Source organism: Equus asinus, chromosome 16 (assembly GCF_041296235.1).
Source record: "Equus asinus isolate D_3611 breed Donkey chromosome 16, EquAss-T2T_v2, whole genome shotgun sequence".
Taxonomy (NCBI): Eukaryota; Metazoa; Chordata; class Mammalia; order Perissodactyla; family Equidae; genus Equus; species Equus asinus.
Genome location: NC_091805.1, coordinates 48,290,810 through 48,534,602, shown reverse-complemented (window position 1 = coordinate 48,534,602; position 243,793 = coordinate 48,290,810). Strand labels below are relative to the sequence as shown.

The 243,793-nt window shown below is 44.3% G+C and overlaps 3 protein-coding genes across 6 annotated transcripts in view; all 3 read right to left on the bottom strand.

The window, feature by feature from the left end:
- Positions 1-11,575: 11,575 nt before the first annotated feature.
- Positions 11,576-42,520, bottom strand: CD101 (CD101 molecule). 4 transcript variants are annotated; one of them, XM_044748898.2, is made up of 10 exons: positions 42,383-42,456; positions 39,860-40,009; positions 36,647-37,027; positions 34,894-35,310; positions 30,435-30,821; positions 27,079-27,462; positions 25,968-26,372; positions 22,927-23,337; positions 19,947-20,342; positions 11,576-12,373 (listed from the first exon to the last, which is right to left on the bottom strand). In XM_044748898.2, the coding sequence occupies exons 2-10, from the start codon at positions 39,915-39,917 to the stop codon at positions 12,138-12,140; spliced, it is 3,075 nt and encodes a 1,024-aa protein (XP_044604833.2). In that variant the 5' UTR covers positions 39,918-40,009; positions 42,383-42,456; the 3' UTR covers positions 11,576-12,137. The 4 variants fall into 4 exon arrangements, with proteins under 4 accessions (XP_044604833.2, XP_070343232.1, XP_014703749.2 ...); XM_070487131.1 differs by having other exon boundaries at positions 39,860-40,031; positions 42,383-42,443; XM_014848263.3 differs by lacking the exon at positions 39,860-40,009 and having other exon boundaries at positions 42,383-42,520.
- A 9,169-nt stretch (positions 42,521-51,689) lies between these two features.
- PTGFRN (prostaglandin F2 receptor inhibitor) lies at positions 51,690-124,837 on the bottom strand. The gene is made up of 9 exons (XM_044748900.2): positions 124,289-124,837; positions 92,925-93,293; positions 89,878-90,291; positions 85,367-85,747; positions 73,812-74,237; positions 68,307-68,726; positions 61,282-61,389; positions 56,709-57,014; positions 51,690-55,193 (listed from the first exon to the last, which is right to left on the bottom strand). The coding sequence occupies exons 1-9, from the start codon at positions 124,659-124,661 to the stop codon at positions 55,027-55,029; spliced, it is 2,964 nt and encodes a 987-aa protein (XP_044604835.2). The 5' UTR covers positions 124,662-124,837; the 3' UTR covers positions 51,690-55,026.
- A 106,492-nt stretch (positions 124,838-231,329) lies between these two features.
- Positions 231,330-243,793, bottom strand: part of CD2 (CD2 molecule) — a 13,115-nt gene continuing 651 nt past the window's right edge. Inside the window, exons 3-5 of the mRNA XM_014848261.3 lie at positions 239,507-239,740; positions 235,313-235,435; positions 231,330-232,050 (exon numbers count right to left, since the gene is read on the bottom strand). Coding sequence (XP_014703747.2) covers positions 231,731-232,050; positions 235,313-235,435; positions 239,507-239,740 — 677 coding nt within the window. The 3' untranslated portion in view covers positions 231,330-231,730. The remainder of the gene's footprint in view (positions 232,051-235,312; positions 235,436-239,506; positions 239,741-243,793) is intronic.

Genomic DNA, 243,793 nt, shown 5'->3' with positions numbered 1-243,793 from the left:
TTTTTATCAGACTAAAGAGTTTCTGCAAGGCATAGGAAACAACGAACAAAACAAAAAGACAACCCACAAACTGGGAGAGAATATTTGCAAATCATATATCTGACAAGGGGTCAATCTCCAAAATATATAAAGAACTCACACAAGTCAATAACAACAAAAAAATCCAAACAGCCTGATCAAAAACTGGGCAGAGGATATGAACAGACATTTTTCCAAGGAAGATATACTTATGGCCAACAGGCACATGAAAAGATGTTCAACATCACTAATCATCGGGGAAATGCAAATCAAAACTACAATGAGATATCACTTTACACCCATTAGAAAGGCTGTAATTACCAAAACAAAAAACAGTAAATGTTGGAGAGGATGTGGAGAAAAGGGAGCCCTCATACACTGCCGGTGGGAATGCAAACTGGTGCAGCCACTACGGAAAACAGTGTGGAGATTTCTCAAAAAATTAAAAATAGAAATACCATAAGATCCACTTATCCTACTACTGGGTATTTATCCAAAGAACTTTAATTCAACAATTCAAAGAGATTATGCACCCTTATGTTCATTGCAGTATTGTTCACAATAGCCAAGACGTGGAAGCAACCCAAGTGCCCATTGACTGATGAATGGATAAAGAAGATGTGGTATATATATATATATATATATATATATATACAATGGAACACTACTCAGCCATAAAAAAAAAAAAAATTATCCCATTTGCAGCAACATGGATGGACCTTGAGGGTATTATGTTAAGCAAAATAAGCCAGACAGAGAAAGACAACCACCATACTATTTCACTCATGTGTGGAAGATAAACAAATACAGGTTTGTTTTTAACAGATTAGTGGTTACCAGAGGGGTAAGAGGTTGGGATGGTGGATGAAAAGGGTAAAGGGGCACATATTATGGTGACTGACAAATAGTAATGTACAACTGAAATTTCGCAATTCTATAAACTATTATGACCTCATAACATAAAATAAACCCTCAGTTTTAAGTCACTTACATAGTTATTTATCTATTATTATATATTATACATTTACTAAGTTAAGTTATTTACGTATAATAAAGTACTCAAATCTTAAGAAGACAACTCAGAGTACATATATATATATATACACACACAACTATGAAACCACCACTTAGATCAAGATACAGAACGTTTCAGTTGCCCCAGAGGTTCTTTCATGCTACTTCCCAGTCAATACTCTTCCCTCTGCCACAGGAAATCATTATATTCTGATTCTGTCACTATAGATTCATTTCACAGTTCTTGGACTTCAAATAAATGGAATCATACAGTGCACACCCTTTGTGTCTGGCTTCTTTCACTCAACAAATACTGTGAGATTCATCCATATTGTCATATATGTCAGTAGTTTTTTTCATTTTTATTACTTATAAATTACACATTATGTATAAACTATAATTTATCCATTCACTTCTTCATGTACAATGGGGTTGTTTCCAGTTTTTAACAATGATGAAAAAAAGCTATAAATATTCTTGTATTGGTCTTTTGGTGGAAATAGGCATTTATTTTTCTTGAGTAAATGCAAGTAGTGGAATTGCTAGGTCATAGGGTAGGTTTGCATTTAACTTTATTAGAAACTACCAAACTATTTCACAAAGTAGTTGAACACATTGACATTCCCGCCAGCAATGTATTGAGTTTCTGCTGCTCCAAATTCTTACCAGCATTTGATATTGTCAGTCTTTTAAATTTTAGCCATCCTGGTGTCTGTATGTAGATATCTCATTGTTGTTTTAATTTGCGTTTTTCTGTGGAGTAATGATGTTGAACATTTTTTCACATGATGAGTCCACGGAGCTGAATCATTCAAATCTCCCTGGGAAGCTGGTACAAGGAGCATAGCTGATTGACAGCCTCCAGCAGCTAGATCTTTGGATCTGTCCCCATGTGCGTGCTGAGGTCACATTTCTGCAGGGCTGCTCCCAGCTGAAGACCAGGCATGGCAAAGATCATGGAGCTAGGCCATTTCCGCCCAATGGAGTACTCCTCCAATAGGCAATCTTTGTTCACAGTCTCCCATCAGTTTGGCCCAGATTATTTCAACAGTGTCTGAAACTCTTCCTACATAATGAAGTCATAAATCTCTTCCTTCCCTGCTTCCTTTCATAGATGTTAGACCTGCACCACAGTCAAGGGCTTTCTCCACCTTCTCCTGCTCTATCTTCCTTCTTCCTTCACAGGCATTTCCCTCAGTAGATTCCTTGCATGTCTAACCCCATCTTGGCGTATGCTTCACGAAGCACCGGAACTTGTATATGCTCATCGACTATTCTGATATCCTCTTTTGTGAAATCCCTGTTCAAGTCTTTTACCATTTTCAAATTGAGTTATCTGCTCCTCCTTTTTAAAAACATTGATCTATAGGAGTTCTGTATATATTCTGGATATAAGTCTTTGTCAGATATGCTTTCTGAATACCTTCCCCATCTATGACTGGTGTAATCACTTTCTTAACGATGTCTTTGATGAACAGAAATTTTTTATTTTAGTGATGTCCAATTCATTTTTTTCTTTTATAGTAAAAAGTGTGAGGTAGATGTCAAGGTTCGTTTTTTTTTCATATGATTGTCCAATTGCTTCAGCACCATTTATCAGAAAAAGCATGATCTCCCCGTTGCAGTAGTACCTAGTATGGAAATTAGTTAAATTTAGGCAAATGTATGTTTGGACTCTATTCTGCTCCTTTGGTTTCCTTGTTTATAGTTGCACCTATTCCACACTCTTTTCATTATTGTAGGTTTAAAGAATATCCTAGAACCTGAGAGTGTAATTCCTCCAACTTTTTCTTCTCAAATATTGTCTTATCTAATCAAGATAATTCGTATTTTCACTTATTAGAGTAAGTTAGTCACTTTCTAAAATTACCTGGGATTTGGATTAGGATTCCATTAAATCAGGGTTTCCCAACCTCTACGCTATTGAAATTTTGGGACAGACAATTCTTTGTTGTGAGGAAAGGGAGCTGTCCTGTGCATCATAGGATGTTTAGCAGCATTCCTGGCCCCTACCCGCTAGGTGCCAGTAGCATGCCCCTACTCCAGGTTGTAACACAAAAAAATGTCTCCATAAACTGCCAAATGTCCCCTGGAGAGCAAAACTGCCACTCCCTCCCTCCTCCATTGATAACCATTGCATCAAATGTATAGACCAATTTGGAGAAAATGGACATCTTAATAATATTGAGACTTTCAATCCATGCAAATAAAATTGCTCTCCATTTAGTTGGCTCTTCTTTAATTTATCTCAGCAGTGTCTTATAGTTTCTGGTGTAGAATTCCTGCATATCTTTGGTTAAATTTATTTCAAGGCATTTGATATTTTTAATTCTATTATAATTGGTAATTTTCAAGTTAATTTTTCAATTGTTTATTTTTAATATATAAAAATATAGTTCATTTTTGTATGTTGATCTTGTTCCAGAAATCTTGTTTGTAAGTTGGATGTTCTACAAATGTAACAATGTCATCTGCAAATACAGTTTAACCTCTGTTATGATCTTTTTACCTTTATTTCTCTTTTTTTTTTTTTTTTGGTTTATTGCATTGACTAGGACCTCCAGTAAAATGTTCAATACATATAATGATAGTTGACATTCTCATCTTATTTCTAACTTCAAAGGGGAAGCATTCGGTATTTAGAAAGTTCCCATTTATTACTAGTTTACTGAGAAATATTGTGATGAATAAATGTCAAATACTATGAATTGCTTTTATTGCATCGACTGTGATGATCAAGTGCTTTCTTTCTCTATTCTTTTAGTATAGTGAATTACACAGATTGAGTTTCAAATGTTAAACCAACCCTGCATTCCTATAATAAATCATTCTCCATAATAAATTGTGATTAGTCATGCATGGTTGTGATTTAATATATCACTGAACTCTATTCAGGATATACGCAGATTTCTCAAACAGAACATAAAGACATATACATTCACCTAATTTATGTTATAGATGCCACTATAGTGGGGAAAGGATGTTCTTTTTAATAAATGTGCTGGAGCAATTGGATAATCACATGGAGAAAAATGAACCTTTACCCTTACTTCACATTTTATACAAAAATTAATTTGAGATGTATTTTAGATCCACTTTTCAATCATAAAATAATGAAGCTTCTAGAAGAAAAAGGCAAATTGCTTTATGACCTTGAGATGCAGGCATAACTGTGAGATGTTATTTTGATGGTAAAGTTTTAGTATCAGTTGGTGGCTTTAGGATGTGATACAGGGACTACAAAGGATAGAATTCCACCCCAACATGTTTTAATTACCTTGCACAATATCTTTTATATTAAATTTGAGCACCTTTAAATAGATACATATGCTCCAATTGCTCTACTCTTCATCACTTCCTCTGGACTTTCCCCAGACTAACTGATTTTCTCTTAATTTACCTGCCTGTACCCCGAAACATCTAAGTTTATGATCCCTGGTCTATAGTATTAAGGTACCCAAAGAACTATTCCTGATGTGTTTTATTTAAGGACTCACAACATATATACATATGCATGTCATCAAAGAATGTTCATTGCTATTGTTATAGTGCATCTCTGTTCTATTAAATTGAGACTCTCAATGATTGCTATTATAACTATGAATAACTGAAAACCCCTCACACTGAAGAACTACTTTTTTTTGTACATAATAAAAGGTAAGGTAGTAGGCTTTAAACTTTCATAAGTGATATACGGCAGATTCCATATTACCATGTCTCTCCATGTATATTGCATGCACACACATCAGGAAACAGAGAAACACTTCTCCACAAAGTACGCTTGTGGAGGATAGGACCCAAGATATTGTGGGAGTCCATCATCTTATTGTTACCAAACGGCATGGATGGGGTAGGGGGCTTTCTGAGATTTTGGCTTGCATCACAACTCTTTCCACATGAACACGATCCAATCCAAAATATGCAAATAAAAGAAGAAACAGCATTGTTTCACCCTACTAAGTATCTTAGGTGGACACCCTCAGCAGTAAACAAATACTGAAGTCAATTCAGTGGGGATGGGCAGGATCACAAAAAGGAAAAAAAGTTCCAAAATGGGAGGCACAAAATCAGGAAGACAATTGAGAGCCATCAAGTGGTGTGGCGGGAGGACAGGGTACCAGAAAGGGACTAGGGTGTGATCAGTTCACCCAAGAATCATATTATTGAACAGGTAATTTAAAACTGAAGCATATACCCTCTCCACCTGCTCCCATTGTGACCTTAAAGGCGCAATGAATTTGAGTTTTCATTTATTGGTTATTTAAACATAGGAACTTGTTAACAACTCCTTATCCAGTGTGGTCTTCCACCTCAGCAAATGGCTGAATGTAATTATGCTTCTAGTCAAAACATCTCTATTTGGCAGTCAGAGATGGTCCAGAAGGAGCCCAAGATTCAGAGGTGACACGGTAGAAACTCCAAGTTTCTAACAAGTAAATTAAATGTAAAAGCAAGTATCAGAAAGGTAAACAGAAAGCCAGTTAAGATAGTGAAGAGGATGTAACTCTCTCATATCTCTACGCGTCAGTAGAAAATTAGGTTAACAAATACTAAACAGAAGAAGAATCTCATAACATGTGTCTTTGTATTTAACAAATTTTTTTAGCTACCTCTATGAGTTTGATGTAAAACTCAGAACTTTCTGATAATTTTGTTTAGTTCTCACAAAATTCCATTATCTCCATTATACAGATTAGGAAAATAGAGACAGTTTGCTAAGGTTAGCTGCCCTGCTTTGCCTAGGTATTACCACAGCCCTCACCCCAACCCCCATCCATCATCTAGGTTTCTGTTTTTTCACTTCTTCTCAAGGACAGCTGCTCCTTGCCTACTAAATAACATCCAGTGGCTCACTATTGTCTGCCAAATAAAGTCCAAGTTCTTATGTGTATTCAAGAGCTAGTCTCCTTTCCCTCCCCACTCCCAGAATTTTTCTCTAACTACCTTTCCATATTTATCTCCCATTGTTCCCCTCTATAAAGCCGACACTTACATCAAACCAAAGCTATTCTACGTCCTATACTTCTCATGGAGCTACTTCTGCTGCCCAGACTATTTACCCCCACTCCTCCTATCAAAATATTTCCTTACTTTTAAGGAAACTACCTCAACATAATAAAGGCCATATACGACAAACCCATAGCCAACATCATACTCAATGGGCAAAAACTGAACCCCATCCCCCTGAAAACAGGAATGAGACAAGGATGCCCTCTATCACCACTCTTATTTAACATAGCACTGGAGGTCCTGGCCAGAGCAATCAGGCAAGAAAAAGGAATAAAAGGAATCCAAATAGGGAGGGAAGAAGTGAAACTCTTGCTGTTTGCAGACGACATGATCTTATATATAGAAAACCCCAAAGAATCCATTGGAAAACTGTTAGAAGTAATCAACAACTACAGCAAAGTTGCAGGGTATAAAATCAATTTGCATAAATCAGTAGCATTTCTATACTCCAGTAATGAACCAACAGAAAAAGAACTCAAGAACACAATACCATTCACAATTGCAACAAAAAGAATAGAATACCTTGGGGTAAACTTAACTAAGGAAGTGAAGGACCTATATAATGAAAATTACAAGGCCTTTCTGAGAGACTTGGATGACGACATAAGGAGATGGAAAGACATTCCACGTACATGGATTGGAAGAATAAACATAGTTAAAATGTCCGTTCTACCTAAAGCAATCTACAGATTCAACGCCATCCCAGTCAGAATCCCAATGACATTCTTTACAGAATTAGAACAAAGAATCCTAAAATTCATATGGGGCAACAAAAGACCCCGAATTTCTAAAGCAATCCTGAGAAAAAAGAATAAAACGGGAGGCATCACAATCCCCGACTTCAAAACATACTACAAAGCTACAGTAATCAAAACAGCATGGTACTGGTACAAAAACAGGTGCACAGATCAATGGAACAGAATTGAAAGCCCAGAAATAAAACCACACATCTATGGACAGCTTATCTTTGACAAAGGAGCTGAGGGCATACAATGGAGAAAAGAAAGTCTTTTCAACAAATGGTGCTGGGAAAACTGGAAAGCCACATGTAAAAGAATGAAAATTGACCATGCTTTTTCACCATTCACCAAAATAAACTCAAAATGGATTAAAGACCTAAAGGTGAGACCTGAAACCATAAGGCTTCTGGAGGAAAACGTAGGCAGTACACTCTTTGACATCAATATTAAAAGGATCTTTTCGGACACCATGCCTTCTCAGAGAAGGGAAACAATAGAAAGAATAAACAAATGGGACTTCATCAGATTAAAGAGCTTCTTCAAGGCAAATGAAAACAGGATTGAAACAAAAAAACAACCCACTAACTGGGAAAAAATATTTGCAAGTCATATATCTGACAAAGGCTTAATATCCATAATATATAAAGAACTCTCGCAACTCAACCACAAAACATCAAACAACCCAATCAAAAAATGGGCTGGAGACATGAACAGACATTTCTCCAAAGAAGATATACTGATGGCCAAGAGGCACATGAAAAGATGCTCATCATCGCTGATCATCAGGGAAATGCAAATCAAAACTACACTAAGATATCACCTTACACCCGTTAGAATGACAAAAATATCTAAAACTAATAGCAACAAATGTTGGAGAGGTTGCGGAGAAAAAGGAACCCTCATACACTGCTGGTGGGAATGCAAACTGGTGCAGCCACTATGGAAAACAGTATGGAGATTCCTCAAAAAACTAAAAGTAGAACTACCATACGATCCAGCCATCCCACTACTGGGTATTTATCCAAAGAGCTTGAAGTCAGCAATCCCAAAAGTCCTGTGCACCCCAATGTTTATTGCAGCACTGTTTACAATAGCCAAGACGTGGAAGCAACCTAAGTGTCCAGCAACAGACGAATGGATAGAGAAGATGTGGTACATATATACAATGGAATACTACTCAGCTGCAAAACAGAACAAAATCATTCCATTTGCAATAACATGGATGGACCTTGAGGGAATTATGTTAAGTGAAATAAGCCAGCGAGAGAAAGATAATCTGTGTGTGACTCCACTCATATGAGGAATTTAAAATTATGGACTAAGAACAGTTTAGTGGATACCAGGGGAAAGGTGGGGTGGGGGGTGGGCACAAAGGGTGAAGTGGTGCACCTACAACATGACTGGTACATTAATGTTTGTACAATTGAAATTTCACAAGATTGTAACCTATCAATAACTCAATAAAAAAAAAATATATTTCCTTACTTTTAAAGCCCAGTTCAAATGACATCTCCTTTGTGAAGCAGTCTCTGATTTCTCAATGCCCACAGCACTTTACTGCATTAGGGGTAAAGATTAATAGCCAGCATAACAGAAGTCCCAGCTGAGCCTACAGAGAATGCAAACTTCTCTGGATCTGTTGGATGAGCAGGGACCCTCCCCACAAACACAATTTGAATGACCCATCTGCAGGAGAGAAAGGGGGCCTGTGATAAAGAGTTTGGTGAGGAGGTTCCCGGAAGCTGAGAATGGGAAATGGAGAGCATAGCGTGAAGTCTGCCCTGGACTGGTTCCCAAACTGGCTACAGTCTCGACCCTATGGAGAAAGAAGATATGGGGCAAAAGCTAAAGGAGCTATTTTCACAAGAGAATCTTTAGAGACATGGGAGCACAAGCAATCTTGGGTTCATTTGTAATCCAAACAGAGTAACGCAGAGACAGAAGGAGAGGTAGGCACTTTTCCTTGCTTACCACTGAACACCGTCTAGCTTTAGCATCTCATGTGCTCCAGCATCCTAACTGCAGCAAGAGCTTGCAGATCTGAACCCAGCAGCAGGGAGCCCCCATGTGGGAGTGGACTTCTTAGAGAGCTCATATGAATTTCCCAAATCCTAGGGAATCCCCAGAAATACTGAACACTTTACAGATGGCCAAGACTCTGTGTAAGCAGCCTGGGACAAAAAAGTCCATAGAATTTGGATTATTAGTGTTGATTTAATTTCATTTATGTGCACAGACAGGTGAGGCCTGGAAAAACTTGGGTTATGCTGACATTCATTTATGACTTGAAATGGGTTAAAACTTATCTCCATATAAGTACCGATTTAATCCTCATAACAACTACATGAGGTGGATATTATTATCACCAGATTTTCCTCAAAGCAATGGATTTGAGTGTAGTGTTTGTTGTGGAAGGAGTCCAGGACTTGTCAGCGACCTAAATTTGAACTCTTACTCTTCCGCAAATGGCTGGGTGATCCTGGAAAAATCCCAGTCTCTCTGAGCTTCAATTTCTTACCTTCGGGACAGGAACAACAACCCCTTTTGTATGAGGTTGCCGTGAAACTCTGATGCTGAACAACACCTGTACTGCTGTAAGAAGTTATTATGGACATGGCTTTCTACCATTGCATTCACCTTCTGCCATAAATCAGTTGTTCCTATTCATGTCTCAATAGACTAAAAATAATGAAAGGAGACTTATTCATGCCTTAGTCTTCTCTGTGTCATCTCGATCCCCACAGAGCAGATACTCAATAGGATGGTGTGAAATACCTCAGGGGTGACAAATTTCCCATCTCTAGCAGGAGTGTAGTAGAGAGGATTCAAACTTCAGAACTGCTTGGACTAGATACTAATCCTGAGAGACTAGGATTATTTATTAAATTAATCAGATATATAACAGATACAGATTTGAAAGGTCAAATCAAGTTTCCCAGGAACATAACAAATGGCTAAGACAGATAGAACATCAGCCACTGAAAGACAGCAGAGGTTGGCAAACTTTTTCTGTAAAGGGCCAGATCGTAAACATTTTAGACTTTGAGGATCATAAAATCTCTGTGGCAACCACTCAACTCCGCCACGTTATCGTGACAGCAGCCATAGATAATATGGAGGTGAATGGGAGTGGCTGTATTCCAACAAACGGTATTTGAGAAAACAGGTGGTGGGCTGCATTTGGCCTGTGGCCATAGTTTGCCAACTCCTGACATACAGGTTTGTCCCATTGCCAAGGAGGATTTATAACCCAAGAAGCTGAAAGTTAAACCAAGTGGTAACATAGAATGGAAAAGTCTAAATCAATGAGTAAAAGTAAAGTTCTCCATTAAGTTTTAAAAACTAAAATGAACAAGTACATAATTGGAGAAAAAACTGGAGAACTTTCTTGTAATATATCTACTGAATTGGATAAAAACAAATTTTATTCTAGAAGTTCAAAAAGTTTGGTATTTTAGTTGCCTAAAAACTAACTGTGGGCCAAATAGTGCAATGTGGCTTCTTAGAAAACCTAATGTGCTCTAGACCCCATCAATGAAAGCAAAGCATCCAGAACAAACAAGTGCTCATCCCAGGGGAGCAGGGCTGTGTCTGCTTGAGTCACCACTGGGCCCCTCATCCCTCTCCCAGTGCCAGGCATGCAGCAGGTGCTCCCTGGGAAATAACCGTTCCCACGTTCTGCTCTGGGTGGAGCAGTTGGAGAGTTAAGTGTCTGCTCTGTGCAATCTCCGTGCTGGATTCGAGCGTGAAGACGTGGGTTTTGAGCTAAGAGTTGAAAGGTGGTATCCAGGTGAAGAGGGAGGTGGGGGGTTGGGGAAAGGAGAACCCAGGAAGTGGGCAGCACCAGAATCTACTCTGATTCTCTGATGGGGCTCAGTTCCATTCTTTTCCCCTTCAATATCCCAATTAAAATACAGCTTTCTAAAAAAAATGTGGGGGGAGGGTATCACACTTTCTAAGAAGCCTTAACTTTAGCTTTGTTTTCTGAAAAATATGCTCACTTACCTGAGAGAGAAGAAACAAATGTGTTGATGTATTTAAGGCAACATTTGGAGTATTTCAAATGAGGCTATAAAGGGAGACGATTTCAAGGAACCGGCAGGTCTACAGTGGGAGTTCGCATAGCCACCGACAATCCCCTTGCAAAGGAACTAATTATGTTTGGAGAGGATATGTGTGCCTGATAAAATAATTAAAAATGAATTGTTCTCCTTGGAAATGCAAATTATTGAGTGTTAAAGCAACTGCTGGTCACGTAGAAAATAAGTAGCTGTGTTTTCTCAAGTCCCTTAGGTGGCACTGATTGATTTCCAATTCTGGCTACAACAGGGCCTGAGAAGCTTTTGAAACAAAGGTGAGGGGACCTCAGGCCCAGTGGGACACTTGTTGTTTCCTGGGGGACAGCTGTTGAAAGCCCTAAGCCATGGCATTCCTTCTCACAATGCCCCTGACCTTTCCTGGCTGGGAATAGGGATCCTGAGGACCCAGACTCGACCTGCTGCTCCCCTGGAACTCCTAGCCCCAGTGGAGCAGGAGGGGCTGGTGGCAAAGGGCTCCCCAAAGAACTACCACAACACTCTTTCCTAGTACCCAGTGCTGGCAGGTCAAAGAAAATAAGGCATTGGCTAAGAACCAGGAGCCAGCTGGACCTTTTGGTGTGGGGAGGAGAGGAGACTTGAGCCCTTGGGAGGCCGAGTGGAGCACTGTTGTGAAATTTAAAAAGAAAAAGTTTTTCCTTAGCAATGACTTAGTAAGACTTACAGAGAAAATGAAAAAAAGGAAACTCAGGCCATGAAATGTGTTATCATTTTATCAAAGAATCAATATTGATTAAGCACCTACTATTCAGAGCTTGCTCTTGAGTGGCATTTATAGATGGGATGGAGGAAGAAAATGGACTTTCTGCCTTGAAGGAAGTCACATTCTTGTAGGGAGGCAGATTTGATGGGTGTTTCCGAGGGCATCAGTGATGTAGAGAGGAGGAGAGCCGAGGGAAGCCTCACCCTGTGCTTCGCCATTGATCTCATTTAATCCCCAAGAGGCTGTGTGAGGGAAGCACGTCCCTCGTCACAGATGGGGACCCTGAACCTCCGTGAAGCGTGGCAAATATGAAGGGGGATAATGATGCTATCTAGCTCCTGGGGGATGCAAGGGGCGGATGAGGTAATACACAAAGAAACACTTAACAGTGCCTGGCACCACATATGTGCTCAAAAAATGTCCCCTGTGATTCCTAGGTAACTTGCCCAAGGCCACAGACACAAAGAAGGACAGAACCAGGATTCATTCACATCCCAGTCAGTCCGATTCCAGAGTCCACACTCTTTCCACAGGGCTGCAGGCGCCTCTTGGGATTCAATTGTCTTCGTCTTCCTCTTCCCTCCTGCTTGTGGGCCTGTCTCCAGCCCCTTTCAAGTCCATCCAGAAAGCATTTTCTTTCCGTGCATTTAGACTCAGTCTTGACAACTTCTTGGCCTTCCAGTATAAGCAGAGGAGGGAAACGAGCAGAAGAATGAACAGAACGAGGGGGCAGATGAGTAGGAAATAGAGCAGAGATGCTGATGAGCAGATCCTGGAAGGAAATGTGGGCTCTGCCAAAAAAAGAGAAAAACGAAGAGAATAAATACCAACTTATTTGTACTAATCAATTATAAACACCTATGGGATTTAGTGTTACAGGAAAATATATGTAAAAATAACAGGGGCAAACAGCAGTCAGCCCCTTTAGTCATACGTGAGGAGCAAAGGAAAGAGTGCTGGGAGAAGAGAACTCCAGAACAGTGCTCTTCCAACCCAACTCCCCCTCGCCCAGGAATGGCCAACCACTGGAGGTTCCGGTGACCTACTTAAAACTAACAGCCAGAAAGAAAAACAAAACAAAAAAGAAACCCTCTCCTTTAATCTTCTTTCCTCAGAAAAGATATCTATAATTCAACCCTTGTTCTCCACTCTGTTGCTGGTCCTGAATTTTTAACTGAGTTATTCCCACTGCTGCTTCTTATACACACACACACACACTGTACACACTCCTTATAAAACAATAGCACCTACAGTGAGAAGCACCATCCCTTCCTGACTCTCCAGATTGGTCTCCACTCCCTAGGCACCCTCCCTTCAGCTGCTTTCCTGTGTTGCTGTTACTGTCCCCTCCACTCGGCATGCTCTCTGCATCCTAATCCTCTGGGTCCCTTTGGCCTAGTTCAGCTCACACTTCCTCTCCCAGGTCTTCCTATCTCAAATCAGGCACACTTCTTCCTTTGTAGCCTTCTCTCACACATCCCTTTGTTTAGACCTCTTTCATTCCCTTTTAACCATCTCCTTTGTTTCACACTTGAGTATATCCGATACTGCCATTTGTTTCTATATCCCCTATAGTGCCTAGTATGTGTGCTTGATAACTTTTGCTGATCTGAATTAAATTGGACTGACTGCAACTACATAGGCAAAAGCTACTATCTAAAGGCATGCTGAAGCATATGATCATGCAGCAGCTGCAGCCCGCGGGGAAGCGCTATCAGCACACAGACACGCAGAGCACGCACAAGCAGCCCCAAAGTGGTTCCTGGCCACACAGCCAGGGAAGCAAAGGCGAGAGGACGGCAAACACCACTGGTTCCAGGAAACAGTGCCTTGAGTTACTGGTCAAAGGACCAGGTTTACAGTCATCGATGCAGAAAGACACATGCTTAAAGAGACACTAACTACTAAATGTAGCTTTCCCGCTACATCTATTTATGACAAGATATTTGAAATCAGGGCTGTTCTGAAATATCTGATGCTAACAGAAGCTGTGCTTTTATTGGAGAATTGTAATGACATAAACAATTTCTTCTTCAAGCATTAAGTTCTAGGATTCATGGAATTATAGACTCTTAGAGATCAAAACAACAGGTTTAGAGGTCATTGCGACGAACCACATGCTGCAGAAATTCCATTTTCGGCACTGCTGATGCATTCTGCACCTTGAAGAACGTCTCTTTGTTGGAAGTCAAGAAAGAATGTAAACATTTGTTCACCTCCTGCGCTGTGAACTCCTGGAGGACAGGGCCTGTGTCTTAAGCATCTTTTTATTTTGTGCAGCACCTTGTCCATAGGTCATCAATGGAGACTGACGAATGAATCAATTGCATGACTGAATTCCACACACAGGAACCCAGAGGTGGCTGCCATCATGTCACATAGAGTAAAGATCATCACTGAACATTAGCCTGGCAGCTCTGAACGGGGCTGGCAAGGAGCCGCAGGGATTTGTTGCCTGGATTTTCTCTGGTCTCATTTATATTCTCCATCTTAAATTTGGTTTTTGTTTTTGAAAGGGTGGGCCATGACAAAGCTGGATTTTGAGTTCTTTATCACTGCCCCTCCACATCTGACCTGACCCCTCTCTCCAAGGCCCTACTTGACTGCAATAATTCTCCCAGGTCTTATCTGAATACACTTGAAGGCATGTGGTTAAGAAGGAGGTATAGACTGCAATGCTGAAAGAGAGCAGAGCTGTAGAGACGAGTGGGTGAGAGTATTGGCCTTGATACTTCACATTACTCACGTAATGTGAAGAGTAGTGATTGGGCGCCCACTACATCGCAAAGAGAGCTGGGTTCAAACACTGGCTCTTCAACTTACCATTATTGACCTTGGACAAGTTACGCATCCTCTCTAATCATTAGTTTCCTTGTCAAGCAGATGGAGACAATAATTTCTAGAGTGGTGATGAGATAATGCGTAATAAAGCATTTCACAAGGCACCTAGCACACTTATTGAGTCAGCAAGGGATATTAGCTAGAATATTAGCTACCGAGAAAGCTAAGAAAATGACACAACCTTCTCCCGAGAGACCAGGCAGAGAACAAGACTGGGTGACATTCATTTAAGAGTCAAGTGATTACTCAAGAGACTCCGGCTTCCTTTCTCAGTCATGGGAAGCAGAGAATTGGGAAGTGAGAGTCCATGGCACCCAAGTTTCACCATTACTAGGATGGTGGGGTGATGATAGGGAGAAGGAGCTGGCACATAGAAGGTGGGAGGAAATCTGGTACTTGGCTTTTCCACCACTGAGAATCTAATCTTCAGCGTGAAGGGACTTCCAGAGGGCTTGACTATCTTAATGGGGAGGAGGCTGCTCCATTCAGAGCAATCTGCCATCAAAGGACAGAAAAGTGCGCTCCTCACACTGCTGAATTGGCCTACAGCTAGCGAGTGTCAGCTCTAGTGCTGATAAATTACCTCTCCTGGGAGGGCAGTGTTTGCTCTGGATCCCACAATCCCCATTTCCCACCATCTGCTTCTCACCCATATCTGGATTAGAATCAGTGACATTAAAAACCATTAAGGTTTGGCATTTTGAATCAATCCGAGTAAGTGCCCAATGCTCAAAGTACAAGGCCTGCAAGGCAGAGCCAAAAATGTAATGAGAACACTTCATCAGGAGGTTTAGTTTATAACTTGGTTCTGCCCACAGCCAAACACATCAGGAGGAACATTCCTTTTCGATATTACATCAGAAATACTGACTTTGGAAGAAGAATGGTATGGGATAATGAGGGGCCTAGTAACTCCTCCCCAACCCCGACCAAAACTTGGTCAACTGACTATGCCATGTGCGGTCAGGTGGGAGCACTGGCTCCTGCCAAGAAATAAGGTAGCCTGATGTAAGTGCACCCCAGAATAAGTGAACCCCTAACTGCATCCTATTTCAACCCAATTGAAGACTTGCTTGCTCATTCTTTCATCAAGCATTTGTTGAGCGCTATGTGCCAGGCCATGCTGGAGGCACTGGGGTAGTGGAGATAAAAGGCACAGTCTCTCCAGAAACTTCAGTGTGGTGGGGATGCATATCTTCTTCAAGGATCCACTTTCTAAATATATCCTTACCCAAATAAAAGCTGGGAAATGGTAACAAATACCATACTACCACAAATAATCCAAATCCCCTGAAAGCTTTATAGACTTGCCTATTAATTAATCACAGGGAATTCCCTAGAATAAGATATTTATGTCTGGGGTCTGCGGGGAAGGTAAAAAGACTCAGGTAGCTGTAGCCCCTGCCTTGGCTTAGTCATAGCTAAGGAAGTAAGATGGAGAAGAAAATGCAAGTCCATTCCCCCAGGGAAAGGCCTGCTTAACTTTTCTGCCTTCACTTGAGTCATATCCTCCACAGTTTTATCATGTACTCCTAACTAACTCAGCCTGGAATTGCCAAATAGAGGTGGTGGAAAGCTATTTGAGACGCGCAAATAGGTAGCATATTATATTTGACCTGGATTTTATTAACATATAGAGCTGGTCCTTACCAGGAGCGCCATTACACTGTGATTCGGTAAGTATTTGAGCATCTTCTCTGTGCCCTTAGGCACTGTGCTAGTGCTGGGAACAAGATACTCAGAGGCTTTGCCTTCTCAGCATGTACAGTCTAGCAGTGATGATGTTAAACAGGTGTGATGACCAAGAGAATAAGGTAAGTCACAGGGAAAGTGGCAGTTAAGCTGGTAAGTGAAGGGTTAGTAGATGTTGACCGGGAAAAGATGGCACGGAGGAGCATTTCAGTCAGAAGGTGGTATATGTTCATGCAAGATGTTGGACTGTCAGTCATGTCTATTCGCTTCTAATCTTCATCCTCTTCCTCTCCACTGGCTCTTTCCCCTCTGAATGTAAACATGCTCAAGTCCCTACCATCTTCAATCCCTACCATCTTCAAACCAAAATGGAACAAAGCAAACCTTCACTGACACCTCTTTTTTTTTCTTTTTGAGGAAGATTAGTCCTGAGCTAACTGCTGCCAATCCTCCTCTTTTTGCTGAGGAAGACTGAGGAAGGCTGAGGAAGACCCTGAGCTAACATCTGTGCCCATCTTCCTCCATTTTATACGTGAGACGCCTACCACAGCATGGCTTTTGCCAAGCGGTGCCATGTCCGCACCCGGGATCCGAACCAGTGAACCCTGGGCCGCCGAGAAGCGGAACGTGCGAACTTAGCCGCTGCACCACGGGGCCGGCCCCTCATTGATACCTCTTATCATTTGTTATGGGGTCCATCCTTGGGCATCATTATTAGCTATAAGTTGATGACTTCTTATCTACAACTATGGCAAAGATCTTATCTGGAAGTCTCAATGTCTATTGGATAGATCTCCCTGGATAACTCACAAGGACTCCAAACTCAATTCCAGCCCAGCTTACTCAAAATTGAACTAATCTCCCCTTCAGACCTCCTATATTACCTCGTTTAGTGAATGGCCCCACTATCCAGCTATGCAAGAAACCTGATATTCATCCTTGATTCTCCCTTTCTGCTCATTCACCCTCCACATACATCTAATCAGTGTCTAAATCCTGAAGATTACATCTCCTAATACTGAATGCCTCTCCTTCTCTCAGCCCTCGTGGGCACTGCCTTAATTCAGTAATTGTCTCACCTGAGTTCTTACAATCAGTTTCAAGTAGTTCTCCCGGCTCTGTGTCTGCCTCTCTTCTAATCCATCTTTAACACTGCTCCCAGGCGGAGCTTTCTAAAGTGCCGATCTGATAATGTCACTCCTCTGCTTAAACTTGTTCAATAACACTCCATAACTTTCATGATAACGTTCACTTTCCTTAGCTTTGTACACAAGACACATTTGAGATCCGTACCCTTCCCACCTCACTAGCCTCATCTCTTGCCATTGTATCACAGTTTCTATGATCATCTTACATATCCTTTCCTTTTCCTGAAGTATGGGTCTTCCTTTTTAGGAGGCCCCATACTCTGGGGACCTTCCTAGGTCTCCTCCCCACCCAGCCCTCACCCCAGCCCTGCCTCTGCTCCTCCTGTAGTAGCCAGAGACTACTTCTTTGATGACACCTATCATGTTGGCTTCACTTCTCCCACCAGACTCTGAGCTCTGTGGGAACAGACTCTGTAATACAGTCATGTGTTGCTCGATGGCAGGGATACACGCCGAGAAATGTGTCGTTAGGCGATTTTGCCGTTGTGCCATCATATAGTGTACCTACACAAACCCAGATGGTGCAGCCTACTGCACGCTTAAGCTCTGCGGTACTAATTTTATGGAACCACTATCCAATGTGTGGTCCGCCGTTGACTGAAATGTCATTATGCAGCGCCTGAAGATACATGTTTTTGTGTCCTCAGAACCTCATATAGTTATTTATTGAACAAATTAAAATATTTTGTCACATAAGTGGATATCTTCATATGTATGTATTTACGTGTGTGCGTGTGTAGCATGTTTGGAGGCATAAGGAAAAAGGAGTTAACATTTGTTGAGCACTTACAATACGCCAGGGACTGTGCTAGATACTTCATACACATTTGTATTATAATACTTATCTTATGAGAAAGCTGAGGCTCACAGGTTAAGCAACCAGGGTACAATCTCACAGCCAGCAGGGAAGTGGCAGACCTGCAGTTTGAGCCTAGGTTTGTCTGATTGCAAACCCTGGGATTTTTCATCACTCCACACTACCTCCCCGACCACCAGAAAGGAACAGCCAGGTAGAGGAAGCCAGATGCTACATGATAAGGATTTATTTGGGAACCCTGAACTCTACTTATAATGAGAACCCCCACTTGTCATGACACAGCCTTTGAGCTTTCTCAATTGTGAAGAATACGAAGACTACTCAATTTTTAATGTTTTCTTTCCAGAGTTCATCTTTTTAAAATCTTACACTTGTTTTACAAGGATTCCACAAGGATTAGCAGTATGTATATGATGTAAGGATCCCATCTGTCTCAGAGGAGATGAGCTTTTTCATCACAGAATATATATTTTTTACAGTTACTATCTGTTGATTCTACTGCAGGAACTGCTGAGTCCACAGAGCCCAGGAATTCCAGTGGGGAAACGTGTATGGAATGTGCTCAGGGGTGTGGACTTCCTATAATTGTTGGAAGAAAAACTGATAGGAAGAAAAATTCTGCCTAGACACTTGGGAGAAAAATTCTGCTGAAGAATGGACACAGGAAGAGGATGATGGGCCCCCGGGGAGCAAGTCAGATAACTCTTGACTTCCGCTCTAGCAGGCTTGTTGGGCTGGGATGAAGTCATCCCTCCTTCTGAGCCACACATTCATGGTAGCGCTCCTTTCCTCCTGAGGAGTGTCACCAAAGCTGGCCAGTGGTTGAGGAATGTGATCTTTAATGATCCGTTTTACCCTTCCTGGTGTAGGCCACCAAGACCACACCTCTGCCTCTCTAATAACACTTTCCCACTATAAGTTTAACTATAGCTTACCACTCACCTTCTCCTTAAACCCCACCAGAAACAAGTGGCTCAGAGAATGAGCTGGCTGTAACACCTGCTGGCTCATTGATCACCAGGGAAGATTTACTCGGCTGGCGGAGAAACTTTTGCTTTCATTAACGAATGCTTCAGGAATGCCCTTTACATGCTTGGCACGGTACTGGCTGGAAGGAGTCCCTCTTCTCCTTCACAACCTCTTGTTCCACATCCCTCCTGAAGTTATGCACTCAGCTGAAGAGAACGACCTTCCCATAGAGAGAAGGCTCAGCCTTTGGCCAATGGTATTCAAGTAGCTGCCCTCCTTGCGGGAGCCTGTAAACAAGTTCTATAGGGCGCACTTCCTCCTTTGATGCCTTTCGAGATGCAATTAGGAGAGGTGCACGAAATGACTATCATTGTCAAAGTCCCAGTAGTTTGTTGAGCACATAGAGATATAAGAAGCTTGGCACTTATTCACTGAGAAAGGATTTTTTTGTTTGTTCTGTTTTTGACTCAGGGAGCATTTAGAGGTAGCTGATTTTGGTTTACCCAGGTCAAACTTCAAGTCACCACATCCCTGTCCCTCATTCCCACTCCCACTGCAGGTCAGTGTTCTGAGATTGGAGAGTTGGCCAAGAGGTAAGGATCTGCTTCAAGCATTATTTGGTAATTTAAAGGGATACAATATTGATGGCTTTTCTTGTTTGGGAGGAGAAGTGGGGAGCACGTCAGATGCTCCTGACATTTAAATGTCTATGCCAAAACCTCACGTAGACCTTGTCTGTCCAAATGAGTTAGACAAACGGCAAAGTCATTTTCTTTACGGAGTCTGTACATTGTTTTCAGCCTGAAGAAGGAGCAAAGCTGAGCTGGGAGGAAAAGCGTAAGAGGGGAGAGAAAGATCCTCCTGACCAGGAGCCATGGCAGGTTAATCCCCAGTTACCTGAAGGCAGCACTGTGAGCACCATACGCTGCGACTCATCTGACGCTTGGCTAACCCAGTTGCTGGGGTTGCCATGTAGCTGCCACTCTGCTACCCTGCACCAGTACATTCCAGCATCCTCCATCTCCACCCGATGAAGCTTCAGGACAAAGTCTGTAGGGGATGAACGGTAACAGTGCAGGTGCCTCCTGAGCCTCTCTTCACCATACTCCAGCAAGCCATCATGCTGAAGGTGCACCAGCATCTTACTTCCAGAATTTTCTCTGCTCCAGTACCACATTACAGAGAATAGGGAGGCCGGGCTGCCAGAACTCTCCAGGCTGCAGTGGATGGCCACCTCTCCATGCTCAGTAGCATTTTCTGAAGAGTACACTTTGGAGACATGAACCTTACTTCCTAGGAAATAAAATGGTAGTAAATTAGGGAAGAACTCAGACTTTTGGATTGGACACCTCCTCTGAAAAACCTAGTTCTCATTGAAGAGACGCCATCTTACAATCTTCAGACTTCAGATCCTTCATCTTTATCATTTTCCTTGACCCGTCCTTCTTCCATATTTGCCAGAACATTCTCTGCTATGAATCAGACCAGACACTTCTCGTCTTTAGAACTACCTCTTGCCTGCTGACCCTGCCACTGAAGTCCACCCAGTTTGGGGGTGCTCTGCCCTGCTGCTTTGACTTCTCCATGGTCAACTCTCCCTTCTACTCCCCTACGGACCATTTAAAACTTGAAGTCCTCCCCTTAAGCCATATATTCCACCACTACCCATCATTCTTAGCAAATTACCCTCCTCCCATACACCTGATGTCATCCCAGATGAGATGCAAGGAAAGAGGTGGCTATCTAAGAGAATCAGCATTTTTATACAAGTTTTAGAATACCACTCAAGGAGACTATTTAAATTATTGCATTAGACTACATTTGAAACAGATTGTGACATTTACTTTTTAAAAATTCTCCCCTGCTAATCGGCAGGTGGGGACTTGGAACGAAAGCCAGAATAGTCACAAATAAAATAAATTGTAGTATGCACCAAATTTTCAACTCTACTGCAAACACATTTGTTAATCTATCTTTAAAAGAATAGCTTTGTCTGATCCTGGGTTCTTTTTTAGTTACCATCTTTGCTGTCTCCTTCCCTTCATGATGAAACATGTGCAATATTAGTTTATACAATACATCTCTGCTTCCTCACCTCAAACTACTCCCTACTTTATTGCAATCAGCCTTCCAATCTCATGACTTTACTCTGGCCAAGGTCCACAGTAAGGGCCCGATTTCCCAGCTCAAGAGACCATCTAGTCTTTTTTGTTCTCTCTGTGGTTTTTGTCACTGAAGTCCATTTTCTTCTTGAAATTCTCTCCTCTTTTGACTTCAGAGAAAATATCCGTCCTACAGTTCTGACCAATCCTTCTCCGTATCTTTCCCTGGGGCCTCTTCCTTAACTCACTCCCTACACCGGGTTGCTCAGCTGGCCACCCTCAGCCAGCCACACCCAGATATGTTTTGTTTGATACTCTCAGTATTTTAAAAGAACTTGAATTAGTTGTAAATGTTCTCAAATTGAGTGATGTCACCAAAAAAGATTATAAGCATTTCTTGATATACTAAAAGGTTAGACAATGCTGAGCCCACATTTCTAAATGGGAAGCACTGGCTTGAGCTAGGAAGTGGCTGCCTCCTTAAAGGGGTGTGCACACACTTCAAGATTTGGCTTGGACAAGTGGGAGAAAGGGATGCCAGCCACACAGATGGAGAAGGCACAAGTATACATGAGTCTTGTGGGATAACAGAGATAATAAATGCGATTTGAGACATGCTGAGTGTGAGGGTCTCTGGGGCACCCAAGTGGAAATGTACAACAAGCAGTTGAGTAGAAAGGCCTAGAGTTCAGGAGATGGGGGCTAAGCATAAACTTGGAGCTGTTTCATTGAAGGGGGTCGTTGAAACCAAGGCAGTGTTTAGGAAGTTCTGCAGAGAAGAAGAAAAACAGGCCCAGGATCTCTCCCTGAGGAACACCCACATTTAGCAAGGAGAGGAAGAAAGGCCTGAAGAACATGGAGAAGGGGACCCAGCGCGGCAGGAAGAGATTCTGGTGCTCAGCCACTATTTTGCCCCTGCTGCCCCAACACACTGTGAGCTCCTTAAGGCAAGAGCTGTGTTCTATTTACCTTTGTATTCCTAACTGCCTAACACATAGCAATGCTCATTATAATCTTGTTTTTTGATGTTACATTGAGAATAGAATTTTAAGCACCAAACTAGATTAATTTATTCGCAATGTGCTGTTGGATCTTGGCCAGTTCCTGAACCTTAACTGTGACATTCATTTGATTTTAATCAACATTGGAGGTGACCTAACTAACACTGAGAGATCTAATCAACCCTGCCCACATTTAGACCGCAGCTCTGTTAGACCAGTGCAGATGAATGGAGCTTCCATTCCATTTCCACAGATCTCCTGAGAAAGAGGAGATTCCCTCAGTAAGCCATTCCAACAGTTAACTACTCTTATTTGCCTTATGTTTAGGCAGCCAAATATTGAAAAGCAATTTCTCCACACATCCCTGTAGAGTGGTACAGTTTCTGTTCACAGTGGGAGAAATATGCTTCATATTACTCTTTCTCTGCCAAATTACAGTAGAGCCCCACTGGAATGACACAGCTTGTTATTATAGAGATCTGGAGATACGACGCCCTGGGTACTGCACAGACTAGGCTGCCAGGCTGATGAGCAAACCAATCAAAGGGGTCTTGTTCCCCTCCAAGCTCCTCGAAACCTCAGACTCATTCACCTCAAGTGACCCCTGCCACCTCTGGTCGGCTACCAAGTCCTGCAGTCATTGTGAGGGTGGACACTATTCTTGTGACTCTAGGTCACATTTTTACCTTCACATAGTCACTTCATAGAACAGCTGCCCAAGAGAAGATGGCAACCCTGTAGAAATACATGTAAGAACACATTCACAAGACTTACCTGTGAGTCTGAGTTTCAACTCTGTTAGACCTGACTTCTTTTCTCCAATCTGGTTCCAAGCACCATTTGTAGACAAGAGCCATTCCTCCACAGCACAGTGATATTTGCCCTGATCACTGTCTTCCATACTCAGAATGTGTAGCTGAAACAAGTCTTTGGAAACTTTCTCGGCATGGAATTTTCGTTTTTTCCGTGGGGTTTGAAATTCATCCCCATATTTTACAACACTGGTTCGGTCCATTTCCAGGATCCTTAGCCAGGATGCATTAGTGGAAATGGGAGAGAAGTACCAAATAACAGCTAACTGAAGGTTTCCTGTGGACTGGGACAAGATGCTACATTCTATGTCAGTGTTGGAGCTGATGGAGATCTCCCGGACTTGACTGCTTGAATTCACTTTTAGCTTGCTCTCTAAATTAAAAGAATGGAAACACTTTTGTTACTTTCCAGAAAAACAGAATTTTCAGGAAGAAGGGACATTAGATCAACTAGGGCAATACCTCCTACATCCATCAGATATGTGAACTCTCTCTCCAGCAGCCCCACTAACTGCTCATTCAGCCTCTGAACAACTCACTATCTGACAAAGTGGCCATTCCATCTTTGGATAGCTCTGCCACTGAGCGTTCTTTCTGATATCGAGTTGAATTTTACCTCTCCATAATTTCTACCCACTGCCTTGTTCTACCCTTGCCCAGGGAAGTGGGATGGGCGGGGCAGAGGGGGCGGTGCCTGGAGGAAGTATTATACAGAAAAGCCTAATCTCTTCCACATGATAGTGCTCCAGTATTTAAGCATAGACACCTTCACTTCTGTAGCATTTCATAAATCAAATTGAGAGAAAGTAACCCTATTAATGTTTGTCTGTGTGTTCACTCTCCTGAGTACTCCTGGATTCACAATTTGCCAAAGTCTGTATCCACCTTCAAACGTGGGTAAACAAGGGGAAGTCATACGTGGGCTATTAAAATTGTATGTCTCTTTGCAGCCACTCAACTGCGGGAATATTGTATGGATAAGGAGTCAACTAAACTTTAACCCCAGCAGCTTTTCTGCTTTGTCACAAAGAGGAATGATAAAACCTGGCTTCCAAAGCTTATTCTAACTTCTTACTGATATCACCAATTCTACTTTTGGAACTGCTTATTGATGTTACCAGTAGGTCCCTCTACTCTTCCCTCAACAAACATTTATTAAGCACATAGTATGTTACGTGACAGACTATTCCAGGCTCTTGGATACTTCCTTTCAATAAGTTCACAGTCTAGATGGAGAGACTAGTACAAGGACACAGGCTTAGAGATTACAGGATTGTGTCACCCAAGTGAGACAGAAGTATGCAAAGTGGCTATCAGAGCACACAGCAGGGGTACTTGCTCAAGTACAGGAGTGAGAGGAGGCTCCCTGGAGGAGATATGCCTAAGTGAAGCCGTAAGGGTTAACAGGAATTAGTCTGACGGAGAAGGGGTTAAGGAATTCCACACAAAAGAAGCAACTTGGACAGAGACTTTGAAAGTGAGAGAGAACATAGAGTATTTGAGGAACTGCAAGAAGATCAGTGTGACTGGAGCTCAAATTCAAGATGGTGTGTGAAAGGAGATGATGCTGGAAAGACATAAATGTACCAGATTATAAAGGACCTTGCATGCCATGCCACTGGAGTATGGACATGAGGTGGACGTGGAGGAGTTGTAGATGCACCAATTTTCCCACTTGGGTCACTGTGGATGGTAGGAACATAGAGAACAATATAGGAGGAGTAGCTTTGGAGGGATAATAATGGTGCGTTTATGTTTTGACATATTGAGTGTAGACATGTCTTGGAGACAGTTGCATAGATGAGTCTGGAGATCAGAAAAGTGTTTCAGGATAATGGATTTGGGAGTTGTCAGCATAGGTTGAATCTGTGGGTAGGAATAAACCTACTTCAGGAGACTGTATAGAATGAGAAGAGAGCAGACCGAAGATGAAATGCACAGGAATGAACCAGCAGAGGAGAAGAATTCTGCAAAAGAGAATGAAAAGGGGCAGTCACAGTGTTAAGAAGGAAACCAAGAAAATCTTGTGTCACGAGGCCAAGGAAACAAGAAGTTTCAAGAAGAAAGGACTGGGCCAACAATCTCAAATGCCACATAAAGGGCAAATACATTAAGGCATAAGTTAATCAACAAGAAGATCATTACTATTGTCAAAAATATTGTTCCAGAGCAGAGAGAATAATGACAGTGACCAGCTTTGAGCACCTCCTTGGTGTGTCAAGTATTCTACTAGGTACATTATCTATGTCACCACCTTTAAATTGCACATCAGCAATTTATAGATGAGGTAACTAAGCTTGGACAAATTAAGTGACTTGTCTAAAGCTATGCTGCTATCTAGGGCTTGTCAGATATAAATGACTTCAAAGGCTCTTGAACACTCTGCCCTAAGAGAATGGATGTCAGGAAAGAAGATAGAGGATGCAGCAGAACTTTGCACAGGTTGTCTTACTTTTAACCTCCATGCTCTATTACCAATTGACAAGGTAAATTATATTTGACTATAATCATAAATTCTCTAACTTTTTTACATAGACATATTAAAATAAGTGGATAAATGTATGCTAATGGCATTTACATTATCCATGCCACTAGGGTATGGATAGACATTCCAAACATTTAACGACTCGTAAGGCATGGGCAGTGACCAATCCGAAAGAATGCCTCACCACTGGCACTGGTCCTAGAGGCCCTCTGCTGTGCCATGTGGTACCCTTTAGCTGCTGCGTAGTGGAGACTTATGGGAATATGGGGAAGGATTGTGGAGCAACAGTTATTATTAACCAGTATGGAAGTATTTCAATGTTTTAACAACCAGTATGGCCATCCCATGCATACTAACTTAACACTAGCCTGGATATCACTTATGGATATATATGGTGCTTACTTATATAGTACAAACATGAGGGGAAGGTATTTTATGCTTTAATTCTATAATTTATCCAAAATGGGAAAAGTGTTTTAAAAAAAGAACAGCAGGGATTAATTTCAAGTAGTGTTTACCTGGTAAAGTGACAGCTATCCTCAGTGGGGAAGAGATGGCAGAAGCCCTTGCGGGGCTGTTTGTGTGTAGGGAATTTCTGTCATAAACTTCTACTTTACACTGATAAACTCCTGCTTCTTCCTCAGTGGCATCATAGATTAGGAGTTGAGAACGAAATGAAGACTGTGAAACCTTCGTCTTCTTTTGGAACTGGGATAGGAAATCCCCCCATTCAATAGTGCCATTATGGGTGATTTGAATAAGCTGATGAAAGACTTGGGATCTAGCTGGCTGGAACTGCCATATCACAGTGAGCGGTACCTTGAGGTCAGAGTAGTCAGCCTGCACTATGCAGGACAGGTCAAAGGTATTGCTTAATTTCACTTGCGGTCGACGGCTCATCAGATTAACCTGTAGACTTGACTCTGTGGGCAGAAATGTGAAACATAATTTCTAGGATGTTTATCAAATCAAAGTACAGTACTCCAAGTTTTCTTAGTCACTACTTCATACTGAACCATGCATTCGTACATTGGGAGTATCAAATATTTTGGGGTGGAAGTTGATTCACAGTACAGTCTGTCCTGAATTCTGACCTCCATTTCCCAAAGTTGACCCTCTTCTAAGAGTATTTTCAGCAGCAACAACAAACAGGCATTGTTTCTCCAGTCTGCTGCGTAGACAGCTGCTGCTGGGTGGGTGGAGTGCTGCCCAGCCCCAGTGGCCGGCCTCCTTCCTTTTCCCCCACTCACGGGTTCAGTATCACTGTTTTGCACATGCAAGAAGAGACTCTGCAATCCCAGGGCTGCGGCTGTCAAAAGCCTGAATGTGTGAGGCTCAGCTCCATTCAGCATCTCTCTCCTATAAGTCTACTCCAATTCACAGGATTTTGTTTTTAGCCCTGAATAACAACTTACAAATTGTACCCTAAATATGATCTTTATAAAGATGAATAAACTTTAGAGATTAGTTGACAGACATGGTAGCCAGAGACTATGCTCCATGTCCTAGGGTACCCATACCATAACTAGAGGATTCAGGATCACACGCAATCAAACTCCACTGCATTCCAGAGCAAAAGGAAGGTGCGGATGATATGTAAGCTCAGAAAAGGATTTCTTTGACACTTACCCAGAGATTTGACAGTGACTGACATCTTCTGAGTCCAGCTCAGATCTCTGGCCTGGTTCCGGGTCCTCTCAGACACCCTGCACTCATAGGTGCCGCTGTCTGTGACAGTGGTGGAGGTGATCTCCAGTTGGAAGGTGGCCCAGTTCATTTTCTCTAGCCTTGTGTTGCTGTGGTTATTGAGTTCCCCATTGGAGGCACTCAGCTGCACGGTGCCATCCTGCTCCATGCCAGCCACAAACTCTGGCTGGGTCTGGTCTTGCGGGATGTGCCACCACTTCACAGACAGGAGACTTTCTGCTCCATCTGCCTTGCAGAAGAGGGTTAACGCCTCTCCTTCCCACACTACTGGCTGCTTGTTCTTTGTAGACACGACCACACTTCGTGCTGTGGATTACAGATTTTAGAAGAAAAAAGTATTTCGAGTAAGTGAAATTTTTTCTAAAACACAATGAAATCTCATTAATTAGGACATGACTAGTTTGTGACAAATGAGATCAGGCTTTTTACTCCTGAACTATCCCCAGAACAAAGATTTGCTAAACACTTAAATAGTGGAGGCAAAACAGAGAAAGACTACCAGGACTAACAGGAGAATCTATTTACACTTAATTTATAATTTGCCCTTATTTTTAGTGATTTGTTAAATCAGCCCTTCCTTAAGAACATCTAGTTGGAAAAACATCTGGTAATATTTTGTTAGATTAATTAGGGTGGATGTATGAGCCTGAAAGTAGTGAAGCTGTGTTTATTTAAATGTTTAGTTTTTTTGGAATTCAGACTTCCACAGTTCAAAACGACCTTCCTCTCCCTATCTTTCCCTAATTAGTGTATATTCTGAACAGGGAAGGAGTATTATTAATTAGATTTCTGTTTAAAATACTACCATTAAAAACAATTACTTGGAGGAAAATACATGTACATATTTTTTTTCTCTTTTTCAAATCATATATTCATTCATATATATATATATGTTGTTGGTTGAAGGGAGACCCATCTTATATCTGAACCACAATGTAAATCTATAAATGTAAATCTGGCTCCCAGATGGGAAATCCAAGATGTGTAGAAATGCAGACATTCATTCAACAGACACTTCCTGTGCAAGGCCTTGTCCTTGGTGCTTTGTGGGCAATGCAAAGACACCTCAGGAGCTCATACATCCTAGGCAGCCCATCCTCATGCTTAAGGCCAAGGTCCCTGGAGTCAGAACTATCCTGACCTCTCTGAGCCTCAATTTTCTTTCCTGTAAATATGGGGTTAATAAACAGCACTCACCTTATTGCGTTGTTGAAAGAACTAAATGAATGGCACATGCAAAGGGCTTAGCCTGGCTGACAAGGGAAAGTACCCAGTAAAGGTTAGCTATTAGCATTAGTATGTAACGACAGGCATTTAGCGAAAGCAGAGGTAGTTCAAAGCCAAAAGAGAAAAACAAATAGATCAGGCATTAGAAATCTAAATAGGATCTAAGTGAATTTGCAAATCGTGGTTCCCTGCTGAGGAAGCAGTCCAGTCTTCCACTGCTTTATGTGTATATTTATATAAGTTACAAAGGCAGAATGAAGGTTAAGGTCCACAAATAGGTTACAAATATGTATATATGTATATGCAAACCTGCTTCCAAATTTTGGGTATTAGAGACACGATTATACCTAAAGTTTTTTAAAGTTAAAAATAGACTCATAACGGAAGTTTAGAAATTAGAGGGAAATTATCACTCATAAGCTCAGTACTATAACATAACCATTATGATTAGTTTCAACTAACATCAATTTTTTTTAAAAAACGAGGTTTCCTTAGTTCATTGTGGTCATTACTGCCTCTTGGTAAGAAGTAATAAACTTAGTAAGAGTGTGTAAGTTACGCATTCACAGTGGTAGGGAGTACCCCCTTCTGTTTAAAATATTCATAGAATGATAAAACTTTGCTCATACTTCAAGGAATGATTTGACTTTCAAAACTGAATGCTCAATAGGATTCTTAATAAATTTGCTGATAACTTTTTCTGTTTCTACATATTAGGCCCAGTTTGGACTCCAGCCTACGCAAAGAACTGTTTTTAGCTTGGAAGACCACTCTACCAAGAGGCCTATGATCTTTGCACCATGAAGCAAATCCTTAGATTCTTTTGGCACACATTCCCACGTACTAAGCTTAAGAAAGGCCACAGATATGTTCCAGGGGAAAATGAGATGCACAAAGCAGAGAGTCAGCTCTGTGTAAATATGTAAACCTGCCCACATAGTTTTTCCTAAATCCTAGAAAGTTAGACCAAATGTTTAGTGTGAAAACTAACACCAACATACTTCCTAGCTTGCCACTCTAGGCCAAAGCTTGCACATCTTCATTCCTAGCAAATGGGGTGTTGAAGAACACCATGAAAGGGAAATTTATCTGCCTTTGGAGATGCCTCCAATGCTATGAGCAAGGGCAACAAGGATATCTTTATTTTTAGTTTGTTTTTGTCTTTCTTTTTGATTTTTGTTTTTGCTTTTGGGCAATTAATCTTTCTAGACTTTGAATTTAAAACCCAGCCCAGAGAATCCTAATATTAGTGGTGGATTTGTCTATTTTCTCTCCACATAAAAAGCACTGATTATTCAAACGTGTTTACGGTCACTCAACCTTAATAAACTAAACGAGAGCTGAGTGCCTTTCAGTTTCACACTGTAGGTGCTCAGACTCATTTGGAGAAGTGTCTCATCACATCACAGCAAAAGTCAGGGAGGAGAGTCTGCCCACTATCATTTGCCTCTTCATTTCTTACTCTGAGTCAGGCTTTGATGCAGAATTAAGTCTTAGTATCATTCCCCACATCAGCTTAAGATAATATAGGATTGACAAAAGACGCCTGAAAGATGTTGGGGGTGTGGGGGCTGTAATGTGGGTGTTTATTCCCCAGGAAGGAGGCAAAGTGTAGCCCTTTCCTCTTAACCTGTTCACATCACAAACAGAACAAAAGAAGACAGAGGGCTCCTTTAAAACAGGTGTTCTCTGCTTGAAGAAAAACCCAATGTACAAAAAGGAGGACTCACAGCAAACGGAATTAAAGAATCTAAGACAGCAAGAAGGGACTTATAAACAGTCTAGTTGTATGCCATTATTTTACAGTTTAGGAAGCTGAGATTTAGAGAAGAAAAGTTGTGTGTCCGTGGTCAGGGCCCATTTGATGGCTCAGGCATAGGATTTAGGTATTCAGCTGGTTTGGGAGCTTTTCTTTACTCCAGTTCACCTCAAAGTGATGTGACGGGCCCCCGACTCTTAGAGCCCTCCACCGTGTCCATAAAGCCATCCTGAGCTAACACAGGAGGGGATCTGAAAGCAGCCCCATGGTGTCTGGTCCCGACTTCACATACCTGCTGGCTTCCTCAGGTACACTTGGCTGTCTGGTGACTGCTTTGTCTGAAGCACTTGCCAGGAGCCCCTCAGAGCTCTTGCCACCTCTGCCACTGCACATCTGTAAGTGCCTTCATCCTCTGGGCCCGCAGTGAAGATCTTGAGAGAGAAAGCCTTGGGGCTTAACTTTGAAACCTGGAGCTGTCCTTGACTTGTTCTCTCTTTGTAGTCTTTCTTCAGGCCCAGAACTCCACCGGCATCAATGCGGGCCATTTCAATACCATTGAAGAACCAAATGCCCTGAAGCTGTGGGTCCTGGCCACTGCCCACCACCAGGCAGACCAGTTCTAAGGGATTCCCTTCAGTAAACGTGCTCTCAGTCGTAATGTTGACTTGAAAATCTCGTACTGGGAAACAAAAGCAAGGCAGGTATTTAGAGAGGCTACTGCACCTGTCCTTTCAGTACCAGAGAGCGATGACACCCCCTGTAAGGATAGCAAAGGGATTGAATTTCATATGGAAGCTCAGTTCTGAGGAGTAGGTAAGCCAGAGAAATGCCTAGAATTGAAAATGCTTTGATCATTCCTTAAATCACCCAGAAAGAACAGCATACGGGGTCTTCTGAATCCAATTCTATCAAGCAAGATGCCTGCATAGACGTATACACTATACAGTGATGTATTTTTTTTAATAAAAATATAAAATATTTCATACTACGTGGAATTGCTGTAAATTGTGATTTCTTGCTCTCTCTTTGAGATGAAAATATCCAGAGGAATTTTCCTGAGTGAAAAAGTACATGTGATATATGACAAGCCCATAGCTAACATCATACTTAACATTGAAAAGCCATAAGCTCTTCTTCTAAGATCAGGAACAAGGCAAGGATGTTCACTCTCACCACTTCTGTTCAACATAGTACTAGAAGTTTTAGCCAGAAAAAGAAAGAAAAGGCATCCAAATCAGGAGAAAAAGAAGTAAAATGGTCTCTGTTTGCAGATAACATGATCTGATAATAAGGAAACCCAAAAAGACTCTACAAAATATTATTAGAACTAATAAATGATTTCAGTAAAGTTGCAGAATACAAAATCAATGTACAAAAAAAGATTAGTTGCATTTCTACACACAAACAATGAACTATCAGAAAAAAAACGTTAAGAAAACAATCCCATTTACAATAGCACCAAAAAGAAGAAAACACTTGGGAATAAATTTGACCAAAGACGTGAATGATCTGTACACTGAAAACTATTAGGCACTGATGAAAGAAATTGAAAATGACAAAAATAAATGGAAAGATATTTGTGTTCATAGGTTGGAAAAATTAATATTGTTAAAATGTCCATACTACCCAAAGCAATCTACAGATTCAAGGCAATCCCTATCAAAATTCTAATGGCTTTTTTTTTTTTTTTTTGAGGAAGACTAGCCCTGAAGCTTGGCTCTGAGCTAACATCTGTGCTCATCTTCCTCTACTTTGTATGTGGGATGCTTGCCACAGAAAGGCTTGATAAGTGGTGTGTAGGTCTGCTCCCAGGATCTGAACCAGCGAATCCTGGGCCACCGAAGCACAGCATGTGAACTTAACTACTGCACCACCAGGCCAGCTCCTCTAATGGCATTTTTTACAGAAATAGAAAAAAAATCCATCCTAAAATTCACATGGAACCACAGAAGATCCTGAATAGCCAAAGCAATTTTGAGCAAGAACAGAGCTGGAGGTATCACATTTCCCAATTTCAAAATGTATTACAAAGCTACAGTAATCAAAACAATATGGTACAGGCATAAAAACAGACACACAGATGAATGGAACAGAATAGAGAGCCCAGAAATAAATTCATGCATCTGCATCAACTGATCTTCAATAAGGTTGCCAAGAACACAACAGGGAAAAGATAGTCTCTTCAATAATTGTTGTTGGGAAAACTGGATAATCACATGCAGAAGAATGAAGTTGGACCCTTATCTCACACCATATAAAAAAATCAACTCAAAATGGATTAAAGATTTAAACATAAGACCTGAAACTGTAAAACTACTAGAAGAAAATAGAGGGAAAACCTTCTTGACATTGGTTTGGGCAATGATTTTCTGGATATGACCCCAAAAGCACAGACAACAAAAGCAAAAAGGGACAAGTAGATTGCAGCAAATTAAAAAAGCTTCTGCACAGCAAAAGAAACAATCAACAGAGTGAAGAGATAATCTATGAAATGGGAGAAAATATTTGCAAACCATATATCTGATAAAGAGTTAACATTCAGAGCCAGCCCTGATGGCCTAGTGGTGAAAGTTCAGCGTACTCTGCTTCAGTGGCCTGGGTTCGGTTCCTGAACACAGAACCATACCACTTGTCTGTCAGTAAAGCCATGCTGTGGCAGTGGCTCACATAGAAGAATTAGAAGGACTTACAACTAGAATATACAACTATGTACTGGGGCTTTGGGGAGGGGAAAAAAAAAGAGAGAGAGGAAGATTGGCAACCAGATATTAGCTCAGGGTGAATCTTTCCCAGCAAAAAAAAAAAAAAAAGTTAATATCCAAAATATATAAGAAACTCATACAACTCAATAGCAAAAGACCAAATAACTTGATTAAAAAATGGACAAAGGCTCTAAACAGTCATTTCTTAAAAGAAGACATACAAATAGCTAGCAAGTACATGAACTAATCATCAGGGAAATGCAAATCAAAATCATGATGAGATATCACCTTACATCCGTTAGAATGGCTATTATCAAAAAGACAAAAGATAACAAGTGTTGGTGAGGATGTGGAGAAAAGGGAACCCTTCTACACAGTTAGTGAGAATATAAATTGGTATGGCCATTACAGAAAACAGTATGGAGGTTCCTGAAAAATTAAAAATAGAACTACCATGTAATCCAGAAATCCCACTTCTGGGTATATATCCAAAGGAAATGAAATCATTATCCTGAAGAGATATCTGCACTCTCATGTTCATTATTCATAATAGCCAAGATACAGAAACAAAGTGTCTGTCAATGAATGAATAGATGAAGAAATTGTGGTATATATGCACAATGGAATATTATTCAGCCATAAAAAGGAAATCCTGCTATTTTTGATAATATGGGCGAATCTGGAGGACATCATGCTACGTAAAATAAGCCAGACACAGAAAGACAAATACTGCCGGATCTCACTTACATGTGGAATCTAAAAATATTGAACTCATAGAAGTAGAGAGTAGAATAGTGGTTGCCAGGGGCTGGGGGTCGGGGGGAAAATGGGGAGTTGTTGGCCAGAGGGTACAAAGTTTCAGTTATTCAGAATGAATAAGTTCTGGAGATCTAATGTACAGCATGGTGACTACAGTTAATAATACTGTGCTATATACTTGAAATTTGCTAAGAGAGTAGATCTTAAGTGTTCTCACCACACACACGCACACACACACACAAGGTAACTATGTGAGGTGATGGGTATGTTAATTAGCTTGATTGTGATAATCATTTCACAATGCATACATAGGCATATCAATATACATATGTATGTAAAATTAGATACATATTTATATAATTTTGTACACCTTAAATGTATACAATTTTTATGTCTGAATAAATAAATAAGAATAAATAAAGACTGTTCTACATTTTAAAAAAATTGTTTTCAAATAGAGAGAAAGGAAAGCACATATGATGTGCCCCCATAGGACTCACTGAGTGTGACTTGGACACTTACGGCCAACAGGACAATTTTTAATTGAACAGAATAAAACTCTTCATAAAAAAAGAAAGCAAGCTTCAGTGATCCGCCATTGGACCACTGCTTTTAGCCACGGATGCATATGGTTTCAGCGACCTCCTCCTGTTGGACCAAAGCCTCTGTAGAGAAAAGCAGAAACCACAGCCGAGGCTCTCTGCTTGCTTTGATGAAAATGCCAATGGATCGTGAAGGGTGACACCATTCCAAGTTGGAAAACGGGGCAGGCGGAAGGAAATTGCAGTCCAGACTTCCAGGTGGAAACTGGAGCTGCTCTGAGGCCCAGGTGTCTGTGCTGGGTGGGCTCTGCGGACACACACCTGTCTTCTCTCACCAACTGGTGAGCTTAGGCAGAGCATTTAGGGTGTCTGAGGCTCAGATCCCCTGTTTTTAAAACGGGGAGTTGACTACCTGCCTCGTAGGGTGGTGGTTAGGCCTAAATTAGATAATGGAGATAAAGTGCTTATGCGGAGCCTGGCATGAACGGTAAGAAAACTATCCGCCTGCATGGCTTGTGGACCCTAACCACTCAAAAGATCTTATACATGTAAAACTTCCTGTGGACAGAGCCCAACTGGATATCCTTCTCCTTATTTATCCTTCCCAGATGACAAAAACAACACAACATTGACTCAAACTTTCTAAACCATTTTTTTCAGATCCAAAGAAAGATTAGAAAAAAACAAAAAGATATCCCACAAATACCCACTACCAGCATGTGAACGAATTTCCTGAGAAGATAATTACCTGCCGGCTGGATCCTCAGAGTTGTTTGATCTGTCTGCTTTTTTGCGATGGGAGTCCAGGTTTCATCCGGATCCTGAATCCATTCAGTTGCCTCACAGAACAGCTGCCCTTGGTCTGAGGGCCGGAGCCTCCCAATGGACAGCCTGAAGGTAGTGGCCCCGAGCTTGTCAAGCCGCACATCGCTGGCTGCAAACCTCTCTGTATACGAGGGCCCAGGGATCAGCATGAAATCTCTGGAGAGGGAAATAATCTTGGTGGCTTTGCTCCTTTCCCCATCCTGCATCAGGTACCAGGTGACAGAGAGGTGGGTATGTTGAGCTGTGGCTTTGGATGCCTCACAGGTAAGTTCTAATGGCTCCCCTTCGTCCTTACTGAGAGTCTGGGAACTCATGGTGGCAGAGAGCGTATCTGAAATAACTGAAGGCAAAGGGACAATGATAATTGACTCGCCCAGTACCTATCGGACTAGCCTCCTTAGATGAAGAACGTGCCCTGACCCACCACCTAGAAAGCACATCCTTTGAGTTGCTTTTCCATTAGCCATACGCTTTCCCTATTGCCAACGGGAACATTGGCGTCCATGTACATACAGTCTATGGCAATCAGCAAAGCTAATGGCTCACTGCTGGATGGACCCTGACTTTACTTTTTTTAGCATAGGCTGTAACCAATTTAGCTACTCAGACACAGAGTATTTAACGGGGAAAAGCACTAGGAGCTGGAAGACCTAGATTCTGATCCTAAATCTGTCCCTATCTAACTACGTGAACTAGAACAAGTCACTCCACTTCCTTGGGCCTTAACCTGCTCCTTTATAAAATAAAGTTCTGAAATAATCTGTTATAATCTATCATTCAGAACCAAAATGCAACACTTGCCAAAGTTTTGATAACCATCCTACCACCCTACCATTCTCTTCTTCCTCAAAGGAAATCACACAGTCTAAGCTTATGTGACAGTAATGCTTAGATTCAATCAATGGATATTTATTGAGCATCTACTCAGTGGTGACCACTGTGTTGGGGCTGAGACAAATGTTCTCTTCTCATGGAGCTCAGGGTGAGGTAGGAGAGAGTCATACAAGCAGCCAACTATCACACAAACTGAGTGAGTGCTAACAATCGTGGTATGAATCGAGCATCAAGAGGAAACAAAGATGGGAATACTGCCTGAGACAGTCAGGACAGGTTTCACAGCAGAGGTAATATCTAAATTGGGTCCTGAAGTATATGTAGGAGTTTTTTAGACTTCACAAGGGGTGATAACATATTCTAGGCAAAGGGACAAAATGGTAATTGCAAGGACCTTCTCCCCACAGGTAAATATGTTAGCGGATGGTAGTTTCAGAGTAATCATTTCCAAGTTAATGACTTTACCACCTATTACATTAATACCAGCTCTCTTATCAAGTTAATGTTCTGCCTCTAAGAAGAGACATAACTTGGGGAGGACTCTCAAAGCTTTGTCTAATTCTGTTGCTATTATCAACCTATGGATAGCTGTGGACAAGGCCTGGGGAAGACCACACTGTCAAAACCTTCATGGCAAAGTTGATTGGAAAAATGAATTGAGACTTTTAGAGAATATAAGTTACCTGAATGTGACAAATCTCCAAAATATCCAGAGGGACATGTGGGCTCTTTAGCCAAAACAAATAGCACAATATAAAGCCATGTCACATTGGCAAGGCATTGTGACGATGAGGACTCTGGCTTCCCAGGGGCTGACACGCAGAGGAGGGCAAACAGCTTACCAGTTAGATTAGTCTTCGCACTGTAACTTCCATAGTATTTGCCATCAGTGTTCGGTGTGTGACACTCATACTCGCCGGAATCCTTCATCTGCAGCTGTGAGATGTGCAACAAGACTGAGTTGCCCTGGACCCTCTCCACGTAGACTTCCCCACTCTGCACCCGCTGTGCATACACCGCATAAGCGAAGGTGGAATCCAAGGTGCTAATGATCTGGACTTCTCGGGCCGGGGCTGTCGGCAGGTAAACAGACCACTGGAAATTCTGCTCAGAAGGTCCCTGGTGGCCAGTTACATTGCAGCCAATGCTGACAGGATAACCTTCAGCTCTAAACAGTGGTCCTTTCTGAACTGTTACTTCTCTCTGGCCAATGCTGAGCTTAGCTTGCAAGTAGGAGAGAGAAAGGGGAATAAAAATAGGTTAGTGATCCAGTTCCCAATGTGCCGCATTATGTAGCTGCTTGTATTACAATTCTAGTAAATGAGATTGCAGGTTATTAGCTATAATCAACTCAAATGTTCAACACCTTCTTCAGGCTGAGGAGCAGTGGAATGACTCGTTGAGTTAATTGTTCTTTTATAACTTTAACTGCCTTAGTCATCTCTAGTCTCTTAAAAAAAGTTTACCTTCATCAATGTAACGTGGCCACTCCCATAAAACATATCTGCTTTCCTAAGTGCATTTATTTTAAAGTAAATACGATGTATGATAATGCACCTTTATAGTATTTTATGGGACAATCCAGCATATACTTTGCCAGGCCTCCAATTCCTGGGTACCTGTTCTCACAGAAGTGATTGCTGGAGAGGCCAAGTCCACAACACTGCCCATGGTGCCACGGTTTTTCTTGCTGGTTGGTTGGAACTATTTGTAGCTCCTAGCCAGGTCAGATGCATGACCAGCTAAAATTAACATCTGAAGAGGCAGCAGCACTTCTTTTCTGTACTGTGGAGGGTTTTTTGTTTTGTCATTTTTTAAAAAGCCACTACAGCTTTATGGAAAATCTTCATTAGGATGGCTCTTGAGTCCAGCAGGATCTGGAATCAGAATCTATTTTAGTTCTTCTCTTACTCAAAGTTGTCAGTTGGGACTACTAGGGATAAAGTTTCCTGTTGGACAAATCTCATGTATTACATTTAAAGGAGAAAACGTTATTAAATGGTAAGATTTCCTCTGACATACACATTTTCAAAATCAAGCATTTTTCAGAAATTAAAATGTATGGCTTTACTTGACAATTCAATAAATATTTATTCAATCGCTTAGAGTATTTCTGATGCTTTAGGGAGCAAGATATGAAGAGGGGTTTGGGATAGTCTCTGATTTCTAGATTTTATAATCTAGTCAAGTAGGGTGATAGTCATCCCTCTATGAGAGAGAGATGATACAGTGCCTTGAGGAATTTGAAGGCAGGAGAGATTACATTTTGTGGGGAGGGAAATAGGTAAGGTTTATGAAATAGGTAATGTTCGAAATGGACTTTGGGGAGTTGAAAAGAGTATGACAATCTAAGTGAGGAGACAGGGCCTTTTAGATGAAGGAGACTTCGTGACCAGACTCTATGAGTAGGAGAAAAAAGACTGTTTGAGGGAATAGGGAGTGATCAGTTGGATTAGGGGGAGAGTTACATGAAGATTAATAAGAGGTAAGACTGGATAGGAATTTTGGGTCCGGAGCATGAAGAACTTGACTATCATGTCTCAAAGTTTGGACTTGATTGATTGGGCAATGGAGAGTCCTCGGAAAGTGTTTGAAAGGTCTTAGGAAAATTAACCTGACAGTGGTGCGTAGAGTGATGGAAGCTAGACACAGACATCAGGTAATTATGGTAGCCCAGGAGAGAAGTGAGGAAGGCAAAAAGAATAGAAAAAGGGGACTATAATTTAAGAGCCATTGTGGAGATAATATCTGTCGTTTTCAATGTCTTGGATGCTTGGAGGTAGTAGGGGTAGATGGAGGGATGGAAGGCAGGAAGAAATCAAAGATGATACCTAGCCTTTGTGAGGGTGACGGGGAGAATGACAGTATTGTTAACGGAAATACAGATATCAGGAAGAGTTACTGTGGTGTGTTCAAGGGTGAGGGAGAAGATAATGCATTTAATTTTGGAAATATTAAATTTGAGTATCACGGAATAAATAAGAAGGATATCCATCCCACATTTGGAAATAATATTAAATATACATATTTGTAGTTTAAAGTCTACTCAACTCTTTGAAAATGTTTGTAATCTAATCCTTTCAAGAACTCTGTGATATTCCCATACTTAGCAATGTCAAAACTTACAAATGGCTGAGCCAGACTTGAACCTAGATTTGCGAATGTCAAAGCTCTGGCTGCCTCCATTGTTTCTCCTGGCTTCCTACAAATGCCTGTTTGTAAGTAGGGACAGTTCTGGCCTATAGATGTAGATTAAGTCAGTTACATATAAGTATTGGGAAGTGTTACGGAATATAAAGAAGAGGGCTAAAGAGAGATTACTAGGTAAACCTACAGAAGCAAAAGTTAGGGAGGTGGGAGGGCAGCCAGGACACAGTGGCTTGGGAACCAAAGGAGGCAAAATGCTCCAGTAAGAAAGGGCTTGTCAGCACTGCCCAATACTGCTGAGGGGTTGAGGATTCTAAAGGCAGAGGAAAGCCCTTGGAGTTTGATGATGAGGATGTCAGTGGAGATCTTTGTAGAAGGGATTTCAGTAGAGCAGAAGCAGCAGATTTCAAGGGTAAGAAACAATGGCAGGCAGTGTAAACTACTTCAAGAAGTTTCACGGAGAAGGGAAAGAGAAGAGCAGAATGGCAGCTGTTAAGAGGAGCTGGGTAGGGAGAAGCCCTCAGGGCCGGGATGGACACAGGCACCACTGAATGTTTGAGGGCAGAGGAACAGTAGAGGGCAGAGATGGATGAAGCCAGAGATAAGGTGGTGAATGGAGTAAGGTCCTAGTAGGGGCATGAGGTCAAGAACATGATTGGGAGGGTACTGCTTTCTCAGAAAAGCAAAGGAAATGGTGTAGAGGTTTCATAGGTACTTTTGAGGTGGAAAGGAATGACTGACAGAAGTCAATTTAAGTGGCTATGCATTGAAATCATACACTGAAGCATCTTATTATAAACAAACATGTTCTCTGTGGGATATGTTGTACATAGCTCTCCTGCTCTTAAAGAGTAAAATCTTCAAAAGATTGTCCATGGCTTTCTCTTTTAATGGACAGAGCATTATACCTTTGCACAGCAGCTCAAATTCCTGTTGACTGATGGGCACACAGCTTGGTACTGGCATACTGCATTGAAGTCACATTTTTGAAACATGAAGAATTCTCTGATGGTATTGGCTTTTTTCAAAGAAGTCATCGGGATTGCCAAACTTGCCACCTCAGTATTATTTGAACGGAAGCTATTAGATTGAACCATATAAAATGGCCCACATTTGACCATTTTTGATATCTAAAAACAGCAACTTTAAATGATTCCACCTTCCACAAAACCTATCTGGAGAACGTCAAACACAACAAGCAACTTCTCTTTCATTACACATAGGAAAACTCTATACACTTGGAGGCTGAGAGCGCGTCCGTCCATAATTTAGTGGCATTTTGTTTGTTCGTGAATACCGTCTCAGTAAGACAAGCAATAGCCCCTCCCAGGACCTTCTCATGTCAATGGCTTTTATTTGTAGAACAGCGAGTCAGGGTGAGGGGTGAGAGATCAGGCAGGCAAAGCTAAGTACTAAGTCCAAGAGCTCCTTTGCCCTTGATATTAACCTCATCTAGCGCCATATTCTAAAAAGATTCATCAGTCTTTATTTTTTAAAAATTAACACAAAGTTACATTTGCTACACAATGCAATTGATCAATTGATCATCATTTAATTAATTTCCTTCATTTCCCTCAATATGTGTAATGACAAATAGAAAGCTTCCCAAGATTTCTCAAGTTACTTTCTGATTTATGTGTTCTTCACATAAAAACTTGCTCTATACAAAATTAGTGCTTAGGATGAGTCAAAATCTAGAAGAAATAACTATATAACCTAGTTGAGGTAATTGTTTAAATGGGTTAAGAAGCTTCCAGTTTCCCCTTTTTGACCCTCGGTTACTAATTTCCTCCCCCCAGGCCTTCCGCCCTGCTCATCAAAAGAAAAAAAAGAGAGAGAGAGACAGAATTTGTAATTGTCTGACTTGTACAATGTAAGCCACAAGCTAAATACACAGTCCAAATACACAAAGCATATACACTTGAGAATCACACTCAGACAACTGAACAAGACTAACAGGAACACACCAGCCAACAGTCTCCACAGGATCCCGCCAGTCCACCTAGCCATCAACGCCTGCCAAGCCAGCCTGGTGGGCAGTGATCACCCAGCAACTGGTCCTAGTAACCACCCTGCAGGCCACCTCTCACCCCCTCAGGCCCCAGATCTGATCCACACCTCATACTCTCCAACATCCCTTGAGACATGAGCCCAGTTCCACTCAAGCCAATGTTTCTTAAGCAGTCCTTTGTGCTGAATACTGGTCCCTTTTCATGCTTCAGCCACAGCCCTGGTCACGCTGATAAATTCTTTTAGTATCCCTATCAACCCATCCATTCAAGTCCCTGCACTAGCTCAATCCAGTCTCTCTAAAGCAGCAGTTCTTAACTTGGGTCCATATATGGCACCGAAGGGTCCATAAATTTAGGTGGAAAAAACCCCTATATCTTTATTTTCGCTAATCTTAGTGGAAATTTAGTATCTCCCTCAGTCATAAATGTAGACAATGTATTTTCATATCATATTACAGTTGTTGCAGATATCTTGAAATAGTGTTCATATTCATCACTACTTTGAAGTTTGGTGGTAAATAGACCACCTCTGGATCTTATGATATAATGTGTAAGGAAGCAAACAAATTACTACATCACAATTTATTTTAAAACGTTTCAATAGTTGCATTTCAATATGATTGATTTCCCATATAATCCCATGCATTTTATTTTAGTCATTTAAAAAATTATTCTAAGATGGGATCAATAGGCTTCACCAGATGCTAAAGGAACCTATAGCACAAAAATGTACCTGCTTACCTTCTCTGGAACTATTTCATTCCCTGCCCCGTTCAGCTGTTCTCTCTCCACCTCCAAAGTCCCCCCTCCTCCACCCTATTCCGACATGTTTAAATGTCCTTGAACTAGCTAAAGCCCTTTCACATGCCCTTCAGCAGAGCCAAGGGAATCCTCCTGTCCCCTTCTCAGTCTCTCAGTAGTTAATTCCCGCTTTGGTTCACAGGTGAAGTCCAGAACCTTCTTTTAGCTTCGCTTAAAACTACTAAGTGCTCTCATAACCTTTCCTTCCATCCAGCCACATCCCCAAGGCACACATCTAGTGAAGCTCTGACATCAGGCAAACCTTAGGGTTACCTCTCAGTTGAGAATCTAAGCCTCTTACTCTCTCCAGGGATGGGTTAGCCCAGGAAAATAAGGTAAAGGCAGGGTCAGCAAAACTGGCAGATCTGGCAACTCATATAAATGTGAAAAACAGTGGGATCAGGATCATGGGACTCAGCAAACCACTGCACCTCCCTGGAGCTCAAGGATGTCTAGGTAAGCCATGAAAATGTTATCCATAAGTCAAAAATTATTGCCGACAGCAGAGATCTGTGGCAGTTTCTCCTGTAAAAACCAAATTGTCCTGCTCCATCACCCAGCAGCCTCCAGTTGACTAGCTCCTACGATAATAGAAACATGAAGAATTACGACACTTACTCAGAAAGAGAAAGAAAGATGCCACACGTAGGATGTGTGCCATTTGCACCAGCACAGATCTTTCCTGGTGGTGTCACTGAAGTTGCTCAGACACTGAGTGACAAATGCTGTGTTCTAACTATTAAGGTAAAGAGGAAGCAATAGTGTGGTTTTCAGCCCACAGAGAAACAGAAATGGCTAGCAAAAAGCAAAACTGGTTGCATTATACATTCTTTGCTAATCACTCAAATTCACATGTGAAAAAGTTAGGTATCTTCATGAGTAAGTAAACACGTACAGATAAAAAAAGGAAAAGATGGGCCTCATCCTGGGTAAATACATATCTTTAGGTAATCACCAGGGAATTTAAGTAAACTGAATAAATTTAAAAAATCAAGCAGAAATGTTGTCTTCTTGGCCCTTACTTCTCCTTCCATCTTGGGAAAGGAAAGGACTAGGAAATGAGAGAAAAGGCCCTGGACAATATGAACCTGAGGTGAGGTGGTGGTGGTGATACATTTTAGAGTCAGGCTGCCTGGGTTTGCATGCAGATTCTATTTTTTAATAGCTGTGTGGTCTTAGAAAAGTTAATTAATCTTTTCTAACCATCATCTATAAAATGGAGATACTAACAGTATATATCCCATAAGACTGCTGTGAAAATTGAATGAACTAATTCACTTAAAGTTCTTAGAACTATATCTGGTACATAGCAATGTGCTCAACGAATATCAGCTATTGTCAGGCGACACTTAAGGGAATCTTCATTTGCCCAGTGTGGGCCTGGGCACCAAGGATGGCGGGCGAGTGCCTAAATGTAACAGTTGGTGCTGAACTCAAGTCAACTTAATCCTACTCTAGTCCTAGAAGGCAAGACCATACAAGGGATGAGCTCACTGAAGACATTAGTTCCATAGGTCAAGCCTACATCTAGATAGGTCAGTAACAAACTGGCCTGCTTTAGGTCACAGTGACAGACAGATCCCTGCTCCATCCATCTATCCATCCAACAGTTTTTAGTACTTCTATGTTCTGGATCCTGTGGTAGGTTCTGCACATATAAAGATGCTAACAACCCATCTTTGTTCTCAGGAAACGTCCACTTAATCAGATAATTACAATGCAATGTTGCAAGCACAATAATCAATGTGGCACGTGAAGGAAGTGGGGGAAGTCGGTGGGTGGGAGGGAAGGTCAGAATTTGGCTGGGCTGGGCCAGATGAGACCACTAGAGAGGAAGGGGGCTGAGGTAGCATTGGGGAAAACAGTCTAGCACAGATAATGACACATCAGCTGTGCCCTCCTGTTGGAGTATGTAAAGTCTGAGGCTGGTGTGAAGGGACAAGGGTTCATAGAGGTAGGCTAGGGCAGATCTTGGTGGGCTATGCCTGGCAGGCCTAAGAGCTGGTTTTTACCCTGTTAAAAAAAAGAGAATCTATCGAGAGGGGTTTCTTTTAGCAGGAGAATGGCCCAGTTGGATTTTCCTTTTAAGTTGAGTTCCATGTTGTGCATTGCTACCTGGATGAAAGATGAGGCAGGGAGACAAGGCTAGAAGCAGGAAGCCCCGTCACAAGATTTTTGCAATTTTCTGTGTGAGCAATGATGAGGGCCTACATTAGGGCATTTAACATAAAGAGAGAGGAGAGAGAGATGAAGAGGTAATCAGATACTTAGAGCACCCGCCATAAGATAAGCACCCTACCCGGTGCTAGAGACGCATACGGAATTAAAGTGTAGCTGCTGATCCTAGGAACCTCTGCTCGTGATGGTGGAGGTGAGCAAGAAAGAAATAACATGACTGGCCATCACCCAAGGCAAGTTAGGTGACAGTCCCCTAGGAGAAATACAAGTAAAGAGATACGGATATTTGAAGGAGGGAAAGTGCATGTCTAATTTGAGAAGAAAATCAGGAAAATCTTCAGGGAAAAGGTGACATTTTAAGTTAGATTTTCTTTTTCTGGTGGGAATTAGAGTAGAGAAGGATAACATTCTACAAAGTCAGGTCTGGAAGCCTCTCACTTCTGTCCTTTTTAAGAATTTTCTACTCCCTTTTTTTAAGTTATTTTCAAAAATTGAGATACAATTGACATAAAAAATTGTATTAGTTTTAGGCATACAACATAACGCTCTCCCTCTGGTTTTATTCATTAGCCATCAGACCTAACAAACAGCCCCCCAATGTCAGTCAACCGACAAATATTAATGTCTTTAGTAAAAGGCCATGTACTTCCCTTTTCAAGGTATTATGCAAGGCTTGGGGCATAAAAGGAGTGGAACATGGGCCCTGCCCCCCAGGAACTTAGAATCTAGTTTAATAAACAACTGTAGATAAAAAACAGTAGCCATATAAGGCAGCATGTCTTGAGCATCCACTTTATAGCTCAGGTAAGAGATACCCTAAGAGTTAATAGGCTGAGGAGGCCACAGCAGGCAGGGGACAGCCACAGGTCATTCAGACAAGGCTGGTTTTAAGTAGGCCCTTGGGGATCTGGAATGGTTCAAACAGGCAGAGGGGAAAGGACATTCCAGTAGGAGAAATGAAACGCACGGAGATACAGAAGCAGGGATGTGTAGCTTGTATTTAGGAAACAATTAAAGGGCAGTTTACCTAGAATGGAGATTTCAAACTACCTCTCTGGGCTGTTAACTACTATATCAGTGGGGCTCTAAGTATAAGAATTTGTTCACCATTTCAGTTGGAGAACTCAAGAGTCATCTCCAGGCACCAAAATTTTAAGCAAATGTACGGTATCAGCCAGCTATTGTTGTGTAACAAACAACCACAAAACTTTGGTGGCTTACAACAGTAAACGTTGATTTTTGTTCACAGCTAGTGGGAGCTGGGTGTTCTAGGACAGCCTTGGCTTGATGCCTCACATCCCTCTAATAGGCTAGCCTGGGCATGTTTACAAGATGATGTCAGGGGTCCGAAAGAACTCGAACACTTTTTAAAGCTTCTGTTTGCATTATGACTGCTAACATCCCATAGAGCAAAGAAGGCACATGGCCAAGTCCAAATGCAAGAGAGGGTTAATAGACTCCATCTCTTTAGTGAGGGGGACTGGAAAGTGACAGGGCAAAAGGAGAGGTAAAGAACTTGGGCCATCAACGCAATCAGTCTGCTACGTGCACTGAAAAGAGAATTATTTTAGACATAAGCATCGATCACAGAGGCAATCATTGCCAATAACACAGAGTACCCTGTATTCCTGAAATGCATACAACCAAGTAAATCCTATGCAACTTCTCATTCCTGCCGTTGCCAATTTTTTTTCTCTCTTTTTCCATTTTAGTGGCTCCATTTCTGCCAGAATTTAACATTGACAGGGTGATGTCCCTTCTTTTCTGAAGGGAAAAGGAAGCTTTCTGTTGTCAAAGAAAAAAAAAAAGAAGAAAGAAAAAATAGAGCCAGTGAGAGACAGTTATTCTATTACCTTGGGAATCACTGCATTGCACTTGTGTCAGCTGAAAGGAATGTAAAAATGCAGCTCCTGATTCAGATGGAGGGAATGGGACAGTACTGGACAAAGCAACACGGAACTGTACTAAAGAAAAAATCCTGTTCCAGTTCCTGGAAGATTAATGAAAAGAGATGTATTTTTTTTTTTCAGCTTTGACATGCTCAAATATTAATTCCACAGAATCATAGAAATGGTAGGTATGGTGGCCTTGTATCCTAAGCATTCAGGCCCAAGAAATATTTAAAACAGGGTCCTTTTGCATGTCAGGCTCCGTGCAAGGCATTTTCACATATGCAGTTTCATAGAATAACTCACATCAGCATGTGTGCTAGGTAATCCCAATCCCATTTTATAGATGAGTAAACTGAGGCTCACAGGAATCAACTAGCCCAGCCAAGATTGTCTGACTAGGCAACAGCTGCATTCTAAGGCTGCCTTCTTACTTTTGGTTCAGTGCTCTTTCCACTATACCTTCTGGCTTAGCATTTGTGATGTTCAGAAGGCAGAATGTGTGTGGGGTATTGAGTGACTGGAGGAAAACCCCCAAGGGGTCAGCAGGAAGCTGATTGTGACTACGCCCCTTTCCTGCCTTGAGCTCTTAGAATGCAGGTCAGATTGATGGCTGCTCCACAAGTGGTGGACTTGCCAAAGTGTAGGAGGCCCTGGGGCTGAGCCTCATGCCTACATGTATGGAACCCCAAGCAGTGACACCACAGGAAGGGACCACAGTGATTTCAGTCCACTCCCTCATAGAATAGAGGAAGAAACCGAGGTCCGAAGTGGGCCCAGCTGCCACATGAGCCCTGTGATGGAGAATGATGCCCAGGTCTCTTACTTCCCACTGGCCCGGCTTCACCAGGACCTGACAATTAGTTAACCAAGCCTGAAGAGCTTTTCAAGGTGGGTGACAACTCCTCCTATCTGTGGGTAAAAGCCTGAACTAGATTCCTCGGGGCAGAGACAAAGGCCAGGCCACGGGATGGGGTAGGGGGTAGGAGATGGAGAATAGGGGATGGTAGCAGAGGAGAAAGAGCAACAGATGGATTCCTAAGCCATCTGCTGTTTCCAGATACTCTCATGGAAAGAGCTATTCCTTAAATTTCCTAGCAGGGATTGACAACCAGCTCTGATTAAAAAAAAGGGGGAAGGGGAGGGGAGGAGGCTCAGAATAGGCACCAAAGAGAGGCAGAAAAGAGGAGAAGGAAAGGAAGCTCTCTTTACCTGGGCTCTAGATCCCTCCTATCTCCTTAGACACAGGTGCCCACTCACGGCTTACCAGTCCATAAAGAACCTCAGGGGTCTCCTACCCCACTAGACATCCACCCTTTTACCCTAACTCCAAACCACCTCCTCTTCCCTCCCTTTTTCAAATTCCTGCCAGAATTTCCCAGTGTTTTGTAGTCTGTCTGATTTCCTAACTTCCTGGCGCTTCAGCCCACTGCAATCTGGTGTGGTTCCACCCAAATGTCCAGGGTCACAACAGCGAACCCTGCTCAGCTCTCCACTGACTGGGTCTTTCTGTGGCCCCAGGGATGGCTGGCCATTGGTCAAACCTGCTTGGACATCTCTCCTTCCTCTTCTGATTCCACCCTCTCCCCAGGATTTTCCCTCACCCCTTTTGGAAGTTCCTTCTCACTGTATCCTCTTCTCCAGGCCCCCCCTGACACTATTGTCTTCTCCAAGGTTCTATCGTCAGCCCTTTTCACTCCTTATGCTGCTGGCCTCTCATCCCTCATCTGTATACTGACAATCACAAATGTATCTCCAGCCCCAACTTCTCCCTTAAGCTCCAGACCAATTATCTAGCTGGTGTTGAACATCATCACTTGAGGGTCCCACAGGAAACTCAAACTTGAGTCTAAAATGGCTATCATTGTTTTCTCTTTCACTGGTATTGTCCGTCGTGTTGAATGTACCAGTATCCACCCAGACCCATGGTTGGCCTCCACACTTCACATCCAGTTACAAAGTCCTATCAGTTGTTCCTAAAATCTGTCATGAATTCATTCTACCTGTCGCTGTCACAATTGAGCATGATTTTTCCCCTGGACTAACACAGTTCAGCTTCCAGCCTTGCCTGTGCCCCCATGTCCCCTGCTGCCAGAGGAATCTAAAATGGAAGCATAGCCATGCACTCTCCTGATCAGAGTTTTGCAGATGCATCCCCTCTGCTTAAAACCTTGCCCCATCCCTACCTGGGAAATGTCTATTCATTTAAAAATTTTAAAATCTAAGTTTGCATTTCCTATGTGAAATCTTTCTTGATAACTTAGAGTTCACCACTCCCTATTCTGGGCTATGGCAGTGAACTTCTATAATTTTACTTATTATACAGTAATGAAATGAATTACTTACATGCCTCCCTCTCATCCAAGACCATGAATTTCACGAAGGCAGGGTCCAGTTCTTACTCATCTTTCTCTTATTCAACAAGTACTTACTGAACGCCTAAACTATCAGGCGCTGTGGCTGGTGCAGTGATTCAGAACATGCACAGACTCAGAGTTAGATGTCAGATCTGGGCTCCAATCATGAGCACATTACTTAATTTCTTAAAATCTCAATTTTCTCATCTATAAGAATGAGGACAATAACAATAGAAACTTCATTATCTGACACAATTAGGGTTGTTAGTTGATCGATTAACAGAAAATGTCAGGTCGGGTTGAGAATCATAAAAAGACTCCTATATGTCTTAAAATTTTTATTTTCACCTCAACCATATATATATGTATATTCATTCACCAATCTCTTGACACAAGCCCAGGTCTTTCCTCTGAGTATGGGTCTGTTGTCTAGAGTCTCCTATCACGTTTTTGCATAAACCAAACCTGTAATGTCTTGTCTACAACTTTCAGGCTTTGATTCCTTTAAAGTTAAAAGAAAAAAAAAACTTTTGTGAAGCCAATGGAGCAAAGAATCCTTTTTTTTTTTTTTTGAGGAAGATTAGCCCTAACATCTGCTGCCAATCCTCCTCTTTTTGCTGAGGAAGATTGGCCCTGAGCTAACATCCGTGCCCATCTTCCTCTACTTTATATGTGAGACGCCTACCACAGCATGGCTTGCCAAGCAGTGCCATATCCACACCCAGGATCTAAACCGGCAAACCCCAGGCCACCGAACGTGTGAATTTAACCACTGCGCCACTGGGCCATTTTTTTGTGATTTGTTTTTGTGATTTGTCTCCTCTCAATATTTTACATTTTTTTAAGGTATGTTTTTTTCTTTTTTGGTGAGGAAGATTGGCCCTGAGCTAACATCTGTTGCTATTCTTCCTCTTTCCTTCTTTTTTCCTTTTTCTTCTTTTTCTCCCCAAAGCCCCAGTACATAGTTGTATATACTAGTTGTAAGTCCTTCTGGTTCTTCTATGTGGGATGTCACCACAGCATGGCTTGATGAGCAGTGTGTAGGTCCGTGCCCAGGATCCGAACCGGTGAACCCCAGGCCACCAAAACAGAGTGCGTGACCTTAACCACTATGCCACCAGGCCAGGCCCTCGTTTACTTTACCGTTTTTTAATTTTTATTTATTTTTTTGTGAGGAAGGGTGGCCTTGAGCTAACATCTGTGCCAATCTTCCTCTATTTTGTATGTGGGACATTGCCACAGCATGGCTTGATGAGCAGTGTGTAGGTCTGTGCCCAGGCTTTGAACCGGTGAACCCTGGGCCACTGAAGCAGAGCATGTGAACTTAACCACTCAGTCATGGGGCTGGCCCCTTCGGTTCTTTTGCCTGGACCTAAAGTGATAGCTTTTTAGAAAAGCAATTTGCCTCTATTGAGTCTTTCCAGATAGTTCATCTTACTTTTATCAACACCTCTTTTGTGCTGAGATTTCATTGGTTTACACACTATTCAATGATTTTATGTAATCATAGTAACGAGTACTGGTAGTGCAAACACATTCCAGAATAAATAGAACAGGGGGGACTCAGGAGCATCACCTCCCAGGTGTACTGAGCAGTCTACAAGCCCCAAATGATGAGGGAGTTAATCTCGTCATTTTCTTTTCTATTTTTTGCTTCTTTGACATCTGTGGCTTTGCTGACCCTGGAGAGATGGCCCCTCCCAGGGCTAGCCAGTTCCTAGAGAAAGGAAATGACTGGATTCATCTGGGAGCTGCCTTCCATGTGCAAACCAGCCAATGCAGAGCCCATACCCCAACCATCTCCTCCACTGGGCTCTCACACTCTGCACCACTGTTCCCAGCTCTTATCACCCCAGGGCCAGGTACCAGATTACTAGGGACAACCCCTATGCCTGTGCTCCAGAGCCCACTGACATTATCCAAAGCAGTCAATCCTAAGCCTGTATACCCTGACTTACCTGTTCCTTCCTGTGAAAACCACAATAAAGGCTGTTGCCTATGTTTCTCCTTCACTCCCTCCGCCTCCTGACAGGCCCTGGCACTTTCCTGTGTCACCCCACCCCCCCGTCCCATGACGTGGTGTGATATGCCCCCTCCTTTTGGGATCTGTGAGTATAACAGTCTTTACAAGGGCAGTCACCTCCTGATCTGTTTGCTCTGCCATACCTAAATAACAACAAAACCTCTATTTTAAAATGGGGTGCCATGCACAGTGGTCTGTGGGTTACAGGATACGGAGCGGCTTTTATTTGGAAGATCCAGTTGCATGGAGAGCAGGTAAGACAGCTTCTGCTGTAGCCATCTCCAGGGGGCTTGACGCACTTGTCCTGGTGCATGGCACATCCTAAGAACCTCAGTCTCAGCTGTTATCACAGTTAGGCACTAGAGCCACAGAGGTGAACGGACCCTGCCCTCACACCACTTTCAGACTACCAGAGCATCTGTCAGGGGTCCTCACCAGCCTAGAGAGGCAGAAAAGGCTCCCTGGGACCTGAAGAAGTACGAGTTAGACAGGAGGGGAGAGGTTTCCAGGCAAGAAAGTATGTGTCCAGGCCTGAGGGCAAGTAAGTTAGTGTCAGGTTCACAGTGCTTAGCACAGTGCCTAGGCACACAGTAGGTGTGCAAGCAGGCTTTTGTTTTGTTCTTAATTTAAACTGAGGCAGGGACAGGTTCACTAATAGGTAGGGGACTGCTGAAGACCAGCTCTCACTGCATCAGCGTTTTGATATAAGCACAATCCTCCTGGTTCACAGAGAAGCGTGCAGTGATGGGCCATTTCCCACAGTAGAGCGTTAACTGTGCATTTATAAACTGCCAGTACCTTCTGCATGCCTGCAACAGCATCGTTCCCTGGGCAAGTTTAGTACCAGGACACAGACCCAGCTCCTGATGACCTCACTATGCAAGGTGGTCCCTGGACACAAATAAGGCCCAGAGCAGCATCTGTGGGGCAGGTCAGCCAAGGCCGGGCGGCTGCTCCAGGGGCCAGCAGGGCGTCAGGGCTCCCGGCGCTCCCTCCTGTCCAGGCTCCTGAACCCAGTGGCCTGGGGAAGAACATTGTTTTGACATTACAGGCGCTAGCACCTTCTGGACTGGTTTGGCTCCAGAGCGGGTCATGAGTCAGAAAAGCCGTTCTGTTCCAGTCACGATATGGTCACAGAACTCTGGTGTTTGTTTCCTCATCTGCAGAGAGGAACAACATCTAACTTCTCTTTCCTGACAGGAGACCTGTAAGGTCATGAGAATTCACCGAAACACCAAGCGACCTTCTGTAAGCAACAGGCCCCCAGCCCTCACCTTTCCGCTTGGTGGGAATCTCAATATGGATCCCGTGAAATCCGTTTCTTCTTTTATCTTTAGTGAAAATCTACAATGCTTTCATAGGATTCAAAGAGACCAGATGGGGTTAAAGTGTTAAAGTTGCAACTGGAATTCAGCCACGATCCCTCATGCAGAGGATGAAAGACAGAGGCCAACACCAAGTTCCTCACACAACTTCAATTTAAATTAAACTTCCTTTAATGAAATAAAAAACAAATGGTGCATTGCATAATATTTGTGGTCACAGTATAAAACAATACAATTAGTTCATATAACATTGGATATGGACAAAAATACACAAGACCCTTTCTTTGTCTACGTAAAATTCGGCAGATCCTTATGTGCCACGCTAAAAAAGAAAGTCAGTCAACTTTTTTCTCCTAGTGATCTGCACACAATATTCATCACTGAGAATTTGGTCAAACAGTGGAGAAGAACTTACCAGAATCCCAGGTCCCTTCTTCCTCTGTTGTCATCGGTGAAGCTAAAAAAAGTTTTCTGAAAGTAGCAAGTTGTGTAGTATTGCTTATTATTCCTGCCAAAAAGGCTCAGTCTTTGGCTCACAGATGTCAGTGACAAAATCATGGCTGCAGGCAGTCTGCAAAGCAAGAAGCAAGAGCCTCTGGGGAAAGAGACAAGGGTCTGGGCAGAAGGGGCCTCCTTTACCAGGATCTTAGGGAAAGCCAGGTGGATGGGAGGGGAAACACACAAATAAATACATTTCTAAATGAGGATTTAAATCCAGTTGGTGAGTCAGAGTTCCACCATCCCATGAAAAATCTTCAAAGCTGTTAAAAAGTCAGTTTGCATTTTTTCTTTTTTTTTTTAAAAAGTGAAAGTGTATGTAAACATTATAAAGTAAACAATTTAAAGTAATTTCGAGGCTTCTATCTGAACATAGCTTAGGCTCTTTCTGGGGGTATTTTTAGGATTAGGAAAAAACCCAAACTTTTTATCAAGTTTCTTTTTGTTAAGAAGTGCAATTTCATCTGTGTGAATCGTGGCTACGTCCTTCTTCCATTCACACCAGTGCTCCTGGCAGGACCCTCTTCCAGAGGAGCAATTGTGGGGAGCCCTGTTTGGTACAACAAGAGAGCATCTCTCACTTTTAAAAGGACACACATTCCAGGCAAGTTTTTGTCCCTGGAAGGAACGAGGTCCTTGGTACAACACCCTTGGGTTTCTCCCTGCTTCGTACCAGCCCCCAGGCGACTTTGGCCAGCCCAATGGACAGAGGTGGGGTTGGGGTCAATGCCTTAACAATTCCAGCCTTGAACTGTAACAGCAGTTTGAAAGGAAAAGGTACACTGTCTGAGCATACGTCACCTTTACCACTACTGAGAGTCTGATGTGACCCATCCCCGGTTCTACATCCCTGGCCTACCTGGTCACATCCAAGGCTAAGTACCCTTTCCTCCTACCAAGAAGGGCCTGTGCTACAACAGTCCTGAGTTTTCTTTTAGTAAGTGTGATACTGCAAGGGCTCAGAGGACACTGGCTGTTACTGACACAACACCTGTTCATACATGTTCTCTCTTTCATGCCCATTTGTACAGTCACCTGTGACCCGCCTCCTCTGAAATAGCAGTTAGGAAACGACATGTAGAAAATACCCAAATCTAGTGCTATCAAGGCCTCCTCCTCTTCCTCCAGTCACTCATGCTCTGGTGGGATATACTGCAGCCGGTCTTCCCGCCACGACCCCAGGCCTGGGATTCATCTGTGCTGCTACCATGAGTGCAGAATCTAGAATTTCTATCACATGAGTAGTCACCTCAGTGAGTAGAACAAAAAGGGGAAACTTGGTGGAAATCTGCCTCCTGGGGGCGACTCAGTGACAAATGCAGAAGGAACATGGGCAGCAGAGTGAGGGAAGCGGAGGGGAGGATGGTGAGCCAGGAGGAGTACAGCTCATCCGGCCCATTGTGACAAAGAGCCGCACATGAATGGCCATCATTTTGTATTACTTTATTGCTCAAAACAAACGAATCTTTTTTCCCCTTTGGAAGACAGAGCAGTGTTAGGTCCTTCAGAGCCAGGATAAAAGCACAGAGGATTGCAATGGAGGGCATGAGTCACCAGCGAGCCTCAGAAAACCCCACTGCGATGCTTCCGAAAGGCCAGTGCCGTGCAGGGGGCGAGACCCTCCAGGGAGCGGAAGATCCGGGTTGGTCCACTGTCCTACTCCCGGGATGTGCCACTGGGCAAGACCTACTGCTCTTGGATCTGCTTTGTAGGCTCTTCACTTGGCAATAAACCACTGGGTTTCCTTTGCATTCCTAACAGGAAAGCAAACACACCACAAAGTATACCCTTTCTCACTCACCCCCTGCCTGGGAGCTCAGAAAGACTTGAAGGACTGAAAAGGTCAGAGAAAATGTGTGGTTCTTCCAGGCAATTTCTGATTCCGTGAAATCAGTCAGTCTTGCAAGCAGCAATTCGCCTTCATGGTAAGGAGCTCAAGCAGTCCGTGAAGGACGTGGGTTATCTGTGGGTCCCCATGGCAGTCCCTTGGTGGTCAAGACCCTTGCCTCCTGCAAAGGGCAGGAGAGGGGAATGGAGGTGGCTTCTTCCGTCTGACACCCCCCTGGCACCACTGACCCTCCTGGCATGAGCTGCAGAAATCTAACACTGAGGATCCCTCATCTGCTCTCCCTGGGGCCCTCTGAGGCACAGCGGCCTCAGAACCTTTGGAGTGAGTGTCTGTTCCTTTCCTTGTCCCCAACCTCCTCTTCCTTGCAGGCCTTCTTACTGCCCTGGACAGAGGTGACTGTGTATTTTTCTTCATACTCATTCTTAAGGCTAAGGTGGCAAGATAAGGTGCTCGGTGGAGAGCCAAACTCTAGACTCCAGGGCCGCCATTTCAGCACTCTTACATAAAGCAAATGCAAAGAAATGGAAAGGGGGCAGAGAAGCAAGAAACAAAGCAATGATCTGGGCTCCATAAGAACTTAACTACTGCCAAGTTTAGATTTCAAATGTAGTCTAAACCCCTGAAAATAGGGGGTGGGGTAGGGTAGTAAAAAGCCACAAGTTAGCCTTTGGCACAGGTCCGTGTTGTCGCTAAGCCAGGGTAGAGGGTCATGCCTCCAACACAGAAGCCGAGCCGGCTCTCAAGCGGGCGGTTCCGTCCTCGCCTGAGACAAAGAACTCTGAATGCCATTGCCCCTTCCTCACCGCAACCCCTCGAAATGAAAGAGAGACACACACGCGTGTCGGAGAGCTATAAACCAGGAGAAAAAAATTAGACAAAGGTTAACCATGAAAAAGCCGCAGTTGGAAAAACACACGCTCGATTGTTCTATCAGAAAGTGCCGTGGGAGGAAGGGCTGTGTGCTGGTAAACGTGTCCGCGCTCGGAACTTGACATGCAGAGAAGAGAGAGCGCCAAATCCCACCTGAGATTAGAGAGGACTGGTTTTTAGTGTGACGCACTTCACGTTAAAATATCACTGTCCTCTTCTTGCCCAAATTGCTCCTAGACCGTCCCTTTGTCGTTGCTTTCCCTGGGCCCCAACCTAGTCCATCTCCATGGACATGAGCCGGCGGCGCTCGCGCCTCGTCTCCTGGACCTCCTTCTTACAACACCAGTGGGAGCTGCAGTACCCGATGAGGCAGGACAGGAGCCCGATGACAGTGGACAGGCCGACGCCGATCAGCAGCGGGTACTTGAAGGCATTCAGCACTGAGGGGGAGAGATCAAAGGGAAGCCGCATGAGCCATGGGAGGGAAGACCCGCCTCCCCTCCCCACCAGAGCAGGGTCGGCCGAGGGACTGGATCCCATTTGTCCTGCATCCAGCACCCTGCACAGCCCCAGAGACAGGAGCACTCAGCCGTATCTGTCCAAAAATATGAGCAAATATATCCCCACCCAGTTCTTGGGGAAGAGGAAACAAAAAAAGATTTCATTCGATGTCTCTGAATGTCAATTTGCTTTTTAGGGTTTTGGCAGGAGATTGATTTTTAAAAGTCAGTATAAGGGCACCACACATTCAGCAGCAGATGCATCCTTAAAAAAACTGTGCATAAATCAATTCTATGCATCAAATAGCTGAAGTGTACTAGGGGAGCTATTTTAAGTAACACTATAGTAAATTATCTAGCAAAGTGAATAATCACTCCCTCACTTGTTTGGTAAATCTGCGTTTTCATACGGAGTTACTTTAAGCAAGGAATTTCTAAGATGCAAAAATGGTATAAATGGCTAAGTGTCAGGAATGCACAAACACTGTTTGGATCCCACACCCCTCAATTCCATGTTCCTGGCCCCATGAGTACCAACACTCCTTGGGGGGACGCTGGCACCCTGGTAGGTGCCTGACATTTAATATGGCTTAATTTTCACAACAGCGCTGGGAGAGATTATTATCCCATTTTGCAGGACAGGAAACGAAGGATCAGAAAGGCTGTCAGCTGTGGAAGAGCTGAGGTTGCAATTCCAGTCTACCCCAACCTGACATGTCACGAGGGAAAGACACTCAAAGGCTCCCGCTACTGCTCAGAGCTGGACTGTAATTCTCTCCACGGAGTTTTTGCAACTAACGTTTACTCTGAAGCTTTTTTGCAGAGAAGACATGTTTCTCGTTAACCAAAGAACAAGTGCCCTCACTCTGGATGCTCAGGGAACAGGGGTGAAAAGGGGGCCATCTGACCACATAGTTAGGTAGACCACAGTGGTCAGTGTGGGCCAACGAGGCCGGGAGCTCCCCCTTCCATCTTGGGGTTCTGTGAAGAACCCTTCTCCATGGTAGTGACACCAGGAGGAGCCTCCCTTTTCCAAAATGAAAACCTATAATAGGAGGGCAGGAGGCGCAGGGCCCCACCCACAGCCTCGCCTGCAGACCTAAGCTCACACTCCACACTGCTCTCTGCCTCTGCCTGGCAGACCCATGCCAACCCCGGAACACAGTAAAGCAGCTTTGTATAGAATTTACAGAAGAGACAAGGCATCAAAAATCTTTCCAGTGGGTCTTAAAACTAATTTCCCAAAGGTGCCTCCAGCACATGATACCAAAGCTGAGAAATGACAAGGGTGATTTGTGCTCCTTTTGGGTACAAGCTCTGGCCAGGTCTAGAGAGAAAGCAGGCACATTGTGGCACATTCCTCAAATGGTGGAAACCTGGATTCTGTTAGCCACGGCAGAGCACAGAGAGAAGACATTCCCCAAACACTGAGAATTATTTGCGTGTCATTCTCACCATCCATCTTCACAGTTATAAAGATGGGTTTGGAGTGGATCTCTGCCTCCTTCTGCCAGGAACCTGTTGGTGACTTCACCCACGGAGTCACGGAGCAGTAGTAGTTGCCAAAGTCCTGGTCCTCGGAGCCGTGCACCTGCAGCAAGAATTCCAGCACGCTCACGCGCTCCAGGCTGAGGTCGCTCTTCCAGTCCCTCCGGGCCGTGTTCACAATCCCCTTCCGATCCAGGGAAGACAGGAGGACAGGAGCCTTGTCGAGGCCAAAGGAGTGTACCGCAAACCAGGACACATCAAAGGCCATGTCATCTATGGTCACCAAGCCAAAATGCTGGGGTCAGTGCAATGGGCAGAAATACCACGCACAGCTAAGATGTGTGTAACCTGACTACGGGCCAGCACTGCTCCACACACCCCAGGTCTCACTGAATCCTCACAACAGCCCTGTGATAAAGGGACTGTCACACTCCCTACTCTATGGCAGGACGAAATACCTTGTTCAAGGTCACACAGCCAGGTGGTAGCAGAGCATGCGGCTTAACCCAGGGAGTCTAGCTCCAGAGTTCAACATCTTAACCACACCCCTGCCACCACCCAACCTAAGGAGCCTAGGAAGAAACGTCAGACCCCAACACTGTCTCCTACAGAGAACACGAGACAAAAAGCTGGGACGTGGTGACCTCGCATGCCCTCCCTCTCAAAGAACGCAGGGTCCTTTGACATTTCAGGTAGAAGAACCCGAGACTGGAAGGGCACTAAAGTCGTAAGGAAAAAAATGTACACAGAGTGAATTGTACACAATTTAGAATTGTAAACAGTTTAGATCTTATTGTTCGCTGCGTTTTTTTCTCCCCTGCAGAAGTGCTTACGTTCAAAACAAGAGGAAAAAAATGTCAAGCTGAGAAAATTGAACAGTTTAACAGTCCCAGAGAGTCATGGTGCTAAATCGTAAAGTACTGTGCAAAATTAAGGTTCTAACAGCCTCAAATAAATTAATACGGGCAGAAGAGAAAGATGACTTTGGCACAAGTGGCACAATTCTCATAGAATGTGGAAACAGAGCCCACATCATAAGCCCTTGACTTCTTCCTTGACTGTTACCAACCGAGAGCAGCTGTGTCAGGTCTGAGATCCACCCAGCAGGAGAGAAGGGACCGGAGACCACAGACACTGTTTTATCTTAAATTCACTTGACAAGGCTTTCTGGATAAATGTTAACACAATTTCTGTTAAACAAAAAGGAACTAATTCATTCAGCAAAAATACACTAATAACCTCTGAAAGCACATTATTAGGCAAATAAATTATATTCAGATGCTTATATATTAAAAAAGAATGTAAGCAAAACTAAAAGCAAGAATTTCTACAGAATCATCCAAATGATAATTCTTTTTCAACTCACGTTAAGGGCCACAGGCAAATCTCAACTCTACCTACAGGATGACAGCTCTCTACTCTGATGCTCAAAATATCTTCTTTTTCTCCCCATCAACCCACTGTGGCACTTGAGCATAAAATTTGATTATTCCCAGCACGTAGGTCACCACTCGCCAAGACTAACCCCCGGTGGGCCGAGGGAGCACCGTAGCTATCCTCACACCCTCAGGGGCTGCCACAGTGGGCCGGAGCACACTCATGTATTCAGTGACAATTCCAGCTCAGTGCTATTGTCATCTGCAGGTGCTGGGTGGTGATTGAAGGAAGAAAGTCAAAACTGTGCCCCGTTACTTGTGCCCAGACTCTAACGCCAGTCGCGCCATGCCTTCTGGCTTGGTGGCCAGGCTGCAGGGCCAGGCTACCCGAGCTGGAATCCCTGCACCAGCACTTGTTAGCCATGTGACCTGGGTGAGTCACTAAGTTCGTGGTGACTTCGTTTCCTCATCTGTAAAAGGAAATTACAATAGCACCCCTGGGTAAATAAGTTATCTTTATATAAAACGCTTAGAACAGCACTTGGAATGCAGTACGTGCTCAATAAAAGTTGGCTGCCACGAACCTTCTTATCTCCACAGTTCAACATACATGTGCTCTACAAACAGCAGCTGCGAGCAGGAAGGGCATTACTGCCTGCAGCAGAGGCTCTTGGTGCCCTGCCCAGACCTGCTGGCGCGCTGGGCCCCCAGCTGCTGCAGGTGTTGGCTGCTAAAGCTCTCACACCTGTACCCTCCTCCAGAGCTGGCCTGAACTGACAGAAGCCACCTCCTGGAAAGGCCTCCTAGAACTTAAGAAACACCCTCACTCCCCAGCCATTTAGCCTGTGGACAATGACTGACTAAAGGGGAGGTGTAAAAGCCTAGTCCCTTACCTCAAGGAGGCCACACTCTGTGGTACAACCCACGCTCCAGAGCTCCCCATGGGGAGTTTGAATTGTTTTGAATTCACATTTCTGCATGGCTTCTTTCTATCTCGATTCCCTCATAGTTTTCTCCTGAGAGCACATCCTCAATTAATTACTCGCACACTCGTCTCAGGCTTTGCTTCTAGGGAACCGGACCTAAGACACCACTTCTGAAGGGTCATGGTCTGCCCCATCCCTCCTCCTACAGGAGGGCCTTGGCACTCAGCCCACTCAGGCAACATGGCCTTTCCAAAAGAGAATTCCTCCAGAGCCCATAGGATGCGTGAGGAAAAACTAAATTACAGCTTGTGTTTAATTATTCAGAATCTTCCACCCACACAGTCCAAGAGTGCAAAGTTCTGGGAAACTGTGATCTGCAAGATAACAGCTACCTATAGCTTTTGCAATTACGCTGGAGGAAAAGACTTTTATATTAAGGGCACAACTGGTGACCCATTAATTTACTGAGAAAGAGCATTTAAATGATTTATTTTTGTACATATCCATAAATGAGCTTTAAGGGTAAAAATGGCATTGCACTACTTCAACTTTTGGAAAGGCTTTCTCTCCCCTTTCCCTGCCAAATCTCTTCTACCATTACCTTCATTTTCCCTTCTGAAGCCTACTTTGTGACCTCCGTCCTCTGCGCCTCAGGCATGGTCACCGCGGCTCATTCAAGAGCTGGGTTCCTTCCTCCTCACCCTGTGAACAGAGCTAACCACTTTGTTGGTTTGGGTGCATTTCTTTTCCTTTTCTTACATCTTCCACAAACTGTTCTCCTTTTTCCTACCTCTACAGTTCAACCACGTTCAGGTTCCCTAAGAGAGTCAATTTTGGAAGCGATCAACTAATCCAGGGGTCAGCAAACGATAGCCTGTAGGCCAAAGCAGCTCACCTTCTGTATTTGTAAATAGTTTCCCTGGAGCACAGCTGTGCCCACTTGTTTACATGATTCTCTTCGGCTGCTTTCGCACCGCAACAGCGGAGGAGGGCAGTGGCTGCAGAGACCATCTGGCCCACAGAGCCAAAAATACTTCCTACCTGGTTCCTTTACAGAAAATACTTGCCAACCTGGACTGGTCAGCACCTGAACCTTCAACTGGAGGTCCTGCGGGAGCCAGACCTCCGGCGGCAGCCATCCAGGCCTCTGCTCCTCCAGCCAGCTCTGCCCAGTGCCCTGCTCATGGTGTTCACACTCGTTTCACTACGGGACACCCTCACTCTGCTTATAACCTGCCCTTTAACATGGAATAGAAACCTGCTTCCAGTTTCTGCCCAAGGCCACACGGCCGGTGGTCTCCGCACAGAACTTTGTAAACCCTGTACAATCATTTGGCCTTTTCAAGGTGCAAAACTGTCCTGTGAGAGGCCGTGGCTCTGCTTGCGTTGGGGTGAGCGGTACAAACATGGCTGAGGTCAAAATCTGCAGAGAGAAGGGCAGCACCCAGACGGAGTCAGATTCTCCATGGGCTCTTTAGGAGAAGGTAGACATCGGTACAGTCCTGCTTAGCAACGGAGACACCTAAGTGCATTTAATGTTCTTTCAAACTGTGAGGGTCTAAGAGCGAGAGGGGGACATCAACTGGTCACTAAGGGTGCCCAGCAGCAAAGGTGTAAGACTGATGGCGTCTATCGGCAATGCTAAAATTTTCTGCAAAGAAAAAGTTTACAAAGATTTCCTAAGAATTTACACTACAATAACACCCCCTGATCACTTGCTACTCATTTGCTCTGTATTTCTTCAAAGCGTTCATCGCTATGTGCGATTATACTATATGGTGATCTCCTTCTTGTCTGTCTCCCTAACCAGCTTGCAAGCTCCATGAGGACAGACGTGGAGCATTTCATTCACTCCTCTATTCTCAGCATCTAGAAGAGCACCTGTACATGGAAGAAGCTCAATAAATATCTGAATGAATAAACGAAAGACAAAAAGTGAATGAGCTGGATCTGCCAGTGGGTTTTAAACCTGCTTGAATCAGCCCGAAGTGGCCCACTGATCACCTTGACAACTCAGATTCAAATGTCTGGATGTGTTTCCAAATTATCTAACAGATAGATGCACCCATCAACAAGCATTTAATAAACACCTACTGAGTACAAAATACTAAGTTAGGTAGTTTGGGAATAAACAGACAATCCAATGCCTGACCTCCACATCCGTGTAACATAGCGGGGCTAATATAAGAAACATTTACAGAAAGCAACACGGGGAAGGAGAAAGATGGAGAGAAGTACCTGGATCCAGTGCTGCTCCTTCAACAGTGATGATACAAAACAGTTTGATCAGATCTCCCCGGATGACCGATGGTGTGTCCGAATGCACAGAGGCATTAAATATAGGACCTGGAAGAAAGTCATGCCACCTCGTTATTCTCTTTCATACCTTGTTTAAATTCCATTTTGGTGCTCTAATGGGCATTTAAACATGCTCCTTGGAACAAGGCTGGAAACTCACAAAATAGAAGGTGCTCTAAGGCTGCTTTTCTTCTATTCAGAGACATGTGCTATAGGCACATCCAAATAAGCCTCATCTCAAGATTACAACCCAAATAGAACTCTTCCTAAAGAAGTACTTTCGCTTCTGGCTTTTTCTTTACCTCTTCTCTGATGACCACCACAGTCTCATCTGAAGGCCACCCCCATTTCCCACCCTGGTACAGCCTGGGTTGTTTCTGGTTCCGCATGGTTCACTTCCAGGCCAGTGGAGCTTGGAGATGAGAGGGATCAGGACGGAATCAGGGACCACTTTTGGTCCAATGGAGTGAGGGGCCTCACTGCAGGGGGCTGGGGACAGGGGCCCTGCTGTGAAAAGGTTGAAATCCAGTCAGGAGACAGACATGCCAGCAATGACAACATTTCTATAAAGCATGGTGAGAGCACTGAAGACATGGTTCCAATTTGCCAGGGGAAACTGAGGCAGCATGGATGTTCCTTTAAAAAAACTACCTGGAGTGGCGTTGTCTTGCACACTTTCCTGACAACACTCCCTTGATATCCAATCTACTTTTATAAAAGACCCCTTTCCTTCTTCCAAAGGCCAGAAGATGTTTCTACCCAAACCACGCTAACTCCTCACAGTACCATGTACTCACTGCAAGGCAGAGGTGCTCCCTGTAAGTTCTTGAGACGTAAGATAATAAGCTTACATATGAGCAACAAAATATGAAGTATAAAGACTGAACACATAACGAGAATTTAGTGCTAGAATTTAATAACATTTACCATAGAGTCAGTCAGCTGGATGCCTTTGACTGTAGGCATAATTATTATTGCGCTATTTGAATACTAGGCATAAATAAGTAACTTATTTTTTTTAAGAAGTATGTCTTTCATGGAAGGAATCTGTGGCTCCTACCCACTCCTTAGGCAGCGAGAGGGGCTAAAGGCTGCGTTCTTTTCTTTATTTTAACCTCTTTATGGCTCAATTTTAGGTGAGAGGATTACATAGCTTTTATGTCAATCTGATCATAAGAGCCCAATATTTACCTTATCCCAACTCCTAACATCCAGGAACAGGCAAACCTAAGGAAGTTTCCAGAATACCAATGCTATGGGATTTCCCTCAGGTTTCCTGAGAAGAAAAGAGAGACAGCCCTGCCACTGATTCTGAAACTCAGAAGCGAAGAATACAGGTGTTACTACCTTCTTAATCGGATTATCAGAAAGGAAAAAAAGTAGGGGTTTTTTTAACCTCCAAAAGAAATGACTGTGAGAAAGAGAGTAAAAGCTCATGCAAACCAATGAGGCAAAAAGTTGAAAAGGCTGTGTTTTCATTTCAACATGAGTAGTAAGGCGAATTCATCAAATTGCTTTCCTAACCCCAGGACATGAGTAATCTGAGTTTAGCTAGGAGAAAAGCTGAAGTGGGTAGACATGGAAACATAGGAGGTCAGGCAGCCCCCGGTGGGTTCTGCTGAGAGTTCAGACTAGCCCGAGAGCAGCAGAAGGGTAGTTAACTCTAGGGGACAGAGAGCATAACAGAATGGCAGGCCCAGGACAGCAAGGATGAAAGCAAAGAGGACAAGGAAACCGGCTATTTCGGGGCATTGCTTCCTTCAATTAACTCAGCTCTCAGCCACAGTTCCCTCAGGTCCTCTCCACCTGGATCTGCTCTGCTCACGGCAGCAAGGTGGGAAAGGATTAAGCCAGTTGCTCTGAGTTGGCTCGGTGCTACTGACTGGGGGGACTTCATGCCCCATCCGACCATCTGTGAGTACTGGTTAGCAGAAACCATGGTAAGCAATGGGGATCCCATTTGTTTTCTCCAGCTGGAAATTTCACAGTAAGAAACAGAGCTACACTATGGGGCTTTCTTAAGTATCCAGGCCCCTTCTAAGGGAACACAAAATGATAAAACATAAAGAAATCCTCGAAATTCTCATAGGGGATTTAGGTTTCTATTTACTTAATTTGAAACAGCAAAGACAGACTTACCTAATTTGGACAAATTTCACTTTCTTTTCTTTATATTTGCAAAGAAAATCCAAAACACCTTCTAGGTCACAAGTTAACAGTTCTCATTTCCCCTAGTGGCTATGGCTGTGGGAACAACACAGCATTTGTGCTACAGCTCACCATGCAGACAAAGACAGGGGAAAAGGCCTTCATTGTGAACTATTCACAGAAGTGGATTTCCTTCTAATGAAATCAACAACTCAATGTTAATGTGGGTCATTATCCCTGGCTTAGAAATATTTTTATTATGGTCAATTTCTGTGGTAATGCTGTTTTTGTGAGGGAATTTGTCTGGTTAACTTCATAGATGACAGACTACTACACGGAGAATTTAATAGAATAACCAGAGTCACTAGATGTCCTCCAATTCCAGTCTGCAGAGAGCACGTGGACCACTTAGCTTTTAAATGCAAACATTGATGCAAACCACATTCCAACTCCAGCTCCTAAAAAAGGGCTGTTAACAGCAGTATTTTTGTGAAAGCAAAAAATCACAGACCATCTGCATGTCCATCAATAGGGTAATGGTTCAGCAAATTCTAGTACGTGCAGTCATTAAAGTTGGTATTTATCTAGAATTTGTTATAATGCGGAAAATGCTTATCTTTCAATGTTAAAGTGGGTGGAAGCGGGTCATATAGTTGTATATACATCCTGACCTCAAAGTCATGAAGAAAACATTCAAGGGAAAAATTCTAGGGGGGCTGGCCCCGTGACCGAGTGGTTAAGTTCGCGCGCTCCGCTGCACGCGGCCCAGTGTTTCGTTGGTTCGAATCCTGGGCGCGGACATGGCACTGCTCATCAGACCACGCTGAGGCAGCGTCCCACATGCCACAACTGGAAGGACCCACAACGAAGAATACACAACTATGTACCGGGGGGCTTTGGGGAGAAAAAGGAAAAAATAAAATCTTAAAAAAAAAAAAAAGAAAAATTCTAGGAAGACAAACACCACAAATTAACAGTCTCTGGTAGGATTTTGGGTGATTTGCTTCTCTTCATTCTACTTTATTCTATTTTCAAATTTGTTAGGGAGAAAAACTTTATTATTCTTCTTTTAAAAGGCTAAAACCTTTCACCATCACATTTAAACCATATTTTCCCCCCGACACTTTAAGTCAGTAAAATTCATGACTGAGGAGGGCCCCTTGGGCAACACAGTCCTCAAACCGAGAGGCAAGTGCCTTGAAAGCAGGGGACAGAAAGGTGGACACCAGGAAGGGCCTCTTTGTTATATGTGTCTGTGTGCTGCTGATTTTTAGGAAGTCAAGGCTCTTCAGTTTCAAGTCAATATTTGGTAGGAGCTATTTAGGGCTACAGCATTATGCTGGGTGCTGAATTTGATGGAAGCTTCTCTTAATTAAACTATAAACTGGCCATGACAGCTCCATGGATTAAATAAATAAAAACCTCACGCAGTCTATTCAACCTGGAAGCTACAGTGATTTTATCTGTTGTGCTGAGATATAAAGAACCGAGAAACAGATTCAACATCCATTCCTTACCCAGAAACACATACAAAAGATTTTATAGCTCCCCTGTCTTCCTTATAACAGTTTTAAAGAAACTATAATAAAAAACAAATGTAAAACAAGATGGAATCAACTCTAACAGACAGCAAAACAGATACACAAATAAAGGGCAAAAACCACATAATCATCCCATTTCAACAAACACAGTAAAAGCATCTGACAACACCCAACATGTCTTCATGTTAAAAACTTTCAATAAACTAGGAAGGCAGGGAAACTTCCTCAACTCAATAAAGGGCATCTATAAAAACCTACAGCTACCATGATACTTAATGGTGAAAGAATGAACACTTTTCCCCTAAGAACCAAGACAAGGATGCCCATTTGTGCTACTTCTATTCAACATTGTACTGGAGGTTCGAGCCAGGGCAATTAGGCAAGAAGAAGAAACAGAAGGTATTCATTCTAGAAAGGAAGAAGTAAAACTATCTTTATTTGCAGACGATATGATCTTGTATTTTAAAAATCCTAAGGAATCAACAAAATAATTGTTAGAACAAATAAACAAATTCATCAAAGTTGTAGGATACAAGATCAATATAAAAGTCAGTTATGTTTCTATACACTTGCAATAAACAAACTGAAAAGGAAATTAAGAAAGCAATTCCACTCATAATAGGATCAAAAAGAATAAAATACTTAGAATAAATTTAATGAAAGAAGTTCATTAAAGATTTGTAGGCTGAAAACTTTAAAACATCACTGACAGAAATTAAAGATGACCCAAATACATCCCACGTTCACGGACTGAAAGATGATATTGTTAAATGGGAATACTCTCCAAATTGATCTACAGATTCGACACAAACCCTATAAGTCCCAGCTGTCTTTTTGAGCAAAACTTAATGGGTTGATCCTAAAATTCATATGGAAATACAAGGGACCCAGGATAGCCAAAACAATCTTGAAAAAGAACAAAGTTGGAAGACTCACACTTCTTGATTTCAAAACTTACTACAAAACTACAGTAATCAAACAACGTGGTACTGGTATAGGAATAGACATATGGACGAATGGAATAGAACTGAGAGTCCAGAATTTATGGTTAAATTATTTTTGACAAGCGTGCCAAGTCAAGTCAGGGAAAGAACAGACTTTTCAATAAACAGTGTTAGGACAGCTGGGTATTCACATGCAAAAGAATAAAAGTGAATTCCTTCCTCATACCACACGCAAAAATTAACTCAAAATGGATCACAGCCCTAAATATAAGAGCTAAAACCATAAAAATCTTAGAAGAAAACATAGGCATAAATCTTCATAACTTTGAATTAGCAATGGTTTCTTAGATATGACACCAAGAACATAAGAAACAAACAAAATAGGTAAATTAAAATCATAATTATGAAAACTAAAAACTTGGGTGCTTCAAGGCTCACCATTAAGAAAGTGAAAAGACTACAGAGTAGGAGAAGATATTTTCAAATCATATATCTGTTAAGGAACTTGTAGCCAGAGTCTACGAAAAACTCTACTAGTCAACAAGATCCCTCCATATTATAGCACTTATCAGTACTTTATTCCTTTTTATGGCAGAATAATATTCCATTGTACAAGACATACCACATTTTGTTTATCCATTCATCCACTGATTGACAAACAGGTGAGTTTTATGATAGAGTAATTGTATCTCAATAAAACTATTACTGAAAAACAGATACACAATAAAAGAGGCCTGTGATTTCTCTGCTCTTTCCAAATTTAAGGGTTTGTATCAATATTTACTCTTTATTAATCTAAAGGTTAAGAGATTAAAAGAAGTCAGAAGACTATTTGACTCTACATTATAATACAAGATAACATCAACAGAAAACAAACTTTATTACAGTCTAGTTTACCTTTAACATAAATGGTAATAATTTAATTCAACAAATATCTTGCATTCATTGCAGTGACTCAATTAATACCTGAATTTTTATAGGTGAGTATGAATTTACACATTCAGAAATTTCTAATTGGAACCCAGGGAAGTCTTAGGGAAAAACTTTCAGTCTTAAACTCATAAATGATGATCCTTCACCTTCATATTCTAAGTAAGACCAGGGATCAAAAACTTTTATATCATCCACCTGCTGAAACACATACACAGACAAGTTTGTCAGAGGCGCTTAATGAATTATGCAGATGAATAAGGAATATTTCTATTTGAGAATATGTATCTATGCCATTAAAAAAAGTGGACCTTTCCACTTTATAGCATAAAAATATTTCACTTACCAAAGATAAAATCAATTCAAAATAGAGATAAAAATGCCCTTGTTTTAATTAACCTACCCATAGATGAACACCATTAATAAGTATTCTTAACAAACCAGGTTGACAGACATATTCATCAACACCAGCGCAGCTCTGGCAACTTGACTAATTGATAGGAAATCCAAAAAGAAAGGTGAGGCCTTAAGACTGGGACACTCAGCCTCTATATGGAAATACGCTTGGATAAGTTGGGCCAAAAATGCTGCCCACAACCTTCAGTCCTAGGGACCTCTAAGAGGGAAAGCCACAGGCCTGGATAAGACTGGGGTCTTTGCTCTGAGTCTTCCACTTTCAGCAACTCATTTAAACCCTCTGGAGGCTCGGTTCTCTCCTCTCTTTATTTATATTCTGCCACGTTCTCTAAAGGATTTGAAATAGCTGAGATTCGGTTTATCCATTAAAAAAAAAGAGGGTCGAAATGATTGATGGTACAATGTGCACACAAAAATTTGTACACAAATGTTCACAGCAGCATTATCCATAATAGCCAAGAAGTGGAAACACCAATGGCTATTAGCTGATGAATGAGTAAAGAAAATGTGGTATATCCACACAATGGAATATTATTCAGTCCTAAAAATGAATAAAGTACGGATACATGCTACAACACGGATGGGCCCTGAAAACATTATGTTAAAGTGAGAGAAGGCAGACTCAGAGCCCACATACTACACTCCATTAATGTGAAATGTCCCACACAGGCAAGTTTATACAGACAGAAAGTAGATTAGTGTTTGCTGGGGGATAAGAGGTTGGGGAGTGGGAACTGAAAGGTGTCAGCTAAGGGGTGTGGGATTTCTTTGAGGTGTAATGAAAATGTTCTACAATTAATTGTGATGGTTGCACCACCTCTGTGAATATACTGAAAGCCACTGAATTATACACTTTAAATGGGTGAACGGTATGGCATGTGAATTATATCTTAATAAAGTTGTTTAAAAAAAATGTTGTCATTGGATCAAAACCCTATAGCGTCTCTTCTAGTTCAATCTATGATTCAACAGGGGCCCTGCTCACCTGAGGTTTGGAAGTCTATCTCAATAGGATTGGAGAGACTAGTTGCTGCTTCCCGCCACAGGCTGCCTCTGACAGGAGACCAGGCTGTCACCACGCAGCGGTACAGCCCTGCGTCCGAGACCTGAGTCTGGTACATTCGATAGCGAAATTCATCCTCCTGCACTTTCTCTAACACAACACCATCCACCCGTGATGCATCTGTCCAATTCTCCAGTTTCACCACAGAATCCTGGTCCAGGGAGATGATATACTTGGTTTCATTGGGACTGGAGAGGTCCCCAACAGGCTTCTCAGCGGTGATGAGAACAGAGTAGCGTGGCGACTTGATATTCTTGGAAGACACTTTGCAAGTCATCTCAAATGTATTTCCTGCAGCAAAGAAAGGCTTTGGCTGCCTCGCCTTCACCACAAGCACAGAATCTGGAATGAAGTACCAGAAAGAAGTGATTTCCAACAGGATTAGTTAAAATGAATATGCATCTGAAAGCACAATGTCAAGGAAATAGGAATTTGCAAATTGCCACACAAAACACAATAGCATTTAAGAAAATCTAGAAACAGAGAGAGAAAATCAGGCGTATCTGTAAGCAGGCTGAAAACCACCACACTGGCTGAGACAGAGCAGTCGGAAGTGATTTCACGGGGGTGAGGGAAGAGGGAATTGATGGTTGAGAATTTGGGAAACTACTGGTGCCTCCAAGGATGTGAGGGAGAGTTCTCTCTTAGCGAACTGGGGAAGACATGGCTCTAGCCGATGCCATTTGCCTCTCCTCCTTTGAGGTTCTGCTGGGTACAAGGAAAGCACCCTTAGCTTAACCAGCCTGCTCGGAAAAGCAGAGCAAGGGAGAAATGGGTTCTCTCTGTTTAATCATATGATGGCAACATTACAGAACAGATTATCTCTAAAATGACTGGAGCATACACACTGGATCTAGTCATTTCCACAGAGATGCTGTTTTGCCATTTTGAGCAAGTGTGCATGGCTACACTGACTTTACGTTTAAGTGTGTGACTTCCCACTTCTCTATCAAAAAAATAATCCCTAAGCACATACACAGTAGAATTCATCTATATTATCATAGCTCAATGTCAGGTACTTTGAAGATGCTTAAATATTTGTTGAATGGATGAATAAATGAATTAAACACATCTTTTATCCTTTAGTAAGATGATTAAGCCTATCCATCCAATCATAAAATAAATTTTTTTAATGTAGTTTGTTTTTATTTTAATTTTTTTTGCAGGGAAAGATTTACCCTGAGCTAACATCCTGTGTTTTTTTCCCTCCCCAAAGCCCCAGTGTACGGTTCCATATTCTAGTTCTAAGTCCCTCTAGTTCTTCTATGTGAGCCACTGCCACAGCACGACAACTGACAGACAGGTGGTGTGGTTCCATGACCAGGAAACGAACCTGGGCTGCCACAACGGTGAGTGCCAAACTTTAACCTCTAGGCCACCAGGGCAGGCTGTAAAATAAAATGTTTACATTGGGCTTTTTTGGAATGTTTGTTCCATCAAACCTATTAGCAGCACACGTATGTTACAGAGTCTCTCCAGAATCACTGATTCCTGAGGTTGCACTGAGCCACCCACATTCGTTCTTGATCTTCTGTGGGTTTGGTGATCCACTCATTAACTAGACAAGTACCACAGAGAGCCTCCCAGATTCCAGGCACTGAGAATGCAATAGGAAACAAAACATACAGAAATCCCCCTTTCATATGCTACTGGAGGGAGATGAACAAAATAAAAAAGTAAAATAGATGGTATGATTAGAGGGTGATAAAAGTTTAAGAGAAAATAAAGCAGGAAAAGAAGAGAAAAAGTGTGCAGGGTCAGTGTGGGGTCACAATTTGAGACAGAGTGCCCAGGGATGGCCTCATTGAGATGGCATCAAGGAGAGGAGGGGGTGAGGGAAAGAACCCTGTATCCACCTGGGGAACGGCATTCGAGGCAGAGGGAACAGCAGCAGAAAGCCATGAGGCAGAGGCTTGCCTGGTGTATCTGGGAAGCTATGGGAAAGGCAGACGAGGTGAAGCGAGTGGGTGTGGGGAGGGTAGAGGTGAGTCAGAAGGTAAAGGTGGGGCGGGCTGGCCCCGTGGCCGAGTGGTTAAGTTCACACGCTCTGCTGCAGGCGGCACAGTGTTTCGTTGGTTCGAATCCTGGGTGTGGACATGGCACTGCTCATCAAACCACGCTGAGGCAGCGTCCCACATGCCACAACTAGAAGGACCCACAACGAAGAACATACAACTATGTACTGGGGGGCTTTGGGGAGAAAAAGGAAAAAAAAAAAATCTTAAAAAAAAAGAAGGTAAAGGGGGCCGGTTGGTAGAGGGCATCCGAGGCCACTGAAAGGCTGGGTTCTGCTCTGAGTGAGGAGGTCAGGGCAGAGGAGTTTCACGATCTGTCTTACATTTTGCAGGATCGCTCTGGCCGTCGTGTGCAAGGGCAGAAGCAAGGAGACCAGCTAGGAGGCTGGTGATATAATCCAGGCAGTGACAATGGTGGCTTGCTAACAGTGGAGTGTGAGACGGGGTTAGATTCTAAAGCAATCTGAAGAACGAGGAATTAAAGATGAAGGTTCTGGTCTCAACAACTAGAACAAAAGTGCTAGGGAAGGCCGAGAGAAGACCAGAAGCACCATTCTGAACAGTTGAGACGCCCATTGGACAAGTGGCAACACAATATTGAGTCTGGAGTTCTGGAAAGAGGTCTGAGGTAGAAACATAAATTTGGGAGTCACTGGTGTGTAGATGGCACTTAAATTCATGAGATTAGAGAGATCACCAAGGCCGTGAAGTTAAACAGAAGGAAGTCCTAGGACCACGGTCCTGAGGCATCTGAAGGGCAGGAAAATGAAGAGGAACCAGCAAGGAGGCTGAGAAAGAACGGCAGTGAGTGTGGCGGAAAGCCCAGAGAGGGTGACGTCCCATCAGCCAAGGAAAAAGCAAAGTATTTCCAGGAGGAGGGAACGATCATCTGTTAAATCCTGCTAAGAACATAATTAACAACTGGATTTTGGAATCAGCCAATCAACTAGTAATCTTAACATGAGCAGTGGGGGCAAAAGCCTGATTAGAGTAGGTACCAGAAAGAAGAGACGAGGAGAAACTGGGGACATCAAGTACAGATACATTGACTACTTCGGCTATCAAAGGAAAAAGAGAGTGATGGGTGGGCAAACAAGCGTGGGGAACAGAAGGATGGAGGGGGAAGCAAGATCAAGATTAGCATGGTTTTTAAAAAAAAAAACCCAGGAGATGTAACAGCATATTTATAGGCCAATGGGAGAGGTCCAGGAGAGCGAGCTATAGAAGGCATCAGAGAGGGGAGCCGTGTGTCTGAGCAGTGAGAGGCACTGGCCTTTGCTAGGACATGTGGCTGAGTAACAGGTTCAGCCGCTGAGGTAGAGTGTGTGCAAATTTTCCTTGGATTGTTTCTGGTTTTTTAGGGAAATAGCAGGATCAACAGCCGAGAACAAGGCTGGGAGAGGAGGTTTTCAGAGAGCTAGAAGGTGGTATGCAATAATCATCTTGGAGAGTAAGGAAATGCAGAATGATTCCCAGGCAGTGTTGAGAGCCCACTTGACACACATGATCATGGATTGAAAGTGAGACCAGTCGACATGTTCAGATGCTTTTCTGTAACCACATTCAGCTCTGCAGATGCAGGCAGGAAGGTGGCAGACGGTTCGCTTTGAACAGAGTTGTTGTTTAGCCAGAGCATAGTGCAGACTGAGAGTGGGGTAAGGGAGCTAAAGGTGTGCTCAAGGGAGTGAGTATGACTCGGAATTTAGGCTAGGTAACAGTATGGTGACTACGTATCTGATCCTACATCCCACACTGCACACATCTATAAGAAGGAAAGAGGGTGCTCTGAAAAGTGACACAGGACAACAGGTATAGATCGGACTACCCTGGGCAAACGGTCACCCTAGGTAAGAGAGATGTGAAGACACAATGGGAGTGAAAGACAATAAAAGTTGGTAGGATTAACGGACTGTCAGTCCTGGTAGAGTTGAAGGGTTGATGCTGGAGAACCAGAGGGAGTAATCAAGAAAGACAGAAGCCATGTTTAGAGGATGGGTTGCTTGGAACTGAGAGTATGGGGGTGCTTTCTGTTATCAGAAGTGAGATGGTCTAGTGTAGGGTGTGAGCAAGGGAGTGAATGACCAAAACAGGACAGAGGCCATAACGACTAGAGAAAAGGACAAGGAACTGAGAATGAAAGGTTTCTCTATATTAGGGTTCTCAACCTTACTGCACACGAGAACCATCTTGGGAGCATTTAAAAACGCCAATGCCTAGATTGCATAAAACCTCAGGCCAGTTAAGACAAAACCTCTAGTGAGACTCAAGCATCAGTATTTTTTTTAAAACTTCTCAGGTGACTCCAATGTGCAGCCAAGGTGTGATCCAGTGTTATACACAGATAGTGAAGCTGGCAAGACAGGAGTGTATTGGAGAGAGTGGCTATGAAACAGAAGTTGACTTCTTCAAAGGATGAACACGGAGGACTTAGGAATCGACAGGTGATGGCAATGAGAGGAGGTGTATGATCTGATGACATGAGATTGGAGCTATGTTTTTAGGAAGGAGGGAAAATTATCTGGAAGCTGCAGTGAGGGACAAGGAGGGCACCTGCCCCACGTAGGTCCAGTTATATGAAGAGCGTGGGAAGAAAACACCATCAGTCAGGAGAGCTCCAGGGGAAAGAGTGAGGTTGGCAGTGTTTGACGAGAGAAAGAGAAAGGAACATTCAGAGATGAGGTTCAGGAAACAGAGATTTTGCTGAGTTCTAGAGGGCCAGTTTGGGGTTTGGGAATATAGGAGGGGTGGCAATGAGTCAAGAGAGGCATTCAGAGGGAGCTTAACATCCAGGGCATGAAGGAGGACTAGGAGCCCTGGCATTCCTGTGCTGAAAGACAAGGACAGGGATAAAAAACTTGACGAGTCTGACGTCCGGAGGCAGACAGTGCTCTGAGCATTCAGAAGGAGATGCATCAAACAAATGGATTCCCTTAAGTTCTTGTCACCTCTCTCTAGAAACAATCTCTCTGAATAGACGACTGGCCCCTTAGGGCAGGCACAATGGCCTGTAGCTGCCCATTCCCTCTCTGTGGCACCTCAAATGTGCCTGCAGCCAGAGGGAACTCATGGGCACAGACAGACCCTCAAAGGCCTGTGTGAGGTTTGGCCTAAGGCCACCCAGTGGAGCAGTGTGAAGGGCTCACCCCATGCACACTGTGAACTCCTACAAGAAGATGACCTTCTACCACTGACCAAGCCCCAGGTCTCACCAGGACTTACCCTTCTCCAGCAGCATCATCCTAAAGGGGTGTATGCTGTAGATAAAAGCAATAGTCATTTCAGCACACATTTCTTGGATTTCTAGCGTAAATGAAAACCTGCAGGGTGACTGTGCATGTGAAAACGCAGTGGGATGACTTAATCCAAGATACAACACAACAGAAACGTTAATGAATAAGAATAAGGCACCTACCTTCTGATACCCAAAATATGTTGATGGGTTTGGAGAAGACATCCTTGCTCTTCACCCAGCTGTCGTTACGCTGTTTGGTCCAGGCAGACACAACACAGTAATAATTGCCTCTGTCTTCCTCTGTAGTCCTTTGGATTCGGAAACTGAATGTGTCCGTATGCTCCTTAGCAAAAATAAAGTCTCCATCCTGGGCCCGTTGCTTGCTCCTCTCTCCGTATTTCAGCGTCCAGTCCCCGTTCATAACTGCAAGAAGCTCGCTGGCCACAACGTCGTCACTGCGCCGGTTCATCCTGTAGTACCAGGACACCGTAAAGCGGACATTTGCCTCCATGCTCTTCTTATCCACTATGCGGCATTCCAGCTCTGTGAGGTCGTCTGAAAACTCGGGGACCTTAGAAGCATTCAGGTACACCTGATAGTCTGGTTCTGAACAAAACAGAGAGGCGCCAGGAGAACAAAATCAGACGGAGCAACATATCAAGAATTCACAAAAGGAAAGAGACAAGGACTACTCTTGTCCTGACAATTAAATGCCTGTGCTACCAACTATAGTGATAGAAATGGAAGTCTTTGCATGGGATGGGAAGGATCCCATGAGGGTTTGTTATTGCAAAACTTGTACAACACTGCCCCCTTGACGCCCCTCAAGAAAACCTCCCAAAGGCCAGAGCAGAATGTCCCTGATCTTGAGCCTTCCATATGCTTGGGGTCTGCCGTCAGTTTCCCAGGAGGTTAGAGTCTTCTGAGAAGGACTTCTTAAGACTTAAAGCTTGGTGTCCATGCTCCAGCAAGGTTTTCTCTGGAATGCCAAGCAGCGCCCACAGAAAGTCCAAAGTCACCACTGGAGTAGCACTGGGAAACCCCATCCCAGAGCATATTCTAGCACTTGAAGCCAATCAACCCAGCCGTGGCTCAGGTTCCTGCCATCCTTGGCTATGCCCCAAACGCAAGGCCCTCATATCATTATTATCCCTGCATATTCTCACCCTCACTTTCTGGTCCTCTGACTTTTTCTGCTGAATCTGTGGTTCAGTGGTCAACAAACACCTCCATTCTCAAACTTCCCAAATGACATATGTAATTCTCCCATATGGTTCTGACAACCCTGAGGCCAGCTCACTATGATCCTAGTTCTAGGAAAGCCTGCTCATGTATTAACCCCCATTTCCCTGCCATCCACAAATTCTGACAGGTGGGAGAAAAGCCAGCACTCTCCTAGTGTCCCCACTGCCACTGAACCCATTTCTGCAACTCCACACTTCTGTCTTTGCTGGCCCCAAGGCCTTTTTCCACACTTGCCAAAGAACTGGCATTGGGACCCTCTGTCGCCTCCTTTCCTCTACTCCCACCCCCTCTGTGTCACACTAATTATCTGAAGCTCTCCAGTCACCACAGACTCACACCATTGTGCTGACATGTTTACAGTGGCCCTCTCGTCCTGACTGCCTGCAAACTTCCACTCATTCTTCAAGTGTGACCTCCTCTGTGCCCCCTTCTGGGTCCCCAGAGTGTGACACCTTTCTCTGTGCCCCCACAAGCCGCATAGGTAGGTACTCCTATATAGCAGTAATCCCAGTCTCTATTACTCCTTGCTTGAAGGTCTCAGCCCCAAGTTCCAAATACACAGCCTTGTATGTAGTAGGCGCTCAATAAATGTTTGCTGCCTTAGTGCTAAGCCTTTTAGAAAAGGCTATATTTCTCTTTCGTAGCACTTTGCCTTCTAGGAGGCAAGGAATTCTAGCTAAATGGAACCTTCCATTTGCCAACACGATCTTGATTCATATCGCCTCCACCCAACAGTTTAGTTTTATTTAACGCTGCTTTTATTTATGACTCACACAAGAGTATAAACTGCTGAGGTCAAGGAACTGTTCTTTTATGATTTACACTTCCAATGAAATGCATAACACCATGACTTCTCCAAGAATGATTCAGTGGCCAAGAAATGGAAAGAACTCAAAATTCTAATTCCCTCAAATGTCATCTTCACAAGCATTTAATTGCAAGTGAGGTGGACCCTGTGCAGTATAAAGTCAGACCAATACGCCCTGCCGTGATGTGGACGCTGCAGAGAAATGCCCCAGGCTGCTAGAATGTCATCCCGCCTCCTCATTCTACAGCTGAGTGTGCTAACGTTGCACAGCCGGGGGTGTCCCGTCTCCTGGGCAGAACGCTGACACACCACACTGCCTCTCTAGCAACAACTGACTCGGAACAAACATCACCGGAAGGTATTTCTACCATCAGGTGCGTGAGACAAAGTGTTCCCAAATTACACCACATCCAGGGTTTCAGACCTTTTCTCATGTAGGATCTTGGCACAGCAACTTGGGAGCAGACTAGAACGACCAGGGTCATTTAATGTGGAAGGACAGACTTGAACAGCCTGTGCGTATCCTCCCAGGCCCATCAGGACCAACTGGAGTTGTGGCACCATCAAGAGTCCCCACTCAGCAGCAGCAGCCACCACCACTTACTGAGACCCAACTCCAGTCTGAGCACAATTCGAAGACGCTTCACGCGTGTTACCACATTAACCTGAACAACAAACCGTGAGGCAGTAAAGAGCAGTGGTAAAGAGCCAGGGGTCTGGAGCTGGACTACGTTCGAATCCCAGCTCTGCCGCTCACTTGCTGTGTAACCTAGGGCAGATTATTGAACCTCTCCGGTGCCTCACCTATAAAAATGGGGTAACAACAGTAACTACCTCCTAATGTTACTGTGAGGATTAAGAGCTAAAACATACATAAAAGTGCTTAGACTGTGCCTGGTACACATGTGTGTATGTATGTATGTCTAACACATATACACATGTACATATTTATGAACCACTATTCACCATTCCCATTTCACATCTGAGGAGGAGGAGCTTTAAAGAGGTTAATAACGTAGCCATACAGCTCAGAAGTGTCAGATCTGAACCCAGGGCTGCATCCTTTAGACCATCTTTCCAGTATGTCCTCCCTCATCTCCCAAATGAACGAAACTTCCTGACTTCTCACCTTAGTATTTTCTAAGTACCACTGACTAGCACGGTGACTTTTAGGAATGCTGAAGGCCATGACTGGCATGACTACAGTTACTGCCACAGGGAATCTAACCCAGGAAGACAGCTCCCTGTGGGCCATCACCTCAGCCCGGCTGACCAGCGCGATTCAAAACGCTGTGATGCACGGGGATTTCTCTCCTTATCAGTTACCAACTCTTTCATAACAAACCCTTTGACCCCTTCATGGTTTACTGCCAGCCCCTGAGCATATTCCTCCACAGTGGCACTTGGAAAACAAAGGCTGTTCAAGTTACCATGAAAGATGGGAGAGAAGTGGTGACTTGACTGACTCATTAGTGGTCAGACCACGGACACATGGAAAAGGTGGTCATAACCAGCTCCCGAACCAACCACCAGGGCAGCGTGCTCCACTCCTGCCCTGGCCTGGTCACGCCCAAGCTCCCTCACCCAGATATGGAACCCAGCTGCCCCCGCTCTGGCCCAACTCTTCCTTGGGCTCCAGATACAAACACCAGCCCAGAGCTGGGTTCCAGGCACCTCAGCTGGTGTCTCCTTGACATCTCATGCACAGCACACTAGCGATCTAATTCACTTCACTCCCACCCGCCTCTGCCAATATGGACACACATAGACACGTACACACACACACACACACACACATATATTCATACACACGTGCACACAGCTAAAACCCCACTCCAAACAAACACAGCCAGCTCCTCCTCCTAACTTTCCAATCACTGTTCCTGTTGCCACACTCCCGCCATTGACCCTCCCAGGCACCTCTGCTGGAAATGTCTGCCTCCTGCGACTCTCCACTCTGAGGGTTCTTAAGTCTCATACATTCTACCTCCCCAATGTCTCTTCCACTTCTCCCATTCCAGGCCACACACACAGTAGGTGCTCTATACATATTTGTCAATAAAAGGGAAAACCTCACAAACACCAGCCTCATCCCGGCCCTCTTTGCCTCCCACCAAGACTACTATAGTAACCTCCCAACCCACCTCTAGGCTGACACAACTGTCAGGTCATCTGTTCTAGAAACCTCCCGTGGCCTTTCCTCTCACCGATTGAGTTAAAAACAAATCCCCAGCCTGATATGCAAGGCCCCCTGTAATGAGAGCCTAACCCATTGTCCAGCCCACCGCCCACTGCCTTCTTGTATATATTCTGGACTCCATTCGCACAACACACCTCACCATTCCCTAATCACCTGGTAGGCTTCCAGGCTTTCTGCCTTCCTTCCCATTGCACCCTCCGCCTCAGCACCGGGGACACCTGCTCAATTAGTTGTTGAATAATGACTGAACAGATTCCCCCATTCTACTCATCCTTCACCCCCATATGGCTGTTTAAATCCTGCGTCTCCAAATGTACAGAAAGGAGGGTGCAGGGGAGCTGCAGCCTGTGTGCATCTGGTCACAGGAACTCCAGCTTGGCAGGAGAGCAACACCTCTTCACTGACCGCTTGGTCTCCTCGTTCTTGTGAAAATTAAATCTTACGCCCCAAAAAGGAGGGTGCTAATGCAAAGACAAACAAAGTGGCTTCTTAGCTTGTGAACTTACAAGGCATAGGTTCTAGTGATTTAAAAGATGTTCAAAGGTCATTTGAACTATCCACCAGCCTTTGGAGGTCGACTTTAGATTTATACTCCTAGAAAAGATATGACTCCATTATGTCAGAATGCTAAAAGTATGGGTGGGTCCTTAATTTCTTCTTTGTTTTGGTGCATGTGTGGAAGTTTCCCTTTATTGTTGTTTTACAATTTATAAAATTGTTTGCAGAGATTGTACTTGGTCCTCAACGTCCATCACGTACATGCTGCCTCCATGTGGCCCCTCCTACTTAACAGAGAATGCCTCCTTTGAACTCAGGCAGCCTATCACACCTCCACTTGTTATTCAGCAAACGTTCACAGAGACTCTACCACCCGCCAGGCTCTGTGCTCTAAGGATTTTATTTGAACACTGCCTTGAACTTCGGTTATATGTATACATGTCTTATGGACCTTGTATAGGACTCTCTGCAGGGTCAGGGACCACCCACCTCATTCATCTGGCTGTGCTATGCATGCAGTGCCTTGGACATAAAAGATATTAACACACTTGCTGAATTGGACTAAGTTTAATATTTTGCATAAAAACGCTCATTTTTGGCATAAGCATTCCACTACTGATTACCGCTAAATTCTGCTTGATCTCATCATGAAATCAGCTAAGAATGCAATGGTGGTTATGTTTTAAAAAAGCTTATCAGTTAAAGATGCATACTAAAGTATTTAATGGCAAAATGATATGATGTCTGGGATGTGCTTTACATTCTTCCAGAAGAAAAAAAAATAGAGAAAGAGTGTGTTTGTTTGTGTGTGTGTGTGTGTGCGCGTGCGTGTGTGTCTGTCTGTCTGTCTGGGAGGGAAGAGAGATGAAATAAGATTAGAAAAATATTGATAATTGCTGAAGTTCTTTCTTCTTCTGTGTAAATTTCTATTCCAAAAGTTAAACACAAACAGCCCACCCACACTGTAAGACCTTTCACAGAATTCTGAGGCCAGTGTAAGCGCTATGTTGCTGGCATTCTGAGAAGCAAGGGTCTGCTCTCTAACCCGGCTCCAGGGATGGAGTATGACAACATACACACCACCTCCTGAAGCTGTGGCCCCAACAGTGCAAACGCCCCCAAAGAAAGACTTTTCTTTCTGAATATGGGTCATTAAACTCACTACAATTTTCAAAACAATGAAAAGCTTTCAGAATCATCATTGGCTAATTTGTGAAAGCAGGTATTTGTGCCGACTGTGCGCAGGGACCCGAGCTGGAGGTTTTCACATAGATTACCTCCTTTTCCTCTCAACAGTCTTACAAGGAAGGTGTCATTATCCCCATTTTACAATGATGATAATAACAACTGACACTGATCAAAGGCCTTCTCTCCGCCAGGTACGCTATACACTTGCCCTGCATCCTCCCTTTATCTTCATAATACCTTTATGAGATAGGTACTGTTTTCACGTATGTTTCCTAAATGGAAAAAACAAAACGAAAACCAAAGCTCAGAGGAGGGAAGTCGGAAGACTAGGGTCTTGCACAGTGTGTGTGAGCCAAATTCTAGGCGAGGCTTTGGTCCATGGCCTGGCTGCCACGAGGAGCAAATTGCACAACCTCATTCCACACCCAGTTATTACTGTTTTCTCAAAGCCTGCCACATCCCAGAATGAGAGTGATGATAACAGCTGCGGCACTAACCCTGAACTGTGTACAGCAGGGCCACGTCCTAACACCCGCTCTGAAGCTTAGTTAACTTGGTAGGGCTAACGAGACAAACAGGCCACAGGCAGGAGTTAGAGGAAACAGGATAAGGCACGTCCTCGTCTTTGCTCTGGCCAGTTTCATTATCTTGAATTGGGCAGGTACTTTAGAGACAGCTGAGTGCGCTAATTGTCAGAGTTGCGACTATCATCATTTATATAAAACAATTAAATATTCTCTAACATTTAGACAGAGAAGGCTATAAATCAGGAGTTGTTGTTTTGGGGGGCATTTTACCCCACTTAGTAGAACCATTGTTATGAGGCTGTGTTTAGCATTAGCCATTTCAGAGCAAGACAGATAATATCATTTGAACTGCCCCACACCCAAAGTGACACTCGTGCAGTCTTTCTCTCTTCCTCCTCACTCACTCCTCCCAGAGAAGGAAGAGGGAATTACCAGATTTGGGGGGCAAGAAAGGGGCTGGATGTGGTCAGCTCAACCTCTTCTCCTTGGGAGTGGTGCTTCCAGGACACACACGTTCCTGGTTCCTCCAGGCCCTAAGACAGACTCCTATGTCTTACTTGGTTAAGCACTTGGTGGGCGGAGCATGCTATATACAGACCCCCTCCAGCACCAAGAAGTCATCACCACCACCACGAAAATGGACAGAGCACATAAGTGCTAGGCACTGTGCTAAGCTCTTTATATGCATTACCCCACAAAACCAAGAAAACCAAGGCTGAGAAATCTTAAGCGACATACCCGAGATAACACACCTAGAAGCTGGAGCAAGACTCCAACACTTGTTCACGGGCTCTTCTGCTGTCGGAGACAATCCTGGACAGACAGCTGATGATACTTGCCCGTAAAATCCTGCAGATCTACATCTTATCTCCTATAGATGGCACAGAATGCTGAAGTCTCCACCAAGTACTTAGTAGATTAACAGTTCCTTTTAAAGAAAAGTAATCACCCTCCTCACTGGCACACTGTTGGAAGAGGGGATGGTCCTCTCGCAGGAAAGAATGCAAATCGGGTTCTCAAGCCTGAACAGCAGAACTCAGTGCTGCCTCCGCCTGCTCTTGTATCCGAAGCCCGTGGAACCCTCTCCAATTAACACCACAGAAGTCTGGTACTTGGGGCGGAGAGCTCAACCATGAACTGATTAGTATCCAACTCTTGCCAAAGCCTCATTTAAGACATCTGATAGCAGAGAGAGATGGCTTAATACGCATATTAACTAGCCATTCCCCCAGATTCTCTATAGTTTTAGCCATACACTAAATTGGATCCTCACAAAGCAACATTTGTCCTCCACAGCAACTCAGCTTCTTACAGAAACTCCTTCACATACTTAAGATTTATGCCCTCAGCTTTTATAGAGCACGAATATAAGAAACATCCATTTAAACAATCACTTAGAGCCCTCTGTAATACCACAGTTGAAAGCACTGTCCATTATGTTCCCAATGCCCCTTAAATAAAAAAGCCCATGATAAATTCAGTGCCAAGAAAAAGTTTGTCTCTCTGAAAGGATTTGTTTTCCTTCACCAGAGAACTGTATAATCACGTCTCTTTTTGCCTCAACTCTTCACAACTTCAGAGGCAAATTCAGCACTCAGATGCAGTAAGTAATTCATCCCAACTACCTTGCAATATCTATTCTTTGATTTTGTTTTACCCCTTTTGATCTTGATTTTATTTTTGTGTCTCCTGCTTTAAAGTGTGCTTCATTTTCCAAGCCAACTTAAATCTTTTTTTTTTCTCCTTCAAAAGTAGGACATAAATCCTAAGTAAAAGAAGCTTTTTCTCACCCTCTAAGATATCATTATGGTCCTCCAGCTGCTACAAGTGCTCTTGAACCAGCCAGACCCATTCGCATCACTGCCCTGATATCTCTGTGTAGTTAACACAATGGAACATGAGAAGACCCCAATCGGCTTCAGCCCCCTCATTTACTCAGCACACCCACCCCAAGCAAATAAGGACAAAACAGCTCAGTTTCTAGGACTCTGTCTTCTAGAATTTCAGGAGTGAGGTTGATTCCCAAAGCCAAAAGTGTTTCCACATAAGATGACAATACTTGGGACAGACTTGACCCAGGGCCATAACCCTCTCTAAGCCATCCTAAACATAATTTCTTTTGAAATAAAAGAAACAAGCATTTACCACTGTGGTAGACTCCATTTTCCAAAGATGACCGCAGTAACATTTCCCACTCCACATGCCCTCTCGCGGTGTGACCCTGCCACTCTCCCATTAAGAGATGGGGTCTCTTTCTCCACTCCCTTGAACTTGGGCAGACTCTGTGATGGCTCTGACCAATAGAAAACAGTAGAAGTGACACTGTGCCATCCCAGGGATAGCTTTTAACTGGTCAGGCACTCCCATTTCCTAGCTCGTAGAAGCCAGCAGCCATGTAAGAAGTGTGATGTCCTGAGAAGACCGTGCTGTGAGGAAACTAAGCCATGTGGAAAGGGCCTGGATGAGAAGCCATGTGGGGACAGAGAGGATGAGACGCCATGTAGGAACAGGAAGAAACGCCCAGGAGCACAGTGACAAAGCCATCTGGAAGGGGATCCCCAGCTCTAGCCATCCAAGCTGTCTCCATGTACACCAGAGATGAACCCCACTGAGTTCTTCCCTAATTCCTGACACTCAACATCATAAGCAAAATAAAAACCAGTGGTGTTCAGATGGCGACGGGGGCAGGACCTCACAAGGTTGTGGGGATCAAGTATTTAATGCATGTAAAGCCCTTAGCCCAGTGCCTGGCACTCAGTAAGTGTTCAGTAAATGGCAGTTATTATTTTTAATCTGTCAAGTAGCAAAACTGAGAGTTTTGTGCAATACCCTCTAGGGAACCAGCTCTCTCAAGAGCTCTTTTTGGACAACATTCCACAGTCACGAAACATAAGCTGACCTCTATAAATAGAGTACTTGGCAGGTAACCTGTCTTCCTGTCTTTCTGGCCACCTGTCAGTTAACTCTAACAGGCTCCACATTGCATGTGGTATGGTATCCACATGCATACACATACATGTTGTATATCTAGAGAGAATCATACAGTCAGGCCAGGCCCATCAGCCTCTGGGCAGAGAATCCAATTGGGAGGTCCTGGAGAGAGGGCTGCTGCTGTACTCGTGCCCAACTCGCCTCCTGACTAGTGTCCAGGCAGCTGTAATGGTGAGTCATAGGCACAGGGAGGAGGAGGAAATTTAAGAAGAAACACAGTCCATTTTTATATCACTACACTCCAGGTAGACTGACCCATGTGCAGCTCGTGCAATATTCTAGGCTTTCTTTGCAAGTCTTGTTTTCTTATGCACATATTTTAACACTACCCATGTGTTGGTGCTGGTTTATCTATGCATCCAGCTGATGTTTACCGAGTGCCCATCACAGGCCAAGCATTGTGCAGGGTGTGGGGTGCTGCGCAGCTTAGCATCAGTCACGGGAAAGCCCCCTGATGACTTTCACGGCAACAGTGCTGGCACTCGGCGGGAAAACAAACAACTGAATCCTAAGGACAGTAACTGAACCTCTTCCCACAATTTAGTCTTTTTATTTCTTCTCACTCTCTGGAGAATACAGCCACCAACAAATCCCTTCCAGTTAAAAGAACCCATTGCCTTGGAGCGCCCCTCCTGTTTCCTGACAGCCCCGGCGTCTACCCCTGGGTATGCCGGGATCAATGCATGAGTACTTCAAAGAAGCCCTCAAATTGGAGCGCAGGCAGCAGTTTCTAAAAAAAAAAAAAATGCTCGAGCTGTGATTCTAAGTTGGAGGGGGAGGGGGCACTGGGAGTCAGCGGTGGGATTTGACAGCACCACACAATGCACCGAGGATCAGAGCTGTGAGACAAATTCAGCTCCAGAGATGAAAAGTCTTCTTTTGGTGCTTACAACATCTGCTTTATTTTGAAGGTTGCTAAGGAGAGTCCTAGCTGGGCCAACATTGTTCCAGTTCAGTACTGCATATCGAGTTTCTTGCACGGGGTTCAGACGGCAGGAATAAAAGCTCGCCAGATAAACCCTGCTCCTTTGACTTTGCAGATATCAAAGAATCACTTTGCTACCAGGGATCACTAACACCCTGCCTAGTCTCACTCTGAATTGGACACGCCTTCTGCTTATTCTTATTACTCTTCTTCTCCCTGCCCCACCATCCCTGCTTGCCAGCTCCCCATCTCTGCCAAATAAAGGCTTATTAGGAAGAAACAGACAGTGAATGTGCCCTCACTCCAGAGAAGACGTCGAAGCAGAGACAAGGGAGAGCTAAGTATGAGTTGGGGCTCACGGCAGGAGGATGTTTAGCATCAGATGAAGGAAGAAATGATTTCCTGGCTTTTAAAGATCTGTTTTACCTCCTAATAATCAGAGCAATGCCAAATACCTTCACCAGGGCTCAGAACACTTGTGGGACATGAGCGAGATCAAGCTCAAAACAGAGAAGAGTTTGACCAGTAGCCCTGTCCCCATCCTTGTAATAGTGGAGGAGGGAAGCGAAGCTCTCCACTCTCTACTTGGCCCCATCCCACTTAAGTTTACCTGCAATTAATTACAAGCTAGTAACAAAAATTAGGAAAAGTGAGCCCCAGAGGGGAAGCATTTTGGAAAATAAGAGATGCGGAAGATGAGAACGGTAAAAAAGAAGAGGCCGTGACAATAATCTTCACATATGGCACATTGTTATAAAACCGGTGGCAAGGTCAATAGTTGAGAGCCGCTCTGCTCCTCCCCTGGGAACAAAACCTGGTGAGAGCCCATCACAAGAGCCTGGGGAAGCAGGAAGCCCGACATCAACTGTATCTGCAAACAAACCATTTTGGGATTCCAGGGCATTCAGTGAAAAAAACGCATTCCATTCACTGAAGGAATTCTCTCTGCTCTGGGCTTTAGAAAAGCACCAGCTCCTGCCAACGAGCACCTAGGAGTCTCGGAAAGGGAAGGGGGAATGGCAGCGTCCTCCTGACAACAAAGATCCGTTTCAAGGAGCCATTCAGCAGGGCCGACCCTGCAAATCTCGACAACAAAAGGAAACTATATCCTCTCAAATGAGGGCATTGAGACAACAGAGGCCACACTATTGAAACATTTCCCTTGCCTGCCAGATTCTATTTCAGCCAGTTTTGCTTTTGCCCCCAGCTTGGGATATATCCAGGCTAAAGGATGCTTGCCCTGATATGAAGAACGCCAAAATAAGGTAAGACTGACAGCTCCCTGACTCCTCTCGATATCCCAGAGGAGGGATTAAGCCAGAGAGGTGAAGAGCCATCCTCCAAACCACTCACCTAGCCAGGTCACATCCACACCAGTGGGGGCAGACATGGCCTCTGCCACCTTGTGCCAGCTCCTGTTGTGCCCGGGTGCCCAGAGCACCACGTGGCAGAAATAGTAGCCGGAGTTTTCTTTGCTAACATCTCGAACCAGTAAATGGTAGGAGCGGGGATCCACATGACTCAGAGCAACGTGAGGAGAGCTGTGCACCAAGGAATCACGGTCCAGCCGGGCCAGCACGTGCAGGCCAGGCAAACTGCTGTCAGGCGTCCTGCTGGAGTACCACGTCACCTCGGGGCGGACGTCATCCACTCGGTCTGTTGTGATGTTGCATGTCAGATCCAGCTCCTTTCCTTCAGCGACAGACACATTCCTGGCCACAGTTGCTCGCAGAACTTGAAAATTAAAAAGAAATACATCTGGATAATCTGGATTAGGTCTGCCCCTTATACCCCCGCCCCCACCCCTTTAGATCACCTCCTTTTACATTCTTATTTACAGCATTAAAGTTAGAAGGTTTCATACAGTTGTAAGTGTTTGAGAAATACTGATGAATGAAACATACAACATTTCTTTTCATTTCATAAAGCCAATAACAGCAGCAAACATATATTCGCTTACTATATACGTTCTGAGTGCTTTACAAATATTAATCTTCAACACAAACCTAGGAGGTAGGTATTATTACTAGCTCTTATTACTTTACTGATAAGGAAACTGAAGCACAGAGAGGTTAGGTAACTTGCCCAAGGTCACACAGCTAATGTGGCAGAGCTGGGATTCAAATCCAGACTGTCTGCCTCCAGGGACTCTGCTCTTAACTGTGACACTATTGTTTAAAGAAGTCTGCTGAACATCACAAAACTAAAATTATACTTTATCCGTGAGCATGATAAGACTTGAGTGATTTTCAGAGAAAGGCCAGCTCAGTTCTGACAGGTACATAGTGTTAGCTGAGCAGTGGGGACTTGAGGGTAGGAGGTGAGGGTGAAACCATCTTCTGGGTAAAAGAGGGGAAAATCTTAAACAGAATACCAGAAAAGTGGAACCAGACAATGTACTTTATGAGGAAAGTCTTCCAAATACATCACTTATTCCATTTGACACACCCACCTTAAAGTCAAGCATAAAGCATATATTCTAAAACCAAAACACAATGATTTTTGGATTATCCACGCCACTGCCCTCTCTCGTTAGTGTGGATAACTAAAAGGAGACTCTATTGAGAGTATCTGAAGTATCTGGTGTCACGGTCTCAAGGCAGAGCTGGTTTCAGCATTCCCCTGTCAAAGGTTTTTACATGGAAACATTTTACTCTGTTTGGGGGATTTTTAAAGAGAAGTTGAACATCTGTAATCAGAGTAGAAAAACATTCAACTGGTGGTAATGCTCTGGGAATGACTGCTTAGATGATAAATAGCCAACACCTTCCCGGGGATTCAAGTGGAGGCACAGGTCTGGCCTTCCAGCAATAGTCGCTCAGCATCCACCACTGTCCAGAGTAAGCCCAGCAACAAAGGCTAGTGCCCAGCTGAGAAAAGACCCAGCCCCAAAGCCCAGGCCCTCTGCAGTAAACTGCTTTCACGTGACTATTTCCAAAGCCTGACAACATTGCAAATAAATGTTTCAGGCCAAGTTTAAGATCCACCTTGACGAAGACAGAAAATGAGGTGGGCACAGTATTAGAAAAAGGAATTTGAGAGTCTTATTTCTCACCTCCGCGCACCCTCCAAATTCTTCCTCCTCCTTCACCCCTTTAAAGGGACCCAAAGTAATCTGAGGCTCGTTTGTGAGAGGAGTGAGTATGGAAACCGTTGCCCTGAGCTTGTGCTGCAGTCTGAACCACCCCATGGACAAGGCTTGTGGTCAGAGACTCTGGAATACTGCGGGCGTCCCTCTGTACCAGCCACCGGCTACTGGAGGTAAAAAAAGGCTTAGGAAGGAGCCGAGGGAGTAAAGTAGTAGTCAAGATGCAGCTGTGGACTGTATGTATGGAGAAAACGGATTCTCAGGTTTAGAAATATTGGCAGATATGTCTCTTTAACTGTATAGTTCACTTTGTAATTTTCTCTCTGCAAGTGGCTAAATATTTTATCGGACCACTAGCCATCGTTCCCATACGTTCCGGACTAGGGAGGTTCAGTGCTGGGAGACAGGATGGAGCAGGCTGAAGGTAAAAAGAACCAGTTCTAAGGACTCCTAATGCAACAGGGGACCTCAGACGAAGCCTGTGGTGGTGCAGGCTTTCTCCTACTGGATATAACCGAATCCATAAATCAGACACCAAGATCCATATTAACCAAACCACTCTTAATATGGAGAGAAATACTGCTACAAATGAACACAGCCCCACTGTGTAAGTAGCTTTGTGCTGTTTATCATAGCAATGCAATAAGAATCTTTAAGAAGTCAGCCATGGCTAGTGCAGGTGTTGACAACAAGAGAAGACCAGCACTTTAGTGTGGTGGTTCTCACCAGGGGTCCACAAGGAGAATTTAGGGAGTCTGACATGAATGGGAAAAAAATTTATCTTTGTTTTTACTAAACTCTACTTGAAATATACCATCTCCTCTCATTATGAAACTAAGCAACAAACCAGCATCACGTCATCTCTCCCCAGGATTTTGCTCCCAAGAGATATCACAGATATTTTCACATCACATTACAACTGTTGCAGATATCTTAAAATATCATTAACATTCATCGCTACTTAGAAATTACAGTAGTCAGACCTGCCACTATACCTTATCATTTAACGCATTACCAAAGCACAATATTACTATATAATACATCTATCTTGAAAATAACTTGATAAACTATTTCAATATAACTGTTTTCCTTTGTCATCCTATGTATGTGTTTTATGAATTAAAACACACTAGTTCTGAGAAAGGGTGTGTGGGCTTCACGTGACCATCAAAGAGGCCCACAGCACCAAAGGATTATGAACCATGAATGCCCAGGCTCAAGTAAGAGCCAGTGCTATTCCCTGCCTAACAGGTTCCAAGTGGTCAAGTCTTACAACTCCGTATCATGGCTTTTGTGGCTTGTTTGAAATAAAGAATACCTTTACGATCGACATTCCTGCATAAAAAGATAACTTGCAACAAATCTGAGACTTGTAATCCTCCTGCCCCATTAAAATAGTTGTTGGATGCAAGCTGAATATCCGAGGATTTTTAGGACAGATTCCAGGCGGATGGCTTCGGAAAAGGACGGTGATCCAAGTCCATCTGGCAAGTGATTTCTGCAGCCAATGGAACCAAGACTGACCATGACAGGCAGCCCCTCTCCTTAGCAAGAGCACCTCCCACCTCATCAATGGCCAGTCACTGAAGAACCCCAGTCCTGCTTTTCACCAAATCCAGCTCTGTGCGGTGGTGTAAACACAGAGTACAGCGCTCAGGACAACGCAGCTTGCAGAGGAAAAACACTCCCCACGTGTACTGTTTCCTGCTTTCCTTCCCATCTAAGCAACAGAGCAGCCACACACTCACATTTACACTCAGGAAATGAGTCTGGCCACGGTCTTCCCAGTTTACAAAACAGGAGGCAGCAGCAACAGAAGCAAAGAACTCTGAGAGCTGAAGATGTCGGACTCCCAGAAAACCAAGTCCATCCATCCATCCACACTAACGATATCATTCTGAGATGGTATCTTCACATTTTGTCTCTGCCGAAGCTGGAAGCTCCACGGGGCCTGGGAACAATCCTCAAACACTTCTAACTCCAGGGCCCAGGACAGAACTGAGCGCACAGTAGGTTCTTCATCAATGCTTGTTGGACAGTGAGTCGATAATGGCTTTTCTTTTATTTTTATGGGGTTTCTAAAAAGCGTTTTGTATTTTCTTATTTTTATAGTTGGAGTAGGAGGGTTTAAAAAAAGTTCATCGATGACAAAACAAAGGACTTCTTGTGTTCAGACCCCAGGGCTGGATGTTTGTGGGGTATGTGCCCTATAGGAAACAAGAAGAGGCTTACCCCTAGAGAACTCCTCACCTGGTAGGGGATGGTGCATCTGTGGGGACCTGAAAGGTGGCCTTGACCATCCAAGTTGGATGAGGGGTTTTAGGTTGAGCCAGATACACATCCCCAACAGCTGGGGGGAGAGGCAGATCCAGAGATTCAGGGAACACCAAATGAGATGAAGCCGAGGGAGCAGGGTGAGGACAGCTCGATCCCCAAGTCCCTCTGCACACAGGGGGACCTCATTCTAGCACTTAAAGGGACCTAACCTTTCAGTTAAACAACTGTCTTAGTACTTTGTGTAACCTGCAGCTTCCCATGGGAATGATCCAGATGAAAAGCAGCTGCAAAGCAAAACCACAGGCATACAGCACAAAACAAATGCACCCTCCCCAAACCATCACCACCACCCTAGTCCCTCACCCCCATGCAAGGCCCCACAGGAGAAGCAGAAATCTTGTCAGAAAAGGATGAACCTCCCACCTCGTTCCTTACAACATCACTGGTCAGAAAATAATAAGACTTAGTCATCTAAAATAGGCAATTTCCAGAAGCTCACCTGTTGGCTGGATGACCACGGTGGCCACGTCCACGGATTTTTCTTGAATTTCTTGCCAGTTACCCTGCTCTCCGATCCACTCGCTGACGACACATCTGTAGGAGCCCTGGTCTGCGGACAGGGCCCGGGACACGGCCAGGCGGTAGCCGTCGCTGCCCACGGTGTCCAGGCGCACGTCCCCGCTGTGGTAGCGCTGCTCGTAGCCGGGGCCCGGGCGGAAGCGGCCCTCGTGGCTCAGCGACAGCACGTTGCGCTGCACCGGGCCGCGCCGCAGCTCCCACTGCAGCGCCAGGTGCGTGTGCAGCGGCGACGCTGTGGCGGCTGAGCAGCGCAGCGCGAAGGGCTCGCCCTCGCGCAGGCTCAGGCCCGGGGAGGGCTGCGGGCTGGCGGCCACGCGCAGGGCATCGGCCAGCACTGTGCGGGAGAAAGGAGAGCGTCAGAGACCGCCCGCGCCCCGCCCCAGCCAGCACCGCCCCCTCTGTGAGCTTGAAGCCTGGGCGGGGCTGTGACCAGGGACGGTTTCCTCCTCCCCTTCCCTGCTTTAATGCTCTGATGGGCATTTTCCCCATTTTGATTCATCTATGATCTCAACTGACTTTCCGACTTGAAAATGAAAAACAAGAGGCACTAATAAGACCCCCTGCTAGAAGTGGGTGGTAAACCCCCCTTTTGGGAGTTGTGCCTTGGGGATGCGCTTCTGCCACTCTTAAGCAAATTACTTTCCCCTCTGTGCCTCAGCTTCCTCATCTCTAAAAAGGGATGACAATGGGATCTATCTCAGGGAGTTGACTGAGAGTTCAAAGAGTGATAGGGGAAGTGCCCAGGACAGTGCTGGCACTTAGTAATCCCCATAAAATAACCCTTATTACGGCCCAACACTCCTTTGTTAGGACACAGCGGCAGAGTGGGGAGCCTGAAGGATCTTCTAAGAGTTAAAGCAGCAACATCCAGAGAGGGGAAAAGCACGCATGAGCTGCCTGGGCCTCCAGGCCTGGGAAACACCTGAGAACAACCAGGGTGAGCAGAGAGTATCTGCAGGTCAGGAACCATCAGGGAAAACCGAAGCCTCAGCTCTTTAGCCTATTCGGGCCATCTGGAAAAAGGCTGGGCTCTTCTACAGAGTCTAGAAAAAGTGGGCCAGGGATCAAGGAAGTATTGGTGAGTGCTATTTAGAAAGGGAAGCAATAAGCGAGGAAACCAGAGAGGAGGCCTCTACCCAGTATTGCACTGAGCAGGGACATTCTCTGGCTGGTCTATGAGCTGGCAAAGAGAAGCCACAAACACCACTATTCATCATCTCTTTGGTTTTCCCACCATTCCACACTCAGAAACTAATTCAGTGTCCTTGAAAAGAGACTACCCTAGATAACAGAAAAAATGGCTACAGCTTTAGAAAGACCCATCTCTACTGCAAAATGAATGTAATGACCTTCTAGTATATGCTTCAGTCTGTGATTCCAGCTAACATGACTTGGTCCCCAAGGCCAATTATCCCTCACGGCACAGTGTCAAGACCCACGATGCTGAAGGCCAGACAGACCCTGGACCACGCATGGCAGCTATAGAGACTCCACCTGGGCAGCCACCAGTCTCTTTCATGCATCCATCTGCTTTCCTGACCCAAGGAAAGCCTCTCCTTGCTCCTGCTCTCCAAAGACTGGAGAAGAACCAGAAAGACACTGGGGGGAAAATCTCCTGCTGCCTCCGACTCCTCAAGATGAGAATTACAAGGAGAAACAAGGGTGCATCTGACCTAATGGAGGAGCAGCATGTGTGTGATGACAGAAAAGCAATGCATTATTTAACTGCAATGCAAGGTCTTATGGGACTTTTTTCTAAAAAACATAGTTGGGATTTTCTAGAGGAATAAGGAAGAGGTACTGGAAAAGGTAGACTTGACATTATAATCCCTACATAATGGACATGACCGTTCTACCCCCTCATGAGTTGAATGGGGGAACAATATCTGAGATATGCTAGAATTCTACAGATCATTACAGCGGAAATAAATGCCTGGATCAACTTCCTCTTTTTATAGCATCATATACATCTTCTACTTTCCTGATTGTTAAATACACTCTTACCCTGACATAAATTCTTTTTGGAACAAGGCAGCGTACAAATAAATGCATAATTAAATAATAACAGCAATAATGTTTCTATTTTGCTAGCCCCAAATTAAAATGGTTTGCTCTTGCTCATTTACTAATTAGCTGCGTGATTTTAGGCAAGTAATTAACTTATGCTCTTTCATTTCTTCATGTGTAAATTAGGGAAATATACTGGCCTATCTTCTTCATTGGATTCAGAGAATTGAATTTGTGAGTAAACCTTATAGGACTTGGAGAATGAAATAAAACAAAACAAAAGCCCAAATATTCCAGATATGTGAGGTGTGATTACTTGCACAGCCAGGCCAATAAGCTTGCAGTGTTCCATCATAACCTAGCAGTGACCACATCATCCTTTCTCTACATATAACTCATAGGACTTCTAAGACAAACAGCTACTTAAATCATGAAGGGCACAAGGAAAGACAGGAGCTTTGAAGTATCTGATCTTCCCATAAACCCAAACAGTATCATCATTACCATCACCTTCTCGTCGCTAACCTTATTGAGTGCTTACTACGGCACTGCTCTGAAGCTTTACACATGCTAGCTCGCCTTGTCCTCATACCCTTTAAGGGAGGCACTGTTTACAGAGGAGGAAGCTGAGGCATGTAACATGCCCACGGCCAGAGAGTTGACAAGTGGCAGAGCCAGCCATGGGACTAATCAAGTGCAAGCAACCTGGCTCGGAGCTGAGCTCCCTACCCCCACACCATGCTGCCTCCAACTCACCAGGCATGGGATGGTTAGAATCATAGTAGAAAGAAGAAAAGGCCCCCAGAGGCCACCTGGCCCATCCTCTGACTTTAATCAGATAGGATGTGCAGAGAAGGGAACAGAACCCCAGGGGACTTAAGTTTTTTGACAAAGTCACCCACAGCCGAGTCGCAGAGGAACTGCTGGCCCTCTGGCATCACGACCCCCATGAGGATGTACCTTTAACCTGTACTGTATCCTCATAGTTGCCCTGGACGGTGGCGTCGGTGCTGGGGGTGGAACATTTGTAGTGGCCTTGGTCCGTGGGCTGGATGTTCTTTATGTGGAGCTCCACGGCGTCGTTGGCGGTCCGTCTCAACAGGATCTCGCCCCTCTGCAGGCGCTCGCGGTACAGCTGGGCGGGGAAGCCCGCCTCCCAGGTGCTCGCGAGCTCCACAAAGCTGCTCCCCGAAGACGAGAAGCTCCAGTCAAAGTTCTGTTCGCTGGGGCCGTCATAGTCGCTGACGTTGCAGGGGATGACCAGCTCAGTGCCCACCACCCGCACCAGGCTCCCCGTGGGGACTCTCACCACGCGCCCTCGACAAAGAGCTGCAACGACAAGAGAGGAAAGGCAGGTTTTGAATCACGGAAGGTCTTCCCAGTATAAACATGGCAAACCCATGGGTGTTCCTGTTCACAGGCACACAGCAGAAATGTGACGTGCAGTCAGCTGGGGAAAATGGTGGGCTGCCCATGTCTGTGCAGAAGGAGGTTAACCCATCCCTTAGAACCACGAGCCAGGAGTACACCCCTGAAATGAGTACCTCTCACACAACAGTTTCCCGGGATTGACAGGGAGGAACGTAAGTATCAAAAGTAGGCTAACCACACACCCAAACAGCTTCTTCCCTCCTGTTGCTATTTAACGTTCCATTATCACTCAATGTGATGTAGAAATATCTTAGGTTTTGTGTGAAAGAAAAGGACACAGCTAATCAAGTGTTTACACTTCTGCCCACCCTGTTCCTACAGACTGTTCCCTGGGGCTCCTGAGACCTGATTTACAATGATGGATGCCAATTTTTAAATCCTAGAGCAGCCTGCTGATAAAATGATTTAACTCTGGTTATCTGACATTGCCTATAAATTAATTTTAAAATATGATGACTCTACCAAGTATTAATTTTCTATTTTCTGGCTCATTTCCTTCTCTCTACTCTTGCCCTGATCTAAATTCAGAATGAGGATAGGGAAGCACAAAAGGAGAAAGTGCCTTTTCTGCCTGGTTGCTGGGCGTTGTTAGGAATGCAGCGGCTGCTGGGGAGGAGCCGGATGGACAAAGCCAAGAGTTCAGGAACATGCCCTGCCCCAGAGCACATACCTCACAGGCCTCTGGTGGGGCCCTTAGGGATTATCACCTATGCATCCTTTAAGATATCTTCATTGCAATTAACTTCAGCCAGATTTTGTAGTATATTTACTACCTGTGTTTAGCATTTCAATTTGGGCCAAATGAATCTGTATGGCTCCTTCTTGATGTTCCATGAAAAGGCATCGCACTAAGGTATACAGGAGAAAGCATGGGCTCTGAAATCCAGGAGACCTAAGTTTAAATCTGAGAGCCCTCTCGACTTTGGCTTCCTCAACTGTAAAATGGGACAAGAAGGATTCATTGCGTTAATGAAATAAAATGTCTAGCTGAGAGTCTGCCATGTAATAAGAGCTGAATAATATGGAAACTTCTATTATTTCTTTTCAGTTTTGTGTTTTTATCATTTGTTACGGGTTGAATTGTGTCCCCCTCCTCCCCGCCCCCAAAGTCATATGTTGAAGTCCCAGCCCCCAGTACCCAGAATGGTGCCTTATTTGGGAATAGGGTCTTTGCAAATCCAATTAGTTAATCTGTGATGAGGTCATACTGGAGTAGGGTGGGCCCCTAAGCCAATCACCAGTGTCCTTAAACAAGGGGCAATTCGGACAAAGACATGCACACAGGGAGGACACCATGTAATGATAAAGGCAGAGATGAGGATGATCTGTCTACAAGCCAAGGAATGACAAAGACCACCGAAGCTAGGAGAGGGGCACGGAAGAGATTCCCCCTCACACCCTTAGGAGGAACCAGCCTGCCAACACCTGGACTGCTGGTCTCCAGAACTGTGAGACAATACATTTCTGCTGTTCAAGCCACCTAGCTAGTGGTACTTTGTTACACCAGCCCCAGCAAAGTAATACACCACTGTTGCTTGTTTTTCAATGGTTTAATTCATGTTTTTCAAACTGTGGGTTGCCAAGGTTTAGGGAGTTGTAAAATGAATTTATAGTGGTTGTGACCACAAGTGTGTGTGTATTTTAATGAAATTAAACAGAACAGAAAATATTAGTCCATTATATTTAGTAAGGGGTAAATATTATTAGATTTTGTTACCTAAACAAAGGTATATGCATACCAGATTATAATAAAAACCTTACATCTTAATATGAGTCAGGGTTTAAGAAAAATTGAGGAACACTTTTTTAAAGCCATCACTTGCTTTCTTCACCCATTACCATTCACTTTGAGAAGGAAAAAGGAAGCATCCATGTAAGGTATGTGGTATTGAGGTGGGCGTGTGTGCTGAGCAGGGGGCTGACTGCCTTCCCCTCCCAGCCCAGCCCGGGGCAGGTCCAGACTGATCTCCAGTGCTAAGAAAAGCCACTGTACTCAAATCACTCCCCTTAAAAATAAAGTTACCAGTACAGGTAACTCAGAACTATGGGTCACATTTCTTCCCATGGAGAACAGTACAACCAACCCAAATATGGTTAAGGAGTAGTGCTGCAACATGCCTTTCTTCCTAACGCAACCCAGTGCCTATTGGGTGACGTCCACGACACACACCTACTAATTCCACAAACGCTTATCGGTGGCTGGCGCCCAGAATTCTTTAAGTGCCCCTCAGATGGGCCTGACTCTGCACCCCAGTCCCAGGGATGGACACTAGGGCTGAAACCAGGTAAATCCAAATCCTCCTGGCTCATTTTTGCTGAAGCTTCTCAGGAAGACACTTTCACTTCCTTTTGGAAACAGGGTTCTATAAAGATGATTTGCTCTGAAGCTGCACGATGGCAGCCCTCCTGACTAGCGAGGAAGCCACTCAGACCAACGCCTGGACCAAGGAGGTGAGAGAACATGCCTTAGTGACCTGATGGCATCATCTGAGCCACTGGATCCAGCCACGTCTTCTAAATCATTCCACAAGCACTCAGACACACACACACACATTTTCTTCCCCTGGACATTTCAGTTTCTTGCAACTCCACTCACCCCTACTTATGTTCCTTAAGCTAATTTTCTGTCACTGGCAACTCAGGGCATTGAAATAATACCTAACCACTCAGCAGTGAAGCCATCATCACCACAGCTCACAAAGGAAATAAGAACTCTCTTTTTTACATTTAATTTTAGAGATGACCGGAAAGTCCTGAATCGCCCTGAGAGACTTTCAGAAGAAAGCATTACGGTGGATCCCTGAAGCACGGCCTAGAGCTCCTCATCCTTGTGCCAGTTTCCTCATCTAAGAAATGGAGACAATAGTCACCACCCCCCCCACCTTGGGACCATATAAGGATTTACTAAGCTATATAGCACTCAGACAGTGCCCAACACGTGGTTAGGGTATGTGGTTATCTGCTGTGCAGGCTGCCTCTAGAATAAACCTGATCACAATCATTCACTTTGCTTCCTCGGCGAGGTTTACAAAGGAATTTCCTAACGTGTAAATCTTTTCGATTCCTATCCTACGGCAAGGAGTTGACCAGGGTTGACAACCTGCCCAACAGGGCCCTTAGGCGAGAGACTACATTCCTCGTAAGGTCTCCATCTGTATTCTTGGTGATTGGAGCTTGGGAAACTGATCCAGCTCGTCTCAGCTCTCCAATCCTTCTTCCACATGGTTGCCAAAGATCATCTTTTTAACACACAAATCACGTCACTTCACTGGTCAGAAATCTTTAATGGCTCCTTACACCGACAGAATACAATCCATCTTCCAGACAACCCCCCCTCTCCCAGGCCCCCGGGATCACCCTGGTTCAAGCCATCATCCTCTTACCTGAATTATGGCCACAGCCTCCCAGTGGCCTCCTGGCTGCCACACTCGCCCTCTGCTCTCAACACAGCAAAGCAATCTTTGAAAGACTTAAGTTGTATTACGTCATGACTGCTCAGTACTCTCCAATCACTCCCCATCTCCCTCTGACAAAAGCCAACATCCTCACAGATGCCATTAAGACGTCACAGGATCTGGCCCTCTTTGTTTCTCAAACCTCCTGCTCCCCTCCTTCTGGCTCCCTCCACTATACTTCAGACGTGCTCTCCTCTTAAGTTTCCTGACCAAACCAGACCTACTCCAGCCTCGGGGCTTTTGCACATTTCCTTGGTCCAGAGCTCTCCAGACATTCATCCGGCTGGCTCCTTCCCCAGCTTCAGATCTAGATTCCAATGCTGCCTTCTTAGTGCGGCCTTTCTTGACCACTTTAAAGTTGCACACACTCTCCATTCTTGCTCCTGCCAAATTTTCTTCTTATCACTAATATACTTTGTGTATTTATATATTGTTACTGTTATTTATTGTCCGTCTCTTCCCACAAGAATGTAAGTTCTACATGAGCAGAGATTTTGTCTGTTTTGTTCACTGCTGGACGTCAGTGTCTAGAACAGGGCCTGGGACATAGTAGTTGTTCAATAAACATTTGCTGAATGAGTGAATGAATTAAAGACATACAAGATCATCCATGGTCTGGCCCACAGCTACCACTCCAGCTTCAGCCACCAACGCCCTCCCACCCCGTAATGCTTATATAATACTCCTACAAAACAAATGACCCTTCATTTTCCAGAAATGCCATGCTCTCTGGTGCCCTGTGGCCTCTGCTTCTGTGTATCCTTCACCTGGAATGCCCTCCTCGCAGTCTCCTCAGCTTCTTACAAGAAACAGCTCCAGCATCACCTCCTCTGTGAAGCCTTTCCCATCTCCTCTGGGATCACTTAGGCACTTCTGCTTCCTTCCAACCCAACCTGCAAAAGTACCTCGACACTGGCCATGTTATAGTGCCACTGGGAAAAGTAGAGCAGATATGAACAGATGCTTGACAGATCAAATTCTAATCTAAAACGATATAAACCTGAGCAGTGTCTTGCATGCAGAACTGGATGTCCCCTCATCCATGCAAACCAAGATTGTAAATTTGCTAACAGAATTTCAGCTTGCCACCAGCAACCTGGTATTTAGCACAGATTTCCTTTAGTCTTGTTAAATAACAGCTAATAATATTTTTAAATAAATATAACTTGTAAAAAATAAAACATATGGATTTTTCAAATCAAAAAGAATATCTGCACAGCCACACATTGCCAATTTTTTGTCAAAACCTCCTGTAACAGTTGATAGCGGTGGAAAAAAGAACAAAATTTTCCTCTAGTTTTCCAACTTCTACCAGTACTTCATATTAAGAGTCTCAGACACTTTGGAACCTGAATGTGTTAATTTAGCTCTCCATAAAAACGTCTTTACTGAGTAACAATTTAAAATCTTGGTTTCATTTGTTTCCAGGGGTCAATGTAAGAAATTTTCATATGAAAAGCATTTCTTTATCAGTCTTAAAAGTACTACTGAGGACACTATTGTGTTGTTCAATGACACAAGAATCCATATAATTCTCTTAAAATTTAGTACCAGAAAAAAATAACCGTGGATGAACCATTGTACATTCTTTCTCCAGAAAACAAGAACTATATATGTACCCCCTCCTCACCCAAGCCAGTTACCACAGCCCCACAGGACCTTTGATATTGAAGACAAAATAAGGGCGCTCTAATATCACGTTTGCGCAGTGGTATTAAGGCTCCTATGCCACACCATTAGCAATCCCAATTACTAAGTGGCCCAGCACCACATCGCAATGCCCTGATTAGATTAGATGCTTTTAGATAAGTCTCAGAACCCTCTATTGCCTTTTAACTCCCATTTTAAAAAATTTTGCCCAAGGGTCTGGCCCGGTGGCCGAGTGGTTAAGTTCGCGCGCTCCGCTGCAGGCAGCCCAGTGTTTCGTTAGTTCGAATCCTGGGCGCGGACATGGCACTGCTCATCAAACCATGCTGAGGCAGCGTCCCACATGCCACAACTAGAAGGACCCACAACGAAGAATATACAACTATGTACCGGGGGGCTTTGGGGAGAAAAAGGAAAAAAAATAAAATCTTTAAAAAAAAAAAAAAAAAAATTTTGCCCAAGCCTACAAAAAAAAAAATCTAATACAATTCTTACTGCTAACTTCCTCTCTTTTCTCTGTCTCAACTTCCAACATATATAAAATTCATGTGTCCTTTTGTACCTCAGCTTCAAGGAAGTCCAGTACTAAATATGATGATGAACTATGGAAATCATCCATAGTTTACATTTCTAATAATCATCTCCCCTTTATTTCTACACCTTCCCCTGCCTTCCCTGATGCCTTTGTGCTTTTGATTTTTCATCCTTATTTAAAGGTTTTTATTGCATGTATGTGTGTCTTTCATTCTAAGTCGCAAGTCGCCTCAAATACTTTTTTGGGAGGAGGGGACGTAGGTAGAGCATACATTTCGAAAGACGTATAATTGAGATTTCCACTTCCAGGAGATTCACTTTCTGCCATGATGGAGTAGCTCAGATCAATCCCAACCCCTCCGCAAGAACAACTACAAAAGAGGAATAAAATACAAGAAACAGCTAACTGAATGCATGGGTGAGCAATCAAGGTGTCTATGATGAAGGGGCCAAGATCACAGAAACACCCTGAGGTGGGCCCGACAACGTCCCCTGCTTTTTCTCTTGAGACATTTGCGAATTTTTAAATGGTGCAGGCCACAGACTAAGCAGAAATTAGTAGCTCAGAGCTTCCAGCACCTCATGGGGCCAAGAAGACAAGTGAAGTTCAGGGCTGCCAAGAAAGTCATAGTTTGAAAAGCCAAGATCCTAAGAAAAAAGGCAACAGCAGGGAAGCAGCCTGACTCCCCCACCTTCTCTCAGGGCAACTGACATTAAGAATGCTGCATGGTGGGTGGGGTGGGGTGGGGTAAAGGGATAAGAAGCTAAGCAGAAACTAATACTAAGGGGCTAAAAGGTTAAGCAAAGTTTTCAACCATCTCACAGTACCGGGGAAACAAAAATCGGAATTCTGAGTTCACAAAGGAAGGTAGACTATAGTAAATACCCCAGACTTTCAGCTACGACCCTGGAAGGGCTATGCCCTTGGTGTAAGAGCAAAGCTGAAGTAACAGTTACCAGCTATCCTCAATAACGAAACCCAGTCTCAAACATCTCAATTCCTTACTGGATCAAGGTGAGCTTCTCTCACTCTATCAGCCTTCCAGAGAAAAGGTAATCTTCTTGGGAAAAAGATAACATTCTATAGAGCCTCAGCAATTTTTCAATATTCAATCAAAACTGACCAGACATTCCAGATGAAAAGACCAAAGGACTGAAAACAAAAGTGAAAAAAACACAATAGAAACATGCACAGGGATTCAGATGCTGGTGTTATTAGACAAGGACTTTAAAATAACTATGATTAATTTACTAAAGAAATAGACAACAGGATTTCACTCCCTAACCAAAATCTATTAAAATAATCAAAGTGAAATTCTAGAACTAAAAATATTATACTCTGAAATTAAGAGCTCAATAAATGGGTTAGATGCAGCAGAAGTCAGTATAAGTTATCCAAACTGAAGGCCAGAGCGTGAAAAAGGGTGACAAATACAGAGAAGACTCTACAGGATACACGAGTGACAATAAAAAGGTTAAACATATGTGTAATAAAGTTTCAGGAGGAGAAAGAAAGAATGTAGCAGAGTTAGGCAGAATTAACTTTTGAACAGATAACGGCTAAGATGTTTCTTAAACCAACAAAAGACATCATGCCACAAATTCAAGAAGCACTATGTATCATAAGCAAGACAAATACAAAGAAAACCACACCTGGGTACCTCACAGTAAAACAGCTGACAGGCAGAGAAAGGAGCAATAATACAACTGAGATCTGACTTTCAACAGAAATGATGCTTATAAGACAATGCAATAACATCTTTAAAGTGATAAAAGAAAATAAATGCCAACCTAGAAATCTACACAGAAAAAATATCCTTAAAAAGGAAGGTAAAATAAGCTTTCAACCAACTCTCAACAAAGGAAAGAGAATTAATAAAAAGAAATACCAAAAAGAAATACTAAAGGGAGTTCTTCAAATAGAAGGAAAATGGTCCCAGATGGAATCATGGAAATGTAGGAAGGCATAAAGAGCAACACAAAGGGTAACTACATGGGTAAATCTACTGAATATTGACTGCATAATATTAATAACGTCTTCTGGAATTTAAAATATATGCATAATTAAGATATATGACATTGACAGCACAAAAAGTGAGGGAAGGAGTGGAATAAATGAAGCTTAAATGTTTTTGCATTATCCTGGAAGTGATAAAAGAACCAGTAGACACTAGTAAGTCAACAATGTATGGTCTAATCTCTAGAATAACCACAAAAACGGAAGAATGGATCACAAACTAAAGGGGGGAGGGAAACAATAAAAAATATCTAATTAATCAAAGCATCCATAATTCCATAAGCATTTCTAAAATCGTAAGCATTTCTCAAGTATTTACTTTGTAATGTATTCACTTTGATTCATCATCAAATATCTCTCAACAGTAAGACTGGGATAGAGTGAGGGGAGGAATAATAAACTGTGTGTCTCTGATATGCCATGCAGTGAGCTAAGTGCTATTCATAACTTGTATTAATTAATCCACAGTACAGAACCATAAGGTACGATCACCCTATCACAGAACTGAGGAAACTGAGACTCAGTTAAAGAACTTGCTGAAGGTCATAACAGCTATTAAGTAAGAGCCTCAAACCCCGGTTTACCTGGTCTACTGCACCGTCAAGCCAAAGATGGGCTGCGTTGGTTTGCCTTCAACTGCATTGCTGCTATTACCACCTGCTGTTGATTTTGTCTTTGCTGAGTAAGAAGAAACAGCTTGAAATTCCGTATAAAATATTTCAAATTCTCCACGGGCAATGTGAACCAGATAGGCAGCAAAGGAACAGAAATAAGTTACTAAGAGAAGAAATATATATTCTCAGTATGAAGTAGAAAGATGAGAGAAATAGAGAAATGGGATTGTTAAAAATAATTTCCAATTTCTTCACACTTTTTCTGACATATACCTTCATTATCTTAAGTGATAGTAACTGTAACATCTCACACATTCATATTCAAAAAAGATGAAGGGAACTTTATTCGAAAATTATAGAGGAAGGACTTTTGGAAGCCCAGTACTCTGACTTTTCAGCAGTACGATAATTAATAAGCAAGAGGTAATTGTTTCCGGATTAGCACTTCCCTACCTTGGAAGCACTCAAGAAAATAATTAAACGCCTTCAACTTTCTTCTATCACGTAGAATGGATGGGGATAGGCAAGAAAAGTCAGGCAAGTTTTTCAAGGTAAACTATTCCTGCAATGTTTATTTCAATAAGTGCTACTGGCAACTGTGAGGAATCATTAAGAGAGACAAGCTAATGAAAACTAAACTGTATTTATCTACCCTCTTCCATCCCGTCATGATATTCATGGGAAATAGATTTTATTTCTTGAGTTATCATAAACACTATTCTAAATCAAAACCCACAAAGTACAGCATATCTGCAAATGATTTTTGCAATTGTTTCTATTATTGCTCAAATTTTATCATCTCACTGCGCTGCCCAGAAGCAAAGAATCTGCCTTTCCAATCTACGCCATTTGTAAGATAAGTATTGGCAGTCATTGAATCCAGGGGTAAAGGTAGAGCTGAGATACTGAAACTGAAGAGCTTAAGCTATCTCAGTCTGCCTTGTCAAAGGCACCTAGATCCCCCTTCTCGAGTCCTTACAAGCCCTTTAAGAGAGATGGGGGGCCTATGGATTGCCACGTGGAGCTCCCAGTCCACATGTGAGCTAGAAATGAACACATAGGTCAAACTCATAAACTCTCATAGAGCCTTTATTAGAGTATCTGACTCAACAAATGAAAACCCTTTGTCTCTTCATGTCTGCCATTGAGAGGTCTGGCAGGAAGGGATCGCGTCAGCTTTCATCTAGACAGTCCCTGAGTGATGAAAATGCAGCAACATACACATTAAACGAGTTACAACCAGCAGAGAATGTGTAATGAAGCCACATGCGGCAGTACTTCAAAATCCCATTGGAACGCAAATAAGGTTCTACTAGAGCAGGCTTTATAATCATTAAAAAAAAAAGTTCAGCTAAGACCTCACTGAGATACACTAGAAAATATAAGATAATATTACCCCATTTAACAAACTACTACTGAGCAAGAAGACCCTGTGCTAGACGCTATGTAAGAGAGAAAGGTCCATCAGTCTCCGGGTCTTCTTTAAGGGACTGGTGGCATGTTAAGGGTCATAGGTGTACCCGAAAATTGTAATATAAGGAAGGATATAAGTAACCAAAGAGAGGTATTAACAAGTGGCATGGGCTCAAAAGTGAGGGCACATCCCTCCAAAGGGAGCAGTGAAAAGCTTCATGCAGTGTCAACAACATTTGAATTGGGCCTTTGGAAAATGGCTGGGGGTCTGGACAGGGGACACCTAGGAGGAAGGTGATTAGAGTTAAAGGAGGGGGGACATGTGGGGAGTGGTGAAGAGTAGAGCGATTAGAGCAGCGCATTAGGAGCAGACTGGGTGGACACGGGGGGATCGGTGGAGAGTCCTCGAGAAGATGATAGGGGCAAGGTAATAAGAATCAAAACGGGGAGCGCCAGGAATGGAGAGGCAGCAGCTCTGAGAGCCACACTAGAAGGAGCAATTGATGGACCTGTGAGATGAGAGACAACAAAGAGAAGCTAGTAGCTGGTAGGAAACACAGGGCAGAAAAAGTCAGCGAGATGTAGACGAGATGAAAGGTCCACCGGGCAGTAGGAATGGAAACCCCCAAAAGACACTGGAGTCCAAAATGAATGTGGAGTCACATGCATGGAGGGAGGTGGGTAGAGAGGAGATCTGCCTACAGGTGAAGGTGTGGGAGTCCATGGGGTCACTGAGGGATAGAGCACAGAGAAGAGCAAAGGGGACAAACCCACAGTGAACCCCTATATATAAGATACAACAGAAGAAAGAAAGTTAGCAAAGAAAAGAGAAAAGAAATAGTAGCCAGTTAGGAAGAAAACCAGAAAGGGCTTATGTCCTAGCAGCCAAGGGATGCAAGAATTTCAAGAAGGAGGGGTGGGGAGTAACACCTACTGGGTTACTTAGGGACACACCCGTCTACCTGCTCCTGGTAGACTGCGAGGTGCTAAGTCAGGGCCTGTTTCCTCCCCATATCTGCATCCCGCACAATATCCAGAGCAGACTATTATATGTTTCAGTTTGAAAAAAAAAATGAACAACAACGTCAAACCTGCAGAAAAGTTAAGGTAGATGGGTGCTGAGAAGACCGTGAGCTGATGACTAAGTGAGCACTGTAACCTCCCTAGAAGGGCATTTGCAGTGATGCATGTGGGATTTGGAGAGAAAGAGCAAGGGGAAGACAACAATCAGAGAGGCAAGAAGCACGCAACCACGAAAAAGACCCCAAGCAGCAAGAGAAGATGAAGGGTGCAGCAGGGAGTTTATCCTGGAAAGTCAGCCATCAGTCCCCTAGCACCTTCCAGGCACTGGGGACACACAGCAAAGGGTCCCGATTGTAAGAAGCTTGTGTTCTAGTGAGAAGAGAGCGAGGTAACAAGCCCAGAGCACTGATAAACGCTATCAAGATAAAATACACCACTATGATCGCGACAGGAGGGCCAGAAGTAGGCCACTTTCAGCCAGTATGGCAGGAAAGGCCACTCAGGCAACGTCACGTTTGAGTTCAGACCAGAAAGAGGCGGCGGCAGGGGCTGAGCCCCTGAGCCAAGACTGTCCCAGGCAAAGAGAACAGCAAATGTAAAAGCACTAAGAGGGAGCAAGCTTGTTGTGTTCAAGGGACAGAAAAAAGACCAGTGTGACTGAACTATAATGAATGAGGGGAGAGGTCTTGGATTCTGGTTGAAATGGAAGCACACAAACTAGGGAATGACAGAGCCTGCTCTATTTGTAGAAAGTTCACCCTGGCTGCTGTGTGAAACATGGATTATAGTGGGGCCAATTTGGAAGCCAGGACACCAGTATGCAGGAAGTTACAGTAGACAAAGCAAAAGATGACAGACACTTGGCCTCAGGTTATAGTGGTGGTAATGCTCAGGAGTAGTCAGATTCAGGACATAGCTTGCGTGCAAAATGAAAAGATGCACTGCCACTTTGAATATGGAAAGCGAGGAAGAGAGCAATTGGGATGATCCAGGCCCTGGCTTGAGCTTCTGGGCGTGTAGTGAAGCCATTTACTGAGATGGAGAAGTCAGTGGAGAGAAGCAAGTTTATATCACCCAAAGCCAGAGTTCTCTTCCAGCCACTGTAAATTTGAGATGTCTATTAGACATGTGAGCAGGGGTGCAGTGGATATCTATGTCTGGAGCTCAGGGAGGAGGTCCAAGCAGAGACATTCCCTGAAGAGCCATCAGCACACAGATGGTATCTAAAGCCACAGGTTGCATGGAGTCACACAGGGAGAGAGTATATACATAGAGAGGGAAAAAGAGCCAAAGACAGAGCCCTTGCTCTTTTTCAGAATTTAGGAGAAAAGGATGGGTAAAAAAATATAGAAAAGTTTTGAAGCAAAAAGCTTGAGGAACCTTTGGTTGGTCTCCATTGTCTCAATAAAGTAGCAGAGAGGGGTTTAGGTCCTGGAGATTGTGGAAAAGTTCAGAACAAGCATTACAAGCAATATAATAGAAAACCATCACAAGATGATCACAAGGGAGGGCTGAGGTGCAGTAAAGACACCCTGACTTTGTGGGAACTCAGGTAGACAGGTTCTGAGATTTTCCCCAGCAAGATAGGTCATAAAGCTCAGGCTCAGGGACTATGGCTGGTGAGGATTACTCAACTACAATATGAAGACTGGCAAAGAAATATGGCAGAGGGCCCTAGGTGTTAACAAGCTCACTGATGAATGCTGACCACCGTGATCAGAGCCCAGGAAAGTGAGAGTGGCCTGGTGGACCAGGAAAAATGAACCTCCAAGATCGGGGGGATCACAGCGGGGATGAAGAGAAGGTTCAACAGACCTGAGGGAATTTGAAGGGAGTAAAGGGAAGAGGTTGTGGTCCCAGAGGGAAATAGGAGAGTTGACAATCAAAATCGTAAAAGAATTCTGAGTGATGACAAGGTCGAGGTGTGGCCATTAAATCGCACAAAGTGTGTTATCTTCCCAAGGGCTAAGATTACCATAGAAGGCACTCTCTGAGTCCTTGCTGGCCCAGACTGGCTGCAGAAACACAAGGAAGGGGTGGCGTGACTAAGACCACGGAGATGAAGGAGGCCGGTCCAGAGATCTAAACCTTGTTCTCACTTAACATTTACATGACAGTTTCTGGCTCTAGTCTATAGTCATTCATATCTGGAAATCTTCTTTTAGCCTTCATACAGGGCAAGGAGGAGGAGTAAGCATCTATACTCCCCAGGTCAAACAAGAACTCAGTGAAAGGAGACTTGACACTCCACCGGAATAGACAGGCTCTTTGGGGTCAATCCAACTTTACTTAGCTCTTGGTGCTGAGATAACTATCATCTCCAGCACTAAATATAAGAAAGGCAAGGAAGACAGAAGAGATGCAGGGCCACCAGCATCTGAGGAACACAGAGGAAGACTGGCCCTGAGCTAACATTTGTTGCCAACCTAACTCTTCTTACTTGAGGAAGATTGTTGCTGAGCTAACATCCGTACCAACCTTCCTCTATCTTATGTGGGACGCTGCCACAGTGTGGCTTGATGAGCAGTGCTAGTTCCATACCTGGGATCTGAACCTGCAAACCCCAGGCCATCAAAGCAGGGCATGTGAACTTAACTACGCCACCAGGCCAGCCCACAGGTCTTCTTAAAGACTGAATCATTACCTAACTGCACTTCTTACCAGTGACGCTCACTAGAACCTATAAGCATGGCACTGCATCCAGTTCTGTGGCCTTTGAGAGATCCTGGGAAACCAGAACCATGCCAAATCTTTAATTCCATATTATGAAATTGTGGGGTTTTATACTGTGTCGACTTGGCTAAGTTGGAACTACATTTTCCGGAATCCTCTTCTCTGTGCAGTTCCAGGGTAGAGCTGGACAAAATAGAAGTGCATGTGAGATTTGAGAGGTGGAATGGAAGCAGCCGCCATTATGCTCTGGTCGTCGCCATGGTTGAAGGCAGCAAGAGACGGAAGGCACAGATGCTAGTGGGCACCAGTTTGTCCTCGCTCTTCTTTCTGCTCCCAGTTTCTTCCCAATTGCTAACCCTACAGACCAACATGACCCCAAGACCACCAGATGCTTAGCTGCAAACTCAGAGGTGGTAGCTATGAAGAGGCAATTACCTTTCCAAGACTCCTACACTAGCCCCCTTCCCAGTCCCACTGTGCCTGCTCCCAGAGTCCTCCGCCAGCTCCCACCTGTACACCCACCAGGGCTCAGGTGGGCTCACTAGTGGCTTTCTCCTGCGCCTCCAACGCCCCTTTCCAGGCCTTCACTTCCCCAGCTCCTCCCCTAACTGTGTAAAGTCTAATTCCTCTAATAAATGCCTTATTCCATAATATTTATAGTGGCTCTGCTTCCCCGATGGAACCGTAACTGATACCGTAAGCCAAGAATTGAACAGATAGCTTTGGCCTCAAGAACTCAGCAAATGACAAAAACCACCTTACATTTATAGCATGGCTTTACAGTCTGCAAATCCTTTTCACATGATTTAATACTCAACCTTGAGAGGATTAAATAAGGAAACTGAGGTTCCGAGAAGTTAGGTGACCAAACAACAATGAAAAGATGCAAAAACCACTTTGAGGCAATCAGTACTGATGAGTAACCAAAATAACCCAATAAACATGAAATGATTTAAACAGTCCTCTGTCCAAAGACCAGAGACAAAAAAAGCTGAGGCAAGATCTATCCACGAGGATTATTTTAGAGCATTCTATAAAATTAACAGCTGCTAGATGTCCAAGAACTGCCCAGCATCCCTCACTACTCAGCCATTTTCGATTCTCCCCATGTTCGAACTGGCCAACATAGTCTGCCAAGTTCTGTGTGAACACCTGGTCCTCCTTTTCGTCTCTAGTTTAAAGAGATGGGGGATTCATATTGGGTTTAAACTTCCATCTGGGCAATGAAAGGGACTTGAGATAATTGTTGGTGAAATTCTCCCCCGCTCCTTACCTTGGGCAGCTCTGTCCTCTCTCCCGCTATTTTACTGTTTCCTATATCCATTTTCTGCTCCTCCTTTCCCTTGTCCATCTCTCCTCCCCAACAAGGCCTTAAGCCTATCATTGACATTTATAGACACATTGCCAGATGTCTTGGGTAGTGTGGAGGTCTACGCCCAGTGTCCCCATGAGGTCCAGTAAGGAGTACAGTATGTTAGTTTGGCCTGAGTAGAAAAAGACTCTGAGTTCACATGCACTTTAAGGAAAAGATTTTAGCTCCATCAACCTGATATTTCATTCTTCCTTTCAGCAGTTCTTTACTGCACACCTACTGTGTGCAGAACCACATTCTCAGGTAAGTTGATGAGCCAAAACCTAGCCAAGCGTCAGAGTCGAGGAGGATGGAACAATGTGGCAGCTTCGTAGAAAAGCCTGGAGGAGATGAGTCCCCCAACAATGAGAATCTCTTAAAATATCAAGTAAATAAAGCACACAAGGAACTTAGAGCACTCTAGAGAAGGCAGAACCAGAAAAAAATACTGACACATTCACCTACAACATCAGGCTTAAACTCCTTCAGGTGACATTCACGCTCTGCACAATCTTATGACTTTCTCTCCAGTCTCAACCCTCGCCCTCGGAAGATGCTCCAAATTAACCCTCCACTCCAGCCATTAAAAAAAAAAAAGCTTTCTTCATGCAAGACCAGCATGCTCTTATAAATAGGTGCATTTCTTTACCCAAGCTCTTCTCTCTGCCTGAAACAAATAACTCACCCCCTCTCTGCTAGACAAAATCCTACTGATGGTTGAGATCTAATGAGGGGCCGCCCCATGGCTGAGTGGTTAAGTTCGTGCGGTCCGCTTCCATGGCCCAGGGTTTCGCCAGTTTTGATCCTGGGCGCAGACATGGCACCGCTCATCAGGCCATGCTGAGGCGGCGTCCCACATAGCACAACCAGAAGGATCTACAACTACAATATACAACTATGTACTGGGGCGCTTTGGGGAGAAGAAGAAAAAAAAAAAGATTGGCAACAGCTGTTAGCTCAGGTACCAATCTCCAAAAAAAAAAAAGATCAAATGAGCTCACATGAGTCCACCTTGCGGAAGCCTTTCCTGATCCTCGCCAGCCCCAGCCCCCAGTCCCCAGCCCCAGGCAGAGTGGATCCACATGGCCACCATCATCACCCCGAGCTAATCTGCTTGTCTGCCTCCCTCGCTGGACTGTGGGCCCCTTAAGGGGGCAGATGGCTCCCTGCTCAGCACCACATTCCTAGCCCAGCAACACATCTGGTGATGCAATGACTATGATCACTCCTATCTCAATTTGAGCTTCTCAGTTTGAGCTTCTAAGAACTGGAATTTTAGAGCCAGAATTGACCTTTGGATCATCATCTAGGTGGGTTAACAGGAGTTACTGAATCTCATTTATATCAGAAACGGCCCCTCATCAATGAATTTTCAAAAAAGCTCTTTGCTAAGCTCATGGTCTGAGCAACCACAACACACAGCAACAATCAAGAAACCGGTTCTTGGAGCCCCGGGAAGTGACACAATCTCAACATTCCAAACCCTAAATTTCACCACATCAGTTTTGTCATCACTCTTCTTTGGGGCTAGAGAAATAAGTTCCTGGATGCTTTGGATCCTTACAAAAGGTTCCCAATCCAGGCATGGCCCTAAAGACTAAAAAATGCATATACAGGTAGAGAGGAGACACAGGTAGTGATACAAAAGGGTAGGGAGGATTATGTCCATTGTCTTACTTTTCTGCCAGAGCACCTCTCTCTACGCCCAGAATGCTCTCCCTTTTCTCTAAACTTTCAGCATTTTTTTCTAACAATCCTTGGACACTTCTTCAGTGCCACCCCTCTTCCTCTGTATACGTCACGCCCACGTCTACACTGGCAGCTACAGGAGTCGAAAAGCCATGTCTACGTCCTTATGTGCCCAGAGCTCTAGAAGAAAGCCTGGCCCAGGGCGGATAATAAATACTAGTTATGAACTAGGCAGACAGTGAGACGAGGCACATGCTGCAGGCAGCAGCACCACCGCCCCGTCCCTCAGACGTGGCCAGAGTGGCTGCTTGCTGGAACAGCGATGACAAGCAACGGTCTGTGGTTTCAGCTAACCCAGCCACAAGGCGCTTGAAGCACGCACTGGAACTGGAGAAGTCTGCTTCTCCATACCATGAACAACCGAGATGAAGCCCAGGAAGGGAGCAGATGCCAGTTTGGGATGGGAGAGGTTGTGTCAACCCCACAAAGGGAGGAAGGGGTGGAGGGAGTAGAGAGACAATAATGAGAACCCATGAGTCGTTTGTCTTCCACACAAGCTGCCAAGGAAAAAAACTGAGAAAATCGCACAAGAACGAAGGGAGGCTTTCTCAGCCCTTTTCGGTCATGTGTAGACTCCATTTTCTCCTATCCTACCCCACAAATCTGTCTTAAAAATGAAGGCACAAGTGATTCTTTCAGAAATACTATGGAAGTCACAAAAAAAGACAGTAAGCACACATACAAAAGATAGTAAGGACACATGGATAACCTCTGCCCATTTATGACTTAGGGTCCAAAATACAGATTTTATATATGTATTTCACATATGTGTTGCATATGTCATAAATTGTATATATTATATATGTATACAGATCTATGAGATATATACAGGTGTTTTCTAAACACATAAGTTAATTTAAACATTCAAAGACCCAAATTCCTAGACACTGGGATTAAAAAAAACAGGCGTGGTCCTGCTTTCATGGTGCTTACAGTCTAGGGTGAGACAAACACTCATCCTAATAAACAGATCATCATAAATTGATGGGTGCGCTCGGAAGGAACGTGGCTCAATGAGAATCCACGACAAAGGAGCTGATGCAGGCCCGCCCAGGCTGCAGGCAGCATTGCCACGCCCCACCCCCCCACCCCTTCAGAACGTGTCCTCATCCCTCTGGAGAAGTGGGGCTTGAAGTGAGATCCAAAGAATCAAACAATGGAAATAATACTTAAACCAAAGAGGGACAATGTGTACATAGATTATATAGTCGCATCTAAAGGCATGGAGTAAGGAACACTTGGGAAAACTTCAAGAGGAGTCATCAAACTTGACGATGTGCTCAGTTTTCACCCTTCTTTGTCTGAGGCCAAAACGCCCTCAGTGAACACCCTGGACAGAACACAGAGCTTGCCTTATTGTCGTTTTCTTAGGACCAAACTCACATCCTGCTGCATGCTAACTCCTGTTAGTCCTGTGGCTCCTGAGGGTACCATTGGGCAACATATTCCATCTTGCTACCTCGGTGACATTCCAGAGATGCATAAGAAAAGGACCTTCCCCAGCTACTTACAAGCCAGCTATGCTTTCTGGGACTCATATTGACGTTCAGATAAAACTTGTTTGTGGGATAAACTGTTATTAAAGTGGGACTCTGATGAATAGACCACAGGATTGCATAAACCTTGTTTCCATAGAAAACCATCTAAAATTCCCCATCCCTCCTCTAAAACTTATCTGTGTCTCTTATCAAGTGATAGTCCTTTGAAGAAATGCTCTGATAAACCACCTAAGGGGAACATCCGTAATTGTTTTGTGAGCCATTTTCCTCGTAAGAAACAACCAAAAATAGGATTATGGCCTGACTTATCACCTTAATTTAGCAGGCTAGCGTCCTGGAAGCCCCAGCAGACCTCACCAGCCTCCTGCATGTGGGCTCTTAGCTGCTCTGTGGGCACTGACGATGCTGCCAACACCTTTCAGGGTGACTTTGCTCACATTCTTCCTCTCCACCAGCCTCCCCTCTTCAGAGTTCCCTGAGGTCTCTCTCACTGCTCCAGCTTAAGTCAGCTAATCCCCAAATGGGACACCAGTCCACACACACTGATTTACGCCTACCTCTGAGAAACTGCGCTGGTCATTTTCATACCTGAAATGCTTTTTTTCCTGCTCCTGGCTCAAACTGTTTTCCAGTCCCACCTGCTCCATGGAGCCTTTCCATAATAAGAGCTCCTGGCGTCAGTTTCAGCCCTATAATTCTGACAGCCCCATATGCACAGCTATCTAATAAGTCATCCACTCGGATGTTTAAACAGCACCAATGATCCATTCTGCTGTTCAGCTAGAACTGGGTCAGTTTCCATTTTGGACTCCATTTCCTAATTCCCTTGTAACCTCCCACAGTGTCCGAAACATGGTGAATATTCCCTAAATGCTGATGAAGTACTAAAAAATAAGACCTCAAGGAAAAGCAGAATGTCTTGTATTGCAGCATAAGGTAATAATCGGGCACAAATTATTTATTCATAACTGTGTCCCCTTCGACCATCATGACTAAGCACCCACCATGAGCCAGTTTCTGGGCTAGGTACTACACTCTTAATTTGGAACTTACTGTATGGATTTCTCAATCAAACATGATCGACTGCAATGCCTTCTAATAAATAAGAAAACATTTGGAGGTGCCAGTCTTCAGAAAATGGAAAAATGAATAGCTGTGCCAAACGTGGTTTGGTTTTGCTTTTTAACTCCTCGCTGCAGCATGAGCAAAGCAGCACACACTGGACAGACACCAAATCAGCTAATATTCTGTGCTCAGGACATCCTAGGGAGCAGTGCATTTACAAAGCGCCCTCCACCCTTGACCTCCAGAACAGCAAAAGACAGCAAGCCACCTCAAACACAGTCGAGAATTCACTCCCAGACGGCTCTTGATAAGTCTCAAAAATATCCACATCCCCGATGAGTGAGAGAACAGCACTGGGTCAGCAGCAGCATCAGTAGCTGCACTCACAGTAGCCAGCGGGGCTGAGCAGCAGCCAGCATGCAGAGAGGACTGACGTCATAAACACAGGTTCTCACTAACAGTATGGAGGTTTTCAGAATGTATCCTTTTAGTGGCTATTGGAATGAGGTATCCAAGCTCATTTTGAACCTCCCCTCTCAGCCTAGGAGAATGAAAATGAAGAAGGTACTCAAACACTAGGAACAGAATTCTTAGCCAATTAAGGCTACTGATTGGAGATGTCTGAATTTCAGCTCTCCTACTCTTTAGGAAGTGGAAAATCCAAAGTAGTGTCAACATTTGGACACATCTAAAGATGTCTGTGTCTCTTCTCACTATGGCCGGGGGGGGGGGGCGGTATCAGGAAAAGGAAAGCCTGGACAGGATAACTGTCTCCCAGGCTCTTCCCCAGGCTTGAGGGCTAAATGGAGAAGAAAACGCAAGTCACACCTCTCAGGGCTGAGACTCGATTACTCCACCCCAACTTACTCATGGCTGATATCCTCAACAAAACCTGCAAAAAAAAAATCAGTAATAAAAAATAGTCTGTCATCTAGAAATGCCTATTGGTTTTACTGTTTCTCTAACTTTTCCCAGAAGTCTGTCTGAAAGCACAGTTAGCCTGGTGGTAGGGACATCTCAGTGACCTAGAGAACCATGAAGATGCCCATTTCACAGCACAGGAAATGGGCTAGAAGGAGGAAGTAGTTAGTTGCTGATACAATGACAGAACAAGAACTCCCAGAGCCCTGTGAAGCACCAACCGCCTGTCGCCTGTCGTGGAGAGGCGCCAGGCAGGTGAGGGATAAGAGGCACAGACGGGAGGAGTACTGGGGAAGACCGGCCAGGAGCCAGGGCTGGACCAGGCGGCCCATATGGCCAACAGCAGGAGTCAGCGTGGACTCAAAGAATTCTGGAGATGGAAGGGGGCCTTCAGGATCAGCTAGCCCAGCGCCTTACTTTATAGAGGCTAAGAGCCATTAGGCAACTTGTCCAAGGTCACAGAACTAGGGAGTGGAAGATCAAGGACCAGAACCCAAGCCTCTTGTTTTAAAAGTCAAGGAAACAAATGTTATCACATTTTGGCTAACTGTATCGATTCCTTTCTATGGTTCCAAACATATGTTTGACTCTCAATATCTGGACTAACGCAGAGAAGCAGAACAGTGTACTGTGGTTATAAGCCAAGACTCTGGAGCTAAGCCATCTGAGTTTGAACCCCAGCAGCTCTGCTACTTACTATGTGACCTTGAACAGGTTACTTTACCTCTCTGACTCGATTTCCTGATCTCTCAAATGGAAGCAATAATAGTACCTACCTCACAGGGTTATGAAGCATATAAAATGAGTTAATATATGGAAAGTGCAGTGCCTGGTGCAAAATAAATGCTATATAAAAGGTAGGAAGGAATTTCTCAGGGAGAAAAGAATCCTCATATTGGTTCCTCCCCAGCCCAACTCCTCCCCAACCCCCAATTCATCTTAGTCACAGGTTACTACATTTTCCCTACAACACCTGGAACTAATGCTTCTAAAAAGTCACACCTCTGTCTCCTAATCCATTCAGGCCCCTGCAGTCAGACAGTAGAGGAAGACTGGCCAAAATGACGTGAGAGGCAAAAACTCTGGGTAAGGGTTTACTTTGGCCACTGCCAGCCTGGCCTGCTACTCCTCAGACTGCCACGTGCAAGACCCTGGACTCACAAGTTACCTCTTTTGATCCTCCCCTCCTACCTTCCTGGCCCACCCACTCCCCTGTGCCTCTGAATTGGCTTTTTCAGCCTTATCATGACCTCTAGACCCTCAAACCCTCTGCGATAAATCAGGCCTTCCGGCCCCACTCACCTGCCCGTCCCACCTGGACTCCTAGGCCATCTCTGTGATGCTGTCGCAGCAGCTTACAGATTCCTGCATCCCTCATCCTTCCACTCTCATCTCATGCAGGGATCACACTATGTTCCTCCCTTGCTCCCAGGCTGCCAAACATGGTGGGATATAGTCACAAAACCAGGCCAACTGCCTCCAGCACAGACCTAAGCTGACCCTATCCTTCATGGCTAACCGAAGGCCTGCCACATCCCCACGGGGCCCATCCCACCCGACTCTCCTCTAGCTCTGACCCTGATCACGGCCTTTGCCTCAGAGTTCACCAAGAAGCCAGGCTACCAAACAACCCGTGTCAAGCACGCTTCCAGACCAGGGCTTCTCAAACTTGATGTGCATTCAAACCCTCTGGGGGGTTGGTTAAAAGGCAGCCTCTGATTCAGAGACTGCACTGGCCTATTTGCATCTTTCTAGATATATTACCTTTACTCTTCGTGACAAACCTGCAACAGAGGTATCAGTCCCTTCTCACAGATGTGGAAACTGAGGTTCAGAGAGGTTAGGAAACCTGTCCAAGATGCCCCTGGCTGGAGCACAGGATTTAAATGGAGGACTGATTCCGAAGCCTGAGCCCTATTTTTTCTCAACCTGAGTGATTTTCAAGAACAGAAATAGTTTAGAAACACACATGAAATGGTTTGTTTGTAACACAGACTACTGGAATCTTCCTAGCTGATGAAGATGGGAAAAAGATGGGTTATAAAACCGCCACGAAGCCCCTGAGCTGTGGCTTCCAGTGAAAAGCTGAAGACCTGAAAGCAGCATCAGAAAGTAGGTTAATTCCATAATAAAGGCCATATATGACAAACCCATAGCCAACATCATACTCAATGGGCAAAAACTGAACGCCATCCCCCTGAAAACAGGAACGAGACAAGGATTCCCTCTATCACCACTCTTATTTAACATAGTACTGGAGGTCCTGGCCAGAGCAATCAGGCAAGAAAAAGGAAACCAAATAGGGAGGGAAGAAGTGAAACTCTCGCTGTTTGCAGACGACATGATCTTATATATAGAAAACCCCAAAGAATCTATTGGAAAACTCTTAGAAGTAATCAACAACTACAGCAAAGTTGCAGGGTATAAAATCAATTTGCATAAATCAGTAGCATTTCTATACTCCAGTAATGAACTAACAGAAAAAGAACTCAAGAACACAATACCATTCACAATCGCAACAAAAAGAATAAAATACCTTGGGGTAAATTTAACTAAGGAAGTGAAGGACCTATATAATGAAAATTACAAGGTCTTTCTGAGAGAATTGGATGACGACATAAGGAGATGGAAAGACATTCCTTGTACATGGATTGGAAGAATAAACATAGTTAAAATGTCCGTTCTACCTGAAGCAATCTACAGATTCAACGCCATCCCAATCAGAATCCCAATGACATTCTTTACAGAATTAGAACAAAGAATCCTAAAATTCATATGGGGCAACAAAAGACCCTGAATTGCTAAAGCAATCCTGAGAAAAAAGAACAAAACGGGAGGCATCACAATCCCTGACTTCAAAACATACTACAAAGCTACAGTAATCAAAACAGCATGGTACTGGTACAAAAACAGGTGCACAGATCAATGGAACAGAATTGAAAGCCCAGAAATAAAACCACACATCTATGGACAGCTTATCTTTGACAAAGGAGCTGAGGGCATACAATGGAGAAAAGAAAGTCTTTTCAACAAATGGTGCTGGGAAAACTGGAAAGCCACATGTAAAAGAATGAAAATTGACCATTCTTTTTCACCATTCACCAAAATAAACTCAAAATGGATTAAAGACCTAAAGGTGAGACCTGAAACCATAAGGCTTCTGGAGGAAAACGTAGGCAGTACACTCTTTGACATCAATATTAAAAGGATCTTTTCGGACACCATGCCTTCTCAGAGAAGGGAAACAATAGAAAGAATAAACAAATGGGACTTCATCAGATTAAAGAGCTTCTTCAAGGCAAATGAAAACAGGATTGAAACAAAAAGACAACCCACTAACTGGGAAAAAATATTTGCAAGTCATATATCTGACAAAGGCTTAATATCCAGAATATATAAAGAACTCTCGCAACTCAACCACAAAACATCAAACAACCCAATCAAAGAATGGGCTGGAGACATGAACAGACATTTCTCCAAAGAAGATATACTGATGGCCAAGAGGCACATGAAAAGATGCTCATCATCGCTGATCATCAGGGAAATGCAAATCAAAACTACACTAAGATATCACCTTACACCCGTTAGAATGACAAAAATATCTAAAACTAATAGCAACAAATGTTGGAGAGGTTGTGGAGAAAAAGGAACCCTCATACACTGCTGGTGGGAATGCAAACTGGCGCAGCCACTATGGAAAACAGCATGGAGATTCCTCAAAAAACTAAAAGTAGAACTACCATACGATCCAGCCATCCCACTACTGGGTATTTATCCAGAGAGCTTGAAGTCAGCAATCCCAAAAGTCCTATGCACCCCAATGTTCATTGCAGCATATTTACAATAGCCAAGACATGGAAGCAACCTAAGTGCCCATCAACAGACGAATGGATAAAGAAGATGTGGTACATATATACAATGGAATACTACTCAGCTGCAAAACAGAACAAAATCATTCCATTTGCAATAACATGGATGGACCTTGAGGGAATTATGTTAAGTGAAATAAGCCAGCGAGAGAAGGATAATCTGTGCATGACTCCACTCATATGAGGAATTTAAAATTATGGACCAAGAACAGTTTAGTGGATACCAGGGGAAAGGTGGGGTCGGGGGTGGGCACAAAGGGTGAAGTGGTGCACCTACAACATGACTGACAAACATTAATGTACAACTGAAATTTCACAAGATTGTAACCTATCAATAACTCAATAAAACAATAATAATAATAATAAAAAAATTAAAAAAAAAAAAGAAAGTAGGTTAATTCCACCAAGCAGCACGGAGAAGACATCCAGAGGAACATGGGCAACTTTCAATGTGCGCAGAGAACGAAAGGGAACATGCACATGTGACTGGCGGGCCTGGGACTCGGTGGCCACTGTCAGGGCTGAGAAGGCTGATGGCTCCCCACACTCCTGCCCCCTGCACGTCCCCTCCACTTCTCCCTTCCCTCCTCCTCACCATCTCCAAATCCAAGGCTTCTTGTCATCTTTATCCTTCTGGTTTTGACCAATCCCTCTTTAACAAGTCTACTCACACCCATCTCTGCTTGGCAGTGATCTCCTAGTTCTTCTGCCATCCCACTACTCTTTCTAGAACCCCCGCCCCCATTTCCTGTCCCCTAATGTAGGCATTCCCAAGACCTTGCCCTAGACCCTTGCCTCAATCGTCTGGGTGGTGCTGCACTTTCTGGCAACACCACCAACCACATGTCTAATGCATCCTATCCCACCCTTGGAGGGCAGGCTCAAGTCAGCTCTGTTCACTGCAGAATCTCTGGCACTCAGAACAATGCCTGGCCTGGAGAAGAAGGCACTCTCAATATTCGCTGAATGAAAAAATGAGCCACATGCCATGTCACCAAGCTTATCCACTTCCACTTTCAAACCACTCATCCCAAGGCCAAGCTGGGGCTAAAGGGCTGTGATTCACAAGGTAAAAGACAACTGTCGACCACCGTCAAATCACAGCACACGCAGACACTGAAACTATCTGTATGGCTCTCGAGGAAAACAGCACTTCTGGTTTAGAGGCGGCTCTGACCTGTGAGGTCCAGGGCCAGAGGGCACTGGTATCATGACACACCTACAACACACCTGAAACCCATGCGGGCTCCTTACAACAAGCTGGGAAGTTCTGGCCCAGTCCAGCTCTAAACAAGACCAAGTAAGAGCCATCATCAGGATGTTCTCGGCTTGGTGTCACTGTTAAGGTCTGAGAAGTAACCCATCTGTCTGCACACTGCCTCTATTTCATTAGGATTCAAAAGTAGCACCCTCATTCCGAAATGTGCCCTGAACCCTTAAGCACAATTCTATTCTTCACAGTTCTAAGCCAAATTCATCCTAGAAAGAGCCACAGCGGCCAGTGTTTCTCCATTCCCCCGAAATACTCTGAGTGATGTAAATGCTTTCACTTTCCAGCTGCTTATAAAGGTGCGAAGCAGGATCCAATTAAGGTCCCAGAACATCATACTTAAACTTGAATCATGCTGCTCAGCGACCCCACAATCTAGCACAAACACTCAGGGAGTACTGTGGAGAAATCAGCATTCGAAGAACACACACGTGTACACAGTGCCATTATCTCTAGTCCACTGGAAATCGCATTGCTGGGACGCGACAGTGTTAACTACTGGGTCTCAGTCTGTTGTTTCGCAAAGACTGCAGTTGGTGTGGGGAAAAATATTCCAAGATCTGAAAAACCACTCACTGTGCCAACTGCAGCACTTCGCCTTTTCCAGAAGATAAATTATGAAGAATTTTTGCCAGTTCAAGTTATTTTCCCAAAGCAGAGAGTCAAATGGCAGGCTACCCTGCCTTTAAGAAACCGACGCGATTAAACTGAATAGCTGTGAACTGCCCTGACAGCTTCCCCCAACTTCATTTGATAAAGCGAGATGCGGACACACACTGACAGACAAGCACACACCATATTCAACTGCCAGACACAAAGCCAATGTGAAAATGTACCTTCAGTCTATGGGGTAAAACTCAGCTCGGCAACTCGTCACTGAAACAAAATAGCCAGATAAACACCGACCAGCCTGACTGCCTCGTAAGGAAGGACCACTGACAACTCGAGTTCTTATTCAGCAGGCTAATAAGAATAATTACAGCCAAGGCAGGCATTAATCAGCTTGGCAGATACAGGAATTCTGTTAACAAGGCTAAAATGAGTGCCAAGGAATCTCTGAAGGCCACAGCACTTCAAAGACCGCTAAGCTGGGTGGATTCGCTGGCGCTCCTCCTGCCAGCCTTCCTTTCTTCCCTCAGCTTCTGGAGGAAGCTGCATGTCGGTGCCTTTCCTCAGAGCAGGCGTGGTGACCTGCTGGGAGTACAGAGTTGTCTCCTCTGTGAGGTGCATCCTGGCACCGCCTCTCCCTTATGAATTGTCTGGACTGCACTAAGCCGAGACTCTCCTATTTTTAACCACACTTTCGCTTTCAAACCACTATCATCCTTATTTTGCCTAAACGACTCTCAAGCAAGGAACAGCACAAGTTTACGATGAACATCAGTCAACTTTTCCTTAGTAGAGGCAGAATGGAGCCCTGGGGTCAATCCTGGCTCTGCCACATAATAGCTGTATGACCCTGGACAAGAGACAACTTCTCTGGGCATCAGTTTCCTCATCTGTAATATGGAGAAAATAACAGTATCTTCCTCAAAGTGCTGCTGTGAGGATGAAATATGAGAATGTACATAGAGCCTGACACTTAATATGCACTCTATAAACAGAGCTATTATTACTCAGTGCCTGGCAGGTGCAGAGCCCTGTATGGAAGCTATAACAAAAAACAAAATATTTAGTATACAGACACGTGTACATTATACATGAGTGGCTGTGCCTGGACAGTGGGAAGGTGGGCACACTTTTCTATTTACCTTACACCCTTTATAACTGACACAGAGGCTGCTAGCTGTCCCTTCACATCTGTTCTTCTCTTCTTCCACAGCAGCTGGCACACGGCTGCCAGGCCACTTCGCATTTCTCAGCTTCCCTTGCAGCTAGTGTGGCATGAGACGAAAGTCTCTCAAATGGAATGTGTGCAGAAATAATGTGTGCCCCTTCCAAGGCTGGCCCAGGAAGGCTCCATATGTTCTCCTCCATGCTCTTCCCCTCTTTTATGGGGCTGGAAGGTCAATGATGACAATCAAAGTGATCTAGAAACCAGGGTGGAAGACAGCAGAACTGCCAGAAGCCTGGGAGCCAGAATGACTGCATGGAGCAGGGATCCCACCCAACCCTTCATCTGAAACATCCCCTGAGGAATGTTATGAAAGACACTTCTATTGTTCGAACCACTCCACGCTGAGTCTATTTGTCAGAGCAGTGTAGCTTACCCAACTAACACAATACCCTTCCATATTATTTGAATTTTAAAATACAGATGCAATGCTTTTCATTTAAAATCCATTTCAACAGATTTGCAAACTTTTTCAAAAAGACACAAATTAAGAGAATATCTTAATCCCTCTCCACAGTCTTCATACCTTCCACTCCCTAATTCATGCTGCACACCGGAGACCACTGACCTTCCTCAACACATCACCATGTTGTATTCCTCTCACCCTGTGAATTTCCAGTGGCTACCTGTTACCCACAGATAGAGATACACGCATGTATTCACTCAGTCAGTCAATATTTATCAAACATCTACTTTGTGCCAGCTACCCTATCAGTACCAGGGATACTATAGCTAACAAGTGCGACATGATCCCTACCCCTGGGGAATAAACAAGGTGGGGATTTAGACCAGGAACAGATAATTACCTACCGTGAGATAAATGAGTGCTATGATGGGAGAAGCACAGGCTGCCTGGCAGCCCCCACAAGGCCAACAAACCCACCCCTAATAGTCCAGACTTCTCAGCACAGCACAAACAGCCCTCCAAATCCATCCCAAACCCACCGTTCCTGATTGCTCCCCCATTATATCCTCCTCCTCCCACCTCCAGTTACATGGAACTTACATGCCATTTCTGAATGAGCCAAGTACTTTCACTCATCCACACTTACTGCTTTTCCCCAGAGCCTGGAATGCTCTTCTATCCTTTCTCTCAAAATTCTAATTATCCTCAAGGCTCAGCTCAAATGTCACCTCTTCAGCCAAATCAACGCCAATCTCAAGTCAAAATTAATCATCCTCTTTCTTGCTTCCTACCAGCTCCTGGTTTCTATGTCAGGCATTTCACTTTGTCCTGTGGCTAGCTGTTTTATTATCTGTCCACCCACTCCCACGGACCACACAGTGAGCCACTGTGTCTTGGTAATTTGTCTGGGACACTTTTACGGACAGAGTGGGTGTTTCCGAAATGCTGTATGGAATGGATGGACAAGACAGGTCAGACATAGGTAACAGAAGTGGAAATCTGCTCTATGAAGCTGAGTGGGTTCTGATGGGATGGACAGGTAGACTCAGTTAGGAAAGCTCTAAGGAGGGAGCAGGTTTTAGAGGAAAAAGGAAATAACACAGGCAAGACGAGAAGCAGGAGGGGCATTTCCAGGCCATGGGAAATGGAAAAGCCAGCGGTTCACATAGACCCTATGTAAAGGAAAGTAAGGAGGTTACTTGGAATGAAGTGTCTGAATCAGAGAAAAGACTAGAGGGAAGAGAACACAGGGTCAGCATATCCTTGACAAAAATCCCAGAGAACGAATGAGCAAAGGCAGGACACCCAAAAATGATCCTTTAGGAAAATGATGAACTTAGAAGGGAGGTTGGAGGAGAAAGTCAACCAGGAAGATGTGAGAAGTTATCTATATGGGGAACTATCAGAAGCTGGGCTAGGATAGTAGCTTTAGACACAGGAAAGACAGGAGATGCTCAAGTCTGCACTCTGGGAAAAGCCACAAGATTGAGCGACAGTGTGAACGTAAAGGTCAAAGAGAGTGACAGTAAGATTATGCCCAGGTTGCAATACAAGAGGAAAGATGATCCTGCATATCAACATAGTACGTTTCAGGAATCAGTACAGTGCTAGAGTGGCTTCCCAGAGGTCAAATTGAAGCCACACCGAGTGAGATTCTGGGGGGCAGAGGGACCAGGTGGAACATCAAGTTCAGGGAACTGACAGGAGAAAAGGCATTGGCTGGTGACACCACAGGCTTTCCCTATGTGTAGAACATGAGATGTCCAGCCAGGACAGGATACACTCATATACATCCAAGACTTCCCCAAGCTTGGCCTTCCCCTCTTCTATTTTGTTTTCCCCAGTCTCTGTTTGTCCACTCTCCCGTTTTCCCCCTTATCATAGTTCCTCAAGGGACTTCTACCTGACTCCATCCTCTTAACTGGTACACAGGTTATGAACTGCACAACTCTAGGGGGAGTCATTCACACAGACTACCAAGTGAATAGCAGCTCCCAGAGTTTGTGCAGTGCACAGTCTGTGCAACCATTGGCCATGGCCCCGCTTGACTCAGACACATTAGCCAATTAATGGGTGTGGATTATCCCTAGCAGTGTGTAATGAACGGAGAACTTACAAGGGTCCCTGAGTGAAAGAGAGAGAATAAAAGCACTAGGATCCGAGACCACAGAAGAGATGGTACAAAATTAAGTGAGAGATCTGGAAGCTTATTGTACATGATTGCAGCTAAATCAATGTGGCTGGATGAGCTCTCTTAGGGAGTGAGTTCCAGAAGACCCCTCAGAAGGAAGGAAGGAAATCCAGTGGCAGCTAGAACGGCTTGCCCACTGGCAGCAAGAATCATGGGGGTTGGGACAGTGTGGGTCCTGGAGCCAGCAGGGCAGGAGTGGCTGTGGAAGGCCTCCACTGGGACCCTCTGACCATAAGTGCAGAGTGGTCATTTACCCTATGTGCAGCTGGGGCCTGGTTGGGACTGACACCACACACCATGCACTTCCTAAAAGATTCAGATGTGCCTTCTCTAGAAGGGAGGGAGAGAACGCCTGGTCAGATGGCAGAATTCATTCTGTTCTGGTTGACAATGACCAAAGGCATCCAAGCATATCAGAGCATTTACAAGTCAGCCCTCAGGTGTACCACGGTGGGCACTTAATAAGCAGATGTATTTCTGTGGCTGATAATCACATGATTATGTTAATATACCATATTACACCACATGAAGATGGTGTCTGTATGTATGGGTGAATCGAAAATGGAGAGGAAAAAAAAAACCCACCAAAGATTCCTTGGGTTGGTGGAGGGCGCTGGGCCAAATAATCAAGAGGTTTAGGTTTAGGGAGGGTGGAAGAGAGGGGACAGTAAAGGAGGAAAAGTAACAGGTCGGAAAAGTTGGAGAGGCCAAGGCTCCCAGGTCTTTGTGTGTAAGTATGCAGCCAGGCAGCTTCAAGAACAGCTCAAGGAAAAGACTGAGGCAGAAGATGAGGCCACAACTAACAGGACGTTGGGACTCGCACACCGATTTCTATTGTAGCGCTCTGGGCCATCTGTGACCTTCGCAGAAGGAAGTTGGTGGATTCCCTCGCTTCCCTGGAAAGGCACCTCGGTGTGGGTTTGTGTGTGTGCAAAGCGATCCCGCCGGTCTGGGCCATGGCGGGTCATATCCAAGGGGCATATTTCCGCTCCCAAGCCGGGGACTCGGGCCGGGGACCGCAGCACCTTCCAGCCCCGGAGTTCAAGGTGAGCCGGGCTGGCGGGCGCCAACAGGTAGGGAGGGCTGGGGGAATCCGGCCCCGGGCCACTCCCCCCGGCACACGCGGGCGGCGAGGCTCGGCCCGGCGGAGCGGCGACTCGCACCCCGCGCGGCCGGGCCGGGTTCGCACTCGGCTCCCCGCGGCACCGCGGCCGTTCCCCGCCACCCGCCTACCCCGGCCGGTCTCCCGGGAGCGGCCCCGGCCCCCTCGCCGCCCCAGGCCGCACGCCGCAGCCGCGCCCCGCCGAGCCTCCAGGGGCCCGCCGGTCCCCTCGCGCCCCGCCGGGCCCCGCGCGCACTCACCCAGCGACAGGAGAGCCAGCAGCAGCGGCCTCGGCGCCAGGCGCCCCATGCTCGCCGGGCGGGAGCGACTGTCCCCCGCCTCCTCCTTCCCCGCCGCCTCTCCTCCTCCTCCTCCTCCAGCTCCGGCTGCTCCAGAGTCGGCGCTCCTCCGCCTGGGCCGCGCGCCTGCTCCGCTCTCCTCGCGAGCCGAGAAATCCCAGCGCTGGGGAGGACGTGCGCCCCTGCCCCGCGCCCGCCGCCACCTCCCGCCTCCAGCCGGCCGGGCACCACGAGCCGGGCGCCGGAGCCGCCCGCCGAGCCGAGTGTGCAGCCCCGACCGCTTCCCGAAAGCAAAAGGGAAGAACCGCAGCGCCCGCCCGCCCGCGCCTCCCATCCGGCGCTTTGCCAGCAACAAACACAAACTTTCCCAAGCCCCTCCCCGCTCCAGGTAACGGAGGAGGCGCCGGGCCACCCGCTTAAAGGGGAGGAGGCGGCGGAGCCCACCCAGCTCTCCCCTCGGGGCCCCCACCCCACCACTAACTTTCCTCCGACCTTTAAAAGTTGGCCTTGGAAAGACTTGTCTGGAAATCCCATCGCTTTAGCTCCGTTCCGGGACAGCCCGCATTCCACCACTCTGGAGTCACCCACGCGTGTCTGCTGTTCCCTCGGCTAACTCCCGGCGCGTTCACCCACCCCTCCCTAGCCGAGCACCCCACCGACCAGCCTCTGGGCCCTTCCTAAAAATGATTCAGATAGGATTGAAAGAGATGAAAGGATTTCAAAGGCCGTGGATTCCGACCTCTCCATGGTCCAATGGCCTAAGTGTTTAGGTGACTCGCCCAAGGACTCACAGCCGGGTGGCAAGACCAGAACCCAGCTCTCGCACCCTCTGCTCGCTGCTCCTGGCTGAGGGTCCTCGCCTTCCCTCCCCCGCCTCCTTCCCTCTCCAGGGCGCCTATGGCACTGATTAGAACACTTCCCACAATAGCCCCATGGAAAAAAAAAAAGTGTATTAATAGCTACAGTACTTCATGTGGAATGTACTCTTAAAGCTTTATATTCATTGCTTTAAGTGGACACAACTGGTTGCCAATAAAGACTCTTTTTTTCCCCACAATAAGGTTTTGTGCTTTTGATTTGAATACAAAAGGCCCAGTATTGAGAAAAAAATTTAGTGTTCATTGTTTAAAGCTTCTCAAGGATGATTCAAACATACAGGAAGCAAGGCTGGTGCCCCTGTCCCCTCAACACCACAGCCTTTCATTAATATATTGGAAACAAATCACAGATGTTAATGGGGAAACTGCCCAAATTGGGGAGGGCACTGCTTTTACCCTGACACATCCTGATTTCCATTAACAAGAGTTTCTTACTTCCACTAACAAATGTGTGAGCAGCTAGGTATGAACCCTTCTGAAAGAGACTCTTAAAAATTCATTCCTGGGTGTGCAACCATGTGAACGTACTTAATGCCAGTGACCTGTACACTTAAAAATGGTTAAAATGGTAAATTCTATGTCATATATATTTTAACACAATAGGAAATTTTTTTAAAAATTTAGTCTTGCCATCAAGCCTTTCTTCATGCTGTTCATCCAACCTGCAACTCCTTTCTGCTTCCCATTCCAGAGAATCCTCTAGAATTTCCCTGGTAAGTTTTTCAATTGAATTCACTCAAGCTGAAGTGCAAGCCTAATGTTAGGCCCTGGGAGATGCTGGAGCTACAGAGGAGAGTAAGACCTGGCCCCTCTGGAAGCTCAGATCTTTCCGTTTCTTAACGACCCACTGCCCTTCACGTCTAGACCACACATTTTGGCACTTGATCACATTCAGTCTAGCACACGCTATGGACTGAATGTTTGTGTCCTGCCTAAATTCACATATTGAAGCCCTAAGCCCCAGTGGTATGTGGAGGTTGGAGCCTTTGGGAGGTAATTAGGTCCTGAGGGTGGAGCCCTCATGAATGAGATTAGTGCCCTTATAAGAAGAGACACGAGCGAGATGGTCTTTCTGCCACGTTAAGGATACAGCAAAAAGGCATTTGTCTGCAAACCAGGAAAAAGGTTTCATCAGGAACTGAATCAGTCAACATCTTGGACTTCCCAGCCTCTAGAACTGTGAGAAATAAATGTTTGTAGTTTAAGCCACCCAGTCTAGGGCACTTTGTTATAGCGGCCCGAGCTAAGACAGCCCAACGTACATACTGTTCCCATCTCTGTCTCATAATGGAAGGGCCTGGGAAACTGCCACATTCTCGTTTTGTACCTCCCATGTCACTGCAGAGTCGAGGTTTGCTAAAAACTCTGTTGTTAACAAACAAGTGCAAGTCTAGGAGTGTGCGTGGCACATGATAGGTCTTCAATGAATATTTATAGAGTGAATTAATGCCAAGCACTGGGCTAGACCCTGGGAATCCAGAGATGAATCAGTTCCTGCCCTTAAGGTGCTTACAGTCTGTGCCTCAGGACTTAGTAGGTGTGACAGCATGTGCAAGGGGCAGGTGTGACACAGGGAGTGGTCAGTCCTGGAGATGGTTGTCAAGAAAAAGCGGGGAGGAGGCCGGCCCAGTGGCCCAGCGGTTAAGTGTGCACATTCCGCTTCAGCAGCCCCAGGGTCCCCCAGTTCGGATCCTGGGTGTGGGACGCCATGCTGTGGTAGGCGTCCCACATATAAAGCAGAGGAAGAAGGGTATGGATGTTAGCTCAGGGCCAATCTTCCTCAACAAAAAGAGGAAGATTGGCAGCAGATGTTAGCTCAGGGCTAATCTTCCTCAAAAAAAAAAAAAAAAAAAGCTTGGAGGGATGACTGTGAAATGTCTCAAACTATCAATAGGTATTCTGCTGTGAGATGTTGGGATGAGCTTAGAATAACTTTTGTATATTTAATATGGTAGGGATTCTTCTCCTCGCCCTCCCCACCCCAAAGTGTCATTAAATTAATGGTGCATCTTACAGTCAAGGAAATAACAGTGATTAGTAGTTGAAATGGAAAGAATAAATAAGATTGTCCAGGCAGGGCAAGTAGAAGTGTACTGACGTGGGTAGCCTGTTGGTGGTGGGCAGTCAGCTGTGTCATGGGAGTCAGCCCAATACAGCAGTTTTTGTAGCAGAAAATGAGCATAAATTAATAGCTCCAGACAGTTGGTCATAACCACCACACCCTCTGCATAGTCCTGACTACCAAAGGATAAAATGTTTCTAACTAAAGAAACATAGCACCTGCAGCAGACCAGCACAATCTGTGAATTCATGACTCTGGAATCTGATGATGCATTTACTATAAAAGGTATTTATTTGCCAGAGTGAGTAACCTTCTATACAGGTAAGGCTTTTGCCCCAGCCAATTGTTCTCAGCTTGGTTAGTCTACGGGCTTGCCTGGGGCGGGAAGCCTCACCCTCCAGCATCTCCGATCCACACCCATCCCCAAGGAAGTGAGTCCCGCTAAGGGTTTCCTTGCCAGATTGTAGTGACTCTCAGAGGCTGTGGTCACAACAGCCAGCCATTATTGTCTCTTGATTACACGTGTCTGTCTGCAGACACATTGCCCCTGAAAACCCCATGAGGATCCTCACTCTTCCCACCAAACAGGTTTTCCCGTGGAGATCAGAAAGGTCATGTTATTTTTGAGTTGAGAATGGAAATGCTATAAGGTCCCAAAATGAATTTGTGGATTGTTCTAAGATTCATCCGGACCTGGTATGTTAGCCCTGCCACCTCCACCAGCCCATACACACACACGGTCTCCAGGTGGCCCTCACCCTACTTCAGCCCAGTGGCAGGGGAAAGAGTGTGTTCCATGGCAATATTTCATTCCACTAATCACTTTCGTTAAAATAGTCCTTGTTTTGTTTCCAGGTGTCTAGTTCCCCTATTGAAGTTAAACAGGGGAATGTTAATCAAAAAGAAATTTAAGATTTAATCAGAGAATTAGAGAATGGAATTAAGAGTTAAAGAGGGAGGGGTGGGAGAGGAAGCCTTCATTTCCTGAGGAGTGAGAGTCATTCAATCCTGGTGAGGCCCTGGGGGAAGTTGTGGAATGCCCACTGACAAGCTTCAAAAAATGGTAAGGGGCCTTATCTGTTTGGAAAGGGTTAAGCATGAGCCTGCCAAGGGCTGTGCTCTGTGACCTCCAGCCTAGAAGCCTGAAATGGGAGATAGTGGAGAAAGTGTTCTCAGGTGACTAGAACCACCCCATTCCATTCCACCAGGCCGGAATCATCTCCCAGCATCCACCCTGTAGGGACAATGGGGTGAAAGAGTGTGAGGAGAAAATAAGAAAATAGAACAGGATGAAGCTTTTGCAATAAAAGCTCTCTACAAAAGTGAGGCAGGATTATCATGTTAAGAGTATACATGGCCCTTGGCCTGGAGGAGTTTATAATCTAGTTTAATGTATGGAAAGAAGGGGAGAAGACTGATGCCAGAAGAACAAAGGAAACTGAAAGAGAGGAAAGTAGATAAGAGAGGCAGAAGCCATGGTGTGTAGCGTTCTGCAAATAAGCTATCATCTGGGCTGAAGATGCCCCAACATTACACGGAGCATACTTGTACTAAAAAAGTATTCCTTGTTTATCTGAAACTCAAATTCAACTGAGCATCCTGTATTTTTATTTGCTAAATCTTGCCAACGCTCATCCAGAGAGGAGTTACCTTATATGGAAATAGGTTCTTCTGGAAAACTTGGAGAAGACAACAGGGAGCTCTGAGTAGTTATCTTCAGATTATTTTGAAGTTTTGCATTTCAGAGGAGGAACAGACTTGCTTGAGGGGGGTGGGGGGAGTTATGTTGAGTCACGGGGTAAAAATTGCCAAGAGACAGAATTGGCCTCGTTTGGATAACCAGAGTCAACTCGTTGATGAGGGAGCTCCGTTATTTGGTGAGACCCTCTCCTTTCTAAAAAGCATTCAGCATTCAGAGGTTAAATGCCTGCCTACCTGTAGGGTGGCCGTCGGGAAATTTATTAGGTTGGGCCCTAGACAAGCTGATTTTGAAGGAAGTCCTTTTCAACCTCACAATTGTCTGCTTTATCCCAGTCCAGCCAACTCTCTTCCAAAGTTAAATCTTTATCTGTGCTGCTGCTCTCTTCTCCAACTCCCAACCGTTTGGGCTGGGCTGGCTGTATGCCCTGCAGTGTTACAGAAGAGAGGAAGGTCCTGTGCAGATGCCATGGCTTTATTCTGAAAAGCCGGGATTACTACCCCTGCGCCCTACCTCCTCTCTACTGGAGAGGGCTCCTAGGTTTATTATTCTAAAGCCAAGCCGTCATTTTTGGTAGACATCTCCCCAGGTTTACCCACTTTTAGCTCACAATCACCCTCAGCAAGTCACTTAGCAGAGGGGTACATTTTGCAACTTTGTCTGTCTTGGAAGGTGCCACGGAGTGGCATTTTGCCAGCCAGCCACTTCGAGGTACTTTACTGAATGGCTTTTCTTCCCTCACTGGAGAAGCAGGTTTTGTAGCCCCTGGTTCATATTTTTTTCCTGGGCTAAAATTGTTGTATCGTGTTTTATGATATAAAGTTTGTGGGGTCCTGATCACCCATTTGCCTCTGAGTTAGAAAGAATGCATCAATACTTTCTGAGGAGAATCTTGGGCGCCCTGCCCGTGAAAACCCTGGAGGTCCCCTTCCGAGCCACGGCCCGTGTCCTGGTGTGGCCCCAGCATTGCACCAGAGGATGGCAGACCTGCCCCACCTGGGCCGATTGATGAGAAGAGCAGGCGGTTTTGTGCTTAACCAGCCACCTGGAAAAGCCACCATCCAGATGGTGATTTCAAACTTAGAGCTCCTCAATATTTTTAAAAGCTCAGCCGAGAGAAACAGTATTTATGGAAGATTACCTGAAGTAAACACAGTCTGTACATTCTTCTAGCTACCCTAAGACCTACCCCTGAATTATGAATTAAGTAGACCATCAGTGGCCTTGATACTTGGCTATATCATATCGGCACCCCATAAAGTTGCTTTTACGGAATTGCATTTTGTTATGATGCCATCAGTCTGTACTGAGGGATGTCCTAAGAAACAGCCCTGTGCACTTTGTCATTGTGTTTCCTGGAAGGACAGCTTTACAGATGCTCTTCATTACATCAGACAGCAGCCTCTCTACTTACGACTCATGGAGAAATTTTATTCTGTCTCAATACTACAAATAGTTGTGCTTTTCCTTAGCAGCTGACTTCTTTTTACCTTATGGTCTCTCTAAATATTATAACTGGCAGTGCTCTTCTTTTCATGGTAGTGATTGGAAAGCTTCTGTCAAATCTGGGGCCCCCCTCTAGCAAATGAATAGGGCTGAGAACATGGATTTTGAATAACCTCACTTCCAGCTCCTCTTTACCTTGCCACTGTTATTTTCCCTTTCCCTCATCTTACCTTTCATTTTCATTTCTATTATATTCATGCCAATGCACAATGTAGAAGCAGGTTTCCTATCCTCCCTACTGTAAAATTCTATTCCCCACCTCCTGCCCTTCAAGAGACATTTTAAATTCTAACTCCTCATTTGCAGATTAAATACAATGAGGTAATAATACAATGGACTCTGCTTCCAGAGAATGTGATTAGGCTGTGTCAGCCGCCCTTGAACTCGAAGCCCAGTGTGATAAGAGAAGGGACTGCAACCCGTTAGAGTCACAGGAGATCTTCAAGAAAGAACATGGTTTCCAAGAGCACCAGGCAGCTGCCTCTCCCCAGAAAAGTGCACTGGTCGTCTGTCTGCACTGGTTAGCAAATATTAGAATTAGCTTGCTTTCTCTAAGCATACAATGGGTGGTCGGAGTGGTCTGAGAGCGTCCTGGGCAGATGGAGGGTGTTTTCCCGGGGACTCTATGTAATCAACGGCTCCAATGCCATGGTCCAGCCAGCACTGAACCACTCGTGTTCCCCATGCTCTGCTGTTTCTCACTTTTGAGCATTTGCTGCTGCCATGCCCTCCCTCAGAAATCCTTTCACTCCTCTTCATGTGGCCGCTCCTTCAGGTTAGCTTCCCTTGAAAGCAAAACCTGAGACACTGACTTGGGTGTGAGTCATCTATTTGGGAAGTGATCTCAGAAAGCAGTGGTGAGGGAGCAAGGCAAGTCAGTGAAAGGAGAAAGTCAATAAAGTGTGTGTATCCAGGGGGCCAACTGTATAGAATGTGCCTCAGACTATCCCCCAGGTGACAGAAGGCTCAGGCACTTACTGTCTGGTTCTCCCACCTCCACAGCTGTGGTTGGCTCAGAAGGGTATGAACTCTTCCCCACCTCTGGTCTGCACCTGTCCTAGCCTAGAGTCCTCTTGCAGGCAGGTGCAGAGACTCAGATGTGCTTGAGGTGGGCCCCTAGCAGTATGCGCTGAAGCGTCCTCCATGGCTTTGTGGAAGCCCCAAGAGGAGCCAGGGGATGCAACAGTGACATCTGCTGCAACTACTCATCCTCCTCCGAGAGCCCTCCCTATTTCCCCAGGCTGGTGTCCACCCCTGCCCCTTGCATATCTCTAGCTCTGCCTTTAACGCATGTGTCTTATAGTTACACAACCGTCCTGTATTGATGTCTGTCTCCCCCACTAGAATGAGAGTAGAGGCTGTGTTCCACTCAGCTTTGTATCCCGGCAACCAGCACGGTGCTCGACACATAGTAGGTCCGCTCCGTAAATGCTTCAGCTCCAACTAGTGCAGTTTTATCTCTTTTACCTATCAGAGAGCCACATAAAATTTTACTTGGGGAAAAATAACCCAAAACCATTTATCTAGTCCAACCCTCTCATCTTACAGATGAGGCATCTGAGGCCCAGAGAGCCTGAGTAACTTGTGCAAGATTACACAGTTTATTAAAGTCATGATGAAATATTAAAATGATCCCATAAAGTATGCCAAATGTAGACAAGGGAGCCGACTGGAGTTACAATGTGAATTATTAGCACTTCAAATGGAGGGTATGACCACCTCTGTGCTGGATTTCCAGCAGGAAATTGCTTAAAATAAATTAACTTGGAAAGTTCCTGAGCTCTGATTAAAGAGGCAAATGGCTTGAATGAGGCTCTCTCTTCTAGGAGAAGAAATTCGCCCTCTGTAAACACATTTTCAGATAATGTACCAAGGACTTTGAATCAGAATGAACTTGTTTAGCATTCTCTTCCTCCAACCTTGTTCGTCTGACAGTGGCAGCTGTAGGGGGGGTGACATTTGTGTTTTTAATAAAAAATGAGATGTGGATGGTACTACTAGCTTAATACATTGCAAAAGACCCCTGCCAGCCCTCGCCTTTACCTGTGCCGCCTACTACCACGAGACCATCCTTCTCTTGCAACCTAGGGCACATGTGTGATATGCAGAATGCCAGGGATGGTCACAGATTATGATGAAAACCAAGAAGAATAAAAGGTTACCTCTCCTCACTGGGTGTTAGTATAAAAAAAACAGTGAAACCCTTTGGGTGGGGGTGGGGGGGTGCCATGTGAGTCATGGGAACTGGTCATTCCTGCAAAATGAGAGAGTTAGGATTTATTGGAACAGATTTACTTGGACTAAACTTTTCTTATTTGCCCAGACATGAGTCAACATTATTCTAGAAAAGAAGGCTGGTATAGTGTTTCCAGGGTCCGTGATACCATGACAAGAGAGAACTTGGTGAGTGTCCAGCGGACACCTGCTCCTCATCTGTGTGGCCTGCTCTCAGAAGTTTTCCTTCAGACACTCATCTGAGCCAAAAGCTCCAATAGTCAAATGATGAAGAAAGAAGAGGTGATGTTTTTCTTCAGGCAATTTTGAATAAAGATTAAGAGAGCTGAACTGGAGTCACACCGCGTAGATGAACATTCTGGCTCTGCCACTTACAGAAGCTATCTGACCTGGCGCATGTTATTTAACCTCTCTGGGTCTCAGACTCACATCTGTAAAATGGGGACAATCATAATATCTATGACAAAGCATTGTTTTGGGGATAATTGAGAAAGGGTAAATAATACATTTTCTGTGGTAGAAGCTGTTGGCTTGTCACTCAATGTTGAGCGTCCCCACCTCCGCCCTCACCATGGTAGACAACCAGCTGCCTACCAGAATGTGTGCCCCATTCCTCAGTGTGGAATTATCACCAGGAATCGGCTCTCCTGCTAGGGACCATATTTCCAGCTCCCTTTCCATCTGGATGTGGCTACATGACTAGGTCTTTTCAGTGAGTGTGAGCAGAAATTTCACATGTAACTTTGAGGGGAGCAGGTTAAGAAGTAGTTATGTGGCTTCTTCATACTCTCTTCCCCTGTCTGCTGGTTGGAAGCACAGGCCTAAGATGACAGAGCCATAGATGGGGAAGAAACAAGAGTCCCAGAATCTCTACATGGAGGAAAGCTTTGATGGTGGTAAGTCACTGAAATGTGGGGGCTTACTTGTTACAGCTGCCACAGTTTCCCTCACAACAGAACCTCACTGTTGTTCAGGAGTCTATGCACCTCTGTTGAGCCATGTGCCTCGTATGAGGCTGGCTCCATCCCCAGTTCCAGTGGGTCCTCCCTGATTGCTCTGCAGTCTGAGCTCTCTAAAGCTCTAAACTAGAACCCTCCTAAGTGTCATTCCCTTATCAGCGATTGGTTTAAAGACGAACACGTGAGGAAATTCTGGCCAATGAAATGTGAGGGGAAGTCTTCTGGAAGAAGTTCTTGGAAAGGTCTTTTTTCTTATTTTAATATAGCCACTCTTGCTTTCTCATGATTACTGCTTTTTTCTTGTTTCCGTTTTCTTTTTGTTATTATTTTTAAGCTTTATTGAGGTATCATTTACATACAATAAAATTCACGAATTTGAGTATACAGTTTGATGAGTTTTTACAAATCTAGACAGTCATGTAACCATAACCACAATCATGATAAAGAATATTTCCGTGTCCCCAAAAGTTCCCCGTGCCGCTTTGTAGTCAATCCCCCTCCCTCCACACTCAGGCCCGGCAATCACTGATCTGTGCTATCTGTACTTTCTATCACTATACTTTTGCCTTTTCTAAAATTTCACGTAAATCGAATCATACAGAGATTGCCTTGTATGCCCGACTTCTTTCACATAGCATAATGCTTTTGAGATTCATTCGTATTGTTGTACGTAGCAGCAGTTCATTCCTTTTTATTGCTGATCAGTATTCCATTATATAGATGTAATACAATTTATTTATCCATTCCACAGTTGATGTACATTTGGGTTCTTTCCATTTTTTGTGTATTATGAACAAAGGTACTATGAGCATTTGCAAGAAAGTGTTTGTGTGGACATATGTTTCATTTCTCTTGGGAAAATACCTGGAGGTGTTATTATCGGATCATACATTAGGTTTATGCTTAAATTTATAAGACACTGCTAAACTGTTTTCCAAAGTAACATTTTGGAATATATCATTTGGTATTTCTACCCAAAACATATGAGAGTTTCAGTTCCTCCATACCCTTATCAACACTTGGTATCATCAGACATTTTCAATTTAAGCTACTCTAGTGGGTCTGTAGTAGAACCTCATTGTGGTTTTAATTTGCATTTTCCTGGTGACTAATTACGTAGAGTATCTTTTTATGTGCTTATTTGCCATCTGTATATCTTCTTTGACGAAATGTCTGTTCAAATATTTTGCCCTGTTTTTCCTGAGGAAGATTCACCCTGAGCTAACATCCATGCCAGTCTTCCTCTATTTTTCAGTATGTGGGCCACCAGCACAGCACAGCCACCAACAGAGCAGTGTAGGTCCGTGCCCAGGAACCGAACTGGGGCCACTGAAGCAGAGTACACTAAACTTAAAGACTAGGCCACCAGGGCTGGCCCTTTTTGCCCATTTTTAATTGGGTTGTTCATCTTTTTGCTAATGAATTATAAGAGTTCGCTATATATTTTGAATATAAGTCCTTTATCAAATATGTCTCTCAGAATTTTTTCCAGATTCACGTTTGTATGGTTTATCGTTTTTCATCCTTTTACTTTTACATGTCTATGACTTTATACTTAAAGTGCAATTTTTGTAGACAGTAGATAGTTGGATTTTGCTTTCTTATCTATTCTGACATTCTCTGCCCTGTAACTGTTTTCTATTTGTCTCATCTGTTCTTTTTCTGCCTTTATTTTTATTGAGTTTTATTTTGCTTTTTAGTATTCCATTTTATCTCTTCTTTTGGCTGTTAGCTACACCTCTTTGCATTTCTTTTTTAAAGTAGTTTCTGTGTTTTCAGTCTGCATTTTTAACTTGTCCTAGTCTACCTCATGGAAATAGAAGAGCCTTACAACACTGTAGTCTACTCCTTTGTGCTATGGTTCATTAATTTTCTTCTACATGTGTTATAAATCTCAGACTACAATATTATTTTTGCTTTAAACAGTCAATTATCTTTTAAAGAAATCTTAAAATAAGAAACAATGTCATATTAATCTACACACTTACATTTCCAGAGCTCTTCATTTCCTTGTGTGCTTCCCAATTTCCATCGGGAATTGTTTTCCTTCTGCTTAAAAAACTTCCTTAACATTTCTTGTAAGGTACTGCTGCTGGTGACAAATTCTCCAGCTTTTGTTTGCCTGAACATGTCTTTATTTTGTCTTCCTTTTTGAAGGACACAGTTTCCCCTGGATATAGAATTCTAGGTTATAAAATTTCTTTTTCTTTCGGCACTTTAAAGATGTCATTTCATTGTCTTCTGGCTTGCAGTATTTTCGATAAGAAGTCTGCCATTGCTCTCATCTTTGTTCTCCTGGATACAATGTATTTCTTTCTCTGGCTACTTTTAAAATTTCCTCTTTATCACTGGTTTTCCGCAATTTTATTATGATGTGTTTTGCTGTGATTTTCTTTGTGTTTATCCTGTACAAGGCTAATTAAAATTTTAAGACCTGTGGTTTATAGTTTTCATCAAATTTTGAAAAATTTTGGCCGCTATTTCTTCAAATATATTTTTTTGCCCCACTTTTTGTCCTTCTAAACTCTGATTATTTGTATGTTAGTCACTTGATATTATTCCATAGGTCACTGTAGCTCTACCCATTGTTTGAAAAACTTTTTTTGTCTGTGCTTCAATTTGGATAGCTTTTATTGCTATGTCTTCATGTCACTGATCTTTTCTTCTGTAGTGTTGATTATGCTGGTAAGCTCATCCAGTGAATTTTCATTTCAGATATTGTATTTTCAGCTCTAGAAGTTCCATTTCATTATTTTTGTAGTTTCCATTTATGTCTTCACTATCTTCATGTTTTACCTTGAATTCTTGGACATATTTATAATATCTATTTAAATTCCTTTTTTGAAAATTCTACCATGACTGTCACTTTTAAGTCTGTCTCTATTGACTGATTTTTCTTTTAGTTAAGAGTCATATTTTTCTGTTTCTTTGCATGTTTCATAACTATTGCACACTAGGCATTGTGAGCATTTTACTGTCAAATATCTGGATTTTGTTGTCTTCCTTTAAAGAGTGATGGGCTTTGTATGGACAAGCAATTCAGCTTACCTGCTGCTAAGCTTGATTATTTTTAGCTATTTAAAAGAATTTCTATTATGAGAATTAATGTATGCTTATTATGCAAAAGTTGTTAAAAGTATAAAAAAGAAAATAAAACATCACAGAATATAATCATCCATAATAACAATTGTTAATATTTATATATTTCCTTTCAGTGTTTTTTACCCTTTAAGGATAAATTTCATTAAAAAATTACATAGATGATATCATAATGAATACCCAGCTCTGTTTCCAGCTTTTTTTCATATAACATATTCTCGTGTCATTAAAAATATTTTATAAACTCAATTTTTTAGCCTTTTATCTTAAAGTAATTTTAGATTTACAGAACAGTTGCAAAGGTGGAACAGAGTTCCTGTGTATCCTTCACCCAGCTTCTCTTGATGGTAACGTCTTCCATAACCACAGTACACTTATCTAGAGTTGCCAGATTTAGCAAATAAAAACACAGAGCACCTAGTTAACCTTGAACCTCAGACAATGAGCAAGTTTTAGTATAAGCATGTCCTAAATATTGAATGAGACATAACTTATATTAAAAAAACAGCTTAATTCTTTTGAGGATTCTGTAAACCTTTTTGAAGGCAGTAGCGTTCACTCTGGGGCTGGTTTAGCCTTACTGCTAAGGCACAACCCTTCTGCAGTCTACCGAATGCCCAGGCATCCAGAGAAGACGTTCTACTCCAGCTGGCTGGAATGCAAACAGCTGGCATGCCCGTGTGAACGTTGGGAATTGCGCAGCTTCAAGAGTTGTTTTATTGCCCAGCCTTGTGCAGTTTTACTCTGAGTTTATGAGGCTTAGTATTCAACCAAAGACTCAAAGGTTCTCCTTAAGCAGATTGCTGGGTGTTCTCTCTCTGTGTAGTTTTCATCTCTCCAGTCCTCTGCCCCAAATTCCAAATGCCATGTCCTCCAACTACGATCTCTGTTTCCCAAACCAAGAGAGGCTGCCACGCTCTGCTTGGGTCTCCTTTCTGCTCTAAGATCCAGAAATGTCTCCAGGAAAGAAGCCAGAGCAATTGTAGGGCTCATCTAATTTTTTTCCCTTCTCTCGGGGATCACCCTGCACTGCCTATGTACAATGGTTGAAAACGGTTTTTTCATGTATTTTGTCCAGTTTTGCGGTTGTTTATGGCAGGAAGGCAATTCCAATAGCAGCTACAGTTTCATGGCCAGAAATGGAAAAGTCTTTTTTTCTTAAAAAAAACACAAACCCACATACACATATGGTGTCTTCTTTCTTGGGTGCTGTTGTGCCTGGTTGTGCTGATGGTTGTGTGGAAGCCAAGTTCTAGACAGAAGAAAGCTGGCCTGAAGACAAAGCCAATAGGACAAAAATGGCAGGGAACAAAGATAGAAATTACCTGGGTCCTTGGTAACATTGTTGATCCACTAAACTCATCAACTCTGGAGCCCCAACCTTGGAGACTTACTGCTATGTGAAAAATAATTTTTTCTTAATGGTGAAGCTAGTTGAGGAAAGGTTTTTGTTATTTGACTTCAAAAGTATCCAAATTAATACACATTAGTGTACTAATAAAATAGTAACTGCTCAGTAATTGTTAGTAATTTTTTAAATACAATTGTAGAGCGCTGTGCTACCTAGGTAGTGTGCTAAGAGTTCTATGCAGATTATCTCAGTGTCAAAGGAAACCTAGGAGGTGGTAAGTATTAACCCCATTTTATAGACGCAGAACTTGAGGCTGAGAGAACAGCACATTTTTCAAGCTTACAGAGTTTAGTGTATGTCATGGTCAGGATCCAGTCACAGGCCTCTCTGGCTTTATTTTTTTTATTTTTATTTTTTTTGAGGAAGATTAGCCCTGAGCTAACTGCTGCCAATCCTCCTCTCTTTTTTTTTTGCTGAGGAAGACTGGCCCTGAGTTAACATCTATGCCCACGTTCCTCTGCTTTATATGTGGGACGCCTACCACAGCATGGCGTGCCAAGCGGTGCCATGTCGGCACCCTGGATCCGAACTGGTGAACCCCGGGCCACAGAAGCAGAACATACGCACTTAACCGCTGTGCCACCGAGCTGGTGCCCCTCTCTGACTTTAAAGTTACACTGTTACTTAGTCTTCCTAATATTGGTTTTCAAGTCCTTGAACTTGATATAGACCATAGTTCTTTTCACTAAAAAGGAGAAAATCAATCAATGAAAAGAGCTCACTTTCAGGATGGGGAGCCAGGACCCTTGAATGTTAGCCCAGACAGCAGGGAGAGAAAGTTCTAATCGAGTCCTGCGTCCTCACTTCCCCTGCCTGCCCATTTCTCAGGAAAAAGGTTTGCATACTTTCCGCTAAGTCATGACAGCTAGCCTAGTCGTAATAAAGGATGCCTGAACGGAAGACCTAAGCAAGCAAGCACCTGGCAATTAGGTCCCCAGAAACGAGAGATCCGGATGTGCAGCAAGGTTGAAACATGCAGCAAGGTTGAAACGAGCAGCCAGGGAGTATAGTCAGGGCCACCTGAGCTGAAGGAAGTTTTGAAGTCACAGGGGGCGACACAGGAGTTGGGAAACTGAAGTTGCTGGGGGAAGCGCCCAAGTACCATGCGGTGGTCCCACTGTGGGCAGGACCCCGAAGGGTGCCAGTTTAGAGGTTCTGGGAACAGCCACAATCCCTCAGTCTTACCCCTGCTTAGGAATGCCAACGTGATAGGTTTAAGACTTCGAGAGCTGTAAAAATGGAATGCATTCTGGTGGTAGAGAAACACTGTAAATCCTTGAGGAAACCCTTCCCTGAGTCACTTAGTGTGAGTGAGGTTTCCGAGAGCTGTTACCAGTGGGGAGGAAGAGAGAGAGAACTCAGCAGCTGGGAAAGAAGAGGGGGGTTACTGATGTAGGGCTGCAGGCCCAGATATAGGGGTTCAGGGGATCAGCTGCTCTACGCGTCCTTCAGCAATGGTCCGCTCCAGGCAGACTCAAGGCCAGACTGGGCATGGGGCTGAAAAAGCACGCTTCTGTGCCTAACTAGTGTCTATCCCAAAGACGTTGGGCAATAAACTGGAGTGAGTCAGCAAGTCAGTGAAACACATCACCAACAGAAGGGAGGGCACCTGGAGGGAGGAAGTGTGTGTGTGTGTGTGTGTGTGTGTGTGTGTGTGTGTGTCTGTGTCTGTGTGTGTGTTGGGGAGAGTGAGCCAAGAGACAGAGGAGGAAGGAGACCCATCCTTCTCCCCATCAATCCCAGAAACCTGAAAATGGCAATAATTTGGGTAGAACTACCTTCAGAAGTGGGGAGGAGACAAGAGAAATCTACGCATGACTGATTGAGTGAAAAGAGCAATAAAAATTGCATTAGCTCTGGAGGAGAACACGGAAAAATGAAAACGGAATTTGCTGGGGTCGGGGGGAAGGGTGGGATTATGGATGCTTTTTTTTTAAAAGTCTGTTATTTCAATCAATAGCTTTTCAAAAATGACATCCTGTGTTTGAGAGTCAGGATTCCGTCTGGATAGTCTGGAGTCCCTGTTCCTGGAATTTAACTCTCTGCCCGAGGGGCTGGTAGCACTTTAAATGGATCCTGAGAACAAAGAAGGGAGCCTTTGCCACATTTTAATGGCCTCCAGCTGCCGGACCGGCCCCTCCCCGGCATTAGTCTTAGCCACACCCTCAGAGCTCTCTGCTTTTGGGCAGTCTGTGCTCCCCGAGGTTTGGCTGTCTCAGAATTAGATCGGCTCCCTGGAAAATGTTACTGCCAGTGTCACCAGTTGCAGAAACCATCCCGCCTTTGGCATGAGGAGTCTTGCTGGCTTCGCCTTCCCGGGCTCTCTCATGGGAGAAAGCCACTCAGCACCGACTTGGGGCCATCTCTCTTCTCTGCAGCTGCAGGGTGGGGAGAGACTTCCTGAAAGGCAAGCACGGGTGGGTCAAGAAATGTGAAGGCCTGACAGTCCCCTTGCCAAGTGGTCCATCTAGCCTGGGGAAAATGATGTGACAGATGGCCCGCCTTCCAGCTTCACCTTCACCGCATGTTGTAGGGGAGGTTCAGCAAGGCGACCCTTTTTATAAACCAGATGTGAAGGTCACTGGACCTTCCTCCCAGCAAGGAGAACCTAGATACTTAAATTGTTTATCTCCTGTACTACTTCATCAAACTTTTAAAATTTAAAGTCAAGTGGGGGCCAGCCCGGTGGCACAGTGGTTAAGTTCGTACATTCTGCTTCTCAGCGGCCCGGGGTTCACCGGTTCAGATCTCGGGTGCCGACATGGCACCGCTTGGCACGCCATGCTGTAGTAGGCATCCCACATATAAAGTAGAGGAAGATGGGCATGGATGTTAGCTCAGGGCCAGTCTTCCTCAGCAAAAAGAGGAGGGTTGGCAGTAGTTAGCTCAGGGCTAATCTTCCAAAAAAAGAGAAATAAATAAAATCAAGTGAAATGGTATGGAGTTTCCTCAAAAATTAAACATAGAATTGCCATATGATCCAGCAATTCCACTTCTGAATATTCCAAAAGAATTGAAAGCAGGGACTCCTACAGCTATTTGTACACCAGTGTTCACAGTAGCATTATTCACAATAGCCAAAAGGTGGAAACAACCCAAATGTCAGTTTGGGATGAAGAAGTTCTGAAGATGGGTACTGGCATTGACTGGACAATGATGTGAATGTACTTAATGCCACTGGATTGTCCACTTCAAAATGGTTAAAATGGTAAATTTATGTTATACATATTTGACCAAATAAAAATTTCAGTGAAATGTAATAACTGAGTAATTCATTCTGTCAACAAGCATTTATGGAGAACTTACATGCCAGAGCTGTACTAAGCAGAACACAAAAGTGAGTAAAAAATATTTCTGCCCCTAGGGATGCCAAAAATATTTGGCATCCAAGGTGTCAAATGCAGTCTTGCCAAAGTTGCCTCATTTCTTTCCTAGACCCTGTCAAGAGAATCCATACATAGAAATCCATCTATTTCTGCCTGGCCGCTTCTTTCTTCCTTTCTTCCTCCTGCCTTCCTTCCTTCCTTCTTCTTTCCTCCTTCCATCCATCTGTCTGTCTTGGTTCCCTCTACTCAGTCTCTTTCTCCCTGTGCTTACACATTTCTATATGTACCTTCATTAACACTTATAACATTATAATGCAATCACTGGCCTATATATTTATCTCCTCTTCTAGACTCTGATCTCCCTGATTCACCCTTATCCTTAGACCCTAACACCAAGAGTGCTGTGTTCACCTGTCAGATGGAGAATATGGTTGGGTTGAGAGTCGGCCCTGTGGCCGAGTGGTTAAGTTCGTGTACTCTGCTTCAGTGGCCCGGGGTTTTGCCTGTTCGCATCCTGGGCACAAAACTAGCACCACTCATCAAGCAATGCTGAGGCAGCATCCAACATAGCACAACTAGAAGGACCTACAGCTAGAATATACAACTATGTAATGGGGGCTTTGGGGAGAAGTAAAAGAAAAAAAAAAGATTGGCAACAGCTGTTAGCTCAGGTTCCAATCAAAAAAAAGAAGAAAGAATATGGTTGGGTAGGTTTGCCACTCAATGCGTGGTCTGAGGACCAGCAGCATCAGCACCACTTGGAAGCTTGTTAGCAATGTGGTCTCTCAGATCCCATCCCTGACCTATTTAATCAGAATCTGCATTTTAATAGGATCCCCAGGTGATCTGCATTCACATTCCAGTTTGGGAAGCCTTGGGTTACAGACTAATACAGGAGGATGTGAGCACGTGTTTGGATGTGTGTGTTCACACACATTTTTTATGGGGTCCTACTGCCCCTAAAGGAGGCCCTAATTGGTAGCCTCTGGAAGCAGCCCCTCTGATCACTCAATTTGACTCTAGTCTCAGCCACAACTTTCCTCCATAACAGTGGCTGAACTTGGCTTATATGAGAAGTAGAGGAAAACGAGCTGCAGTAGAGAGGACTCCAGCCCTGCTGGGTAAGGCTCCATTCAGCGCGGTGGAGTGGCTGCTGCTTCCTCCGATCAAAATCTCATCACCACAGCAAAACTGGCACGGCCAAATCCCTTGCATAGTAAAGGTTTCTCCATTCCAGTTGACTGTCCACTTCTTTCGAGGAAGAACTTCAAAGATCCATATGATTTTAAAGGTACTCAGTTAACAAATACTCGTTAAGCTTCGACTTTAATTCTCCATTTCACAAGAAAGTAAAACAAAGGCCAAGTGAGGTTGGAGGAGGCTGAGCTGATTGACCCCTAAGATCCGGGCTAGACCAAAGTTTTGAGCACCTGGCAGGCTAATGAGTTGGTGCCCCTTCAAACTGACATTTTTAAAATATTTGTTCAACGTTTAATTAGAACTCCAGGAATAAACTGTTCTATTAATAAAAATTGCATATGGAAACAGATTCTCTTGTTAATTTACACCCACTGGCTAAAACAAAGTCTGGGTACCAAGAAAACTTGGCAAAATATTTTCCTCTTTTCTCATGTTCTTGTTCTCACTTCGGTTTTCTTTTACAATTTTCTAAACAAGACAACTTCATGATGGGAATACAAAAGGGTTTAAAATTGAAATGAAAAGAATTAGACTGCTTGATCTCAGTAAGTAGCACTAAGTTGCCCCTATTCAGGTTCAGAATCCATCTAATTGTGACTCTAGCTTCAGGTAAGATTGCATCAAGTACATGTATGTGGCACATCTACATATAATCCACCGAGACAGGTCAGTCTGGCAGAATGTTTTAACATTTACTATTCAAGGGTGCTGTGTGTTTGTGGGAGAGAGACTAATATTCACATGACTTTGGGAGAAACCTGAATTAAGTGACAATCTTTCCAATTTATAATAGTGTTGTTCTGGTACCCTGGGCAGTTGCTAGTCTGGATCTTCTTAATTCAGCTCTGACTGAAATTCAGATGTATCTAGGCATATATGGAGAATAAAAGTGACAGGCTGCCAGGAGACTATGTGCCTGAAGGGCCAAGGAATGTGGTAGAAGAAGAGATTATTAGAAAAAGAGTCATCCTAAAGAGTCAGACCCACAAAGTTGTCTCAGGACCTCCCATTCTCTATTGGCGCCTCTGTTTGCCCTAGGACAACAGTAGGGGTTGTTGGAATGTTTCCTGGCTGCTTCCCCTTTCTCTTCTCACTATAGAATGATGGACTTGACTTGGCACTGAGGAGTAGCTCCAATGTTCCTCTCTGCAGGCACCAGCAGCAGAGCATCAGGGGACCAAGGGGGATCAGAGGAGGAGAGGTGGAGAAGAGAGGATGTCACATGGCAGCTGAAAGCGTGTTCATGAGCGTGCATGAGTCTTCCTGGGGTCCTAAAAATAAGTAGGAGAGACACTGAGGCTGACTGGAGAGCCAGCAATAGCATTTTTAGGACACCTCTGTTTGTCCTCTGTAGCTCATTTGTTCTGATGGAATAAACAAGAAACTAGGAGTCAAGCCCTCTGCTTTCTCCTACTTGGGTGACCATCGGCAAGTCAATGACTTCTCTGAGCTCAGTTTCCTCATTTGTAAAACAGAGCAATCATAACTGTCTAACCTTTTCACAAGAGCATTGAGCTTCATGTGATATAAAGTACTTGACAGTGTTTTGTTAATGATAAATGAAAGTAAGGTATCATTATTAACCAGAAGAAACGTCAACTCCCAAGGTCACAGCCTTGGAGAAGGGGCTGCAGACTAAGATGAAAGAGGCACCTAGAAACCCAAAGTTAGAGATTTTACATTTGTGTCAAGAGAACTAAGAAACGATGTGAGACAGCCAACTCTGGGTTGTTGGCAGAATAGCTGTGTGTGATGTGTCACACAGCAGCTCAGCACCTTTGGACCCCCACGTTTCTTCATGTTGTACTAAAACTTGATTGTGGGTTTGAATCACCTGTACTAGACTTCATTGGGCAGGACTGCCAGTGGGAGTCCCTTCTGAGGGGAAAGAACCTAAAGAAGGTTTGGAAACAATGGGCGTAGTCTGTAAGTGAACATACCTATCTCCATATTATTCTGTGTGGCGGCAGAAAAAAAATTAACCCAAGATCTCCCAGAGTGGCATGTCATATCCTGTCTAGAAGAGGGCTTTCCCAGGTAGGGAGGAGACTCACTCAGCATTTGGAAGGTTATTGCATTGTGTCATAGTCTTGTGTTTTTTGATAATCAACAGGGAGCATAGGGAGAAGCACAGGTTCTGGCATGCAGTGGTCCAACAGGTTCCGGCCACGCAAACCAAGGTGGAGACTTGAGCGGTAGAAACCCTTCTGTGGGAGACTAAAGTGGCCTCAGTTATGGGAGGAATCACTGTTAGCCTCACCCTGGTGGATCCTATCACAATGGAACTTTGGGGTGTTTTCCCAGCTTATGTAGGGTACACTGTCCTTAGAAGGAATACTACAGAATGCTGTGCTAATCACATTTGGACAAAAACTACTGCAGATATTTCCTTGTTCCATACAAAAAGCCTTAGCAGTGAAACCAGAAAATGCAACCTTGGCAGGCCTGCTGGGGTTCCTGGAAAGCCCTTCCATGCAGACACCTGGGGCCAAATCCTTGGAGCTGCAGAGGTAGTCCCTTCTCCTCCTGGCCACTGACAGCTGCTTCTGGTCCACTCCTTTGGGTCTTAAATGGTTCAGTTCTAAGAACTGTTGCCAATCTTCTTCTTCTTTTTCTGTTTTTTTTTTTTTTTTTTTTTTGCTTTTTCTCCCCAAATCCCCCCAGTACATAATTGTATATTTTAGTTGTGGGTCCTTCTAGTTGTGGCATGTGGGATGCCACCTCAACATGGCCTGATGAGCGGTGCCATGTCTGCACCCAGGATCCGAACCATTGAAACCCTGGGCCACCAAAGCAGCGCGCACAAACTTAACCACTCGGCCACGGGCCCGGTCCCTATATGGTTCAGTTTTCAATCAATCTTCAGTCAGTCATCAGAGTCCCGTTCAGCTGTACATTTCTTCGAGTCTGTCATCAAATATTCCTTGCACAACATGTATTCAAGCCTCCATCGCTGGCAGTGGGAAGTTACGTCTTCCAATCTTCCCACCCCCATCCTCCCAAGAGCTTATCTATTTGAAAAGCCAATGAAAAGACAAGAGAATAACATTGTCATTTATTTCTGTTAGATTTATTTCTTTAACCATCTTCTGTTAAAGCATTGCAAGTGAATTGTTTTTCCAGATAACTGAAACTTATTCCAGTAAGTGCCAAGGTTTTATTTGAATCTGTTTTGATAGAAATCTTTTCAAAATGTATTACACAGTTCTCCATTTTCTTAAAGTGATGGTGCTGAACATTATGTAGGCTTTCTTTAATGTTTTAGGGTTAATATTCACTTGCAACCATTTGTCCAACAAGTATTTGTTAAGTAACTATTATTGGTTAGACACTCCTAACCACTGGGAATACAGTGGTGAACAGTACATAAATTTTGCCTAAGAGCTTCCAGGCCATGGGGGAGACAGAAATTAGCAGGCAATTGCCATCTGGTGAGCTACTGCCATGACAGGGTCAGCAGAGAGGGGGACTTACCTAATCTTTAGGTCAGGAAAGCCTTCCAAAGGGGTGTCCTTGAGGCTGAGAACTGAAGTACCAGTAAACATTAGTTGAAAGGAGAATGAGGAATTGAAGGGAATCCTTCAGAGAGAGGGAACTGCAAAAGCAAATGCCAACAGGCAATATGAAGCTTGAGGGAAAATGCAGAGAAGACTGGAGCAGGGGGCACAGTGGGGGGATGTCACGTGGTGGTGCATACAGGGCAGCTGGTGCAAAGAAGGCTTGAGACTGGAGACATTAACAGACCCAGGACATAAAGAGCCTTGGATACAAATTGGATCTTCATCTCCTTTTCAGTTGGGGTACAGCACAGTTTGATTAATCGATGGGCAAATGTTAATTGGACACCTACCAAATGCCAGGTGGTGATAATAATAATTGCTAACCATGAGTGTTTACATACGCCAAGCATTATCCTATGCACTTGCATGGACTGCCTTATTTAATGCTCATGAAGCAGGCATCAACATTATCCCCATTCTATGGACGAAGAAATTGAGCTTTCAAGAACTCAGGCAGCTTGCCCACAGTCACACAGCTCGTCTGGCACATATTATGGTAGGTGCCACGAATAATGAAGACGTATCTGGGGAGATCTTTGTAGAAGTGCATGGGATGTTTATGACCTAACCTCAGAAGTCACACACCGGGGCCGGCCCCGTGGCCGAGAGGTTAAGTTCGCGTGCTCCACTTCGGCGGCCCAGGGTTTCACCGGTTCGGATCCTGGGTGCGGACATAGCACTGCTCATCAGGCCATGCTGAGGTAGTGTCCCACATGCCACAGCTAGAAGGACCCACAACTAAAAATACACAGCTATGTATCGGGTGGCTTTGTGGAGAAAAAGGAAAAATAAAACCTTTAAAAAAAGTTATAGAAGTCACACACCATCATTTCTGCCATACTCCGTTGATCAAAGCAGTCACAAAGATCTACCCAAGTTTAAAGGGAGGGGTCTTCGACCTCACCACTGGACAGGAGGAGCGTCAATGTCACATTGTCAGAAGAGCATGATGAAAGAGAGATGTTGTGGCTGCCATGTTTGGAAACTGCAATCTGCTCCAGGGTACCTTGGGGAAATGTGGTGGATTGAAGGCTTGATTCACTCCTGGCTGGGCACCATTGTGCAGTGCACATGCTGCAGAAGCACATGCAGCACCCTTGGCCCCAGCAGTTTTGCTGCGGGAGCCCCTTGACTGAGTGAATGACAGAGGAGGGAGTGTTTTTTGGATCCTCATACTGTACCTCCTGGAATCATTTTTACCTTGCGATGCCAAGGTCTTATCACCAAGGTTGGTGTGGCTGGGTACACAGCTAGGAATAATTCCTGTGATGTTGATGGTCTCTAGTCTGCGGAGCAGTGGGGGCAGCTGTGAAGGGGAGGCAGTAATTGTAGTGTTATCCATGAGAGGTGATTACATCTGAGTCACCTCCTCTCTCCAGCAGACAACAGTAGGCTGTGTTTCATCGAGAATTACAAAACAGTAGTTATCCTCGGAGAGCTAGGGGTATCCTGGAAAGGACTGGAATTTCTGCTAGTAAAGTGGTTGGAGGCTCAGTGTATCCAGATAAGCATGACCTTGTTTGCTGGTGTTCCACCTGCCAAGACACACAAACAAGAAAGCGTTAAAACAAAAATAAAAACCCAGGAATCTCTGGATGACTGGATCCATTTTATTGCAGTCAGTGGTCTGAGAAGTGAAATAGTGGGACAGGAGGTCCGAGTAGGCAAATTGCGGAGGCTAAGGGTTTCATCTTCTCAATTAGACCAATAGCTTCCAAACATTTCTGATCATGCAACCCACTAGTACATTTTTGGAACCTTCTTGTTGAAATGAATACTCATAGCTGTTGTACTAATATGTAATGTACACGATAAATATTTTCAAGAATAGAATTAAGTCAGAGGATAAATACAGATCTTCCTCAACTTCCAATGGGCTATGTCCCTATAAAACCATCATAAGTCGAAAATATTGTGTCAAAAATGCATTTAATATCAAACATCATAGCTTAGCCCAGCCTACCTTAAATGTTCTTAGAACACTTACATTAGCCTACAGTTTGGGCAAAGTCATCTAACACAAAGCCTATTTTATAATAAAGTGTTCAATATCTCATGTAATTTATTGAACACGGTCCTGAAAGTGAAAAATAGCATGGCTGTATGAGTACAGAATGGTTCTAAGTGTATCGGTTGTTCACCATCGTGACCACACAGCTGACTGGGAGCTGAGGACTCACTGCCACTGCCCAGCACCACGAGGGAGCATCGTACTGCATCTCGCTAGCCCGGGAAAAGATCTCCAAATCTGAATACAAAAAACTCAAAATCTGAAGTACAGTTTCTACTGAATGTGTATTGCTTCTGCACCATTGTAAAGTGGAAAAATCGTAAGTCGAAGCATTGTATGTCAAGAATCGTCTGTCATTATTAAAGATAATTCCAATATTTTTTTCCTGTACCCCACACATCCTACATTGGAGGCCACTGGCTCAGACAACAGGAAAGCTTTGAAGGGTCTTGTCCCTGGGAGAGGAACAGTCAAGGTGGCTTATAAGGAAATCTAAGCTGGTGGAGACTCAAGGAAGAGGGGCTTATTATCTCTAGACCTGGGCCAGCCCAACCCTCCCCATGGTTTTGTTACCAGGAGAATCTATTATTCAAGCGTGAACTCACCTGGCTCCCTCCTCGCTTTTCGCATTGCTCTCCTTTCCCAGCTGTTGAGGGTTGGAATACTCCTCGCATTGTTCCGTGCACTGAACAAATTGCACTGAGATCTGTGGATCTGCAACACTTCAAATAAAGGAAAATCATGTCTCATTCTGTCAAAGCTTTTTCTTGATCCAGCCTGAAAAGATATCCGGTCTATCTTCCTTTGTTACCATGCGCTACAATTTCTCTCATCACCCAAATCTTGATAGGTCCCTTTCTCTGGCGGCCTGTGTTGGAACCTCATGAATCACCCGGTGGGCCAATACTGCCGCTCTGCGTAGGAGAACGTCTGATAATATTGTGTAATACGCACTCAGCAGTGTGAATATGCACAGCTGTTGAATGTTAATTCCCTCGGCAGGCTTAAAAACACAAGTGCTGGTCTGGACCGGAGTCACGGTTTGGGTTGTTTATCGATAACCCTGGGCTGGTAGTCGGTTGGAGTACACGGGCTTACACTTTCAACCTGGTCAGGGAAAGGCTGTCAACACTTCCATTACTGCTGCCTTTTAGTGGATGTGGCCTATTTATTACTATTATTATTATCTACCTGCCGATGTTGGGAACCCAGGTTTAACCAGTTATTCAGAGTCTATTGGGGAGGTGGACTTGAGAAGGGTGGCAATGACCAAGTCAGAGCCTTACTGTGACTTTAGGGCAGGGCCAGGACTAGGGTGAGGCAGGTGAGATGCCCAGAGCACAAAGCTTAAGAGGACATCCGTCTCCGGCTGGCACGAGCACAGGGCCAGCGCCTGGAAGGGCTGCCTCCTGACAGTTCGCCTCGTGGTGGGGGTGCCTCTTCCTCTCTAGATGGCATTAGTGCCCAGGACTGAGCTTTCGAGACTTGGGGAGATGGATCATTTTTACCAGGGTTTAAGCAGAATCCCATCTGGTCTAAGCAGACACCAGATTCTGAGGTTTTCCCATTAGTTCAGGGGGGCTGAGCCCAGATGGAGTTGGGAATGAAGTCACTGGTGATTCAGAGTTTTAAAGTCTCTATCTGAGGCTAGGAAAATGCAATAGCAGAGGTTAAGGGAGGAGAAACAACGCACAGCTCTTGCAGTCACACATGTCATCGTGGCCCTTGACAAGTAGACGGTGACAGCTGCTCTGCTTGTGGAGAGCGTTTGAATCATATGCCTGTGTCCTGTTGGTTTAAGGAGCCCTGGCCTTTGAGCTCTGACCATTGGGCCATCTGTTACCAAGTTCAAATGTCGCTTCTGCAAGTCTGCTGCTCAGCCTGATGGGCTTGTGACTGTGACACACACAGTCTCCAGCACTCGGGCAGCAGTATTTTCAGTGTAATTCCATTCACTCTTTCATTCCTTCCAAGTCCCTCAGTAAAGAACAGCACCTAATGACATCCTTCCGGCTCATGCACTTCTGATCTTTGAGTAAACTTTGAGTGTAGGCCAAAGGTTATCGAAATGGCTCCAATTGCACAGGTTAAGTGGCTCTCTTCTGTCTAGACACAGAAGCAGCATTCAGTAAAAGGAAAAAAAGTGGAAGCAAAGTTGTTTTGCTTTTTCTTTTTGAAATGAAAAGAAAAAGCTGGAAATAATCTAGATGTCCAAAGTTGGGGACTGGTGTCAATTATGGTATGGCAACTTGAAGGAATGCTATACAGCAATTAAAATACATAAGGAAATAACCCTTTGAAGATCTCCTTATAGTATAATGTTACACCAAAAAACACCCAGAATACAGAATTATCTGTTCCCTGTACGACATACGTGAGTGCATGGACTGAAGAAACATGCATATGTAAAATCGGTTGCATTGGGGTGGTGAGTTTAGCAGTAACTTCTTTTTTTCTCATTTAAACATGGTTTAATGATATTTATATAGTGATATTGGTGTTCAAAAAATTCCTAAGTACTTTGAAAAACTGAGACGATCTGCTGGAGCCTGGAGGTCAGTGGTGTGCAGCGAATGTACCGATCCCACCCTGAGAGGTCTGAGTACGGGCTCTGGCTTCTATTTGAGTTGAGACCCTGACCTTGCCACCTGCTGGCGATATGACCTTTAGCATATTCTTCTCTCACCTGTCAAATGGAGATAAGAAAGTATCTATTTCATAAGCGATTGTAAGTCCAAGTGAGTTAGTATAAGCGTAGCGCTTAGAAAAATTCCTGGCCCAGAGTGAGTACCCCGTAAATATTCGTTCTGATGATTATATTGTGGATAAGCTGTGTGCCCTCAGTCACATCAGTGGGGGCAAAAAACTAGAGTCGTAAGAATTTCTGTGGCTTGACCATGACACATTCTTGTAGGTCTTCCCTGATTTTTTCCAGGAGGCTTCAGGGGTATCTGACAAGCGAGGGGTCCTTGCTGCCCCAACTGGCTGGCAGGAGGGGAGCCCCCGCCGTTCTAGCTGGAGACCCACTGCTCCGTGGAGAAGCTGGTCATCCCTTCCAGGAAGAGGGAGGCGCCTGCGGCTGAAGCTGTGGGGCTGGCTGTCGAAGTGGCAGGTACCGTGGATGCCACAGCTGGCATGGTCTCCTGTGGGTGCCCAGAGTCACACTCCAGCTGCCCCATGCCAAGGTACTCTGTGCTCTGCCACCCGGCCCTGGCAAACGCCTGGCTTTCACTGTTCACATGCCTGCACACTCAGTCCGTTAGGGCGGAGACAAGTCTGAGTGACAAATACCGTGTTCCTCTTCACACGGCCCCTCCTCTCCACTGCAGAGTCAGTGCAGGTCGAAGGCTGTGTGTCTGACTCTCCTCTCTCTCCCAGGGGGCTACACAGGCCTTCCTGCCACCCGCTTCCAGCTTCCCAGTGGGATAAGCCCAGAGCCGACTGTATCCTCACGTGAGGATAATTCTGCTCCAGCTGGGACCCCATGCAGCACAAAGCCAGACTGACATCCAACCTGGAGAAAACATTTGGATGCAGGAATGAGGAACAGATGCCCAGACAGCCAAGGGCAGGGATGGCCAAAGCAGAGGGAGAGGGGGTGCCTGAGGTGGCTGCTGACTGGACACTAAACATGGGGAGAGGAGGACGGAGGGGAGGCAGCTGCTGGAAAGGAAGACGGGATGTCCCCAGCAGATGCTAAAGAAACCCTGAAGCTCATTTGCACAAATCAGCTTCAACCTCCCCAGCAGTGTCTTCCTCAACCCCTACCACTGCATCCTGCACCACTCTTTTCTGGCTTCTCATCTATACAAAATAGGGTGTTTGAGGTTTGGCGGTGGTGGTGGGGTGTTCACAAGTGTGCTTGTCTCACACACACTCTAGAGACAGACCTACTATCTCAAGGAATGCTTTCTTCCCCCTCTCCCGAATAGGATTAGAAACGGGGACAACGTTTCTTAATAAGGAGGCGGAGGGGGGGGGGGTGCTGTCTGAGGAAGACTGAATGTTGCGTAAAGGGAAGAAGATACAACGTAAAAAGCCCTGGTGGAAATAAAGTGCTCAACCAGTCCTGTATCCATTAAAGTAATAACATCGTTGCGTGGCAGGTTTATCACTCCCTTGCAGCTCCTCAGCGTGGGAGCTGGGGCTCTTTTTAAAATGAGAACTGAGTTGTGTGCTGCTGCTCCAATGTGGAAGGACAGGTCTTCCCGTCCCTCCCCCCCAGCGATCCTCCCTCAGCCCCCGCACCCCCCGCGCCCCCAGTGCCAACCTTGGACTTCTCCCAGCCTCTAGAACCAGTGCTAAAATTCATTTCACTCTTTTAATTATATTTCATGGAGTAAGGGACTGGGAGGGGTGCTGGGGAAGGCGTTCTTATGACCTCTTTCCGTAGAGAGGGGTAAAGACGTTGATAGGGGAGGTGGGACAATGGTTGCTATGGAGACATATTCCCAGACATACAGACACACACTCATTTTAATGCCTTTTTTTTTTTTTTTTCCAGCAGGGGAAAGATCCAGTGCCCTATTTTTAGTGTCAGATTTCAGCAAAACAATTCACTTTCATTTCATCACACACACACTGCTGGGTTTTAAAGTAGGTCACATTTTCCAACCGTATCAAGAGCTTAGATCTGTCTTGCTTGAGTAGTGCAAGGTTCCACAGAAGATTTTACTGATTGAGACGAAGATCTCAGACTTGCCTGGGTGCAGCTTGCTTTCATCTCTGTTTGACAGGCATTAGAATAGGCAGAATGAATAGCTGTAGGTAAATTTACATTTTAAAGACTAATGCAAAATGTCTAGGCAGTGCTAATAGAAAGGGAGGGTATAGAAATTAAAAATGACAAACAGGCCTGTTATTCTGTTTTCAGATTATCACTGATTATTACAAAAATCATCCTGGAGTGCCAATTCTACACAGCCCATTGGGGAAGAAATAAGTCCTGACTGGTAGCTCTCCAATTTAAATTTTTTATCTTTGTTCCAGTTTGACTGGGTATGTCAGAATATGTGAATCCAGAGTTTGGGGTTTTATTTCTGCCCCGTGCCAAGCTGCAATTTTTAAGTGTGTCTGTCTGCATTTCTGCTTTGTGCTCTTTGCCAAATCTTACAACCCGTCTGTGACTAGAATATCCTATTGACGGGAAGGAGCACTGGACGTTCCCAGCAGAACTAGCCTGAGGGGAGGCTGTGAATTGGCCCTGCATCTCCAGTAGCCCTAGACTCCCCATGCTCCCTGGAGACTCTCTCAGAGAGCCTAGCCTCCCCCCCCAACTCCCTCGTCCAGTGCCTCTTCCCTGGGCTTTGGTTCTTTCCAAGGTGGTAGCAAATCCAGACTAATTTAGGAAGGGCTACCCTCTCTTCTCTTGAAACTCCTGTATGTGAAGTGAGCCCTTTCTTTTCTAATGGGGGAGTTACTGTCACACTGGTAGAGACTTCTGGCTTCCCTTTCATAACCCAGAGTGGGGAACTGCTTGCGTGCAGAATCAAAGGGTACGTGGTGGTCCACCGCCTTCAAAACAACAGCCTGATAGAAAAAGGAGGATTAGAATGAAATCATCGAGATGGAATACTGACAACGTCATCCCAGGTAGTGAGCGTTCAGTCGATTTTTATTTTCTCCTTCCTAACTTTTTGTATTTTCCGACTTAGTGGAAGATACATTGCCTTCTTAATCAGAAAGTAAAAAAATAAAACAAATTTTAGTCATATTGAATGACTGCAATGTGATAATGGCTATGCTATGTGTTCATTGCTCTTTTGCAATTATATAACAACATAATCTTTACAGCCAAGCTCTGAGATAGGTAACATGCTCCCCATTTAACTGAAGAGGAAACTGACAACGAGAGCGTTTGCCCATGGTCACAAAGCTAGCAAGGGGCAGAATGAGGATCCAAACACAGATCTGTCCAAACTCAAACCCAAATTCTAACATCCTGACCACGTGCTCCTCAGACAAGTAGAGCTACTATTTATTAAACATTTACTAAATGCCAAACATTACATATATACATATATAATCATATCTGCACAATAGATGGTTTTGTTCTTTAATCTGTGCTCCACAGTTAAGAAAATTGAGGTTCAGAAAGGTTAAGTGATTTTCCCAAAGTCACGTAGGTAATAAATGATGGGAATGGGGGATATTTCAATCTGGATTCGTGCAAAACTCCTAGTAGCTCCCCAGGGCTGTGGGCTCAGCTTGGGGGTGTGAGGGAAGCTGGTCTCTCAATTAGAAGAACGGACCTTCTCTAATATAGATGCCCTGTTGCCACACACACACACAACTCTCTTAGTTGAAAACTCTGAGTTTTGACTACCTAGCAAACCTTCCCTGCTGTGTAGACTGCGGCTAGGCTCCATCCACGGGTCTTCACAGGCAAAGGTTAGGCTAGGAGGTCCTCAGTCAGCCTCTTCACTGGTCGCCTGGGGTGGTCTGGGTCCCTGAATCTGTACAGCACCTATTTTGGACAGTTACATGAAAGGAAAATTCATTTCTTTTGTATTAGCGTGACTAAATTCTTACATCTATTTTGGTAGCAATTTTGTTTATCTTAGCAAAAACGTAAATTGGTCCTAGGATTTTTCTTTGGAGGGGGAGTATTATCATTACAAATCCTAAAATCCTTGAGCCGCAGGAAGAGCAGGAGACGAAAACTAAATCTACCCAATTGGAAAAATGGTAGGGAAGCCGTAAGGGATCCGCTCTGTGCCTTCCGCCTGCCATGGACAGCGACTAGCAGTCCAGCGGTTTCAGAAGTTAAAGGTGGAAAAGACAAATATGTTCTGACCCCCCAAAAGATACATTCATAGGCAGTGACTTTGAAGCTGCAGTAAGTTTCCTTCAGGAAAGTGCCATTAAAAGTTCTCTGCTAGACAATGCGTGACAGCTTAGCTATTAACATCCGATTAAAGATGTTTCCTTCCAGGATTTATTGCTTCAGATGGCCTCAACTAACTGCCATTAAACTGGGGGGCACGGGGGGAAGGGGCTGGCCCAGTGGCGCAGCAGTTAAGTTCCCACGTTCTGCTTCAGCAGCCTGGGCTTCACAGGTTTGGATCCTGGGTGCAGACATGGTACCGCTGGGCACACCATGCTGTGGCAGGCATCCCACATATAAAGTAGAGGAAGATGGGCACGGAGGTTAGCTCAGGGCCAGTCTTCCTCCGCAAAAAGAGGAGGATTGGCAATAGTTAGCTCAGGACTAATCTTCCTGGGGGGGTGGGGGGGGAGAACAAGTAAAAAAAAAAAAACAGGGGGAGGAGGAGGTGAGCAGAGGACAAAAGTCTGTAAGTATAAGACCTGAGTCTTGGAGTTTAAGAATTATTTTTAGACAAGACCCTCAGCTGTGGTTACCCGTGCAGGGAACTGACAGAAGGGCAATGGAAGAGAAACCTCTAACTTTTGAGGGAATCGCATTGCCAAAGACACCACAAGCTTAAGCTGCAAAAGCCTGTGACTATTCAACGTCTAAGGCAGCTCTGTGCTTCCAAATCTGCATCAGCGGGAAACAGGCCACGGAAGCCGTGCAGCCCCTAAAGGGCTGGCGAGATGCTTCCTGCCTCAGTCACGGCCTCCACGGGCAATGGACGCGGAAGAACCTGCGGAGGACAGTAGGCCGACCTCTTCCGTTTGGGAAGACAGTCTCTTCTGTTCCTGCTCAGCGGGATGTGATCATTGCTGCAGACTGCGCCTTCCGGGGCGTGCCCATTTTTCTAAAGGTGGTTTTCGCGTTGATGCTCCATCACTGTATATGTAGTACAGTTGGAGGCACATAAGTGATCTTTTAGTTTACAGTTTACGAGATCGCGTAATATCACATCTAGACTCGAACGGGAGGCTGCACGTTGCCCAGAGATCTCGACTTTGAACAAGAGGCAGTCTCTTGGTAAGATTTTGGTGTTTCTTCTTTTAAGGAGCGACTGCGTTCTGTGCGGAGGGAGAAGGGTGCACATATATTTTTGGGAGATGAAGGGGGTAAACTGTGGCAGAGACTGCTTAATTGTCCCAAACATTTGTTTTCCTCGATTCTGTAGTAGTAGAACCCTTTCTATTTAACCAGGCATATGCTACTAGAAGGACTCCATTTCCCAGTCTTCCTGACTCCCTTCTAGTCAGGTAAGGTCACGTGATTAAGGTCTCATCAATTGGATGGAAGTAGTAGTGTGAGCAACTTCAAGCAAGTGTTGCTGAAGGGAGCAGGTATTCCCTTCTCTTTAGCTTTTTCTTCTTTCTCCCGGCTGGAATGGGGTGTGAGGGCTGGAGCTTAAGCAGCTATTTTGGACCATGGGGGTAATTTGGGAACTGGAGATTATGCAAGGCAGAAAATTAGGGAAAAAGAATCTGAGTCTCTGATACTGTGGAACACTTTACAATCTGTGAACTGCTTATCCAGGTTTATATGAAAGAGAAATAAACTTTTTTTTTTAAGATTTTATGTTTCCTTTTTCTCCCCAAAGTCCCCTGGTACGTAGTTGTGTATTTTTTTTTTAGTTGTAGGTCCTTCTAGTTGTGGCATGTGGGACACCACCTCAGCATGGCTTTATGAGTGGTGCCATGTCCACACCCAGGATTCGAACTGGTGAAACCCTGGGCCTCTGAAGCAGAGTGCACATACTTAACCACTTGGCCATGGGGCCGGCCCCCATAAATAAACTTCTGTATTGTTTAAGCCATTGGTTTTTTTGGTGGGGGAGAAGGGTAAGGAGAGTTCAACCTCCGGCTGCCAAACCTAATCCTAAATAATGCATAAGAAATTACTTTCTTGAGTTATCCCAATTTCCCTAAAATGAGCACATTTGGGAGGCTGAAGACCGAAAGGAGTTCAGAGGGGCCACAAATTGAAGTAAACATGATGCCACCTTGTCCTATGATACCTAAGATAGAGGAGAATCCCATGCTCAGGGAATTCACCTTTTGTTACACCACAATTTATATCATCATCAGTATCTCTAAGAAACGCTAACATCTATCCCTCTGTCTGGAGACCCTGGAGCTTCAGAAACCTGAATACGTTTACTTTTCTGGGTTTTAGCCAAGGAGCTTGTTTGCAAAGCCCCCTTTTTAGACAACTGTCTGCCAGGTTGGTTTAGGAAAAATTGCCCAATTGCTACAGAAGATCTGTGGCTCTGGAAATGACTAAACTGTTCCAAACTGTTTAAAAAGTAAATCCATTCTTAATATCCCAACAATCGTTTAAATTTTTTTCCCTCTATTTTGGTATAAATCTGTTTTTACTTCTTGACTTCTTATATCCCCATTGACCTCAGTTTTTATGTGGAAATTTTTATATTCTATTTCTTCCAAGTTATATTCTATTCCTTTGATGCAGTGGAGCCTGCCTCTGCTTCCGCATCGTTATTTAATCGCCTCAGTATAACAGTGACTCACTGATTCTGCTGTTGGTTACCGAAATCTTACTCGTTTCCTTCCGTGTCCTCTCTTGTCAATGATAGTGCTTGTTTATAAAACTGCTTTGAAATTACCAAGGGGAAAGAGCTACATCAAAATAAAGTGCTATGTTGTTCTTCCCTTGGAAACATACCTTGGCTCAGATTTGAACTTGGGGTACAAATCATAAGAGATCCTGCCAAGAGTACTCCAGTTCTGATAGGCAGCGTTAGGTGAATTCTGCTGCTGAGCCAGGTCATCGTGCAACTTGAGGGAGATAAGACAGGAGGGCAAGGCAGGAGAAGTGTGTGTGGGAAATGTTATTCCAGGGCTGTCTTGCTACCATATACTCAGAAATGAAAGCTGAGTTCCGATTCTTCCTCTCTCCTTCCTTTCCTCCTCCCTCCTTCCCTTCCTCATTTCCTTCTTTCTAAAGTTTCTAATTCCTTCTCTCCCACCACCTCTCCTCCCTCCCTCCCTCCCTTCCTTCCACCCACAAATACTTATTGAATCCTGAGGCAGCTATTCCTCAAAGATGCCACCTGCAATGAACTCGGGGAGGTCGTGTGTAGGCACTGCAGACCACGGCCCCAGCTGAACTCCTAGCCAGCAGCCGGCGTCATGTGCCAGTCACGTCCTCCAGATGACTCTAGCCCCAGCTGCCACCAACTTCAACCGCATGAAAGACTCCCAGCGAAGAGCCACCCAGCAGAGGCCAGTCAACCCGCGGGATTGTGAGACTATAATGAACTCTTGTTTTAAGTCCCTACGTTTTAGGATGGTTTATGACGCAGCAATCGAGAATTGAACTGAGCATTTCCCATGAGCCGGGCACTGTTTTAGGATCTGAAGAGTGAGCCAAACAAATAAAAATCTGTGCCCTCATGAGGCTACATGTTTGTGGGAGGTATAGTCAATAAAAAAGATAAATATACAAATAGAGTAAAAGCCAAGGACAGAAAATAGGGAAGGAAATAGGCGTATGAAGTATGGAGGGATGGGGAAGTTTTGGTTAGTGTAGCCAGGGAAAGTTCTTGATTTCTGAGTCAAGAACCAAGAGCAAAGGGGAGTTAGCCATGTGGCCACCTAGGGAAGAGTGGCCAGGGAGCCCACCGTAACTCCAAAGGCCCTGAAGTGGGATTGTGTCTAGGAGAGTCAAGAACAGCAGAGGTGGGTGTAGCTGGGGCAGAGCGAATGGGGCGATGGAGCTGGTGATGAAGTTTAAAGAGGATGGAGGTGCAGATGCGTAGGGCCTTGTCAGAGGAAGGATTTCAGCCTTCATTCTGGATGAGATGGGAGCCCTGGAAGACTTTGAGATGAGGAGTGATGCCATTTGGCTTATGATGTAACAAGATCACTCTCATTGCTTTGTTGAAAACAGAGAAGGTAAAAAGGCAGAAATGGAGGCCTGTCAGGAGCTTTTGTGACTGTGCAGGAGAGACAAGATGGCGGCTTGGATCTGGGTGGTGGCGGTGGTAAATTGTGAGGAAGAAGTTGAATTCTAGGTTTATTTTGACAGTGTAGTTGATGATGGACTGAATTTGGGTTGGGAGAGGAAGAGAGGAATCAAAGATGATACCAAGATCGGAGCCACTGAAAAATGAAGACACCGTGAATTGAGTTGGAGGATACCATGGAAGGAACAGTCTGAGGGAGAATATTTGGTGCTCCTTCCTAATTTCCTAATTTGAGTCATTCTTTCCTTTCTTTCTTCTTTCCTACCTTCCTTCCTTCCTTCTTTCCTACCTTCCTTCCTTCTTATTGAAGTAGGCTGTCTCTCTACCCAGTTTGAGACGCAAATAATATGCCCAGTTGGCTCCCAGGGCACATGATTCAGGCCCCTACATGTTGGTAATAGCAGGAAGTCCAAGGGGAGAAGCCAGCCTTTCCCCCTTCAAATCTGTAGTCACCCTTTTATGTCCACGGATCCTAGAGTGCAAGCATGTATTAGTCCAGTTTGGTCCTCTCTTAGTATGCTCATGGGGCAGAGAGGTGCTGGCTGCTGAGTAGAGGTTGGCCAACATGGGTCATATTCAAAACATGCAAGTTGTCAAAGTCCTCTCCTCTTGTAACAGCCACTGGTTCTAGGATGGCCGGCCTTGTCTTGCAAAGGCATCTTTCTGAGGGCTGGCCCACTCACCACAGTTATGTTCAATGAAGGATACTCTCAACTAAACTGCCAGGACTGCCCAGAAGAAAGATCCTGGGGTCCCTTATTCTGTTGCTTCTCCAAGGAATCTTAGGCCTTTCATGGACACACGACAGCAGATGTTTGGGTGAGGAGCAATATTGCTCCAAAGTGACTTAGAAAATTGGTAGAAGAAAATTTGAATCAGAAACTTCATAGCATCTGAGTCTTTTTGGTAGAAGGTAAGAATTTCAGGAATTTGACGAAATTCCAGAATCATTCAAGCCTGGAGGATGAAGGTGGGACCTGAGTCCCTTGCTTCAGCATGTGCTCTCTTAGCGTCCTCAGTCATGAGGACCAAACACCCCAGCTGGTCTCAGCCCGTAGAGGCTGACTGAATGACTAAGTCTCAAGGGTTATAGTCCTGGGCGTGCTGCTAAATTTTGAACAACTGGCTCCCCCACGGGGTGAGGGTGGGATGTGAGGGAAGCACTGATTAACAGAGTTTGCCGATTCCTGTGGTGTAAATACTCCCACCATGACTGATTTCAAGCTACCATGTGACATCTCTGAGTGCAGAGTTGGGAATGCACAGTAGCTCACCATTATGTGTAAAATTTCCACCATACAGCTACAATCGATGTAAGTAACCTCAAGAGCATAGATCACAGTAAAATATGGTAAAATAATTAGTCAGTCATGAGTTTCGAGTATTTGTTACCTCTGTTTTAATATAATTATTTAATTGAAAGTTTACATAGTTTAACATTTAATAATGGCTATATTGAACAACTGACTTACAAAACTTCTGGAAAGGTAACAATCGATTCTTGCAAGCCAGTATGAGCCAGCTCCAGAACACCACTGGTTTATGGCTCTTACCAGGCAACTCTTTTGTCCACATGCACACAGCCACTTCCCTGGGTCAGGCTGGCTGAACATACTGGGTGGACTGGTGCCAGCTTTGCCACCTGTTGGATCCATCTGACATAATGAGGATCCAGCCGTCTAGTAAAGCTGGCGATCAACCCTCTCTAGCTCATGGGGACTTCATTGCCTGCCCCTGAGTCATGCCACCATGCCATATACTCTTAATTGAACCTCAGGGAGCAGGAATTTGAACTTTAGTCCTTTCCCTCCCAGGAGGCACTGGGCTACTAGGCAAAAAGGCCCTCTACTTCCAGAATGTCCAGATCTGCATTTGAAAGAATGGGGAAGGTTTTTCCTGGGAAGGGAGTGAGAGAGGGGGAAGGAAAAAAATCCTGTTACAACTTCTCCCAGGACACAGGGCCTCTTTGTCCTACATTTATATAACTAAAAGAGATTGTGAGTGATTGTCACTGAGCAAGGAATATCTGCTTCAGGTGATTTACCCTTCCACAGGACAATGGGTCCAACACTGCTACATCTGTGTAAGCAACCGCAGGGAGCCACTTAAGAGGTTCTTTACAGAACAAGGAAGACACACTTCAGTGTGATTTTCTGTCCTTGACTATAGAGAGAAGCAACTCTCCCTCTGCAGAAAAGAAAAACACAAGTTTAATCTATGGTGTATCCCTCTGGGGAAGCCTCTGGTCGGCCTCCCTCCCTCTTCTTGTCTCCCCCACCCCTTCCTTCCTTCTATAAACATTTATCAAAGCGTGCTACCAAGGGCTAGGAATGCCAAGATTGTAAGAGGAGAATCTACTCTTGTTCCTCTTCCAGTCTTTCTCTGTGAACCTGCCAGTGTGCTCTTTTAAAAATGCAGATCCAAAGGTACCCCAACTCTCCTCCTTCTTCTCCTTTCTATTCTATTCCCTCCCCTTCCTTTCTGTCCCCTTCCCTTCTCTTCTTTTTCCTTCCTGTCTTTAAATGATATTTATTGGCGTCCTTGCTTGCTTTCTTCATCAAAAAACCTGAATGAGATAGGTGGCCAGTTTGGAGGACCCAAGCTCAGTGAGCGGTGAGCCGGGGGCGCGACCCAGTGGTGTCAGGGATTGGCTGCATAGAGGTAGATTGAGATAACGGGAGCCAGGTTTACCCCTGTTGGAGAGGGGAGTCACAAATATGGCAAGGGGGAAACAAAATCAACCTCGCGGAGTTGGACCGAAGCTGGAGCTATCAGAGTAAACTATGGTTTGGATAGATGGATGGATGGATGGATAGATAGGTAGGTAGACAGAGATAGATGATAGAGATAGAAATGAAAAGAACTGTAAATGTGTGTGTGTGTACATGTACACATATATATTTTCTAGCTCATCCAGTGAAAGAACCTAGGAGAACTGGCACGCCAAGGAGCGACAAGTATACTTAGCACTCAGGTCACTACAAGCAACCTCGGTTTCTTTGGACAAATGGCTGATTCCAGGGGTGGGGCAGGGAAAGAACAAGAAGGGCCTGAAACACCTTGTTGTACCAGAGTGTAAGGAATTTCTCCAAGAATGATGAGCATGTGTCAAAAGGACACAGAAACCGTCATGAAGGGGCTTCTATTGACCAAATCTGGGGCAATTGGAGGATCAAAATTATGATGACCCATTGAATAAAATGGAAGCCTGAATCCATACAGAGATAGTCATATAAATGAACAAATAAATGCGAAGAAAATGATTTCTTATAGTAGAAAGTCAACTAATAAATGCAGGAAAAATAATGGTATTAGAAAGTCACCATTTGGCAATCATCGGTATAATAATTTAGGCAAGAAACATGAACGGGCAATGGTGAGTGTGGGTCACAGTGGGGGAGGAAAGGGCCCAGGGACAGCCCTGTCTCATGGGCCTCCTGGATCGTTGTGGACGGCAGTGCTCAGGCACAGGTCCCTCAGATTTACGCCTGCCTTGCCGACATGGGCGCACACCTGTCTCCCGGGCTCTGTCTCTTTCTTCATCGCTTGTGATCTTTCTAATCCACGAGCTGGACGTGGATTTTATGGAAAGATTTTTGAAGTTGTTCCTTGGAGTTGGGTACCATGGTGTAAGATCTTCTAACAGAATAATGATAAAATAACAGCTAACATTTTCTGAGCACGAACCACATACCAGATGCTTTACATGCTCTCCTGCTTAATCCTTACAACAGTCCTTCGAGGACGACTAGCCTGATCCACACTCTACACCTGAGGACACGTGGGCCCAAAGACATGAAATAAGAACTTAGTGAGCAAAAGGAGCTGGCTTAGAGACGCCCATAATGTGACTCAAGGGGTGGGGTGAGGGGAGTGCCTCTGGCCCCTCAAAGATCAAGTCTAAGCAACCAAGACTGGCATTAACCTGACAACATCACTCAGACGCAGTCAGCTATGGGCACGTATCTTCCAGTGACATTTATGTCTTCACATGTGAGTTTTTTCTCCTGTACCTACTCAGAGTGCCTATGATGGTCTACAACGGGGGAGTGGTTGGGAGCAGAAGAGTATGGCGAGGGGGGCCAGTGGGAGAAGTCAGCTCAGGTACAGGCAGTAAGGGGTGTATTAGTCTGTAGAGAATTTAAAAATAATAATAAAACCAACTGAAAGCCGTCTGGTTTGTATTATCTCCATGCACTGTGGCAATTCTAAACCATGTTGGTGACAGAATGCTCCTCTCAGCCGAGGGCTGGCTCTCCTCCCTTCTACCAGCTCAGAAGGCCACTGGCTGGACAAGATGCATCTCACTAGATAGTGAGCTTTACCCAGTTTTGAATTCCGAGAATTTGCAGTGTCTTGGTATCATAGATGCTCCATCAATGTTTAAAAAACACACAAAAAATTTCAACTCAGATATATGTGTGTGGCCCTTTAAAACTGGCTGGAGCTCCCCAAAGGCTTGCCTGGGTGTCACCTATCACAGAGGAAACTTGCAGCAACACAGGCCCACTCTGTTAGAACACAGGAAAATGGAGGCAGTCACCCAAGATATGTAGGCGAGGCTGGAGCTTTGCCCAAATGATACAGACAGCTGCCTTCATTTTTTCACTCTGTGTTGGCAGTGGTTACAGGCGTGCCACCAAGTGATTTTATTTATATATTTTATTTCCTTTTTTTAAGAAACCAGTGAAAATCACCTCATAATTCAGAATATTAAAGGATCCATTAGTTTTAGTCTGGGCTTGGGATCCTAAAGGAAGCCAAGTGCTTAGAAAACACTCCTCCTACTGCACAGACACCCTCCAGCCTCTCAAATTACCCAAACCAGCTCGTAATTGGGACCAGCTGGCAGGATGAAAGACGAGGCCCCTGCGCGGAGCCAGGAATCGTGTTACAAATTTCATCCCTAGAAATAAGCTCGTCTTGTTCCATTAAGGGTTAAGATGTGGGAGGTCAAAGGAATAGCTCTTAGGAGCTGAACTTGAAATTGGCAGATAGAACCCATAAACAAAGGGTGTTCACGTTAGCAACTGCAGCTCCTTGCTGCATCTGGGAGGAAGCGTGTCTGAAATAACTGAGTTGACGTATAGGCCTACAGCATCAGCCGAATTTCACTTTATAGTTTGTCCCGATAGAACTAGCATAATTGATTTGTATACTGCCCAATAGCTTTCCTTTCCCCTAAGTTATTCCCACTCAGCAGAAATACAACTTCCCCATCTGTGCACCAGGAATAGGGCGGGTTTGAAATGAGGGGTGTCCGTGACATCGGGTGTTCCCTTATCTCAAGTGTTTCTTGAGATCTGCTTTCTCCATAGGCTACTCAGCGCCTCGGCTTTGCACCCCCATCCCTTTCGTCAGAGCCAGAACTACAGTTCTGCTCTTGAAGAGTGACTTGTGAGGCCTCCCAGCCTTCGCATTGGGCGCTCCAGCCTGCACTGAGGACCTGGAGGGAATGAAGCAAGCCCTCAGAGCAAGTGTACCCTTATTCAATAGAGTCGAGTGGCAGCGGTGGCCCTTAGAGGCTGGTGGCTGTGGTGCTGGTGGCTCTGTCCCAACCGAGTGGTGTTCAGTGGTGTGACCTTGGTTGTCTTCTCTGGCGCTAGCCTCCTTTGGTTCTTGCCTATTGGCTGAGCCAGATTCTCCAGGCTTCCTGTCGATTCTGTGAACTACTTGATCATTTTCCAATATATATATTTTTTTTTTTCTGCTTAACAGAGTCAATTTCTAGTGTCAGAAACCAAGAACCCTGACGGGTATAGCATCTGTCCTCCAAGACTTAGGAAACTGACTCCAGTGCTTAAGAGGGAGAAGGAGAGATGAAAGAAAACAGGAGAAGCAGAACAAAGAAAGGGAATTAGCAGAAAAGTGTGGGGAGAAGGGAGAAGAGGAGGTCGCAGCAGAGGGAGGAACAGGGGAGGGGAGTGAAGGAATTGGCAGGTGAGGCAGAACAGCCTAGAAGGGGTCATTCACCTTGTTAATGTTGTAATAGGAGCCTTGAAGGAAATTGCCAAAGTTGCCTCCCTGAGGTATTTCTACATTTCTATTTCTGGCAGACAATGTGGTTTAAATGGTTTTATGTGACTGTTTCAGGAACAACAGTTCTTTGATTTGGATTTGCTTCTGCAGATAAATGGAGGTGTTAGCTTTTACTTCATACATTTATCAAATGTGCTGCATGCTTGGAAGCACACAGATATATGGCCATGCATATGCATACTGTGATGTGATAAATATATGCATGAGAAAAATGGGTCTTGGGCTAGTTATGTAGGTGGGGAAATTTTATGTAACAAGCCTATTTAATATCTCAAAGGGAAAACATTACTTACTCTGCCATATTAGCATATCATTCGTCTTATTGGGAAGACAGAATGAAGGATATTTAACAATTAATAGAAATCATAGGAAAAATTATGATTAAGTGCCATCTGCTGGCTTCTGTGCGTTTTATTTTTATGCAGCTTCAAGCCTGTCCCCATAATTACTGGATGTCTCTCTCTTGCAGAGGGTAAACTTGCTAGTTCTATATTTGGTCTATTAATGAATGCTGCATTTGGCGGATGTGTGTGCAAGGGTGGGTGTGCATGCGCGTGTGTGTGAATGAAACTAATTTGAAAGAACCATTTCACCTTACAGAAATCCATTTTCTTCTAAGTACTGATTTGAGAGAGCAGGCTAAGGTTTATTTTAAAATTCTGTTTTCGTAGCAGATTGCAAAAGCTCTGTGTGCTTAGCAGAGAGGGGGAAGGCAGGGGGACGGATGGTTCTTTGAAAGTGACTTCTCTCTTCAGTTTCACTCCTCTCCTCTAAGGACGTGCTGTATATGGTTTGCATCTCAAAAGCTCTGTCTAGCTTATGGCAGGTGAGGAATTGCCATGTCTCATTTTGATGACATTGCAGCAAGCAAGCATCTCATCGCTCAGAGGTGAGTGGAAAGGAAAACAGGTTCCATGTGAGCATATTTGACCTCTTCCCCTGTGTGGAGCTCTGGAGCCTGGGCTGGGAGTGCTCAGCAGGAAATGGGTCTTGCTGTTAGTAAATTACCCTGACTTGTGTTTACATGGGGAGTCAACGGGCGGAGGTCAGCACTCCTCTCCAGGCAGACCCTGGAGCTGATTGTTCATCTGGCTAACTCACATTCCAGATCCGTTGTTTGCCGGTGATTCATGAGGTTGATTGTCAATAGTTCCCAAGTAATAAGAGTTACTGTTTACTGAGTGCCCACTATGTGCTAGAAACCGTGATAGACTATTTAGAAATATATAAATACATGGAAATATTTATATACTTGAAATTAGTCTTAGGATTTCAACAATATATAAAGTCAAGTGAGTGTCCTTTATTATTTTATGTTATATTTGATAAATAAAGAGCATATCGGCGATATATTTGTGTTACAAATGAACCTATCTTGTGACTCAAGATTAGAACCAGAATGTCCCCAGTACTGTTGCATTGTGGTAGATTCTTATGTGCCTTAGTTCCATTTCTCACACTCTTATGACATAGGTGTTATTCTCCCCACTTGACAGATTAGTAAATTGAGGCTCAGAAAGGTAAAGGAACTACCAGGGCTCAGCAATATCCACTTCTCCCCTCCCTGGGGCCATGGCAGACTTCTTCCCCGTCCCATCACAGATGGGCCATGCAACTAGCTCTGCCTGTCGACGTGTGAAATGTGTCACTTCTGGGCTGAGGCAGTATAACATTCCTGAGAGATTGTCCAGGCTCTCTCCTTTCTGGTGTGGCAGACACTGTTAGATCTCCACTCATATCCCCCGGTCCTCACTGTTCCCATTCACACCAATGCATTCTTCCAGCAGTCACCTGATACTCTTTGCTCAAGTGGGCAAGGCAGGTTGGAACTGCCAGGGAGTGACAGCCTTGAGTAGTGACGCACAGGATTTGCTGGATAAATACCACTCCTTCCTTGCCCCCTGAGTGGGACAACTCTGGGGCCTGTTCTCGTCTGTCTCACAGAGTCCCCCAGCAGCATCCTGTTCATGAAAGCACTCTGTCTTGGTTTCCTTTCCTTCCCCATCTCGCTTCCATATTCCCCAATAAGCTATTTGTGCTCACATCCCAGTCTGAGGGCCAGCCAGTGGGAGAACCCAAGCTGAGATACCTTGACACGTGTTCTGAGGGTGCGGCTACTATATGAGGTGGATCCTCTGCGTGGTGGCCTCTGTCATGCACTGTTCATGTCCCCGTCAATGAAAGACTTCTTGCTCCGGGGGCTGGGAGTGCTGTCTGCTGACAGCCTTCAGCTGACAGTCCCTGCAGGGATGGCCTCGGCTCCAGACAGCTTCCTGCCCACAGTCCACCCTGACTGACACGGAGGCGTCAGGATTTCTCAGTCTTGGCCCAACTCGGGACATCTCCAAGGAGCCTTCCAAGCTCTGTAGTCAAGACCCTATGGGTTGGGCCAAGGTCATTGCCAGCCTGCTTTGCAGCTCAGCTCCTCCCTCTGCACCCTCCTGTTTCCTTCCACTCTCTTTCACAGGTGTTGATCCCACGGGCTCCCTCACAACCCACTGAGCGTTCATTTCTTCTCAGAGTCTGCTTTTCGGAGACCCTGACCTGCCATACTCCATCAGTATGGCTCTCTGAGGACTGAGTGGAACAGGAGCCTGTTCCCCCAGTGGACGTGGACTGTGAGTGAAACTGGCCCTTGGTTGTGTGAAGTTGACGACAATTCAGGGTTAATTGGTTACCACGGAACAACATAGTGAATTTGAATGTATCTGGCTTCCGTGCCTGCATTCTTTCCAGGTATCAGTCCATTTTCTAAAACTGATTGTTCCTCTCCTGGCTTTGGCTGGCAATTCTAACATCTACATGCATCTTGACAGCGTTTTGGCTTCTCTCCTATATGACCTTCCACCTTCTTCGCTGTCCAGGAGACTGCTGAGGCCGACTGTGCTGAGTAACTGGGTCTGAGAGGCTGGGCCCTGCCTCTAGCCTGCAGTGTACTTTTCTTGATGCTGTGTTAGTTTCGTTCCTTTTCTCCATAACTCTAGCTCCAAAAAAGGGAGGGTGTGACGGGTGCTTCTTAACACATGGCACATGTTAATTCCAGCTACATTGTTTTTTGTGTTTTTTTGTGTGAGGAAGATTGTCACTGAGCTAACATCCATGCCAAACTTCCTCTACTTTATGTGGGATGCTGCCACAGCGTGGCTTGATGAGTGGTGCTAGGTCCGCTCCCAGGATCTGAACCTGCGAACCCCAGGCTGCAAAGTGGAGCACACGAACGTAACCACTATGCCACCAGGCTGACCCCGATTCTACACACATTTTTAAAGCCCCTCCTGTTTACCACATGCCGAGGATGTGATGATGGATGGGAAATAGCCCTTGTTCTCAGTCTTGTCGCAGAGACAGGTAGGTAAACAAGTTATTGCAATGCAATGTTGTAAGTAAATAAAGGAGTGCAGAGAAGGGGCCCAGGAACCTGACCCGAGGAATTCAGGGCCGGCATCGTGGGGAAAGTGCTGTTTGAGCTAGATCTTAAAGAATCGAAGGAGCTCGCCAGTGCAGTAAGTGCACGGCAGGGAAGTTCAAGCAGAGAGAACAGTCTATGCAAAGGCACAGAGACATGAAAAGTGAGGAATTTGGTTGATTAGAGCCAAGGGGGTGAGGCCAGGTTGGGGGCAGTAGGTCAGGCCCTTGGCACCCATTAGGCCTGGAGACTCTATTAAGTGGGCCAACGGGATTTATATTACCAGATTTACTTTTCAGGAGGAAGGTAGGAGTCCTAACATTTATTGAGGAATTAGCATGAGCTATATATTTTACGTAGATTATTTCACTTATTCCTTGTAAGAGCCTTATAAAGATCATTAGCATCATTTATGGATTATTATGCTTATTGGAGAAGCTACCTCTGGCAGCAGAGTGAGGGATAAACTAGAAAGAGAGCCTGATGGCAGGGGGACTAGTTTAGGAAGTGTGTGACTTTCCAGGAAAGAGATGACGAGGCCCTGAGCTAAGGGACAGCAGAGGGGAGGAGAGAAAAGTTCAGATATCTGAGCTCTTTCTGTGGGACGTGGTGACTGATTGGCTAAGGCTAGGAGGCTGGGAGATCCCATAAGCTCGAAAGGGATCTCTGGAAGGGGAGGTTTCAGGGGGCGTGTTGCGTTTGAGGTTCCTGCAGACGTGTAGGTAGAGATTTGTATTGAGGAATTGGGTATATGGGTTTGGAGACCATGGGAGGAGCCTGGAGTGGTAATATAGATTTCAGATTCTCTCCCTGTAGATGGCAAAGGAGGACAGGGTAAGGTGAGTGATAGAAAAGCTTGGACACAGGAGATGGACAGCCCTGGCATCAGCTCTCAACTCCATCATTTACTGGTGGTGTGATCCTAAGCAAGTTAATCTGTGACCTCAGTTTCCTCATTTGTAAACTTGGGGATGACACTGTTGACCTCACAGAGTTATAATAAGCATTTAGAATGCCTAGTAGAATGTCTAGAACATAATAAGTGGTCAATAAAAGGTAACTGTTATTGGATGAGTAGATGAAATCACAGCAGGAGAGTGTGCACAGTGGAAAGGAAGAAGGATGAGGCTGGAACCCGGGAGAACAGCAACATTCCAGAGGTAGGTAAAGAAAGAGATGCCAGCAAAGGGACAAGAAAGACATACCAAAGAATCAGAAGATGGAAGTGTCTCCTGGAAGCAAAGGGAAATGATCTTTTCTAGAAGGTGATGGCTATTGCTGATAACAATACCAAGATGAAGTTCACAGAAAAAGAAAAATCAATGCAAATAAATATATGAAAACATGCTTAATCCCATTCATCATTTACAGAAGTCCAGATTAAAATAATAATGAGGTACTATTTTTTGCCATTAGGTTGTTAAAGATGATAAAGTTTAGTAATAATCAGCGTTGGCCAAGGTGCGGGAAACAGATGCTCCCAGACGCTATGGGAGCGTGCATTCATGTACCTTTATGTCATTTTTTAAAGAGCAATTTGTCAAAACATATCCAAATTGTGAATGCATATGTCCTTGACCCAGATATTGCATTTCTAAGAGTTTACAACAAACTCATACGTGTACAAGGATGTATCTTCAATCATGTTAATTATGGCATTGTTTTATACAGCAAGAGAAAACTAGAAGCAACCTAAAAGCCCATCAAAAAGGGACTGGTTGAGGCCGAGTGGTTAAATTCACACATTCCACTTGGTGACTGAGGGTTTTGCCGGTTCGGGTACTGGGCACAGACCTAGCACTGCTCATCAAGCTGTGCTGAGGTGGTGTTCTACATAGCAAAACTACAACTAGGATATACAACTATGTACTGAGGGGCTTTGGGGAGAAAAAGAAAACAAAAAGGACTGGTTAAATAAAATGTGGTGCATCCTTATATTTTAGCTGGAGTGGTGGGAGAAGGTAGGGGTTGGGATGGGGATATAGAGGCCTTGGAACAGGCATGACCAGAATTACTGTGGCTGTGTGTGTGTGTGTGTGTGTGTGTGTGTGTGTGTGTGTGTTGCCAGCATGCAATAAACAGGGGCCAAAGAGGAGAATACCCAGCATAGGTTGGCAAGACCATGGAGGAGAGACATGTTGAACATAGTTTTGTTTTGCTTTGTTTAAGAGAGAGATGCTGTTGCTAGACAGCATGACCCTTCTCCCCAACCCCATCAGTCTTTAATAATACTTTAAACATCAGAATATATTTGTTATGATTGGATTTCTTGTAAATGCTGGTCAAAGGGTTGAGTTTTGTGTCAAGCATGGCGCAGGGCCAAAAGAGAGTCAGCGGTGCAGACGAAGTGGAGAGCCAACATCTGGGTCACATATATGCTTGTGTGTGTGTAAAAATTCTCCGGAAGTGTATGCAAAAATCTGTGGGGAGCGAGACTGGGGATGTAGTGTGGAGATAGACTTCACTTTTCAGTTTATATCCTTACAAACCATTGGCATTTTTACATTAAAAAGGTTATATCACTCAGACAATACAATTGGAGAATAATGACAACTCTTACCCAGCTGAATGTAAAGTCTCAGCTTTGCCCCTGATTTGATGCTTGGATGGCTGTGAAGACTATAGTGATCATCGCGGAGAAGCACAGGTGAAGAGATTGTGTGTGCAAAAGGTTTGAATATGACGCATTCCTGGGATTGTGTAATTCGTGTGTTATAGGAAAAGTAGTATTTGCTGTATTCATAATATTCACGTGGTAGTAGCAGGTGTGTGACAGATGTTGTTGGCATCAGTAATATTTAAAATATTTAAACCTTTGCCCAGAGTTAAGATATACATGTATACTCTCATTTGACTAAATGTTAAGGAAGCCATACTCAGTTAATTGTGAATGCTACTATGACAATAACCCCCTACTCTGTGTTTGGCATAGATACTGCACCATCCTCCTAACTGAGGTCCTGTGCGGTCCGTAAACCAGAACAAGGCGTCAGAATTCCAACGAATCACCACACGACACTTAGGAGTTATGTACGTGCTATTTTCAGCCCATTTGAGACTCACTTGTACAGCAGTTCCGAAATTTTACCATTGAATTCAGCTCTCGAGGAGCGAGGTGCCTTCCACAAGCTCCAGAAGTTCCTGTTGAAATCCTGGGACTGAAATTTTCCATTTTGAAAGCAGAATAATTGTTTGTAATGCGCCTCCCCCAGGCAGGCTGGAAGCAGAGCTGGAAATGATCACGGCTTGTCTGGCGGGAGATGGCCTGCCCAGATGTTCCAAGTGATGCAGACTTTCCTGGCTGCCCGAGGAGACCCTCCTTGAGCTGGGGTTCAGCTCCTGTCCACCCGTCAGGAAGGAGCTGCTTTCTCTGCCTCCCTTGGTGCACCCCCTGCCTTCGTTTCTCCCTCCCTGGTGCCCATTTAATGGGTTTATAGATCTGGACAGTTGATTTCCATTCACTCTGCTGAGGCTGCTCATGGCCGTGACAGCTTGGAAGGGCCACCAGATTTTATTTTTAACTTTATCTCCCAACATTTTATTATAGCAATTTTCAAACATTCAGGAAAGTTGAAAAAATGTGCAGCGAACAGCCATATACTCAGAACCAAGATTCTAAAATTGACATTCTGCACTGTCTTGTCACACATCCAGGCCTCCTGTTTTCAGTACCACTGGTGCTCAGCAACCACACGCTGGTCCTGCCATATCCACAAAACTCTCTTTCTCTGAGCTCTATGGCAATTGTAGACTAAAATACACAATGTCATAAGTACTTATATTCAAAGACACTAACATTTAGTACCTGCTTTGTGCCAGGCCCTGATCAAGGTACTAGGTATTTTTTACAGAAATGATTTTATCTAATTTTTAACCCATGAGATAGATAATATTATTGTTCCTGACTTATGGCTAAGAAAGTTGAGACACAGAGAGGTAAAGGGGCTTCCAAAGTGATTTATGGCTAAGCTATTCCTGGAAAAGAAATAATTACAAATGAAATAGCTTGTCTTATATGTTTAAAACAAAATAGGTAGTTATATTTAAGAGCTCTTGTTAGCATTTAAGTAATGCACTGGCAGAACTATGTTGCGATCGTTGAATGTGTTTCAGAGCGACACGTTTGCAGTGGTGGCTCGGATGCTGCCGTTGTGATGTGGCCGTTTAGACATCTCTGTTGAGTCCCCAAAGAAGTTTTGTTTGCGTTTTTTGTTTCTGTAGTTGTTGTTGTTTAATGTCAGCCATTTTAACTCTATCCCTCCATTTTTTTACCCCAGAGAATCAAAAGTGCCTCATTTGTTTTCCAGTGTTGCTTGATGAAAATTCATGGGTACCGATGACTGAGTGTAAATAATCTAATAGAGAATTCTGGACAACAGCAGAAAATGCCATGCAGTTTCGTATTCATTTTACTAGCCTAAAATAAGCCATAAAACTCTCAGTTATGAACAGCTGTTGTGGAGCCTCTGTCCCCACAAGCACAGGACAGCACAGTACACCAGGGACAGTGGCAGGCATTCAAATGCACCACAGGAAGAACCTCGGAACCATTATCAGTCAATATTGATGTAGGGGGTGGACTTTGAAATGTGAGCAGGTCTGCAGAAAGGGGATGTGGAGGTTGGCAAGAGCCAGCTTTGCATGCCCACACCAGCCTCCAGAGCTCTCCGCTTTCCTCCATTCTTGTAGAGGCTCCTGCTAGAAAACTGGTCTACATATGACAACCTAAATTTATAAGGTACTTTGCAACTTACGAAGCACGTTTCTAGAAATTAGCAGACTCACATTTCTCAATCACTAAGAATAAGGCAGGCTAAGTAATATTGTTTCCATCTTTCTAAGGCTGAGAACTTAAATGCCTTAACCAGGATCCTCCAGCATTTCTTCCACCTCACCAGGTGGAGCGCAGGATTTAGAAATCAAGGACTTGGATCTGAATGCCATTTCTGCCTCCTGCCAGCTCCAGGCCTCTGAGCCATTGACTTAACCCCTCTGAAACTGCTCCCTGAGAAATGAAGATAATAAAAGCTATCTTGTAGGCCGGAGGTTAGGATTACGTTAAATTATGTATGAAAAGTACTCTGTAAACCGCAATATACGATATGAATTTGGCTATTATTAATATGCAGATAATATGCCACCTGTGGTAGCATATATTTTATTTCATTAAACTTTTTATGATGACATTTTCAAACATACACCAGAGTGTGTTTGAATATAATGAATATATTTATAATGAACCTCCATGTACTTATCACCCAGTTTCACTGTTTATCAACACAGGACCAATTGCACTTTGTTACCTCTACTAACCCACCCTTTGTTAGATTATTTTTTAAAACAATCCCAGACTTTATATCACTTCATTCAAAAATATATCTCTATGAGGCCAGCCTGGTGGCATAGTGGTTAAGTTTGCGTGCTCTGCTTCAGTAGCCCAAGTTTCGCGGGTTTGGATCCTGGGTACAGACCTGCACACCAGTCATCAAGCCATGCTGTGGCAGTGTACCACATACAAAATAGAGGAACATTGGCACAAATGTTAGCTCAGGGCCAATCTTCCTCACCAAAAATAAATAAATAAATAATGCAAAAAAAAAATCTCTAAGAGATAAAAAAAATCCACAATACCATTATCACATCTAAAAGAAATTAACGGGCCGGCCCCATGGCCGAGTGGTTAAGTTCGCGTGCTCCGCTGCAGGTCGCCCAGTGTTTCATCTGTTCGAATCCTGGGTGCAGACATGGCACCACTCATTGAGCTACGCTGAGGCGGTGTCCCACATGCCACAACTAAAAGGACCCACAACTAAGAATATACAACTATGTACTGGGGGGCTTCGGGGAGAAAAAGGAAAAAAAAAATTCTTAAAAATAAATAAATAAATAAAAGAAATTAATAATTATTCCTTAATACTGTCTAATATCCAGTCTGCATAAAAATTCTGATGATTTCATAAATGGTTATTTTATCCAAATAAAGGTCCAAACAAGGTAAACACATTGCTTTTGGTGATATTTCTTAAGTCTTTTAAAATCTGTATGACTATCTCCCTCCCTATGCCAACTATTTTTTTACTTGTTATTTATTTGTTGAAAAAATTAGGTAATTTGTCTTACAAAATCTCCTATATTTTGGATTTATCTATTGTATCCTCACAGTGTCTTTAACATGTTTTTCTATCCCTAGTGTTTGTGTAAACTAGAGATGGTATCTGTAGGCTTGATCAGTTTGAGAGGAAACTGTTGGCAAAAGTATTTCATGGATGGTGCTATTTCCTGTTCCATAACATCAGGAGGTGCATGTTTGGTTGTCTTTCTTTTTGTGATCTTAAGGTTGATCTGTGGGTTCATATAGTGATCCAGGTTTTGTGGCGATCGAAGTTTCCAATTTGAGGAGCTTTCTTTTAAGAGAAAGAAGTCAAAATTACAGATATAAAATTAAGTTCCCAGGTGTTGGAAGGGGACCACACAAGTGAAAGGCACTGAAGCTTACACTATAGTGTTAGCTCACAGTGAATTTGCCCCTGGACTCAGGTGAACTCAGCCTGATCCATCCATTATTAGGTTCCCCATCAGGCTTTTACCGAGTGGCTGTAGAATCCATTGATAATAATTGCCTGGATATAATTTTTCACTGTAAAATATTCTGATAGTATCATTTTTTGCATATTTATTAGCTGGTATTCTTGTATCAACTATTTGATTACCATGAGATTCAGTCAGGGTCCAGAGAGGAGACAAAAACCACACAGTAATTTGAATAGAAAAATTTTGATATATGAAATTATTTACTAGTAATAGAGGATTAGCCAACAGGGGGTTAAGTAACTCTAAAGACTATAGGAACAGCAGACAGAGGGAACAGTCATACCTCTGGAGCCGAGTCAGTGCATCCAAGGGAGTGACAAACTGGAGGGGGGTCTCCCTGCCCACAAGGATGGAGGGAGTGTGGCAGTTGCCCACTGGGTAGTGGAGAAGTTCACTGAAGTATTTTAGGCTGGGGCTGGCAAGCCGGAAACTGCCCATGAGGGTGCTCACAAGCTCACTGAGGTGTCCTCCACATTCTTGGCTGCTGTGCATGGCAGGAACAAGCAGGAAAGCACAGTGGAACCAAAAAGAGAAACTGCTTCCTCCTGCAACGTCCTTCCAGCATCCTCTACTGACAAGAGCTTAACACTATGCCAGGTGGCAATAGGGGAAATGTCTACAGGGTCCTGTGCCAGGGTCCCAACACAGGGTCCAGAAGGGTGGATTGGGAGCTGAGAAGCAACACGTTGATAAGGGGTTGTTCATTTCATTGATAATGAAATTGTTCATGTAGGAAAGGCAGGATAAATGCTTTGTCCTTTCCCTTTATTTTCCAGTTTTCTGAATGAGTTAGTGCCCTGGGAACCTCCGACGATTGACATGATTTCTATTGTTGTCATTGTTGTTTTGAAATCATCACAAACTCATGAATTTTAACATATTTGAAGCTCTCAGTTCATTGTAGTTATTATTCTTTTTGATTGGCAGCATATATTTTAAACAGATCCACTGCATGAAGAAGGCATGTTTTCTCTCCTTTAATGTTTCTGGGAGATAAGATGAAAAAAACTACCTCAAAGCTTTTGGACAGAAAAGTCCTTACAGCAGAGAAACCTATAGCATAGAGGAATCAGAGCTGGAGTTTCTTTTCTGTTGGCTCAAAAATCACCCTGAAGTATGGAGGACATCCTGCCCTTGAACACACACCAGCTAGAAAGTAAGGAGAGGAAGCTTTGTTAATCATAGATGGTTAGCCTCTCAGGGCTTCCTAACTGGTGTGTCATGAGCCACATATATGTTAATGATTTCATTGTGTGCTATGAGGTGACAAATGTCGAGAAGCCTTGGATTAAATGGCTGAGGCAGATTTTATTTTCCAGAGTTGGCTGCAGCAATGTTTCTTGCCCCAAGTGCTCTTTTATGCTGTGACTTTCCACACCTCCCTCAAGAGGAGGAGCCTATTCCCCGCCCCTTGAATGTAGTCTGTCCGGTGATTCACTTGTAACCAGTAGAATGCTGTAGGAGTGATGCCGTACAACCTCAGGATAGGTGGGAAAAGGCCTTACTGCCTGGGTCTTTTGAGATGCTTGTCCTAGGGGAAGCTAGACACCAGGTATGAAGTCCAGCTACCCGGAGTTGACTGTACTGGAGGGGCTGTGTGTAGGCTCTCTAGTCAACAGCCCATTCAGCCTAGTTGAACCTTCAGATACTGCAGCTCCAGCCGACATCTGGCTGTAACCAATAGAGAGAGACCTCAAGTGAGAACTGCTCAGCCATGCTCTTCCTGAACCTTTGACCCACAAAATCGTAAGTAAAACAATATGGTTGTTTTAAGGTGCTAAGTTTCGGGGTAATTTGTAACTCAGCAATTGTAGTTGATATAAAGGCCTTGAAGGCCTTTTCTACACAGATGACAAGTCGAGATTGTATGTAGGTCTATGAATTATAGGTATTCTGTAGAGGAAATTTAAAAAATAGAGGTCTACTTCTAAGACATCTAAAAAACAGAAGCCTTCTGCTTTAGACCATGGGCAAGCCATGGTCATTCCTCCGTAGACATGTCTGTCTCCTGAGTCACCCATCTCCCAGCCTGGCATAGACCAGTATCCTTCCCTGGTCACTCACAGGCATTTGCAGCTCTGTCACTCATTCTGGGTAATAGCAGGAAAGGACCAGTGGCTTTCCTTCTACTGTTTCTTATTGTTTTAGCTGTTGGAAGAATATACTATTCTTGAGAGGCAGTGAGAAGTGGAAGAAGAAGCATGGAATCTAGAGTCAAAAGACCTGGGTTCAAGTCCAGTTTTAGTCATGTGCTAGCTCTGTGACCTTGGGAGGTTATTTGACAGTTTGGGCCTCAGTTTCCCCATCTGACAATGGGAAAAATAACTTGCTTCCTATAGAGATGTTGGGAGGATTAAATAAGATTACATCTATGAAGTCCTGGAAGGTTCAGCCAGTTTGTTTGAGCTTCTTTTACTATTTTTATGCCTATTCATTTTATCTTTAGAAAATTTAAAAATATAGAAACTACAAAAAAGAACAATCATTCATATTTTCACAACTGGGAATTACCACCATTCACCTCTTGACTTACTTTCAGTCTTTTTTTTCTGACACTGTTAATGCATGGTGAGGATTATCATGAGAGGTATAGGGACCCCTGCAATGGGGAAAGAGGTTAAGCTCAACTTGCCACCAACTAACTGCCCTGAGTCACTCAAAAGAGGTTTTGAAAGCACTTAATTGTTTTTCAAAGGTGTTTTTTAGTTATGTTAAGAGATGCCATCACCAACTGACCTGAATCTGTCCAAACTCCACCACAAGAGCCAGGCCTATGCAGACGGGCCAAGAAGTGTCCAAGAGTTACCTTTGCTTCATTTTAACCTTAAGATCTTCACCCAGGAGGAGCTTAGGCCTTACTACCATAACACATGATATATGTGGAAGCATGTTTTCCAACTGCATCTGCACGAGCAAATGCCCACCTCTATGTGTGATGACAAAACTTCACTTTTGAATACTCACTCTCCACCTGAAATAAAAGGTACCTGTTATCCCTTGCTCAGAGCCCGTAGATTTGGAAGCGATTCTCTGTGAGCTCTTTATTTGCTGCAAATAAATTTTACTTTGTATACCAAATCCTTCCAGTGAAGGCTTTGATTTCAACTCACCAAGAAGTGAACCTACTTTGGTTCAGCAACAAATTCTGAATATGACAAGGAAAAGGTAGGAATTTATAACCAAGGAGAAGGGTGTGGTCTGTGCATGGAAAATTGCTGAGGAAACATCAGGGGTAAGGGAGGATTCTGGCTAAATTGACCTACTAGGATTCTTGCTGAAGACAAGCCAGGGTGATCAGGCATCACCAGGGGATGGTGCAGGATGAGAAACCTGATCAGATATGAATGTGATCAGATATGAGGGTGATCAGACATCAAGGTTGGGGGTTCTGGCTAAACTGACTTAGCAGGATTTTTGCTAAAATTGGACAATGCAAAGACAAACATGGAGGCCCAAAAGTCAGAGCCGTGTTGAGAAGAGAGTTCAGAGGAACATGACTAGAGTTTGGTCAAAGAATGTCTTGGTCAGGGAGCAGGTGTTGATCAATGATCAGAAATCTGGATATGATGACAATACATGACCTGGCACTCCTGTCGGCCTTAGGCCTGAGTCCCAGGGCACAGAATGCTGCTGGTTGTGTCATCCTCAGCGTTTCCTGCTACCTAGGTTTCCTCTAGCCAACAGCTGTGCCCCTGTCAAGATTCAGGAAGAACACCAGAAGCAGAGGACTGGAGGATGAAGCCCTGCTTGGGCTCTAGCAAAATGGGAACTGAGGGCAGGGGCTAGGACTGGAAGAAAAGAATTTTCCAGATAAAAATGGCCTGCAGGAGCACTTAGCTCTTCTCTTTTCCCTCCAAGGGCATTTTCAGAATCACTGCTTACTTCTCCCTTGGTCCACTCTAAACATCCCACCCCCTGACCCCTCGTGCTGCCAGTCAGCTGGTGCAAATAACCCCAAAGGGCCCACTTTAAAGCCGTGCCTTGGAATAAGTCCTTCTCTCGCTCAAAAGTGCCTTTAAGTATAATTGTTGCCCAGAAACCACTTAACCCATTTGCACTCATGTTAGTACACAGCAGACTAATAACTTGAGACATTAACCACAATGTTTTGTTTTCCTCTTCCACTACCACTGGCATTTGTACATGGAGATGCAAGACTGCCATTTGCCCCGGGGGGAGTTGTCAGGCAAGTATTAGATTTAGGGCAGAGAAGGAGGTTGGGTCCCTGAATTGCTGCTTAGGAGAGAGCCATCCATACGGAAGCCCCACGTTAGATATAAAGAGACAAGAAATAAACTTTTATTGTGTTAAATCACTGAGCCTTCAGGGTCTATCTGTTACTAATACAATGAGCTCCACACTATGAAGACTGAGGCCGCTTATCTAGAGTTAACTGCTGTTGTCAAATTCAATGCATGGCAAACGTAGTCTGACAAATCCCTCAATTGTTTGGCAGCCCTTCAGGTTTTGACATCAGCTGTTATCGTGATGCGGGACTACTAGGCATCAATAATAAACATTTCACAAAGGTGATTATAACAGCTTTTGCTTTTCAAAAGACAAGCTAATTTCCTACTCTTTTTCTCTTCCAGTACCTACGCTTGGCATCAGTCAGTAATTGCTTCTGATACTACTCACATCATCATCCTTAAAACCATGGCATTAATAGGCCAATAATCTCTAGAACGTGGGGATTGGTAATCCTGCTGCAGTCTAGACTGCTCATATTATGACTGTGAAGGGTGGCAGAATATGCCACCCCAAAATATGCCACTTTGGCACAAGGATTATTTTTGGCTGAAGGCAATCGAGAAGAAGCAGATAAAAGAAAGCTCTCTGCTCTCCCCCTATTTGCCTAAAAGCAGGACATAAATTTGTACAGGTGTCCTCCCTCCTAGGAGAGACAGGAGTTAATCACCAGAGGTAAGGTGAGACCCTTATCAGCCCAGAGACCAGCACCTGAGGAAATTACATAACAAATTTTGCTAAAACTAGCCCTTATCTACCATTAGTTTCCCCATGTGTTTGCCTTCCCACAATTTGCCACCCTACAAACTCAAAGTTCTTTTTCTTCCTCTTGTTTCTCTAAAAATGCATTGTTCTTTTATTAAGATGCTGTATAAGCCCAAGTTCTTTTTTTTTAATGGAGGTTTTTTTCTTCATTGAGAAACTTAAGACTTGGGTGTATCAAATAAAACCAATTTCTGGGGGAAAAAATCAAAACCCACAGATTTGCCCTGAGCTAACATCTGTTGCAAATTTTCCTCTTTTTGCTTGAGGAAGATCGCCCTGAGCTAATATCTGTGCCAATCTTCCTCTGTTTTGTACGTGGGCCGCCGCCATAACATGGCCTCTTATGAGTGGTGTAGGTCTGTGCCTGGAACCGAACCTAGGCAGAGAGCACCAAAATTAACCACTAGGCCATGCAGCTGGCCCTCTGTTAATGTGTCTTCTGTTAGTCTAATTTCCAGGGTCTCTGCCACTGAAAATAAGATAGAGAAAAAGCAGTCTCTCCTCCCCTACAACTGGAACTGATCATGTCTGGGCTTCCCTCTTTATGATGGGGAGAGACAAAGTGGAGCCTAAGAACACATCAACCAGCACAGAAAAGGGGTTCAAAACTGCCATATGGGAGATGGCCAAGGGACCGAGAGAGACAGAACATTCCAGGAAGACGTAGCAGCTGTCTTAACCTATTTGAAAGGCTGTCAGGTTGAAGAGGGATTAGATTTACGCTCTGGCCCCAAGGGGCAGAAACAGAACCAACTGACTGAAAGCTCCCAGTGAGAAATATTTCAATAAAGACAGAACTTTCTAGCAGGCTAGGAGCATCCACAAATGGAGGTGAATCTGGTTCGAAGAAGGAGGTTACTGCTGACTTAAAAGAAGAAAGGGCAGGGAGAGAAGAAAGGAAAGAACAGAGGCTTCTGTACAGAAGTAACGTCACTCTCTGGGTTTCGTTTGAAGGTCGGAACTAGTTTTCTGCCTGGGGTTATTTTTGAGGCAGACTGCTTCATTGTTCTGGAAAAAAAACCCACTCCTAAAGAACCTTTTGTTATGCAAATATAGAACAAGGACCCTTTTCTGGAATGACAGATTTCAGAGCCTGGCTCTCTCAGGAACTGAACTGCATTGCATAATAAGGTAAAACGTTTTTCATTTTTTGTGGGAAAGGTTGCATCTCTATTCATTGTGTTTCTGGGAGAAAAATGGTTCTTTCCTAAGTGTGGATTTGAACTACACGCACTATTTCTATGTTCTGATTTGTCCTTGTGGGGGTGTGAATGTGTGTTCTTGCCTCAGCCGTTGCTCAGCAGAGACTCTGCAGATGGTGGGAGGGCCAGGCCAGCCCGCCTTGACCCTGAGCTGGAGACACAGTTTACTATTTATGTCACACTCACTTTCCAGGAATGAGTGAACCAGACTTGGAGAGAGTGCTGGTGTAATTTTTAGCTTTTGATGGATCCATTTGGAGGCTCTAGGGTAGTGTTCCTCAGGGCCTGGTCCAAGGATAGGCATATTCAGTTTAAAGAATAATTATAAAACAAACATCTGTGTAATCAATCACCAGTCAGAACAGAACATTGATTTTAAGATCAAGTACCCTGTATCTCTTCCAGTCACAGCTCTTCCATCCTACTGCTTGTCTTTATAGTTTTAACATCTATGTACCCCTAAAAACCATTTTCTTAGTTTTGAATGTTTTTGAACTTTACTTAAATTGATTCGTATTCTGTGAATCCTTCTTTGGCTATTTTTACTCATGATTCATCCATGTTGCTGTCTGTTGCTATGTTTCATTCCTTTGTGATGCTGATGAGTATTCCATCTACCACAATTTATTTGTCCCATTTACAGTTGATGGGCATTTGGGTTATTTCTAATTTTTTTGTTGTTAAGACAATGGTACTATGGACTTTCTTGTACAGGTTTCCTGATGCACATGCACAAGAATTTTTCTAGTGTGGTGGTTCTCAGATTGATGTGGGCTCAGTGAGTCAAGGAGTCGAAAGAAAGAGTTCTTGACTCCCAAGTTCTGGCAGTAGTGCTCTTTTATTCAGAGAATAGCATGGAGCAGCATGGGGACAGGACCCATGGGCAGTAAGAACTGCAATGTGTTGAGGGTTAGAGCTAAATTTATAAGGCATAGGTATGTGAGTTATTTCTTTACAAGACAAAGGAAAGATCATGAAAAAAATCGTTAAAAAGGTATCAGTGCCGGTGGGGTCTGGTTATTGGGTGGTCCTATAACTTTAGATAAGAATCGGATTGGATTAAATCAGGACGTCCTATGCTTCCAGGAGGATGATATAGATCAGTATGTAGGGCGGGGCACCTTGGGCTTCTCTCCCTGGGGCAGCGTTGATCCTCATCAAGATCACCTGGGAACTTGTAGAAATGCAAAATCTTGACTCCCCCTCCAGACCTGCTGAATCCAAAATGCCGGAGAGGGAGAGGTCTATCTGTCTGTATTTTAACAAGCCCCCCAGGTGTGCTAATGGCAGAGTAAAGTTTAAGAACCAAGCGGTAGGGTATGTACGTAAGAGAGAAATTGCTGGGTTCATGTTCAAGTTTGCTAGGTAAAGTCAATCTCTTTTCTAAAGTGATTATGCCAATTTACACTTTACCAGCACTGTGCAGCTTGTCTTTTTTTGTTCTTTTAATGGTGTCTTTTGATAAACAGAAATTCTTAATTTTAGTATAGTCTCATTATCAAAATCTTATTTTGTGCTTAGTGGTTTTTGTGTCCTATTTCAAAATATTTGCTACTTTGAAGTCGTGAAGGTATTCTCTTTTATTAATTTCTAGATGATTTATTATTTACCTTGCACATTTAGATGCAGAGTGGATTAACCTGGAGTTTCCACCTTCGTCATATGAAATGTCCACGTATGTGTGAGTCTGTTCCTGGGCTCTCTTTTCTATCATTGGTGTTTGGGTCAGTTCTGGCACCAATATCACAATGTCTTGACTGCTGTACTGTCATAATAAATCTTGATTTAAAGGAGAGGAAGTCACTTTGTTCTTCAAGAGGGTTTAGGTTATCCTCGGGCCTTTGTATTCCCATATAAATTTTAGGATGAGTTTGTCAAATTCAACCAAAAAATCCCCAACATACACTTGAAATTTTTAGTGAGATTGAATTGAATTTATAGATCAGCTTGGGGAAAATACATATTTTTACAGCATCAAGGCTTCCTATCCATGAATATTGTATACCCCGCTCCACTTACTTAGACATTTAATTTTTCTCAAAAATGCTTTATAGTTTTCTGCATGTAAATCTTACACATCATTTTTAGCTTTATAACTAGATAGTTTGTATATCTTGATGTTATTTAAGTGATATCTTTTAAAAATTTCCTGTTCTAATTTTGTTGCTGAAATATAGAAAAACAAAAGAGTTTTGTATGTTGAACTTTTATTAGCAACCTTGCTAACCTTCCCTAAAAATTCTAATAATTTGTCTTAAATTCTTTTGGATTCTCTCTGCATACAATTATGTCACCTGTGAGTGGTGGCAATTTTATTTCTTTTTCCAACTCTTTCAACTTTTTTTTTTTCAATGCTCTGCTACATTGGATAGGCCCTCATGAACAATGTTGAAAAAAATTGGTGATAGCAAGCATTCTTATCTTATTCTAGATATGCTGTAGTTAGTTTCTAAAATATTTTTCCGATAAAGGGAGTTACATTTTGCTCCTAGTTTCCTAAGAGTTTTTTTAAGATGGCAATCCTTTGCTGATTTAATCAAATGAGGCAATCATATGACTTTTCCTATTTTCTCTGTTAATTACATTTATTAATTTTTGAATACTAAACCAATTTGTATTCCTGAATAAACCCAACCTGGTCATGATGTGGTGTCCTTTTTATATATTGATGGCTGTGGTTTGCTAATATTTTGTTAGGGATTTTTACATCTGTGTTCATAAGTGAGATCAGCCTAATATTGTCCTTTTTTGTTAGGAACTAGTCAAACAACCTTGGAATCAAAGTTACGTCAGCCTCACAAGATGATCTGGGGAGTGTTTCCTGACTTCCTATTCTCTGAAAGAGTTTGTATAATATCGACATTATTTTTTTTCCTTAAGTAGTTGGTAGAATTTGCTGGTGAAGTAATCTGGGCCTGGAGTTTTCTTTGAGGGAAGGTTTTCAACTGTGGATTCAATTTCCATAATAGTTTGTGATTGTTAGGATGCTTTTCTTTCTTTTGGTAAATTGCATTTTTCTAGAAAATTATTTCATCAAAAATTTCAAATTTATTGGCATAAAATTGTTCACAGTATCTTCTCATTGTCTTTTTAATGTTTGCATTTAAAAGATACCTCCCATAGGAATTTAGAGAAAAGAAGAGTGAGATCAGGGTATTTATCATTGATTCCCTTCCTGTATACATGTCCCCTTTTTCATTTCTGACATTGTTTATTTATATCTTCTCTTTTTTTAAAAAAAATTAGTCTTGCCAGTGGCTTAATAATTGTATTAATCTTTTCGAAGAACTGACCTTTGATTATATTGATTATCGTATGTTTGTCTTTTTTTTTTAACTTTTTATTAAGATTATGATAGTTTACAACCTTGTGAAAATTCAGTTGTACATTATTGTTAGTCATGTTGTAGGTGCACCACTTCACCCTTTGTGCCCACCCCCCACCCCCCTTTCCCCTGGTAACCACCAATCAGTTCTCTTGGTCCAAATGTTTAACTTCCACCTATAAGTGGAGTCATACAGAGTTCGTCTTTCTCTATCTGGCTTATTTCACTTAACATAATACCCTCAAGGTCCATACGTCCATACTTGTTGTTGTGAATGGGATGATTTTATCCTTTTATATGGGTGGGTAGTATTCCATTGTGTATATATATACCATATCTTCTTTATCCAATCATTAGTTGATGGGCACTTAGGTTGCTTTCATGTCTTGGCTATTGTAAATAATGCTGGAATGAACATAGGGGTGCATGGGACTTTTGGAATTGCTGATTTCAAGTTCTTTGGATAGATGCCCTGTAGTGGGATGGCTGGGTCTTATGGTATTTCTATTTTAATTTTTTGAGAAATCTCCATTCTGTTTTCCATAGTGGCTGCATCAGTTTGCATTCCCACCAACAGTGTATGAGGGTTCCTTTTTCTCTACAACCTCTCCAACATTTGTCACTTTTTGTTTTGGTTATTTTTGCCATTCTAACAGGTGTAAGGTGATATGTATGTTTGTCTTTTATTTCATGAATTTCTGCTCTTTATTATTTTGTTTACTTTCTTTGGGTTCAATTTGCTGTTGTTCTTCCACTTTCTTGGAATGAACAATAGCCTTTTTTCTTTTTTAATACAGTCACATGCCGCACAACCTCTCAGTCAGCAATGGAGGACATACATGGTAGTGATCCCATAAGATTAGTACATATAGCCTAGGTGTGTAGTAGGCTATACCATCTAGGTTTGTGTATGTACACAACAATGAGATTGCCTGTGCATGTCTCAGAATGTATCCCCATTGTTAGGCGACGCATGACTGTACACTGTCTTTCTGAGAAGAGCTTTAGCTTCATCCCACAAATTCCAATGTGTAGTATTTTTATTGTTATTTAGCTCTAAATATTTTATATTTTCCACTGTGATTTCATCTTTGATCCACAGGTTATTTAGAAGCAAATTGCTTAGTTTTCAAACATTTCGTAATTTTTCTAGCTATATTTTTGTTATTGACTTTTAGCTAAGTTTCATTGTGGCTAGAGAACACTTTCTGCAAGATTTCAGTCCATTAAAACTTGTTGAGACTTGTCTTATGGCCAAACATACGGTCAATTTTTCTAAATATTTCATGTGCAATTAAAAAGAATGTGCATTCTGCAGATGTTGGGTGCCATGCTCTGTATATGTTAATGAAGCCAGTTTTGCTGATACTCTTTTTTTCATATATTCTAAACCCTTTCTATTTTTTTATCTGCTGTTCTATCAATACTGAGATAGGATGTATTAAAATTTCCAAGTATCATTGCGAGTTTGTCTATTTCTTCTTTTATATTTGTCAATTTTTCTTATACATTTTGAGGCTATTTTATAGCTGGGTGAAAACTTAATATTTTGTATCTTCTTGGTGGATTGAATCTTTTATCATTATAAAGAGTACATCTTTGTAGTTAGTGATGCTTTTTGCCTTAACATCCACTCTATGTGGTTTTAGTATAAAAACACTAACTTTCTTTTGGTTGTTTTTTACACAGCATATTTTTTCTTTTTCCGTTCAAATTTTCTGTAGCCTTATGTTTAGACAGTCTATCCAAAATACTTTACTAAGCCTGACAATCTTTGTTTTTAATTGGAACACTTATTCTGTTTAATTTTATAATATATTCTTATATATTTGTCCTGCTACCTCTATGATCCTTTTAAATTGAGTACTAGATAGTTTATATATTTGGGTACTATTTAAATGGTGTTGTTTACTATATCATTTATGTCTCAGCATTCCCACTCTTGGGTAATTTTGCAGAGAAACTCATGCCCAGGTCCACGAGGGGCCATGCATGAAAATGTACATCATAGGGTGGCAAGAATTTGGAAGAGCTCTGGAGGGAAAACTCCTTCTTGTCCTCATGCAATTACAAGTGTGTGCATCATATCCCACCATCTCCAGACAGAACATTTTATACTCTGAGATAAAAATCAATAACAACAGCTATAGCAAATGACAGGTGTATCTATCTAGTTCTGTTCCCCAAAACAAATGAAAGCCTTAAGCGTATCTCATGTTACTGACTGACTGAAGGGGATAAGTCTACCCCTGACTTCGGCTGATGCTGATGTCTGAAGACTGGTGATCACCTTCATGGACAGGAAAATCATAGGAAAGAACAAATACTCTTTTCCCACCATGAGCAGATGAATGAAAGTTTGGTACCATTGGTAACTTTGTACCTTTTCCTTTAAATAGCTGTTGTGATTTTTATTTGAAAAATCAGTTCTCCTAAAGGCTGACTCCTTTGCACCTCTTTGCATGTAAACTTCTGCTTTTCTTTTCTAAATACTCTTGTCTCTGTGTCTTCTCATACAACCCAGGTTTCTATTACTAAGAGTAAACAAGTAAAATGTGGAGGATGCAAAACATGGAACACTGCCATCCGTCACAGAAAACAGGGAGATGCGTATGAGAACACGTATTTTTAAATGATGTTAAGATAAAATTATACAAATATAATTTTCCATGTTTTAATTTATTTCATCCTTACAGCAATTCTAGATACAAGATTCATGAGGACAGGCATATTGTACCTGGAACAGTGGCTGGCACATAGAAGGCCCTCAATCAATATTTGTGAATGTTTGTTGAGTGAGTCCTTGTGGAAACAGCGAGGATTAAATAACTTGCATAAAGTCACCTTGTGAGTAAGTGGCAGAGCTGGGATTCCAGACACACTCTTACTGGTGCCCTCACTGGCTCTGAGTGAGAATGGTATCGCAGTGTCCTGCTTGCGTATATTAAAAATGCACAAACACAAAACAACACCATTGTTTTTCAAAAATAAGGCAAATTCAGGGAATTAGGCAAAACATTTTTGAGCGTGTGTGTTTGTGTGTGTGGTGGAGAGGGAAAGGCGAGTCAGGATCATTAATGATGGAAAACAAAATAAAACAGAGGGGCCTGGTTCACCCTGAAGCTGATAGTCATGAGTTGAGGAGTAGGAATAACTCGACTCCTTGCATCTGTGGCCCTCGAATAAATAAATAACAAATTAAAACAACAATAATGATAAACAATGATGATGATGATGATGATGAATGATGAATGGAGGTGAGAAAGTAGAGATAGTGGGTAAAAACAACTCTTCCAAAAAGTTTTGCTCTGAAAGGGAATAAAGAATGGGGCATTTGGGGCTGGCGCCGTGGCTGAGTGGTTAAGTTCTTGCACTCCACTTCCGCCGCCCAGGGTTTCACCGGTTCGGATCCTGGGCACCTACACTCACCGCTCATCAAGCCGTGCTGAGGTGGCATCCCACAGGCCACAACTAGAAGGACCAACAACTACAATATACAACTATGTACTGGGGGGCTTGGGGGAGAAAAAGAGAAAATAAAATCTTTAAGAAAAAAAAAAGAATGGGGCAGTAGAAAGAGGGGAATGGGGAGTCAAAGGAGATTTTCTTTTTATTTTTTTGATAACAGCTTTATTGAGATATAATTCACCTACCATACAATTCACTCTTTAAAGTATACAATTCAGTAATTTTTAATATTTTCACAGAGTTGTGCAACCATCACCACAATCAATTTTAGGACATTCTCATGACCCTAAAAGGAGACTCCATTCCCATTAGCAGTCACTCCCTATTTTCCCCAATGCCTTCATTCCTAGACAACCACTAATCTACTTTCTTTCACTATAGGTTTTCCTATTTGGACAGTACGTATAAATGAAATCATATAATATGTTGCCTTTTGTGTCTGGCTTCTTTCACTTAGCATAATTTTCAAGGGTCATCTATGTTGCAGCAGGTATCAATAGTTTGTTTCTTTTAACGCCAAATAATATTCATTGTATGATTACACCACATTTTATTTATCCATTCATCAGTTGATGGACATTTGGGTTGTTTCCACTTTTTGGCTATTATGAATAATGCTGCTGTGAAATCCATGTACTGGTTTTTGTGTGGACATTTGGTTTCATTTCCCCTTGGTATATATCTAGGAATTTTGGGGTCATATGGTAACTCTATGTTTAGCTTTCTTGAGGAACTGTCAAACTGTTTTCCAAAGTGGCTGCACCATTATATATCCCCACCGGTAGTGTGAGAGGGTTCCAGTTTCTCCGTATCCTCACCGACACTTGTTATTATCTGTCCTTTTGATTCTAGCCATCCTGGTAGGTGTGATGTGGTATCTGGTTGTGGTTTTGATTGGCATTTCCCTGATGGCTAATGATATTGAGCAGCTTATCATGTGCCTTTTTCTTTTAAAGATGAGTGAAATAAAAGTAAGTTTGTAAAGTGATGCCAAAAACCTGGTAAAGGAGAACTTGATGATACGGGAGATACAGGGGACCTCAGCAGGAGCAAAGCCCGGAAGAGGAGAGAGAGGGGAGGAGGTCTAGACCTCAAGCCAAGGGATTGGCTTTGATTAGAGGAGGGATTCTTCAACCCCCCTAACCGGCCTGAAGGAGAGGCGGGTGGGATTCTGGGTTTGCTGATGGGACCATGAGATCATCCCTATCTGAAAGCTTCTATGCTCTCAGTGAGGTATGAGGTGAACTTGTCTGCTGAGGAGGATGCAGTGGCAGAAAGTGTGGAGAGTCTGAGGCAAGAACAAGAAGATAAGAGATAGTAACCCCAGACAGCAGGTGTGCTGGGCGGCTTTGAGCACCCCAGGTCAGGCTGTGGTCATGAACTTCAAGTGCACGGGTCAGCCCGGTGTGAGATAGTCTCTGGAAACATTCAGTGGCTTGGGCACAGGTGGGGAGAAAGCGGATATAGAGGCTGGGTCAGAGCAGGGTTTTGCCGGGAGGGAAAGGAGAGAGGGAATGGAGGGGCTTTGTGAGGGAGGGTTTATCAGGATGGGCCCTGGGCTCTAAGTTGGAGGAGGAGAGCAGTGAAGACAGGCAGGGTGCTGAAGAGTGAGACTTGATGAGCCTCAACGTAATCAAAGAATTGCAGCCAAGAGGGTACCGGAGCAGGTGAACTGGAAGGACGGGAAGGTAGTGGGGATATTTTTTTTATAGACTTTTTTAGAGCAGTTTTAGATCCACAGCAAAACGGGGTGAAAGGACAGAGATTTCCAATATACCCCCTGCCCCCACATTTGCACAGTCTCCCGCATTACTAACATGCCCACCAAACTGGGACATTTGTTGCAATTGGTGAACCTACACTGACACATCTTTATCCGTAGTTTACATTAGGGTTCACTCCCCGTGTTGTACGTTCTCTGGGTTTGGACTGATATATGACGCCATGTGTCCATCATGATGGTAGCATACAGGGTATTTTCACTGCCCTAAAAATCCTCAGTGCTCTCTGCCCATTCCTGCCTCCCTCCCCACAACCCCTCACCAACCACTGATGTTTTTACTGTCTTGGTAGTTTTGCCTTTTGGAATGTCATATAGTTGGGATCACGCAGTATGTAGCCCTTTTGGATTGGTTTCTTTCACTTAGTAACATGCTTTTAAGGTTGCTCCATTTCTTTTCACAACAGAGTTGGGATTTTTGAAAGGGAGATTTCAACGCTGGTGCAGTTCTTGGTGATGACAAAGTCAGAGCTGGCTACAGGAACCTGTGGCTGAAGTGGAGTGGAGGAAAAGGTTGTTGGAAGTGACCCAGAGGCCGCGATGTTGGGTGAGTCATCCCCAAGATCCTGAAGGAGTGAACCATCCCACTGTCAATCACCCTGGGAAGAGAAAACGTCTGAGGCAGGAAACGAGGCCTGGAGTGGGAGCAGCAGAACCGCAGTCTCCTTTCCCTGAGCCTTAAGAAGTCGAGCCCAAACTTTGTGAGGGGTGCAGGGTGACAGGCTCGAGGTGGGCGGTAAGTGCTTTCAAAGCTCCGATGTGGGGAGAGAAAGGTGGGCTATTTCCTGAGTGCAGCAGGCTGGAAGGGGGGCAGGGTGTGTCCAGTAGGGAGACTCCCCTGCTTCTAGCATGGAGGTTCATGTTGGGTTTCTGGATGTGCTGTGATGCCCTTAGCCTCGGTTTTCGGAGAGAAGCTTGTTCAGTGTTACAGTCTGGTTTTTGCTGTCACCGTGGGGAATCCAGGGAAGGGCCTGTGCCCGGCTGGAGGGACGGTGTCAGGCTGGCCAAGGCGGCAGCGCCAACCAGGGAAGAATTCCCAGGAATATGTGGGGGGAAAAGTGGGAGAAAAACAAGTTCCCTGCAGTCAAAGGGGGTCAGGATACGTTCCATGACTTGTTTGTCAATAGAAATGTGGCACTTTTGTTTAGACAAATGCTAGCAAAGCACTTACTTTTTTGTCACCCTGGCATACGATTCTTCCATCCACCGCCACAAATGCCTGTCCCCTCCCTCCTCATCTTCTCTTATTTTGTGGTCTTTTTCCCACGAGGCTGCTGTTGAAGTTCATTTGCATACCATTTCCCCAGTAGACAAAACGAGGGTCGGGAAGGCCCCTCACCCTTCCTGAAGGCCTCCTCTGATATGGCTTTATGTGCCTACTCTGCGACCCTGTCCTCTGTGTGTGTGCCTAACAGCTCGGCATGTAAGGACTCGGGCGTGTGAGCACCCATGTGTGTGAGGACCTGGGCACATAAGGATGCAAGGGTGTGAGGACCTGTCTGCTTACCATTTGGGGTTCCACCCCACACGCCTGTGAACATTCTGCAGAGAGCAGCGGCTGGGCCGCTGGTAATGAATCGCCAGGCCCAGGGCCAGGAAGTGGCGTCTGCCCTTTGCCGTAAACTATCAAATGGCACTTTGAACAAAGTTTACGGCCTTGGCTTGGTTCCAGCCCTCTGAGGTCTCAGGCTGTAAATTACCCCAGAGCTGTAGATCCTGCTGGCCTGGCCCTGGCCGCCCTTCGTGGTGGGCCAAGGGAAGACAGGTCACACCTGGGCTCCCCGCCCTCCCTCTCCCTTGTGTCTGTCAAAATCAAATTGAGAGGAACATTCTGAGTGGCCTTGACAGGAAAAGAAGCTACACAGGACTGTGTGATTTGCAGTTCAGCTGTTTCGGAGAGATGGCAGGATGGAGAAGGAGGAAGGGAGTGCTAATCTCTGGAACCTTCGGAGGTGGCCAGGTCTGTTTTTAGCCTCTGCTGGTGGGGCTGTCTCATTCTTCTCCTCCTACTCTCAGCTGAATCTCCAGCAGCTGGCCGCCCCCCTCCCTCCTCGCAGGCGGGCTGGGGCCTTTCCTGTCCCCTGGACCAGCTCCGGCTGTCCACAGGACTGTCCTGTGGTGGCCCCACCTGGCTGCCCCTACCACTCTGGGAGAGAGGGTCTGTCTGAGGGAGGCAGTTTGGAATAAGATCTGCTAAAAGCGGAGTTGAGAGAAGGGAAACATTGGATATTAGCATCGCAGGGAAGACCGTGAGGATGAGAAGCCCCGCATAAATCTGCATGGCTAATGAAATCAGGACAGAGCCGCCGAGAGCCCTGGGACATCGGGTCGAGGACAGTGGGGAGTTGTGAACTTGAGAGGGGGAATACACAGCCAGGGAAACACTCTCAGTCGTTTTGGAGTAAGAGGAAAGGAGGGAGGGGTGGAGAGGGCAGCTGTGATTTCTAACAAGTGAGGGCACAATGAGGTAATGGTCGGCCAATCAGAGTGAAGGATGGAATTTGAGCAGAGGAAAGGGAATATAAAAGACCCCTCGGGACTTGAGAGTGCCGCATTCTTGTGCCCCTTGAGACCCTGTGAGAAGACAGCGGAGAGCACTCGGGAGCCTGTGCGGATTTCCGTGTGCTTGGAAGAATGTTCCTGTGGGGCAGCAGACAGCCGCCCTAGGAAGTGGCCTCTCCCTAGAGGCCTTGCCTCCCTGAACCCTGTCTCAAAGGGCAAGGTTCTTGGCTGAGCCCGTCCATTGGCAGGTGGCTCCCCCTTCCCTCTCCATTTCTCAAAGCGCTGACTCACTGGCAGATGGGACTTCCCAGCTCCTTTGGGAATCCCATCCTTCCCATCCTTGACAGGTGGCCGTCCAGCCTCGACTTGAGTGCTTCCACGAACAGGGAGCACATTACTCACAATGCAGCCATTGTGAATTTGGGGTTATTTTTAGTAAGTTTTTCTTTTATACCAAGAAAAAAATCTGTCTCCCTCTAACTTCCACTGATTTTTCCATTTAGAGTCACGCAGAATAAATTCGATCACTTTCCAATATGCGAGGCCCATAAACATTTTTAGGATTGCTCTTCTTTCCCAGCAAATCTTCTGCTTTCCAGATAGTTCCAGTTCCTTCACTCCTGTCTCTGGGGAACAACTTCCTGACCACCTGCCTTCCCAGTTGCTCTTCTCTGAGGATGCATCTGTTTTTGGCTTAGTTATTTTGCTGTTTATTCATTCATAGCTCCAATTTCTTCCAAAAGAGACTTGAAGGAAAGTCAAGTCCAGCAAAGCATAAATGATAGGCAGGATTATACATGCAATGAGGGAATGTTAGTGGACGGAAAATAAATGCAGGAAACATTGGCCCCAAGTGAACATAGCACACAGATATGCGCCATTCAGTGCTCTGAACTAGTCTGGATTTAGGCCCTAAATTTGCCTTTGAGCTTACTGGCAACCAAGTCAAAAAGGGAAAGTTACACATGCACAGTTACACAAATCAGCATCCATAGAGCAAACAGGAAACATAGCTATTCCTGGATCTGGAAATGAAAGAAATTTTCCGAGTCTTCCTAAAGAAAAATGCGCCCAACGATTTTCTTACACTAGGTTTAATAACAGCCTTACTCAAGCTGTTTCTTATAAAGTCATCTCTTAATATCGATCCAGGTCTTAACTCCAAAGTACAATTGCAATAACACCGTACACTCCAGTTTGTTAACGTGCCTCTTAAAATATGGCAATAAAATATTTCAAACTCAATCTGACCAAAGAAAATTACAATGAGCAATTTCTGCTTGTTTTGGGACACTTTCTTTCTTTCTTTCTTTTTTTTTGAGGAAGATTGGCCCTGAGCTAACTACTACCAGTCCTCCTCTTTTTGCTGAGGAAGCCTGGCCCTGAGCTAACATCCGTGCCCGTCTTCCTCTACTTTGTATGTGGGATGCCTACCACAGCATGGCGTGCCAAGCGGTGCCATGTCTGCATCCGGGATCCGAAACGGCGAACCCTGGGCCGCTGAGAAGCAGAACGCACGAACTTAACCACTGCACCACCGGGCCGGCCCCAGGCCACTTTATTTCTATGAACGCAGCCTACAGTTGCCTTAGCTTGCTGGGCAGCAACACTGCTCTTGATTCTCTGAGGTGGTCTACTCGAGCCGATTCCTGCCGCTGTGACAGGAACTGAATTTCAGCCAAGTTGTCTTCATCTTTTAACTTGCGCAATTGATTTTTTGAACTTAAGTGCAGGGCTATATTGTTTATCACTACAAAATTCCATCTTGTTAGAGTCACTCCCATTTGTTCTATCCTGTTGATGGACTTTGATTTGGATTACATCAGCTAATATACCGTATTTCATCAAATACAAGACTCTTTTAATTGTAAGATAGACCGTTTTTAAAAGATTTACCACAAAGAAGAGATATTGCCAAGTTAATTATGACATGCAATTGATTGTGTGATGCATCTGATTTTAGACATGTTAAAATGTGCATCCTAGAATTAGTGAAATATGGTATCAATAAATTCACATTCTGTCATTTGCAATTTGGTAATCATATTCTCCACGGCACCATTTATTGGGAGGTCATAAAATGCAGCCACTGATGAGAATGTTAAACTGGCCAGGGCCAAGGAGAGGGAGTCTGGTGGACTTCTACAGGGAACTCAGGTTTGCTTGTTCATTTGTTTGTATACCCACTCATCAAATAAATAGTAATTTATCCAGTGAATGCACAAAGGACTCAGGTTACAAAAATGAAGAAGACCTGGTCCCTTCAATCCCAATCTGGGTTTCACGCCTTAATCTGTGAAGGCGCACTCTCTGGGCCTGGCTGTTCAGGCCCCTCAGAATCCCCTTAACTGAACTATTATCCACATCGGAACTTGAGGCTCAGTCAGGAAGGGCGACTGGAGGAGGACGGGACAGAGCAGGGAAGAGGCCAGGACCTAGGACCAGGGGTGGGGACACGGCCGGGTGGCAGGGATAGGGAAGTGAGTAAGTAAGGAGGTCACAACGCCTGAAGTGGGGGTGAGTTCCGTCACGGCCGGGAAATAGTTAGACTCAGGGTTTCCAACAGAAGCCAGACCAGAGATGCTATGGCCGTCAATCCTCAGGGTCAGGTAGATGGGCAGGCAGGTGACATCCAGAGGTCTGAGCATGTATGGGACATACAGTAGAATAGGGCACTGAGGATCTGCAGCCTGTGCTTTGCTTCTGGACAGGATCAGGGCACCAAGAGGCATAACCAGTCAGGTCTAAGGACCAGGTTCCACATTGTGGACTGTTCCCTGAGCTTCCACGGGGTGGAGTCATGGGGAGGTGGACAGGTGTGCGGAGAGACTTCCTCCTCAGAGGCAGTGGGAGCTCAGGCCTGGGCTCAGTGTGGAGCAGGGGGAGATGGACCCAGGCTGCTCACAGGCAGCCGAGAAGTCAAGGAGGGACCGCCGGGGAGCAGGCAGGGGAGAACACAGGAACAATGCCTGCTTCGGAGATGAGGTCTGAGGAGGTGAGTGCCTCCCTGATGCCTGGCTCAGGAGGCAGGTAGAGCGCTGAGGTCTCTGACATGTGGGAATGAGTCAGGAATTGGCTCAGGGCAGAATGGGCTGGTAGGTAACAACATGGGCGCACACAGCTGTGAGGACCCGGGGAAGGCAGAGGCAGAGGGAACAGGCAGTGAGTTCTCAAGTCAATCACTTTTTCATCCATCCTTTAAGATAATCAATGAACATTGCTTTATTAAGCATCTATTCCCTGCAAGGGATAGGATGGGTGCAGCTGATGGAAGGCACTTAAGAATAATCTCTGATTAAGAATCTCAGTGTCTGATGAGGAAGGTAAGATGCGAACTCAAATACTTTTTAGTCTTTAGGATGCAGACTTACGTGGCTGCAACGTAGAAGGAGGCTCAGCAATCTCTATGAAGGGCCCCCACGCCACGTGGGACCACAGTGCAGTCTCTCTCTCCTAATGCCACAGCGCTTCTGCCACCCTGGCCTGCTGCTCTCATCTGTTGCTTCAGGGTCTCCTCCATGTCTCTGCTCTAAGCTTGGGGATCTTAGTGATCGATAATGTGGACCAGACAGAGAGAGCAAGTCAAGGATCAAATGTATTGAATGCTTGTTATATACCAGACCCCAGGCCAGAAGCCATGGGGGCACAAAGATGTGATATACATTGTCACTGTCTACAGTGACTTACAATTAGATAGACCTCTTTTCATATTTAAAAATGTGAAGTCACTCTTACTGGGACAAAAAGTTTACCCTTTCTATTTTTTACTCATTTTAGTAAAAAATGAGTTCATAACAGTGGCTTAGAATAATAATTATAAATTGAATGTAGAACATTGGTTTACTCATATGTCCATGTTAAATAGAAATACAACCAATTCTGGCCAATTGCAACTTAACCCTGAATGCAGCAAAGTGCCGGTGTTCGTGTGTTGGAATAGCTTCATTGTTTGGGCTAACTCAGACGTGCCTCAGACACACCTGTGAGCCGGTAGTGCCCTCTCACTTTGAAGGGGGCCTCTTACCAACATCCCCTGCCTCTGACTTGGGGTTTTTGCTTCTAAGAGAAAATGAGATACAAGACCTAATTAAGTCGTGAGTTTAGACACAAACTTTAAAAGGGTAGGGATTCTTATAATCACATTAAAGTCTATTATTAGATAAGCCTGAAACTTACAGAGCATTTTCTCTGCTGAGCCAAACTTAGATTGAAATGTGGAAATAGGTGATCAAGATCTGGGCTTTTGTACTTTTCTGTGAGGGCAAGACACAGGCCTCAGCCCTGGAGATTCTTCACAGGGACCTCACAAAACGGGCCTCAGCCAGTGGAGATAATGGTGACATTAGTGACAAGAATGTATTGCGCCTCCTGGGGCCGGGAGCTGCGCCAGATGCTGGGAACGCAGGAGTAAATCACAGCAGCCAAGTGATGGCCGGGTGCCGTGCTAAGCGCTCCGCATGTGTTCCTGCATTCAACCCTCACAGCACCCCTGTGCGCTGGGTATTATTACCATCCCAGGTGAGAGAGAGTGAAGTCACCCGCCCAGATCCAGGCTCAAGCTAACAAACACAGCCAGGATTCAAACTGCTCCAGACCCTCCACCCTTAACCAGTGATTTTAAGGGCCCTGAGATTACCTCTTCCTTTGCCCAATTTTCCAGGTCCCAGGACTTCAATTGCAAGGTTGGTGAGGTAAGCTGATAACCTGATCCGTATCGAAAGCCTAATCCACGCCTCCATTTTGTCACAGATGTAAAAACCAGGGAAACCACTTTCCTAACTCCTTCTGCTAGATAGTGTTTCCTGAGTCGGCTTGGGCTGCTTTAACCAAGTACATAGACTAGGTAGCTTATAAACAACAGGAATTTATATCTCACAGTTCTGGAGGCTGGAAGTTCACGATCAGGGTGCCAGCATGGTCAGTTCTGGGGAGAGCCCTCTCCCAGGGTGCAGACGGCAAACTTCTCACAGCATCCTCACATGGTGAAAGAGAGTGAGCTAGCTCCCTGGGCTTTTCTTATAAGGGCACTCATCCCATTCATGAGGGCTCCGCCCTCATGACCTAACTACCTCCCAAAGGCCCCGCCTCCAAATACCATCACACTGGGGAGCAGATTTCAACATCTGAATTTTGGAGGAAGACAAATATTCAGCCTGTAACACTATCAATGAAGGAGTTGGGAACAAGATGCGTGATCGGGGTCCCAGGAATCAGGAGGGTGGAAAGTCAAGGGTTGCCATGGGAGAGCAGGGAGAAGTGTACAGGTTCTGTTGAGATATTCTTGGCTTCTTTTGTCTTTCTTTTTTGATTTGGATTCTGTCCTCATCCCAGGTCTATCACACTGAAGATGCTAGAACAGCAAACTAAGACAGAGATGGAGCCCGTTGAGCTTGTCTGTTCCCTGCTCCTTCCCCAGGAATAGTGACATTTGGAAATCATAACCCCTTGACAAACAATAGAACACCAATTTTAAAAAGCAACACACAGGCACAAAGTGTTAGTGACTTTCTGTAATGCGACATGATTGGCTTAGTGAGGGCTGGGGCTTAGACACCATTGGGAAGAGCAGTTAAATGCCGTCCTTCCCCAACATATCCACAGGCACTTGGGCCTCCCTTCCGCCTGTCTCTGGATCTCTTAATTTAGGTATGGGATTTATTAAGTAGGGGAGAGTCTTCTCTTGGGAGAAGAGGATTGGGACCTTGGCCTCTCCCTCCACCACACCCACTGTGAAGTTCAAAAATATAAACATGTGTCCATGGACTTGGGTGGCTCTGACTGAGGCCAGAGTAAAGGAACTAACTATGGTGGCTCCTGAGGGTCAATGTCCCTTCAAGGAGGAGAGGATCTGCACTAGATGTTACCGAGTCTGTCCAAGTATACACTGAAGGAAATGTAAGTGCATATTGAAAAAAAATAATGCCTTAATTGTGCAGACGGTGGGCTTTGAGGACTGACAGTTCTACATTTGATTTGTGGCTCTATGTCTTTCAGCAAATTACCCACCTCTGTCTAAACCTCATCTCTAAATGGGAATTATAATAATAATTGCGTAACTCCTAAATTGTTATTGGAAATAAATATGAAATAATTCATGTAAAGTACTGAGCGCCATATCTGGTACACAGTAAGCGCTCAACACATGTTGTATAGGAAACCACTAAGTATACATATATCACTAAAGAGCTGACTCACTTGGACTTCCGGCAGTTTCATTGTGAGACAATCCTCATTGACTTGAAGGCTGAGGTCTTCATCATATGTAGGGGATCCATCTTCACCCAAGACAGTGGCTAATTCCTGCAGCAGAGGCAGTAGAAACAAGAGGCGCTGGGGAGGTAGAGGGAGGTATCCAGCTGGGTTCCATATTTGCAGGACCGCTGAGCTTCATTATGTTGTCTTGCACACCAGTGACCGCCACCACGGATGGAATGGTGGCGTGGGAGGCATGTGAGACCAGCAGGTGGGGCCATCAGGAGGGAGTGCAGAGAGAACAACCACAGAAAGCCATGGAGCGCAGCCCCTCCCGTGTGGGGTGAATGCAAGTTCCTGCTCTCCCAGCAGGGGGCAGTAAGTGATGAGGACAGGCATTTAACTCAGGAGACTCGGTAATACTTGGAAAGAGCAACTCTGGAAAACAGTGAATTTCTTATTAATTTGGGATGCAGCAGTTAAGAGTGATAATCTGGGTATTAAAGTAAATGTAACTTTATTTTACAGTCACAAGCTGGTGGGGCCAGAGCACTTGAGTTATAATAAATCTACAACATTGATGAATTTTAATAAAGGGTTTAAACAATTACAACAGAATGAATGCAAATTGCAAAAGTAGCTTATGAAAATATTTCAGCCTCACCCATAGAAAGAACTGTAAATTTAAACATGATAACATTTTTAAATCTGTCAAATTATCAAAAATTAAAAAAAAAATTTAACTTCTGACTAGTTTGAAGAACTTTTATGCCTTGAACTCTGTTCATACATTATCTCATTCAGTCTTAATAATCCTAAAGTAGTCCTAAGTGTCAATTCCATGTTATGAACGAAGAAAGTGAGTGTCCAAGAGACTGAGTGATATAAAGAGGTCGTTTTAAATATATACATTGATGTCCTCTCCCTCCTGAGAGGCTGCTAACATGATAGATAATTCCTTGTTGTGGGAGCTGTCCTGTGCGTTGTAGCATGTTTAGCAGCATCCCTGGTCTCTACCCACTGGATGCTGGTAGCAGCCTTTCTTCCTGGTTGTGACAACCAAAAATGTCTGCAGATATCACCAAATGTTCCCGGGAGCATTGGGATAAGGGCTATCTGAGGGTGAGGAATCCCAACAAAATTTTTGAAGAGTGGTGTTTGATGGAGCAGGCTGGAGGAAACAGCCTAGTGTGCCCACAGAGCCACCGTGGGATGCAGAACAGGTGAGGCTGGCTGGGCCCGCAGCTCCTCAAGCTTGGAGACTGCAGGCACCAAAGAGGGCAGAAGACAGTTGGAGAATGAAAAACCAGAGGAGTCATCAGCAGTCTGTTTACAGAACAATACGATTCCTGATCCATCTGGAAGCAGGAACATGAAGAACTTTGGCAGAGAGATCTTCAGGAAAATGAGGAACTGAATAGAATATCTGATATAATGATGCATTTAAAAAAAATGTGAACGGTGACACAAGAAGATAATGCAAGAAGAAAAGGGCGATTAGAAATGCCAGCCCAAACAAAAAGTGACAGGAATGTAAACATATTAGTATACAATGTGGATCTGTGTTGAATAGCAGTTATCATTTATTCTTATGTTAATCATAACAATAATTATTAATAAATACATTAATGACAATTACAGTGAGATATTGTTATATTACTTCATAATTAATTGTTGATTTATTATCGGTTAAACTAAACACAGTAGTCTAAGTTGATGGGAGGATGTGGCAATGTAAAGTGGGGATGAGAGGGTGAGTGTAAGGGAGCTAAAGCCTGATCTGTCGCAGCAGTAAGTGAGTAGATAACGTGTACAATTTCAAAATTGTAGAATAAACATATTATTGGTGATGAGCATCTAAAATAATAGTTAAAAAGTTAAGAGTGGGTTGCCTCTGGGCTGTGGACAGGAGGCAGAGCATAATGAGTCAGGGGACTAGTGTTTTTTATTGTGTCTTTCGATAATATTTATTTTGAAAACAACACACATGTATCATTTTGATTAAACTATTTATAAGATCCAGACCCGTTGAAACTTCAGTGGAAGGAGCACTCTCATTTCTTGTTGGTACAAGTATGTATTGAGACGACTTTTTGGGAAAATCGAGTAACAACTATCTAGAGCCTTAAAATATCCATTAGCTCTAGGAAAGTATCCTTAGGAAGAAGCTAGAAAATATGGGCCAAAATTTATCTATAAAGCTGCATATCATGTTATTTGTAACAGCAAAAAGTTGGAAACAATGTCAAGATCCATCAATTGGGGAGTGGTTAAATGAACGTACAACTAATGTTACACAACCTTTAAAAGTGTGCACGAAGAACTTTAGTTACTTGGAGACACGCTTATGAAATGTTAAGTGAAAAAAAGCAGGGTACACAACTAGCTAAAGGCCTTATCTCAACCATGTAAAACACATAAATGCAGAAGAAAAGACTAGACGGAAATATACAAATGTATTAACACTGTGTATTTCTGGGATTACAGTAAATTTTATTTTCTTCTCAATTTTCTGTTTTCTTCAGTTAGCATATATTACTTTCATAAGGAGAAAGAACATTAATGTTATTGTTTTAAAAGAAAAGGAAATAATCTTGAGCACAAAATACTTTGCTACAGAGCAAAACCTGCCGCTGTGCCGCTAAGGCCTCGAGGGTAGAAGGTGGATGCTGCTGTTCGTTACCTGCTTCGGGCCTTCCTGGAACTGCTGAAGGTTGATTTCCCACTTTACAGTCAGCTAGAGATCAGGAATGGAACAAAAGACTAATGCAGAGTTTCACTTTGCATAATTGGTTTAGCTCATCAGGGCCTTCATTTTGATCCACAGTCAAATGGAGGCAGTAACATTCGTTGTCACTTGCCTGTGTCTGAATCTGTGGAGCTAATCATAGGAATCTATGAATTCTTAGACTCTTTTCCTTCACTTTCGGGTAGGGAATAACACATGGACGATGGTACTTTCATTTATGGCTATTTAGGCCAACTAGCTAGGCTTAAGCAGGTAGGGCTAAAAAGCAAGCAAACAAATGACGTTACTTATGTGAGAGTCATTTTTAATGATCTTTTTCCTAATAAAATGTAGGTTTTCACCAAAATGCCAAATCAAAATATTCTGTCACTGATTAATAATACAAAACTTGAGTTGTTAATCATCTGAGAAACGTGTTTAAAATGCAGACTAGTTGGACTAAACCGCAGAGCCTGATGCGTAAAATCCGGGGTGGGCTCAAGAATCTGCATTTTCAACAAATACCGTAAGTTGATTTTGATGCTTGTGTTCCCACGACCAGTCTCCAACAGTTACAGAGTAAGGTTTGAAGAATTCCATACCCATGGATGTAAATTACACACCCTTCCACATTCAAAATTGTTTCTTATTAATCACTGCTTAATCTAACTAGTTTTCTATAATTTGTAAATAAATATTTAAACTTTCAATAAAAGGTTGGTGAGTTAAACATAGGGAATTGAAGGACATAGTTGTCTTCATCTCACCTGAAATTCCAATAAAGTGACAGTAAATGGATTTTTGTGAAAGTCATAAATCCACAAGAACAAAGAAAAACAGGAGAAAAGATGACACTAGGAGAGAGATGTAAACAAAATTTTGGAAGTTGTAAAGTGGATGGACGAGTGGTAAATGGTGTAGCAGTGTGGAAGAAGCAGCCATCTCCATGTGCAGTGGGGGAAGCGAGAACGAGAACCAGTTTGTTCAAATGGGCCTCATAGAGGCTCGGAGATCAGAGGTACCAGAAGTCTCTGAACTTGGGGATGTGGAGTGGGGCCGAAAAAAGGAGCATTGATTCACAGTCCAGGTAAGTAGCAGCCAGACTGCAGGTCTCTTCCCCTGTTCCACCAGGAGACAGATTTATGCTCAAGAAATTGACAAAGAGGCTTAAACTCAGGGATACCAGGTCAGTGAAGGGGAGGTGTGCCTATTATCAGTTTATTGCCTCTTACTTCCAAATGCATCCTGCTTTGCCTTGATACTGGAGCTGGACCCTATGAACATTTCTTCTTTGCTGACTGGCTTGATATTAGGCTTTGTCAATAGAAGGTTCTAGAGTGACACTACAAGGTGATGAAGCAGGAAAGTACTCACTTCCCTTCTGATTCTGTTTCTCCTACTGTTTCCTTCAGTGAGGGAGTCAGTGGATTGATGTGGGAGGCCTGGTGGTGCTCGCCTCAGCAACCCTCATGACCAGCTCCAGCCACACTCAGCCCATGCTCTCTGTCTGCCGGGCAGCCACTTCCATGGCAGCTCCAGCTAGGTCCTCGGGAGGTAGTCTTCCCACCTGATGGCCATTTCCACAGCAGTTCTGCCCATTTACACCCTGTGCGGTGGTAGGCCACTTGTACAGATCATCTCTGGCAGCTGCCCTCTGGCAGGTCTCTTTGCCCCGGGTAGGCTGCATGTGCCTGTAGCAGCTATGTTCTCTTTGAGGAGATCTACTCTCGGCCTCGATTGTGTGATGGGGAGCAGGCAGCAGCATGCATCCCTTAGTTCTTAGTCCCATTTCCTTTGTGACCCACTCTCCCTCAGTCTAAATGGCCGAAAAGTCCTAACTGCTTTTTTTGTTCTTTTTTGTGACTTCTGGAGCTTTTAGAGGCCCTTTTTTTTTCCTTTAGTAGTTAACCACTTTTTACCAGCTAATATTTCTTTACATTAAATTTCCCTCTGTTCCAATTGCTGCTGTGGTTTCTGTCGTTTGATATAGTTGCACGCATTTAAAAATGGGGAGTAAGTGAAAATCTTCATCATATTTGAAGATGAGATTCACAGTTTCCTTCCTTCTTTGACTCTTGAAACACTAGCCTCCAGGATTATATCCCTCAGGCAGGAGGATTCCTCCATAAAGAAACTGACTGACCCAAGAGAAAAGACTTACAACACTGACACTTTGAGGTTATACAACCAAATGGCCAGCCCCCACCTCCCAGCCCTTCAGTGAAGCCCGTTGGTCAGCAAACTCTACTTGTGCACATAATCAGCTTTTTGTTTCTTAGTCATAAATGTTAATGGACAGCTAAGAATTACCAGGTGTCTGTGGAAAGTTTTCACCATGAAAGACAGTTTTCGTAACAAAATTTTGGTAACAAAGAAGCAGAAAAAAAAAAATTAAAAGAAAACATCCTAGTTTTAATATCATCTGAGGCATGAGATATTGTATCCAAAAGGGAAAAAAACATAAAATGAGCATTCGGAAAATGGAAAAGAGACCTTGGAAATTATAATTATGATAATCAAATTAAAAGCTCAACAGAAGATTGGAAGATAAAGTGGAGGAAATCCCCTAGAAATTAACTAAAAAGACAAAGATATGGAAAAATACAAAAATTAGAGCATCAATGCAAGACATGTAATTATACTAATAGGCGTTCTAGAAAGAGACAACATAGAAAATGAAATAAGAAATTTTTCAAGAAAATCTCCTGGGCCTGAAGGACATGAGTTTTCCTGTTGAAAAGGACCCTCTGAGCTCCCAGAACAATGACACAAAGACACATCATTGAGAACTTTTAAACAATCTGGTGAAAGATAGGATCCTAAAATCAGAAAGCTGGTAGACTTCTAATCAACAACACTAGAAGCTAGAATACAGTGGAGGAATGCCTTCACACTTCTGGGGAGAATGATTAACAACGTGGAATTCTATCCCCAGCCAAACTATCAATCAAGTGTGAGGGCAGGATAAACACGTTTTCAGACATCGAGTCTCATACATTTTGCTCCCTTATGCTATTTCTAGGAGGCTACTGGGGAACGTGCTTCATCAAACCAAGAAGCAGGAAAATATGAGAGCTGTGAAACAAGGTATCCAACATAGGAGAGAAGCAAGGAGAAGTCTCAGAGGACACCTATACAGCAGGAGAGGAGGATAGAGAACCCCAAAGGGATGTCTCAAAAAAGGAAATGAAAATGATAGGTTACCTTACATGTTTACCTTGCCGAAAGGAGTTTTAAAACTTTGCCGGAGAGTTTAGAGGAAGTTAGTAATAGAGCAAATAAAAATACACAGTAATAATTTCCAGGACACTTTTTAAAAAGCGATGTAAGAAAGAAAATTAATCACAGTACAATTTGTGGCTCAGGTATGAATAATAGGTGGTCATAATAATGTAGACACTGAATATTGATTTTTTAAACCAAAAATCATGCTGAAAACCGTACTACAAGGATGGAGTGAGAAGAAAGCTTGTGTGGGTGTGTTGGAGGGGGAGGTGGTTGTAAGATAGTTAAATCCTCATTCTCCACAGTAGGAAGGCCATAGATAATACCCAAACTTGAAAAATCCACAAATATTAGGTATAAGATGTATATCAATATGGATATAAATATCAGAAGAAATGTCTGAAAGAGTTGGAAATGGTTCCCCATAGGGAATACAACTACGGGTATAGAAAAGAGGGAAGCAAGAGACTGCCCTTCTTTACTGAAAGCCTTTTAACATCTGTTGAGTTTTAGTAGCCTGTACCAGTATGAAGTGAATCAATAATTAAATATGAAAACATAGAATTCCAATGACTTGAAAGCCATCACTATTATTTGTGCTATTTTTGAGGCATCATGTTGGGGGTCCCCAAGACCACCCCCACATTTGGTGATTTGCTAGGAGGACTCATAGGATTCAGGATATAGTTGTACTCATGGCTATGATTTATTACAGCTAAAGGATGCAAAGTCAAGTCAGCAAAGGGAAAAGGAGCATGGGCAAAGCCCAGAGGACACCAGGCACAAACTTCTGAGAGTCCTCTCCCAGTGGAGTCACACAAAACACTTTTAATTCTTCCAGCAATGACTTTGACAACACATGTGAAATGTTATCTACCGGGGAAACTCCTTAGAGGCTCTGTGTTCAAGGTTCTTATTGGGGGCTGGTCATGTAGACACCCTCTGCCTAGTGCCTAGAGCAATTCCAGACTCCCAGAAGGAAGGCAGGTGTTCAGCACAAGCCACATTGTTTATATAAACAGTTGAGGCACAGTGAACCACCCTTATCAGTTAGGGAAAGGTTTATATCAGCCTGGGGGACTGTTTACTGTTCAAATTCCCAGATCCCAGTCAACAGCCCACCTTGCAAAGCAGGTCTTTCCAGGGATAGCAGTCTTAGGCTGCTATGTTAACTCTTTTCTGCACAGGCATTAAAAGACTTTACAAATATTCATATAACCTGTTAGAAAAGTGCTGAGTGAATTGGAAAGACCCTGCCTGGAATGAAAGTCAGTCATGAGATCCGAGTTCAAATCTCACACAGGGCACCTCAGTGGTCATGTGACATTGGGAGAGAAACTGAGACCATCTGAGGCTTACTTTTTCCATAGGGCTAATGGAAAGTTTGAAGGATATTATACATAGAAATGGGTGCTCAGGAAATGGTGTTGATTGTTTAAAGTTTTGTGATTTTTGCCTACTGAGTTTTCTCCCTTTTAGACTTCAGCCTTTACTTCTCACTCAGCCTCTCCTGCAGTGTTTTTGCATTAAATAAATATGTTCTACTCCAAGGAGTTTTAAAACATTTCCTTCACATAGTTTGTCTTAGCCACTCTTCATGTGTGCTTATCAGCAAGAGGTCGTACAGCCTCCCCAGCTCTGGGTAAAACCCTTTGATGGGCCCCTTACCAAGAGAAACCACATCAGTGTAACCAGCGTTGAGTGGGTTCCCCAGTGGGCGACTCCGGCAGCTTTCGTCCGTATGTCTCTGCTTTGCTTTCGTTCACAGCCACTCCCTCCAGGGCTGGAGGATGAAGAATGATTCACCTATTTTCTCCTTTCCTTACTTGCCCACACTGTAGCCCTCAAGGAATGATTCTGTGCAAAACCCAGGGAGCCCATCGACTCAGTTACCATTGTCCACTCTCCATTTGTCCCTGTCTTCCCTCCCTAAATCCACTGGTGTCTGACCATCTGCTCTGAAGTAACTCAACACAAATCCTTGGCACAGTGGCACGTTGTCCACCTAGCCCTCAAAGTCTATTTTCTATATCATAGGACTGTGCTGACGATTATGTGAGACGAGGAATATGGAAGTGTCCTAGCAAATATAAAATGTTCTGTAAATGATGAACGTCATCTTATCATGCAGTTTTAGAATTCTGCAGATCTACCTATTAAATGACAATTATTTACACATGAAGTGCCCAATATGATACAGTCAGTGTCCTAAAATCCCGAAGACTTCGTAACTAAAGTTTATTTCACTCTTTTCAAAATGTCCTTTTTAGCAATAAGTATTTTTTAACTAATTTAAATTCTTGGTCAGAATCCCTAATATTTTATCCATTTACATTTTTAAAATTCAAGTTTATACCGTTTATTATTAAATCAATCAGTCAAAAATGGGGCTGTTTTAATGAACACAGTAACTTTAAATCAGAGGTTATGGATGACAGCTTGAATCTCATGTTAGCCAATTGGTTGTTGTGTTTGGTTCTGAGGGCATGACATTGAAAAAATCCTAATTACACAGAATAGAAATTACAAAGCATAAGTTTTTAAAAAACACCTTGCTTTAAATCTAACAATGCTCCTTAAATAACTGTTCTAGAAGCTTGAAAAGGGAATGGAGTGTCTTGTGAGTGTTTCAAAACTGAATCATTTCCAGTATCTAATAACTGTGTCATTCTTTAATTGGTTATTATTCTACATGGAGAGCCTGAATAAGTGGACTCCTCGTAAGGACTCTCCACTATTTGGGAGAAAATACATTTTAATTGTATGGTAACTTTTGATATTACAATGTTTTAATTTATGACCTTTTGCAAAGTTTCATATGACTTAGTTCTTGTCTCTGATAGAAGTGCATTCAGCTTCAAAACAGTAAATCTAACTTATTTTTCATATTGATTCCACGCTAGTTTCAGTTTCGTCTCCTACACTCTGCAGTTATGAGCTCAGTGCCATCATTACTGTATACCGCCACAATGATTTTACTAAATTTATTGAAAATATTAGTAAGAGATGCAAGCTTGTATGGCCATGTAATATTGCAGAGATACTTAGCTAAGGGGATCTTTTTATCAGCTCCTCTCAAAGTGATTTCTTGTCTCATTTGATTTATTTGTACAAACATCCTGTCTCAAACTTGGCTATGAGAAACTCAAATTTGGTCCTCACAGCCCACAGCCTTACAAACAATGCTGAAAAGTCCTCAGTTTAAAGAATATACCTTGATTGCGTCAGACGATTTTTATGGAATTACCCAACCCTGGGAAGATTCTGGCATCTTCTAAGAAATTCCTGCAAGTCCCTGCAGCACATAGTGATTCACTGAGCACATTTCAGTGGCAGCATTTATATATGTCGCGACTTGTGCGGTTTTCCTATTACTTTTGTATTCTCAGTACACACGGCACTGCCGTTTTGCCAGTTTATGTAATGATGTATTGAAATTGATCCCAACAATTAGAAGTGTCTTCTCCTGTTAGGCAGTAAGTCCTTCTTGTTTGTACCTGCAAGATCACGCTACATAACAGCAAGCAAAAAGGTGAGACCCACGGCATTACTCCTGTCCGCTCACCCTTTTCACTTTAAACTAGAAATAAACTATGACGATGTTTAAATCTCACCTACCAGAATGTCTTCGAGAGTCTTTGACTTATAATAAGGGAGGCATTGTCACTCTTGCAAACATCTGAAAGGAGTGCTTAGTGGAGAAATTGCTAAGAGTGTTCTCAGAAATCTTGGGGTCTATTTCCTCCAAGAAGTCAGAAACAGGATGTAGTGGACTTTCAATGAGTCATTAATTTGACATTCATTGGCCCTTTTGTTGACAGAATTTAGAAAAAAGTGGGTTTATTTTCATGACTGCCACTAGGACTAATTCTGGGGATAAAATGCAAGGCAGCTGCCTAGCAAGCCTGGGCGGTGTAATCCTGTGCCCCCATTTACCAGTGCGGAGAGGGAGGGTGCTGTGCAACTGTGAACCCAATGGGCTCTCAGGAGATTTGAATTGACCCTCAGTCCTGGTGTCTGGAAATCCATCATTCTACATAGACGCAGGGACTTGAGCTGAATGAATAATTAGTATGGTTTAGAGAATTCAATTCAACTAGTATTTATTGAGTGCACTGTGAACACACAGTGTTTGGGGCCAGGTGCTGGAAAAGGCAGGAAACAAGGATGGGGGAAAATATGCCACAATATATGAAAGGGTTCTAATCCTCAGGAGCTTTCAGTATTGATAGAGAGACAATACATACTTAGGAAATAATGAGAAAATTCTAGAGACAGTGTCTGATATTTAAAACCATATCCTGAATATAGATGAGTGTCGAGATCAGACCTGTGGCCTCAGCATGGAACATGGGTTGGATGGGGACTGGGGAGGCAAGGAGACCGTAGAGAGGCAGTTAACTGGGACAGGAAGAGACGGTGGGTCTACGTTGAGATAAGAGGGGAAGGGGCTGACTGATGCCCCTGACAGAAGTGCCACAGGGGGGTGCTGACTGACATTAAAATCAAACTCTTATTTGGACAGAGTCGATTTCTGCCAAACATATTTTTGTGAAATTCTGAAGTCATTTTCAGTTCTAAAACAATCCATTTGCTCTAAGCAATTTCAACTCCATTGACTATCAAAACTTTTTCTAAGAAAAATCAAATATAGGACTTCTCATTAGGATAGTTCTGGAAAGGATGGAATTATCAAAAAAAAAATGAATTTAAATCTCTCTGAAATTTATACTTAATCTGAATACAGTTAGGTGGACAGAATAGGACTAAGATGAAGAATAAGACTGAGGGAGATGATATTTTGGTAATTAAAATTATCTTCTCAACATAAATCCTATTTTAAAAAAATGTTTGTGGTAGACATTATGTGTATTCTCAAAGGGGGTCTCCTCCCCGTCCAGATATGTAGAAGATTACACTTTCCCAATCCTTTGAAGTTAGGCAGAGTCATATGACTAACCTTGAACAATGCTGTCAGCCAACATGACGTGGATCACTTCTGGGAGGAAGCTGTTAAGAGCAGGTGCATGATACTCCATGCTCTTCTTCTCATGCTACACTCATGGAGGAGGTCACAAGCTCAGATGGAGCAGCAAAGTATGGCAGAAATGCTCTCAGCCTGGATCCCTCTGCTGGCACCCTCCAAGATTTCTCAGCTGTCTGGAGACTAGGCTAAGACCAGCATAGTTCTCGCATCTCACACGCCAAGCCGTGTTTGCATCAAGTCACAGTTCTACTTCTGAAACTTGAGTAAAATGATACACCATGAAGCATGGGATCTGGCTTTCTGAGCAGCCAAGTTATGTCACCCAAAAGTGCAGGGGAGTGAATTCTGCCCAGGCTTAACCTTGACCAGTGGGAAGCAGGAGATGGTGAGAGTCAAGCAGATAGAATTTTCTCTTCCTTTTCCCCTTCCATACAATACATTGAGGCGTGGATTTTTCTTGCAACATTTCCAGAAGAAATTCCACCTGAGCAGTCTGTTTTCTTCATGGCTCCTTATAAAGATTTGGCCACTTTGGTAATGCATTGCATCACGCGCCTTCATATTTTTCCTAGCCTCATGTGACTTTTCCTCACCCTTAACACTGTAGGCTTGAACCTTCTGGAAAGGTAGCGGCACTTTAACTCTTGTTTAGGCTCCATAGAGAACCTGGACGAATGAGGAGTCATAGACTTCGCTCCAAAGTCCAGACAACAAATTCACCAAGTTAAGCCATCAACCATTCACAAGAGCCTGAATTAGAATAAGTGGAAGGCTGAAAGGGCTCCTTATGCTTTTGTTTCATCTTTTGTCTCTCTTCTCATGTAGTATACTTTTTGCTTCTCTTTAAATGAGCATCTTTGAGAAGTTTCTTTAGTAAGGATCTCTCTGAGTTTTGTTTTTTTGGTCTGAAAATATCTTTATTTTTATCCTTGTTCCCACTAAGTAATTTTGCTGGGCGCCTTTCTAATTTGACAGTTACTTTCTCTTAGCAATTTGAAGATCTTGTTTTACTGTCTTCTGGTTCACTTCTTGCTGTTGCTAAGTGTTCTGGCAGCCCTTCAGAGGTAATCTGCCTTTATCCTCTAACTGCTTTTAAGTTCCCTTTGTCTTTGATGTTATGCAGTTTCACCATAGTGTGTCTAAGTGTAGATTATTTTTTATTTATCTTGCTCAGCACTTAGATGTTTCCCTGATCTAAGGATTCAGGTCCTCATCAATTCTGAAAAATCTTCCAGGAGTATCTCTTCAAATAACGCTTGCCCTGGGATAGGAGGAGAGTGTTTGGAAGTAACACCCCTGGCCTTTCCCTGTCTTCTTGCGTTCTCCTCCCCCGGGTGGGAGGATGACTTGTCCAATGGGCTGAGTATCTGAGCATGCTCAGCTAAGCTGTTGTGCTCTTTCTCTTTGGAAACTGACTGCAGGGAGTACACATTCCTCTCTGTTCCTTTGTGCTCAAGTTTTCCAGGGCAGATACTGTGGAGGACGGGGGAAAGGGGACAGGGCTTCAATTGTCCCGCACTGCCCATGATGGAGTGGGTAAGTTTGCTTATTTCTGAAATGCAGTATTAGAAAGACTGTTATTAATATTTATTCAACAGTTCCATCAGTAATAAATCTGATAGTTTTATCTCCATCTGCCTGAATGCAATGTACATTTTTCAATTTGTTCCAAACACAGAGGAGAATAGAGTGTCATTTGTTGGCCTTCCCTTTAAACCCCAATATTGCTGAGTCCTTCCGTTCTCTTATTCTGGAATTCTAGTTAATCATATGTTAGGGCTCATTGTATTCCCCATGTCTCTCTCTCTCTCTCAATTTTTTATATTTACTTTTTGCTGAAGAAGATTCATCCTGAGCTAATATCTGCTGCCAATCTTCCTCTTTTTGTATGTGAGCCGCTGCCACAGCATGGCTACTGACATGGTGGAGTAGTTCTGTACTGGGAACTGAACCCACACCTCCAAAGTGGAGCATGCCAAACTTAACCACTAGGCCACCAGGGCTGGCCCATCCCCATGGCCCTTAATGTCCCTTTTATGTTTCTCATTTTTCTGTCTTACTCTTTGCATTCTGGGTAATTTCCTTCAGTTCGCTGATTCTCTCTATAGATGTGTATAATCTGTTATGTGACCCATCCTTTTTTGATGATGCCTTTTTCCTTGCTCATGTTTCCAATTCCTTTTTCTCTCTTTCTTCTGGCATTTAAAACTGTACCATAATTCTGGTAGCTGAAGTCCCAAATGATCTAATTTGGCTGTGTTGTTTTTACTGACTCTTGCTTGTGGTGGCTCGTTTCCTTGTATCTGTCGTAACTTCATGATGTGATCTTGTTCTTGACTGAACTGTATTTGTGAGGATCCTGAGAGACCTGGTTTGAGGCTATGCCTTCTAGAGGCGTTAGTGCTCACTTCTACCTGTTAGCATGTACACTGCAAACCTGGAGACACTTCACTGAATTTCTCAGCTTACATCTTCTTGGACTACACAGGCAGTGCAGAATCAAGGCCCAAATTCAAAGTTTTAGGAGAGACAGTTTTCCCTAGCCAGCTTCAGCACAGGCTGAAAAAATTCCCTCAATGAGCCCCTTTGCTTCTGAGCAGGTTTTCTGTAGACACCTGTTTACTGAGGGTCTTTGACTATGTCAACATTATAAGGGGTTCTCTGTTCCAACTCTCACTTTGAGATGAGCCCAAGGCTTTAAAATTTAAGTCCTTACACAGCCATTAAACTCAACACTCTGGGTTACAGAAATCAGCACATGTCCAAAGGGCAGCTATGGCTTCAGAGTCAGCTCGTGACCAAGTTTTCCAGCTTCATTTTCGTACATGTTTCACTACCTTTTTTGTCAAGGTCAGCGATGCCTTTCAGAGAAGATTAGATTAGATCCAGAATTTCTAGATATCTTGTAGTGGGATATTTTCTCAGCCTATTTTGTTCACCATATTGCTAGAAACAGAAATCTCCAGAATGCTAAACAAATTGAACACAGAGAACTTTATGTCAATGAGCTTGACTGACCTACCCCCACGGCATATGGTTCCGTATCCATGAGTAGTGCACTTCTGCTATGCTTTGTGACCACTACACCTTATTTGAACAGTTTCCTATGTTTGAGGAGCTCCCCATATTGTGGACTTGCACTTCCTAAGGTGGAAGCCAGGACTCATTTCCCCATATTCTCAAGTGGGTGTAGGGGGCAGGCATGCTGTGTGGAATCCGCCTATCTGATGGCTCAGTAAAAGAATTAGATTTGGAAAAGAGCAACATGAAGAGCAGGAACATATGGAGGCATCTTTTGGCCAGAAGAGCAGCAAATGTCTGCTTTTCTGGGGAGCAGTGGCAGAGCCTCTGACGTACAGTGCCTGGCCTCACCAGCGGGCTCTGTCGTGCTGTCCTGCTTGGTCTTTCCAATGCAGGCATACACTTGGCTGTGTAGCTTCCAAGCCCAACCCTCTGGCCCTCTCAGACAGTCTGTGATACCTGATAGCTTATAAAAAATTCCTTTTCTGCTTAAACTAGCTAAGCAGGTGATGTTGTTTTCAATTAAGGATCTTGACTGATAGCCTGTGGATATAGTCATGTATTGAGGTTTAATTATGAAGACTAATTCTGCAAGCTACATGCAGAAATCAATATCATTAGATACTGTCCTGCTTCATTGAATTCTGTGTGCTAATAAAGAGAAGGCTTACAAACTCAGATTACCAGAACCAATTTGCTATTATATTTAGGAGAGAAAAATAATTTAGAATTTAAAAATATACATTTCTTATCAACAATTTTTCTTGAATGGCTTTTTAAAAAATGCAGAATTCTGTTGTCTGGTTCCAGCTTAGGGGTATATGTTGTGTGTGTGTGAAGTTTGGTTTGATCTGTGATTTAGTTAAAAATAAGAAATGAATATTTGGTTCCAGTTGGGATTTTATGTAAGTTCCCGCCAAGGTTATTATTACAAAGATGCAAAGAGGTCAGCATCATGGAGATAAATAATCACAATGATTTTCCACATGATATCCCATGACACCCCCGATAAATAAAGACTACACATCTCATTTCCATTCTCATTTCACCTCTGCTCTCCACTTGGAATTTCCTCCCCTCCTGTCTCTGCAGACCTAGATTATAGCTGTCCTTTAAAGCTCCTTTGTGACGCTGCTTCCTCCATCAAACCTTCCTTTCATCACAGCAGAAGGAATTCACATCTCTCTTCTCTGGCCTTGCAAAGTGAGTGAATTCCATTTAATATTCGTGTGTACAGTGTGTCTGTAACCTGGGTACCAACCTCTTCTTGTGGAAGGTGGTAGAGTCAAACAAGAACCATCTTTTGGTTGTTAATCATTCGGTTCCAGGAGGGCTCATCTTCATTTCTCTATCTTCTACCCCCCAGGAGTGTGCTGGTGAAGGAAGGATGGGAGGTGGGGTAGGAATGGAAAGGTGACCTAATACATGTCTCGTCTAATCAAACACACAAACGGAATCACGTAGATGTGAAACCAGCTCTTTATTTCTGTCTCAAGCCTTGTAATCCGAAGCGTTCCTGGTCCCAACGGCTAGTTTACTTCGTCTCTTAGTTTGTGTCCAGTTGATGGGCACAGGCCTCCCTGTTCAGTCTAAGCGTCCACCATAGAGCGACTGCAGTGGGCAGCAGGGTTTATTCCCCGAGTCTTCCTGCTGCTGCCCGCTCCTCACCTCCCAGTTATTTTAACCCTTTCCCTCCACAACACCACCCCCAAGTCCTGCCTCTTCTTGTGTCTGACCTTCTGGATGCTTTGTCAGTTTACTCTCTGCTTCATCTGCTTTTGCTCTTGGATGGGGAGAAGGGAAACTTTGGATGCTGGTGTAGAAGAAAGGAGAGGAATAATCCCTCCTGGGTGGCTGACCATGGGGTGGAATATTTAAAATTAGCATAAGATCTCTCAGAAGGCAAATGTTAACCTCCTGTTCGCATCTCTCCTGTATTTTCTCGTATGAAAAGATTGTCTCTCTCCCAGGCCTGGGTTTCACAACAGCAAAAGCAGCGCCCTCTATTATCACAGCCTTGGGGAGCTTATTCTCTGGGAGGGGGAGGGGATGATGAGGAAAAGGAAACAACTCATCCCTCCGTGTATCACCTCACTGGCTAGAAATTAAGCATTTTGGGAGAATGAGCTGTTTCTTACACATTTCTCAGTCCTTGTACAGAGTAGATCAACAAATATTTGTTGAATGGATGGATGGCCTACGGAGCTAATCTAGCAGAGAAAATGTCATCTTCTGATGTTTGATGATACATCTTTTGTCTTAGAGTGTCTGGTCTTTCGTTTTTTCAAGGTGAGGCAAGAGCTTTCCGCTCACCTAAGGTTCTCTCTACTGCCTAAAAAGATGTGAAATGCCCACAGCCTTTATTCGTCTGCTGCAGCCCAGCAAGGCTAGCCCTGCTCAGGGTCTGAAGTGAAGAAGTTTATTCTTTCCTGCTCTCCTTTTTGAGCCCCCAACTCCCAGGAGTCTCCCCTCCCCGTCTACCCCAGTCAGCGCTTTCCTGCTCTCAACTTGCTTGCAAAACAGGAAAGGGTCTGATATCGTGTATATTTTGACTGAAATTGCTTCTAGATGATTCAAAAAAATTGTAGATGATGTCTTTGAGATACCACGAAAGAGTGACAGCCCAGATAAAAGATTCTGGAGCAACAGGGCTTTATCTGAGAGCCTGGAACTCTCAATGGACACTGGGGGGTCAATGGAAACTGCTTAAAGAGCCCACCCAAAGCTCAAGTGCGGGGCAGCAGCGGGAGCAGGGCGGCAGGGTTCTGTCGGGCACAGAGGGAAGGATGCCCACGCGGGGGCAAACAACTGTAGCTCCAGGGAGGGTTTGCCTCTGGGACTCAGAGTGGGGTTTGAAGTTTAGCAATTGCTTGTGGGTCCTCGAGTCAAATACCATCAACAGTTGGCACTTCCGCCCTTGTTTATCCCCAAGGCTGATGAGACTGGGAAATAAATGCATGTACACCTCAAGCAGATGGTGAGTTTTCTAGGCCAACTATAGTATTTTTCATCTTTCTAATCCCAGTGCCTAAAACAGTGCCTGGCATGATAGACATGTACTGTAAAAAATTACCAAAGAACTGGGTGGGTGAATGGACAACTAAACAAATAGCACGTCTTACATTTTCCTGGTCCTGTGAATTGAAAAACAAACAATAAACGGAAATTGAAGAGGAAGGAGGCAAGGTAGCTTCCGAAGGAGTCCAAGCAATTTCCTGAACTTTCTAAGCGATTTTATATGCCCATTAATGCCAACAAAAATTCAGAATTGCCTCATGTTGCCCTCCTTCCCCACATCTCAAGGTCTGGTTGTATTCATGTGCTCTCTGCACCACATTGGTGTGCCCACGAGGAGGCTGTGTCCAGTGGAAGGGGGCTGGGAGCAGGTCTTAGGGGGAGATGGACACGTGGACACTTGAATCCCCTTGCAGCCTTCCTTCATTATACATATAGTGGCCGATTTCTGTGGGCAGGAAGAAAACAAGAGTCGCTCAAAGAGCCAAGAGCCTGTCTCATATATGTGGCAGGTCCAAGGTAGTCTTCATGATTCATGAAGATAGTATGGTTCCTGGTAAGTAACTGTGAGGTGGTAGAGGTGGGGGCCATAAAGACTGAAAAGGCAGGGGACTGTCCTCTGTAATATAATAGTACCGTACCTCAAGAATATACACACCCAACATCACAACAAATGTATAGTAGCCCCCACCCTTCTCCGCCTTTCTGTGTATCAGGAGGTTGACCCCTGTGGGCTCCCCTCCCACTCAGCTGCTGGTGAGATCGGCTAGTGGGCAGCAACACCCAGAAGGGAAGAGAGTTGGAGCTTGTTCCCCACTCCTTCCCTGCTTTGGTGCTGTGCCTCTGACTGCAGCTGTGTCCTTCCATGACCACTGCTCCCTCCTGGTGACCCCTTCTCCCCAGTGGACTCCTTGTCCCTTCTAGTCGAGGAGAGTAACAACTTCCTAGCTTCTGGATAGCTCAGCACCCTATTGGCTCCCTTGACCCTGCCTCCACATTGTAAGTGGTCTCTTCATTGGTGTCTGTTTAGTTGGGCCATCTGAGTGGAATTCTGCTTCCTGCCAGTACCTTGAATGGTACAGAGGAGAGCTTATAGAAGGCACGTGAAGAGTTATTTTCCACTAAAAACAAGTTCTTACGTTGTACTTGCTTTTTATTATTCAAAAAAGATTTCTGACTTTTCAACATCTTCCTACCCAACCTGTTTCTGTGAGCTTGCTTCACCCTGGCATCAGTGCTGACAGCATATAATATGATGTTACACTCCAGGACCAGCCACAAGCATAGTACGGCTTGAGGTACAAGGAGAAGGGCTCTCAGACAGTCCTTGCCATGTTCCTTACACACTTGCTGAAATTCCTGGAGGACACAGATTTCTCCATAAATTGCACGTGGCCTGTGAGGGGAAGCATTGTTGTGAATGTGTGCGACTGAATTCTCTGTGAGAGTGTAAATGATGGTATCTGATCCTGTGCTGTTGGCAAGCAGGAACAGATCTGGCTCTGAGAGACCGCCAGAACCCACACTGAGGGAACAGGTAGAGGGGAAATTTCCCCCTGAGGAGAGCTTCCCCCGAGGAGAGCGCCCCCAGTGAACTGGTTCCCCTGAGGACTTCTCCTCTGAGGAGTGCTCCCAGTAAGGACTACCCTTCCCACACAAGAAGTGCTCCCCTTGAAATCCCTGCCCACTGAGGAGATCCCCCTGAGCAGAATTTCCTTGAGGTCCCCCTGAGAGTCCCTCATGAGGGGAGCTCCCCTGAGGACGGCTCCTTCGGTCTCTTCCCCACAGATTCTCCCCTGAGCTCTGAGTTGAGCAAAGACTCTCTCCCCTAGAACAGGGGACTTTCCAACTTGGAAGAGGACAGATTTCTCTTTCACCTTCCAGGCAGCTCTTGGGGACTATCAGAGGGCTCCATGGGCCTGCCAGCTGCTCAGGAGGCACCAGCCCAGCTGTCTTGCTCGCCCCGGTTGCCCTGGGGGCAGTCCCTTTGCTCTGGGGCTCTGAGGCCCTGTGTTCTCTGAGCAGGGCTGGCCTCAGGCAGAGTTCTGAGGGGAAAAAGTTGCCCCAATCCCTCCCACATTTCTCCCCTACCCCTACTAACACACCCCATCCCGCAGTCTCAGTCTACCGTTTTTACACCTTCAGCACCCAGTGCCAAAACACTTTTCTTCCCTTACAAAAAAAGGCCACACTCTTCTGGGAGGACTTGCCTAACAGGGCTCAAGCCCTTCAGCAGGAGGTGAGTACCCTTCCTTGCGCTCAGGGAAAACAAAATGCACATAGGCCCTGTTTGTTTCCTAGTGAAATGAAAATGCAAAAAAACAACGTGTAATCTCAAGAACTAGAATACCTACTTTACTGAAGAAAAGAATGTCAGCCAGGAAACTGGCACAGCTCTCTAATCACTGAAAAGTTAGTGTCTGGACATTCATCCTGAAACCATTGGCCCGTCTGATGGTCCTCCCATGTAGCTCTCAGGCCTCAGGGGTCACTGCTCCATGCTGAAAACCACGAAGCTGTAATCTGGAATTTCAGTTATCAGCCAGTGGTATGGGAGCCATCTGGAGAGCAAGGGGCTTTCCTGGCCCCTCAGAAATCACTCTGGTGGTTCTCCTTGGTCCTGGCCCTGAGACACAGATCTCTGTGAAGCATAGGAGGGGCCTTTCCTCCACCTTCTTAAAGCTTCACAGAAGACCCCTGCCCCCGAGAGGTGAGTGGTATGACCACTCAGGAGCTGCTCCCAAAGTAGCAGGAATTTCTGCTGCTACTTGTTCCCCCTTACATTCTTCGGGAAACATGTTTCATAGTGTAACCAACAGTCACGCCTGAATCCCTTTATCAGCTCTGCAAGGGTCACAGACACCTTGCTTTTCCTGTCAAGGTTTGCCCCCCTGATGGACATATTGATATGGGATCTATTCGTTCAAACACTGGTTATCTAGTGGTCTTACTTTGGGTAACTCTGGTGTCATTGGGCTATTGCTAATTTTAGCACTGTTAAGGCACATGTAGCCAGCTTGGTCCCAGTAGCATTCTACAAAGTCAACCTGGATGTCCTCACCTTGAGGCAGGAGCAAAACGAAGCGTCTAGAGTCTCTGTGAGCTGCTCTCAGCAGGAAACCTACCTCTTGAGACCACTTGCCTTCTCCCAAAGCCCTCTGAAGGTTGATGTTCAGTCTGCTGATGGTGAAGGTGGAAAAGATAAAAAAAAGCCACACCCATGTGTTTGTTTCCCAGGAATTGTTTTCCTATTTTCTCAAGCTCACTCCATGTGGGGACTTTGTAGTGTGAATGGGAAACCTGTCACAGGTCCCTGGGCTCTTCCCTGGCTGCCACCTGCCCGCTTCTCGAGGACAGTCCCGGGCATCTCCTCACAACCCTGTGCCAGTGCTCGGATGAGTCATGACCAGGCCCATCCTGTTTTGAATCTGGGAAGAACGTACCGCATCGCGATACCTCAGGTCAGGGACGTGGTTCCTGAGGCAGACCTCTGGCTCCTGAGTCAGTCACGCCCATGCAGATATATCTTAATGAATAAATGCATGAATTCATTTAAAAATACTTCCTGAGCACCTACTGTGTTTCAGGCACCATGCTAAGTACTGGTGATACCGAGACAAACAAGACAGCCCCAGGACACATAGCCAGCACAGAAGCAAGGGACTGCTCCAAAATCTTAGGAAGGCTGTGAAAGGGGGCGGTCAGGGTGCTGTGAAGAATTCAGGAAGGGGACCTAGTACTTGAGCCTCAGTGATAGGGAAGATTTTGGGTCTTAGGTAAGAAGAATGATATTTAATCTGGGATCTAAAGGACAAACGGAAGTTAGCCAAATAAGGAGGTAGGGCTGGCATGTGCAAAGGCCTAGAACAGAGAGAGTTAGACACCTTTAAAGAACTGAATGAAGTTGCATATGCCCAGAACTCAGTGACGGCAGTAGGCCCGGGAAGATGCTTGAGAGCCAGGCAGAGGTCAGGTCAGGAAGCGCTTCAAAAAACGACAGTCAGGAGTTGGGCCTTTTCTTAGAGTAAATGGAAATAAGATGGCTTTTAAGCAGCACTGGTTTTTTATCACTTTTCTTTTTTAAGATTAGGATGCTGTAATAAAGATTAAGATTAAGATTAGGATGCTGTAATAACGAGAGCAGAGCATTCATTTTTGTGATGTTGCAGAAATTCCTGAACACCAAGCTCTGCATGCTCCCACTCCCGTTCGCCAGACACCAACCTTCTGCCACACAAATTACCATAATATTCTTGATCAGGAAATGAAATTGAAGCAGGAGAACAAAGATTAGGTATTGTTTTTAATGACATCCCTGACATCTTTCGCCTAGTTCTGCAATTGTTTCCAGACTCCGATTGTACAGTATTTGTATGGATGGTTTTTGCTGGCCTGAATTTGGTTTCTCCTTTAGACTTCTACTTCTGCAAAGATGTCTCATTGTTCTGGAATAGTCAGTAGACTTACCTGCTCAATTTTTCTTCTAGCTTTTTTTTTTTTTTTCATTTTTATTGTGAAATAGTTATTGATTCACAAAAAGTTGCAAAAATAGTTCCTGGAGTACAGTAAACCCGTCACCCAGCTTGCTCCACTGATGACGTCATATCTAACAGATTACAATATCAAAACCAGGACATAAATATTGCTACAATATTCTTAACTAAATCAAAGATTTTATTTGATTTTCACATAAGCTCTGCATGTGTGTGTGTGTAGCTCTATGCAATTTTGTCTCATGCATAGACTTGTGTAATGACCACAGTAAAGATACTGAACTGTTCCATCACTGTGAGGAACTCACTCCCTCGTCTGCCCCTTTATAATTGCCGCCCCCAGCAAACACTAATCGTTTAGCAGTACTGTTTTTAAGATGTCTCGTTGTTGCTGGGTACTCACTTAATTTATTGTTTCTAATTGCTGCATAAAATTCTACGTAAGTGCCATGTTTTACTTATTCATTCTCCTGGTCACCGCCCAGATTACCTATAATTCTTTGTAAGAACAGACGTAATGGGCCTGTGCAGGTATTTCTCTAAGATATATAAACCCAGGGCTGGATTTGTCAGGTCAAATGCTCTATGAATTCTTGGTTTGACTCAGCACTGCCAGATGGCTTACAACACATCCCCCAGAACCTAAATACTTGGCCACATCTAGTAGCAAGGGTGGGTGGGAAATGTAATCCTAGCTTGGCAACCATATGTCCAGGTCAACTTTTATCATTAGAATGGGACCAATTAGCACTCATAGCCAGGTCTTCTATTCCTACCATGCTAAGGCTTTTAATCATATGCTTTTTCCCCCCATATGCTAATATAATCATAATTTTCCTTTCAGCTATTAATATTGTAATTTTATGGATGGATTACTTTTATGTTGATGTTTCCCCACATTTCTTGGATAAACTTGACTTGATCGTGATGTATTTTTTAAAATAGAATGTTGAATTTGTTTGTTAGGATTTTGTCTGGGTTTTTTTATCGACATTCATACGTGAAATAGACTCACACTTTCTTCTATTTATATTGTTCTTACTCAGTTTTGGAATCCGATTATATTAGCCTCATAGATTGAGCTGGGCAGTTTTCACTCTTTCTCTATTTTCTGAAGTTACCTGTATGAAACAGAGATTAACTGCTTCATGGACATTTCACAGAAGTCACCTATAAAAACGCACTGAAGATTTTTTTTTTAAAGGGAGATCTCTGATAATCCTGTCGATTTCTTTAAGTCCTGATAGCTTGCCCCAGTTTTGTGCTTCTTCTTGTGCCAATTGTACCTTTTATATTTTTTAAGAAATATATCAAATTTCCTTAGTCTTAAAAATGTGTTAGTGAATAGTTAGTTGTTCATAATACTCTTTTATTAAGTTTTAAATCTCTGCTGTATCTATATTTATTTCCTCTTTTGCATTCTGTATTTTTTTCTTACTTGGATCTTCTAGCTCTCTTTTTTTCCTTAAATAATCTTGCCATAGCTCTATTTCATTAATCTTTCTAAAACATCAGTTTATGTTTTTATTAATCTTTCCAGCTCTATTGTTTTCACTATTTCATTGATTTCTCTTCCACCTTTATTGTTCTTTTCTTTCTGTTTCTTTGCTTGCTTTTTTCCCATCATCTTAAGTATTATCCTTTGTTCATTTTCAACTTGTCTTATATATTGATAAATGTATTTAAAACTGTACATTTGTCTCTAAATACTGCTGTAGATGTGGTCTTCAAATTTTGACGTGTAATGCTTTCATTATCATTTGGCTTTATGTATTTAATAACTTTCTTTGTGATTTTATTGTTAACCCTTACATTATTAACATTACTTAATAATGTTCTCTAGCAATCTGAGATAGATTTCTTTTCACTACCTTTAAAATAATATTTTCTAATTTTAATCCATTATGATTGAAAAATGTACTCTGAATAACACTTATTCTTTAGACTTTCTTGTGACTTCCTTTGTGGCTTAGTGTGTAATTTGTTTTCAGAATTGTTTCATGTATACTGAAAAAGAATATGTATTCTCTGTTAGGTACAGATAAATTGCGCTTATTAATTGAAATGTTCAGATCTTCTGTATCACTGCTTATTTTTTCTCTGCTTAACCTATTCATTTATTCATTTCTGAAGTCTCCATTTTCTCCTCCATGATTTTTTTATGTTAAAACTTCCCACTAAAACTATTGATTTATCTATTTCTTATCAACTTCTATCAGTTGTTGTTTTATATTTTTTTGAGGCAATATTCTTAGGTGCATATGTGTTTGCCCTACTATTCTTTCTACTAGTATTAGATTTCCTTCTGTCCCTTGAATTTTCTTTGGTAGATATTAAGATTGCTGCCTCAGCTTTCTTTTGGATCACATTTGCTTGATAGCCTTTTATTTTCAACCTTTCTATATTATTTTGTTGTAAATGTGTCCTCTGTAAACAATATATTGTTGGATCTTAAATGTCCAATTTGAGATGCTCTGTCTTTTGCTTGGTGACTCAACCCATTTACATTTATTATAATTGCTTAATATTAGGACTTATTTCTGCCATCTTATTACTGATATCTTTTTTCTCTTCTGCTTTAACCCTCTTACTCTTCTCTGGGTAGATGTGATTTTCCTCTGGTGGCTTAAAAGAATATATTTTATTTTTGTTTTCATGGTAGTTGCTTTTATCTTAAGACACACATTTGTTTATTTATTCATCCTGACTTGTTAAACTTATCAATGGCCATTTCCTTCCTCCAACAAGACTAGTAGTTTAGCCTGCTCTCTCACTTCTTTGGACTCTGCTTCCTCCCTCACTCCCAATACACACAACAACGACGACAACAACAACAACACATACAAACACACACTACACTGATTTAGTCTAGATCAAGTCTTAGTTCTGTATTCTTATAAATATAGTTTTTCTTTTGCTTTTTTCTTTAACCCTTGCATTTATTTTACACAACAGTTTTCCTAGGTTATTTGATCACCCGCTCTCTACATTTCCTATAGCGTCTGATGCACTTTTTTCCCTCGTTTTTTGAATATTCCTTCCAAGTGTTTTTCAAAAGGAGTCTTTGAATGGCATAGTCTCTGAGGTTTTGTAGGTCAGCAAATATATTTGTTATATCCAAAATATTTTGTATTATAGCCTCACATTTCAACATCAGTTTGGCTGGATATAACATTCTACGTATAGCACTTTAAAAATATTGTTTTTTTAATCTTCTTCTATCCAGTGTTGCTACTGAGAAGTCTGATGTAAATCTGATGCATGTTCTTTTGTATGTGAGCTGCTTTTGCTCTCTTAAACCATTTCGGAATTTTCTCTTAGCCTTCAGTGATTCTAATTGATAGTAATGTCTGACTTGGGAGCTTTCTATTTCTCCTGTTTGGCTCCATCTCATAGGCTCCATTTTCTCCTCTATGCTCTTTTTTTTTTCTCCTCTGGGATCCCTATTATCTGAATGTAAGTATTTTTATCTCTCATATTTATTAGCATTTCTTTTATTTCTTTCAATCTCTTTATGCTTCTGGAATAAGTCTTCTGGATGACCTTTCAGCTCCTTAATTCCTTCTTTTGCTGTATCTCTCCCGCTACTTATCCCAACTACTATTTCTTGTGTGTCAACCGTTCCATTTTTTTATATTTGATGTTTCCACTTCGTTGTTTTTGCATCGTATTACTAATATCCTCCCTGATTAACCAGCGTGTGCTGCTGGTTCCTCCCTCCAAAATTAATTCTCGGCAAACTACAGAACTATAGAAGAGAAAAAGCATGGATATGAAAAACTAACATAAAACTGAGGACCCCCTGAGAAGATTGAAGGCTCCTGTTAGCTAGAGTGTGGGCAAGAGGACAGGAGGAGACAGGTGTCCACAATCTGCGGCAGAGAAGGGCAGGGCAGGGCAGAGCTTGTAAACTCTATCCTTGCTCTCCCCCTCCCTGCCTTGGGCTACCTTCTGCCTCATTTCCACAGCAATCATTAGCAACAGTCCAGTTAGCCTGGTGGTGGCAGAGAAGGGGTGAGAAGAGCGAATCTGAAGACAGCACAGGAAGAGAAAAATGTATATACAGTCAATTCTCATTATTTGTAGTAGTTATGTTCTGTAAAGTCACTGTGAACACTGAATGAGCAAATACTGAGCATTGCTCCCAGGGGAAGTACAGGGTTAGCTTCCTGTGAGCCCCTGGTCACAACGTTTTCAACATTTTCATCAACTGATCAATGCATAACCTTGTTTTAAGTGTATTTCTGTTTAAAGACACCTTATTTAAGATATATTGTTGATGCATTAACATTGAACTTATGGCCAACAGCACTATAACTCATGCCTCAATGAAGCTTATCTAACACATGTATTTTCTCCATAACGTACATCAGAGCCTTCTTGCCCTTAAAAACACTAGACTGAACTTCAACACTGTTATGGACTGAGTTGTGTCCACCAAAATTCATGTGTTGAAGCCCTAACCCCCAATGTGATGGTATTTGGAGATGGGACATTTAAGGTGGTGATTAAGGTTAAATGAGGTCGAAAGGTGGGGCCTAATCCAGTAGGACTGGTATCCTCATAAAAAGAGGAAAAGACGCCAGGAGAACACACGCGCAGAGCAAAGGTCATGTGAGGATGCAGCAAGAAGGTGGCCATCTGCTAGCCAGGAAGAGAGTTCTCACCAGAAATCAACCTTGCTGGTGCTTTGATCTTGAACTTGCAGCCCCCACAACTGTGAGAAATAAACTTCTGTTGTTTAAGCCACCCAGTCTGTGGTATCTTGTTATGGCAACTGGAGCTAATACCAACACTAAGCGTGGGGCTATTTCGAATTACAAAATCACCAACAAAAATCACAAAAGAGAAGTCAAATAGAGAAAAGGAAGACAAATTTTACCACCTTAGTTTGGCTCATCTGGGAAACCATGCCCCTGTGCTGACCATAGTTCTTTCCCTTTATATTCTCATAACATTTGCTTTTGACACGTTCTTGGGGTGTGGTATCCTGGGGTTGCCTTCTGGAATCCTGTGCGGCTTCTTGAGTTCTAGTTAAATCCTCACTCAGTCATATGTCTGTTCTGATAGGGTCCAACTTCAGTCTGAGGTCCTGTTGACTTCTAATTTATATATTCTATCCTCTTTCTATGCTTTTGAAAAATCTGCCTTAATCTTTCTTCTTTTCTTTGGTGGATTTAATTTTTATTTTTATTAAGCTTTAATATGCAATAGTTTAAAGAGTCAAGTAGTTCCACGAGGCTTGTTACCAAAAAGAATAATAATACCAATAGCAGCCTCCTGACTGCCGCTCCTCATATTTCCCATTCTCCAGAGAGGACCACCCTCAAATTTTTAAAGATCCTTTTGGTATTTACATCCCTGTCTCTAAATAACGTGATGGTATCCTTGCTTCTTGATTTTTTCCCTTTTAGGCATTATGTACAGACTTCTCACCCCTAATCCTTGCAATAAAGTAATCTTGCAATTTGGGATAGATCAATATTCAGTGTTTATATTATTAATGGCGATGTAAATGATATGCACTGCTAAGTGATATGATATACAATGATTTGCTTTCCTGTGTAAGTATTATTTTCCCTAAGTTAATTATTGTCTTTTGTTTGCTGAGTGAGATTCTCCGTCCTTATCTCTAATTTATTGCCCAGCTCTCCCTCAGATGTGTAAGTCTTTTCTCACTGTGCTTAAGCACATCAGATGTTTTATCAATTTCATCTTCTTGAATAATTCTCTCCTGGTCCCTTTCCCTGTTCCAGTCAGGACCGGTCGACCTCCAAGCCTGCTGTGCAGTGTCCTGGATCCTCTCTCTTGGTTTATACCTTCATTTTGGTCAAGCACATTCCTCTCGTAGCTTCCTGAAAAAGGAAGTAAATTAGAGGTAAATCTTCTTGGAGCTGCCCATGGGCTGCTGAAAATGCCTTTATTCTACCCTCACATCTAATTGATAGTTTGCCTTAGAATACTAGGCTGGAAGTTCCTCAGAACTTGAAGGCATCACTCTGTTGTTTTCTAGCTTCTGGTGCAGTTATTGAGAAGTCTAGGGTCTTTCTAATTCTTGATCCTTGAATCTCTTTCTTTCTCTCTTTCTCTCTCTTTCTTCCTTTCCCCAGCTGCTTTTCTTCGTCCCAGCGTTCTGAAATTTTATGATGATACATCTTGTTGTGCATCCATTTTCTTTCAGAGTCCTAGGTCCTTAGTGAGTCCTTTTAATATGGAAACTGACATCCTTCCATTCAGGAAATCTTTTGGAATTATTTTGTCGACAATAAACTCCCTTCTGCTTCTACTGTTCTCTATCTGCAATGCCCATGACTTAGATTTTGGACCTATTAGACCTGTTTTCTAATTTCAAAATCTTTTTTTTACTGCTTTTGTTCTTTGCATTTTTGCTCTATCATCTGAGAAGTTTCCTCAATGTGTTCTTGTAGAGCCTTTTGTTGAGTTTTCCACTTCTGCTATTATATTTGTAATTTCCAAGAACACTCCTGGTTCTTTGAATAGACTTTTTCCATGGCACTCTGTTCTTTTTGCATGGGTGCCGTATTGTCTCATCCCTTTGAGCACATTAAGGGCAGAGTGCTTTTTAAGTTTTCCTCCTTTGCCTCGGATGTTTGTGTGTGTTTCTTTGAGCCCCTGTCTTTCATGTAGATGCTTTCCTCATATCCATGGGGGTCCTGAACTGTCTGCTCATATTGCAGAGGGACACAGTAAAGACTGGAATCTCTGTGTGAGTAGAGGGACTTAGCGATTACAGACTTCACTCTGGGCTCATCTAGCTGGGTGGTTTCATTGGGGAACCCCGGATGGCAATGTCATTAAATCTTTTTTTGATAAGATTTTTTTTCAAGCTGATAAATCTTTTCCAATATCCTGCCTGAAAAATATTATGAATAGTCTGCCTGATTTCTGCACCCTGGGTGGGGGTCCTCCCAGCTCAGTCTCAACATTCAGTAGAAAGCTTTTATTTAATCCTCTTGTTTTTAATATAGTCCCTTTCTATCAGCTGTGCATGGTGCCCGCAATCCAGAAACTCTCTGTTTTACCATCTCCAGAGAATTAATCTGCAGGCCTCGGCTGGGCAGTGACTGATCTGCCTGTTGTAGGGGACAGAATCTGGGATCTAAATGCTTCTTATGCAGATCTCTAACCAGTGTGTCCATTGTAGCCTCATCATTCCTACTTCTGGAGATAAACCTAGAGCTGCCAATTCCTGCGCCTCTTGAGGATTTGATGGAGTCAGTCAGTTGGCACCGTGGCTTTCTCCATTGCAGTCTTCTTAGTCAGTTACCACCTTCCTTCTACTTTTTCAAGCTCCCAAAATTGTGCTACTGTTTTTTTTCCTCTCTCTGCTCTCTTTGTCCTTGTGGTTTACATCTTTTATTTTTGTGAAGTTTAATGTTATTTTTGCTGGGTTTCAGAAGGGAGTGAAGGCTGACACATGGGTCAGGCTGCTATTCTAAACTAAAACTTCCTCCACTGTTGCCCTTGCCCTGCCCCCTCCCCAAGTGACAACTTCCTGCAATCAAGGTATTGCCTCCTGCATCCTTGTGGCTGGGCTCTGCCGCATCAGTTCATTCCAAACTGCCAGGCTTGGTGGACTGTTTGCTTGAATCCATGAAGGTGGATTCTGCACCCCCAAACATTTGCTGTAAGCACCTCCCCTACGCCAGCCCTGAGCAGTGGGTAGGTTTTGTGCAGACAGGTAGGCTACCAGAAAGATGAGAATTTCCCCTGCCTCCCCCTCTCCTGGTTGTGTTGCTGTGAATAACCACCAGGCTGTCTTAAGGAGTGATGTCCAGATGTGTTATTATGGTAGCTCTGCTCATAGGGTCAGGGAGGTGACAGAAGGCTGGTGGTTCGGTCTTGGCTTGGTGGGGGGTCTCACAGGCGTCTTCTTGAGCTTTTAATAAATCCGGCGTAGGATTTTATCCGTTCATCCTGTGTAGCCTGAAGTTAGGAAGTTAACTCAGTGAATCAAACTCAGCACACTGAGTCGCCTTACAGAGTGCTTATTTATTAATTATAAGAGGCTGTGTCTCTTTCTAATAACGAGGCCACTCATATCTGCTATCCAGGATATTCCTTCTCAGGTATCAAGCCAGGAAGAAGGCTCACAGTTAGCAGATGTCTTCTGTACCAGGACATACCTGTGACATTTCCGTACATTATTTCCAGTTAATCCTCACTCTAACCCTGCGAGGTGCGAGCCCCCTTTTACAGATGAGGAGACCAGTGTTCAAAGAGGCTGAGTAAGTTACTCAAGTTTGCAAAGCCAGGGAGAGAGAGTCAGAACCTTCTGGCCCCAGTACCTGGGGGCCTCCTCCTACTCAGAACTGGATGACCACAGAACGGGACACAGAGACGACATGGTCTGACAAGGTTCACGTCACAGCAGAGCTCAGGAGTCAGGGAAGGCCCCTCTCATGACCTTCGATTTGAGTGCTTAAAGAAGAGTGGACAGGTGAAGAGCCAGGGGCAGGTGTGGGTGGCGACGCTGAGGTTGGGAACATATGGGTGAGCTTGACGAGCTGTGTGGCTGCAGCCCGGCAGGTGCAGGAGAGCCCCAGGGCCTGGCTCAGAGCCTGTGCAGAGGAAGACTGAGACGAAATCTCTAGACAGCCGAGGACTTTTGGCGCTAGGCTGACCCAGCTGCTAGGATCAAACTGCTCTTTAGGGAGGGCAGGGATGCTGCCAAAAACACGCGAATTTTCTACCTTCGTTGACACTCTAGGGTGTCCCAGGCCCTCAAATTATCTGGATGTTTTTTGCAACATGGCTGACTTCCTTGTATGGGAAATTTCCCGCAGGGGATTAGTTAACTGGGCTGTCACTGCTTTTCTTACAATGCTGTATTGTTTATACCGTCCTCAAGTTTGACTAGTCACTGATGATTAATGATTTGAGGACCAATAGACCTGTGGTTCCCCAATTTGAAACCCCATTGAATCACCAGAGGGCTGATACAAATGCAGGGGCTTGGGCCCTAACCTCAGCTGCTGAATCAGTATTTTTTCACAAGCTCCGCAAGCTATTCTAGTGCAGTTGGCCTGACCGCTTCTCAGAAAGTCCATGCTCTGGGACAGGGTCAGTTGAAGGTCACACAATATCAAAGAAGTGGATGACTGCAGCCCAAATCCTGCGCAAGGCCTCTGTTTCCGTGTCACGATGGAGGTTCCAGCACGGCAGGGAGGAACGTATGACAATGCCACGTATGTTCACTTCCCTTCCTCTCTTCAGGACTGGACTCACCCATTGAATCAGTGAGCTCATGATATTTTCGATACAGTGCTATGAGCAATGCTGAGAAATGCTGAGAAATGGCCACTGTCCTCAAGAAGCTGATTATGTATTTCATCAATTCTTTTTTTTTTTTGAGGAAGATTAGCCCTGAGCTGACTACTGCCAATCCTCCTCTTTTTGCTGAGGAAGAGTGGTCCTGAGCTAACATCCATGCCCATCTTCCTCTACTTTATACATGGGACGCCTATCACAGCATGGCTTTTGCCAAGCGGTGCCATGTCCATACCAGGGATCCAAACTGGCGAACCCCGGGTCTCCGAGAAGTGGAATATGTGAACTTAACCACTGCGCCACCGGGCCGGCCCCTTCATCAATTCTAAAAGGCACATTTTAACATCTCAGACATGGGGTTGTGCCTAAAAATTGATTGTACCTTAGCATTTGTTATAATGCAACTGAGAGTGCTTTTTCCTTTCTTAGTGATATGTAAAATAACGGTGCCTCTTAAAAACAATGAAACGTAGTAGTGGAAAAAGGAGCAGTGTGCTTGGGTAAACAGGTAGCCGACATGAGCCGCTTGCTGTTCTCTCTGTGTGGGTAATTCCGCACCTTTGCCTCACTGGTTCTGTTAACTTATTACAACTCAATTCCAATGGCACCTCCTTCAGGAAGCTTTCTGTGCCACCCCAATCCCACCACCCAATCTGGGTTCCAAGTCCTTCCCCTGGGCTCCTGTACTCGCCTCTGACCTACACTTAACAAGGTATGCTACATTTGTCCTGTAATTAGTCCACCCCTCTCCCAACTAGATTGTGAGCTCCTTGAAGGCAAAGATGCAATGGCACACCTCTGTGTTCCTGGTACCCAGCACAGAGCCTGGCATGTCGTCGAGGCTCAGTAACTGTTTGATGACTGAAAGAATGATGAGGGATTGAATAGTTACAGGCAATATACGTGCTGTACCATATGTAATACTACAGGATTTCAGAAAAAAGGCAGGGCACAAGCCTAGAAAGTCCAGGAAAGGCTTCATGAAGAGAATGAGACAGCAGCCATTCTGGCAAGATGGCTGATGGACTCGCTCAGGACTCCATGAGGATGAGAAGGCGGGCAGCGCTAAGACCTTCATCTCTTCTACGAGGTAGTTCCAGCAATGACAGTTACTTGGCTGGATTTCATGTTTGAAATTCAGGAGGCTATGGGGTTGCACTCATCATTATCCTTCTAATTAACCCTGGGTGCTAAAACAATAGATGCTCAGGTTCAGAGGAAAAAGCAGTTCAACCCTCAGTGAGCTCTCACAGGAAGTCCTAAATATACATAGACTTTGTGGTCTAGACCTCAGAGCTTCCTGCCAGGGCCTGACAAGGTTTAGCAAATCTAAGAAGCCAGGAGAAAGCGAGCGGACGGGACCACAAACACGGCACCAACATTTCAAAGCAGGTGCCTTCTCACTGTCTATTGTTTTAGAACCTTAACTGAAAACTTTTTTTTTCTCCCCACTTCCCCCAAAGTACAGCTAGCAGGAATGGGGTTTGACCTTTTCATAATGGTCATTTAAGACACTTAGGATTTGATTCGACCGAATTATCTCTTGCCCGACCTTTCGTGTGTCGTCTGATAGGCTCACGGCACCTCTAGCACTCATGGGGTCCCCTCTTTCGAAGTCACCTCTGCAGAGCATTGTGACCCTGCCTGAACAGTCAAGGAAGTGAAACCCAACGATTACGTTTTCTGGTGCCTCTTGTTGAAGTTTGTGTATAGAGGTTTCAGTTCATGATACAAATCTACTAGCAGGTTGTGGGGCTAGCTTTGCAGCTGAGAACTGGGGAGCATGTTTTAGTTGCTGTGGTGGGGATGAAGGTGGCCCGGGTGAATGAGGGTGACCAAATTTGATCCTTTGTCACACCAACCAGCCTCTTTCTCATTCGTCAGCCTGATGCTGGGCTCCTTTCTACAATGAGTGGACACTGGGGTCAAGTCAAAGCTTTTATTTTACTTCTACTCCCGAGACACTGGGCAAGTGTCCACCAGGCACATGGGAAACCCAGGAGTCTGTTGAGCAGGCTGGCTGCTTGCGGTGAGACCCAGGCACAGCCATCACTCGACGGCTCACATCTGCACGTGATCCGAGAGAGCGAGGAGGCCACCTCTAGGATTTTGTGCTTGGTCGCCCAACAACCTAAACCTTGTTTTTCACTTCCTGGCATGGTGGAGATCTATGAGGAGGCCACAGACTCCAGACTCCAGATTACACCATGTGGCTGAGTTAGAAGGTGCAGATGTGGCTGTGGCCCACGAGCTCGGGAGGCAATAATGTTCTACTGGTGGAACACCCTTCATTAGAGGAAGGGGACAGCTGTGTCAGGAGACAGAGTTACGAGTTTTCTGTGGCCCCACGGGGAGGTTTTGGTTGTACTCGAGGCCTGGGGAGGGGAGGGCCTTTCTGCTGGTGAGCTTGTGTGCCCGGGGTAGGAGCTGGCCTCTTCTGCTGCTGGTGCTGGACACGGTGGCCAGGAGGAAGGGGGCGATGACCAGGTACCTGGGGGCGATGACCAGGTGCCTGGGGACGATGACTAGGTGGTGGAGGAGGCTGGGATGCAGCTGGATTTAGAGGAGTTGACCCTGGAATTTGGTGGGGCTTCCGGCCCCTTTCCTCGGAGATGACTTTGTGGGCTCTTATCTCCAGCTCTTCATCTGTAACAACAAAAGCTCTAGAGAGTTCATCTTGGCAAGAGACAATCAATGGAATGATTTATTGAGTATCCCTCCTATGGACAAGGTGTCGTGCCAGCTGCTTTGGGGGATGTGATAAAGAAGCAGAAGCCACCTCTACCCTCTAAGGGTCCCAGGTCTTGTATGGGAGGCCCACTAGCAAGGTAGAGTGAGAGCCCAGGGCTTTAGAGAGCTCTGGGAGCCAGAGGCAAGGAGACATGAGAGGAGGGCCTTGGGCTCGGGTCTCCCCGGCACAGAGCAGACACTCAGACCCCAGAGCCCTGCCACTGTGTGGTCCTAGAGCCCACGCCCTGAGAGCTAGCCCATCGTGGTGGTTAGAGCCCTTGTGATAGGATCTGAGGAGTCAGAGGGGACATTAGTAACTCCCTTCCTTCCGATGGCTTTCTCCATTGATCTTTCACTCAGTTCCGCTGTAATGCAGCCCACATTCCGGCGAGGGGTTGGAGCACATCCAAGGGGCATTTTAGTCCGCAGAAACTAACTAGTTTCTCATAAATTCATAAGCAAGCCCTGTTTTCTTGGCTTGGAAGGAAAACAAATGCTCCTCTGGTCACCCCTCCGGGATTCTCTGTTTTGTGTGACTGCAGTCCATCAGGACAGGCCCACAACTCAGAGTAATGTAGTTTTCCTTTGCTATTTTAAAATCACACAGGAAGTCTGCAAGACGCTCAGCTGCTGTCGGCCTGGAGCGCCCCGCTGGCCCCGCTGGCCTCCTTTGGCCTGCAAGTCAGGTACTCCGGTCCTTGTGCCCAAGGCCATCCTTGCAGCGCTCCCGAGGGAGCTAGGAAGAGGACGCTCTCCCTGGGGTGACTGGATGGCCGTTCACACTGGTACAGGGCTGTGCGGCTTAGGAAGCATCACCCTGTGACTCCAGCTGCTGGAAGTCTGGCCTCAGGTGGCTTTGAATGTGAAATCAAAGTCAAATGATGTGGTTTTGACATGCGAGAGGCCAGAGTGCTCTAAGCACACAAAGTAAAAGGACACAGAGGGGGAAAAACATGTCCTCCATGCTGTCCTTGGTGCCCCAAGGGAGCTGAGGTCATGCCAGGGGGCCATGGACGGGACTTTGACCCTCACCCCAGTTCCCATCTGTGGGACTTGGGAGAGTCCTTTTTCGTCCCATACGTGGCAAGCCTGGGCTGGCCATTTGTTGGCTAGTCTGTTCAGCCACTGTTTTGTTCATTTGTTCTTTGAACATCTATTCCCCATCTTCTAGGCATTAGGTGCCATTGCTAAGTGGCAATGATGACTGAGACACACTGCCCTCAGAGAGCCTACAGTCAAGTAAGTGACACGAACTGGGACTGTAAATCACAATGTCAGTGTCTGGGAGGAGCCCAGGGTCCCCAGAGAGGTGCAGACCAAGAGCCCCATGAGTTCTGGGAGGAGGAGTGGGGCGTGGCCGGGTGGCTGAGACCTCAGGCTGGCTTGGACAGATGAGGCTAGCGATGGCTCTGCGCAGCTGCCAGGTCAGAGCAGGACTGTGGGCCTCAGCATGCGCACACTCCTCTGTAACTCCAGCCACCGCCCAAACATCAGCTCCAGGAAACTGCTCCAGGCTCAATGTCCTCCTCCCTCATTCCATCTCTCGGTGACTCCACCCAGGGCCAGGATGAGAGGGAAGCAAGCAAGGCTCCCAGGCACAGAATTTCAGGAGGTCCGAACTCTCAGGGTTGTGCAAGGGTAGGCTCAACCCTCAGCGGGTGGGTCTCCTTAAGTTTTGTACCCTGGGCTCCTTGCTCACCTCACCTCAGTCCTGACTCAGCCTACAGACCAGAGGATTTGGGGGAAATCATTTAACCTCACTGAGCTTAAATTTCCTCATCTGTATGAATATTACTTGTCTCATAAGATCACTCAGAAAGTTGGACAAGATAAAGAATATAAAGCATGTATTACAGACGTTAGTGCCTGGCACAAGTGACTGCTTTGTCACCATGAGCTAATCCTCACGTTAGCCTGGTGAACTCCAGCCTGGAGAAACCAGAGATTGCCTTGTTGTGGGTGGCACGTGGGGTCCACCTTGGAAGAATATGTGATCTTTGACCATTAAGTGATGGAGAAAGGGGCTTTGCAGGGGGAAGGAAGTGGAGAACAGCCTGAGCAGGGCTCAGAGGTGAGGAAGCCGTGGGTGCCTATGGGACTCAGCAAGCAATTCTGTTCCACTGTGGTGGGAGTGTGCAAAAGATGGTGGTGGAAGCATGGGGCCATGCTGGGGGCAGTCGTGTGGCGGGACATGGTGCTGAGGGGCAGTGGCTTGAAGGAGACCCAAGGAAAGAAGTCTGAAGTAAGGAAGCCAAATCCCAAGGTGGCCCGAGGCCACCACTGCCTGGGGAGGTGCAGACCAGGTCCTTCTGGGTGGTACTGGAGGCAGCTGGCATGGGCGTGCTGGGCCTACTCTAGTCACAGACCCAGAGCGAGAGGGCCCAGCCCTGCTGCGAATGTGAGATTGCACAGAACCCGAGGGGCCGGCCCACCTGGCTGCTTGTCCTGCTGATGGCTGAACGCCCCCTGCTGGACCCACCTGCAGTGTGGCGTCTCTACACCCCCATCACAGCGCCCGTAGAGACACCGGGTGTGTCATTATCTGAACATGCCACCTTGGTGGCCTGGATGCTCCTTGAGCCAACTCCCTACTTATGAGCATATCGTTTTCATTCTTGGCGGGTTGTCGGACAGGCCTGATTTGAGGAAGAAACAGTCCCAGCCCTAACACATCCCCTCTGAACAGCAAATCGGAAAAGGCGCTGTGACCGCTTGGTTTTAGAACAAAGTGTGTTCCCATGAGTCCCCGATGCTATGAAATGTTACGATGTTCCTGGGTGCTTGGTCCTCAGCACACCTTGGGCCATCCGCTCAGGAGAGCACAAGATGTTTGTTCATAGAAATGGTGTTTTGAAGCTAATCTTTCTACCCACGTAGAGTGGCTCACTCAAAATACGTCCACACAGCCTTCCCCTGCATCGGCCTCAGCTGGTGGATTCCAATGAGGCCGACCTGGATTCAGCTTCTCAGAACTCCCACAGTGTCACCACTGAGAATCTGTTTTTCAAAAATCAAGCTAACCACAAAATGGAACAAACTGTAACCGCCACTTACAATCGTGACATTCTGAAACTGCTCGTCTCCATTATTTTCTTTCCAGAATCAAAGTGTCATCTCCATGAGTTGTGGCCATGGGGATTTTGCCCGGCCCATGGTGGGACAGAAGAGAGGAGCTTACCATTTCTCCGAGAGTTCTGTTTTTTCCTCTTGCTGATGTAGAAAATGAGTAGTGCCAAAAAGACAAAGAGGATGATGCCGCCTCCACAGATGCCACTGATGAGATAGATATCCAGACCTTTCTCTGCAAGAGAAACAGAAGGGGGCTGGCGGGGGCGGGCCTGGGCAGAGGGGCATCTCGTCTTCTGGCCAAGGGCTCCCACCTCCCACATTATCAGCTAAAAGAGCCTCATGAGACTTATCAACCTCATAAAGGCCAGGCTCATGGAGGGCGATGAACTCAGCCAATTTGTGAAAGGGCGCAGTGTCCAGGATAAGCCCCCTCAGAAGGCTCCTTAGGGAACTGCTCTCCCGGCCTAGAAATGCCTGATTCTTCATGTGCCAGGGCACCGCCTACTGCCGCCCATGGGAAAGAACGGCACAGCACTTTAGATCTGAGAAGAGGTTTAGAGACAATCTAGTTTCACCAACAGGGCCCAGAGAGGGAGGATGAGTTTGCCTGAGGCCACGCCGCATGTGTGGCTGAGTGGTTCTTTTAAGCAGCCCATGGTCTCGAGGTTGCTGCAGTGTTTATCCAGCTTCATCTCTGGCTGCCTTCCTACACCACAATTTTTTTTCTCACCCTCTTGACCAGGCAGTTTCTAGAGACTCAGGGTAAAAGTTCCACTTGTTCAGCCCAGCCCCCTGACCTCCCAGTAAGCACCCCCTCACAGGTGTTTCCTGGCCTGTGAGAGAAACTGAGACACACGGTGAGTTAGCAGCAGCAGAGGACTTCATCTTCAGCTCGCAGAGCTTTGGTCACGTAATGCAATGAAGATGACAGGGACTCAGTGTTCAGAGAAATGGGTTTGAGTGCAGGCTTTCCTAGGCAAGAGCTGTAGGACTTTTGGCAAGTTACTAGACCTCTCTGAGCTTGTTCCTTCCGTTGTCAAATGGAGATAATGAAACTTATGTCACGGGTGACTGTTGGAAGTTAATCAGATAATAGATGTGAAAGTGCTTTGTAAACTGTAAAACAACACAGAAAGGTAAAGTCCTGCTCTTAGTAGAGCTCTGTGCACTGGCATTTCTGGAAGCTGTTTCCAGAGAGGGCCGATGGGCTGTCTGCCCTTTGTGAGCCAACGGCAGTTAGAGAGGCAGCAGCCTGAGCCAGGTGTCAGGGGACTCGGACACCTGGAGGACAAACTATGAGCCCAGCCCAGCATCACAAGGGAACCTTTCTTCACCCAAACATCCCTAGGAAGATTCTATTATACGTGAAGCCCAGGAGGGGCCCCGGGAGCAAGCCAGAGGCCCAGAAACCCAACTGCACAGCCTTGTAGGCTGCAGGGGCTTGTTGATCCTTGCTTTCTTTCCTCACGTCTCTCTCTGACCCATTCTTTGCCTGCCAGTGACACACCTTTTTACGCTCTGGGGAGGAAGCGGTTTCCACAAGGAGAGGCAGAATCCTAAACTGCTGTGAAACTGGGCCAAGCGAGGATCTGGGTTCTGGAAGCTCTGCCGGCCTGGAGGAAGGGCTGGGGCTGCTGAGTCTACATCTGGCTGAGCCAAGGACTTCCCAGGGCCTCATCCGGGTGCATCAGCGCAGGCCTGGAACAAGCGGGGAGCACGTGGCTGAGCTGGGCAGCCACCAGCTCGTCTTCTCTCGAGTCCTCACGCAGGGCGGCCACTCCCTTATCTTGGGCACATTGAGCGAGGTGGGAACGCCTCCCACAGTCTCTTCGCAGGTTGTCCAGTGCAGCCCTCTGGGGTGCCTGGTGGTACTTTCCGTGGGAGAACGTTCCAGCTTGTCTCGGAAGCAGCTGAGTCTCTGTCATTCAAAACTCCATCTTCACAGTCTCTAAATCCAACCACACTCCTCTCTGCGCTCGCTCTTGGAGATAAGGCGCCCGAAAGTTTATGTGGTAGAGTCCTCATGTGTCCAAAGCTGCTGCTTCCTCCTAGTAGCTTGGTTCTCAGTATTTACTCACCTTTTCTGAGCCAAATGGTTAGTCTGATCATTGCTCCTCTCGGCCCTGGCCTTTTAGGATGAAGTGTCCGGATTCCTTTCAGTCTTCCAGAGCAGTCTGCTCCTCCCCAATCTCCCCCGGGTGTTCCTCCCGTCTCTTGAGTGGCCCTTTTGGGGCCAGCTCCTGCTCTGCACCACAGAGTAAGGGACATGAACGTTCCAGTCTTAGAACCTCAGCTTTTCCCGCGGCTCCCCCTCCTTCCCTCCCTCCCTATTGCACCACATTTTTATACTGGTGGGATCTAGTTATAATAAACTTGGAGTTGCGTTGCCAGATACAATGCAGGATTCCCAGTTAAAATTGAATGAAAGAACGAATAACTTTTAGTATAAGTATGTCCCATGCAACATTTAGAACATATGTACAGTCATGCACTGCAGAACGACATCTTAGTCAACAACAGACCACATATACGACGGTGGCCCCATAAGACTGTACCATGTAGCCTAGGTGCGTAGTAGGCTATACCCTGCGGCTTTGTGAAGTGCGCTCTGTGATGTTCGCACAACCACAAAATCGCTTGGCAACACAGTTCTGAGAACGTATCCCCGGCGTTAAGTGATACATGACTCTATACTGTCTTTTTATTTGCTATATCTGGCAACTCTAATCAAGCACCTCCTCAAAGTGGAAAAGAAGGTGGGAAGTCAAGGAGAGGCCGCTTCATTCGCTGTGCCTTCGTTATGGGGGCACGTGGAGGGACGGCTGCGGGGCAAACATGACAGGGTGAAGTGATGCTGGTTTGAGTGTGTGGTTGGCAGACTCTAAGGTGACCCCCAAGGGTCTCTGCCTCCTGGTGTTCCCTCCTTTAGGTAATCCCCTCCAGCTGAACATGGACTGGACTCATTGAGTTGCTTCTAATCACTGGAACGTGGCAGAAGTGATGGGCTATATATCACATCTGAGATCAAGTTATAAAAAGATCCCGGCTTTTGTCTCAGGCACTCGTTCTTGCTCTCTTAGATTGCTCTGAGGGAAGCGAGCTGCCATATTGTGAGCAGCTCAATGGCCCACATGGCTGAGCTTGGACATGAGTGACATGCCTGCAGCCCCTATGAAAGACTCTGAGCCAGAACCACCCAGCTAAGTCCCTCCCAGATTCATGATGCGTGGAAACCGTGCGATAATAACTAAACGTGGGGTAATCAGTTATGCAGCAATAGATAAGTCATTCAAAGCATATGCAAAAAAGCCTCACTTCTGACTTCACACCAACTCAGGGCTGCTTCCTAACATCACTGACCAGCCATAGTTACTGTAGAAACTCAGGACCTCTGGCCAAATAACTGTTTGTACTCAGTTTCCCTTCAGGGGGTTTGACCAGACAGCACTGGAAAGATAGTCAAAGAGTATCAGACTAGTAACTCTTGGGGATCACAGGCCTCATTTTCTTTGTGGACCAGGAGGCTGAAACCCAGAGACAGGGAAGGAATTCTGGTCAGGTTATCTCATTAAGTTTGCACAGACCCAAACTAGAAGTCCAGGCCTCTGGCTCCCAGAGCTCGAGCACTCGAGCAGGCCAGCTCTCAAAAGTTAAGTCTAGGGGTCATGTCAAGCTGGGACACCAGAGAAGAGCTTAGACTCTCGGAGCTTCTGGACTTCCTCGTGCTGGCGCCAACACCGTGCTGTCCGCTCTGCGGCAGGAGGAGCATCACCTCACTGTGTCCATGATCCTCCCTGGCCTTGAGCCTTCCTCCCCCCATACCCCTAACTCCTGGGTTTCCACAGTCCTTGTACCTTTGCCTCTGACAGGAAGTGCTGGCCGTCTCCCCTCCCAAAAGGAATCTTGTTTGCTCCCTTCTCGATCATTACCCTGTGAGTCGAAACCGTGGTCCCTTGGGCAAGTCAGTTTGCCTCTCTGGGAAATGGGGGTTTGCATGAGGTAACCTCTACAGCTCCTTCCACCTCTTCAATTTGGCAATTCTTTCTCCCAGAAGAGGATCTTTTTAACTGCCTGAGGTTAAATCGTGCTGGGTGGGAGCAGGCCTGAGTGGGTAACTACAGAACACCATCTACTCGAAGGCTCCCCTTGAAGGTTCCCTGGAGGTGTGTCTTCAGTTCTCATCCTGAGCCCAGGCTGCCTCCCAGCCCAGGCACCTGAGCCCTGGAGTGGCCCGTCGCCGTGGGCCTGGCAGAAGGTGTGTGTGATGTGAACTTGGGACGTCTGACCAGCGCCCGCCACGCACCTGTACACCTGATGACCACCGAGCTGCTTTCCTCGCTGACTGTGTTATTGGCTGTGCACTTGAAGGACGCAATTTGGTTGCTGGCCCACTTGTATACGAGGACTTTGCGAGAACTTTTTTGGATCATTCTCCCATTTAGATAGAGTTTTAACTCAAAGTCAGTTCCTTTTGTCACCTCGCAGGTCAGGGTGGTGTTGGTGCAGCTCCAGGAGATATTAGGTTTTGAGACCATCTCTGAAAAGAAAATAAAGATCCAATTCATGTGAGGCGATTTTCTGATTTTAATAGATGTACCTATTTATAGAGGGGAAATGGAATCAGTTTGGGACCAGGGAACAATTTCAAAGACCCCCTAGCTATTTTCAACAATCGTTTTTATTTTATTTTATTTATACAGCACACTCAGAACAAATTGATCTCCGGTAAAGTTCATAGATACATTATATCAGCAAAAAATATATCATACCAAGTGTTTATGTGCTGTTTTCTACCTTAAAATGTTTTCACTTACATGATACCATTTAATCCAAACAAACAGAGAGGCTGATATTTTTTTTTTCCCATTTGCAGATAAATGCCCAGGGCTCTGAGAGAGTAAGTGGGTGGTCTAAGGGCCCCCACTAATATATGGCAGAGCAGGACAGCAGCTCACCGTTCCGCATCCAAGTTCGATAGTACGGGTCAGAGGGTGACCACATCCTGATCCGCACTCACTCAGGAGATGGAGGGAGCACATTTCGAGAGCAGCCAGGAAGCCTCCCCTGAGGCATCCTTACATGTATGGCCTGGGGCCTTGGTCACAAATGAAACCCTCCTCCCTCAACCGCCCATCAGGGTCCTGGGAGCAGAGGGCCGGGTGTGCATCTCAAGCTCTGGAGCACCAGCCCCGATCTCCATCGAAAGATGCTTGGCCACCCACTCTGCCCTGCTGGACCTCATCTATAAGAGAAGGATAAGAAAGACATGCCCCATGTCACAACAAGGACAACATGTGACAAAGCCCTTGGCAAATTGTTAGGTACTGACGTTATTGGTGATAGTCGGTACATTCATAATCATAAACTCCCTGCCTCTCCTTTTCTGACATGATAAGATTCAAAGGCTGCATCATAAAAGAAAAGGCCTTGGCGTCAGACAGGCCAGGTCCAAACCCCACTCCACCACTTCCCAGCTGTGTGACCAGCTCCTTTTTCTCCTCTGTTCTTTCCCTCATCCTTTACGCTCTTTCCCCGGACTTGCCACCTTTCTCTCTCAGTTTCTGTCCACTCGTGCAGATGGCAGCTTATTTTTCAGTGATCTCCTCCCTCCCTGACTCGCAGGCAGTGACATCTTCTCCGTGAACTTTCCCACCAAATTTCGTTTCTGTCCCAATACATAGGCAAGCAGAAATTGTTTCCTTCCCGTCCTGGGCGTCTGCGTGACCGGGAATGAAGAGGATGGAGAAATATGACCATACCAGACAGGCTCAGTACGCAGTCTAGGGGCTGAGTCAAGGAGTTCACTTGCCTTTTCAAAATGGAAATATTCTTTTTCTCTATTTATAAGAGTAAGATCCGATCATTGTAAAAATTGATAAAATAAAAAACACGTTTCAAGAAGATTGAAAATCACTTGCAATTCCACTACCCAGAGTCAATAATTATTAATGTTTTGATGTATATCTCAACCAGATGTTTTCTATGCATACGTACACATATAAAGTTTTAAAAACTAAAACTGGATCATATGACTTTGTAGTCTGCCTTTTTTCTTTACTGATCTATTATGAAATTCTTTCCTTTATGAATATCAATAAATATATATCTCCACCATCTTTTTAAATGATGTGTTCTTAATTTAAGTAGTAACTTACTGCTGGGGACTTTTAAATCTTTCTCAGGATTTCACTAATGTAAAGGACACAGGGGTGAGCAGCCTCTTGCGGTCCCAGCTTTGTACAGATCCTCTCTGTAAGAGAGCTTCCTACCAGAGGCACAGCCAGGGCAAGTGGGGCCACAACTCAGAGATGAGGACTCCTTAATTCGAAGTTGCTAGGATTAACTCCTTCTCCACTAACATCTGCTCTTAAGGGGCTTTCTATTGCCTCTCCAGGCATTGGCAGCAGCCCTCGCCGTAAGGAGATGTGGGTACCAAGACTGAATCTGTGAGAAGCTTGGAAAAACAAAGAGATGGGGGAGGGCATGGGCATTGAGCAAATAGGTACCGTGCCCCAGGAGAGAAGGGCACCTTTCCTTAGTTGTCTCATTGAAGCCCTGTCTCACTGAATATCCCACGGAGTTATTACTATGAAAATCAGATTCAGAGCAGATAGAGAATTTGCCCTAGGCCATGAGGCAAGTAATGGTGACCGGACCACAAACTGAGTTAGGATGCTGTGTGACATTGACTCACGTGTGCACACACACACACACACACACACACAGATAGGTGGTTCTTGTGTCATGGAAAGATCTCTGTTATTTGGCCAAGGAGTGTGGGGTTTTTTTGGGGGGGGGCGTACTGAAAATGTTCTAAAATTGATTGTGGCGATGGTTGCACAACTCTGTGAATATACTAAAAGCTATTGAATTGTACACTTTAAATAAGTGAATTTTATGGTATGTGAATTGTATCTCAATAGAGCTTTTTGGGGGAAAAAAAAAGTCACCATCCTTGCTAAAAGAAGCCCTGATTTTGGATCCTGACTTTGCTCCCATCAAGTGGTGAGACTTTGGACAATTCCCTTCTGCTTCCTTACAGATAATTTCCTTATAGATGTAGATAATAAGGGGATAACCACAACCACCTCTCAGGATCATTGGGAGCCTTAAACAAGATCATGTCAGCCAAGCTCCTGACCCCTGGCTGGTAGCCATTATCATCACTACAATACTAAATGAGACACAAACCTGAGGTTCATGTGCAAAACACAACACTTGAGCCAGGCTGGCAGGAGTCATGAGAGCTGCGGTGCCCGAAGCCCATGATCAGGGGCCCCTTCTGGCTCCATTCTCCGTCCCACCCCATTTCTGGAAGGTACTCTCCATTCGAGGTTGCAGGACAGGGTATGGAAAGTTGTCACTTGCATGGGAGTTAACACTGCCTGGGATTGTTGGAGTGGGGCTGCTGCCAGGTCCACGTGTTGGCAGCGAACAGGGCTGGAGGGTGACCGAGGCAGGAGGGGGCCCTGCCTCTGGCGACACTTCCTGTGTGAAGCACAGAAATGTTTATTTGCTCACTGAATCTCTGGCTTGTGCTTGTGCTGGGCTTCCTTCTTCCTCTACAAACCAATGCAGCTTCCTCTTTTCGCTTCTAATCACCCACTGCCAGGCGTCTCCTGGACTTTTAACTTGAATGTCCCTTCAGTTCCACTTTCTCTTTCCTCTCTCCTGCACCCAAGCCGTCTCAAATGTCTCTTCTCCACATATGACCCTCAGCATATTCGTTCTTCCTTATTTTACAGGTACCCTTTAGGCTAAGCCAGAGATCACCAGCTTTGGTTGCTCATTAGAATCACCTGGGGAATTTTAGAACCTACTGATGCCCACATCCCATGCTAAAAAATTCTGATTTAATTGGTCTGGGCTAGGACCTGGCACCGGCAACTTCTAATAGCATCTCAGTTGATTCTAACATGCAACCAGGGTTAAGAATCACGAACCAGCCCCTCCCCACTTCGCTTGGACTATAGCAGGGCTTCCTAGCTAGTCTTCTTGCCTCCATCTTCAATATCCACTCTTGCGCTCCCAGTACATGCATAGACATTTAAGGCCACACCTTGTGTATTTTCTGCAAATGTCAGCAAAAATCATCTTCCACCTTTTATCACTCTGATGTTGAGCAGATCAGAAACAAAGCCTGTTCATCCTTAAATTCATTATTTCTAGCCCTTTCCTGCCATATAACTACTCCTTCAGGGCATCCTGGCTTGAAATTGTCTCTAGATGGAAGACCCACTGCTCTCCAGTCAGCCTCCCCCTCCCCGCCTGACTCCTAACTCACCCCTTCGTCATCCACCTGGAATGGGCATCTTTTTCTTCTGCCCACCTGGCCCCCTCCTTCTGATTAATGCCACCTTAATCCAGGTTTTTCACTCAGCCCCATAGCCCCGTAACCACTGAAGAGAGAGTTCTAGGCAGATAGACTTGAGGGTCTATCAGCTGTGTATTTCCACACATGTGGATTCCATCTCTCCCACAGGGCTGGCCCTCCACTGAGGCAGGAGTGATGCATTAGATTTCCTTTAGGACTCTGCTGAGGCCGAGGTCAGGCTGGGGACATTCCATAAACGCTATTTCCCAACCTGCT

Excerpts from the sequence above, each read along its gene's own strand:
- CD101 (XM_044748898.2), bottom strand. The coding sequence starts at position 39,917 with ATGCCAGTACCAAGCTGTGTGCCCATCAGTCAACAGGAATTTGAGCTG. Across the intron at positions 37,028-39,859 it reads ATTTGAGCTGCTGTGCAAAG|CTAAGCTCAGCATTGGCCAG; the intron begins GTATAATGCTCT and ends CCTACTTGCAAG. Across the intron at positions 30,822-34,893 it reads TCTGAGGATCCAGCCGGCAG|TACGAGATTTTCAAGTCAAC; the intron begins GTAATTATCTTC and ends TTTGTTTCCCAG.
- PTGFRN (XM_044748900.2), bottom strand. The coding sequence starts at position 124,661 with ATGGGAGGCGCGGGCGGGCGGGCGCTGCGGTTCTTCCCTTTTGCTTTC. Across the intron at positions 74,238-85,366 it reads TGTGGATGTGACCTGGCTAG|AACCAGACTATCAGGTGTAC; the intron begins GTGAGTGGTTTG and ends TGTTTTGTTCAG. Across the intron at positions 68,727-73,811 it reads CATATTTTGGGTATCAGAAG|ATTCTGTGCTTGTGGTGAAG; the intron begins GTAGGTGCCTTA and ends ACTTCATTCCAG.